Here is a 288,358-nt window from a genome sequence, read left to right on the forward strand (position 1 = left end):
ATCTGCGGAAGTTTTACACAATTTACTCCCTCCCCCCCCCCCCCCGACGTGTGCTAATCGTCTAAGAAAATACTTGCTGCCTTAAAAACTGATGCCAGAGAGCAGTTAAGCCCATAGGAGATCTGTTGTCCTAGGCGTTTCTCAGGTCCAACTGCACCTGCAGGCAGCAGCCAGCTAAGCGAGCAAGCGAAACTCAGCAGGAACAGGACCAAACCCAAAACTCAAAAGGAACCAGCTAAGTAAAACAAAGACCAACTTTCTGGAGCGAGAGCAAGCTCCCAGTCAAACCACCCCCGCCCCGCTGCTGACACGTGGGGCATTTCAAGACCCCCCCCCCGCCATACCATCCTCATCCCCGAAGTTGTTTGCATTCAACCCCTGGGCTGGGAGAACGCGGCGCGGCTCACTGAGGTGCATTTCCCAGCCCAGGCCCTGGCTCCACGCTGGGTCCTAAATTCCCCGGCTACTGCTGCAGCCTCAGGGCTACTGGCCATTACCCTGACTGACGAGCCCAGGCTGCCCTGCACGGGGGCGACCCCTATGGTGGCTGCTGCTCTGGTCACGTCGCGCCCATGCCTAGGTGGGGAGCGCAGGGCCAGGGCCAGGGCTAGGGCCAGGCCCGGGCCCGGGACGGAGACGGGCCAGGTGGGGGCGGCTCCCTCCCCGTCTCTCCGCACGCTGCGGCCCCAATGGGCTGGCGCGCCGGCGGCGGCTCACGTCGCCCTCCCAAGATGGCCGCCGCTCCGGATCGAGCTGCGGCGGCGGCGGCGAGGCTGAGGGCAGCAAACGGCCGCTGAGGAGGTCGGCAGGGAGCGGCGGAGTCTTTCCCGGGCTGCTGCGGGCACCATGCAGCGGGGCTAGGGCCGGGGGAGTCCGCAGCGGGGCAATAATGTTAGCAGAGGTAAGAGCCCACCGAGGCCGGGAGGAGCAGCCCCAATCTCCCGCTGTGTGGGTCTTCCCAGGGCCTTGGCCCCCTTCCCACCTCCGGGCTCGGCTGAGCCCATCCCACACAGCAGCCAGCGGCTCTCGTCCCTTGAGCTGCCCGACACGGGAGCTGGGCCCCTCAGCCCGTCCACATCGTTAATCACCTCGGTAACCAGGAGCGGCGATTCGTCCCTGCCTCCCTAACGGCTGCGAGGGGCTCTTGGAGGAGCCCCCGCTCTGGCCTGGGGTGTTACGTTGTTATGAAGTGCAGTGGCCCCTGCTTTGGGTTTAGTCATTCAAGAGGCCGAGGTCCCTCAGCCTAGCCTGTCCAGAGATCAAAGTGCCTCCCCCAGCCCCACACGATTGGGCTTCAACTTCAATATGACCCCATCTCTGTTAAGCACCCTATGTGAGATCACTGGTGCACAGGCTTTGCCTTACTTACTTTTGTATTTATTAATTGGACATTGAGGCTGATTGGGGTAAAGGGCTGAGAAGCAGGAATTCCTGGGTTCCAGTCTTGCTCTGCTGTTGCCTTGGTGCATGGCTGTAGACACTTCCTGAGACGTGTTTGCCTCCGTTTCCCTATGATAATTTGGGGAGTTTTGCCTTCCTTACAAGTGTGTTTTGATGCTTAAGGTAATGTTTAAAGTAATAGCACATAAAATATAATGTAAATCTAAAGTATCTGATGCCCAGTCTACACTAGAAAATTAGGTCAGCATAACTACGTCACTCAGGGATATGAAAAATCCATATCCCTAAGCAGCATAGTTAAACCACTCTAAATCCCCATGTAGACAGCGCTAGGTCAACGGAAGAATTCTTCTATCAGCTAACTACCACCTTGCAGGAAGGTGGATTACCTATATGTAGGTAGTGCCTATGCTGAAGGTACCGTGGAGCCATGCTGTTCTAGAGTTTTAAGTGCAGACAAGCCCCGAGTGTCATAAGTGTGCTTGGTGTTGTGTAAAACATAGAAAAGATATGATTGCTGCACCAAGAGGCTGGGAGTGCAGTGTGATGTCTGGCATAGTTTATCAAATGCTTTAAGTGACAGGGGTTTCATACATTTGTAAGTTTCCTTTCTTTAAAGGATTATTGATTATCTGAATGCTAGCAGTGTGCTTAGTGTACAAACATTTATAAGGCATGATTCCTCTCCATTGTCCCTGTTCATATTTTGGTCTGTCATTTAAGTCCACCTACCTGCAAGGTGGGCTAATTCCTCTAAACAATATATAGTTAAATTTTGTCACGTGTTCTTATGTGTAGGAAAATGGCATTAAAGGGAAGTGACACTGCCTTTTGACAGCTGAAGCATCTGATTTTTATTGGCCATGAAGGCAAACAGATATTTTAAGTTCTGATTTGCATATCTTTTTATCTCATTGAGATGTAAGTTCCTGAGTGGGGAAGGTGCAGTGCAGTATTTGTGGGAAGTGTTCATGTTAATGTAACAGGACAAGAACTTGCAGACTAAATAATACGTATAAAATAAAAATCCTAGTTTGAACGTGAGCTATGTGGTGGTATTTTGTTTGGAGTAAATGGACTACTTTGAGTAATGATCAATAAGTGATTTGTATATGTAATGCTTTATGTGCAGTATTTCAGCAGTAAAACCATATTACCGTAGATTTTTAAAATCTATGCTAAATTAAAGTAAATACAATCTTGGGTGAATGATTAGTACAAAGTTCATATTTAGCATGTTTTTCTATCCAAGGGGCTTTATATCTAAAAGGGTTTACTGAGGCAGTGAGCTGCTTTGAGGTTGAAACTTCTGCTTATTTTTATGATATCTCTTGGTGATATTTCAAGGTACATCATCAGAATTCATACTAATAGTTGCTTATAATATTTTCCAATTTGAGTTGTGAAGTGAAGAATGCTACACCAAACGAATAAAGATTACCAGTTTTTCAAACTTTGGGTTTAAATTTGATTTACTGATTAAAATCCTACCAGCAAAACAGAGTTATCCACAAATACTATATCCTAAAATTAATACTAAAGAGATTCATACAGCTCCAGGTTTCCCCACTGTCCGCTTTATGCTGCTCATAATCAGTTTCATAAAGAGGCCATTGCTGAAGACTTCTAACTGGAGAGGAAATCAGTAAGTGACAGAAATGTGTTGTGCCTTTTTATTTGCCAAAAGAAACTCCCTAAAATTTTCAGGCAGTATCAAAAACTGGGAACTTTAAGAGTAGCCCACCTTTCGTGAAGTTAGTGTGTAAAATTAAATAGTATAAATTATTTTGCTAAGTAAGCAAAACATAACCTTTGAACCAAACATATGACTTGATGTTGGGGTCAGAAGGAGATATTTGTAAGTGCCATGTAGATCAGTGGTTCTCAAAGCCGGTCTGCCCCTTGTTCAGGGAAAGCCCCTGGTGGGCCGGACCGATTTGTTTACCTGCCGCGTCCACAGGTTCGGCTGATCACGGCTCCCACTGGTTGCGGTTTGCTGCTCCAGGCCAATGGGGGCTGTAGGAAGGGCGGCCAGCACGTCCCTTGGTCTGTGCACAGCCCCCATTGGCCTGGAGCAGCGAACCGCAACCATTGGGAGCCGTGATCGGCCGAACCTGCGGACGCGGCAGGTAAACAAATCGGTTCGGCCCGCCAGGGGATTTCCCTGAACAAGCAGTGGACCAGCTTGGAGAGCCACTGATGTAGATGATTCTTCTTGATCTTGGATTGTTGTTTCTTGGGTTTTTTAAAGAAGCATCATTCCTCCTTCAACTTCAATAATCCATAGTTACTTACATTTAATCAAAATAATAAAAACACTTTGAAGGCTCAATTTGCATTCATATACTCGTGTTCTTAAATAGTTTTCTGTTATTCTTATTAAGTATTACCAGCTTGTCAGTGAGCACCCTCTTCTCCCTCATATTTCCCCCGAACAGACCCACTTTAAATTGTTAGTGTTGCTCTTTCATTTCCTTAACTTTTCCGGGATTATGTTGCTACATTCATGATGCTTTTTATAGATGATACTCTAAAAATATAATTTTTTATGTGGCCCAAGTATAGTATATCTCTTCTTAAGCAGACACTAGATTCCACTTTATAAAATGTGTTTCATGTGGATGCTATTTAGACAGTCATGTACCCATATGCCTTTTCTTTTGGGAAAACAAATATTCTATATAGTTTGGCCTAGTAATGACAAATATAGTCATGCTTCTGTAAGGTATTCGACTTGATACTACAGCTCATTTTGATTAAAAAAAACCCCTAGAAAGATATAAAATTAACATGGCACACATTAAATGGATTAAAAACTGGCTAACTGGTAGGCCTCAAAATTTAAATGTAAATGGGAAATCATCATAGAATGGGTGTTTTTAGTGGAGTCCCCCAGGGACTGGTTATTGGCCCTCTGCTATTTTACATTTTTATTCGTAACGTGGAAGAAAACAATCATTACTGATGAAGTTTGCAGATGACCCAAAAATTGGGGGAGTGGTAAGCAATGAAGAAGACAGATCACTGATACAGAGCAATTTTGATTACTTGGTAAACTGGGTGCAACCAAACCATATGTATTTTAATACTATTGCATCTAAGTATATACATCCAGGAACAAAGAATGTAGGCCATACTTACAGGATGGGGGAACTCTATCCTGAGAAACAGTTGTGGCAGACTGACAACTTCCTGCAGTATCCTGAATGAACTTTGTTGAATTATTAAAAATGCAATTGTCTGTGTTGTTGTGCAATTGTCTGTATTTCCATGGAAGGATAAAAAGAACAGCGGGGGAGATTAAGAGATGTAGTAATATCTTCAGAGAAGAGACCTTTACATCTGCCCCACACTTCCTGAAAGGTATGCATATACTAGTTCAAACTGGATTCTCCAGGCACCAACAGACACCAAAAACGTTTTTGGATAAATAGCTTGGATTTAAACTGGTTTATGGCCTTCTTCCTGATCAGACAGGACCCCTTATCCACACAAGACCACAGTGCTTAGGGTAGGATTGGAAGACTGGGACTACTGAGGTTCAGGAGATTGAGTGCTTGTTTTCAGATGAATCTGTGATGAAGTGGTAACTGGAAGGAATCCCATTAGATAGTGGAGTTGAAGGACTGCTCCTGCTAGGGTGACCATATATCCCGTTTTGCCTGGGACAGTCCCTTTTTTAAGCCTGGTCCTGGCCGTCCCCACTTTTTTGGCAGAAATGGGTATTTGTCCTGTTTGCTCTTGCTGACTTGATCAGTTAGCAAGAGCAAATGGGACAAATGACCACTTTAAAAAAACAAACAAACAAAACCAAAGGTGGAGTGCGGTGTGGAGGAATGTGTGGGAGGGGGATGAGCAGCCATGCCAGCCCTGTGCAGGGGGAGAGGCAGGGCTCAGGTAAGCAGCGACGCCAGCCCCAGCCCTATGGGTTGCGGTGGTGGGAAGCGGAGCTTGGGCCAGCCCCATGTGGGGTGGGAGGTGCCTTTGGACCAGCACTCTGTGATGTCCCATTTTCCCTTTGGGAAATATGGTCATCCTATCTCCTGTCAGAGTATGTTAGGGTTGGGGTTAATTCTGGTGAGCTTATTAGCATGCATTCTTTTAATGTTTTAATATGTTTTCTCGGTAAAGCTTTTTAACTTAATAAAATGGGCTTTCCTAGGAAGTGCTGTGTGGTTACCTTATCACTGTAGAGAGTACAACTGCTAACCATCTCTGAAGAGAAAGCAAGCAGGCATCCCTGGGAAACCTGTGCAGGGAAATACATGATGAAGGAGGAGGCTGGGCAGCCTGGAAACACCCTGGTGACAAGGGAGAGGGATGCGTGTCTCCACTCAAGAGAGGCAACAGCTGTGGAGCTGGAAGCCTGAGAGTGGGTGCCCTGGCTGGTCCACTGAGGGGAAATACAGGTGCAGTTGCTCTCAACTGTGCCAGCAGACTCTGAAAAAGATTTGTGGTCATGGTGGATAATAAGTTGAACATGAGCTCCCAGTGTGACACTGTGGCCAGAAGGACTAATGAGATCCTTGGATGCATAAACAGGGAAATATTGAGTGGGAGTAGAGAGGTTATATTTGCCATTGGTTCAACTGCTACTGGAATACCGTGACCAGTTCTGGTGTCCACAATTCAAGAAGGATATTGATAAATTGGAAAGGGTTCAGAGAGGAGTCAAGACAACAATTGAAGGATTAGAAAACATGCCTTATAGTAAGAGTCTTGGAGCTCAAACTGTTTATCTGATAAAAGAGAAAGTTAAGGGGTGACTTGATTACAGTGTAAAATATTTAATAATTGGCTCTTCAATCTAGCAAAGAAAGTTATAACACAATCCAATGGCTGGAAATTGAAGCTAGGCACATTCAGACTGAAAATAAGGCATAAATTTTTAACAGCGAGAGTAATTAACCATTGGAACAATTTACCATGGGTTTCTGGTGGATTCTTCATCACTGGCAATTTTAAATCAAGATTGGATGCTTTTCTAAAAGATATGCTGTAGGAATTATTTTGGGAAAGTTCTATGGACTGTTATACAGGAGGGCAAACAAGATTATCACAGTGGTCCTTTCTAGCCTTGGAATCTAAATGATGTAGATTTAAATGCGGTAGCTCATTTTTTCTTTCTCTTAAATCTGTGCTGCAGATATCTTAAAATGTATTTAATGTTTGCAAAGCACTGTATAATTTGTAAGTGCTGTAGTGAGAGCAACAGTGACTAGAGTGGCTCCAAATCCTACAAAGACTTGCATATGTTTAAATTTCTGTACTGCGAGTAGCCCCTTTGTCTTAATTGGGACTACTTATACTGAATAAAGCGAAGCATGTACATAAGTTTTGACAGTTAGAGGACTGCAGTGGTTTCCATTCCAGTCTCCTTTATAGTTTCTTACAACTTTCTGAAACTCTTCATTATTTTAGGATGAAATTTTCCAGGCTTGGGTTCTGCTAAAAAGGGATTCTTTTTTTAAAGTTTGTGCAAAAACAGATGAGCTGTTTATTGAGTTGTGAAAAGAGTGTGGGTATATGTGGAGTTGGACGTTACAAATTCTTGCTAAATAATTTTTGAACAGCTCTTCAGCTGAAACACCTGGGCATAGAAAATTGAAACATGGCTGGAAATAGTGCTTTTTGAGAAGTGTTTTTGAGTTTTCTGGTGAAGATTAGGTTTGATTTGACTGAATTATGACTCTAAGAAAATTACATGCTTCCTTGTGTGCTTCGCATTTTGCGCATGGTTTCTTACTAAGCTTGTGAAGTAAGCGGTTATGGCAGTCTATGGTGCATATGTATGTGTCTATGCTGCAGTGTAAGACCAGGGTTTGAACTCAGGCTCAAGCCTAACCCACTTCCCATCCAAACACAACACTAACCCAGGGCTAGGACCCAGAGCCCCAGAGGGGGCTTGTCTAATCCTGACTCAAGCAGGACCCATGGTTCAAGCCCTATTGCTTTTCACTGTAGACACAGCCACACTGGATTCATGCTCTGGGAGTGTGCCAAAAGCATCCCACAATCCTAAGGTCTGAATTTCTTTGTCCTCTGAAGAGTCAAGTTTGTAGACAGTCGAGTTTTCCCACACGGTGCCATGAACAAAGAGCTAGTTGCCACATTTGGGAGGGCCCTCGGAAATCTGGGATATGGGTGACTGGACTTGGGCCATGCAGTGTAGGTGCTAGAATCCCAGGTAGGGACCAAGGGTTTAACAATTCTTAACTTGGGGTTACAAATGAGTGTAGCTGCTATTTTACTAACTCTTGGATTGCATTGCATTGTAGATATATCCTTAGGGCCTATCTACACAGGAAGTTAAGCCAAATTAACTACACTATGGGACTATAGTGGCACTATGTATCTACACTATGGGACTATAGTGGCATTGTTAGGGTGCCCTAGCTATGCTGGCATATCCCTGTAGCGAAGATGCAGCCTACAGCGACGGAACTGGCTTGTCCATTGCTGTAAGAACACCACATCCCTGAGTGATGGTAGCTAGGTCAACGGAAGCATTCTTCTGTTGACCTAGTTGCATGCACACCAGGGGCTAGGTCAGCATAGCTATGGTGCTCAGAGGTGAGGATTTTTCATGCACCTAAGCACAATAGCTATGTCAACTTAAAGTTTAATATAGACCAGGCTTAAAGATGTGACTTCAAAGTGTGTTAGTTAAAGTACATTAAACTCCTGAGTGGATGATCTCATTTAGAAGTAAAGTGGCCTTAGTTCACTAAGGGTTTGTCCACAGCTGGCACTTTAGAGTGCTGCAACTTTCTTGCTCAGGGGTGTGAAAAAACACTCCCCTGAGTGCAGTAAGTTTCAGTGCTGTAAAGCGCTAGTGTAGACAGTGCACCATAGCTGGGAGCTATGCCCTCGTGGAGATGTTTTTTTTAAGAGTGCTGGCAGAGCTCTCTCCCAGCGCTGTGCTGTGACTACACAAGCCATGTTAAAGTGCTGCTGTGGCAGGGCTTTAATGTTGCCAGTGTAGACAAGCCCTAAGTGAATTAAGCTAAAGCAAAGCCCTTAGTTATTTAGGTAAAAGTGTACTGGAGGTGCAAAGGGATCTGCTAGAACTGCTGCTCTGAAGCACCTTGCGAGTTTCACAATAGAGCAATGCACCATTCCCAGTTATGCAGCTTGTAAGCAGAAGGGGACTTCTGTGGACCTCTTTAGTATGTGAGAGAGTTCCCATTGCAACAAGTCAAAACTTCCAGAATATTCTTTAAAGCCAACTTTGCTGTGTGTAAGGGAGCGAATCTCATTTTTATGGCGGGGAAGGGATAGCTCAATGGTTTGAGCATTGGCCTGCTAAACCCAGCATTGTGAGTTCAATCCTTGAGGGTGCCATTTAGGGATCTGAGGCAAAAATTGGGGAATGGTCCTGCTTTGAGCAGGGGGTTGGACTAGATGACCTCCTGAGGTCCCTTCCAACCCTGATATTCTATGATTCTATGGATATGTCTTTAAAAAATAAACAAAAAACCTCAGAAGTCCCTATATTAAACTATATTAAGTAAAATCTATATTAAGTAAATGTTAAGCTTACAAAATTCAGTGTTCAGATCAAGAAATGCCAAAGTTAAAGAAGCACAGTAGTTTTCTCAATTCTCCAAATATGGTAAAAAAGGACTGTCCTTGCGAAACCTCAGATTTATGGAGGAAAAGTTGTAAAAAGTCTTAGGGTCTTTTATAGTTGGCTCCTGTTTAATGGAGTATAGGATTTTGACCCTGGTATTTTGATGGCTTTACATTTTTATTGTGAAATAATTGATTTTGAACTGAAAATAATTACTGTGGGACTTTTCCCCATAAATGTGTGTTTTTGCAATATTTACCATGTTAGCCATATTTTGCTATGGCAAGCAACCAGCCTTATTGGCTATTAACTTGCTTTGAAATAGTCACCTTTATTAATATGTTGCAGTTTACCACCTCATTGCTATAATACTAGCTCGATTCAGAAATATTCAGGAACAAGTTTAACATACAGACTTGTTTAATTTCTTTTGTCTATTCCTTGATTTGCAGCTATGAAAAGTTGAAGACTAGGTTTTCCAAAGGTGGCTTTGAAGTTTGACATCATGGTTGGGTTATAAATTGCTGGTAGATGTAGGCCTGGCTTGACATGAGTAACTGGACATGGGTGAAGCCTTATTTTTTGGGAGACAACATGAGGGAGTTAAATGGATCAGCAGGCTGGAAACAGAATGTCTTTAGGAGCTAAGATAAGGGAAATATTGTACAAATATGTCACTGTTATTGAATTTTACCAGTCTGCACTTACCTAAAAAATTGTGCCCACTAAAAGTTAGTAAAATATAGTTAAAAACTGTTTTTTAAAAACTTTCTAAACCAAAATGTTTAAAAATGCATAAGACTGGTAGAGTTGGGGGATGGGTACATTAAAATAAACTTAATAGGATTGGCACAAAACTAAACTGTTGTTTAAAACCAGCATCTCATTGTAAAAACAAACTGACATAGAAATGCTGTGGGAACATAAGCATTTCAACAGAAGATAGCGACAAAAGTAGAGCATCCATTGAATGAGCAAAACCAAGGACTCATTAATAAAGCTTTAACTATATATATAATAAACATAACATTGTAATTGCTTTACAAAAGTATAACATTAACATAAGAACATAACATAACAGCCGTACTGGGTCAGACCAAGGTCCAACTAGCCCAGTATCCTGTCTTCTGACAGTGGCCAATGCCAGGTGCCCCTGAGGGAATGAACAGAACAGGTAATTATCAAGTGATCCATTCCCTGTCGCCCATTCCCAGCTTCTGACAAACTGAGGCTAAGGACACCATCCCTACCCATGCTGGCTAGTAGCCATTGATGGAGCTATCCTCCATGAACTTATCTAGTTCTTTTTTGAACCCTTTTATAGTGTTGGCCTTCACAACATCCTCTGGCAAGGAGTTTTACAGGTTGACTATGCATTGTGTGAAAAAATTCTTTTGTTTGCTTTAATTCTGCCGCCTATTAATTTCATATGGTGACCCCTAGTTCTTGTGTTAGGAGGAGTAGTAGTAAATAACACTTCCTTATTTACTTTCGCCACACCAGTCATGATTTTATAGACCTCTGTCATATCCCCCGTTAGTCGTCTCTTTTCCAAGTTGAAAAGTCCCAGTCTTATTAATTTCTCCTCATATGGTAACATTAAGTCAATATGTTCTAATAGGAATATTGTGTAGCATGTAGGAGATACGTGCTATACAAAGTAAAAGTGGCCAAGTTCTATGGAGCAAAAAACCTTGCCTTTTATCACCACAGAAAAGTTAAAACTTTGGTATAAGAACAGTAATACCAGTTGGTGCAAGGTAGGAAAATTAACAAGGGTCCAGTACCACGACGTTAAATGTGAAACCCATATGATGTGGAAGAAGTTTGTTTTCTCTCCTCAAATACTGTTCCAAGATAATGCAAGGTCTGGAAAGCCTCAGCCTTGTGCTGCCATTTGCACCTGGTGGACACTTACATGTGCAGGTGTAATGTCTTATAGACAAAGATGCTGGCAAGTGGATTCACGCTGGGGGAACAGTCTCCAAATTGTACAGTACAGTTGAGATACTGGATGTTTGTAAAATAAACATTGCATATGCTAGTGATAAGTATTCTGTAGTCTCTGAAGAGGGCCACTTCTGGTATGGACCAAGGGGATGTTATTTTAATTGGCCTATGGTTTCTTTCACACCTAAATTGCCTCTAGAAAATGAAAAGATTATATTTTTAGCCTTTTTACAACATATAAAAACAAAGTTAAATTATAGAAGGATGCTTTAAAGGCACTGCAAGCTTATAATGTGGAATTATACCCTGGCGGGCTATAACATAAGAGATAAGCTTGTACCCCCCAGTTTGTACTTTAAGCCTAGTATCAGTGGTGGTTCAAATAATTACAACAACTGTGATCTTGAGAATGTGTTGCAGGGCAATGAACTTAAAAAAGAAAGCACAGAAAAATAGATATACTGAAAATAAAACCCATTCTAATATAGAAAAGAAAAACAAAAGCAGTGGAATGTAGGCCTGGCTTGACATGAGTATTTGGAAGTGGGTGAGGCCTCCTTTCTTGGGAGTCTGAGTTAGGGAGGTAAATGAATCAGCAGGTTGGAAATAGAATGTCTGTATAAGCTAAGATCATTTACAATGGACAAGATAACAGTGGATAAGATAAGTTAGGAATGTAAAGATGAGGTAAAGAGTACATGGACAGAGCATTCTGTGCAGGGATTGGTCCCTACAAAGTAACCAAGCCAATCCCAAAACATGATGCAATGTGTAGTACGTGCAATGTAATGTGTAAATGTATGTAAAAGAAGAGGTTTGCTATGTAATATGTGTGATATGGATGTATGATATGTCCTATACCCATACCCTACACTTGCATCTGATCAACTCAGCATAGCTTTGCTGTATGCCAAATAAAGGACTCTAAATGATGAGACTGAAGTCGAACAGAGTGGAAGAAGTCTTGGGGGAACCCCAAGACCCCAATAAGAGAGATATTTTAGAATATGAAAATAAGTCAGTTGGGCTGTGATCCTGAAGTTATAGGCAGAATGAACCTCTTCAGTGTTGGGATGCTGTCCCACTCTGTGGAATTTCAGTGACTTCACTGGGACTTTGTGCATGTTCAGGATCCACTTGTGGAGCTCTGATTACAGAACCAAGGTGTTAGTTTGTAAGCTCTTCAGGGAAGGGGATTTCTTTCCATGAGTGTTTGTACCAGGCTTAGCACAGTGGAACTCTGTTCCTGATAGGGGCTCCTGGGCACTACCTTAGCAAGGATTTAATGATTTTATCTTCTGTAAGCTGCCACTGGATTCTACAGTCCCATTTGTTCTAACATTTCTTAGACAATTTTAAGAAAGGTAGGGTTTTACGTGTCCAACGTAATTTACATCTTTGCCACACAATATATTAAAAATATTTTACAACTGTATTAAAGGACAATGATTGAAATCTCCAAAAGAATAGCCTAGAATATATAGTGGGCCTTAAAATAATTTGGTTGTAGTGTAGCCACCTTGCTGCAGACTTTTGTACTTGGCCTTATTGGACAACACAGATGAACTAAGTGCATTCAAAATAGCTTATAAGCTATACAGTAAACATGGTGTTTTGATGTTTTCAGATTCTGAGGTGACTGGTGTAGTAGAGCAACCTGTATGTATAGCTTGAAGAAAAAGCAAATGTAAAAATTTGTGAGAAGTGGATTAAAATGGTGGGTCAGTCAGATGTGAGCAAATAGATAAATAGACCATAATTCCAGGTGGTCTGTAGCACTGAACTGGCTCCTAACAGAGACCTTATGCCTTTGATCCTAGTTTTTGCTCCTCTTTTCCCCTCCCCACACAAAGATGACATAGCATGCTGTACTAGCAGAGACCATGAGGAGAGCTGCTAGTATTCGCTTTAGCTTTAGACACAACATACTAGTAGTAACTATGTTGCTGATAGCACTTAAAGCATTGGCTAATTAAAGTACTTCTAGCATCTCTCACTGTTGCTTGGGTGGAGGTTGCAAGGTTGGTATGATAGAGAGATCAAAAAGTAGAAGAGGAAAGAGAGAGAAAATAGGAGTGATAGAGTCCCAAAAAGCACTGGTTCTGGTTGGAAACATTTTATTTGTAGGTCATAGGTTGGAAGCACTGCCTCTAGAAAAGTCAGGTCAGATGTGGTGATGTAGAAGGGGTCATAAAGTAGGGCTGAATCACCTGACCTCTGGTAGTGGTAAAGCAATTGGTGTCTGAATCTTTTCGATATTTTGATCCTTATCTTCAGTGTTGGGATGCTGTCCCACTTTGAAAACATTTTGAAAATTTATCTTGGCAGGGCTATGGATGCTCTCACATAGTTGTTAAATTTAATCATATAAACACACTTGACAGTTTTAAAATGACCACTATTTCAATGGCATAACTGTGATCTTATTACGGATAAAATTCAGTACTTGCAAATACATACCAAAACTAGGCATTGTGAGGTAGCATAGATTGGTAGGCATGTTGGGCTGAGTTGCCTTTTTCTGTAACTAAATCTTTGTGCTTAGGATAATTTTCAGAGCTTTTCTGTACCATGCATATGAGCATTGAAGGATATCTGTGAATCAGTTGTCTTGTTTTTCTTCATGTTTTGTGTAGCCGTTGACTAAAATTCCCAAGTATGTTGCTGCATGGCAACACCAAGGCCTGTACAGTTTGTGTTAATCAGCTGCATGTTTTTTATTGTGGTTGAAATGTCACCTCAATGCTACAGTTCAAATAACCTGACCAAATATAGGCCCCAAAGTTGTTACTGTTTTTTGCATTATCGACATGTATACAGGGACTTAGGCATTATGCTAATATGAAATAAAGACAGGCCCTTTCTCCCAAAGAGCTGCAAACAACTGTTCCATTCAAATTGAGCCTTAATGGGGTTTTGCACAGGTGTAGTGATCAATCCATGCAGAACATGTTATAGGATCAGGCCATAGTGATTAGGCTATTAGTTCCTCATATTGGAAACTACAGGATTGTCTGACTATACCATCACCATCAATTTTGTCATACTTCACAAAGGAAGTGTGTGACATGGCTTGAGAAGAGCGTTAGAACCATTTCTGATAGAATTGTTGGGGATCATCAGGAGTTGCTTCATCTTGTGTATATGTAAACATGAGTTTTTTCAGATGACTTAAGTACTTCAGGACTAATGCGTAACTGCTGTTGGTATAGTGCTTTTTACATTTGTTCAACAGCTAGCTAGGGTTGATTCAGAGTTAATAGTGAAAGTGATGGATAATACTGGATAATAACTCTGTTAAATGTTCTTTACATCAATATTGGCTATGACATTAGATTCTTAAAACACTTATTTTACTTCCATATGTTTATAGTTAACTAGATTTTTGCATCAGTGGGTAAGGAAGCTATACTCAAAATTTTTGCTTTCTAAGAGCATTTCTGAGCTTGTGACTATTTAATAACTGTTAGGAAATGCTGCGGACAGGTTTGGCTTTTGCATTTTTCTATGATTATGGGAGTAAGGCTTTAGTGGAGTATGTTTTAGGATAAGCTCTGATCATAATATATTTGTGTTCATAATCATGCCAGTATTCTTTTAAATTCCATCCATTTCAGACTGTGCAGTATATCCCTCTAGTTTTAAGGAATGAGCTGTATTAAAGGTTTTTGCTGGTACCTTAAAGCCATTCCACGTTAGCAAGGCCATTGTTTTTGCCAGGTTTCAGAGTAGCAGCCATGTTAGTCTGTAACCGCAAAAAGAATGGAAGTAGTTGTGGCACCTTAGACACTAACAAATTTTTTTGAGCATAACCTTCCGTGGGCTACAGCCCACTTCATCGGATGCATGCCGTGGAAAATACAGTAGGACGATTTTATATACACAGAGGACATGAAACAATGGGTGTTACCATGCACACTATAACGAGAGTGATCAGTTAAGGTGAGCTGTTACCAGTGGGAGAGAAAAAAAAACCTTTTGTAGTGATAATTAAGATGGTAATAGCTCACCTTAACTGATCACTCTCGTTATAGTGTGCATGGTAACACCCATTGTTTCATGTTCTCTGTGTATATAAAATCGTCCTACTGTATTTTCCACTGCATGCATCCGATGAAGTGGGCTGTAGCCCACAAAAGCTTATGCTCAGATAAATTTGTTAGTCTCTCAGGTGCCACAAGTATTCCTATTATTTTTGCTGTAAAGGAATGAGCTTCAACAGGAAGTTTGAAGTTGCTACACATCCTTTAGGATATTCTACATTTCCATTCTTCCTGTTGACTCTCACAGACATGGATCGACTGCAGAAAATGCTCAGAAGTTCATTATCAGACTTGTTTCAGATGACCCACTGGCTATGATATAGTGACTCAGACTTCTGGGTTGAATTTGTTACTAGAAATCTAAATACTGCTCCTTTAGTTCCCCAGAGCGTATGGATCATTAATGATGCAAGATGTCCAACCTCTCACTCTAGGAACAGAATGAATTGACTCTACCATGCTGACCCACAGAATCGGGGCTGCATTAGTTCCATACTGGTGGGTGCTTCCACTCTGCTGATGGTGTAGCTTTTCTGTTTGTGCATCTCTCGCCGCCCCACAGATGTTTTTCTTTTCTCTTGTGTTTTTTTCTTCTTCTTTCCTTTCCCTCACCCAGGAGTATGGCAGGACAAGTTGCAGAGTGAAATCTTCTACTCTGTTAGTCAGTTTTCTTTAGCACAGCAGGATGAGCAGAGTGGCAGAGTGAAGTATCTCTTTGAGTGTCCCAGCAGTTGCAGGAAATTTCCTGTTTGACTCTGCCACTCCTTCAGGTTACTATGCCTGTAGAGTTCTGAATGAAACTAACTAGAAACATTGCTGGGCAAACACTGTGGTTGAGATTTTCAAAAATACTCTGAACGGGCTGTCCACACACTTTCCCTTTAATTTTAAGGACACCTGGATCCCATATACCTTAGGTAGCTTTGAAAATCTCAGTTTGTGTCCCTAAACAGAAGCAGCATCATGGGCATAACGCTTGACTGCAGGTGGCATGGGAAAATGCAGTATTCATGATCTTTGACTGAATCTAAATCCTTGGAGAGGTATGAGGCCCAGATCCTGTGAACACTTACACAGCATGAATAGTTCGTTCCACTGAGTTAACTGGGACTGCTCACCTGTATGATGTTACTCCTAAGCTTTGGGGCCCTTAGTCTAGCCCTCTCATAAAAAAGAGGGGAGGTAGGAGTTCTGTTTGCCAGATAATATTGGTGCCTGGCAGTCTAGGAGCAGTGGTTAGTTCTATTCATAAAGATGACCTTGTTGTCATTCTTCGACAATATGCCCAGTGTAACATTTGTTACTATTTGCTCAATTTATTTCAACTAGGATTTTCTGCTTGAAGCACAAGAAGAGGTAAGAGTTTCTTGCTTCAATATTAAGTGAATGTGCTACATTGATGCCTCATATGATTAGGAAACATGATGTACATAAGTGGCACATGCATTGCCACCTTTGTAATTAAGTATTTAACTTCAGTAAAGTGAAGCTGATGACAGCTAGGAACGGAGATAAATTCTTAAAAGTAGGTGCATCCTATTGGTTAACATTAATGGGATTTCTTTGTGATCCATGAGGGAAAAGTAGGATTCTTGATATAAATTTAAAATAAAAAAAATTATTGAATTAGTAAATTTTTGATGTTTTTGAGAGGGGGTACAAGGAAATGTTTGGTGACAAACAAACATAATATGCATGTTGTAGAGGATCACTGGGATACTTTAAGGAGAGAAATGTGTTGCAATCCAACATACTCTCTTCCTCTCCACTGTGCACTGCCCCCACCCCTTTAAAGTGTATCCTAATGAAGACCCTGATTTATCAAGTTTCTTAAGCATGTGAGTAGTCCCATTAAAGTCAATGGCCCTATTGATTAAGAACCTTATTAATCAGAGCACAAGTCATTTTGGCAGAAGGAGAATGCTGCTGGAGGGCTGCTCTCTACATAAGTTCTTGCTGAGCTATTTCAAGAGGTCAGTCAGAAGGATTTGGGAAGAAGGAATAAAAAATGCTTCTTTCTAGGAGACAGTGATGTATACAATGACCATCTGTACCTTAACATGGGGTGGGTGAAGAAAGTAGACTACAATTGATGTGTTACTTAATATGTGCTGTCAAGGTTCCTCCCCCACTCTGAACTCTAGGGTACAGATGTGGGGACCTGCATGAAAAACCTCCTAAGCTTATCTTTACCAGCTTAGGTCAAAACTTCCCCAAGGTACAAAATATTACCCCCGTTATCCTTGGAATGGCCGCTACCACCACCAAACTAATACTGGTTACTGGGGAAGAGCTGTTTGGACGCGTCCTTCCCCCCAAAATACTTCCCAAAACCTTGCACCCCACTTCCTGGACAAGGTTTGGTAAAAAGCCTCACCAATTTGCCTAGGTGACTACAGACCCAGACCCTTGGATCTTAAGAACAATGAACAATCCTCCCAACACTTGCACCCCCCCCTTTCCTGGGAAATGTTGGATAAAAAGCCTCACCAATTTGCATAGGTGACCACAAACCCAAACCCTTGGATCTGAGAACAATGAAAAAGCATTCAGTGTTTTACAAGAAGACTTTTAATAAAAAATAGAAGTAAATAGAAATAAAGAAATCCCCCCAGTAAAATCAGGATGGTATATATCTTACAGGGTAATTAGATTCAAAAACATAGAGAACCCCTCTAGGCAAAACCTTAAGTTACAAAAAAGATACACAGACAGAAATAGTTATTCTATTCAGCACAATTCTTTTCTCAGCCATTTAAAGAAATCATAATCTAACACATACCTAGCTAGATTACTTACTAAAAGTTCTAAGACTCCATTCCTGTTCTGTCCCCGGCCAAGACGACTACAGACAGACACACAAAACCCCTTGTTTCTCTCCCTCCTCCCAGCTTTTGAAAGTATCTTGTCTCCTCATTGGTCATTTTGGTCAGGTGCCAGCGAGGTTACCTTTAGCTTCTTAACCCTTTACAGGTGAGAGGAGCTTTCCCCTGGCCAGGAGGGATTTCAAAGGGGTTTACCCTTCCCTTTATATTTATGACATGTGCTTTATTTTTCTTTGAAAAGTTGTGGGATATTGGGATGTTTCCTCGAAATGTTTTCTCTACAGATTTTTACTTAAAATGTAGATACAACCAAAGAAATTTTCACTAGAAATCGAACATTTAAAACCTTGAAAGTGACTGCCCCCTTTGAATCGGCACATCTCTGAAAATCAGTCGTTGATGTTTTGACACACGTGGTGAAGCCAGCCATTGTCTTGTGGGCACATCTTTTAGCTCTTGCAGTGGAGGGTGGTAGGGCTGTCTGATATCAAAAGCAGTTTGTCTTGGGTGCTCCCACAGAGTGGGAGTTGGCTAAATATATAATCTGAACTTCAGAACTGAAAAGTGTGAGGATAGTTTACAAAGTGTTTAAAAAGCCCTCTTACACTTAAAATAAAATAGCTTTTAAAAACTGTTTGCCTTTAAATTGATTTTTGCAGTATCTACTTTAAAATGGTATTACATATGCATAGCTAAGCAGCAACATCATTTAACGAGTCACACAAACATCTTTACTAATCCTGAATCTAAGAGGTATATTCCCTACCCCTCAGTTTTGAAGTCTTCCTGACTTGTCTTTATTTGTTGTTTTAAGATATAGTTTTTGTTAGTGTTATAGCTTCATTAACATACATTATTATGTATGTTAATGACTGCCCCATCCAACCCCTCCTCCCCCACTGCAGCCACAAACAACATGACTTGAACCCCTTAACACCTAGGCTACAGCTTGACCAAATAACACCATTGTAAAGGTGTTAAACTATGTCTATCTTAAGTGTTAAGGGTTGTTTCAAAGACATGCTGGCTAACATGATTTTAGAAAGCATCTCTTTTTATTGTTTAAACAATAGCATTGAACCACTTTACTGTGCAAAGTAAATGGTTGTAGGACTGTACCCTTGCTCATCTATGTAATGGAGCACAAAATTAATTGAACTGTTAAAACATATCTAACATCCTATCATAGAACTATTATAGCTTGAATGTATTTTCATAGGTGAATGAACTCAAAAGATATTTTTTTTAAATGTGAAGTCTGCAGTTACCACAACTAAGCACCAGTTAAGTCAGCTATGCAGGTGGATGTGATAATAAATGAATACCTCAATAATTCAGTTTTCATTTGATAATTATGTTGTAATTCTGGTAATTGCTTCTTTCAGTAACAAGCAAATTGGAAACTAAAGAAATAAAACTGGACTTTCACATAATGTAGTATAAAGTTAACCAGTAATTAAAACCAAGACACTTGCTAAAGGAATAGATGTAATTCCTGCACAAACTTTTTGCAGCTTGCCATCTTAAAAACTAAAGATATTGTAGTAGCAGCATTTGCGTGGGGGGGCTCAGTTCCACATATGCTCATATCCACAGAAGTGTTTCTTGGTCATAAGAAACTGTAGATCTGGCTTTAGATTTTGATGATTTGTCAATCTAATATTTAAAAGAGAAGCCTCTTGTAAACAGTTTAAGAGTTGTATGTTAAAAGAATCTTAATCACAAACCTACAAATTAATTGAGAGAGAATGAAATGTCTTAAATTTTAATGTTCTCAAATTTATGTAAAATTTGATTTGAATAAATAATCACTGAATTAAACATGACAGGTATTCTGGAGCATTGTATCTTCATGTATGATAAAAAAAAGATGCAATACGCTTCTCTTGTGCTGTATGAAATTTTCAGATTTCCATAATTTTACTAAGAATGGAAACTTTATGGTACTTCAGTGTCCCTGTCATTGACTTCCTTATTTGCTTAAAAAACTGAGCTAATTTGTCACAATTCACTGACTTTGTGGGACTGTCACTTTCTAAGTTTTTAGGAATTTTGTAAAGAAAATGTCATGTCAGCTTAATGATTCCCCTTTTCTTTAAAAAATGGGAAATTTTGTAATGTAAAGTCTTAAGAAGGTGAAATCATTAAATACTATTCTCGCTGGCTTACTTGACTGGTGTACAGGTGGTTGTGAGGGATGTTTCCGTAGCATAGATTGTAACTATCTATGTGAAACCTGTCAAAACCAAAAAATTCTAACTGAACATCAGGTACAAGAGAAGCACAGGTGTGTGTGTGTGGGGGGAAATCAGTGCCTGGTATTCTAAATAGCAAAGCTATAACTGGCTGCAAAGAGCTGGAGTACTTGCACACGTGGAGAAAAACACTGGGTTATATTGGATTAAAATTCTAAATGTGCAACTCTACGGCCTAGAAGCCCAATTTTACTTTAAATAATATTTTAAATTCTACAGAGGTAGGTTTAGGCTTTATGCTCCTCAAGATGGGGATGGGGATTGTTAAGCCCTGGTGGAGGGTTTTTTTTTTTTTTTTTTTTTTTTTTAGTTTAAAGAAAGATTGTCATCTCTTTATCATCCAAAGGAAAGTAAGCTATAGCAAAATAATCATGTTTACACATTGGAAATACCACTTATTCCTGGGACAATACAGCTCTCAATACATCGCATGTCCTTTGAGGCATGTAAAGTGTATATTGTTGGCATAGATTAAACTATTGACTTTGCCTACCATTATGTAGAAATAAGATAAAATTATTCGTACCTGGGAATTTATGTAACAACTTGCGTATAGTAGCTAAGACTATTTACCTTCTTAAAAGCATTTGGAGTCATCTGCACTAGCTACACTGTTGCTAGCAAGTAGCATACACTGTTGAGGCAATTTATAAATCATCATATCACTGTCACAGTGTATAGGATATTTTAGATGAAATCAGTACATCATTGTTGATTTGGTAAACAGCATGTTGAATATCAATAAAAGGACTAGATTTTCACTTTTGTGGTGCAGCTTATCAACTTTTACGAATTATCTGGCTTGGCCTGTTTGAATAGCAGTTAAGTCAAGTCTCCTCCTTCTTGGTCACATGCTTCATCACCATTTCAGTAGTTGTGCTGGAAACTGATAAAATCTGGCTCACGCTGTGAGAAAGCAAAGCATCAAGGTTGTTGCATTGGAGTTAGGCAGCTTGTGTGCTGTGCCAACGTAAGAAATATCTTTTCCGTATTCTTATGGAATTGTAAATTTTTCTTTCTAAAGGGGAAATAGTCTGTAAGCTTAGAAAAATTCAAGTTTAAGGGGACCTGCCAACCATCAGCTCCCCCCCCCCCCCCCCAGGAGTTGGCCATATGCTGTACCCAACTGATTCTCATATATTTAATAACTTCTCAGGGAGAGTGCAGACTGACAGGGCAGTATGCTGTAGAAATGGGTTCAAGGAGCAGGTGGCTATTGCTATGAAGCAGAAGGGTAAATGAAATGTGCAGTGCAGGTGTGTTATAGAGGAATGAGCTAGTTTGCTGTTGGCATTCCAGCCTCAGGGCACATTAACACAAACATAACCACCATTTGTTTTACAATACCACTTTTCATCTTCAAGAAGTACAGCTACTAAATTGTGAAGAAAAGTTTGTTACAGTTAAAAGAAAAGGAGTACTTGTGGCACCTTAGAGACTAACCAATTTATTAGAGCATTATTAGAGCAGTTAGTCTCTAAGGTGCCACAAGTACTCCTTTTCTTTTTGCGAATACAGACTAACACGGCTGTTACTCTGAAATTTGTTACAGTTGTAAGTCATCTTGTATGACTACCGGTGCTGTGATAGTTCTGACGGAGCTTAGCACTCAAGTTTTAAACCTGGTAGAATACAAATAGTCTACTAGAAATGATTTTTGTAAACGAAGGCTGACCTAATGAATTGGTGCTGAATTGTATGTTAGAAGCTGGAGGAAGTTTAAGTGGTTCAGACTATCCCAGACTGTCAGGACTGGCTAAGAAAATATAGGTGAAATAAACCATTAAGTAATTAATACAGAATTGCAATATTATTGCAACATGAAAACAGTAGAGTTTCAAAAGTATAGTTGCTTTTTAAGCAGAACAAAGCTTAATGTTGGCAGATGTGGTTTCTTTGTGTTTTTGTTGTAGGAAATGTAAAATATAGCCATAGTATTATATTTACTTGAAGAGAAATGTTTTGAGAATTCTGTTTCAGTGCAGATCCGGGAAATACATGTAATTTGTTTATCCAAAGGCCAAATACAGGATAGTTCAGGAATAGTACAAGTTTATTCCATTGGTGTGAACTCAGCCTTGTGGAAGGATCACTGTGTTATCCTACACTGAGTGGGTAGGTAAACTTTCCCTATGCTTGTGTGGTTCAAAGTACTTTGTCTGACTCTTTATACCCCCTTTAGTTTTACTTATTTCCTTCCTGTTTGCATTTTTCTGATTTAAATCACCAAGTGGAAAGTCTTGATTTAAATAATCAATTTTAATAAACTTTTTCCATTTGTACTTCAGTTAAAGAGAGTTGCATTCTCAGTGGTTGAAACATTGATTTACAGCTAAACAGAGCCTTTACACTAGATTTGTTATCTTTTTTTTTTTTCTCCCTACGAGGGTATGACTATAACTATATACATTTATTTAAGCAGTTATATAGTTTAATATTTTCACTTATATTAATTGTACATTTTATTTAGTATGTTAGAAAATGGTGAATGATATATTGCTTATTTATTAATTAAATTTTGCTCATGATTTGTGTCAAAGCTGCATTAGGATGCTAACCGGAATTGAATTAAATGCATACAACAGCATGCAAAATTTATTTTTATTAAACAAAACAACCTTAAATGTTTTGGATATATATATTTTTCTGATTCAAAATGTTTCTCATTTATAACTAAATGATTTATTAAACAGTGGGAAAAACTGTAGACAGTGAATTAAACTGATTTCAGGTCAGCCTGGGAAAACGTTCAAATATGCCTACGTGAAAGTGACTTGAGCTTAAGTTCCTACTTGCCAAAGTCTCTTGAAAATGAGACTGTCACCTAAGTTACTTAGGCTGTCTTTCAATCTTTGAAAACTAGTAGTAGATCCCCTTCCTCCATATTTTTATTCCCAGACTGGAAGGGAGAGACAAGTTTTCCTGTTTTTTCAACACCCAGTTCATTTCTCAATATTGAGTGAATTAGTTCAAATGAAAAAAATATTCCTTCTGTGTCTGCAGAAGAGGTTACTGCTTTCAAAGGCTGGTTTAGCACTTCACCAAACTCTGGTTCCAGGTGCTTAGCTAGTGACTTCCACCAGTTAGGTGGTCTGACTTTCTTTTAAAACATCAGCAAATATGTTCCGCTTGAATGGTTCGTTTCCAGCCCTGAGATTTATTATAGCTAGAATGGCTGAAGGGTGAGTATTAGATGCCCATGTGCAGCAGTTAAGCATCTACCTCGGTACTTTGCATTGAGAATATTGGCAGGAAAGTAAGGTGCAGTACAGTAGTTGATCAGTCTGCTTCTTTACCACCTGCAATTTAACTTTGTTGTTGGGTATTCCTTGGAATGTCTCTTGAAGTTCTTTCCAAATTTCATAAAAAATACAGCAGCAGCAAACTTTCTGCAGTTTGTCCAAGTATATGGAAATAGATTTTAGTATATTCACCATATCTTCTACATTTTTCTTTATCCGAGGTTGAGTACTTTGGCTTTCATAGTTTCATATATTTTATCATGATTTCTTCACAAATTGTCATCAGAATAGGCCAGTTTTTAATAAACAGCTCAAAACCGTCAACTACTGAATTCTATTGTACATCTTTGGGAGAATTAGTTTCTTCCTGCTCTCTTCAGTGAAGCTGAAGCAAAGTGGTTGTTAAAGTATTTTCCAATTTAAACAACATTTTCCCTTTATTCTTGGAGTTGTACTTAACCCTTTGGCTAAAAGATGCATTAAATGATCACTGCAACCCGATGTTGTTAGTTTCAGGTTCCCTTCATTATCTTCTTCTCGATTTCTTCTTATCCTTGCTACATGTGCAGCATTTTGTGTGACAAAGCTAAGTGCTTGAAATTTGAATTTTTGTTCAGTTTGTTATAACTTTTACTGCTAAACTCAGTTTAATAGGGAAAATAAGAAATCATAAAGAGTATCTAAATCTATTTTAAACCTGATCTTTAGCAACATACCAAACAGCATGGGAGGAAAAAACCTTTTTTTAAATGTTACAATTCATAAATGGCTAATACCGCTTTACTTTTAAACAGGAAGTCTTCACCTAGAATGTCTGATTATATTAAGCAATAAAAAATAATTTCAGAAGTCCAGCAACAATAGGAAAATTTATCAATTATATTTGTACTCTGACAAATAAACATAGCAATTATATTTTGAACACTGTCATTTTGAAATTCATAAGTAATCCACCCACAACATAAATCTATGATGATCTAAGTTATAATTTACTAGCATAAAAAGACACAGTGGCAGCCCGTAAGAGTGGTGCAAAAATAAGTTTACTATCCACATTGTTCAGACATGTCCACATCATCATCATCGTCAAAGTTATTGCCATCCAAAGGGCATTTTTCATAATATTGTTTCATCCTACAGTGTCCTGCTTTGACACCAGTGTTGTTCATTTCTGGTTTCACACTCTGCTTTTTCTCCCTTGTTATATAACTCCACCGCCCTAACCTCACCTCCAGAAAAACAAAAAAGCTAACAGCAATCCAAAACTTCTGCTTGTGTAATTCTCATGCCTTTTGCACTATAGTATTTTATTTGTTTTGAGACAGAGAGGGGAGGAAGTTGAGAAATTAATGGATTTCTGTTTTTGTATCTCTGCAGGGGGACAAAGCAAGGCCATTTCCTTGAAGTGCTCAGAACCATCCAGAAGCAAGGGCTTGTAGTAACAGGGCAGATCAGTGTTTTTCCATGAGTTGGAGTGTACATTTCCATGCTTGGTGAAGTCAAAAATATTAATCATTTGGGATGATCAGAGCTCAGGTAGGGAGAAGAGATAAAGTAGGAATCTGAGACCACCCAGTTAGGCTCAGCAGATGATCCTGTTGAGATACATGATGGTGTCTCCTGGAGTCAGAGCCTGGGCCCCAATGTCTGTTATGGCTAAGGCTACATTTTAGTCACGGGTATTTTTAGTAAAAGTCATGGACTGGTCACGGTAGTAAACAAAATTTATGGGCCTGTGACTTATTTTACTAAAAATACCGCTGACTAAAACAGTAGGGGACTTGGGGAGTGCCGGGAAGCTGGGGTGGGCTCCTTACCCACCTCCTGGGAAGCAGCGGCCCCAGCTCCCTAGCTCCATGTGCTACCTCTGCTCTGTCCCAAGCCCTAGTTCTGCAGCTCTCATTGGCTGGGAACTGTGGCCAATGGGAGCTGCAGGGACGCTGCCGGCAGAGGCAGCATGTGGAGCTAGGGGAGCTGAGGGAGAGAAACCCCCTGCCCTCCTCCCAGGTAAGCAGTGGCCCAAGCCCTCAGCCCCCTACCTCCCCCAAACTCCTGCTTCTGGGGGAACCCTGAGACTGCTCCAGCAGCAGCCAGTGCAACTGACTCAGTGGTTTCCCGAGTTTCTCAGGTGGCTCCTGGACCAGCTGCATGGAGCTGCTGCAGAAGTCATGGAGTTCACGGAGTCCGTGACTTCTGTGACCTCTTTGACAAACACAGAGCCTTAGTCATGACTAAGCCAGTAGCACAGCCCCTGGATCTCCCACAGGAAACCTGTCCTTAATACAGTACATGACCTGTTGTGCCATATTTATAAAGCTTGACTTCAAAAGTTGGGTGGCTTTTCCCCCTGATTCTTTCTTTATCTAGAAAAGTAGCCTCTCTAATTCAGTTTTTGTTAGAGGCTCATGAAGTCAGCATATTTATTTTTTATGTAAATGTTTTAAGAGATTATAATAAGTTTAAGCCTTAACATATTTTGTATTACATTCAGGTTTCATTTTAAATGAATATATCTTTGAAAAGAAAAACATAATTTAAATAACAATAAAAAATTCAATTTGAATTAAAAAAAAGATTTTTTTTAAAAAATTGTCAGTTTTTTTTATCCAACCTTTTTACATTTAGGTTAGTTTTTTAACATTTGGTGCTATAAAGCTGGAAAATACCATTTTTGAATGGGTTACAAGTTGGTCTCCTATGCCCAAATTCAGGGAAGCATTTGGGCAAGTGCTTAACTTTGAACATATGCTTATATCCCATTGTTTTCAGTGGGACTTAGCATATCTTCAAGCTCTTTTGTACATAAGGATGCTTTCCTGAATCAGGGACATAGTGCAGTTTGTGATCAGAAAAGAGATTTTTCAATTGGAACATGAATAAGTATTCTGCTAATATAAGGCATAACAAAATCCAAGATCTCTTTCCCAAACTGTTGGTTCTGCATCACCATATCATTTAACATCTTATTTATTAGAAAATAAAATTAATATGGCTCAACATACTTACTCCATATGCAAGGAATATTTGCTTTAAGTGAAAAGGTGCCATTTTTTCATTGTTTCTCTTACTGAGGACGATGCATGTGTCAAAAAGAACAAAGTTTGACTCTCAGATCCTAGCTTCAATTGACAATAAAAGTGTGTGGGGGGGGGGGGGAGTTGTTTTTTTCTTACAAGTTAGTAGATTTGATATGGACATTTAATATTTTTGATACTACCACCAATGTGTGTGTTCCTTTTGGAATAGAAAAGAGACATTCCTTTTCCTGAGGAGCTTGCAGCCTAAAGCTATTAGGATAGTAAACATAGAACCCAATTACACTACTTTTAGTCTCTTGTCAGATTATAATGGATTTAAAAGGATCTGCAAAAGTAGATGGGTCTAATTTATTTTATAATCTTGATACTTCTACTGAAAAAATCAGTGTTTAAAGGGACACAGTCAACTCAGTACCATTTTTCCTACTGTTGTAACACCTAAAATGATTGTAACTTGAAAGATCAAAGGGAATTAGTTAAGTCTCTTTACCTGATGTCACTTTGTGTATAGATTCTCCCCTGGCCGATTTTCCTTTGCAATATGGGAAAGGTAATGAGAGAATTGGGTTACTGTGCATGCCTTGCTGTAATTTTTCACAGCCTTATAGCTTCCTAGGATGAAATGGATCACAGAAGTGACTTTTAAAAAGACAAATTGTTAAATCTTGATAGTTGTGTTGTGTTATTACTACAGTTTAGCACAGTTACTCGCCTCTCTACGCTACTAAGAAGTTGGGAATAAGTAATTTGCAGAGCTGTGACTCTGCAAAGCTCCACCTGACATCAGTTTCACTTTGTTGTCAAGACCTTAAGTCATCGAGGTGTAAAGACTTCAGCAGTTTATTTCACGTGTTATGATTGTTGTGCCTCACTGACGTTTTTTTAAAGATATATGCTGTGTAAATCAGAGTTCTGGTTCCACCTACAATGTTCCAGATTCTAGTTGTCATGCTAGCTGAAGTAATTTAAATTCCCAAATAATTGTTTTAATCACTAAAATGACCTCTACCCTAATTATATAAAGGTGTATACATGAACAAATTTCTATTGCTCTCGGAATTGGAAACCAAAACTTAAAAGGCAGATGTGTTCGGAATTAAATATTTAAACTCAAATGTGTAGGTTAGTTGTCATACAATGTCTGATAACTACTGTATGTGCTATAACTTACCCATCCATTGACAGAGTTTTCTGTCACTCCAGCAGTGATGCTAAATATATTAGGCAAAATTTAGCACTGTATTTCTTATTTAAAAACTAATACACTGATTTGATAATTCTTTGTGCAAACTGAATAGTTTTGTCATTGCTCTATAGTAGCTACTCATAAACTACACTAAATAAAACCATTGCCTAAATGGAATTTAATTTAAATATTATAATAGAACTGATTATTCAAAATAAATGATTGTCATGTAAGTTTCAGAGTAACAGCCGTGTTAGTCTGTATTCGCAAAAAGAAAAGGAGTACTTGTGGCACCTTGGAGACTAACCAATTTATTTGAGCATAAGCTTTCGTGAGCTACAGCTCACTTCATCGGATGCATACCGTGGAAACTGCCACGGTATGCATCCGATGAAGTGAGCTGTAGCTCACGAAAGCTTATGCTCAAACAACTTGGTTAGTCTTTAAGGTGCCACAAGTACTCCTTTTCTTTTTGTCATGTAAGTGTTTCAAAGAAACCCTTGCTGCCACCATGCTGTAGTGAGTAGATACGTCCTTCCTGCACACTCTCTCAACTCCACTGCGTGGGAAGGAGAACTATGAGAATCAGTCTGTTTCTTGGTGGTGGTAGGATAAGTCTTAAGTTACCACAGCTGTAATGGGGGTAACCCATTCTTGAAGTCTTGAGGTTCAGGTAAATGATTCTGGAGCTGAATCTTTATACCAACTTCCATTAGATTTTTGTTTCCCTTTATAAAAAAAAACAACAACTTAGAAACGCTGTCAACAAAGTTCATGCTTCTGTCTGATATATTTTTTTACTCTTTATTATAAGTAATGCGTGGGTTATTAAAATGACAATATCAGGGATTTTCTTTTCCACTTTCACTGTGCATCTGACAGTTCTTTCCATGTAAGTGGTTTCACTTCCTCATTTCCTATTTTAGTATGAAGATGGCCATCTCAAACTGCTATATGGGGCACCCAGTTGCCTACTCTCCCTTTGGCAATGTGATTTTTGGTCCCTCATAAGCATTACTGTTACATCTTTGAGACTTGCTGTTTGGAAAAACAAGTTTATTAAATCACAATCTGAACTTCTTGGAGCTTACACACGCAGAGTCTTCCATTCTCTGGACCTAGGCAAAATGTCTCTCACAGTGCTTTGCATCTCAAATACACTCTAGAATGGTGCCACACCCTGTTCTTAAAAGGATAGCTCCAATTAACTAAAACACAGGTAAATACACTGAAAAATGCGTTTAGTTTCAGTCAAAAAAACCCTGAATAAATAATATTTTGGAAATGTTGAAATGTGTCACTTCGAAGCAACGTTTTTTCAGTTTTTCATTTCAATGAGGAAAAACCAAAAGTTCAGTGTCTGTTCAAAATGAGCCGGATTCTTTTTTGGATTTTTTTTTGGTTCAGCTACAAAACCAAAACTGTAATTATTCATTCAGCTATATTTGTGACACAGCAGTATACACTGTGTAAGGCCTGCAACAAACACCTCCACTCTATCAGCCATCTATCAGCAGCAACCAACCCTTGCTCCATTACCCATGACCTGCTGTGGACACAGTCTACGGGAAGTCCCTTCTCAAGGAGTCTGACAGACAAAAAAGTAACCTCATGGCTCCTTATTGGCTCCCCGCCCTATATAAACCCAAAGGGTGTTCCAGGAAGTATCTAGTCAACAGCATAGGTGTCCTGTAGTTGCCACGTCCATTCCTGCTTTATGCTCTTGAACTCTGGGCTCTGACCTAAGCTTGGTTTGGACCTTGCATTCTAACTTGGACTCTGATTTTTGGTATTGATCCCAGGTTGGAACTTGACTACAAACTTGTCCTCTACTCTTGGCCTCAGGTTTCACCCTGTTCTGACTCTTGGTCCCAGCCGCCCTTGTTAGGATCCTGACACTCTGGGTGTCAGGATTCTTGGTCTTTTTTTACCTGGGTCTAAGAGTAGACTGTGGTGTTAGGAGCTAGGCAGCATAGCTAATGTAACGGTTCTCCTGTGAAAGTTGTCTGTGGGGATTGAGATGTAAAAGCATGAGCATCACGAAATCATGTGAAGGCTGAAGCTTTTGCAGTCTTCCCAAGACCAGTTGCAGCAGGGTCCAAAATTACATTATTTGTGAGTTGGCAATACTGTTAACTATTTGGCTCGTTTTGAATACGGCTAACTCCCTATCCACTTACCTATTTCTTTCCACACTTTCCAAACAAGACTGTCTCTACCCTCAGAATCTGGAACTAGTGGAATTTGAGAGCTGGAACAAATAGCTGATGATGCCGAGTCTTTCTCTCCTGAAAGAAGCAGGGCTTTCCTACAAAGCTACAGGTCCAACTGAATTTATGTAATTTAAAAATCTGTAACTTGTAAAACAGTTTCAGAATCGCTGCTTTATATGCTCCTTGTGTTAATCTTTGTTCAGTTATTTAAAGGGAGGAAAGTTCCATTTCAACGTGCACTTCTCACTTAATACAGAATAGATTCTTACAGTAGCAAAATATTCAGTAACCTAGTCTGCCATTTTTGTGTTTTTCAGTTTCAGAATTACTTACTCCCACAGATATGGAAAAATAAAAACTCCTGTTATGGGATTTATGCCATTCTAAAAATGTAACAAAAAATTCTATTTTTACATGTACATCTTAAAAATCTTTTGGTATGCCTCTGAACTTGCTAGTTCAAAAATGTGGAAAACTAGTATGTTGCAGAAAAAACAAAATTGCTGGTTTTTACTAATAACTTGTAACATGAATCATTCTGCAAAACCAGAAATTCTTACACTCAGCTTCTAATACAAGGAATATAATTTTCACAATGTACCTTTTTAAAAAAGTTTGGTGCATTTCCCTTAATGACTCTAAACTTTTGAAATATCCTTCTTTGCAATCTAGCTTTTTGGAGGTTTCTGAGAAATGAAGTCTATCACTTTGCTGCAGTGGTATAGAACAAGGTCTTAATGTGAGTATTTTATTCTGCTTTTATGAGAACAAAACAGTAAAAAGGCACTTTATCCTAGGTGCCCATTGTCCTTCCAAATTTTTTAAAACTTAAAGATGAATCCAGGAGCAAACTCTGTGTAAAGCAATAACTAAACTTAACAGTGAAAAATTGAGACATTACATCTGCTAAATATTGTCTTGAGCAACACTGCAAAACTCCCTACCCAAAAGACTGTGTAAAAAGGTGTATTTTGCATTATGCTATGAAAATCAACAAATATGGGCTGTTTTGGAGCAGATTCTGAATTTATGGGTCCATCATGCTAGCATCTTCTTCCCTTTATATTAAGGGAGTCTGGCTTGTGTACCTCTGCTGGTTTCACTCTGGCATTCTGGCACAGGAAAAGATAGTCTCTTAAGAAGGTGTGCCCAAAGCCATTACGGGCTTCATACCATAGGTCATAACCATCAACTTAAATTTCACCTGGAAACCTGTAGACAGCCAATGCAAATTACAGTGCCCTTTTTAATAACAAGTTCATGGTGAGAGACTTTGCTTAACAAATGGTAGAGAATGCACCAGCCTAGTCTGTTTCCAAATGAATTTAAGATGTAGCTCCCAATAGAGTGCATTGCAGCAATCCAGTTTTGTGGTGACAAAGGAATGAATTATGGTAGCAAGAGAGAAGGCCACAACCACCTAGTAAAAAATTGGAATATCTTTTCACTTAAATGACACCCCAGGCAGGATGCAAACCATACAAGCCTTTCATGGGCAGGAGGAAATCCATAAACAAGCTCTGCTATTATTGTTAAAAAGGGAAGTGGGCACAACCCCCGCTTAATCAGTTTCACGAGACTTGCACCTGTATATCACTTGCTTTTCTTCTCCTAGGCTTTCTACCCAGCATAAAAAGCACAGCCCTCCCCACCCTCTAACCTCTCAGTGAGTATCTTAGTTTCATACTAGGAGAAAGTAGTAGCAGTCACCATTCTTGTCCTTAAAAAAGAAACAGGGAGTAATCTGACCAGGAGGCAGAGCTGAACGATCAAGGAGTGCCTCTAAACAGTCCTGTCCTATCAGCTCTGTCTGTGCCAGCCATTAACCTAGCCCTTCCCTTCTCATGTTTATAGCAACTTTACCCTTATTTAGTCTATCCACTACGTGGAGAGGAGGCAGGTATGTGGAGGTGAGGGAAGTAGGGGGAAAAACATAATTTCTTGTTTCCCCTCCCTTACAAATTGCTGATGCAGCCAGTGGCAGGATGTGTATGTCTTCTGTACTTTTAGAAAGGAATTATTTATCTATAATTATAATTTATCTATAACTGACCCATCTTCCTTCCCTGGAGAGCTGGATCATGCTATGTTCTTAAATTGGGACCCAGAAAAAGAACAAACTATAGAACAATACGGAATTCTGTGAAACTCTGAGCTATGTTTCAGAAATAATGTTTATGGAAACCCCCTTTCTGGGTAGCTGTGATTATTTTTTTTCATAATTTTTCATAATTTTTTCAATTTAGGTTTCAATCCCGCAACCGCATTTGCATGCTTAATTGCAAGTGAATAATCCCACTGAACTGCTTAAATTAAGTGTGTTTAAGTCTTTTCAGGACTGAGGCCTATATTATATGTTGGAGTCTAAGTAGCTTTCTATAGGATGTCTATGCATGTATATACAGGATGTGTATACATGTCTACAAAAAAGGTACAGTAAAAATTCTCAGTCATTGAGATTGAGGGAATGCCAACACTGCAAAAAAAACAACAACCCTACAGCAGTGAGTCTCAGAGCCTGGGTCAAATGACTATGGAGCTAATAAAGCCGTGTAGATGTTCTCATTTGGGCTGGAGTCCAGGATCTGAGACCTGGTGAGAAGGGAAGCCTAGGTTCCAGCCTGCATGGGAATGTCTACACTGCTATTTTTAGCCCTGTATCATGAGCCCGTGACAGTTTACCCGGGCTCTGAGATCTGCTGCTGCAGGGTTTTTTGCAGTGTAGATGTACCTCAAGAGTCCTAGAGAAATGCCTCCATCTAACAACCAAAGCATAACCTTCTTTCCTGAGGGAATCAGTTCACAGGTCCCTCTAGAATGAATAGTTTTCTCTTTAAAATAAATATAGTAGAACTAGAAATACTTGAAAAATCTGCAGAATTGTAAATTACATTGATTATTTACAGCAACATTAGCAGTAATGTCCATCTTCAGCATTTGGGTGGGAGTTGAAAAATATTGGCATTTGAATATTAGCTGCTTACGCTAAAGTAAATAATTCTGCAGCATTTTCTACTAAGCTGGTATTATGTGTTTTGTAGCAAATTCTCCTGGAGTGACTCCTTATGCTAGTCCAGTAGAGTTATGGACTTTCCTTGCATTAAGTCTTTTATAATTTCAATAGCTGATAGATAAATTTTAAAGAAACAGATGTAGCTGTGAGTCTTAATGCTGCAAACTTTGTTTAAAATTGTTCTTGGGAATTCCATTATCAAGAAGCCTAAATAGTACCTTTCTAAAGATTAGCTTTTTTGAGTAGCTAGAAAACAATAAGATTATGTACCATTTCGTAAAGCATAGAAGAATTTGGGTGAAAATCTCAGCTAAAATTAATACAGTGGTACCTAATAGTGAGAGAGCTATACAATTGGGTCAGTTAAATTTTAGTCTTAAGAAATCCGATTAAAATGCCTAATGAGATTTGACTCTTGGCAGCTGTATGCTACATTACAAAAAATGATATGGGGTAGAGAAGTTCACTGTTCTGGCTACCCAGAAAGTTTTGAGGGAGGTGTATTTGATAATTATAGAGAAAGTCTCATATCTTCTCAATGTGAAGTTTTCCCCCAGACTTCTAAGATTAGATCTTGCAATCCATGTTTAATAAAGCCTCAGTATAAGCATTCTGTATGACTTTAAAAATGATAGAGAAAATCTAGTGTGATTTTGTATTTATAAATTTTGGTCCCCATATACCCTGACTTCTGTTTGTCATGTCTTCCCTTGCCCTCTCTTGTTGTTGTAAACTATTTGGAGTAGGGCCCATGTCTGTTTTCTAGTTATGGCATCTAGCACACTTTTGAGAGCACAGTGAATGCATTTTCTTTTCTGTAAACTTGGGAGCTCCTAGAATTGGAGGAACCTTGTTTTGCCATATTGTGTAATGGAAACTTTTGTTTTTGTGTTCTTATTTTTAAGACTTTTATTTCTGACTTTGCTGCTAGGCCATAGTGTTCTGCTCAAAGAGAAAACAGTTATATCTTGAACTGAATTGGCTAGAAGAAGATTCCATGATTAGTTAGTATCAGTGCCCTATGTATTATGTGACCAGGAAATGTATTTCTTGTCACAGAACTGTTCTTCAAAATTTGAACTGTAATATTTTTTTGAAATATCTAACCCTAGTTATGATGATACTACTGAAAACACATACAGGAAGATATACCAGAATAATCTGTACAGGAATAAAATGACTAGAAGAGGCAACCAAATCCTCAAATCTCTAGGTAACTAAAGTTGCGAATATTGGCCAGTGTTTTTATCCCACAATCCCAAACTCTCTGTTCAGCTGCCAAAGGCCCCAATTCCAAAACATGGCAACTTCCATACAAAAATATGTGGTGTACTGAAATATGATGATAGTGTAAAATAGAATTTAACATAAGTGAAAGTAATACAGAAGAAATTGATTAACAAACCTATCTTTTTTTTAATTCAATGAAGCTGTTGTAAAATTTCCAGACTGCTGTGTATGTGATACAAAATTTTGGTCCACCTTTCTATGGTGCACACAGGAGCTTGCTTACAATAAGGGCCACTGGAAATGCCAACTTTTAGGGTGGCAGAGATCTTTGCTATTTCTGGTATTTTCTGCAGAATTTAAGCTTTTGTAAAAGATGCTAGTCTCCTGACACAAGACATGCTGCAAAGTGAGAATTGCCATATTCTTTTCAGTGGGGGTTAGTTTTTACGCCTTGTGATGACAAGTTAAATCAACATAGCCAAGCATTTCATTTTGGATAATTTGATGGCAGAAAGAAGAATTGAAGAATCTGTTTTTTCATTAGAAAACGTTGGGGAAAAAACAGTGGTTTTGAAATTGTAGATGAAATATAACTTTGTTCTGGTTATTAAAGTTAGAACATAAAGAATGGCCAAATTGGGTCATACCAAAGGTCCATCAAGCCCAGTATCCTGTCCTCTGACAGTGGCCAATGACAGTGGCAGGTGTCTCAAAGGGAATGAACAGACAGGTTATCAAGTGATCCATGCCCTGTCACCCAATCCCAGCTTCTGGCAAACAGAGGCTAGGGACACCATTCCTGCCCATCCTGGCTAATAGCCATTGATGGACCTATCTTCCAAGAATCTGTCTAGCTCCCTTTTGAACCCCGTTATAGTATTGGCCTTCACAACACCCTCTGGCAAGGAGTTCCAGAGGTTGACAGTGCATTGCATGAAAAAATACTTCCTTTTGTTTGTTTTAAACCTGCTACTTATTAATTTCATTTTGTGGCCCCTTGTCCTTGTATTATGAGAAGGAATAAATTACACTTCCTTATTTACTTTCTCTATACCACCCATGATTTTATAGACCTCTGTCATATCCCCCCTTAGTCGCCTCTTTTCCAAGCTGAAAAGTCCTGGTCTTATTAATCGCTCCTCATATGGAAGCTGTTCTATACCCCAATCATTTTTGTTGCCCTTTTCTGAACCTTTTCCAATTCCAATATATCTTTTTTGAGATGGGGCAACCACATCTTGACGCAGTATTCAAGGTATGGGCGTACCATGGATTTATATAGAGGCAATATGATATTTTCTGTCTTATTATCTATCCGATGATTCCCAACATTCTGTTCACTTTTTTGACTGCCACTGCACATTGAGTGGATGATTTCAGAGAACTATCCACAATGACTCCAAGATCTCTTTCTTTAGTGGTAGCAGCTAATTTAGACCCCATCATTGTGTGTGTGTGTGTATGTATATAAATAAAATTAGGATTATGTTTTCCAATGTGCATTGCATTTGCATCAACATTAAATTTCATCTGCCATTTTGTTGCCCAGTCACCCAATTGTGAGATCTTTTGTAGCTCTTCACAGTCTGTCTGGGACTTAATTATCTTGAATAGTTTTCTATCATCTGCAAATTTTGCCACCTCACTTGTTTACCCCGTTTTCCAGATCATTTATGAATATGTTAAATAGGACTGGGCCCGGTACAGATCCCTGCGGGACACCACTATTTACCTCTCTGAAAACTGACCATTTATTCCTAGCCTTTGTTTCCTATCTTTTAACTAGTTACCAATCCATGAGAGAACCTTCCCTCTTATCCCATGACTGCTTATTTTGCTTAAGAGTCTTTGGTGAAGGACCTTGTCAAAGGCTTTCTGAAAATCTAAATACGCTATATCCATTTGGATCTCCTTTGTCCGCATGCTTATTGACCCCCCCACCCCCAAGTTGATCTACCTGGAAGGAGACTGGGAGCTGGAATTGTGGATTTTTCATGATAGAAAGATGCATGTATGGTCTGAAGATCAAGGGGAGAACGAGAGATAAAATAGCTTGTCATTTTCTGTGACAAGAATAAATCTATCTAGTAAGGTCAAAGCAGTTCACAGCCAAAAAAAATCTGTAGAGGTTTCAGTTTTCAGCTACTAGATTTTGAATTGTATTAATGTTTTAATTAATATTTATCTATAAAAATCTCTGATGTTAGAAGGAAAAATGTGTCTTCCAACTCTTGAGCCACCCTGCCCTCCCTTCTGCAAATAACTGCATCTTACCATAGATACTGGGACACTTATTTAGGTGGCTAGTCTCTCTCTTAGGAAGAAACAAGTAATTTTAACCAATAGGAAAGCAGAACTTCACTCTTAACATTCCAATAGGATTTAGAATCACATATAATTCTTTATATCTTATAATAGATTGAGACACCTACTCACCCAGCAATCTATCCTGAGTGGTGGAAATTTTTTCTTTTTTCCTCCAGAAAGGCACAGAGGCCACTCTATTATATCTGTTCTTTTGGGTTATATGGCTTTTGACTCTCCTAAGGGTCTAAATACCTTTTCTAGAAAGTGAGCTTTCTGACTTGCATGCATAAAGTCGAAGCCAAAGTGTGTAAACTCTGAATATTCTAATCACTCTTTTCAGAGAATAAGAATTAAAGATAGACTTTTCATCGTTCTTTGAGGAGAGCCGGCTGACAACATAGTGCTGGATCTCCTTTTGTTTTACAACTGTCAAACCACATTAGAAGACAAGTACATTAAATACTTAATGACAGGTTTCAGAGTAACAGCCGTGTTAGTCTGTATTCTCAAAAAGAAAAGGAGTACTTGTGGCACCTTAGAGACTAACCAATTTATTTGAGCATAAGCTTGATGAAGTGAGCTGTAGCTCACGAAAGCTTATGCTCAGATAAATTGGTTAGTCTCTAAGGTGCCACAAGTACTCCTTTTCTTTTTGCGAATACTTAATGTTGTTCTTCCCTGTAGGCAATTGCTCGAATTCCCACAGGGATGTCATTTAATTACTAGTAGAAAAGGTGGTAAATTACACACACTGAGATGTATCCACACCCAGAAAAAGTTTGAGAACCCCTTAGTATTGCAGAACTCTTGGAAAGCCTCTAAATTCTTGCCTGTATTAATTTTATTTAATGCTTGGGGATCAGGTTAAAGCATGCTTTCCATATTTGGCTGTAGACTGGACTGATCTATGCTTTAACTATGTTCATAGGTCATGTTGCAGCATTGCAAAAGTCGTGACTAGTGTAGTAAAGTTTGTAGAGCCTTGTGTGGATACAAAATATCACATATCCACATTTGGTCAGCATAAATTGGCTGCAGATAGCTGCAGATTTGCAGGGCTCTACATAAGAGCTCCCCAAGTCACCATGCAGGGAGGCTACATCCCACAGGGTGCTCGGTTGCTCTAACACACACAGTTAGCACGCGGTCGTGCTCTCTTTTGGGAGTTGTCGTTTACCTTCTCCATTTGAGCAAGCTGGGGACTATAACACCCAGAATGCTCAGGTAGCTATTGCTGCTGATGTGTGATTCAGAAAGCAGAGCTGCAGCTTCAGGGCTGGGTGACAACCTCTCTGTTCTTGTGAGTGTGTGCCACAGAAGCCTGCGTGGATAATTGTATCCGCATCCAAGTTGCGAGCTGCAAAAATGGTCTGTGCATATAAAGCATGTATCTTCAGATTTTCAGGGTTCTACTGTTTGGTCCTATCTCCACTGTTATACTGAACTTTTAAAACTGTATCTGGGGGCTACTTTGTTGCTGGGGGACCCTGGGTACATATTACAAATTACAGTGTAAATACTAGTTGAGCATTGTGACAACGTAAATCTCATTCCACTATTCTGGCAATTTCTTCATGAGCAGAAAAAGGTGAAGAATTGTCCATTGAACTATGTAAAGTCTAGAATTAATTTACTTCTCAAATGCTCATTAGATTAATATACTAGGCTTCATCTTACAATGCTGTCAGCAAATGATTTGAGCAAGAATTAAAATTTTCTGTCTGTTTTCTATCATATGCTACTCTATCTCCTGAGTGTTCACATTGGAACACGAGCAGTGTAACATAGTAATATGTAGGGTATATCTACACAGCAGTTAGACACCTGTGGCTGGCCTGAGTCAGAGTCTTCAGACCCTCAGAGCTTGGATTGCAGGACAGCATTTGGACTTGGGGTGGATCCTGGGCTCTGGGACCCTCCTCCCGGCCACACTCCCCACTGACTGAGTCTCTGCTATAGTGACGGGTCTTGTGAGGTGGTGGTTGAAACATACGTCCCTCAGTGTTTTATTCACATTCTATTTATTGAGCAGTTTCTCATAAAACTGTTGCCACTTCTAAATGACCTCACTGTCTTCCACCAGTACTCTCCTCTTTTTATCTTTGACATACTTCACAGCTCCCAAGTCTTTTGTGCTTCTTTGCCTGATCTTGGCTAATCTATATATTGGTTTCCATAGTTCTATATATTCCCCACCCCCCAAAAGAGCTTTCGTGGTCGAGGTGGGTTTCACGCCCTAGAAAATGCCTCCTGCAGCTGGTGTAATATATATATCCTCTGACAGATAAACTGCTACCACTTTTCTTTTTGTGGCAGAGTCATTCTTAATTGAAAGTGGGGGGTGGGAAAGGCGAGTGTCTGGCACCTTATAACCAGGCTGCTCCAGACAGATGGGGCTCATAAGCTGTCGTAGGCAGTCCACCTGGGTGAAGGAACTTGATTTGAAATCGGAGAACATCAGGCCTAGCCAATGGATTTGTAAAAGTTGGGCCAATCACACATGCTCTATGGGTATGTCTACACAGCCTGTGGAAACAAGCCTCCCAGCCCAGGTCAGCAGACTTGGGCTAGCGGGGCTCATGCTAATGTTCTTAAAAATAGCTGTGTAGACAGTGCTTTGAAGTTGCTGCTCAGGTTGGACCTTGGTCTCTGAAGCTTAGGGAGAAAGGTAGATTTCAAAGGCCAAGCTCCAGCCAGAGCTGTAGCTTCAAAGCCCTGTATACACTGCTATTTGTAGAACACTAGTGTGAGCCTCGCTAGCCCAAGTCTATTGATCCAAGCTAAGAGGCTTTCTTCCATAGGCAGTGTAGACATAACCTGTGGGTCTTCGTATTCAGGGAGTATCAGTACAAAGTGAGGGCATTCCCCAGAAATCGTGCATAATTGCTTTGTCTGATGTCTGGGGAAATGGGAAGATGCTACTGCATTCCAGGTGCATTCGGCTAAAGAAGTGAGCCCACCAACTATATCTGGCTTCCCTGAACGTGGGAATGATGCCTGGGAAATGAAGAGAAGCAGATGAGATTTGAAAAGGAGAGTGCATGTTTTCTGCATACAAGACACAAAATGGAAGGATCAAAATCCATGAACATCAGGGTGGGCTACAAGAAGTATCATGGCTCTGCATCAAGGAGGAATAGAGTAGGAATAATTGTATCAGAAATATTACAGGATAAGGTTGTGGACATCCAGAGGAAGAGTGATTTGCTGGTGAAAGTCAAAATAGCACTGAGCAGAGAACAAATATTTAATGTTATATGCAGATATGGTGCTGCAGGTTTGTTGTGTATTGAGGGAGGATGAGGAATTCCAGATAGCGTTGAACCAAGTTATAAGTGAAGTACCGCAAACTAATTACTTGATTGTTTTAGCAGATCTCAGCAGGCATGTGGGAGAACGCAGTGAGGGCTATGACAGTTGTCATGAAGGACGAGCCTTTGGAACCAGAAATGAAGCTGGTGAGGATATGTTTGGGTTAACCAGCCCAAGGCCTGATTGTTGCCAATATATACCTCATAAAGAGGGAGGAGCACCTAATTACATACAAAAGTGGTACCATCAGGTCCCAGATTTATTACTTCCTGACAAGAGGAGGACGTCTAAAAATTTGAGACTGTAACGTGATCTGAGGAGAGCATATTGTGGAGTAACATAGATTGCTTGTAATGGACTTCTGTGTGGGTGGTATTGGTGGCCTTTGATATACAGACTAGATCTGTCCTTAAATTCTGTGACCCTGTCATTGAGAACTTGACACACACAATTAACTTAACCCTCCAAATAAGCCTTCAACAGAATGTTTGATGCAGCTCTTGGCCAATGCAGTGGTATTAGTGGAGGATGGACCATTTTGTGTTGGTCCCTAGTTTAATATAATTCCTTCTGCCTAAATGAAGGAGTCGCACTTATTGGCTATGGAAGGTAGTGCACAAGTGGAAAGATAGTTATTGTGTGACCTGAGCATATACTTTCTGTGACACAGACTCCTTGGCAAAGGACTTTTACCTCAGACCTGACAAACTTACTCAGCCAAACATATCTTGCGGAATATGTATCCATAAGGTATCTACAGAAAGCTTGTAACTTGTCAGGATTCATAATCATTGTAAGATGTATGGAGGGTAATATTTAAGGAATAATGTATTTATAGTGAAAGTATACTTTGAGGACATGGAGTAAAAGTTAGTCTCCAGGATAGTTTGTCTTGGTGATTGCCTATTCAAGGAGGAAGGAGTTTTCACCCTGTCCTGGTTAGTTGATGATATAATGCAAGGCTCAATTATCTAGCATTGTTCCGTCCCAAGACTTTCAATGGAACACCACTAGAGAAACTGCAAACAATCGAAATCACGTGGAGGTAAAAAAGGAACGCTGCAACAGACAGAGACTCACGCTGCCTATGAATAAAGACAAGATACTGTTTCAGCGTAACACAGGATGAGGATCCTCTGTATCCATTCACCGAGGAAACATCTTGTGTATTGAGGTTGTGTGACGGGTTCCCTTCGGGGTGCCACCTGGGAATGAGGTACCACTGAGCCCGCCTGATCCACCAGCCTGGGCTCCCTTTACACTGTATTGCTGAGGCAAGCCAGTCAAGCCCTCCCTCAGGCTTCAGACTGCACTTTACAAGCACACATACAGGTAGGGACGCACCCAGCTACAGTTCTACACACAGATGCTGAGATCAGCTCTGCATGGGAAGGCTCAGCTAAGGAACTGCCCAGTCACTCAAGTGCACCCCTCCCCTCCCCTGAGTATAAACCCAAAATTCTACCATCTTGGCTGCACAGAGAACTGTACAGCATAATGACAGGTTTCAGAGTAACAGCCGTGTTAGTCTGTATTCGCAAAAAGAAAAGGAGTACTTGTGGCACCTTAGAGACTAACCAATTTATTTGAGCATGAGCTTATGAGCTTATGAGCTCATGCTCAAATAAATTGGTTAGTCTCTAAGGTGCCACAAGTACTCCTTTTCTTTGTACAGCATAAGCTCATGAAATTTGCCCCCTCCTTCAATGTGGAGAGATATACAACAGCTTTCTGCCCCAAGTTATAATTTCCACACACACTGGTTTTAGACCAAACAAAAGAAGTTTATTAACCATAAAAGATAGATTTTTAAGTGATTATAAGTGAGGCTATGTTTTTTTCTGGGTATTTTTAGTAAAAGTCATGGACAGGTCACTGACAGTAAACAAAAATTCTCAGCTGTGACCTATCCATGACTTTTACTAAAAATACTGGTGAATAAAACTTGGGGGGGAGGGACTGCACTGGGGCCCCATGAGTGCTGGGGGGACTCTCTACCTGCTCTGTGCCTTCCCCCTCCTCCCAGCAGCAGCAGAGTTTGGGTGTGGGAGGGGGTAGTGCTATCTCTGAGAGGTTTCTGTTGTAGAAAGTTCCTGGCGTAATCCCTGTGTGTGTATTTTCTCAATGAGCTATTAACATTGTTTTGCCTTTTTACTGTTGCACCTGAAAGGCTCCTTGTGGGTGTTTTTCAACCTCACATTTTTCAGTAACACATACACAGCCAAACTTCAGAACTTCACATACAATGATAGCACATACAATCCAATGAGATATTAATATCTAGCAGATCAAGACTTTTAGAATGATACAAGGCATACTTTGTACAAAACTTATCCTAATTACATGACAGTGGTGAATATTGGGGTGCCAGGATGTCACAAATGGTTTTTCTCATGAGTTTGGATCCTGGTTCCTGTGAAGCCAGCCAGTTCTGCAACAGATTGCATTGTGTGTGTATTTGGGGGGGAGGGGATGGGAAAATTAACTATTAATAAATGTAGACCCAGGTTTGCATTTTATGATTTGGTTTTGTATTATGACCATTTGTTTCCACTGCACTCTCTTGTTTCCAATTAACTCGCAATTCTTTCTTAAATAAACCTACTCTTGTTTTATTATAAGTGCTGTGTGATTTTACAGAAGCAGTGATTTAAGGAAAACTATGGTGCACACTGCTCCTTTGGGGCCAGAGGATCTGGGATTTCTGAGTAGCTAGTGTTGGGCTGGAGATCACAGAAGATCACTTCAAAGGGCATTAGGGGCTGGAGTGCCCCTATTTTTAATCTGCAGGACGAAGACAAAGCTGGTATAGCCCGGAGGAGAGTGCATGAGTGGCTAAAACCCAGCCACAATGGCCAAGGCTTCCTCTTGCTGGAGGCAGGGGGTGACTCGCAGTCCTGGGTTACCTGAGAACCATCACGCTTCCCTTCTCCAGAAAGTCTGAGACACATCAAAAGAGGTGTACAGACTGTAACAGAGGAGGAAGAAGTAGAAAGTTACATGAAAATAAGAGGACCCAAGGAAGAGAAGTGCACAAATGCATAATCAGAGTAGGGATGACAGTGTGTAAAGGAGGGAAGGACATGTAATATTTAATTTTTGCATGGAAGGGAGGATTAGTCGCTGAAAGAATCATGCAGTCGGATTGTTGGCTAAATTGGATTGTCAGCCCAAAAGTATTCAGTGATAAAAACGTCCTTTCTGGTACTTTGGAATCTCTTCTCTTTATGTCAAATAAAACTAAAACTCTGAAAACTAAATGGAAATGGGCAGTCATTATGAAATCTTTTAAGACATTTCAAATACATTAAATTTAATCTACTAAAAATTCTCCAAAACGTACAAATATTGTATTAATTATTCCTGTTCTGTTTTTTATTTCAGACCAGTCTTTCCATATGGGGATGGGGAAGCCTTGGTGTTGTGCTCTTTCTAGTAACTTTTGGACCGTTTGCTATATTTTACTTTGCGTTTTATATCCTCTGCTTTGTGGGTGGGTAAGTATACTCTACTGTGGATTATAGTGTATTTTGTAAGTTTAATTTAATTTACCATTTAAAAAGAACACATGAGAACTAAAACTGAGAAAAAGGGTAGAAATACACCAATAGGAAGCTATCAAGCCATGAAGCATATCCTACATTTTCTCAGATGCTTCACGTGTTCACAGTGGAGTACATTAATCTATCATTTTTTCTTTGGCTAATGGAAAAAGTATCCTACTTCTCTTATTAAATAAATGAAGAAAATAAAATTATCCTCTGCTTACTGCTTTCTTATTTACTTCATTACAGTATTTTACATAGGTGATAAATTTTTACTTAAGATATTTATTTCCGTTCTTGAAAATTTATGTACAAACTATTATGAAATAAAAAGGGAAACTGGAAATAAAACAAACAGTACTTTATTTTCCACTGAATGGTGCTTATTACAATATCTCCACCCAAGTTTGAGTAGTAACCATTTCTTTCTGACTCATGACATGTCATATTGATTTCTTACATTTTAGCAATAAACTGAAAATAAATAGCCATGCAATGACTGACTTTACTATCTTCAGTTGATCATTACCTTCAATTACTGTACTGATTACTTGGCCAAGAACCATGAGATAACTGTACTTTGTCCATTTCCCTTATCAAAATCCTATTTCCCCGGTTTTTTATCTATATGCTAGTTAACTCAGCAACTCCTATTTGAATGCCAGTCTTCCTTGGCAACCACACTTTCAGCTGCATATCCAAAGAGATGGAACGAGAGTGTAATTTTGTCTGAGGAAAGAGCTGGTGATATTTTAATTGTGTTTAGCTCCAGTGTTATAGTGGGCATTACAGCATGTGATATAATTAAGGTTGCAATTTGTTTTTATTTCTATACTTGTATGTAAACCAAAATTATATATTTTGTTAATGTATATCCTAAACTATATAATACGTGTTGTGGTAGTAACCCTGTCTGTTGTAAACAGCCAGGAAATTCCCCCTTCCTTTTTCAATTTATGATGTTGCATTAGTGCTATATGTTTTTTGTGTGTGTGTTTCGATATGTATTGAGTTTTAGTCTGCTTAGCATATTATCAACTGCAGTAGTCTTTCTGCAGGATGTTTTGGCAGTAGGTTATATTGACAGGTGTAGTAGCTTCTGATAGGGTGCTTAGTGGCTAGAGTAATTAAAAGTAGGGCACAGTATTTCTCCTAACCGTTTTGGAGTCTAGATCCTTTGAGAGCACATGAGGGTCAGTTTTATGGAGTTGTACAACATGGTTAAAACTGAATTATTCCCAGAAAACACTTCCTAGAAGGAGTGGGTTTTTAGACATGTATGGCTAGAGTATTTTTTTTATTGGTACTTCCAGTGAAAGTGGTACTTCCAGTTGAGCGCTGATATAAAGAAACTAATATTTTTAAGTTTTGTTATGGGTTCACTGCTCAATGCGTAAGATGATCTGAAAAGTTTTGTCCAGCTATACTGAAAGAAGGACAGGAGACACTTTATATGGTTTTAATGAAGCCTCAACTCTACTATCAGATATCTGGGACAAACTGGCAGATAAAAGTGTACCCCATGTTCATTCAATATCTACCTGGGGAGCTTCTGCCAGCCCCCCCCCTCCTTTTCCATCCAGGTCCCCCAGCCAACCCATGGCTGGGACCTTACCATCCCCCAAGGTTAAGGTAGGCTGTAAGGAAGGAGGGTTGGCTTCTTGCTGTACCAATTGTCAAAGTCAGATTCAGGACTCGCATAATTTGTCAGACCACTCTGTTTATTAGGAAAGCGCTTTGCCAGTGCACCCAGATATGTGAGCCCCTCTCTGAGGCTCAAGCTAACTTATTTATACAGCTAAGCCAAAGCCAATTGAGACAAAAGGAAGCAGAAACTGACCAAATATACATACATATCTTATTTGCATACTAACATTTGCCAATCTCCTAGCTCAGTAGGAGCTCTAAGTTAATTAGTTTGAGGACCCATTGTCTCACACTCCTTAGAATCATAGAATATCAGGGTTGGAAGGGACCCCAGAAGGTCATCTAGTCCAACCCCCTGCTCAAAGCAGGACCAATTCCCAGTTAAATCATCCCAGCCAGGGCTTTGTCAAGCCTGACCTTAAAAACCTCTAAGGAAGGAGATTCTACCACCTCCCTAGGTAACGCATTCCAGTGTTTCACCACCCTCTTAGTGAAAAAGTTTTTCCTAATATCCAATCTAAACCTCCCCCACTGCAACTTGCGACCGTTACTCCTCGTTCTGTCATCTGCTACCATTGAGAACAGTCTAGAGCCATCCTCTTTGGAACCCCCTTTCAGGTAGTTGAAAGCAGCTATCAAATCCCCCCTCATTCTTCTCTTCTGCAGGCTAAACAATCCCAGCTCCCTCAGCCTCTCCTCATAACTCATGTGTTCCAGTCCCCTAATCATTTTTGTTGCCCTTCGCTGGACTCTCTCCAATTTATCCACATCCTTCTTGAAGTGTGGGGCCCAAAACTGGACACAGTACTCCAGATGAGGCCTCACCAATGTCGAATAGAGGGGAACGATCACGTCCCTCGATCTGCTCGCTATGCCCCTACTTATACATCCCAAAATGCCATTGGCCTTCTTGGCAACAAGGGCACACTGCTGACTCATATCCAGCTTCTCGTCCACTGTCACCCCTAGGTCCTTTTCCGCAGAACTGCTGCCTAGCCATTCGGTCCCTAGTCTGTAGCTGTGCATTGGGTTCTTCCGTCCCACGTGCAGGACCATGCACTTATCCTTATTGAACCTCATCAGATTTCTTTTGGCCCAATCCTCCAATTTGTCTAGGTCTTTCTGTATCCTATCCCTCCCCTCCAGCGTATCTACCACTCCTCCCAGTTTAGTATCATCCGCAAATTTGCTGAGAGTGCAATCCACACCATCCTCCAGATCATTTATGAAGATATTGAACAAAACTGGCCCCAGGACCGACCCTTGGGGTAATGTTAATGTTTCTCTTAATGTTTCTCTTCCTGACAACTATACTTCAACAAACCTTTCAAGTAGCATTTCTTTAATGAATTATAATTTCAATATAATTTATTCTATTTTCACACATTCATAGGAGCCCCGAGCCTCCCCCCATTCCGTTCCTTTATCCAACTCCTCCTTTTTAAGTCCTTTACCGAGGCATTTGTCCGCTCACTGTATACCTTTCTTATGGAGTACGTGCACTGAATATTTTTGCTCCATGCTTATATAGTAAGTTGTGACATATAGCCTAACTCCCTTCATGCCTCACATCAGCAAAGCCCTCCCTGAACCTGCTGTGGGGAAGGCGAAACCCCACTCTCCCCCAGACCAATCTGGTGGTGAAAGAAAAATTCCTTCCCAGCTCTTCCATAAAAAGGGGTGGCTAGAGTAATGCCCACAGGAGGTCCTTGTATATTGCCACCTAAGGCGGAAGGAGGAGGAGTGCTGCTTCTCCTGCTCTGTGGAAAAGGGCTTTTTCTGCCCGGGCTTCCTCTTTTCAACTCGCCTAGGCTTCCTCTTTTCAACTCTTCCAGTCCCAGGGGATGAGTGAGCGTGGCCATATTGACCCATTTCCCCCTGTTGCAGTAGCTTCTGACCCCTCCCATCCGCTGCCCCCGTAGAGCACTGTTCCCTTTCCTTCGGCCAGCTGGACATCATCCTCCCCCTTTAAAGGTGTGGTGAGTATCTTAAATCTATTGTCTTATCAGTATTAAGGATGTTGGTCCACTGAGTAAGAAGTACTGGCCCACAGGAAAGCACACCAAGTGCTGTATGGCTCCTTCACTTGAGTAGCTTATCAATATTTTGAGGCAGCATGTTTTTGCTTTTGACAACTTTGTCTTTGAAAGTTTGAAATCATGTATGTGTCGGCTTCCCCCTTACCACTGATATTTGGGGCAGTGAGTACAAAATGTGTAAACTAGTTCATTTAAAAAATCTATTTGCAGCATGTTAAAATGTTTATAGACAGTTCCTTCATTTATTACCACTTCCTTATTACAATGTAGTCTGAGAAATTCTCAGAAATGGAAACTGCACTAATCTCTAGTTTGTGTTCAGTTTCAGCTCCCAGGCTGAATTGCTTGGCTTGTCAAACCTATCAGACTGAGGAACCAAAGACAACTCCTCATGCAGTCAATTTACCATCTTTGATTATTCATTATTGTAGGTAGCTTGGCTGCTACATCTTGTACATTTCACCAAGTCTCATCAATATCCGCCTTAAAACTAATTTCATTTTATGGTAATATCCGATGAAGTGAGCTGTAGCTCACGAAAGCTTATGGTCAGATAAATTTGTTAGTCTCTAAGGTGCCACAAGTCCTCCTTTTCTTTTTGCGGATACAGACTAACATGGCAGCTACTCTGAATACTCTATACTGTTATAGCATATTTTTCCAGCTGTCCTCCTGGTACTTATTTATTGATGTTGGTAGATGTTAAATCTGAGACCTCAAGTGGAATGTTATTACTTTGAATTTTCTGTGCACGAGGTTTCCTGTCTTTCTTTCTACCTATCCCTACTTAGTGGTGTTAATCTTTTCAGGAGCATGATACTTGCTTAAATTAAACTGTATCAATGTGTGAGGAACAGAGCTATGTGTATGGAACAGTTGAAGCTAGGTTGTATCTGAATTGTTCCTGTCTGCGTTTTCTTCACTAATTGGTTTGTCACATTAATCTGATCCAAATTATGTAAGATTCCAAATACTCTTCCTCTGACACAAAGGTATGTAAGTACTTGTCATGATTCATTAAAGTAAACAAAGTTTTAAGCTGTTGTTTAAGGTAAATTACTCATCTATACTTAGTAATTAAATAATATGCTGTGTAGTATATCTACCTTTATACCAGAAAGAAACAAACCTTAATACTTTGGGAGGTCTCCCTACACCCAATTCATCTTTATCATCCTGAACAAAACACGTAGCACAGAACAATTTTGGGTATGGATCTTTGCTTGATTCCTGTATATTTATATCTCTGTTTTTTCCTATTTGGCATGCACAGTCTTACCAGTTTGTATAGTTTTTTCCTCACAAGTATTTCAAAGCCTATATACTTAAGCAGTACCATTATTTATTTTATGTATTCATGTCCCTTCAATGTTGATGTCAGAACAGTATCAATCTTTGTCTATTTCTTCATTGTATATGCTAGTTAAATAAAAATGCTTTGTTAAATCATATGGCAATAGTTTCCTTTTAAATGTGATATACTCTAGCTAACTGCACATTTTATTTTATTTTAGTATGCTGTAGTCAGGTTACAACCGTTGTTCTTCAGCACATTTGTGGAATGATATTGGAACTCTTATTTTTATACATATGCATAGCTATAAGTCTGAAGTCCTTTTCTGCTTGATATTTATTTTTTTTTATTTGCAGACTGATTTACAAACATTTAGCTTTTTTTTGTAGTACATCTCTTCATCAATTCAGGATCAGGTAAGCTATCACATTAGGAAATTTGGCATTTCCAGAAGCAAGAGGCAAAATATTGGTATCATTTATGCAAGTTACATAACATAAAACCATAGAACATCTCAGTTTCCATGAAATATTTTTTGCCTCTACTTCAAGTATTGATAACTCCTTTGACCTATGTGCTGGACCCTAATTCTACCACCTCCCCTTTCTTTGAACAACATGTGAACATCTTTACTCCTGGGGGAATTGTGTGCCGCTGCACAAACACAGAATTAATGTCCCTGCAGATTCTTCCCCCCTCCCCCCCTTTTGCCCACCGGGTCTGATGTGGTACCAGAAAGAGAGAGAGAGAGCGAGCAGCTGGCTCAGGGGCTGCAGCAGCCAGCTGAGGAGGGGAAGGGGGCAGAGGCTACCTTTCTCAGATTGAGGTGAGGAGGCACAGGATATGGGGAGGATGAACAGAGCGGGGCACATGGGGTTGCTAGGGAGTCACAGACTGGGCTTCAGAAGGGCTAGTGGGGGGATGACAGACTGGGGAGGGGGCATATGAGCTAGTGGGGTGACAACACTGAGCCAGAGGCTTAATAGAAGTGGGGGGAGGGTGCAGGGCTACATGGGGATATGTGCAGATGTGCCTGACTGAATGGGAAAGGCTGAGATCAGCCAGGGTCTGCATGGGGGAGGCTCCCCAGCTCCCGAACAATCCCTCCGTGCTCCTCCCAAATAAAACCTGTCCCACACTTCTGCCACCCACACCCAACAGCCCTCCTGGTTCACTCCCAGGCTCCTTCCCAGCTATTACTTTCCTCTCACTCAGTTCCTCCATTGCCCCTGACTCTTGCAATCCTTTGGACTGCTTCTGAAAGGTGCAGGAAATACATTTCTGTATTGTAGTTGATATAAATTAATACTCAGAGTTCTGTACTAGTATGCCTAGTAAGAAATTTGTTTATCAAAAAAACATTTCCTGAATCTTTTTTGTTGTCTGTATTGTTGGACATACTTGCTGACAGGTATGTTGAAATAAATTACCAAAATAATTGAAATTGGTGTGATTATGTTGTTGTTTTGACAAATAAAATATGCAGAATTTTGCAGAATTTTAAAATATTGTGCACACAATTTTAACTTTTTGATGCAGAATTTCCCCAGGAGTAACATCTTTCCTCAGTTTTTTCCTTTGGATCCTAAGTGATGCTAGGCAAAATGGCAGTTATTTGCTGGAATTGAATTTTAATTGTGTAGACATAGAGAATAGATGTGACGAAGCGGGACTGTTCTTAATGTTTCCTCTGAATAGTGTGGGGGTGCCTCAGTTTCCCCTGTGTAGTTCTTAAGTATCTAGGTGGTGGGATAAGGGTGTATGATCGTTGAAGAGCCCTAGAGGGCAGGTGTGTGCAGGGGTCTGGACACAGAGAATGGCCAACACCCTGTTTCCTGGCCACTGATGGCTTGGCCCTTCCCCCCTGCAAGGTGAGAGCTAAAGGGTTGGAGAACAAAGGGATCAGGTGACCTCCTGGCCTGGGAAAGGGACAAAGTCCAGAGGAGGAGGGGCTGGAGAGAATTTCAGTTTGGGGCTGGCTGGGGACAAGGAGTGAAGTGCAGATGTGGTGGTCTGGCTCACGGCCCCCAAAATGGACCCGGCAGAGGGGTCCTGTTCTCTGCACCTACAAGCTCTGTTTTAGACCGTGTTCCTGTCATCTAACCTTCTGTTTCACTGGCTGGCTGAGAGTCACGTCTGACTGCAAAGTTGGGCTGCAGGATCCTCTGGCTTCCCCAGGAGCCCGCCTGGGCGGACTCGCTGTGGGAAGTGCATGGAGGGGCAGAGGATGCTGAATGCTCCGAGGTCAGACCCAGGAAGGTGGAAGTTGTGTGAGCTGTGTGTCCTGAAGACAGTCTGCTCAAAGAAAGGAGACTTCCCCAGAGTCCTGACTGGCTTCGTAGGGAGCAGTTCCAGAGCATCGCCTGGGGACTCCGTGACAATAGGCTTTGAAGCTAACATCTTGGATTTCTTTTGTTCACGTGCTTGGATCATCTGACTCTTACTTTGTGGCTGCAGGGAATGTCTTCTGGCCCATTAGGCCTACCTATCAATATCTTATCAATGTGTCCCTTTTTGTTGCTGGGATCTTAAATTAAAACTGTTGTTTGCCTATGTTTTTAGATGCAGCCCAAATTGGGAATGATGCTGAAGCTGCTTTTGATCCTTAAATAGTCTTAATTTGTTGTTATCTCCTTTAGGGCTATAATTCCTTAAGGGAGAGAATAGTCCAGATAAATCTGGAGCAAGATGGATGAGAATTTCAGCTCCCATCACTATTCTGTTTTAAACATTTTTCCTGAAGAGCTAGTCTTGCAGTTTCCTTTATGACAGGGTTACAGCTCTCTAATACTTTTGAATGTAGACAAACCGCAGGGTCTCCCCATTTGTATTCATCAATGTGTTTTCTGTGGTGTCTGATAAGGAGTTGAGGCAAACATTACTTTTTACAGTGCGTCAGTTAGTGTCCTTTTTAACTTATGTAAAACGGTGGCTGCTTCATATTGATAAAAGGCTGAAATTATCACTCTGCATCTCTAGTAACACAATGTGGGCACTTTTGGACACCATTTGCTGTCCCCACTAGGTGGGCATGTGAACCTCTACCTTTGCTGTTAAGCTTCAAACTACTGTGGAATGGATAAGTTCCCTTCTCTGTTTATGGCATATTGCTATTGAAAAGAGAAGACAAAAACAGCAGTTAGCAATAGTTTGTGGTACAAATGCTCTTTCATACTCCTTATTTGCCAGTCTATTGCCCACATGCCTCTCTCATGCTTGAAGTTTTTAACTGGGAAGTGCATTCAACTTAGTCACATAGGAGTTGTCTTATTGGATCAGGCCAGTGATCTGCATAGTCTGTTGACAGTTGCCAATACCTGATGCACCAGAAAAAGATAAGAATGCATATCCGTGTGCACCTAATCAGTTTGTCCAACACTTTATGTAGGTGTGAGTAGACAGGATTTCTTTCCAATTCTTTATCTCATTTTCCTGAAGTTTAAGATTTTAGCTATATATATTCTATTAACTTCTAGACATGAGTGATAAGAGTATATGTTTGGATGAGTAACTGCAGTCTACTGCATCCTCCTTCCAGTACAGTATGTAGGGCCAAATTCTCTAAAGCAGTGCTTAACTTCTGAGAAAAAGAAACAAGACAAATTTACCTGAAGATCAGTATAAAAAAAAGAGGGGTTATGAGACTCTGTGTATATATCAGCTTTCATCTGTGAGGATCTCAAAATTCCATTACAAAAGTCTATAATTATTATCCTTAGGTGCCTGTAAATTCAGAAATATTCATGCAGTCTGTATTTGCTGCTCAAGTTTTTAAAGAAAGGAAGGCCACTGAACTGGTAGAATTCAATGGCCAAGCACAGGGAATCAGAGTTTCTTGAAGTGCTAAACCAGTTTTTGACAACAGTTGCCTCTTGTACAAGTGCATAGAGAACATGTTCTTCATTTCAGTTTATTCAGCTAGTTCAGTGACAAGTTCATTCAAAGTTGAGAAACTGTTTGGAATAGAAAAAAACAGGAAAACTTGTTTTCCTTTTCTAATGTATGAATAAAAACTTTGTGAGAGATATCATCTACTAGTTCTAATATCTTGAAGGACATGGTGACCAGAAACAGCCAGTTCAATTTACTAAATACTTCCCTTGTTTTAATAAATCAGTTAGCTTTAAATACAAAAACTGTTTTGCATTTAACTTTTTTCTCCCTTATGTATCCCAGCACATTGCTGGTAGTTTTAATAAATAAAACTAATGTTAAAATGCTGTTTTTGTGCATTTGAATTGAATTCCAATATCGATACAAATTACAAATAAAAGATTGATAAATGCGTCATTCACCATTTCTAACTTAATAAAAATTAAGAATTTGAATAAGTATAAATCAAGCTATATAATTGCTTAAATAAGTGTGTGTGTGTGTGTATATATATATATATATATATATATAAATATATAAATCAGCAAGTAGAAAACCTTGATTTAATAACTGAATTTAATCTTGTTTTTCATTGTACTTTTTAGTTATTTTCCTAAACAAAGATTGGATTCTCACTGGCTGGTATAATTTGGTATTACCTTTTGTTGCCAGTGAGAATCCAATCTTTGTTTAGGAAAATAACTAAAAAGTACAATGAAAAACAAGATTAAATTCAATTATTAAATGAAGGTTTTCTACTTGCTGATTTAAATCATGATTAAAATCACTTTGATTTAAATTAATCTACCCTGCTAAAACATGTTGTATTTCTGGGTTTCAAAATTACTATTAATGGTAACATTAAAAAGTTGTTCAGAGGATATTTTTAATTATAAAATCGTATTAACACTTTTCTCGGTTTGAAAATATCATGGTAGTCATATGATTTTAGTAACTTACTTTAATGTGTCATCTTGGATTTTCTAACAGATTTGAAACAGAGCTATAATGTATGTAGTTTGTCTGTTACTTCCATGCACAGAAAACTGTTAATTTTGATTCTCTTTTGATAGAGTATAATAGAGAAATTTTGAAATTGGTTATTTTTCAAGTTAAAACTAGTTTATCATGCATAAAACCTTATATGCATCATCTTTAAAACATAGTTGGTTCCCTTCCTTTATAAAATGTTGCTTTAAAATTCATATCTGCAAATTTGCCTTTTGGAGAGAGGATTGATAATGGATAACTGATGATCATGATTGGCAAAAGTTGTCTGTTTATATAGTCACCGTTTCAATTATGCTGTGAAATTTATTTTGGGGAAATTGTTTTAATATAGTCTAACAAATTTGGGAAGGTTCTAAGAAAGATATTTCAACTGTTAATTAGGCTAATTGTCATTGACAGTGCCTATAAAGTACAGTTTCTGAAACCATCTCTGCTTGCAGAGAGCAGGACACTGTAGAGCTCAGTTTTTTTTATTGGCCCTCAATGATTTCCATATCAAATATGCTTACTTTGGGAGTGAAAAGATATGTTCTAACTGCCAGTACTGCAAACTCCACCTGGGATGTATAAATCAAGCTATGTTCTGCCCCCCAGCCCTTCCATCATCTACAGTAATAAAGGTTCTGCATTGCCAAATATCCATAGTTATGCTGTGCAACTGTGTTGTCCTCCATGACTTTTCACAAGTGTAACTGATTGGAACTTAGTAAATCATCATATTGATGAGCTTCAAAAAGGGATAGCGTCAGTCTCCCTGCTTCTTAGTTATATTGTTTCTGGAGTGCTTGCAGGAGTAAAAAGCCTTACAGTTTTGGGATTAAAACCTGCAAATAGATCTGCTTGAGTGTACCCATGTGTTCAGACAGATCCATTTGCACTAATCAGCCTCTATTTTATTCATCAATGTAAGCATTCCATATATGACCAAACAGGGAACAGATCTGATCAATAATGGTATACTATTTTTTTATAGTTACATTTCAGTGTAGAGCAGCACTTCAGGTTATCCATATGGCCATTAAAAGCCTCCAACTAGTTTACCTGAAATTTGCAATTTGCCTTTAAAACTTTGTGTATGACTAACATGAGCAATAATAACTTTCACCTTCTCATTCTCCTCCAGTTTAATTCTTTTTCAAAGGCTGCTTTTTTGATTTCGCCCATTCCGAAGTAGAAAGAGAACATACAATACAGCTTTTTGGGTTTCATCCACTTCCTATCAAAAGCAGCAGTGTTTGTCTTTCTGCTATCGTCCACCAGGGTTAAGTAGTTGATTCGTTATAAAAAGCAATTGAATTTGTCATCATCACAACTGAAACCATTATTTTTTTTCCTGCTGTCTTCATTTTTACCAGGATGAAAATGTGCAATAATAAAATTAGTTGCACTTCTATTCATCTTATCATTGTAGAACAGAGGTAGGCAAACTTTTTGGCCCGAGGGCCACATTGGGGAATAGAAATTGTATGGCGGGTTATGAATGGTCACAAAATTGGGGTTTGGGTGCGGGCTGTGGGGTGGGGCTGGAGATGAGGAGTTTGGAGTGTAGGAGGATGCTCTGGGCTGGGATCGAGGGGTTTGGAGAGCGGGAAGGGGATCAGGGCTAGAGCAGGGGTTTGGGGCGTGGGGAGAGGCTCAGGGGATGCAGGCTCCAAGTGGCACTTACTTCAAGTGGCTCCCAGATGCAGTGGCATGTCCCTTCTCTGGCTCCTACACGGAGACGCAGCCAGGTGGCTCTTCATGCTGTCCCATCTGCAGGCACCGCCCCTGCAGCGCCCACTGGAGCGCGTAGGAGCCAAAGTGAGGCCATGCCACTGGTTCCGGGAACTGCATGTTGCGATCCCGACCCTGTGCCCCATCTGGAGCGCCGGTGCAGGGCCAGGCCGCATGGTGTGGCCCCGACTCAGCGCCCTGGCCGGAGCCAGGCCACGTACCCTCACCGGAGCAGGGGCCAGCTTAAAACAGCTCGAGGGCTGGATCCGGCCCGTGGGCTGTAGTTTGCCCACCCCTGTTGTAGAAGCTCAAGAAGAGCCAAAAGTTAATTTCTGATAAAACCTCATTTTCTGCCAACCCATAAAAAAGCTTTACAATGTTCCTTTCATTGATTAAATTGTATATTTAAATAAAAAAAATAGTAATAAAATCACTTGCTTACCAAGCTCTATCATCACCACCTCAGGCTTTTAACTTAGCTTTCTTTTCTTATCCAAGCTACCTGATAAGTCTACTAGTTTGACCTTACATCTTAACTTACTGCTCCCTTCCTGTTTCAGCTGTCATTATGCTAATTTAAGTAATGAGTTCAGTGTTACTATAACATAATATAGTTTCTTCCTGGTAAAAGTTATTCTACAAAGAGTTATTTTCATACATTTAAATGTTTGTGTCCATGTCTTACACTTTCATGTTGCGGTTTGAGTGCATTTCTAAAGAGATTAGTGCTTTGTAGAGTTTAAAGAAAATATATACATAATATATGTATTTATTTATAATGGCTCGACTGCCTCTAAACCTACTTCATTTTGCTAACATCTCTGTGAACATAAATACTGTGGGTAAATTTACCATCTTTAGTTCTGATCCTGCATCAGGATCCACTAGTATAGACACCGGCCCTGTGCAGAATCCCCATGTGGAATGAATCAAAACATATCCCAGTGCTGGATAGCGGCTAAAGATTTTACCAGTACAAAGTACACTGGTGGCATTAAACGGGATGTTACACAGAAGTAGAGTTTTCATGGTTCTTTTTAAAAAAATATTTCTTGAAAAATATAGAAATTCAGCTTTGTATACGGTGAACAACAGTCACCTTTGGCAAGCGTTACACAATGTGTGTAAACTTTTGCTAGAAAATATTGCTTACCAGATGCCTTTGAATTTTTAAGTTTTAGATTGAACATCTAAGTTGAACATTTAGAACATGGAAGCTGATTATTTTATTTTGTATCTTTTTTTAGGGGGTTTGTGGTTACTCTCTTATTTGGAAAAACAAATTCAGAAAAGTACCTTGAACAGTGTGAACACTCATTTCTTCCTCCTACGTCTGTTGGGGTTTTTAAGGTAAGCAACATAAGGAAAATTTACAAAGCATTGTAGCTTCAAGATCAGAATCCATAAATTTCAGACTTTGCCACTTGAGTCTTTCAGTATGTTGTACTATCAAAAAAATTGAAATGTATCAGTTTAAGTGCATATTTCTCAAGATAAACATTTATATTCTCGGAGTTTGAGCCAGGTTTTCTTCTGCTACAAAGAAATATAATAAATGGACAAACTCTGCACTGGGCCTTTCAAAAACACATTTTTACGAAGTGTGCGCTACTTTAAAGAAACAGCTTATTTTGATTATATTTTTCTGGCTATAGTGTGAGAAGCAGAATAACGTATATACTAAGTAGTTTCTTCCTATGTGCAGTCTGTATAGTTTTTTCTCTGATTAACTTTTATAATTTCCTATGTATTCATTTAATAAATGTTTGTGTCTTAGTCTGCAAAAATGCAGAGACTGGGGCTCCTCACTCACTCCAACAGGATCAGCATTGCTGTTTGATATTTTTTCCATTCCTAGGATCTTCCTCTCTGCATCTTCAGTTTGATTCCCTCGGATCAGAAGGGCACCTGTTAGCTTACTTTTCTTGCCTAACTTAGTTGAGAAAGATTATTGAAGATTGGGTCTGGAAAGCTTGATAGGATGAGAGTCTGTCTTGGCCAAGTCAGAGAAAGCATGGTAAATGATTTACAGCTAGGGAAACTGTGAAACCATCTCCTCAGCTGTCATGTTTTCTGAAGCTAGTGACCTTTCTTTGCTCTGTTTAACAACCTGGTCTTCTGGTTGTGTGAGCCTCCTTTCAAGACTCTTCACTGGGAAGATTTTTTTGCATCTCTTTACCTTGAAGGTAATGTAACAAATACAATGGACAATGGAAGAGGTATTTCATGCTCTCAAGTAGGTCTCCATATTTGATCTTCTATGGCAGTGGTTCCCAGACTTATTCCACCGCTTGTGCAGGGAAAGCCCCGGCCGGGCCGGGCCCGTTTGTTTACCTGCCACATCCGCAGGTTTGGCTGATTGTGGCTCCCACTGGCTGCGGTTCGCTGCTCCAGGCCAATGGGATGCGGAAGGTAAACAAACGGGCCCAGCCCAGGAGGGGCTTTCCCTGCAGAAGTGGCGGAACAAGTTTGGGAACCACTGTTCTATAGTGATAAGTGTTCCTTTACACTTGTCTTTGTTAAAAACTAAGATCCTGTCCTCCTAACAAAGTTTTCAGAGTTTTGTTCCTTAAGTGAGGAATGTTGAAGCCTGGGCCTGAAAATGTGTTCAAATATATCTGCAGCCTTCAGGGGACTGGATCCTCTTCCAGGTTTCAAGGAGAGGCATCTAGGCTTCTGTATACATCATGGCCAGATGAAGGTTTGTAAGGCCACAGAAGGAAGTTCATTGTCTCATGAGGTTTAGAGAGACCATTCCATTAGAGCCAGAGCTCTGGCTCTGGGCTGAAGATGGACAAGTATCAGTGGGGAAGCCTTGCAAAACTGATACCTGTTATTCCATGCTTTTACTAGTTACTATTTGAATGTGCAGGCACCTACAAGTGCTATTCTACAATGGATGAGTGCTTAGAACTGGGCATCAGTTTAACATTCCTTTGAAGGGAGTGGGGTATGGGACTAGAGGTTGCCATTTTCTTCTCCTCAGGCTCTTCTGTCTAATTCAGCCGTGAAGTTCATGGTTTTCTATTGCAAACTGACCCACAGAAAGCATTATATACTAACTTATCAGCCAACTTGCTTTTTGTGGCTTTGGCAAGAGAGTGAAGGCTTCCACCATACCAGGCCTTCCAAAGCCAGGCTTCAACAATAGATTCTCCTTTGTTAAGGAGGTAGAGCAGACAGATGCCTTTTGGGTCAGAAGGAATCAAACTAGAGAGAGTGATGAGGGAGCCTGAGTGAGTGGAAGAATCCTGGGTAGTGGTTAGTTGTCGTCCTGTTTATCAGCAGGAATGAGGAGGAGGAACCACCCCAGAGTCTTTGCTGTCTTGATGGAGCCACAGAAAACAAATTAGCTACTAAAAATTTGCCTTAAGTATCGCTGGGTCACTTCTATACTTTCAAAAGTCCTTCTACTGCTCTAATACTTAGTTACTCCAAATTTTCTTTCTTTGGAGGTGCTTACTGACTTTTGATGTTGTAAACACACATTGCACATTCAGGTTAATTTTGTCTATTCATTACATACAGGTTAGTCAAAACTCTGGGCTCTTGTGTGTCTGTGTGTTGAGGTATGTTTATGTTTTAAAATAGAGAAGCCCACACAACAAAGAAAGGGGAGTGTTGATGAAATTGCAGAATGTTACGGTTCCAATCTATACAACCCTATCCATCTTCTTTCCCCTCAGAATAATGTTTTCCATGCATTGCATAGGGTTTACAGCAGGAGTTGCTTTTCTTCTTTCCTTTCAGAATTTTTTAGGCAGATGGCCAGCAGGGATTACTGCTCATTTGTTTATATCTCTAAAAATAAAGAAACCAGAAAACTGCACATGTGTGGATTGTGATACCAGGTGTGCCCATCACTATTACCCTCATCCTCCCTTTTCCTATTATTTTTTTTCTTTCTGGTACATGCACTTGTTCTATTTTGTCTCTAAACCAAACTTTGTGGGACAGGAGCTCTCCCTTAGTAGGTGTTTGTATGGTATCCAGCACAATGGGAACTCAGTCTGAATGAAGCCTCTGCATGCTTCTGTAATGCAAATAATGAGAAGCAAAACAGACAGTATTGTAAATGGCACTCATATAGTGCAAATATTAAGTATTTCTTGCCTCATAATGTTTAAAGCCATTGGTCTCATTGGTTCAGATGTCTAAATGAATCTCAGCCTGTTGATTGTGTGCACTTCAAGACAGAGAAGATCCTTGGTGGCCCAAAGGCCTCCAGCCAAATTTAAACAACCTGTGTTTAGTTCTAACTCCTCAGTCTGAGACAGGGAAATGGATCAGCGTTCACTCCCTATCAGTGACCGGGCCACGGAGCTAATGAGCCAACCAGCGGACCAAATTCAGTAATGAATCCTTGTTATGTACCACCTGAGGCTTGTTGTGCATACACTAAGAAATCTGAGACTGTTGCTTTCTCCTTGTTCCTCTTTGACTTGTCCTCCCTTATTCCCAATGCTTCAGTGGAGGCACAAGCTTATTCCATGGCATCAAGATTGCACATTTTAAAAATAAAAAACTAGTTGTGGGCTTCTAGCAGGTCTGTGTTTTAAGGGTATAAACTTCTCTTATCTTCAGAAGCTGGGTCGTTGGCCAGTTGGTTACTTATCCTCTTGTGGCAAAGTTATTTAAACCTATGGGGGTATCATCTTAGCCTGAAGTATGAGCCTAGTACTCAGAACTCTGTGTATGCCTCCTTTTTTAGCCTCTGTTTAGTTTCCATGAGAATGTTAAACCATAAGGTTTTATTTTTAGTTGCTGCTGTTGCTGAAGGACAAATCAGCAAATTAGTGACACAGTCAATCAATAGAAATTTCATTTTTTTACTACGATAGGCTGAAAAAAGGAAAGTTCTAATGTTTGAGGGTGCAGAGTTGCTGTCTATTCTTTAGTGCATACAGTGTATGGTACTGCGTAAGCAATACCTCTGCTTCTCTTAATCTGCCTCTGTGAGCAGATTTTTGAGAAACTCTGCCTTCTCTGATCTCACCCTCAGTTTTTTGTTTAAATTGCTACTTTGATCAATTTATGTGTGGACTAACCTGACTTGTAGAGCACTTTTCCCCCCCTTATAAATGACATTCCTATGACTGGTTTCAGAGTAGCAGCCATGTTAGTCTGTGTCCGCAAAAAGAACAGGAGGACTTGTGGCACCTTAGAGACTAACAAATTTATTTGAGCATAAGCTTTTGTGAGCTACAGCTCAGTCCTCACAACCTTCCCTGATGCTTTTACTACTGGTTTGTATATTGGTTGCTTGTGCATGTGTGTCCTCTTTTAAACTGTTAACTGGTCTGTGTACTGAAATTTTGTTGTGCAAAGTTTATATGCATTTTTATAGTACCCTATTTAACAAAGAAATCTTTATTTTTGATTTACAGGCTTTATGGGGTTTATTATATAATAGTTCAACATTCTTTTAAGTCATTTTCCAAATAAGTTTAATTTTGTATGCTCAACACAACACAGAGGGTGAAGTGATTTGCTCAGGGTTGCAGTTTCTAATGGTCAGGTACAAGTCACAGGTCTTTACTGTCAGTCCTGTCTTAATCACAGGCTATCCTGTCTCCTTTGACTATTATGACATTTCAAAGGAACCAGTTTTTTCACCACATGGGCAGAGTTTTTCTAATATTAGTCCCTCAGCTCATTTCAGTACATAGTACAAGGGGTGGGAGAGGGGTGGGTGTGTGTATCTCTCGTGTGTGTGTGTGTGTGTGTGTGTGTAAATATACACATACATAAGATATACATATTTTCAAATGATTTTATGTACTATATAACGATTATAAGTGAAATACTGTAGTGTAGGATTTTTCATTAAGAAATATTCATATACCGTGAACAGTAGATGCAACAATTTTTATTCATAGTGAAGATCGGGTTAGTAAAATTGTCCTAATCTATTTTTAAGTGTACAGAAGAAATGAAATGTGAAGCCAGGCCTATTAAGATTGACAGAAGATTGACAGGTGCCAATATAATTGATGAACCTTTGCAACAAGTGAGTTTTAATATAAAATATTTGAATTTTTTTTCTTGTATTGGGTGTGGTATTTTTGTGGCCTTCATGACTAAAATATTTACATGATCCACAAAACGGGTAACTGTGTATGAATTGCAATAATTGAATACTACTTTAATATAAATTGCACAGTGCTAAACCCACTTGAAGACCATTCTAAATAACTCTTAACAATTCCTGTCTCATTTACAGGTTGGAGAGCTCACTTTTAAAATATCAAACATTTTCTGTGTGGAAGACCTGAATTAAATTTTATACTTACATGGTGGCAGAATGTGTTGTTAAATCCTTAATTTTTACTTGAACTGTCTTACTTATTTGGCAGATTTTATTCAAAATGATTAATGTGGACAAATGCAGCATTTTCAGTTTGTCTTTTGAGTAGTGGTTATAGTCAACACAATAATGACTTGCAGATAGAACATTATTCACAATATTTAACAAGAAACAAGTCTAAGAGGTGTTCAGTTGAGCCTCCTTTGACATTTTTGTTTACTTATAGAACAAATATGACACGGGCAGTGGCATTGTAAGTTTCCCTACATTGCCTTGCCTATATGCCTCTACCCTAAGACGAAAGACTAAAGGTTTAAAAGAGTTCATTCAATCACTATAAGTAATCTAATCTTGGTCTTTTTAGTGAAGAAAGCAAAGAGTTAATTATAAGTTTATAACTGTCATAAACGGCATTTAAAGTGATTTATTATAAAATGTTACCGAATTATGTACATTTCACTTTTTAGAGCTTAGCTAAAGCATTGTTTTCTGCCCCCAAAAATGCTGGACATATTTAAAAAATATACTTGCTATAATAAACCTGAGATGCACAGGCTATCCTTCAGGCATCAGATTGCAAATATCTTGAATTCTGAATACAAACTCTCTGCTACAAACCCATAGTTGTTCTATAGCAATATGTTAAATACTCAGAATAAGGTTAAGCCTCTAGCATACCTTTGGTACTACCTACATAATTAACAATGTCATTTTCAGGAGGTTTTTTTTTTTTTTATTTAAGGTGACTTATTTTAAAAATGTTTGTTCTCCCAAAGTAAATTTAATGATAGCTGACATAGCCTAGGTATAACATACATCTCTTCAAAAGTTTTGGATCCTGTGCTTAATATTGAGTAGTGGCAACACAGGAAAAAAGGTGCCTGATTAAAAGTTTAGTTTTTACTTCTTCAAAAAAGTTATAACTGGTTTTCAAACCCCAGTACTAGCTCTCAAACTCTGTACAGCAAATAATTCTTAGAGAGTACTTACTTTATCTATATCCATTCCTCCCTAAAACGCATCTTTTAATGGTACTCTACAACTCACCATTCTCTATCTAAATTAGTACAAATTAGGTATTATGTATAGTACCAAACTAGTATGTTTCAAGATGCAGTTAAAATTGTCATCCTGATCTCTATCATATCAACTATACAATTTATGAGCGTGTCTCTAATTTGGCCTTTTTTGCAGAAGGTTGAGAAGGTGAGGGGGCAACTTTGGAATCATTTGGAGTCCTCAAATTCCATGATTTCTTTCTATCTAGCTTTCAGCCAGGGTGTGGAGCATTTTCTCTAACTCCTTCTTTCCCCATCAATCCCTGCCCCCAGAATACTTTTGATTCTGGAGGGATGACCTATGGTGCTCCTTCCAAATTGCCTTTTTTAAAAAAAAAAAAAAAGTTCCTTCTCTGTGAATATCTCCAGGACTTACCTCTACTTCGGCTCATAGTCATCTCAAACAGAAAAAGTGAATTTGATGCTATTGTGTGTTTCAGTCCTGCTCAGAATCTTCATTTTTTTTTTTTTTTTTATTGCTTGGGAAGTCTTCTGAACCACAGAACAGGCACTAGAGTTGTTTGTCTTCAGATTCAGGAAGGCAGCACTTAATCTGTTTACACTCTGTTCTATTTGGAAGTTATCTTTGCAACTATGTAGGCTTAGAAACTTTTTCAATTTTAAAAAAAAGCTCAAATTCTTTGTAAAGTTACTTAGTTCACCTTCATTCCCCTATATCCTTTATAGGAGCTGATAAATGAAACTTAATCCCTATCTTTCTCAGCTGTTGACTGACCATGGAGAAGTTCACTTGCAACAAAGCACAGTCAGGAAAAATTCACAACTTGGATTCTTTGTATGCCAAATCACTAAGTACTCTCAGAATTCTATTCCCAATGCTTAGCTTTCCATAGACAGCAAGGATTGTGTGCAACAGATAAATTGTATATCCTTCTGCCTCCTCTCTCTGATCTCCTTGCAAAATTCAGACTAAGCAAATTGCAGTTGAAGCACTCTTCAGTAATTCAGAAAGCTGCTTAGAAGGGAAAACTTAAGTGAGAGCTATTACCACCCTCACATGTACCTAACAGTTCTCAAATGTTGAGCCCAGGCTCAAGGCTGTCTTCACTTCCCCTTTCCATTGTCTGAGAGATGTTTTTATATCTATATTAAACCCTACTAAAAGTGTGTCTGTGTGTGTGTGTGTGGGGGGGGGGGGGGAGGAAGAGGTTTTACAAGATTAGTTGTGACCCTGGAATACTCATTTTGACATGGTATTTATTGCCAGCTTGCTGTGTTTTTATATATGTAAAGTAGGTGTCAGAATGTGATTGTTGTGGCTATGAAAATAGTTCTTGAATGATGATGCATTTATTAAAAATTATACTTGAATATTTCATAATATTTGTATTTATAGTTAAGGCTAAGATTTTGTCACGGATATTTTTAGTAAAAGTCATGGACGGGTCTCAGGCAAGAATGAAAAAGTCACAGAAGCCCGTGACCTGTCCCTGATGTTTACTAAAAATATCCATGATAAAATGAGGAGCCTGGGCAGCTGCAGGTAGGCTGGGAGCTCCAGGGTCCCCCTCTGCTGGCGGCTCCCAACTCCGGGGGTTCCCCCTGCTGCCAGGGAGGCTGGGAGCTCCGGGGGTCCCTCCTGTCGAAGAGCTGCGGCGGTCCCCCCTGCCGTCTGTGGTGGCAGAGAGCTCTGGGGGCCCCCTGCTGCCTGCAGTTTCTGGGAGTGGCAGGAGGTCGCCTGCCAGCAGGGGACCCTGTAGCTCCCAGCTGGGGGTGGTTGAAGTCTCGGAGGTCTTTGGAACTCACGGAATCTATGATTTCTGTGACCTCCATGACTAAATCGCAGCCTTATTTATAGTTTATGGATGTAGTTTGACTCCTGGCAATCTATCTCCTTTGTAAAAGTGCAAGGAGTCAATAAACTACAGTATAGAACTAGACCATTAAAAAGAATGGTGGCGGCTGCTCAGCATAAGTAAAGTAGTGTGAGCTTTGCAAGAGAGACAAATGGATTGCCACCTTTGTTACTGTGTTTTTTCATGCAAAATCCATTACTTGCTATGAGTGCAGAGCTGATAGTATAAAAAGAGGAAACTTGCCAGTTTTTCACTCTTTAAATTTCTTGTTGAAATTGATATTCTCCCCATTGACACAATTTTTGCTATGATGATGCAGGGCAAAATCATACACTTTAGTACATGTTAAATCTTGTGCACTTGCCAAGTACTCCCACTAAGCATTATATGAAGATTTAAAGATTACAGTATGTCACGTTGTCTGTAGTGGCTCACAACCATAAGTGCTTACCTCTGGGCAGACACCACAAATTGGTGGTATGTTCTATAATTAGATTTTACCAAGCCAGTAACAAATGTGAACTCTTGGATCACTATATCAGTCTTACCATGGAGTCACAGGTTTCAGAGTAGCAGCTGTGTTAGTCTGTATTTGCAAAAAGAAAAGGAGTACTTGTGGCACCTTAGAGACTAACCAATTTATTTGAGCATAAGCTTTCATGAACTACAGCTCACTTCATCGGATGCATTCAGTATAAAATACAGTGGGGAGATTTATATACATAGAGAATATGAAACCGTACATGTTGTAACGAGAGTGATCACTTAAGGTGAGCTATTACCAGCGAGGAGGGGGGAACCTTTTGTAGTGGTAATCAAGGTTGGCCATTTCTAGCAGTTTACAAGAATGTCTGAGGAACAGTGTGGGGTGGGGAACACCCAGTCGGAGAACACTTCAATCTCCTTGGTCACTGGATTACAGACCTAAAAGTGGCAATTCTTCAACAAAAAACCTTCAAAAACAGACTCCAACAAGAGACTGCTGAATTGGAATTAGTTTGCAAACTGGATACAATTAACTTAAACTTTAATAGAGACTGGGAGTGGATGGGTCATTACACAAAGTAAAACTATTTCTCCATGTTTATTCCTCCCCACCCCCCCACCCCTCGCTGTTCCTCAGACGCTCTTGTCAACTGCTGGAAATGGCCCACTTTTATTATCACTACAAAAGGTTTCTCCCCACCCCCCCCACCCCCGCTGGTAATAGCTCACCTTAAGTGATCGCGCTCCTTACAGTATGTATGGTTACACCCATTGTTTCATGTTCTCTCTATATATAAATCTCCCCACTGTATTTTCCACTGAATGCATCCAATGAAGTGAGCTGTAGCTCACGAAAGCTTGTGCTCAAATAAATTTGTTAGTCTCTAAGGTGCCACAAGTACTCCTTTTCTTCAAGGAGTCACAGTGATGGACGGTGGAGTCACTTCTTAACCTGGAGAGTCTATCTTGCCACCAAGACAAACTCAACTTACTGATAAATGGTCACTTACACCAAAAAATCACACAATATTTCAGTTGCTTCCAATCTCAAGAGACCAGTCACTTACCCCAGATCAAATGGTACCATAGATATTATACCAAAGACAAAGCTTGTAGCCAATCCTGTAGTAAACAATCTGAAGTTTTATTAACTAGGGAAGAGAAAGAAGAGGGGTGTGCGTGTGTATATATATATATATGTGTGTGTGTGTGTATATACACACAAAGCAAGCAAATATGCACAAATGAGTTGCAATCTAAATTCTAAGAGTGACAGAGTTGTCGTGATCTGTCAATTCAAAGTGTCATTCAGGGCAAACCCAGGGGCAGCCCCTGGGGATCTCTGGCTGCAGTTTGGTGTCTCCGGCCATGTGAGTGTTCAAACCGCAGAAATGAAAAATCTTCACATCAGCGATTTTTATTTCTCTCCTCCAGCATTCAAAGCAATGGGATGAGTCCTTCTGTATGTACTTCTCCATGGTGGATGAAAGCTTTTTAATGGCTCAGTTAAATTTTGATTGTTGTCCTTGGTGGGCAGTTGGGGGATGGAATTCCCATGCTTGGGTTCACAAGTTCAGAGCAAACATTTAGAGAGTTATAAAGTAAAACTTACATATTTTCTTATTGCATGGAATGTGGACATTAGAAGTAAGATTAATGCATACAGCAATTTACAATCATTTAATAATCTAAACATTAAATACATTCTTATAAGACTAATACCTATTTTAAGCAAAACTAACATAGAGCTGAACTGGTCTGGTCTCCAGCTATGAGTTTTTCAGTTCTTAGCTAATGCCTGCAGTCTTGGCAAGAGCCTCATCTGCCAGCATCACACCATGCCTTTAACCATGTCTACAACACACAGGTCATAGAGAACAAGAGTTATGATTTGCAGATTAAATATTTCTCCACCTTTCTGCAACCATAGGGCATGGTACTTATATGTCTGAGCCACAGCTATAATAGTGATGATTAGAGGCTGTGGTTTGCACATCCTTCCTTTTTGCGGGCAGTAGATCTCTGTAGTTGGTAAATCCACTGTGGGAACATCTCAACACCCCATTGCTCAAACAATATGGAGAGAGTAGCATTTTAGTTGCAAGGAATTGTGGAGTCCTGCTGCATAGCTTCTCTGCTTATCATTCCCCCAAGCCAAGCAGTACAATGGTGTTTCACTGTGTTTGGGGCCTACCACAACTGCAGGAAGTCTGAGAATTTCATGTAGTGGTGAGTAAATTTGCATAGTCTAAGGTATGTTTCATGTCTGTATAAGCATAACAATATATTGGTAAAAGCAAAGATTTCAGGGATTGTTTTTTGATGCTCAGCCTTGTCTCTGTATGTTTTGAAAGATGCCTTGGAGTTTTCACCATTGTAACAATAGAGAAGGGTGAATGTTAGTCAACAGTAGAGAGACTGAGTTAAACATAAACAACGTTGAGGTTAAGTTATCTGTATAGCGGTGTCTCAATCACCGTGATGTAAAGGATATGAGAGAGCATTCTTTATCATATGAACTTTAAATGACACAGCTATTGCATCTTCACACGCTAAAAGATATTTTGTATCCTTTTTTTAAATTTTAGGTAATCCAGTTTTCACTGAGGGACTATGTCCAGTACTGGTATTATACACTAAGTGATGATGAATCCTTTCTTCTTGAAATCAGGCAGGCTCTTCAAAATGCACTCATTCAGTTTTCTACTAGGTAAGACAATTTGTGTTTCTATAAACATGCGTTTAAGCCAGTACAAAATATCATCGGTAGATTGCAGTATAACAGCTGAAGTTTTAAAAAAAATATACCGATGCATACCGTGGAAACTGCAGCAGACTTTATATATACACAGAGAATATGAAACAATACCTCCTCCCACCCCATTGTCCTGCTGGTAATAGCTTATCTAAAGTGATCATCAGGTTGGGCCATTTCCAGCACAAATCCAGGTTTTCTCATCCTCCACCCCCCACACAAATTCACTCTCCTGCTGGTGATAGCCCATCCAAAGTGACAACTCTTTACACAATGTGCATGATAATCAAGTTGGGCCATTTCCTGCACAAATCCAGGTTTTCTCACATCCCCCCACCCCCATACACACACAAACTCACTCTCCTGCTGGTAATAGCTCATCCAAACTGACCACTCTCCAAGTTTAAATCCAAGTTAAACCAGAACATCTGGGGGGGGGGGGTAGGAAAAAACGAGGAAATAGGCTACCTTGCATAATGACTTAGCCACTCCCAGTCTCTATTTAAGCCTAAATTAATAGTATCCAATTTGCAAATGAATTCCAATTCAGCAGTTTCTCGCTGGAGTCTGGATTTGAAGTTTTTTTGTTTTAAGATAGCGACCTTCATGTCTGTGATTGCGTGACCAGAGAGATTGAAGTGTTCTCCAACTGGTTTATGAATGTTATAATTCTTGACATCTGATTTGTGTCCATTTATTCTTTTACGTAGGGACTGTCCAGTTTGACCAATGTACATGGCAGAGGGGCATTGCTGGCACATGATGGCATATATCACATTGGTGGATGTGCAGGTGAACGAGCCTCTGATAGTGTGGCTGATGTTATTAGGCCCTGTGATGGTGTCCCCTGAATAGATATGTGGGCACAATTGGCAACGGGCTTTGTTGCAAGGATAAGTTCCTGGGTTAGTGGTTCTGTTGTGTGGTATGTGGTGTTGGTGAGTATTTGCTTCAGGTTGCGGGGCTGTCTGTAGGCAAGGACTGGCCTGTCTCCCAAGATTTGTGAGAGTGTTGGGTCATCCTTTAGGATAGGTTGTAGATCCTTAATAATGCGTTGGAGGGGTTTTAGTTGGGGGCTGAAGGTGACAGCTAGTGGTGTTCTGTTATTTTCTTAGTTAGGCCTGTCCTGTAGTAGGTAACTTCTGGGAACTCTTCTGGCTCTATCAATCTGTTTCTTTACTTCTGCAGGTGGGTATTGTAGTTGTAAGAAAGCTTGACAGAGATCTTGTAGGTGTTTGTCTCTGTCTGAGGGGTTGGAGCAAATGCGGTTGTATCGCAGAGCTTGGCTGTAGACGATGGATCGTGTGGTGTGGGAGGCATGCAGGTAGGAATAGCGGTCAGTAGGTTTCCGGTATAGGGTGGTGTTTATGTGACCATTGTTTATTAGCACTGTAGTGTCCAGGAAGTGGATCTCTTGTGTGGACTGGACCAGGCTGAGGTTGGTGGTGGGATGGAAATTGTTGAAATCATGGTGGAATTCCTCAAGGGCTTCTTTTCCATGGGTCCAGATGATGAAGATGTCATCAATATAGCGCAAGTAGAGTAGGGGCTTTAGGGGACGAGAGCTGAGGAAGCGTTGTTCTAAATCAGCCATAAAAATGTTGGCATACTGTGGGGCCATGTGGGTACCCATAGCAGTGCCGCTGATCTGAAGGTATACATTGTCCCCAAATGTGAAATAGTTATGGGTAAGGACAAAGTCACAAAGTTCAGCCACCAGGTTAGCTGTGACATTATCGGGGATAGTGTTCTTGACGGCTTGTAGTCCATCTTTGTGTGGAAAGTTGGTGTAGAGGGCTTCTACATCCATAGTGGCCAGGATGGTGTTATCAGGAAGATCACCGATGGATTGAAGTTTCCTCAGGAAGTCAGTGGTGTCTCGAAGGTAGCTGGGAGTGCTGGTAGCGTAGGGCCTGAGGAGGGAGTCTACATAGCCAGACAATCCTGCTGTCAGGGTGCCAATGCCTGAGATAATGGGGCGCCCAGGATTTCCAGGTTTATGGATCTTGGGTAGTAGATAGAATATCCCAGGTCGGGGTTCCAGGGGTGTGTCTGTGCGGATTTGATCTTGTGCTTTTTCAGGAAGTTTCTTGAGCAAATGCTGTAGTTGCTTTTGGTAACTCTCAGTGGGATCATAGGGTAATGGCTTGTAGAAACTCGTGTTGGAGAGCTGCCGAGCAGCCTCTTGTTCATATTCCGACCTATTCATGATGACAACAGCACCTCCTTTGTCAGCCTTTTTGATTATGATGTCAGAGTTGTTTCTGAGGCTGTGGAGGGCATTGCGTTCCGCATGGCTGAGGTTATGGGGCAAGTGATGCTGCTTTTCCACAATTTCAGCCCGTGCACGTCGGCGGAAGCACTCTATGTAGAAGTCCAGTCTGCTGTTTCGACTTTCAGTAGGAGTCCACCTAGAATCCCTCTTTCTGTAGTGTTGGTAGGGAGACCTCTGTGGATTAGTATGTTGTTCAGAGGTATTTTGGAAATATTCCTTGAGTCGGAGACATCGAAAATAGGATTCTAGGTCACCACAGAACTGTATCATGTTCGTGGGGGTGGAGGGGCAGAAGGAGAGGCCCCGAGATAGAACAGCTGCTTCTGCTGGGCTGAGAGTATAGTTGGATAGGTTAACAATATTGCTAGGTGGGTTGAGGGAACCATTGCTGTGGCCCCTTGTAGCATGTAGTAGTTTAGAAAGTTTAGTGTCCTTTTTCTTTTGTAGAGAAGCAAAGTGTGCGTTGTAAATGGCTTGTCTAGTTTTAGTAAAATCCAGCCACGAGGAAGTTTGTGTGGAAGGTTGTTTTTTTATGAGAGTATCCATTTTTGAGAGCTCATTCTTAATCTTTCCCTGTTTGCTGTAGAGGATGTTGATCAGGTGATTCCACAGTTTCTTTGAGAGCGTGTGGCACAAGCTGTCAGCATAGTCTGTGTGGTATGTAGATTGTAATGGATTTTTTACCTTCAGTCCTTTTGGTACGATGTCCATCTGTTTGCATTTGGAAAGGAAGATGATGTCTGTCTGTATCTGTACAAGTTTTTTCATGCAGTTGATAGATTTCCACTCCGTACGGCTAAATGCAGTGCCTTGCATAATGACAGGTTTCAGAGTAACAGCCGTGTTAGTCTGTATTTGCAAAAAGAAAAGGAGTACTTGTGGCACCTTAGAGACTAACCAATTTATTTGAGCATGAGCTTTCGTGAGCTACAGCTCACTTCATCGGATGCATGCCATGGAAACTGCAGCAGACTTTATATATACACAGAGAATATGAAACAATACCTCCTCCCACCCCACTGTCCTGCTGGTAATAGCTTATCTAAAGTGATCATCAGGTTGGGCCATTTCCAGCACAAATCCAGGTTTTCTCACCCTCCACCCCCCCACACACAAATTCACTCTCCTGCTGGTGATAGCCCTACCAGCAGGAGAGTGAGTTTGTGTGTGTATGGGGGGGGGGGGGATGTGAGAAAACCTGGATTTGTGCAGGAAATAGCCCAACTTGATTATCATGCACATTGTGTAAAGAGTTGTCACTTTGGATGGGCTATCACCAGCAGGAGAGTGAATTTGTGTGGGGGGGGGGTGGAGGGTGAGAAAACCTGGATTTGTGCTGGAAATGGCCCAACCTGATGATAACTTTAGATAAGCTATTACCAGCAGGACAGTGGGGTGGGAGGAGGTATTGTTTCATATTCTCTGTGTATATATAAAGTCTGCTGCAGTTTCCACGGTATGCATCCGATGAAGTGAGCTGTAGCTCACGAAAGCTCATGCTCAAATAAATTGGTTAGTCTCTAAGGTGCCACAACTACTCCTTTTTATAGAGAATCAAGTGGTAGTGACAGTGATTTGAGGAAAGATTAATATCTGTATTTAATTTGCCTACATTTCAAAAGTAAGGGTTTTATTGCCAGTTACTCCTGGGGGAATTCTGCGCAATTGCACAATGCAGAATTTTACATTGTGCATGCAGAATTTCCTTTCCCCCACAGAAATGGGCTGCAGTGCTGCTAGCCACCATTGGGGCCAGTGGACTCAGCAGAGCCCAGCTTGCATATAGAAGACACTGCTGTGGGGAGGGAGAGGGAGCTAGAGGGTTCCTGGCTGCTGTAGTTCACAGCATGCCCTGAGGGAAGGAGAGGGTGGTGCGTAGGAAACTGTGTAAGCTTGGGACTGAGCATCAGGCTATTTCTCCCTCTGGATCCCTGCGCTCTGAGGGGGAGGGGAACGGGTGTCTGGGCAAGGGCGGGGGTGCCCACAGCTGGGCTTTGCGGAGGAGGGGTGCAGGTATCTCGGCTGGGGAACCCCAGCAGTTGGACTCTAGGGAGGAGGTGGTTCGGGTGTATTGGGGGTTCAGGTGGGCTTTGCGGGGGTGGGGTTGTGTGTGTCTGCCCCCACGGCTGGGCTGTTGGGGGGAGAAGGGGGAAGAGAAACAGGAACTGGGTTGTCATAGGGGTTTCTTTAACTCTCTACTCCTGGGGGAAATTTTGAGTGTGTCTGTATTGTTACAGACATACTTGCTGACAGGTATTTTTAAATAAATTATCAAAATAATTGAAACTGGCATGATTATGTAATGTTGTTTTGTCAAAATTTGCAGAATTTTAAAATATTGTGCACAGAATTTTTAATTTTTTTGGCACATAATGCCCACAGGAGTAGCCAATGGAGGTGAAAAATAATGTAGGGTGAACAGTGGGATGGAACTAGAATAATGGGTGAAATAGATGCGGAAAATTAGTCTTAATATCAAGAAGACGTCTTACCATTGAAATCTGTTAGGCTATAAGATAGTGGAAACTTGCAAATGCTGTCACTTGGGACGCTTAAAACCAGACTAAACAACACGGGAGGCTGTGTACTGTGGGAAATAATCCTGCATTTGCAGGAGATGGATTGCAGTTTGCTTCCATCTTTTAACTACTATGATTCTGTGCAATTACTTAATTGGTTTATTTTTACAGGGAGGGAAAAAATTCACAGATTTTTGAGCGCTATTTGGCTATAGGCAAAAAATGTAACAGCTTATAGGAGTGCTAATTAATTAGTTATGACTAGATTGACCTGCTTTGACGTTAAAGTAGAACTTGCTGTCCTTGTAAGATTGAGAAGATTGCATTTATTCATTTCTTATCTTTAAGAACTTTATTTCATAGAATTGGTGCAAAGCCATCAATAGGCTGTAACTCAAAAAAAAAAAAAAAAAAAAAAAGGCTGCTCAAGTTTGTTACAGTGGTTATAGCTTGGTATATAGCTGTTCTGTAGGTAGGTGGATGATTTTTTGGCATAATTCTTTTTCTTCTTGGGAGATGCTTGTCAGAGGAATTAGGTAAGGCTGCCACCTAATGTTCTTTGTTTGATTATTAGGTACTTACTACAAGTGAACAATTTGGCTGCTGAGTCATAGCTTTGTTATACTCTTCAAGGTGTAATGCTTTCTATTCATATTTTCCCCCCAGTTCATGCTTCTAGACTAGACTTTGCTGTAGGCTCAACCATTTGTAAAGTTTCTTGCCTATCTTGGTGGGAAAGCTGTTCAGAAACCAAGGTGGTTTTACTTAAGAGTGTTGTAGTGGGGCCCTTTTAGGCAGAGTAGGTACCAAAGTAGTTTACTTTTGCTCTTTCAGTTAAGAAAGAACCCGTACTGGGAATGCCTAGCGAGGAGGAGCTGTGATTGCCTACCTCCTGCTTTACTAAAAGCAAAAGGGAGGAACTTCCTTCAGTCTACACAATTAGAAAGTGTTTTTTTCCCTAAGAGCACTAATGAAATGTTAATACATAAATATCATAAAATGGTGGCTGCTATTTTACCAAATGTATAATATGTCAGCAATATAACTGGCTCCCTCACAGTTCATGTGATTTTTTTTTTAAATGATTGCTTGTTTATAATATTGAACTTGCTTATAGCTAATGTGATTTCTAATATGATTACATATTGCAAGGTGTGAGAAGAAAATAATTTGGCAACATATTTTTCACAAGTAATGTCACAGATCTGTCTGAGAGGTCTATTAGTATTACACTGAGACACAGTACAAATGTTCAACCTTTGTTTTCTTATGCTTAGTACAATTTATGAAAAATGCAAATATGCTCATTTTTAACGGTCTGATGCAAATGTTGAAATTACTGTTGTACATTATACGTTATAGTTGATTTTGTAAATTCATTTATAGCATGTAAGAAATCCTACATTATTTAAGGTTTTTCTTGTCCTCCGTGTGTGGTGTTTTTGTTGATATAAAGCTTTCTAGTGTTGTACAATCAATCAATCTAAACATGGAAACATGTTTGAGTGTGTAGCCTTCTGTAGATCTTCCTGAGCTGATAAGTTACAGCAGGACCATACTGTTGATTGTTCATATAGTAATTGTATAGGCTTTCAGAAATGTAATACCAAATTATAATTCTCATGTCCTTAGATAACTACTGTTTACAATAGCATTAAAATAAATTAGTGTTCTGCTTTAAACATTTCTGTTGATGTATACTCTATTTTCTGTAAGATCAAAAGAAATGGACTGGCAGCCTTATTTCACCACACGACTTGTTGATGATTTTGCCACTCATCTTCGAGTATTCAGAAAAGCTCAACAAAGGATAACAGAAAAAGATGATCAAATGAAAGGTATTGCCATAATTTAAAATGCATTTGACTTTTTTGTTGTTGACCCTGCATAGCAAATTTCTCTATTCTATTTCTCTATTCACTTCATCCAAACGCTTTTTTTATTTGTATTCAATTACTGGTGACTTACAAAAGAGTCTTTCGTGTACACAAATATCTTCTAATGTCTTTTGTGTAGGTACAGCAGAAGACCTTGTAGATACATTCTTTAAGGTTGAAGTTGAAATGGAGAAGGAAGTCTGTCGTGATCTGGTCTGCACTTCTTCCAAAGATGAAGAAGGTTTTTCTAATGATTTTCTAAATGTTGTGTTGCTACATTAAGTTATGTTAGAAATGTTAGTTACAGCATCAGCCAATAACATGGAAGAGATTCAAAGCTAAGCTGGTAACTTTATTGCAACCAGTTATGACGTGATATTTCATATATTTCTTGATTGGTGCATATCAGTATTGTACTTTTAGTGGCAGTGACAATATATATAATGAGGGCTGAAAGAATTTGACGGAAATGTGACTGTATTCAATTTCATGGTATCCCTTTATAGGTGGTGGTGGGAGGAGGGAGAGGCTAGTTAATTCTACATCTAATATCAGACCATCATCTGATTGAGGAAACAAGGATCTGTTTTGTTTAAAAAAAAATAAAAAATGAATAATAGTTTCAAGAAATTTTATGCTATTAATAGTACAGTTACTGCCTGATCTCCCTGGGCAATTTATTCCAGTGCTTAACTATCCTGACAATTAGGAAGTTTTTCCTAATGTCCAACCTAAGCCTCCCTTGCTGCAATTTAAGCCCATTGCTTCTTGTGCTATCCTCAGAGGTTAACAAGAACAGTTTACCTCCCTCCTCCTTGTAACAACCCTTTATGTACTTGAAAACTGTTATCATGTCCTGCCCTCAGTCTTCTGTTCTCCTGCCTAAATGAAACCAGTTTTTAAAATTTTTCCTCCTAGGTTGTGTTTCTAGACTTTTAATCATTTTTGTTGCTCTTCTCTGGGCTTTCTCCAGATTCCCCACATCTTTCCAGAAATGTGGCACCCAGAACTGGGCACAATACTCCAGTTGAGGCTATATCAGCATTGAATAGATTCTTGTGTCTTGCTTACAACACTCCTGCTAATACATCCCAGAATGTTTGCTTTTTTTGCAACAGTGTTACACTGTTGACCTGTATTTAGCTTGTGATCCACTGTGACCCGCAGATCCCTTTCTGCAGTACTCCTTCATAGGCAGTGATTTTCCATTTCGTATGTGTGCAACTGATTGTTCCTTCCTAAGTGGAGTACTTTGCATTTGTCCTATTTACTTCAGACCATTTCTCCAGTTTGTCCAGATCATTTTGAATTTTAATCCTATCCTCTAAAGCAGTTTTGTATCATCCACAAGCGTAGTAAGTGTACTCTCTCTATGCTGTTATATAAATCATTGATGAAGATGTTGAACAGAACTGGACCCAGAACTGATCCTTGTGGAACCCCACTCTATATGCCCTTCCAGATTGGCTGTGAACCACTGATAACTACTCTCTGGGAATGGTTTTCCAACCAGTTATGAGTAGTTCCATCTAGGCCAGCCGTCCCCAAACTTTTGAGGGTTGCGTCTCCCCGGAGCTGGGGCCGGGAATGGGGCTGCAGCTGGGGTGGAGTGAGGGGGATGGGAGTAAGAGGGTTGCAGCTGGGAGCGGGTCTGAGGCCGGGGCTGCGGTCAGGTGCAGCTCCACTCCTGGCCTTGCCTCCAGCCTTGGTCCTGGGCTGGGAATGGAGCCATGGCCAGTGGCGGAGGTTGGGGGCTGGCGTGGGGCCAGGAGCGGAGCTGCGCTGCGTTTGGGTGTGAGGCCAGGCGTGAGGTCGGGAGGCAGGAATGCGGCTGCAAATGTAGAGAGGCTGGGTGGTGCTCCCTCCCCGCCGTGCACCTATGGGCATTGCTCCCCGCCCCCCAAAGGGGTGCGTGCCGCACACTTTGGGGACCTCTGATCTAGGTTGTATTTCCTTAGTTTGTTTATGAGATGGTCTTGAGAGACTGTATCAAAAGCCTTACTAAAGTCAAGCTATACCACATCTACTGCTCTCTCCCCTCTTCCCCCCTGGCGACAAGACTTGTTACCCTGTCAAAGAAAGCTATCAGGTTTGTTTGACATGGTTTTTTCTCTTGACAAATCCATGCTGGCTGTTACTTATCACCTTATTATATTCTAGTGTTTGCAAACTGATTGCTTAATTATTTGCCCCACTATCTTTCTGGATACAGAAGTTAAGATGACTGGTTTGTAATTCCTTGAGTTGTCCTTATTTCCCTTTTTGTAGATTGGCAGTGCTTTTTCCCATTTTCCAGTCCTCTGTAATCTCTCCCGTGTTCCAAGACTTTTTGAAGATAATCTCTAGGTTCAGATACCTCCTCAGTCATCTCCTTGAGTATTCTAGGGTGTATTTCATCGGGCCCTGGTGACTTGAAGACTCTAACTTGTCAAAGTAATTTTTAACTTGTACTTTTCCTGTTTTAGCCTCTGATCCTACCTCATTTTCACTTGCATTCACTTTGTTAGATGTCCAATTGCTACTAATCTGTTTGGTGAAAACTGAAACACAAAAGTCATTTAGCACTTTTGCCATTTCCTCCTCCTCTCCTCCCACATTGAGTAAGGGGCCTACCCTTTCCTTGGTCTTCCTATTGCTTCTAATGTATTTGAAGAATATTTTCTTGTTACCTTTTGTGTGTTTAGGTAGTTTAATCTTGTTTTATGCCTTAGCCTTTCTAATTTTGTCCCTACATACTTGTGTTGTTTGTTTATATTCATTCTTTGTAATTTGATCTAGTTTCTACTTTTTGTAGGACTCGCTTTTGAGTTTCAGATCATTGAATATCTTCTGGTTAAGCCCAGGTGGTCTCTTACCGTACTTCCTATCTTTCCGATAAAGTGGGATAGTTTGCCCTTAATAATGTCTCTTTGAAAAACTGCAAACTCTCTTGAAATGTTTTTCCCCTTAGACTTCCTTCCCATGGGATCTTAATGACCAACTCCCTGAGTTTGCTCAAGTCTGCCTTCTTGAAATCCATTATCTTTATTGTTCTGTTTTCCCTGATTCCATTGCTTAGAATCGTAAATGCTACCATTTCATGTTTGCTTTCACTCAAGCTGCCTTCCACTTTCAAATTCTCAACCAGTTCCTCCCTATTTGTCAAAATCAAATCTAGAACAGCCTCTCCCTTAGTAGCTTTCTCCACCTTCTGAAATAAAAAAAAAATGTCTCCAATACATTCCAGGAACTTGTTGGATGATCTGTGCCCTGCTGCATTATTTTCCCGACAGATGTCTGAGTAGTTGAAGTCCCCCATCAACACCAAGTCCTGTGCTTTAGATGATTTTGTTAGTTTTTTTTTTTTTAAAAACAAATCATCCACCTCTTCTTCCTGGTTAGGTGGTCTGTAGTAGACACCTACCATGAAATCACCCTTGTTTTTTACCCCTTTTATCCTTACCCAGAGACTGTCAATAAGTCTGTCTTCTATTTCCATCTCAAACTCAGTCGGAGTGTGTATATTTTTGATATATAAGGCAACACCTCCTCCCTTTTTTCCTGCCTGTCTTTCCTGAGCAAGCTGTACCCTTCTATACCAATATTCCAGTCATGTATATTAATCTGTGATGCCAACTTGTTATACCAATAAAATAAAAAACAGCAGGATCTTATTAAAGGGGAAAAGGCAAAATGCCAAATTTATTGTGAATACAGAAAGAATCATAGTAAGCAGTTAGTTATAGCTATAACATTCCATTCAATTTCATATTTATTCACGCATTCATTCATACACACACGCACACACAGGTTCTGCAAGGTTGTTATGCTAGTTACCAGCCTTAGAGTTGCTTGTGCCAAGCCACTGGTCAGGTGGCCTGGACACGAGGATGGAGCAGGGCCTTGTCAGATGCACATCTGACGCTTTTGGAGGTTGGTTTGCAGAATCAGACCTCAAAGTTCTGAGTTTCTAGAGTCCATTTTTATAGGAATTTCTTCCTATGCCAGTCTATGGGAATTGCTTCATCATGCTGTTGCTGAATCAATCAGCAGATGGCACATTCCTGACTGCTCCGTGCTGCCAGATGTTATCTTGTTCTTCGGTTCTCCCATTCTTGAGGCTGTTGGGTGGATTCCTGTCTGCCCGCTGGGGGTCCTCTGGTTGTTTCCACTTGACGCCTTCTTCAGCTGATAGACACTGGATTCTTAGGCTGGCACCTCCCTGATCATTCAGTTATTATCCACACCAAGCATCCATCCACAAACATCCTCTATCTCTATTTTAATCACAATTGTTAACAAAGCGAGATAAATACAACAAAAGGGTGGGGAGTCTCTGTGTGCTGTTTCTGTTGTTACAAAGTATTTCTTTGAGAACAGACTCTGTCTTAGGATGTACTAACACAATTAGCAGCTTGTAAGTTGCACACAGAGAGGGAGAGAAACAGTACCAAAAACCAAGAAACCTCTTAATTAGTAATACCCTGGAATTTAAACTGTGGGGAATCAAACTCATTTGTGATTTTAATACAGAACTTTTAATATGATCCAACAAACCGTGTTTATTAACTAGCATTTCAAATTCTTCCTGCTTATTTCCCATACTTCTTGCATTAATATATAGACATCTAAGATACTGATTTGATTTCCCTGCATGTTATCTCCTGTCTCTCCCTTATCCCTGCTATAATGGCTCATGATCTCCCCCAGATTCCAACCCTTCTCCCAGGTCTCCGTGTTTTTTGACTTACCTGTGGGTTTTTATCACCTGCCCCCATCGAACTTCGTTTAAAGCCCTCCTCACTAGGTTAGCCAGTCTGTATCCAAATAAGCTCTTCCCCTTCCTCGATAAGCAGATCCCATCTCTGCTTAGCAGCCCTTCTTCCCAGAACAGCATCTCATGGTCAAGGAAGCCTAAGCCCTTCTGTCAACTCCATCCTCGCAGCCAGGCATTCTCTTCCAGGTTCACGTCTCTGCTCTGTCTGATTCAGAGCAGGGGGTTGAATCAGGGTGTCCCCACATGAGTGGTCCTGACCACTGGATCATTAGCTATTCTGGGTCTTTCTCTCATATCCTGGACCTGACAAACTTCCCAACAAAAGTTTAATGGAAACTGATTCATTCCTGCGAAGAGTTTGTTTCAGCTAGCTTGCCTTTTCCAACAAAAAATGTTTTGTTTGAAAAAAAATCCTGAAGTGCTCTATGCGTAAGTATGAAAAAAATGCACTGAAGGGGAGTAGCTGCTTCTGTGAAAGTTAAGAGAATGCACACATCCATTCTAGTCAATATATATAAAATCAGTAAAGTCATTTACTGCCTAGATTAAGTCAGTCAGGAATTACTGCATTGTAAGATTTGAAGACAGATACATATCTTCATATAAAATAGAAAAACAAAACTTAAAAGTTTGAGCATCATTGAAAAGTATATTTAATGCTGTCAAATTCAGTCCATAAACTAAAGCTTTTTTTGTTACATGAGAATAATGGGAAGGAACATGTAGTGTTGTCACTACTCTATATTGGATTGATATTTTGTTATTGTTTTTCCCTAGGATTCCTAAGGGATCTGTGTGAGGTGTTACTGTATTTATTGCTACCTCCTGGAGACTTCCAGAACAAGATCATGCGATACTTTGTCAGGGTAAATTTTAGGATTTATATTTCACCCTAAGATTTCCAGTCGTATATAGTATAAAAGAGATTTAGATATAGGTCACTTATTTTATGTGTTGTATAAAATGCAATCATCAGCTATTATATTAATACCAGATGATACTTTTCAACATAATAGGTTAGATACATGTTTCATATGGAGGTGTTGACTTTTTATATGACATTGGTGAACAATTCTAGATGACATTTGTTAGAGATATGAGTGACTTTTGGATGTGCAATAGTCACTGTTAAAAAGTCAATATTTACCTACTGATATCACTCAGTGGTTTGTGTGATACTGTAACTCTGATATACTTAAAATGGAAAATAACTGAGACTGTAGATACTATAGAAGGTAAATGTTTTTCAATGGTCACCATTGTATTCTTGTCCGACTAATACTAAAGTTCTTAAAATCTTATGGGGATGAGTGTTTCATTTGTCGTATTTCTCTAAGGATCCTATTGCGTGGGTCTTAGCCCAAAAAAAGCTTATCCCCAAATAAATTTGTTAGTCTCTAAGGTGCCACAAGGACTCCTCATTGTTTTTGCTGGTACAGACTAACACGGCTACCACTCTGAAACCTGTGATATCTAGGTTGTCTTCCTTGAGGTCAGTTTCTGTACTGGGCACACAGCAGACTAAGAGAGCTAACATTCTTTATTTATCACAAGAATTTACCTTTGGGTGGGGAGAGTGAGTTCTGAGAAATAAATCTAATTTTCTAAATTTTTTGTTTCAGAATTTGTTTTTAAGTTTGTTCTTAATATGCTTGAAGTTTCACTTGTTACTCAAATAGAAGCTTTACGTTGAATTCATAGTAAAATTTGATAGTTTTTTGAGTAAACTATTTGTCATTTTTTAGATACAAAGGACAGATTTCAATTGTATTACATTTCATTTTTCAGGAAATCCTCGCCCGAGGAATTCTTCTTCCATTAATAAACCAGCTCAGTGATCCTGATTATATTAATCAGTATGTCATATGGATGGTAAGCTTTTTAGTGCTTCAGTAGTATTTCAAGAATATTCATCTGTAAGCACATTCCTATTCTCTTTTCCTATGCTCTCTAAGCATGGTTGGTTTAGCGGAAATACAATTTGTAATAGTACATCATTAGAGTAAAAGGGGTAGTGATGCTATCGTTGATGTTGCATAAGAATTCCCATTCTAATCCCCTGCTTTGGTGGTTTTATGACTTTCTCAAACTTTGTTTTTTCAGGATGATAGTTTCTAAGCTTGCTCTCTACCTGCTGGTGAACTTTTAAAAAAAGTTTGAGTAAAAGCTGAGTACAATCAAACTAAGGAGGAAAGTAATTTGTCTTCAAGAATTTATTTTTCATGATTTTTATAGTGAAGTGCAGGGGTCAGCAATGTGTCTGTACACGGACACAAGTGTCTGTGGTAAAAATGTTGAGGACTATGTTAATTTTTCAAAAAAATTGAATGACTGAATGACATAATTGCCCCACCCCATGTCTGTCACTAAGTACGGTAATTTTGTCAAGTGTCCATTGCACAACATGGTGGTGTCGACCCCTGGTAAAATGTTTTGAGAGGTCTAGTTCTGCAGTAGTCAGTATTTCTTGTGGAAATGTCTTAATTAAAAAATGCTTGTGAGAGTTGCATCAAAAATTTAGTTTTGGATTGGAATAGACACGACACATCTTAAATCACACTTTGCACATTCACAATACTTTCCTAATCGTGATGCACAGCTAAGGAAGTCTGCACTTGCACACAACACAGTGAAACATTTAGTTGTGAGCTGATATATAATTTAACATGCATCCTGCTGTGAGGTTAAAGCTGCACAGTTCCTAAGGCTCACAGTAGAGAGGTCACCTAAATTATGCACAAAAGGGCAGAGGTAAAGTGCATATGTAACCTTATACTTTTTGTTTCTTGACTTTTAAGTGTTTAACTGCAACTTTAATGTTCTCAATCATTTTTAATGGAATGAGAGTAGACACATTTTTTATGGAGCGACAGAATTTGGTTGGTGGAAAACTATATTTTTAAGAATTTTGGGAATTGTTTTAGCCTTACATGGAAGATAAAAACAGTAACATTAGATCATAATACTATGATAAAGATGAATTCAGTAACTTATCAGTGATTCTCATAGCATGTCTCCAAATGAAGTAGTTTTCTTAAGGGCTTTAAGAATGACAGATGAAACAAAAACTAACAGCAGTTCAAGTACATTAAAAGCAGTCAGCCTGCAAAACCATCAGTGGGGCCACTGGATGATTGAAATGCTAAAGGAGCACTCAAGGGAGACGGTCGTTGCAGAGAAGCTAAATTAATTCTTTGCATCAGTCTTCACTGCAGAAGATTTGATGGAGATTTCCACACTTGAGCAGTTCTTTTTTGGTGACACATATGAGGAACTGTCCCAGATTGATATATCGTTCAAGGTGGTTTTGGAACAAATTGATAAATTAAACAGTAATAAGTCACTAGAACCAGAAGTAACTCAAATATGAAATTGCGGAACTACTGATTGTGGTATTTAACCTGTTGCTTAAATCAGCCTCTGTACCTGGTGACTGGAGGATAGCTAATGTAACAATGATTTTTAAAGAACGCTAGACGGGCCATCTAGACAATTACAGGCTGGTAAACCTAACTTAAGTACTAAGAAATTGGTTGAAACTATAGTAAAGAACAGAATTATCTGGTACATAGATGAAAACAACATGTTGGAGAAGTCTCACAAAATTAGTCTCTTTTGTAAAGGGAAATCATGCCTCACTAATATATAAGAATTCTTTGAGGGTATCAACTAACATGGACAAGGGTGATCCAGTTGATATAGTGTACGTGGACTTTCATAAAGCCTTTGACAAGGTCCCTCATCAAAGTCTTTTAAGCAAAGATATTAAAAGATGATAAAAGATATTACCTCACTCACCATGTCTCTCTAATAATATGGGACAAACATGGCTACAACACCACTTCATACTTAAGCAAAGTAAGCAGTCATGGAATAAGAAGGAAGGTCCTCTTATGTATCAGTAACTGGTTAAAAGATAGAAAATAAATGATAGGAATAAATGGTCAGTTTTCACAATGGAGAGAGATAAATAGCATAGATATTAGATATATAGATCCTCAAGGATCTATACTGAGATCAGTGCTGTTCAACATATTTATAAAAGATGTAGAAAAGGGGTAAACGGTGAGGATACAAAAGTACACAAAATAGTTAAGTCCAAAGCTGACGTGATGAGTTACAAAGGGATCTCACAAAATTGGGTGACTGGGCAACAAAATGTCAAATGAAATTCAGTGTTGATAAATGCAAAGTAATGCATATTGGAAAACGTAGTCCCAGCTATACATGTAAAATGATGAGGTCTAAATTAGCTGTTACCACTCAAGAAAGAAATCTTGCAGTTATGGTGGATAGTTCTGTGAAAACATCTGCTCAGTGTGAAGTAGCAGTCAAAAAAGCTAACAGAATGTCTGGAATCTTTAGGAAAGGGAAAGATAAGACAGAAAATATCATCATGCCACTATATAAATCAAGGGTACTCTCTATTCCTACTCAAGATTCTCCTGTTTATGCATCGCAGGACTGTATTAGTTATTTTGGCCACAGCGTCACACTGGGAGAGTTCATGTTCAGCTTATTTATCTACCATGACACTAAATTTCTTCAATGGCACTGCTTCCCAAAACATAGTCTGTCACCCTGTAAGTATGGCCTGAATTCTTTGTTCCTAGATACATGCATTTACGTTTAGCTGTATTAAAATACACATTGTTTGCTTGGTAAACTGGATGCAAGCGATCAAGAGTGTTCTGCATTAGTGACCTGTTCTCTTCGTTATTTAGCACTCCCCCAATTTTTGTGTTATCTGCAAACTTTATCAGTGATGATTTTTGTTTTTTTCTGGCAATAGATAAAAAAGTTAAATAGTGTAGGGCCAGGAACTGATCCCTATGGGACCCAACTGAGAAAACATCTGCTCAGTGGTGATGATTTCCCTGTTTACAATTACATTTTGAGACTTATCAGTTAGTCAACTTTTAATTCATAAAATGTATACCATGTTAATTTTATATCATTCTAATTTTTTATCAAAATGTCATGTGGTACAAAGTCAAAGTATGTCAACACTATTACCTTTTTCAATTACATGTATAATCACATTAAAAAAATCAAGTTAGTTTGATGAGATCCATTTTCCATAAACCTATGTTGATTGACATTAATTATATTCTCCTCCTCTAATTCTTTGTTAATCGAATAACGTATCTGCCACTCCATTATCTTGCCCAGAGTTGATGTTAGGCAGAAAGGCCTATATTATAAATTGTCTGAAATCAGACTCTTTCCAAATAAGTATTTCCAGAAAATAAGTAAATGGCATGCTTTCTGAGAAATTTTGATTTGTTTAGATTCCAATCAGGTTAAAAAGATGAATTTCCAATTTCTGAGACCAAAGTTGTGCTCCCCACTTTCTGATAGAGTTAGAAAGCCCATCCATGGGATTTTATTAACTTCAAAATGTTTTTACTCTTGATTATGATGGAAGTTCATGATGGATGTTTGTTCCACTCAGTAAGGTGTCATCTATGAAGACAGACAGCTTTAAATGAAAATCTTCCTGAGCTTGTCTTCCACGCTACACACGTTACACACACACACACACACACAACAATACATTAAAGTTCCAAAGTCACACGCTGAAAAGTTAAGAAATGTCAATATTAAGGTTGCTTGCATATGAATTATGACAGTGTTTAGTTTCATGATCACATACTGTTGTTCTACAGCACCCCACATAGCTCAGTGCACAGAATGGATGGTATTCACACCTATGTAGCTATTCAATATCTTTTTATTTTTTTCAATTATTGAACTCCTTGTTCAATTCATGGTTCCATGCTTCGTTTACTGCATGCTATTCAAAACCTGTGCTTAAGACAGAATTATTAATTTCCTCATGGACTTTTCTGGGGTGCTCATCGCAATAGCATTCAAGTGCATCACAAACATTATTTCATTTCTTTTCACGATACCCTTGTGAGATGAGGTGGTATTACTATCTCCATTTTATAGATGGAGAGTAGCGGCACAAAGAGATTAAGGTCAAAAATAGAATAGCTTGGAATGGAAATTCTGGTTCCCATGGGAATTCTGACACTTTGAAAGATATCGCATTCTGATTCAGAACAAAAATCTGAAATTTCTGGCAAAATGAAAATTAAAAAATGCAATTAGGGACCATCAAGACGTTTTGTTTAGTGTCAAAATGCAACTTTTCAATACTGTCATTTTGTATAGACTTTCTATATTATATTTAGTATTTGAATATAAAATAAAATAATTTTAATATAATAATTTGAAACAAAAAATTAGACCAGCATTGTCAGTTGCAAATTTTTTGCCTTTTTGTTGACAAAAATTTTCAGTCTCGCAAGATGTTTCAATCTAAACTAACTGCATTTTTTCAAAATAATCAACTTCTATTGAAATTTTTTTGATCCACTCTAGTCAAAACTATCCGCTAATTTCGGAGGCCCAGTTTGAGACACCTACAGCCTGATTCTTCTGAAGATGTAGCACTTTATATGTTCAAATCACAGCTCCCATTGACTTCAATTTTGACTATGAGTACTTAGCACTTCTGTTAATCAGGTCCCAGGCTTTCAAGTCCGGCACCTTAAAAATGAAGACCATACAGTTCGTAACAACCTGTGAAAAGTTTGTTTAAATGGCTTGGCCAGCATCACAGAGGAGCCCTGTGGTAGAGGCAGGGATTGAATCAGTTTGTCAAAGGCAGTATTCAACTGCCGTAAGCATTAGACTGCCCATTCTCTGCTTTCATCCCTTCTTTAGGGTTGCTCAACTTATGGTGCGCAGACTGTACATCACCCACCAGAACATTTCATAAGGCCCGCGGCCTGCTTCAACATATACTAATGGCTGATTCATTAGCATTTTGTCATCATGTTTACATCATTCTAGTTTACACAAGTGTGTAAACAGACAATGTTTCTATGTACAGAAATCTGTCTACATACGGAACAAGGGGAACCTAAAATATAAATCAATACAAGTGACTTTAAATCTTATTAAAATATGTAGAATCTGTTTGGCCCACACAGTTTTGCTTAGGTTTGCTAAGGTTGTTTTTAGGTTTATTTGGCCCTCTTGTGTAATAGAGTTGGGCACCACTGCTTCATTCAATATACACCTTCCAAGGCACTTAGCCAGTACATGGGGTTGCCTATCCTTCATGTTCCCCATTGTGTGCTACAAGATGTGAGGGCAGCCTTGCCCCCTGCTTCTCTTGCTTTCCTTGAGCAGGTCCTGTGGGAAGGTACTTCTCTCTCACCCATGGATTTCTGGAGCTTATCGTTGCCTCCCTCATTCCCCGGTACACAAGCTGAGCAGTCTGGAGGCCATCCAGCTGGTCTGTCTGTGAACTGCATCTAGAGAACATCTGTATGCACTCATGCTCCATACCATTCAATTCCTTGCCCTCATGTCCCACCCTGACATTAAGTGGTGGAACCTGCTGCCACCTGTGGAGGGTGGGAAGCCCTCATTGATTCATAGATATTAAGGTCAGAAGGGACCGTTATGATCATCTAGTCCGACCTCCTGCACAATGCAGGCCACAGAATCTCACCCACCACTCCTGCAATAAATCTCCCCCCTATGTCTAAGCTATTGAAGTCCTCAAATCATGGTTTAAAGACTTGAAGGAGCAGAGAATCCTCCAGCAAGTGACCCATGCCGCATGCTACAGAGGAAGGCGAAAAACCTCCAGGGCCTCTTTCAGTCTGCCCTGGAGGAAAATTCCTTCCCGACCCCAAATATGGCCATCAGCTGAACCCTGAGCATATGGGCAAGATTCATTGATTGTTATCCCATCATACCATCTCCTCCATAAGCTTATCAAGTTTAATCTTAAAGCCAGATAGATCTTTTGCTCCCACTGCTTCCCTTGGAAGGCTATTTCAAAACTTCACTCTTCTAATGGTTAGAAACCTTCGTCTAATTTCAAGTCTAAACTTCCCGATGACCAGTTTATATCCATTTGTTTTTGTGTCCACATTGGTACTGAGCTTAAATAATTCCTCTCCCTCTCCAGTATTTATCCCTCTGATATATTTATAGAGAGCAATCATATCTCCCCCAACCTTCTTTTAGTTAGGCTAAAGAAGCCAAGCTCCTCGAGTCTCCTTTCATAAGACAGGTTTTCCATTCCTCGGATCATCCTAGTAGCCCTTCTCTGGACCTGTTCCAGTTTGAATTCATCCTTCTTAAACATGGGAGACCAGAACTGCACACAGTATTCCAGGTGAGGTCTCACCAGTGCCTTGTATAACGGTACTAAAACCTCTTTATCTCTACTGGAAATACCTCGCCCGATCCATCCCAAGACCGCATTAACTTTTTTCATGGCCATATCACATTGGCCGATCATAGTCATCCTGTGATCGACCAATGCTCCAAAGTCCTTCTTCTCCTCCGTTACTTCTAATTGATGCGATCCCAGCTTATAACTAAACTTCTTGTTGTTAATTCCTAAATGCATGACCTTACACTTCTCACTGTTAAATTTCATCCTATTGCTATTACTCCAGTATACAAGGTCATCCAGATCTTCCTGTATGATATCCTGGTCTCTCTCTAAATTGGCAATACCTCCCAGCTTTGTATCATCCGCAAACTTTATTAGCTCACTCCTGCTTTTTGTGCCGAGGTCAGTAATAAAAAGATTAAATAAGATTGGTCCCAAAACTGATCAATGAGGAACTCCACTGGTAACCTCCCTCCAGCCTGACAGTTCACCTTTCAGTAGGACCCGCTGTAGTCTCCTTGTTAACCAATTCCTTATCCACCTTTCAATTTTCATATTGATCCCCATCTTTTCCAATTTAACTAATAATTCCCCATGTAGCACGGTATCAAACGCCTTCCTGAAATCTAGGTAAATTAGATCCACTGCATTTTCTTTGTCTAAAAAAAGCTGTTACTTTCTCAAAGAACGAGATCAGGTTGGTTTGGCACGATCTACCTTTTGTAAAACCATGTTGTATTGTGTACCATTTACCATTGACCTCAATGTCCTTAACTACTTTCTCCTTCAAAATTTTTTCCAAAACCTTGCATACTACAGATGTCAAACTAACAGGCCTGTAGTGACCCGGATCACTTTTTTTTCCTTTTTTAAAAACAGGAACCATGTTAGCAATTCTCCAATCATACGGTACAACCCCTGAGTTTACAGATTCATTAAAAATTCTTGCTAATGGGCTTGCAATTTCATGTTCCAATTCCTTTAATAGTCTTGGATGAAGATTATCCCCCCCGATTTAGTCCCATTAAGCTGTTCGAGTTTCGCTTCTACCTCAGATATGGTAATATCTACCTCCATATCCTCATTCCCATTTGTCATGCTACCATTATCCCTAAAATCCTCTTTAGCCTTATTAAAGACTGAGGCAAAGTATTTGTTTAGATATTGGCCATGCCTGGATTATCCTTACCCTCCACTCCATCCTCAGTGTTTAGCGGTCCCACTTCTTCTTTCTTTGTTTTCTTCTTCTTTATATGGCTATAGAACTTTTTACTATTGGTTTTCATTCCCTTTGTAAGGTCCAACTCTACTTGACTTTTAGCCTGTCTCACTTTATCCCTACATGTTCTGACCTCAGTAAGTAGCTTTCCTTGTTGATCCCTCCCATCTTCCACTCCCTGTATGCTTCCTGCTTTTTCTTAATCACCTCTCTGAGACGCTTGCTCATCCAGCTTGGTCTACAACTCCTGCCTATGAATTTTTTCCCCTTTCTTGGGATGCAGGTTTCCGATAGTTTCTGCAGCTTTGACTTAAAGTAATCCTAGGCTTTCTCTGCCTTTAGATCCATAAGTTCTTCAGTCCAGTCCACTTCCCTAACTAATTTCCTTAATTTTTGAAAGTCAACCCTTTTGAAATCAAAAACCCTAGTTGCAGATTTATTTTTGTTTATCCTTCAGTTCAGTTTGAACTGAATTAGCTCATGATCACTTGAACCAAGGTTGTCCCCTACAACCATTTCTTCTATGAGGTCCTCACTACTCACCAAAACCAAATGTAAAATGGCATCCCCTCTGGTCAGTTCAGCAACTACTTGATGAAGGAATCCATCAGCTATCGCATCTAGGAAAATCTGAGCCCTATTATTATTACTAGCACTCGTCTTCCGGTCTATATCTGGGAAGTTAAAGTCTCCCATAATCACGCAGTTTCCATTAGTATTTACTTCATTAAAAACATTAAAGAGGGCTCTATCCATATCCAAATTAGATCCTGGCGGTCTATAGCACACCCCAAGTACTATCACAGGGGAGGCTCTAATAGTTTTCTTCCCCAATGGGATTTTTGCCCAGATGGACTCTGTCTATCCATTCCATTGCTTCTTATTTCTTTACATTCTACCTCACCACCACCTTTACCTTTATTTCTGTCTTTCCTAAACAGCACATACCCTTCAATACCTGTAGTCCAGTCATGACTACTATTCCACCATGTTTCTATTATCCCTATAATATCTGGTTTCACTTCCTGCACCAGTAGCTCTAGTTCCTCCATTTTGTTACCTAGGCTCCTCACATTGGTGTACAAACATCTTAATTTTTGCTGTTTGGCCTTGCTCACATCCTGTACCCAATTAGGCATGGTCATTCTACAGCCAGTATGACCTATTAGACTGGTATCCACACTACCCTTCCTCCTTATGTCCATTCTCCTACCCATGGCTGTATCCTCTCTTACTTTGTTTTCTTCCCTCTCAGTGCTAAAATCCGGCGTGGAGATTACCTCATGGGCAAGCCTGTACTCCACCCTGGTCCCACGGGCCACTGAGGATATTAGTTGGTGGCTCCTCTGTGCAGCTAATGGCATGGTTCATGTAGTCTCCTGAAACCTGCCCCTTCTGTGTTGTGCCCCAAGGTCTCCTTCTCATCTATGAAAAGTGCATCAGACTGCAGCCCCTCTTCTGACTCCTCCAAAACCTCTTGCTGAGGTTTTGGCTGCATTTTTTCCAGTATCACCTTATATTTGCATGTCCTATCCATGGCTCCACAAAGCCATGAGACCTCCTTATCATCCTCCTCCTGATGCTGCCCAAGATGACCACCTACCAAACTAGGAGGAGCAAACTTGTGGCACCTTGGACTCCACTGAGGAGCAGTGGGTGCTGTCCGGGGTTCTCAGCTCAGTGTCCTCATCTGGATCCCCCGTTTTGACCCTATGACCCTTGCTCCCTTCACTGTTTTTTTTTTTCATTTGTTGTCTCCCTTAAATCTGGGCTCAGTGATTCCTTCCCCTTGGTTGAGTGGATCGGCCTGTAGTTCGGGGGGTTGGGGGGTGTCTAGGCCTCCCCATCCCAGTACCCACAGTGGATGCACACCTTCCAACCTCTGCAGTAATTGTAGCAGGGGTCAAACAGACAACAGTCTCACTTTGCACCCCTGATTCATCCCCAGAGCAGCTCCGTTCTGGGCTCTGAATGATGCAAAGAAACTGTTTAAAAAAAAAAAAGTTGTCATGCAGTTGAAGACTGTATCATAATGCGCACACACAAGAGGGTCAAGTTAAGGTTGTACAGTGAACCTTCATTCTGGCATTTTCTAACTTATGAGTGCTTGACTTTGCAACTTAATAATCTTTTAATATCATTTTTGGGTGATGTCATAGGTAAGGGTATGATTTAATTATGGAGGTCATGGATTCCATGACTTTAATGAACCTCCATGACTTCTTCGGCTTCAGCCTCTACCACAATGTGCTCTTCCCCCCTTTATTTTTAATAAAAGTCACAGACAGGTTGCGGGCTTCGGTGAATTTTTGTTTTGTGCCTGCAGCCTGTCCCTGACATTTACTAAAAATAACAGTGACAAAATCTTAACTTAATAATAGGATTTTAAAAAAGCAAAGTCAAACAGAAATTCCATCATGTCATGTTGACACTCACAGAAGTAATCAACAGGATTGGAACCTTCTGATCTTTAAGATCCTCAGCCACTTGATGTCATGGTGTAACTGATAGTGGTAGTAGTAAGTTGTCGTCTTCTATGTGGAACAGCACTACATGGGGATGGGGTTTGGAGATGTTTGCTCACAGCAGAAGAATGGTGAAACTCAGGAATCTTAGTTTCCATTCCAGGCTCAGGATGGGAGTGTTGCCACAGACTCTCCTCTTTTCTCTTCATTTCTTGTCCCAGTGAGCGCCACTTTCATCACCTTGCCAGCCCCAGTCTCCACTCTTCAGATGTCTCATCTTTGTATCATCCCACTGAACTCCCCATCCCAGTCTTCTCGTCCCGCCAGTCTCAGTTCCCCACGTACTTGGCTCCTTGTCCCCAGACTCCTTGCCTAGCCAGACTCCTGTGTCATTGTCTGCCCCACCCTTTCTGACTCCTTGTCCCAGTCCATGCCCCTCATCCTCCTGCAGGTCTCACTCTTGTCCCCTCCACTTTCTAATCAGGCAGCTTCCTTCTGCATACTGTCTGGGGCCAGCAGAGGGATCATTGACCGCACAGGAGAGAGAGTCTCTCTTGACTCATTTCAAATGTCTGGACTTGGCACAGCAGCTCAGAGCTGCAATTGCAGGGAAAGCCCTGCTTAGTCTCAGGCTAGACCATGTGAGATACTAAGAACTTGCAGTTCAGGGGGAGGGTGAGCTAAGGCACCTTAAGCCACCGTGTTAAAAAAGTCTGGTGACGTTTTCTTTGAAAGTCTCTCCTGCCCCCTCCACTTGCTTTGGAGCAGGGGCTTGAAATTCGTAGGGACAGACATTGTTTTAGGGATGTGCTCTGGGTTGTGTCTGTGAAAGTATGCCTAAATTTGACCAAATTATAAGTCTTGAAAATGAAAGTTTGAGTACACTCAGTAGAGACAACTTGGATTTCAGCAGCTAAGGATTTATTTCTCCATAGACGGCATAATCCTGAGAAAACAGTTTGAATTTCATGGCTGCCATGAACTGTGATGTTTTTAAAGTGATGGCACTATACAGTATATGTTAAATTTACAATTTTCCCTTAATTGTCGATTCCAGTTCACCATGAAGAAGCATACACTATGCATAGATTTTTCTCTTCTGCATAATTTGGGTTGTAAATTTTCCGACTATTTCAGATTCGTGATTCCAATTGTAACTATGAGGCCTTCATGAATGTTATTAAATTAAGTGACAATGTAGGGGAGCTGGAAGCAGTAAGAGATAAGGCTGGAGAAGAACTGCAATATCTTCGATCCTTAGATACAGCAGGAGATGGTTAGTATTTTTATTTTAATGAAGAATTAAAATAAACAAAAGCTAACAAGATTTTTTTTTTTTGGTAATTACAGAAGAGTGTTAAAATGTGAACTCTTACCTTACTAGTGTTAATCGTGAGTGCTATTAAAAATGTTATGTGAAAGATTCAAACCTGAGTTTTCTCTGATGTGCAAGATCCAAGACTGATTGCCTCCATCTGTATTCCCCTTTCTGTGATGGCTGTTATCATGGTTTCTAACAGTAATTATGTGTCTTGATAGGTTTTGTTCTAACTTTCTATGATTTTGTTCTATCTTTTAATAAAAGTCAAATGTCCCCGTTGAAACCTGCCTGACTGGTTCTGACTTTCAGTAGTGGTTCATCTATTGATGATGGACTACTCACAACTTTTTAAATAATAACTGAAAGTTACATTGAGAACGGAAGGAAAAAGACTACTTAACTGCAATTCAGTTCTTTCAGTAGAAATTAAATGTATTCAAAACAAAACCAAACCACTTCACTGTAAATATTGACAGTCATATTCATTCTGGTAGGTGTCCTTACATAAGAACAAAACAAGAAAAATGATATGTATCTTTTAAAAGTGTGTTTAAATTGTTAATATACTTCATCGATTGTTTGATCACTAGTTTGTTTCTACTTAAGTCCTCTTTAGTCTGAGTTATTGTTTTTTTTCTCTAGATATCAATACGATAAAAAATCAGATAAACAGCTTATTATATGTTGTTAAAGTATGTGATTCAAGAATACAGAGGTTGCAGTCAGGAAAAGTAAGTAATACTTTTCTATTAATACTCTTTCTGATGTTTGTTTTAATCATAAATGATAATGTGAAATTGTCGAAGACGTGCTAGCGATTGTCATAAGATCTCTCTAGTTCATTAAGGGAAAAATATGACTATAGCCCTTGAGTTTATACTGTGTAGTATATATACTGACTATATTGAACTGTATACTGAGTAATTATGTAGCTAAAGTTGCACCTTCATACTTCCAATTTTATATGGAAAATTCACCTACCAGAGCTTTTGTTAGAAAATGTTATCCATTATATATATATTATAAATATATAGCTATTATGCTACATATTACTATTGCATATTTCAGATTTATTTTCAAACCTTTAAAAATCTGGAATATATTTTTAAATGATCTTGGTTTTAAACTCTTCCAATTAGAAAAGAACTGAAGTAAGCTGCATAGCTAACTAATGAAGTTAAGAATTAAGAGAACAGTTTCTCTGACACATGAGTTCAGCTTCTCTACATCATCAACTGAATTCCTGCCTCTGATTAGGAAGTTCATGCAACACGCAGCTCAGTCTGGAGGCCCTTAAACCAAGTCCCTGTTTTTCAGCTGTAGGAGTTTATAACGTTACTGCCTATTTATTGGTAGTAGTGTTCTCTTTTGAAGTACAGTTTGTTGTTCAGACTGTCACTTGTTTAAAAGTACCAATGGTATTTTGCACTGCTTGGAAGTTCTTGTGTGTCAGAAATTCGTCCGACTTGCTTCCTCTGGTTTAACAGCCTCTCCAGTTGCCATCTAGTCTCTAGCCTCTAATTATTGTTACGTTTGAGAAACTGCTGACATTCTTACTGTAGCATATCTGACTTTGTCCTGTTTCTTGGGACTACATCAGTTGAGCTTTAAGCTTGGATGGGGCATAAAGATGATGAGGGTTGTGCTTATTGACCAACACAGTACCTAATATGTAGAGCTCTGGTCCATGACTGGGGCCCCTAACACTACTGTAATACAATCAATAAAATAACTAATGGAAGTCAGATATCAATGGAGACAGATCTATATCATATTCTATATCATGTAGTGCTAATGAATTGGCTGCAGAATTTGAGGTGGTTTCAGGTAATTTTTAAGATGGCTCTAATAATTTCTTTAGAAAATATTTCAGAAGGTTGTGATGAACGTTTTCTTATCTACCCACTTCGTGGCCACTTGTGAACAGCTAGGTTTAAAATACTTGCACACAGGAATTCTGGGGCAGGGATAGAATCCAATTCCCTGGAGGGCATGAATCATCTATGCTGTAAACAAACACTGTTATAAGTCATTACACAAACAAAAAATTGTGGAGATAGCAGTGATCCAGTATACTAACATTTTAAAAACCAAACCAAACAAACCCCAAACAGGTTGCTGTAGTTAAAGTAAATCTGTTTACATTATATAAACACTTTTTGGTAGTAATTTAAAAATATAAAAATTAATAAAAAATAATATATTATCAATGCTGTATCCCATATTGTACAGGAAATAGATACTGTGAAACTGGCAGCAAACTTCGGAAAACTTTGCACAGTCCCTCTGGACAACATTCTGGTAGACAATGTTGCACTACAATTTTTTATGGGTAAGAAAATGCTAACTTTGGGGGGGTGGGGGAAGGAAGATTATTTTTCATGAAGTAAGAACATGCCTGTGAACGAATACAAATTTGTGTCGTGTGCCATAACTGTACATGATCCTTTTCGGAGGGAATTGAAACTTAGTCTTTGCCATGACGAGTGTAGGTTAAACTGATATTATTCTTAACTTCATACTTTATGTTGAAGTCAGCTTGAAAGAGTTTTCAGACATAGTGATTTAACTGCAAGACTGATTCAGTGAATGTTTACAGTGGTGTCACTTAAGTTTCTTTTGAGAGATTCTACCGGTCTGAGAGATTCCTTCCCTGTTAAGTAGGGAATATTGCTGGAGCTAGTAACATCTCTTAAATTGAACAAATTTTTTTAATTATGACCATGTTGCTTCAGAGATGACTAGTACCTGCTGATTGTGGTGGGGCACAATTTAAAGGTTCTCTCCACCCTCTCCCCGCAACACTTTGAGTCACATCCCCTCTTACCCTTAGTGGTCCCTCCCTGCAGTTCCCAGCTATCTTGCTGCTGCCTTTTCCCACGGCTGCAGCTTGCAGCTCACCAGCTCCAGAAGCTGCCACACACGAAGGGGGCTCAGCCAGCAAAATCTGGCAGAAATCTGGCGAGGACGGGACATGACCCCACATGCACCCCCATGTGTTGCCTCTGCATTGCCTCATACTCTAGGTAGTCCTATTGAGACTACTTATAGTAGTATCCACTATGCCAGAATTTGGAGGATTGCAGGACTTGTAGAAGGCTCAAAAAATGTCCTTTGTTTAAAAATACTTTTAAAAAGCATTAGAGTTTTAATATCTCTAAAATGTATTCATTTGCAAGAATAAGAATGTCTGTTTTTAGATTGTTGGATTCTGCACTAAATCACAACATTGATAAAGGAGTGAAGTTCATTTACAGGTTCCACATAGTGTCAGTTTATTCTGTTGTGCCCTGACATTGCGAGGATTAAATAAAAGTTAACCTTTAGACTTCTGTGAAGGGACTCAGTTTTACCCCAGGCTCAATTTCCTCTTGGCTCCTACCATGCTGCACACAGTCCTGTTTCATCTCGTATGGCTGTGGCTACAATTAAGATGTGTTCATTTTTTAATATAAAACACAGCCCTACTTCTATACTTTCCTCCAGACTTTGCTTGTTGATCAAATCTTATGAGTATCCTATTAGGCGTGCTGGGGGGTGTTTCTAACAGTGACTCTGTGAGTGTCAATGTTACAGTTTTATCCAAAACCATAATCAAATCCTGAAGCTTATTCCTAATTTAATGTTTCTGACCTAGTTGTTTTTTACATCAGGATGTGTGATTTCTTAAGATTTTTTTTATCCTCACAGGTATAATTACAATAATGATGATTGATTTTGTAGATTACATGCAGCAGACTGGAGGCCAAGCGCATCTCTTCTTCTGGATGACAGTGGAAGGGTACAGGGTTACAGCACAGCAACAGCTGGAGGTGTTACTAAGCCGGCAGAGAGATGGAAAACATCAGACTAATCAAACCAAAGGCCTATTAAGAGCAGCTGCAGTTGGAATTTATGAGCAGTACTTATCAGAGAAGGTAAGAATATTCTTTTTTAAATACTTTACTAATTTTTGAATTCGTAAGTATTTGTGGAATGTTGTTTTAAAATGTACACTGCAGTTTCAGAACTCTTAGCTGAATTTAGAACAATCAGAAGCTAACTTCCTGTGAAATAGATTTGGTGAAAAACTTGTTACAAGAAAACAGATGCATTGCAGTTGATACCTGAATGATTTCACTTGCATCAAGCTTAGGGTAAATAGTTCTTGCTAGCAGGTCTATAAAACGCAATGCATATAAAGTACTCAAAAGTTGGTTGACTTAAACGAAGAAAAACAAATTGAAAACCTAAAAGCTGGCATCCTCTGCTCATTCGAGCTCCACCTATAACCAACTGGGTGGTAAGCAGGCATTCTGAGGGTGTGCTTTGAGGGTGACCTAGCCTGTGACCTGGATCCTGCTCCCCTGTTGTTTTCCACCTGTCTGTCCCCCTTCCTCCCTGCCTGGGCCTCTATAACATCGGACCGGCGGGTCATCTGCACAGTAGCAGGGGGATATACTCTCCAGTTTATTTCTATCCCTCCCCGTCCCTCTTCAGAGACCCTTCTCACAAGCATCTGCTCGTTCAGGAGGTGCAAGGCCTTCTCCAGGTGGGAGCCATCGAAGAAGTCCCACTGCATTTAAGGGGCAAGGAGTTTTACTCCTGCTATTTTCGATGCCAAAGGGGGGTCATGAGCTTCTCCCTAATCTCGTGGTCCTCCATCTCCAAGCTTGGTTCCTAGATGGTTCATGGGAATAAAATCCACCTGCTCGACAGGAGTATAATTAGTATTACTAAACATTAGAAGGGAGTCAACTTGAATTACTTTCAGAAATGGAAAAGGTTCAACCACGGGTGTCACCACCACCACCACCACCTCTGCTCTCTGCCATCTTGGATTATCTGCTGGACTTAAAAACAACCAGGTTTATCAGTTAGATCTATTAAGGTTCATCTTGCCGCAATATCAGCATTTCAGTCCCTACTAGGGGGGTTTTTCTATTTTTGATCACTCTGTGTTCTTGAGACATAGTAAGGATCTGGGGAATCTTCTACTCACAGGTTAAGGATACTATCCACTTGATCTCAGCCTGGTACTTAGGTTCAAACTGAGGCTCTGTAAGGTATCTATGTAGACGTACTCCTTGCTTCACATATCTAAAAAGACACCCTTTCTAGAAGCTATCACATCAACCCACAGGGTTGGAGAAATTGAGTCTTGAAGTCAGACTGCACACTTGTATTTTTCAAGGACAAGGTCTCCCTATGACCTATCCAAAGTTCTTACTTAAGCTGTTTGATTTCCATCTTAACCAGTCTATTAATCTACTAGTATTTTTTTCCTAACCCACATAAATCTCAGCAGGAGACGTCCCTTCATACATTAGATGTAGGCTGGGCATTGGCCTTTTATTGGAATAGGACCAAAAAATCACCTAAATTTTGTCTGCGTCGCAGAAAGATCAAAAGCAACTTCCACAGCCTTACTCAAAAACATTTCCATGTCTGAGATATGCAGACCTACTACATGGACTTCAATGCATACGTTTTCTAAACACTATACTAGGGATCAGCAGTCTTTGGCACGCGGCCCGTCAGGGAAATCCACTGGTTGGCTGGGACAGTTTGTTTACCTGCAGCGTCTGTAGGTTCGGCCGATCGCAGTTCCCACTGGCCATGGTTCGCCGTTTCAGGCCAATGGGGGCTGCGGGAAGCGGCGTGGGCCGAGGGATGTGCTGGCCGCCACTTTCCGCAGCCCCATTGGCCTGAAACGGTGAACCATGGCCAGTGGGAGCTGTGATCGGCCGAACCTGCAAACATTGCAGGTAAACAAACCGTCCCAGCCCGCCAGCGGATTTCCCTGATGGGCCACGTGCCGAAGGCTGCCGATCCCTGCACTATACCTTGGTCCAGGCCATCAGTTCTGATGTAATACTTGGTTTTGTTGTACTATCTTTAGTTTTGGACTTGATTCCAAACCTCCCTTCCTCCCTCCCATTCTGTGAGGATACAGCTCGGGAGTCACCTGAAATGGAGCACCCATAGGTATTCTACTTGAAGAAGAAAAGGTTACTGTCCTTGCTCTGTAACTCTGGTTCTTCAAGATGATTGACCCTGTGGGTGCTCCACTGCCCACCCTATTTCCCCTCTGCTTTGGACTGTTCTTGTTGGATCTTCAGATAGAGAAGCAACTGAGGGTGGTTCACCCACGCAGTCTCTATATACCCTTGGAGTGCGGCATGAGGTTGTATATAGCGCATGCGTGGGTTGAATGGACATTGGTAGCAGAAAATCTCCAATCAAGGGCTTCAGGCACCTGGGCACCTAATATGGAGCACCCACTGAGGGAGGGAGAAGGACACATCTTGAAGAACCAGTTACTGCACAGTTAACTTTCTGTACCCAGAAAGATAATGGAGCAAATAATTAAGTAATCAATTTGCAAACATCTAGAAGACAATAAGGTTATAAGTAACAGTCAGCATGGATCTGTCAAGAACAAATCGTGTCAAACCAACCTGATAGCTTTCTTTGACAGGGTAACAAGCCTTGTGGATGGGGGGAATCGGTAGACATGGTATATCTTAACTTTAGTAAAGCTTTGATACTGTTTCACATGACCTTCTCATAAACAAACTAGGGAAATGTAAACTAGATGGAGCTACTATAAGATGCGTGCAAAACTGGTTGGAAAACCATTCCCAGAGGGTAAGTTACAGTGGTTCATAGTCATGCTGGAAGGGCATAATGAGTGTGGTCCCACAGGGATCAGTTCCGGGTCTGGTTCTATTCAATATCTTCATCAGTGATTTAGATAATGACAGAGAGAGTAGATTTATAAAGGTTGCGGACAATACCAAGCTGAGAGGGGTTGAAAGTCCTTTGGAGGATAGGGTTATCATTCAAAATGATCTGGAGAAATTATCTGAAGTAAATAGGATGAAATGCAGAGCGCTCCACTTAGGAAGGAACAATCAGTTGCACACATACAAAATGGGAAATGACTGCCTAGGAAGGAGTACTGCGGAAAGGGATCTGGGGATCGTAGTGGACCGCAAGCTAAATATGAGTGAACAGTGTAACACTGTTGCAAGAAAAGTGAACATCGTTCTCGGCTGTATTAGCAGGAGTGTTGTAAGCAAGACACGAGAAGTAATTCTTCCACTCTACTCCGTGCTGATTAGGCCTCAGCTGGAGCACTGCGTCCAGTTCTGGCCCCCACATTTCAGGAAAGATGTGGAGAAATTGGAGAAAGTCCAGAGAAGACAACAAAAATGATTAACAGTCTAGAAAACATGACCTATGAGGGGAAAATGGAAAAATTGGGTTTTTTTTACTCTGGAAAAGAGAAAACTGAGAAGGGGCACAATAACAGTTTTCAAGTACATGTAAGGTTGTTGCAAGGAAGAGGGAGACAATTGTTGTTCTTATCCTCTGAGGATAGGACAAGAAACAATGGGCTTAAATTGCAGTAAAGGAGGTTTAGGTTGGACATTAGGAAAAACTTCCTAACTGTCCAGGTGATTAAGGACTGGAATAAATTGCCTAGGGAGGTTGTGCAATCTCCATCATTGGAGATTTTTAAGAGCAGGTGTCAAGGCTGATTCCCCACTCTGGCACTTTGAGTGGAGAAGGAGGGGACCCTCAAGGATTTTAAAAATTAATACTTGCTGCTCCCGGCTTGTATTAAACTCCCAAGATTACAGCTTCTCTCTGACCTTGGCTTGGTAAACGCTGCCATCACCCAAATGCAAAACCCCTTTTGGAACTCAGGAAGACTCATTTGGGAATTCCTTCCTGTGAGGTACCCTCAAGCCCTTTCACCTCGCCTCCGGGGAAGAGCTGAGAAAGAAAACAAAGGGTGTTAGCTGTTGTCATCAGCTAATTAAACAACACAAACCTCTTAGGGCACCAAAAATCCAATCCTGTTCTTAAAAAGGGTAAATTTTATTAAAAGGAAAAAAATACATCTGGAACTTAGGCTTTTGCTTGATTGTTAAAAGAGCAATTCTAAAAATCAACCACCCAAAATAGCTTTCTTGTGGGTTCACCTTAAACCAGGGGTGGGCAAACTTTTTGGCCTGAGAGCCACATCTGGGTGGGGAAATTGTTTGCAGGGCTATGAATGTAGGGCTGGGGCAGGGGGTTGGAGTGCGGGGTGTGGGAGTGGGTGCAGTGTGCAGGAAGGGGCTCAGGGCAAGGGGTTGGGGCAGAGGAGGGGTGTGGGGTATACGAGGGGGCTCAGGGAAGGGGATTGGGGTGCAGGAGGGTATGCACAGTGAGGGAGGGAGCTCAGGGCAGTGGTGCAGGGAGGGGTGCAGAGTGTGGGATAGGGCTCAGGATGGGGTTGAGGTGCAAAGTGGAAGAGTGTTGGGGTGCATGTAGGGATCTGGGATGCACGCAGGGAGCTTAGGGCAGGGAGGCGGGGTGCTGCAGGGGGTTGGGGTGCAGGGAGGGGTGCGAGGTGCATCAGGGGGTTGGGGCAGGAGGGGTGCAGGGTGTGGCAGGGGGCTCAGACCAGGGAGCTGGGGAGCAGGAGAGGTGTGGGGTGTGGCAGGGGGTTGGGGTGCAGGAGGGGTGTTGCAGGGGGCTCAGGGCAGGGAGTTGGGTTTAGGGTGCTGGAGGGGTTCGGGCTCTGGCCTGGCCCCGCTAACCTGGAGCGGTTCTGGGGTGGCAGCGGTGCGCACTGGGGCTGCTCCGGGAAGCAGCCAGCACCACGTCCCTGCGGCTCCTGCGGGAGAGGGGGCAGAGAGCTCTGCGCTCTGCACTTGCCTATCGGTACCTCCCCCGAAGCTCCCATTGGACGCGGTTCCCCGTTCCTTTTCACTATGGTGAAAGGGCTTGAGGGTACCCCACAGGAAGGAATTCCCAAGTGAGTCTTCCTGGGTTCCAAAAGCGGTTTTGCATTTGGGTGATGGCAGCGTTTACCAAGCCAAGGTCTGAGAGAAACTGTAACCTTGGGAGTTGAATACAAGCCCGGAATTGCAAGTATTAATTTTTAAAATCCTTGCGGGCCCCCACCTTCTGCACTCGAAGTGCCAGAGTGGGGAATCAGCCTTGTCATGGTGGCAGAGTGGTGGGATCATTTTGAACCAGAAGCACAGACCTAAGGATTTTAAAAGGACACATTTTTCCTTTTGGGTGCTTGAAAGCCAGGGAGTTCAACAAGCAGTTCTATATCTCTGCTCTACGGAGAACCACAACACCCAGACAAAGGGAAGTTTTTTCCCCATTTTAAAAATTTCTAGCCTTCCCATTGGCTCTTTTGGTCAGGCGCCCACTCCTTTTCCTTTACCTGGAGGGACTTTAACCCTTTACAGGTAAAGCAAGCAGAGAACAGCCACCAATAGGGACTTTATAGCTAACTGGCTGGCTGTGTGTCCATAAAAGGGAGCTGCCCCCCTGCTCCCCCCCCATTTATCACAGCCGGTTAGACAAACATCAGTCAGGAATGGTCTAGATATTACTTAGTCCTACCATGAATGCTAGATGACCTCTCAGGGTCCCTTCCAGTCCTGTGATTCTATGAGTAAACTCTTCGTATGCGCTCATAAAATTCACCCCGCTGTCCCACAAGATGTCTTCAACAAATTTCTATCCAAATCTGTTCTGTAATATTTCTTTATCAGCATATTTTTTTGTTCAGTTATATAATGAGTCTTTCACTTCTAAGTTACTTGTTTTCAATACATGCCAGGTTGATGTTGACAAGAAATTGTTGCCTTTTGAAGCTAATTGGTGGGCAGATATGAACCGGTAGCTGTAGTCCAGGTTGGATACACACAGAAAATACCTCTGTCATTATTAGAACCCTTCCATGTAGGAATCAATGACTGAATTGACTTGGAGACAGTTAGTCTTTCCCCTGAGACGCATTTTCTCTATGGGATATATTTATATTCTTGTTGACCATCTTGTACAATAATTATTAAGAAGACTTCAGTTTCCTGTATCCTCCAAGTGGGATATTTCACAAATAGCAAATTCACTTCAAAAACATGAAAATTAATATGTACTTCAAATTTTTTTAAAAGTATGCCTTAGTGTTACTTTCAAACTGTTTTTGTAAAAAGTAAAGCATTCTCCACATTTAATACTGGATAATATTTCGGAAAGTTTCACAATACACAAATGAAGATATTGAGAGGAATTTGAACTGTCTGTTCTCCCCTTACAATCATAGACTCATACGAGTGGAAGAGACTTCAAGAGGTCATCTAGTCCAGTCCCCTGTACTCATGGCAGGACTAAGTATTATGTAGACAGTTAGGAAGACCGTATCAAAAGCTTTACTGAAGTCAAGATATACCACGTTTACTACTTCCCCCCCATCCACAAGACTTGTTATCCTGTCAAAGAAGGATATCAGGTTGGTTTGACACAATTTGTTCTTGACAAATTCATGTTTGACTGTTACTTATCACCTTATTATCTTCTAGGTTTTTGCAAATAGATTTCTTAATTATTTGCTCCATTATCTTTCCAGGTACAGAAGTTAAGTTGACTGGTCTGTAATTCCCCGGGTTGTCCTTATTTCCCTTTTTATAGATTGACACTATATTTGCCCCTTTTCCAGTCTTCTGGAATCTCTCCTGTCTTCTATGACTTTTCAAAGATAATTGCTAATGGTTCAGATATCTCCTCAGTCATCTCCTTGAGTATTCTAGAATGAATTTCATCAGGCCCTGACAACTTGAAGACATCTAACTTGTTTAAATAATTTTTAACTTGTTTCCCTATTTTAGCCACTGATCCTACCTCATTTTCAGTGGCATTCACTTTGTTAGCTGTCCAGTCACCACCAACCTTCATAGTGAAAACTGAAACAAAGAATTATTAAGCAGCTTTTCCATTTCCACATTTTCTGTTCTTGTTCCCCCCCCCCCCCCATTGAGTAATGGGCCTACCCTGTCCTTGGTCTTCCTCTTGCTTCTAATATGTTTGTAGAGTGTTTTCTTGTTACCCTTTATGTCTCTAGCTAGTTTAATCTCATTTTGTGCCTTGGCCTTTCTAATTTTGTCCCTACGTACTTGAGTTGTTTTTTTATATTCATCCTTTGTAATTTGACCCAGTTTCCACTTTTTGTAGTTTTCTGAGTTTTAGATCATTGAAGATCTCCTAGTTAAGCCAGGGTGGTCTCTTGCTATACTTTTTAGTTTTCCTACACAGTGGGATAATTTGCTCTTGTGCCCTTAATAATGTCTCTTTGGAAAAACTGCCAACTGTCTTCAATTATTTTTCCCCTTAAACTTGCTTTCCATGGGATCTGACCTACCAACTCCCTGACTTTGCTAACATCTGCCTTCCTAAAATCCATTATCTTTATTTTGCTGTTCTCCCTCCTACCATTGCTTAGAATCATGAACTCTGCCATTTCATGATTGCTTTCACCCAAGCTGACTTCCAGTTTCAAATTCTCAACCAGTTCCTTCCTATTTGTCAATATCAAATCTAGAACAGCCTCTCCCCTAGTAGCTTTCTCCACCTTCTGAAATAAATAATTTTCTCCAATACATTCCAAGAACTTGTTGGATAATCTGTGCCCTGCTGTGTGATTTTTTTTTTTCCCAACAGATGTCTGGGTCCTTGAAATCCCCCATCACCAACAAGTCCTGTGCTTTGGATGATTTTGCTAGTTTAAAAAAAAACCTCATTCACCTCTTCTTCCTGGTTAGGTGGTCTGTAGTAGACCCCTACCATGACATCACCCTTGCTTTTGCCCCTTTTATTCTTACCCAGAAGTTTCAACAAGTTTGCCTCCTCTTTCCATGTCAACCTCAGTCCGATTGTGTATATTTTTGATATCTAAGGCAACACCTCCTCCCTTTTTCCCCCTGCCTGTCCTTTCTGAGCAAGCTGTACGCTTGTATACCAATATTCCGGTCATGCATATTCTCCCACCAAGTCAGATGCCAACAGTCATAGTTGTATTTACTGGTATTTCGAGTTCTTCCTGCTTATTCCCCATACTTCTCGCATTAGTATACAGACCTTTCAGATACTGATTTGATTTCTCTTCCTCCTCCAGCCCCCTCGAGTTCTGTCTTGGCTCCCCCTTATGCCTGCTATAACAGCCCATGCTCCCCCCAAATTGCAACCCTTTTCTCAGGTCTCCATGTTTTTGACTTATCTGTGGGCTTTGGTCACCTGCGCCCTTCAAACCTAGTTTAAAGCCCTCCTCACTAAGTTAGCCAGTCTGTATCCAAATATGCTCTTCCCCTTCTTTGATAGGCAGACTCTATCTCTGCTTAGCAGTCCTTCCTGGAACAGCATCTCATGGTCGAGGAAGCCAAAGCCCTCCTGGCAACACCATCTACGCTGCCAGGCATTCACCTCCAGGATTCATCTGTCACTGCCAGGGCCCTACCCTTTACCTAAAGGATCGAAGAGAATTACCTCTGTGTTCCCAACTCCTTCACCCTTAGTCCCAGATCCCTTTAGTCACTTCTGATCTGCAGAGGGTCATACCTTGCAGTATCATTAATGCCCACATGGATGAGTAACATGGGGTTCTAGTCAGAGGGCCGGATGATCAATGACAATCCCTCTGTACGTCTCCGATACGGGCCCATGGCAGGCAGCATGTCTCCTGGGCTGCTATGTCAGGGCAACTGATGAGTGCCTCCATTCCCCTCAGAAGAGAGTCAACAACCACTGCTATCCTACGTTTCCTCCTGGGAATGGTGGCTGCGATCCTCCCAGCCTCGGGAGTACATGGCTTCTCCTCCGCCTTTGGGGGTGATTCCTCATTGCTTGTTGCTAGGGCATCATAGAGTTTTCCGTCACCATGGTGGATGGGTTCGGAGTAGGGGTGGAGTACTGCCTGCTGCCAGAGGTAACCAGCTGCCAGTGTCCTCCCTGAGACAGAGCCATATCCTCCTCCCCCGGTGGTGTGAAAGCAGTCCTTTGTAGCTGGATGGTTTGCTCAGCCTTGAATGTCTCCATATGAATACTCTCAAGGAATTGCTCATGGGTATGAATGCTCCTCAGCCTAGTCACCTCCTAATGTAGCTCTCCTGCTTCCTGAGAGATTCCACCAGCAGGCACCTTTCACACTGGATGGTTGCCCCCAGCCTGGCTTTCTGAGAGTGGGAAATGCAGGCCATAGTCTGTGCAAAGCCACACCAGGATCTGGGTAGAGGCATCCATGGTTAGGCTGTCTGTCAGGATACAGGTGCAGGTGGAGGAAACAGAAGCAGCGCTGGCATCGGCGATGCAGCCCTTCCTAACCATAGCAATTATATTATGGCTTCCTCCCACCAACCTCCCTCTCAACTCCTCTCTTAGCGGTCCCCTTGATTCATATAACTCATATAACATTAGCTAAATAGCAGCTGTATGCATGCATTAAAGAGTAAAATGCCACAGGGTATTTTTAGGTTTGATTTCAATCACTGATGCAGAGTCATTACTTTGTGTTTCTTATTTATAGCCCTATTTTGTATTAAGGTCGAGGTTTAATTTTTTCAAATGGAGTGGTGTTGGTTTTTTTAAGTTAAACACTACACACATTGATTTAGATCTCTGTGATAGGCATCTCCAAGAGTTAATATTGATGACTCCTTGGTAGCAAAACTGGCAGAAACATTGAACCATGAGGAACCAACACCTGAAATCTTCGATGACATTCAGAGAAAGGTATAACATGGTCACTCTTTATTTAATAGGAATTATTGAGACTTATTACAGCAAGGTGGATTGATTTAAATCAAAGTGATTTAAATTGCTGAATTTAATAATGATTTAAATCAGCAAGCAGGAAACCTTGATTTAAATAGTTGATGTTAATCATGTTTTGCATTTGTATTTTTTAGTTAAGATGAAAAACAAAAAGAAACCCACATTGATTCTCCTTTGTAGTAACCATTAAAACATATGGACTTGCAATTGAATACAGCCTTTACACTAAATTCAGTGGTACTTGTTACCAACCAGGAAGATATACTATATCTATACTCATTTATTTAAGTAGCTATGTAGCTTGACTTATATTTATTCAAATTCTTAATTTTTACTTTTTTATTGATAGAAAATGGTGAATGATCTGTTTTTATTAATTTTTTTTCCTGTGTTTTTTTTGTCCAAATAGCATTTTAATTTGTTGAATTAAATAAAACTACCTTAAATATGCTGGATACATAAAAGTTTATCAAAAACTGATATATTAAAAGAAGTATTATCCGTAGTTAGTGAATTGAGCTGATTGTGTCTGGTCACCGTGTCCTTCAGGGTTTTAGAACTAGTTAGCTTTAATCCTCTTGGACCTCGTTTTTTATTCATAGAATAGAAGAAGAAGAAGAAGAAAACAAGCATTTCTGCTTTTTCAAATCCCGATTGGTTTCTTAACTTTGAATGGATTAGTCATTGAACTGAAGTAGCTGAATAATCTGACATGAAGAAAATATTCTTTCTACCCCTGAAACTATTGCTACAAAAGCTGGGTTAGCCCTTCATTTAAGGCTGGTTCCAGGTGCTTAACTAGTGACTCCCACCTGTTCAGGGGTTTGACTTTCTTTACAACTGGGCAGCAAACATACTGCTTAATATTTATTTTTGTGTTTAATTTAAATGATTTTAATAATTATAATAAATTTAGGTCTTAATGTAGACTATCAAATTTAATTATGAATACCTTTATTTGATTAAATAAGCCTGTAATTTAATTTAAATACCAAAAAATATTAATTTTTATTCCCTTCCCCCTCCCCCGCCCTTCTACCGAATTTATTGGCAATAATCAAATTTTTCTTCAATTTTCATTAAAAAATGAGTCACTCCAAAGTATCTAAGATTCAAAGTAGTCATCCTATGCTGTTTTACAGTTCCAGTGCACAGACCTCATAACTGGTTCATTGTTTTAAAAGCAAGTGGAGAAAAAAGATGTACATATGATAAAAGAAAAGGAGTACTTGTGGCACCTTAGAGACTAACCAATTTATTTGAGCATGAGCTTTCGTGAGCTACAGCTCACTTCATTGGATGCCACAGTATGCATCCGATGAAGTGAGCTGTAGCTCATGAAAGCTCATGCTCAAATAAATTGGTTAGTCTCTAAGGTGCCACAAGTACTCCTTTTCTTTTTGTGAATACAGACTAACACCGCTGTTACTCTGAAACCTGTACATATGATAGTAATTTTTTGGCATTGTTATAATTAGGGTGATATTGATATCTGTGTGTTAAAGCTCCAGTTTAGGAAAGCATTCTTACTGAGGACCACATTTAAACATGTGCTTAAGTCCCACTACTTTAATAATATCATCAAGGTAAGGATGGGTTGGTTAGATTTTTGTGCCTGAGCTAGGAAATTTTTAGGCAATTTTTTTTTTTCAAGGATGTTGCTATTGCAATGAATAACTTCCAGAAATACTGATAAAATATTAGATGTGAAAAAGTTAATTGCACTGCAGTTAACAAGGGAAAATATATATAGAACAAAGGGGGTGACATTTTTTAACCTTTTTACTGGTAAACAAGATTTTGTCTGGTTGAGCAGATATTCTCTATACTTTCAAAGGGAAATATTATTAGAACCAGTAATATCAAACCTTGTTTTAAAAGTATATTATTAACTGTGCTTCATGTACCAAAACATTTGTATAATACAGTAACAAGATTTAAAGAAAACCCCCAAAAGGGAGTGTGTGTGAGATGTTGTGTGCACGTAAACAATGTCATGTAGATTTTAATAAAAATATGTATTTAGAAACTTGCGTTAATCTTGGTATTTTAATTCAATAAGGTGTATGAATTGATGCTGCGGGATGAAAGATTTTACCCTTCATTCAAACAAAATGCACTGTATGTGCGCATGTTAGCTGAACTGGATATGCTGAAGGATCCTAGTTTCAGAGGATCAGATGATGGGGAAGGAGGTGAGGTCATGAACTGTTACTTTTCCTTTTTAGCTTTGTATTTCCACGTAAATATTAAGCAGTCAAGCAACCAGAATTTTCAGTCTGACTTTTCAAATAATAAATGTATATTGGTTTGCTGTATTGCTTTCCCACATTCCGTTCTACATGGTCACCATGTCCTTCAAGATTTTAGAACTAGTTAGATCTCGTTCTCTTGGACCTGTTTTTTAATTGATGGAATGGAAGAGAAAAACAAGCATTCCTGCTATATGTGGAGTTCTGAAAGAGTTACACATTTTATTTAACTTTATTAACTGGTGTTAAAAAGTATTTAGATTAATTTTATGAAATTAAATTAAATGTATACAGTATGTCACAGATGACAAACTTATAGATAAATTGTAATCCAGTTACTGGTATGTATTTAATAGCTATCAGTGATCCTTGTGATGAACTGAAGCTTGAGATTTTTACATTTAGATTCCTGATTTAGCTGATTTTATATAAAGGTGAGTGAAAGCTTGCCCACGAGAGGCCCTGGATAAAATAAATATCTGGCTTTAGCTCAGATTTTCTCCAGATGCGTTGCATGAAGGAGAGTGATGAAGTTTGCCAAGTCACTTCCAAATGTAATCAACCTCTATTGTGATGTCATTATGTCCTGACATATTAAGCAATATGGCTCATTTTAAGAAAGTGTGTACACTGTTGTGCACATGATTATACACTCATTGTGTGTGTACCACTTATTTGTGAGTATAAAATGTGTCATGAAAATGCATGAGATGTGGAATGTTCTGAAGGCTCTCTCAAAATTTAAAAGTGATCACTACTGTAGCCACTTCTAAACAGGAAGTGCTAGATTCCATTGAGGAATAAAGCTCTTAATTCAATAACTAGTTAAAAACTTTGTTTTTATAGCTTCAGGCCATTGTTCCTCATCTCTGTATCATCTGGCCTGGGAATGTCTCCCAATTTTATTTTATTTTATTTTATTTTATTTTATTTTATTTTATTTTATTTTATTATCTCAGACTATGATCCTGTTTCCTGGGTTGTCTTTTTCTAGATTATACAGATTTAGCCCTGTGTTTCTCTTATGACTTATACAAAATGATACAGGGTTTGAAGATAGATAAACTTACATCACATTTTATCCTTACCAATATAATGGAGGCTTTTTTAAAAAACAATCTAGATGCTAAAATTTATATACATATACACAAAGTAGAGAAACAGCTAAAGATGAAAAATGTAATTGTTGTGTACTTTTCTGCCCTCTAGTGGTGTTCTATAGCAATGTCTATAGAAGAATAAATTGGAGACCTGTTTGATGTCATTTATACTTCTGCCAAAATAGTTTTTCACTACAATATATTGTCCAATGTTTGTCCAGTTTTAAATAGCTCAGTTGATGGGGCTTTCCCTCCTGTCTTTGAGAAGGTCATGTCAGTCAAACACAATCCAGGGTATTCTGTCAACTTTTCTTCTTCATCCCCAAACTATTTGACATACTCCTTTATATCTACCCATTGTTGTGATTTCGAGTTTGCATGTTTATTATATCTGTTTTAGTTATTTGACCCAGCTTCACAATCTAGTTCTTACAATTCATATTAGTGACTCTGTTCCAATAATAATTTTGTTTCCTCAGAATTCCGTTCAGTGTGGACATCTTTCTATTATTGAAATGCTCCACGAATGAACGTAGTGTTCAAGGTGTTGTCTCCGTATAAACAAGGAACTGTTATTTCCAAATTTGATATTGAATGCAGTTTTGCTAGCATTTTATTCTCTTTATTTAGAAATTGGACAATACCATGTTTATATTTTTTCTATGGTTCCAGAATAAAATTCTTTATTTTAAAATCTTTGTTTATTTGTAAACTATAACGATGAATAGATTTCAGAAATTTCCTTTACTGATGTTCTGATATTGTTTTGGCATTCATTGAATCACATTCCATGTTTGGTTTTTGCTGCTAAGACTGTCCAGATATTTCAATTCATGGCTTTCTCGTGGTACAAACAAGGTGATTTTTTTGTCCTTGTATGATGAGGCAAGAATAACAAAGTAAAGAAGAGTTAACATTTCCAGGTAGACAGTAGTATGGGACTTCCTTTGTGTGTATGCTAGCCCCAAACAAAATCCTTTGTTGGTGGGATGTACACTGAGAAACTTTAAGCAAACATAATTTTTACATGAAGTAAATAGCAGGTTAATGCAACTTTCAGACACATGCCATAACAGCCAAACATCACCCGGATCCAAGTGCATTTGGCTATTCACGTTCATGATAAAATCCCTTGCATTTCTAACATATAACCAAACACAAATGTGCGTGTCAAAGGGTGGCTATAGAGAGGGTGTGATGATGTGTGTGGGGGAAGGGGAATGGCAGGTAAGTGAGGAATGGGGGAATTCGGGCTTTATGTATGAAGTGGGGGAAGTGGTGCTTTGTGTTGGGTGACAGGTAAAGGATGGAAAGGGAAAGAGGAATTGCATTTTGAGGCCAGGTCTACGCTACAAACTTACATTGGTATAACTGTGTTGCTCAACGGTGTGAAAAATCTACACCCATGAGCAATCCAATTATACCGACCTAACCCCCAGTGTAGACAGCGCTATATCAATGGGAGAAGCTTCTGTCAGCATAGCTACTGCCTCTTGCAGAGGTGGATTAACTACGCTGATGGGAGAAGCTCTCCTATTGGCACAGTGGCATCTTCACTGAAGTGTTACAGCGATGCAGCTGTGCTCCTTACATGTAAGTGCAGACCTGTCCTGAGGAACTACTGGATATTTGAGCGAAGTTTCTCTCTGCATCACCATCCCAGACTCCCACTTCAAATCTTCCTTTTTCCCTTATAAGCCCCAGCTTCCCTCTCAGTCCCACCCCTGCCAGTACCTCTGTATGCTGTTGTATGGTGTACCTGGGGAGCGTATGGGAGGATGCGGGTTGGGAGGAATGGGTCAAGAAAATTGGGGACTTAAAGGATAGCCTTATCCCTAAGTGCTCAGCCCCCCAACCCTGTTTCCTTGCTAAGTGCTGCCCTTGTAAGAATGATGGCGTAATGCATAGGGAACTGGACTAGAACATGGGAGGCCAAGGTTTGGTTCCTGGCTCAACCACAGACTTCCTTTTGAGACCTTGGGCAAGTCACTGAGGGCTTAACTGCACAAACAATTAGTGTGTGATAAGCTGTGGTGTAAATCTCCCATAGCCTGCTGCCATTTGATCTACTGCCATTTCAAAACAGAACTTTTAGTGTGTGGTAGCAGGGTCCACATGGACAATTAGCATGCAGCAGGCTAACGCAGGGTACTTTTACACAACAACTTGTCATGTGCTAACTGTTTGTAGAGATCAAGCCTTTAGTCTTAGTCACCCTGTGGTACCCTGATCCTCAGTTTCCAATCTGCAAATTGAGAGGAATACCTTCTTATGTCACTGTGCTCTTGTGAGAATAATGTCCATTAATACTGGCAGGGCGGTCTGATACTACAGTAACAAGGACTGTATGAAAACCTAGATAGAGGCATCAGAGAAATAGTCAGTTTCAATTCCCTTGAAATTCTCAGTATTACGAGAGCTACTCCTGATGCTTTTGTCTAGTGCTTCTTGGAGCCGAGGCAACAGCAGTGAGCATTGCTTCTGTGCCCTCCTACCAGTAGGTACCACAAAAGCATCTCATATCTTATGCTCTTCAGTATCTCTGCTGAGCAGAACTGGTAGTAGCCACCAGAATATTGGCTATTCCTTGAAATCAGATTGTTATATCAAACAAGGGAATGATTCTGTCTGTGTTTAAATTTTAAAGGGGGCCTGGATTTGATGTATGTTAGGAAGGTATATGGAATATCTGGAGATTCTAATGACCGATTCTTCAACTGGAACTGACCAAAAAACATTTTTTATGCAAGGTAGTAAACATTTGACCAAAGAAAAGCAGCTCTGTTGTCCGAAGCAAAGTTAGTATGTTATATATGGAGACTAAATTCAATAGTTAATGTAAAATATATAGGGATTTTAGTCAAACTTAAGGTCACTTTCATATCTACACTTTTAATGCTTGAGCATCTATGATGCCTCCATAATTAGACAACTTAAAGTGATACCCTGAACCTAAAATCACAGATTGTTCTGTAGTGTATGAATACTCTGTTCTTTTCTAGCTGCAGGTGCACACGCATTTTCATTTAGATGTTGTGGTTGGAGCCTTTAGGAGCTTAGACACTTGGAATTGGGTGTGTGCCACAAGTTATTCATTTTTTTAAATGTTTTGTTGTGTTTCAGCTGAGATGATTTTATTTCTATTGCGTGACTCTTAGATGCAGCAACTGTTTAGAAAGTATTTTCTGAATTCTAAATTGATTTTTTTCCTGCAGAATCTTTTAATGGGTCTCCTACAAGCAGCATAAATTTGGTAAGTGCCTTGGGCTTTTTTCAACGTTATAGAAGCCTTCTAAAATAGTTTAAAATATGTAGACATGAGGTTTTTGATTTTACTGCAGTTGCTTTTCTGAAAACATAAGCATACCTTCCTTTTGAACTGATTAAGCAAACGTAAAACTGTTCATTTATCCACAGAATACAGATTTACTTTTCAGCCTTTTCCCTGTGTTTTAAAACATGAACAATTTATTATTCTGTCTCTCATGGAAATGGGACACATTCATCTACAATTATGTTAATTTATGTAGAAACGTACATTCATTCCTAAATGATTTCTTAAATAGGTATGGGCTTAGGTGAAAATGAAATAGCTCTTAAATTGATGGAGTACCTTGAAACCATGCAAATCTAAAAGGAATAATTTTTTGAAAAATAATGCACCTATGAAATTGCAAGGTTGCCAGAGATTATTAGCTTTCACGATATGGCTTGAACAAATTTAGTAGTTTGTAAATGAAATTCTAAATTCTGATTTACATTAGTTATACAAATAATTGTTTGAAATACATAAATATCAATCTAGCAGATTTCAGTAGTTCAGTATTCCTTTTAGAATAAGTTTTGAAATAGTTAATCAGAACCAAAGAACCAGTTCAATTATTTGACTCCTCTGTAATTTTTAATAAATACTTGTAGCTATGAAGTTTGTATGTGTTCCCACATATGTGAAGCTAATAGTCATATGATAAACTCGTTTATCATACACTTTTGAGCACTTGACCTGCCCTTTTGCCACTAATTTTTTCCAACAGGACTTATTCTAACATTCGAAATCCCTAAGCACATTCCACAGCTTCAATCCACAGCCATTAAAAAAAAAAAAAATCAGCCAGCCCAAGTATGCTTCCTCCTTTTCCTCTCAGTGTGTTCCCCCTAAATTACACCTGGCTGACGCCCAAGCAAAATTCAGCTGCACTCCTGTGACTGCTTTCTGTATGTAAGTGTGGTGACTTTGAAGCCCATCTCTCTGTTCTCAAAAAGATGGGAACCTTGTACACTGGGTCTCAGCCCTTACTTCAAGTCCGGAAAGGCGTGAAATCTGAATTTGAAGGCATTACATTTTCATGCCTAGCAAATGTTCTAGGTAGTTCTTTAGGGGATTCTCTGAGTCTCTACACTGTGATTAATTGTAACCTAGTTACCAGGCTCTAAAGGCAGAGGGATACAAACACTAGTCCCCACAATTAACTTGAAAGCTAGTCAATTTTAAAAAGTGAATTGAGAGTAGTTTATTGTTCTACACATATCTTGGAGTTCCCATGCCAATTTTTGTGGTTTTATAATCATATTTTCATTTTCTTCTTCTTCTTCTTCTTATTATTATCTGTTATATAAAACACACAAAAACAGGGGAAACTGACTAATCAACTGTAAAAAGGAAATGGGCTATACATAAAGTGCCATCAAATACATAAAATAAAAACTAGAGGAAAATAGTTCATCTGAAGTAATCTTACTGTAGCATGTACAGTGTAGATTACAAAATTTCACACAACTATGATTTCTATACCTTTTCTTTAAAAAAAAAAAAAAATCAAACATTTCTGCAATAGTTTTCCTGTATGATGGTGGTGGTGGTACTTTATTAATATTGGCAAATCCTGAATACTTGATGAGGGGTAAGGAATGGTGGATTTATTAGTCTTTATGCTTACCTGCATAACTTAATCATAGCTTCCCCAACCATAATTAGTGGCCACCCCAAACTAAAGCAGGTATAAAACCTTGATAGCTACACAATTATGTATTATCTGCATGTTATGTGCATTTGGTATTAAGCTTTTAAAATATCATTTACTCTTTGATTACCACATTTCATAACCTTATTGTAAAAATGATTTGCTCATAGAGTGTAAAGGACTTATTATGGTGGGATACACTATTATAAGAAAGGTCTGCATATGTGGAGGAACTGTTTACTTTGCTGGGTTTGTAACATTTAATGCTATTTCTGGTTTGCAATGCTTGTGCAGGTGCTTGAATACTAGTGGATTTTTTTTTTTTCTGGCTGAGCTCCATGCGTGGAATATATGCCTACTCAAATAATACAGCTCCCTTGTGTCACTTAGTTACATAAAACAGAACAATCTATGAATAGGAAAAACGTTACTTCTGAGGTCGCTGACTTGCAATATTTTGTAGCTCATGGCAATACATTAACTGTCCTGGTGTCAAATATTTTTTTGCATTTGGATTAATTTGTGCTTCGCTAATGTAATTTGTATAAATTTTTTTATGTAAAACTACTTCTAATTTTAAATGTCCTAATATCTCCAACAAAAAAAGCCAAACAACCCCACCCAACACCCCTACACCTTCTTACGTATTGTGGTAAGTAATCATAGAATAACCATAATGTGTTCAGTTTACTTTCATTAATCAATGCACTTCCCAGCATGGCCAATCTAGTTAAGTGATTGCTACCATTTCCATTATAAAACTACGTTTTTAGCAGTTTATAACTTGATCTTAAGAATGTATTTCAGACTTATTTGGAGGACAGTCTCAGCCTAAGAGCTAATTTTTGTAAATCAGTTGTTTTAGATTCTAGATGGTTAGAGCAAAGTATATTTTTGTACCTTATGTTTAAGATAATTTTAAAATACAATACTGATGTATCTTAACTTTTTGCAATTGATTTATATTGTAGATGAATCTTACCTGATATATTGAAATATATTCTAATGATTTGAGATGATGTACAGAACCATTGCAGTACATGCACAATAACTATTTTTCAAGTTGTTATACAGATATTATCTAAATGGGTCCATAATATAGAATTTACACTGGTGGTGGTGGCTTTTCACATCATATCTCTTCCAGAAGTGTATGCTCTTGTGCCTATAAAAATTGCACAAATATTAGCTTAATGGAACTAAATCAGGTTTCAAAGCTAGGCATATACAGTTGTGAACATAAACTAGATATCTGTGCAAACATAGCTGTTCAGAAGTTTAACTGATTATTGGTTTGTATAGATGAATAATATGCACATACGCATGTACACCTAATGTGCACATTTATTAGTTAGGGATTTGAAAATCTGAACATAATGTCCAAAGGAGGCAAGGATACCAATACATGTAAATACCTTTAACGTACGCTTTCTGTCTTCCCTATTTTTAAAAAATACATTAACATTAAAACTTAAAATGTCTAGAGCTCCATTCTCTCTTTTTGTGAACACAATTGTCCCCACACTTTTTGCACTTGCAGATAATTTGCAGCCCCAAATCTAGTTTGTTAGAAGTCTATACAAGAACAAATAAATTAACTGGGTAATTACTAATATCAAATAGCTGTAAAATATATTCTTAAAGAAAAATCCTGAAAACATGGTGTGATGGGGTTCCCTCTCCATTCATGGTGCCTCCTGCTGTTCACTCTGACAGTTAGCTCCGTCTTGTCCTGCGCTCTCCTCAGTAGTCTCTTCATCCATCGTCTTCTCTCTGTATGTGCCTCTCTCACGCTTGGTGCTGCCGCTTCAGGTCCATGGCTTAGTCCTCCAGCCAGATCACAATTTCCTCCCCCTTCTAGGGAAATCACAGTCTTTCCAGATCAACCATCTATCTGGTGTCTCCAGTGCCCTGAGCCACTACCCAGTGGCTGGTAAGGAAACCCAGGCCCACCCTCTACATTGGGTTCTAGTCCAGGGACCTGATAAGATGCAGCCTAGGCCTGAAGTACCTTTGACCTTGCTGCTGTTTCCCTGGGCTTTTTCCTGCTTAACTGGTTCTCCCTTTCTCTGGGTTCACCAGCTTCTCCACTCCCTCCTCTCAGGGAATCTGTGCAGCCTGCTTTCCTGCAGACTCATACACTCTTCCCCCTTTCCAGAGCATAACTGCCCTTCCCTAGGTGCCAATCTCTACCCTCTTGCTAGCTATCTGGCTTTCTACAGACCCTGCCTGTTCCTGCCCAAGTGAGCCCATTCCTCCTCAATTAGCTCCTGGCTTGCAGCCTAATTAGTAGCTTGGATCCATCTGGCTCCACCCAGCTCTTGCTGGGCCAGTTTGGGGTCCATACCCCAATACACATGAGCACTTTTGGGGCGCACCAGTTGTGAACTGGGAGACGAGGACAATATACTCCTATATATGACATAAGGACAAAAATCTCTTGCTGAGGAATTTTTTGAAACTGTCTACTCTTAGTTCAATTAAAATGATGCAGTTCTTTCATCCAGTTCATCAACTTTTGTGTAATATTTTTTACTTATTTTGATAGAAAAGAGAGTAATGCAATCATGTGAAGCAACAGTATATAACACTTATTAATTCTTGATACCAATATCTACTATGTCCATAATATTATTTTGCGTTTGCAAATGCTCTATAAAAAGAGCGTACATGTAGATCAGATATAAGGCTAAGATTTAATGGATATTTTTAGTGAAAGTCACAGGTCGTGGGCAATAAACAAAAATTCACAGCCGCATGACCTGTCCATGATTTGTACTGTATATCCATGACTAAAGCTTGGATGTTCTGGGGGTTCCGGGCACTCGCTGGTGCTGAGTTGGATGCTTCTGGGTGCCCACTGATGTTTGTGGGTGATGGCTCTGGAGCGCCTGCTGCTGCTGGGGCAGGGGCAGTACAGCTAGCCCTGGCAGCAATATGGCTGGCCCTAGAGTCAGGCGCATTGGCAAGCTGCAGAAGTTATGGAGGTCCCGAAAAGTCACGGAATCCGTGGCCTCCATGAGAGACTCGCAGCCTTAATCAGATGAAAACCTAAATCTGGGTTAATTTTTTTGGGGGGGACAGGAATAAGGCTAGTAGATGAAGGTTTGACAAACGTGGGGGTGGGGGGTCATCAATTTTTTTTTTAAAGATAGCAAAGATCTAATAGAAATTAGTAGAAGTGAAACTTCTAAAATAGGGGCTCAACATAAAAACAGAAATTATAGTTATCAGATACTGGAAATATTTATAATTTTAATTCTATTTATATTTATAAAACTGTTTCATTCAAAACTGAATTAAGAGCTTGAAAATTAAATGAATAGGTGAATAAGCAAAAATCTCTTTCCTATTAGAGGGATTATACCTATGATCTTTTTCTCCCTTCCAGTCCTTAGATGACCTTTCAAACGTCTCTGCTGAAGAGTCAGCACAGCTACATGCATATATTTCAGATACTGGTAAGTGATTTTATTGTAGTGATGGCTGACTTGTCTTTTTTCCCCTGCCGTTTTTGAACTTCCGCCATTTAATATACATTTTTTATTTTAATTAATTCTAGTGTTCTAATGTTAGTGAACTAATTATAGGCCCCCTTAAATCTTAATGTTTTCTCTTTCCTTTCTGTATCTTAAACATTTGTTTTCATGTTTGCTGCTGATGAAATCATTGTAATCCAGAGCCTCCTCAAATTCATATTGTAATTGTAGACAATGCACCTAATGTACTAAAATAGGAGACTTAGTTGTGCAGCATATCATACATTTCAAAGTCTCTCTACCACTAATAATTAGATGACCATCCATTAATTTTAATTCACTTGACTAATGCACAATACCTTACTATGCTCAATTTGAATTTATTTTAAAATTTAATTTATCCACTTCTAGCAGTTGTTGTCTCTTTTTCAGTCAAGCAAATCCTGTTCTCAAGTATTCTCTTCTGTACTATAACATCTTCAGCAATCTTGTGGTAAAGATTAAGTGAACCAGACTTTCACAGATATAGAAGGGGCTAAATCTTATGCTGCAGTAATTGTTAAGAATGGCTCTCATATCAGCTCTTCAAAAATTAATGAAAGTTTAATTGCTGTTACAATTAAAATTTAGGTGTTCAATAGGATTGCTCTTTGGTGGTATCAAATGCATCATATCTTCTCTTCATGTTTTGCTACAGTGGTAAGATTGTCATTGTTTCTTCATTTGATCTTATTACAGTACTAATATTTGATTTTTGGCATGGTATCAGGGTGCTATTGGGAAAACTTAGTATTTTATTCTTTCTTGGCCATGATTTCAGACAACAGTTTCCTCAGTGCATTTGACGGTTTCACTATATGGATACTAAAACTATTGCAGTGTGATATCTTTAAAACCAGAGATGACAAGTGTGTATTTTTGTATGCCCTTTAGATTGGGTTATTGGGTTGGGAGGTTTTTCTGTGTGCCTATGTAGACTTTAGTGAAATTCCCCTTTTATTATACCAGAACACCAGCTCCACTATAGTTAGAAAAATATCTTTTTCTTTTACATCTTGATTTCTATAAGTGCTCTGAAATCCTCACAGTAACTCATATTGCTTTGAGATTTTGTTTGCCTCATGGGGGGAATGGGGATTGGTCAATGATCCAGTTTGGAGGCCATTTGAATAGGGAGTTCCTGAGGGACAGTCTCCTGAAAGAACAACTTAAAGTGGTCATGTTTTGGTGGTGATTTTTTGTATCCCAAACACTTGAGTTACTCTAACATAGTGCATGCCACACTTAGCGGTTTTGGGAAAATCAAATTGCAGCATTATTACCCAAAGAGTTTGGTTCTTGGACATGTCAGATATATAAGTGCTTGGTGGCACACCACAAAGTTTATGCTGTGCATGCAGAGAGCGCAAAGCTAATTAGCTTGTTAATGTCTGAGTTACAGGAACTGAATGGCTCAAAGGGGAATGTTCCAACCATCAGACCTGAAAAGCATCCAAGCACTGAGAGTTCAAATCCAACCATTGGCAGAAATCTGAAATTATTAAAGGAGGCATCTGATTCTATCAAAGGTTTTGTTTTGAGGAAAAGTAGTCAGAGTACAGCAGAATATTCAGAAGGTGCTGAAACTGTTTTTGAAACAAAAATAAATTACATATGCAGATGTTTTCTGGGAGGGGAAAGTGATGGGGTGGAAGAGATTTGGGAATGGGGGGGAAAGGATTTAGAGTGCAGCAAGAAGAGGGGGATTATGGAGAGGGGTTGGGACACTGGGAAGTGAGAATCCCCAATATGGGGGACTTAACCTCTTGTGGGGGGTCAGCATTTCTCCTTGCCCCACCTCTGTGAGCTGGGGTCTAGATGGTCCTGTCCCTCAGTGGATCTCTGAGCCCCTCTCCTTGCCTCTATATAAGCCAATATTTTGGGAGGGAAAGGCTGAAGGTCATGTAGATTTAAATATCTGAATTCCAGAAAATGAGTAGTTAAGCTACACGTCCACGCTATGTGGGGTGGGGAGGGCTGGTTAGAGTGTACGGAGGAGGGGTGAACTGGGAGGGCCTGGCACATGGCTGGGGAGGCCTGGCAGAAACAATGGCAGGAGTGTCCCAGCTAGGGTGGGCAGTGGGAGTGAGGGGTCTATCTCAGTGTGCAACTCAGGCCACATAGCCGAGGTAGTTTGTGGCCCTCTAGTAAACTGCTCTCTATAATGAGTGTACACAGTAGCATAGGGCAGAAGACAGCAAGGAGGAACTTCTTAAATGGTAATAGCTTCTAGAGTGTCAACTACTGGCTTAATGAAACGGAAAGGTGAACTGGAATTGAGGATGGGCTGCATGGTGCGGGAGGAGATACAGAAGAAGACACACACATCAGTCTTCTCTCAGTTGCTTAAAGTTATTGTAACTGCCATGTAATAAAACTGTCAAGGTTTTGGGACGTGAACTGTGGATGAGTTTCACTGTTCCTGTTAACAATTACACATTGTAATGCTTAACCATTATCCCTTTTTCACTCAAACAAAATGTACAGGATGGGGGAGGAGCATTGAGGAATCACATAGCAACAGTGTGGACTGGGACTATTACTAGCTTTGTCCCTGGCCTGCTGGATGACCTAGGACAAGTCATTTCACCTCTCTGTGCCTTTGTTTCCCATCTGTAAAATGGGGATAATGATGTAAAATTCTTTGTGACATAGTCATGAAAATCACTATATTAAATTACTCCTGAGGGAATTCTGCGTCACTGCACGTGCGCAGAATTCATGTCCTCTGCAGATTCTTTTGCTTCGCCACAGAAACATGATTTTCTGATGGGGAAGCAAAGGAAGCCGCAAAAGCAGTCATGAACCGCTTCCCAACAGCACAGGTGTGTGGTTTTGGGTGTCCAGAGCAGCCAGAGGAGAAGTAAATCACTGGGGGGAGGGGATGGGATGGGGCACCCCGACCAGTGGCTCCTGCCCTGTGCCAGGCTCAGGTGCTAGTCCCAGCTGGGCTGGGGAGGATGGGACTTCCTCTTCTCCTGCAAGGAGTAGCCAGGGCTGAGTCAGACCCCCCACCCCCTACGAAACCTCTCCAGCTGCAGGAAGCTCTGTACCCTCCCCCCCCCCCCCGCTTCCGGTCCCCATCACTCCTCAGCCGTAGGGGGGGAGGGATCACTGTACAGAACTTGACCCCCAACTGACCCCACTCAGCCCCACCGTGCCAGCACCTGGACACCCTCCCACCCACTGCTGAGCCCTCCAAACCCAGACTACCTCTACTGAGCCCCAACCACCTTCACCTGGACTCCCCTGAGAGTCCCTTTGCTTCTGCACTCAGAACCCACCCCCCAACGAGGTTCATCCAGATCCCCCCCGCACTATCCACCAAGCTGCACCCAGATATCCCTGCACAGAACTCTCTCACACCACACCTGGATCTCCCCACACTATGCCCCTTCACACTTGGATCCTGCTGGGCTGAGCCTGCCTGACTAGTGTGCTTGGCATGGAGGGACAGGGCCCTGGGGTGTTTCTGGGGCAGTCCTGGTCCTGCGCTGTCAGGTGTAGCCTCACTGCCAAGTCCATGTCCGGGGGCAGGGGAGGGGCAGCCGGTTTGCATGGTGATCTCCCACCTTTGTGCAGTTAGTGGCCTGTGCTCCCCACTGCCATGCTGGAGCCTCCACATTTATTTATTCTCAAATAAAATTTGTAGAATTTTGCAGAACTTTAAAATATTGTGTGCCCAATTTTTATTTTTTGGGCACAGAATTCCCTGTGGAGTAGTGATAAAGCTAAGACTTTTTGATTATTATCTCGCCACAGTAGCAAATCTGCTGCAAACTAAGTGAGAACTACAACTGCTTAAATGACCACTGACTCCTACCAACAAACATTTCTCTTTCTGTTTAAAAAGCTAGTAAATTCAATGGCAGAAAACGTCGTTAATACAGAGTTAAGGTTGCTGGGTGATAGGTTGTGCTCTTTCAGAACATTCAGCAAAACTCAACCTTCTGAAACCTGAGTACTCATAACTGCAGCTGAGGTCAATAGAAGCTCTGTCCTGAACATATGAATTTCTATAAAATGTCAAATAAGGTTTCTCAAATAGGGTACCCAAAATTAGTTGATACTTCTGACAATATTGGCTTTAATGTCAGTGCCTCAGTTCTCTGTGTATAAAATAGGAATAATACCTCCTTATTCCACAGGGTTGTAATGAAAATAAATTCACATTTATTAAGGCATTATGATGAAAGAATTTCCAATGAGGAAATTAATATTTCTATATTCAGAGAGGAGTTTGGATAGCATGCAGTAAATAATGCTACACTCTGAGTGATGAGGATAAAAGAAAATATTGAATAGTTTTCCATTCAGTAAGCACGTCCTTTCTGTTCATTGAATGAGGCAGCAGTCCTGTGAAATAAATAGAATGTGATCATGTAATTAAAGACTATATCATAATACATATACATAAGGAGGCCAAATTAAAGTTGCAGGGGTAACCTTAATTCTGATATTTTGTTGCTTTTGAGTGCTTGACCTTTTGCAACCTGAACATTCTTTTTACATGTTTTTTTTAATCTCATTTTCTAGTTCTAAAATTGTAAAAAAGATTTTAAAAAATGTCATCATGTGGAAACATATTGACTCTCATATGGGCCTTCAGCAATGTTGGAATCTTCAGATCCACCACACTGTTCTCTAACACTGGGGGTAATGGAATAACTTGTAGCAGTAGAATGCTGTTTTATGTGTGTACCCTGTTACTAAAGTGGGCTGGAGATGCACGATTTTCCAGTGGGTTTCACAGCTGTTTTCTAGACAGCAAAAAAAAGTTGAGACTCGGGAATAGTACATTCAAGTCCAGATTCTGCAGGGATGCTCTAGTAGTAGTAGATCTTTTGCTCCTTTTTCTATCCCCTCTTCACCCAGCTTCTCCCTCTCTCCTTTTGCCCCTGTCCCAAGGGCAGTTCCTGCCCTGTTTCTGGCCACCTCCCACCCCTCATCCCATCTTCCCCGCCCTTCACTGAGAGCACAGGAAAGACAATGTCCCTTCTCTTAGTTCCTGTGCCCAGTGCCACAATGGCTTCTGGCAACTGGGAGGAGCAATTGCAGGATAAGTCCTGCATAGCCCCTATTATCCCTGGATGGGGCATACTCACGTATTCTGTGGGAATTATACATGTGCAGTCCGCGAGGTCTGTTGGGGCTATGGGGGGATGGGGCACATGAAATCATACAATTTAGCTTTCAAGCTCTAATGGGTTTCTATTGATCATGTATAAATTGTAAATTTTTTCCAAAGGTTTGTGACATAGCCAAATTTGGGTGAATCTTTGTGAGGATAACAAAAACTGCTTCCCTGACAAATGCTACCCCCTGACAAATTTAACGTCCCTGTTCCATGGCATGGCAATGTTAGAGCTTCTTGATGAATTGTTGTAAGATATTTTTTTAACATGGTCAAAATATTTTTTCACTACTTTGTTCTCAGACGCAGCTGAGCTGTTTTAGCTGAAACTTAAAAAAAAAAGTTCCAATCCAGATGATCTAAGTTTGGGAAAGTTATAAGTAACTGAAAACAGGGTCTTATAATGGAAAGTGTCAAGCAACTTTATCTATAGGCATCACTATCTGCACCCTGCCTATAATTGCGTTTCATCTTGAGCTACTTGACTCCTATTAGCTCAAGATATGGCAGCTTTCAATTCTGATGGCAAAAAGTTACAATACAATATTTTCATTTCAAAATGCTTTGAAAACTACTATGACTTAAAACCTTTTACACTGCCCTCTAGAAAGTCATTGGTTGTGACATTTAATTTTAAGACTGCTTCTCTCCCTGTGTTTTAACCTAGTGGTTGAAATCCGCTGGGGAACAAACTCATAGTTCCTAGTTATTGTTCTAAGGCACAGAGGCAGGATGTTCTCAGTTAAAGATCTTTAAATCTGGAACTTCCTTGCTTAACACATTCACTCCCCCCACCAGTCTTCAGAGCCAAAGTTTCTTGACCTACGTAAAGTTACCTATTTTTCCAAATTGGAAGTGGGGGTTCCAGCCTTATTACCTACTGAAAATGCATGCTTCAATGTTTCTTGATCAATTATCTCCAACATAGTCTCTTTAAACAAAACCCTTGCCATGCATGTTTTTTCTGTGGGTTGTATATAATTGGAAATAAGCGGGACTAGTGTGATAAAAAGACTATCATTTGGTATGATAAAGTATTTTTAAATGCACAACTGAGTAAAGTTGTCAGTTAAGATGTGTTCTCTATTTTTGGAGTCATTGATTAAATGAAGCTATGAGTTTTGTAGGATGAATGTGCCACGGTTTTTGATGTTTTCTAGGGTGATATGTGGAACTCAAAGTTCTGTTGGCCTCCTAACATAGCATTCTTTCTATTGTATGTTTAAGTATAAACTTGGCATTGTTTCTAGGCTTTCTTAACATTGTGGATTTTACCACTGATTGATAAGTCTTTACACTTTAAATCCATGTTAATGTTTTTACTTGGAAATTCTATGACTGTATCTCTGGCATAGTGGGCTCAAAATTATTGAACTCAATACAGGGGTAACAGGATGAAATTTAATGGTCTGTGATATACAGGATGTCAAACTAGATGATCTAATGTTTCCGCCTGGTGTTAGACACTATAAATCTATGGGTGGAAAGGGAAAAGGGGGAAGGAAAGGTACAAAATAGATTATTGGAATTATAACCACTTTGAGAGAACCTACACTTCAAAAATATATTGGTATCTGTATCCTCGGTGTAAACAATTATAATAATCTGTAATAAAAGAAGAAGAACAGAATAACTATACTATTAAATATTATTAAAAGTTTTAAAATGTTTTGCTTGGTAGTATTTTAGCTCTGTGTGTACCCCAAAAGAAGAAATCTGCAGAGGCAAAAGAAAAACTTATGGTATGTTTAGAGAGAAGAAACTACCTGAACATGAGTGCTGAGTAGTACTCTTTCTAGATTTACAGTAGAGTCCTTCACCCATTCCCTGGGATCCGCAAGGCTAAAATAATATTTGTCAATCAAAAAGATATTCAGTATTTAAAGATCTGACCACCTTATATACTCCTTGAGGCATATATATTTTTTATTTCATACATCAGTGAAACTTGTATAATTTTCTTCTAAGCTAAAGAATCATGCTTACACAATATGGGAGTCTCCGGAGGATGCTATCTACAGAGGGTTTATTCTTCTGCTTGCATCCATTTTTGTCTCCAGCTCTGTCATTTCAGATGTTTCCATTTCATGTCTCCTTTCGTCTTCCTCTTTGTTTGTGTTCCCTCTTCATTTTTGTTTTAAATTACTAGTCTATGCTGACTATAACCCATATGCTGTGGCAGGAGTATGCAACGACCATGGCAAGACATATGCACTGTATGCGATCACTGTACATCGGAGAAATCCAACTAGTGAAGAGATATGGAAAACGTATCGTCGCTACAGTGACTTCCATGACTTCCACATGAGGATAACTGAACAGGTAACGGATCCTATAGAGACTGCTTAATCTTATGAGTATATCTTTGAAAGGCATGGTTGTGTCTTAGCAGCTATCACATTGTTTAGAATTGGCTACTAAAAGTTTATATTAATATAACTTTGTCACTTGTGTGGCCTTAATTCAGGGGTGGCCAAACTTTTTGGCCCAAAGGACACATCTGGGAATAGAAATTGTATGGACAGGCCAGGAATGCCCATGAAATTGAGGTTGGGGTGTGGAAGGGGGGGAGGACTCTGCTTGGGGCTGCAGGCTCCAGGGTGGGGCCAGAAATGAGGAGTTCAGGGTGTGGGCAGGGGGTGGGTGTGTGAGGGCTTCGGCTGGAGGTGCGGGCTCTGGGGTGGGGCTGGGGATGAGGGGTTTGGGGTTCAGGAGGGTGCTCCAGGCTGGGATCGAGGGGTTTGGAGGGCAGGAAGGGGCTCAGGGTTGAGGTCCGGGAAGGGCTCAGGGGTGCAGGCTCTGGGTGGCGTTTACCTCAAGAGGCTCCCTGAAGCAGCGGCCATGTTCCCACTCTGCCCCATCCGCAGGCGCCACCCCTGCAGCTCCCATTGGCCGCAGTTCCCGGCCAATGGGAGCTGCAGGAGTGGTGCTTGAGGTGGGGAGAAGCATGCAGAGCGGAGCCCCCTGACTGCCCCTACACGTAGGAGCTGGAGCAGGGCCATGCCACTGCTTCTGGGAGCCACATGGAGCAGCCCCTGACCCTTCTCCCCAGCTGGAGTGCTGGAGTGGGGCAAGCCCCAGACCCCTTTGTGTATAGGAGCATCACTGTTGGGGGAGTTCAGGAAAAAACATGGGGTGAACACAGAAAGGTGCATAGCTCAGTGACTGGGTTCCCGCAGCCATTCTTTCACATAGCACCAGTTTCACTAACAGCTCTATAAACCAATTAGTTGCACATTAAGGGCAAGGTTCACCAGTGCACTTTGGCTGTTTGAGCTGTGCGCCAGAAGAGAGCAATCTGTCCATAAGTTAAAATAAAATAAAAAAATTAAATGGTTAGTACTTATGTTCAAATCATTAGAAATATTAATGAGTAGCGTTCTGTTTCTTTGTTTAATGTTCATACATGAAACTTACAATGATTTTTAAAAAGGAAATACTAAGACAAAAAGCTATTGTTAAAATGGAGTTAAAGTTAAGAGTATTAGTCACTTAAGGGCAAAAAACATTACAGGGTTACTGTAATTAACTGAAACCCAAGTGTTGCAAACCCAGGAAAATCAGAATTAAGGTTTCATTTAAGAGATTCATATCCACATGCTACGGTGTGGAAATTACAAATAAGGCAAATTCTACCCTGTAGTCTCCCAGTAGACTAAAACACAGCCAGCTAATGTGGCTAGTCTGCATCTTAATGAAACTTTTCAATAATATTACATTAACCCAACTGAACTGATATGATTGAAAATTTCCCCTTTTATGCCTGTGATGATAGTGCTTTAAAGGTCATTAGAATAAGCAATATCAAGTGTATCACCATGAGTGGTGTAAGACAATATTGTTCATACCTGGAGGGTAAAATCAGTCTAGTATGGGCAGAGATGTCTGCTTTGGTTTTGGTAAAGTGTATATGCTGTGTTAGGATTTACACAGGTCAGTTTAGGATGATTATATTATTTGGATTACTGTAGGGCATAGGAGCCCTAGACCCAATGTACCAGATGCTGTACGAACAAAGAACACAAATGAAGGAATTTGCATATTAAATCTACAGTCCACCTTGCTTTCAACTCTCCTCTTACCATATCATAAAATCGTAGAATTTTAGGGCTGGAAAGGACTTTAAGCAGTCCCCTAGTCTAGCCCCCTAAGCTAAGACAGGACCAAGAAACCTATACTGTCTCTGATAGGTGTCTGCCCAACCGGTTCTTAAAAACTTCCAGTCATGGGGATTCCACAGCCTCCCTTGGAAGCCTCTTCCAGAGCTTAACTACCCTTATCATTAGAAAGATTTTCCTAATATATAACCAGAATCTCTCTTGCTGCAGATTAATCCCATTAATTCTTGTCCTGCTTTCAGTAGACAGGGAAAGCAATTGATCACAGTCCTCAATATATGCTGGTTCTCCTTTTTAATGTATGTGACCAGGATTTATCATCGAATTTGGTCCGCTGGTTAAACCATTAGCTTCCCCGGCCTGGGCTGGGTACTGATTGGGAGCGCAACATGAACGCTGATCCATGCCCCCCAATATATTGGTAGCATATTGCAAAACTTATTCTATAGCATGAACACCATTTCCCTAGCTTGTCAGGCAAAACAAGTGTTCATCAAGTAGGACTACTGAAAACTGTTGAAAATTGTATTAGATAATGAATTTCAGTTATTTGAATTGATGTGCTCTTGTGTAATATATAACTGCATTTTCTCATGATTAATATGAAGAAAGATTTGCACTGAGCCTTATACTTGCATATTTTTAAAAATAAAATAGGTTTTTGTATATTAGTGATTGAAGCCTTTGTATTTGGTCAAGTAAAGAGATGCTTTTTATAGGTGTGTTTAGAATTAACCACCAAAAGAATAATGAAAAAAAATTTATCTTCAGAAAGATTTGGTTGACCTGTTTTAATTTTTCTATGGAAAGTTAAGTAATGTTCACAGTAGAAGTGTAGTCGGTGTGGAACAGTTCTTTAGTTCATTTGTTGTATTTGTCACAGAGCTTAAGAAATAAAAACTGAGCTTGGGAAATGGGCCATTTAGGTTTTTAAGTGAAATGCTAAGGATCTGTGAGGTCTAGGAAGGGGACAGCTGTTGGCAGTTCTATATACTATTAGACAATCTGCCTTTTATTGCTTTGCCTGTATTCTCATACTCTTAACCCCCATAAAATAAAAGAGAAAAATGCAGACTTGTAATTCACCAGCTGGTGCAAAGTAGAACCTGTTCACATGAATAAGTGTTAACAACACAATGCTTTTAAAGGAGTCAAATGCTTTTGAACCACATCTTAGTAGCGGTTGAGATTATTGACTATATAAATCCTTTAACTACTCTAAACTGTTGCTCTGTAATATATGTTTACTCTATTTTTTGGTAATAGAAGTGTAAATAGGTTTGAATACTCTGAGAGTTATCTGTGACCATGTTCTTATAGGGTCAAAATAACATTTTTAAATGGAAATGGCCAAGTTCTTGAAAAGTAAGCATATATCAACCGATAAGCTTGATGCTTATCGGTTTCAGTTAACGATTAAACTCGGCTGCCTCCACATGCTTGGGGTCCCAGCTGCTGGGACTCCACGTAAAACATGGGGATGCTGCAGCAGCCTCCCTCACCTCTAGTTCCCTGGTTAAATGTTTAACCGATATAATTTTAATAGGTTACAGAGTTACTTTTTTTACATGCTATTTACATCCCTAATATACACATACATATACTGTACACATACCATTTATATTTAATAATTTGTATATGCACATTAAATATTTTTTAGATTATAAAAACTATTATCAGAGTTGGACAACTCTGACTAGCAGGGGATATAGAATAATATATTTCAGTATATCAATTCTGCACTCCTTCCTCTCTGCAGGATTAATATCTATTTAAAAAAAAAAAAAAGACGTATCACACCCTGAAATCCATGAAGGTGAAACAGCTGTGTTAGGTCTCTTACATCAGTGGGTAAGGATGTGTAGTTGTTGTTGGCCCCATGCTGATAAAATGTATTCTAGAAAAGTGTAGTTTGTACATATAGACACACAGATTAAAAGCCCTGTGGAAGTCAGTGGTAGCCTTTCCATTCACTTCAGTGGGTTTTGCCTTAGGTTCTAGATCGATCACCATAGTTTGTGCTACAGTTTAAAGCAACAATATTGACACTTACAAATTCTTTATTGAGTTTCTTGAAGCTGCAGATAAATACCTATAAAATGTAATTATGGAAGTGTGTACAGAACAGGCTGTAAACCTCAGTTCAACGTTATTGTGTATTAAAGTTAGCTAACAAATCTTGCTCTTTCACAGAGTATTTCATTAACCTGCATATCTTCCAATTGTGTAAACTATAAATATTTGCATACTGTGGCCTTTCTTTTGAATCCACTTTTTAACCTTTTATAAATAATGCATTATCTGTTGGTGTTTGCAAGATCTAAAATCTTGAATCTACAGATTTAAAAAGCAACACTACCGTGTATTACCACACAGTGAGATTTGCTATTCTAGCCATTTGGAGAAAAAGAGATATTTTAGATGCCGTTGTGTGGTAAGTAACTTGTTAGTACCTATGATGTTGATGTATCTCCTGTGCTCTTCAATATGGGAGTATGCGACAGTGGTGTTTGAACGAGAGTTCTATTACATCTATCCTCTTACACTAGTGTAAGGTTCTTAAAGGACTTTGCATCAGTGGCATAAGCTAAAGCAGCCCCTCAGGTGTTCTCACTTGTGCAGGGGCTGCCAATGCTAGATCAAGGATCCATAGCTAGTGACTTACAGCCCACCTACACCCTGATTCACAAGCACAGCTTGTACATGCAGGAAACCTAGTCCTGTGGTTTTTGCCTTTTTATATTTAATTTTTAGCTAGCAGGAAGAACCATCACATTATTAATAGAGACTCTCTAAAAATAAATGACATCCAAAGCTGGGGTTTAATAGTGAGGAAGAAGTAAAGCTTTAATTATCCTGAGACAGTTAATCTCCTCTGTAGTGCAATGGTTTTAGCTGATTCAGGGAAGGGGTACTTTACACTTCCCTGTGGTAGCTTTGAATTAGGCCCAATATTTTATTATAAATAAGAGCCCAGAAATGAGTCATAAGTATTTGAGCCTTCATAAAGGAGGGTTGGGATGTTTGGTAACTCTTATTTTTCTTCAACTTTCACAAAGCTGGCTTGTGGCATTGGTTTCAGACTGAGCAACCCACCCTAGAAGCATGGGGCAGAAGATTTGTAGTGGGTGGCTGTGTAAGACAAGAAGTGGGAGCTCAAAGTTCTTCTGCTACTGAAACCAGCTTCTCTGGGTGCATTAATAAGAATATCATCTTCGACCAATAGGGATGTAGAAACTAAAGATTAGCACTACCTTTTGTAGGATTGCAGAAACTCAGCACTTGATCGTGACCTTGAACTTCGCTTTAGCTGTGTAATTAACTTTTTTTGTGATGATAGTTTGTGTCTGTTTGAAATGTAAAGAAGTTGTGAATTGGAAAGTTGCTGTACATGAGATACAAATTTATAAAGATGTCTTTGTTATAAAAAAGTGCTTAAAGCTCTGATATTAATTTAAAACAGTTTGTCGGACTATAAGATAGTATAGATATTTACTTTTTAGTGCTTTTTTTTAGGTTGAGCTTCTGTTAGCATTTTTTGTTTTCTGACCTTGGTGTTGCATCTTGAAAATACTATAGGGTTGCTTCCCGTTTCTAGAAGTTAGTATTTTAATGAATTCTGAGACATGCCATTGAAACCAACTAACCATGCTTGTTAGCCTATCTTCCACTTCCAGGGCTTCTGATTAGTATACTTTTAACAGGATATTTTGTGTCTGTCTCTCTAGTAGTCTTCCTATGTGACGTGCATTTTTAGAGTGAACTAGACTTAAAGCCAAAAGGGAAAATGGTTCTACACAGCTCTTCCTACACATTGTAATTAATTTAGAGCTGTGGAAACCTTGCAGGGTTTGGTGGTCTTCACAGACTCAACCCTGGAGTTCACATTGCAGGAACTGGAAATGAACCAACCCTCCCCTGTTTGATTGGACTTCACACATCCTGAGAACAGTCGTTCCCTCACTCCCACAGGTGGTTCTTAACTAAATTCCACTTACCCCTTCAGAAGACACAGGTTCCTACCAGTCTCTTAGATGTTTCTAGTAGAAAATCTGGGCTTGCTGAGCATGAAGAGCACTGTCTGAGTCTTCAGGTTCTATTTTTACAACCTTAAATATTCTAGGGTATTGCCATGGGAAGACACTATCTCCCTAAAATACAAGGTCTCTCTGGAGGGTCTAAAAAACCCCTCCTCCATATAAAGCAGTGGGACAGAAAAGCACTTTAGCCTCACCAATATGTGCTGCTACCCTAAGCCCAAGGGCATATAATGGCCTCTGAGGTTTAGTGCGATAACTAAGGTTAACTCTGATTCCCAGAATTCATATGCCAAGAATTTGAGACTTGATTGCCTAGCATATGAATGCTAGAGAAACTGTGGATTCCTTTGCAAGTGTGCTGTGATGTGCCTATCTTGCTCTGCGTTTAATGTGACAGTGGTCACTTTCAGGTCTGGGGGTGTTTCACTTTTCTAACTGGTGTTGCTCCCCCAGAGATACAGTATGCAGTCAGCCATGTGACATCCCAAAAGATCTTGGCATAGGTCCAGACAGTTAAAGAATGGAAGCAGCAGTAGTAGGAAGGAGGCCACTTCCCCAGAAGACTACAGTGGTAAGCAAGGCCTCTGAGGACTTGTGGAGAATGGCAGCAAGCTGGCTGACTTGGAGAGGAGGCAGGAGGACGTTTTGAAGGGGTTTGCAGATGCTCCCAATGTGCAATATTCTATGTGAATATTTTGTACAGTTCTAATTTAAAAATAAGTGGTTGCATCAAGTTGACACGTTATGCAGGAGTTCAGAATAGGTGATATAATGGATCCTTCTGGCCTTCCAATCTATTTTTTTTTAAAAAATCACAATAAAAAATATTTTTAACCTCCTTTTTTGTTTGTTTGTTTTCCTAGTTTGAAAACCTAGCAAGTATATTGAAGCTTCCTGGTAAAAAGACATTTAACAACATGGACAGAGAATTCTTAGAGAAGAGGAAAAAAGATTTAAATGCATATTTGCAGGTAAGTTCTTGACTAGTCTAGTTTCAAATTTTCCTTCATAGTTATGGCTGTCTGCCTGAACTAATAGTTCTCCATCAGGTATTCAGTAAATTCCACTAAATGTTAATTCAGTCACCATGAGATTGTCTTAATAAAATACCCTGATTTGGAACAACACAAGTATGTTGTAAATGTCACAGCTGAAGGTAAATGCTAAATTTAACTCTGATCATTTGTGTTTCAGTGACCAGAACTTAAATAATTGAAGTATAAGTGGGGGATGCAGATGCTCAGTTTTATAAGGTGTTAATAACCCAGTTTTTAGTTGGATTAACTGAAGTAGTTTATCCTAATGACTGAAAGTGGTTTATTGCTTAAGGAAGGGTATCCCTCCTCTTATACCATAAATAGAACAGTAAAACTTTATTCTAGCTGTTAAAGTTTCCCCTCCTGTTAGCTCAGCATCCTTCTTCATTTTCCCCACTCCCAGGTCAACTTTCAAACTTAGTCTACATCTACACTGCAGTTGGGGGTGTGATTTGTAGCTTGTGTAGATGTACCCATGCTACCTTTATTTTACCTATTTTGCTAAAAATAGCAGTGAGGACATGGTAATGCAAGCTGCACAAGCCTGCCTGACGCCTCTGGGTATATACTTGCTTGTGCTGCCTGCACGGAAGTCCACGCCACCCTATCCTCGCTGCTATTTTTAGTGAGCTAGCTAGCTTTAATATAGCATAGGTACGTCTACATAGGGCTGCAAATCATACTTCCAGCTGCAGCGAAGATATAGTCCTGGTAATTGTGCTCACTTGACTGAAACAATATTCCTGTCTTTTGGTCATTTTTTTAAAAAAGTGTTTAACCACTCTTTTCTTCCATTATTCTGATGCTGAATTCAGTTGTCTCATTTCTAAGTGACTCACTGAGGAGAATGGTCTCTAAACTTTTTGACTCAACAGGGAACGGTTGTCTGAGAAATTTTTTTGTTTCAGCGGGCACGTCTTTACTGGCACGATAAATCGGTGCTGCTGCTGTTGAAGCAGCAACGTCGATTTAGCGGATCTGGTGAAGAGACGCTAAGTTGATGGGAAAGCTCTCTCCCATCAATGTCTATAATGCACCACAATGAGAGGTGGAAGCTTTGTCATCAGGAGAGCGTCTCCCATCGACATAGTGTAGTGTGGACACCACTGTAAGTTGATCTAAGGTACGTCGACTTAAGTTACATTAGTTACGTAACTTAACTAGTGTGCCTTGGGTCAACTTATAGTGTTAATGTAGACCAGGCCTAAGTAAAATTCTAAGAGGGAGTGAGAGTAAACAAAATGCTATGAAATCTAACAGCTATTTAGATTGTCTAACAACCTGCATTTGTAATATGTATGGTACCTTATTTTATTTCAATATTTTTCCCAAGTGTTGATTACAGTGTAACTACTGATTTTAGACTCTAGTTTCAAGATAGCCAAAAAAGATGCATTTTACAAATAGAGTGGAACTGATAGATCCTTCTTAAAAAAAAAATTAATTATGCAATGCTTATTTCCCTCTCTGTAACAATACTCATCTTGGAGTAATGTTTAGAGAGAGAATGAAGAAAATACATTCAAAACTGACACTTCTTTGTACAAATATGTAAATTTAGTCGCTGCATACAGTATTAAAAATCTTTATCATATGAAAAGAAATGATATGACTTTTTTCTAAATATGGTATTGTATTTTGGAAGAAGCTGAAAGTTTACAATTAATCTTTTCTTTCTTAGTTGTTGTTAAATCCTGAAATGATTAAAGCTTCCCCAGCTTTAGCCCATTGTGTGTATGACTTTCTGGAGAATAAAGCTTACAGCAAAGGAAAAGGAGATTTTGCTCGAAAGGTAAGAATGGCATTTAATATTTAGCAGATTTTAGTGATGCGTTTGGTGCCATAACTTATTAAATGAATTGAACATATCAGTAACTGACTGCAGACAGTTATAAACCATAGTGTTTTATTTCATGTGCAAGCAATTTTTGAATTTGCATTGTATTTGTAATGTGTGTTGTCAGAAAGCGACAATAATATATCAGGAAATAAGACCAGTATAGAATTAAGAACTTAGCCATTTTTAAAATGTGTTTATTTGTAAGTCAAGGAAACCAAATTTCCAAGAAATGAGTGGGTGTTGAATATGCTACAGAAGGCATTTTAATTCTATTGTTGACAAGTTAACTTCCCATCAAAGATTCCTGTTCTCCTGTTCCTTTCCCAATCTCCTACCCACCTCCAACTGAACACATGGCTGCTGCTATCATGACTTCCGCTCTCCAGCCCAAAATATGTAATGTGTTTACCTTCTAAGGCTGCTGTTAATGCTGTTTCACATTCAGCCAGCAGAGAATACATGGAGATAAGCACCAAAGTCATGTGTCCACCGTTAAGCCTGCACAAAAAAAAATTCTCAGACAACTGTTCCCTGTTGAGTCAAAAAGTTTAGAGACCAGTCTCCTCAGTGAGTCACTTAGAAATGAGACAGCTGAATTCAGCATCAGAATAATGGGGGAAAAAACTCAGTTGTGTTTGTGAAATTGGAGTCTCTGCAAATAGATACTTGTGTTTACAATTGCCCATTTTGCATGGGCAGCTGCTTTTGCAAATTAGGTCCTCATCATTGCCAGATTTCCAGTGACCTGCATGTCCAACATCTTAAACTATTCAAAAAGTTACTTTTCAGTTATTTAAACTGCATTCTTTAAAAATTTACGTCCGTAGAGTTGACTGTAAAACATCATTCTGAATTTATCTAGCTTTATGTAATGTCCACAAAAGAATAAAGATTTAGTGTTCTGCTTTCCAAATGTATTGGTTTTTTCATAACCTTATCTTTTCCTTTTGTAGACTATTACACTAGGTAGTGTGCTTTTGCTACTTGCACTGTTCTTAAGAAATAGTGTGCATTGAAAATATCAGAACACTCATAATTAGTCTCCATGAAATATTTTACTAAAAATAATTTAAATGTGTGCGCCTAATGCTGAACATGTTAGACTTAACAAATCACCATGATGCTATTTAGACAAGATATGGGACAGTGAGTCAGGTTGGAGATGAGATGAGAACGAGGGAGGTAGCGCTTCTGGAAGAAGTGAGTTCGGAGGAGAGAAAGGACAATTAGTGGGCAAAAAATTGAAAACGCTTCAAAGCATAAGGGAGTGCTATGAATGAAGGCATGAAGCTGAGACTGAAGAAGGAGCAATAAATGAGGATTAGATAGGTGTAGGCAGTTAGAGTGGGAATGTGAGGAAATGGAAACTAATATAGATTAGACTGAAGCTAAAATGTTTCTCTGAACTCAGTGGGAAACAAACTTCAGCACTTTATCGCAATACATAGAAATGTTGCTTAAAGTATAGTTTTGATATGCACATGGGGAAACTTGTCCATATATTAAGATAATATGATACAAAGATATCAAACAACTGCATATAGATTTCCCAAACATTTCAAATATACATGATTGTAAAAAATAAATGCAGAATTCATTTTAACTAATAAGTCTTGGGGCAGAACCTTGAAGACCTTTTAGTAAAACATGTCTGATGTCTGATTTCAGCTGGTGAAATTCCTTATTCTGTGTTTAACACATTGTTCCAAAATTTTAAGCATTGATAGCCAATTAATTTTTGTCCACATTAGATAGTGTTTCCAGTATATCTGAGTGAAAATACTGAAGTAAAAATACTTAATCTAGTGCGTGTATCTATTGAATTTTTATATTCAAAGTAAGAGTTGTACTATAAATCGGTTTATTCTCTAGAACAGTGTGACTTTTTTTTTACTTGATGGTTGTACTAGTGTCCTCCGTAGGATATGCAATCGTGGTAAATGTTTTCCCCTTCAGATGGACACATTTGTAAATCCACTGCGTAACTCCATGAGAAATGTTTCAAATGCAGTCAAGTCCCTGCCTGACAGCCTGGCAGAGGGGATGACCAAAATGTCAGACAACATGGGCAAAATGTCAGAAAGATTGGGACAAGACATAAAGCAATCATTTTTCAAGGTAAGAATGTATTGGTGAGGTAATATATAGTAGAGTCTAACAGGAGATGACATTCAGGTTTGGGTCCCCTTATCTAAAAACAAATGTTAAACACCCTATTGAATATAAAAGGCTAAGAATAGCGAAATGACTATTATGCAAGGGTTCTATTTACTTTGGAAAGTTGAAGAGTAATTGGAGTTCCAAAAGAAAGCAATATACAAGGTAATTAATGATATAGAGAAGATAAAACAGACACCTAGTTACTTTTAAACTACAAAAAAAAAGAAGGCATTAGGTAAAATTAAAAGGCATCATATTTCAAATTGATGGAGATATTGTGCAAAAAATTACATATTGCCCCATGATTTATTTAGGCCAATAACTCCGCAAAATATGAAAAAGGAGTAGACCCAAAGCACAACTGGCATCCCATTTTTTACTGACACTCTCTTCGAAATAAGGTTTACGGTAAATAAAAGTGCTTTTATGACCCAAACCAATTTTTAGATGGCCCTGATTTACTCTTTCTTGCTTCCTTGATGTTTCTAGGAAGTTGATATTTCTAGGAAGACCCTTCCCCACTCCCCTCCCTGCTGAAATTGCTAATGAAGTCCCTCAGCAAGGAAGCAACACTTGCTGTTTGAAGAGAGGAGGCAGGAAGGTGCTAGTACTTCATACAGAAAATCTACAGGGCAATAGGCAATCCTGTGCATTTTTCTCCCCTGCATCTGGCAACTGAGCATCAGGAAAGAGGTGAAGAAATCCTAAGCTCTACAGACATTGAAAGCAGACAAGGGAGCATTGATAAGGAGCTAAGTCTAGTGCTGGGATTCCTGCTTCTGCTGCCAGGTTTTATGATGGCTTCCTGCCAGTGTCACCTAAGCTGCTGGCTCCGCTCTCTTCCCCACCAAGTCTGTGGTGTTGCTGGGAGGGAAGACGAAGCTATGGTGGTCTTCTGTACACCACCCACTCTTGACCAAATCTCCCATCGGGCATGCAATTTATTTTTCTTCCTTAGAGGGGCTGCCTTGACAACTGAAAGGGTAGGAATAGAGGAAAGTATTCTACTCATCTGATCCTGCACTAGAAGTGGGAAAACTCAACAGTGATTTAATTGCCTGCTTGCTGGCATTGGTCCTATCAGGGCTCTCTTTCTTCTCCTTGGCTAACTTATATCTTTGGATAATTTGAACTTCTTTCCTGATCTTACCCACCCCTAGTGTACCAGGTATCTAAGGTTGTAAGTAGGGAGTGGGAACTCTGCTTCCTTGTTTGACTGATTGCACGTGAGCATTCCACTCTTGGTGTGTGTGCATCCCAAACCACAGTTGATGGAAAACTTTCCCTCACTAGTACCTGTCAGTGCAGCTTGAGCTCCTTGTGCTGCCTCACACTGCTGTGTGTAGATATAAAGGGCACAGATGATTCACACCCCCACTTTCATTCTTATCACCTGTGACTAATGTTGGAATCTGTTGGTCTTGCTTTAGCAAGTGCTCTCAGCATGGTTTTTTTCATATATGTAGTTATATATTTGTGTAGTTATTAGGGTCAGTTAGTGTTTGAGTTAGTTTTAGTCTTAGTTTTTCCCACATTTGGAGTTCCATTAGCAGTACCAAAGAATGCCTTTGGAAGTATCTTGCCTGGCATGCTCGAAGTCCATGCCTGTGAGTGACCCACACTCTAGTTGTTTGAAATGCTTGGATGAGTCACATATTAGGGATCAATGAAAGGACTTCAAGCCTCAGACCAAGGAAGATGGAGAAGCCAGGCTGAAGTTTCTTTTGATGGAAGCCATTCTGAAACCACCTTCAGAACCTTCTTGGTCAGAGAGGGTACCAAGTACATCAGCATCTGAGAGATGTGTGCCTTTGATACAGACTGAATCACTGTGTCCAGGAAGAAACAGAAGTCTTTCAAAGACGCTGCTGGGAGAGGCAGCTCTTCAGCCCCAGAGTCTGCCAGGAAAGGGGACAAAGTGAGTAGAATGCAGTCATAATCGAAGCACTCCTCCACTTATTCATCAGCTAAGTCGACCCGTTGACTCCTGCACAGAGGCAGGCACTGTCAAGTCTAAGGCCCGAAGAGGTACCTTCATGGTTGTGGCACCATCTAAATCTCTTGCACACCAGTCAGAGACATTCCTGGTACTGTCCATGCCAGACACATTTCAAGCTGCAAGGGACTTGCTAAGCTTATTGGTGCCAGTGTCCCCAGCGGTGCAGGAGATCATTCCTCCAGTACTGGTAAACCACTTGGAACCAGTGGAGGGCCCAGTACTGAGTCAACCTCCTGGGTCCTGGAGCTCTGCCCTCCAGTACTGTTGAGGAAGAAGCCAGCATTGATGGCTTCTCTTTGCTCTTCCCAGGACTCTCAGTCCCTGGCACTGACTGGAATGGCTCCTCCATAGTCAGGAGAAGGCAATTCTTCTTTTAACTTGGGGTTGCCTCCTATGTTTCCCAGCTGCAATGTCTCTTGTCACTCCCTTCCTAGATCTTATCTCCTGGGATAATTGTGAGACCCTGTGTCTAGTGCTGGCCTGCATGCGTGGGCTGCATGACATTGGCTTCAGCGTCTATTCAGTGGCCCTTCTGCAATCCATGAAGGTTTTCCCATTTCCAGATCCTCACCTCATCAGTGGCATTCAGTTTCCCTGGGCTAGAAGTTGAGAGTCAGATTGTTAAGCTCCTCCTGATCCCAAGCAGGAAGATGATGTTCAGGAGCATTCGGTGGGACAACTAACAGAGGAGGCTCATCTACCTCAACCTGTGCTAGCTTCATCGGGTCCAAATGAAGCAGTTTCCTTGGGGGTGTCTTTGCCCCTTCTGATGATTACAGGAGACATCGGCCTTGGACATTCAGGTAGAAGAGGTTAGGGAATCTTCTCAAAACCTGCTATTCTGGCCTCTGCTGTTCCATCTTGGGTGGCACCGCAAATAAACGAACCCATCAAGACTCTCTGGCAAACTTCCTCCTTTCTTCCTCCTGCATCAAAGCAAGCAGATATCTAAAATAGATAAAGTTTTGCATGGTCATGCTGGCTTCCATTATTCTCTCCCTGGATCCTGGAGATTTGTATGTTGCCCTTGACTTAAAGGACCCCTATTTCCATGTGATGATTTGTCAAGGCCACAGGAAGTATCTCAGGTTCCTAATAAATTAATCTCGTTACCAGTTTGCAGTGTTGTCCTTTGGCCCCTGGGCAGCTTCCCGGGTTGTTACAAAATGTATGGCAATGGTAGCTACCTTTCTGACAAGATTAGGAGTACATGTCTGTCCCTACCTGGAAGACTAGTGTTTGAGGCACCATTCCACAGTTCAGATACTCTTTAGTGTATCTCTCATTCAGTCAACTTTCAAGTCACTGGGTCTGTTGATTAACTCAGAAAAGTCTATCTTCTCACCAATTCAGAGGATAGAATTTATAGGAGCAGTACTGGATTGTATCCAAGCCAGAGTTTCTTTCCAGAGTCAAGGCATCCGACAATTTGATCCATCATTTTAGATTTTAAGGTTTATCCTTACAACTGCACAGAATTGTATGAGGTTTCTGGAACATATGGTCTCTTGCAAGTATGTGGTCTGGTATGTCAGATTGTGTTTCAGGATTCTACAAGATTGGCTGGCCTCAGTATTTTTGCTGAGCCTTCGCCATTTGAACACTGCTCAGAGTGCCCTCTCACATTTTATTGCCTGGACTGGTGGACAAACCCTGTCAAATTTGCATAGGAGTTCCATTTGTCCTCAACCATCGCTAATGTTAGTAATGGATATGTCTTTCCTGAACTGGGGGGCTCATCTGGATTCCCTTCAGTCATAGGGGTTATGGTCCACAAAGGACATGATTCTTCATGTAGATGTCAGAGTTGAGAGCTAGCCATCTGCCGTGCCAGGTTTTTCTAACTCATATCAAGGGAAAAAAACCTGCTCGCTCTTACAGACCACACACAGTCAATGTTCTGTCTCAACAGATAAGGAGGGGCCCACTCGTCCCAGTTCTGCTATGACACAGTTATCTATGGGATTCCTGTATTACCAACACAATCGATCTCAAAGCCTCTTACCTTCCCGGGATGCAGATAGAGCTGTCAGATCACCTAAGCAGGTCATTTTTGAGTCACTAGGAGTGGTCTCTTCATCCAGATGTAGCCAGGTCCATTTTCCAGCTCTGGGGGATTCCCAAGCCACTCTGTTTGCAATGAGGTGCAATAGGAAATGTCCACAGTTTTGGTCCCCAAAAAGTCACAGTCTGGGTTCCCTAATGGATGCTTTCTTGTTCTCCAGTCTTTTTAATCTCTCCTCATATGGAAACTGTTATGTGCCCCTAATAATTTTTGTTTCCCTTCTCTGTACCTTTTCCAATTTTAATGCATCTTTTATGAGATGTGGCAACCAGAACTTCACACAGTATTCAAGGTGTGGGTGTACAATGGATTTATGTAATGGCATTATGATATTTTCGCTTATTATCTGTCCCTTTCCTAGCGGTTTCTAACATTCTGTTAGCTTTTTTTGACTGCCTGTGCACATTGAGCGGATGTTTTTAGAGAACTATCCACAATGACTCCAAGATCTTTCTTGAGTGGTAGCAGCTAATTTAGATCCTATCATTTGGTATGTATAGTTGAGATTGTTTTCCAATGTGCATTATTTTGCACTTATCAACATTGAATTTCATCTGTCATTTTGTTGCCCAGTCACCCACTTCTGTGAGATCTTCACAGTCAGCTTTGTACTTATCTTGTGTAATTTAGTATCATCTGCAAACTTTGCCACTTCACTATTTACCCCCTTTTCCAGATCATTTATGAATACGTTGAACAGCACAGGTCCCAGTACAGATCCTGGTATTTATCTGTCCATTGTAACAACTGACCGTTTATTTCTACCCTTTATTTCCTATTTTTTAATGAGTTACTGATCCATGAGGGGTCCTTCCCTCTTATCTGATGTATGCTTTGCCTGGTTGCCTGCTCCACCCAAACCTGAAGGCACTCCATTTAATGGCGTGGATGCTCTATGGTTAGAGCTGGGAAGGAGTCGTGTTCAAAAGAGCTTCTAGATGTGCTGTTGAATACCGAAAACTATCTACTAGGTTTACTTCCTTCTCTAAGTGAAAGCATTTCTCTATCTGGTCTCATTAGTCTGGAGTTTTGCTGATTACATTCTTCAATCCAGCATACTTGGACTGTCTTTTGTACCTGAAACTGCAAGAGTTGGCCATAAGCTGCTAAGTGGATCTTGATGAAATTATCTCGGCCTTCCATCCTCAGGTGGATAACAGTCTGTCTTTTCTAATTAAAATATCAATAAGATCTTTGAAAGGCCTGGAAAGATTGTACCCTCAGGAACAAGATCTGTTCTTCTATGGGACCTAACCTTGGTATAGTCAAAGCTTATGGGTCCTCTTTTTGAGCCTTTATCTATCGGTTTACTGCATCTTTCAATGAAGGTGGCATTTCTGGTGGCCATTGCTTCTGCTAGAAAGGTAAGTGAGCTGCAGACCCTGATGTCTGCTCTGCGTTATACTGTTTTCTTTAAAGACAAAGTTTACCTGTATCCTCATGCAAAATTTGTCTTGGAAATGGTATCTAACTTCCATATCAACAAGGTGATTTACCTATCTTCATTCATTCCCAAACTATCTTGAATAAAGATCAGGAAAGGCTGCTGCATACTCTGGATATCTGGAGAGCATTGGCTTGTCAGGTCCAAGCAGTTCCATCAGCCTTCTCAGCTCTTCTTGGCAGTCAAAGACAGTGTGACACAGCTCCCAGTTGCTTCTCAGAGAGAGAATCTTGGATACTCTCATGTATTTGCTTGTGCTTCAGTTTGGATAATGTTATCCCGCCAATCAGTGTGACAACACATTTGACAAGATCATAAGCAACTTCTGTGACCTTCCTGGGCAAAGTTCCTATCCTAGATATTTGGTCTTTGGTGCACATTTGCTTCCCATTATGTTATCACTCAACAACCTAGAAATAATGCTAGATTTTGGTGAGTTGTCCTTCCGTCTTTGTTCAGATAGGCTCCAATCCCATCCCTTTCATGGCTTCTGAGTCACTAAGAGTGGAATGCACATATGCAATCACTCAAGAAAAAACTGTTACTTACCGGTTGTGCTTCGAGATGTGTTGCATGTGGCCATTATATGACCTGCCTTCCTATCCCTTTGCTTGGGAGCTTTTCTGACAAGAAGGAATTGAGGGAAGTTGGGGCCAGCTCCACCCTTCATATCTACACGCAGTAGTGCACAGCAGTGGCATGCTCAAGCTGCCCCAGCAGGAACAGATGAGTGATCGTGTTTTCCATCCTAAATCCCATGTAATTTCAACCTCATGGAAAAGTATTCAAAAGAGATAAAAATCAACAGGCTCTCCTAGATGTTTTAATGGGGTTCTATAGGAATTACTCTACAAACCTGTAGAATTTAACCATGAAAAGATACTTACTGTATAGTGGCTTAAAAATAATATAGAGACTTTATCAGAGATTAGAGTGACCAGACGTCCTGATAAAATTGGGACTATCCCGATATTTTACTCTGTGTCCACGTCCCGACGGATGACTTGGACGCCATTTGTCCCGATATTGTAAGGTAGCCCGGCGATGGCGTCCAGTTGGCGCGGGGCTGGCAGGCTCCCTACCTGGTTCCGTGCAGCTCCCTGGAAGTGGTAACATCTCCCTCTGGGTCCTCTGGCTCTGCCCCCTGTTCCTGGCCATTGGAAGTTGCGGGGGCGGCACCTGTGGGTGAGGGAGTGCACAGAGCCACCTGGCCATGCCTCCGCCTGGCCATGCCTCCGCCTAGGACCCAGCGGGAGATGTGGCCAGTTCCAGGGAGCTGCCTGAGATAAGCATCAGCCCACATACACTCCTGCACCCAAACTCCCTCATGGAGTCAGCACCCTGAACCACCCCCGCCCAGCGCTCCCCCAGTTCTGAGACTTCCCCCTCGCAGCAGGGCCAGAGCTAGGGCCCTGCATCTCCCACTGACCCGTGGCTTGCTGCAGGGCTGCGCTTCCCCGATCCATGGCAGGGTCCGGGCCCAGGGGCTGCTGTTGAGGCTTTGTGACATGACCCCTAGCTTATGGCAGGGACTGCTACCCCGACCCATGGCTTGTGGCAGGTGCTGCGGCCTGGGGCTGATGTTGGGGCTGTGCACCCCGACCTGCAGCTTCCTTGGGCTGTGTGCTCCAGTGGGGGCTGTGAATCATGTGTCCTGATATTTTATTTTTGCCATCTGGTCACCCTGTCAGAGATACAATTCTATATTCAGTTTAATACAGCTGTTTAAAAATATATGGAAAGTTTATAACTTTCTACAGGGCTTTTGTTGGAACAGTTCTTTCCCCAGTTTTCCAAACAATCTTGCTTTCCAGCAAATTGCTCTTTATCTGCTCCTGTTCACACCTGATCTAATACCCCTAAAATATAGCACATTTTTAAAAGTATAAATATAAAGTGGAACAAGATGAATGCCAACCATAAATCCTATGAAACTATTTTGTTTTCCCTCTTGCATCCTTATCCTTTCTAGTCTCCTACTTTTTTTTTTTTTTGCAAATAATTAAGATTGTAAGCTCCTCAAAGCAGGTACTTTGTGGCTTTATGTCTGTAAAGCTCACCTCTAATATATCTATAGCTATAGCAAGAGCCGAGGTGAGGGCCCTTCTTCCTCAAAACAGGAATGACAAGACTGAGTCTGGGGTCATATGAAATACAAAACTGTTACTTGTAAAAAACATAGATTGGACCTCACCCTGAGCCTCTCTTTTTGGAAAGCTTCCCAGTTACATAAATAAGGATAACACAGTTATACTCACAAAGAGAGATCTAGGATCATGAATCCTCATGCTTCAGTCCTGAGATCAGGAAGAAATGGGGGAGGGATAGCTCAGGGGTTTGAGCATTGGCCTGCTAAACCTAGGGTTGTGAGTTCAATCCTTGAGGGGCCCATTTAGGGATCTGGGGCCAAAAATGGGGATTGGTCCTGCTTTGAGCAGCAGGTTGGACTAAGATGACCTCCTAAGGTCCCTTCCAACTCTGAGATTCTATGAAATGTCCACTGTTGGCTCTACAGTATGGATTGATTGGTTTTACACCTTTCTCTGAAGAATTAGCCGCTATCTGAGAGGGGATATAGAACTAACCATCAGTTTCTTCTGGTTTGAGAGTTTGTGATAATTTTTAATATAAATGTGCATGTGGGTTTTTTCTTGAGGATATTCGTACAGTTTTGATAACTATATTGGGAAATGTTTCAAGCTGTGCTGGAAAATAATTCCATATGCAACCATTGATATATCTTGATATGTCACTATCTTGGAATCAAAATGCGTGATAGTAAGTCAGTTATGAAGATTGTATCTGAAATTTTGAAATTGGTTCTGTCATAATTAGAGATTCTCTTTGATGGTTTCCTTGAGACCTTTAATTTTCCCCCCATAATCACGTCTTTTTTTTATTTTGAGTATAGGTGCCTCCTTTAATGCAGAAAACTGATTCAGATCCTGAACACTGCCGTGTTGCAGCACAGCTTGATGACAATGTGAGTCTGACTTTTATTTTAGATTTGTTTAGCTACTTAATTTTAAAGTACCAATGTGTGTGTTGTTTCATATTGTATTATTTACTTGCTCTATGCTATACTTTATTGGCATCAGAAATTACACCAGAGGGAAAACTGGAAACAGTACTTTCAGAACATTTTAAATTTTTTACTTTAAATAAAATTGACATATTTCATTCTAAAATGTTTAGAAGCCCTTTTAATACAAAATTGTTTGCATGGTAATGTGGTAAATGTTACCTACCTATTATTACTTCTGTAACTATCCTCAAAGATAGAATAGGGTTGCAATATGAATAGTATTCAGCTAAATCTGATCCTGAGATCTTTAAAACTAGCAAACATAGTCAGTATTGGTGATCAGAGAGAATTGTTTTAAAGAAAACTTTAAAAAAAAATTCCTAAACAATAAATGTTCAATCTGTGGACCCTGAAATATATAAAGGAAAAAATATTAGAAACGTGATAGTGAAGTTTAAAATGTTAAGCTCTTGATGTTCTCATAAGCTATGGTATTTTCCCAGTGTTCTGATTGATACACTGATCATATGTGTGAAACATAGTTGAATAAAATCTTTTATCCGTAACTAGGACTGAAGGCCCTTAAGATTACTAGTGATTATATGCGGATTTGTCATGGTTATAAATCTGCACCTGTTCCACACTTCACATTTTTATTTGTCACATCAAAGCATTCCAGTTTGTCTTCATGTGCATAACTGCTACCAGGACTCCGGTAAATGACGTTTTGCTCAAGTAACATAGGCTTCAGTTCTTTCGTTTTGCAGTGATTTCATCTAATACAATTGTTTATCTGTTTACTTTTGAAATTCTTGTATTCTGAAACACTGAGCTCAGCCAAAACAAATTAACATAGAAAGTATGTGTACACCATTTTAGCACTAAATGAGCAGAAGTTTGAATTACTGTATCTCCCTTTTTCTGCAGTTCAACTTTTCTGGAAAAATATAGCATCTACTTAGTCTTAAAATTTCATTTTGAAAGAGTAGTGTTTGGAAGTTTGAATTTTGCACCATATTTTAGGATATTTTACATTTAGAACTTTTCCTGAACTTCACACAATGCCAGGAAATTCATAGTTAAACCTTTAGATAATATAATAATACTGCATTTCTCTTCTGTTAGCATTGCGAATAATCAATAGTATAAGGAAGATTTAGTTGGCCTATATCTCACTAACAAAATTGTGAACTAAGGCTAACATTTTCAAAGAGACACTTAAAATTACGTTTCAAAATCTATATTTAGGTTCCTGAATATGTGGCCAGACTTTGAGCACCCAACTTCAGTAATTGGTGCTGCATCCTGAGCACTTTTGAAAATCTAGCCACTTACTTAAGTGTATAGATTTAGGCTGGGATTTTCAAGGGTTCCTTAGGGAGTTAGGTGCCCAACTCCCACTGAAATTCAGTGGGAATTGGGCACCAAGTCCTTTAGGCTCCGTTCAAGCATAAGGAACTATTTTTCAAATCTTCGCTTTAGTTCCAATTGCATGTGGAAATTCTGCTCTCAACTATAGTTGTGCAACTCCATTGTTGGCAAATTGTGCCTTCTGAAACACCTATCCCATTGAATATAATGGAGTTGCACAGGTGAAAACAGTTTGTCTCTGCAGTTAGAACCTTGTGAACTAATTTTCCCATAGTTGTATTGACTCTGCAATTGACTTTTGCAGGAGTAGAATATAGTAATGTTGTAATATCAGTTAAGGAAGTAATTCCATTTAAGAGGAAAGCTGTACTGTAAAATATTTAAATGTGACTGAATAGTATGCTTAGTTTGAAATTTTTGCCTGAAGCAAAGTGAATTCACCCTTTACGCCAGAGATTTACAGAGGAAAAGTTTTCAGTAAGTTTTCTTATGTTCCATGCCGGTACAGGTTTGTTAAAACAATACTAATTGGCATAAAAACCAAGAAACTCAGTTAATATTTGTGCATGGATTTCCTTTGTTTTTTAATAACCACTTTTGGCTGACTCACAATCTAGTATGAGTTGACTTCACATGTTGAAATGGCTGCTCTAGATAAGTTATTGTCTTACATGTAAATGTATTTGATAAAAATGAAGTTATTTACCTAATAGTGTCAGTAAATCTGTAAACTTATATTTTGGTATATATAACATACAGCACATGGATAATAGATCCTACTGCTCACCTATAAAGAGACATTTATTATCAGATTTTACAGATTGTTTTTGACATCAGATACTATAATGATGGATATCAATATAAAATGCTAAGATAAAAATTGAAAACAACATATTTTAAACATCAATATAAAGATTGACAGTTACTGCAATTTCACAATAGCCTCTTAAGTTAAATATCTAGTATTTTGGAGCTATAAATCTTTTTGCAATATCTCTGTAAATATAGCGTCACTGTAAAATAGCAGCCTATGCAACTTTTAACAATAAACACAATTTTTACTACAGAACCACAGTGAAGCATTTGAAAATAACAGACCTTTCTCTCTCCCCACCACTAAGTTAAAAACACAGGTCCTGTGGAATCATCTGACACTGACAGCTTATTTCTGCATCAAGATCAGATTGAACTCAAAGAATAAAAGTTTGGGTTCTGTAGCAATGGAAGTGTGGTCTGCAATTGGGCACCTTCCTTTCAGAGCCACTGTTGCTACTGCTACATTCAAAAGAAAGGGTATCCAGACGAAAGCCACTCCTTGAGTTTCCCATCAGCTCTGCTCTTGGAAGCACTGTTGCTATCTGAAGAAGAGAAGAATAAGAAACTCCTCTAAGTAATACTGCTGCCACCTTCTGTAACTGGTTCTGAACTCTACCATTCTGGCCTCAGTAATGCAGCAGATTCTTCTTTTAGGACATATTTTTAAAAGACCATACTTAAAAATCTAGTTTAATTTCAAAATAAAAACCATGAATGATTCCATCCTGGGGAAGAGAGATTTCAGACCATAGGAAACTCTTCTAATTATTGACTTCTTTCAGAAAGGCAGTGTGTATGATGTAGTGTGGAAGAACTAAGACTCTTAACTTTAACAATTGTGGTAGATGCTACCTTAATTGCCTGAGCGGGAATTGAGGTTTTCTGTTTATACTTTGCCTTTTACTGTACATATCTAGGTGGACGACAATATTCCTCTTAGAGTAATGCTGCTCCTTATGGATGAAGTCTTTGATTTAAAGGAGAGAAATCAGTGGTTAAGAAGAAATATAAAAAATCTACTTCAACAGCTTATTAGAGCAACATATGGAGACACGATCAATAGGTACCAGCTTTTTTATTCATGCTCAATTGCTGTATGAGAGTTTGTGAATCATGTCTAGAAAGTTATCCTTTTATTAGTTAGTTGTAATGTTCTACTGATTGTGCATCTGCAAATGTAAGCTCACTGCTTAAGTGCAATTTTTTCTTTCTGAGATTATACACAGATCATTAAAGATGGAATGAGATGGAAGCAGATTTTTTAAAAAAGTCATTTTTAGTGTCTGTTGCATAAGACATGGAATGCGTCTTATTTAAACTTCTCTAAAAATTTGTAATTTCCAAGAAAATAGTAAGCTCTTGCATATGTTTATAGAAGTATGAATTCATTATATTATCAACTAATGTTGACATTGTGTAAGCTTTTTGTCAACTTTACTTTTTATAGTGTGCAACTGTTTATAAGATTTATTACTTCTTGCACTGTTTAACAATTGAGGCAATCAAATGCTCATAAAACTGAAGCCCTACAATCTACCAGACTGGATGTATTGTACATAGTTATACAGTATGTGTTAGAACTGGTGTCAACAAGATGTTTTTTGTTGGAAAATGCCGATTTGTCAAAGCTCAAACTTTTCATGGGAAGGGGGTGGTTTTTGATGAACTTTGTGACTCAAAAATAATTTGGAAAAATAAATCGTAATGACAACATTTCATTTTGATGCTTTCAAAATGAAAAATTCCAGTTTTCCCATTTGAAATGGCTGTTCATTAAAAAAAATAATATGGGGAAAAATTAAATGGTTGAAGTACTGTATTTAGAAATTACAGAAACAAAATGTTTTGGCTCAGACTGAAAATGTGTTTGATTTTCCATTCATGAAAGTATGAGATTTTGACTTTTCATCTGATTTGGGATGGGACAATGTTTTGATATGTCCAGTTTTTGTGGGATGGCAAAACTGTTCCCCGCTCAGCTCTAATAAGTAATGATATGGGAACTTACTGTATTAGTTTTTCTACTTCAGCATTTTAAGCGGTTTATTTAAGACCACCAAGACTTTTGTTTTATAATTATATTAAAATGTACATGAACTGTTATACTTCTTTTAAAAAGCTTAATCACTTTAGAGACAAACTCAGTTCTGTTTAATCCGTATTCTGTCTCGCAAATAGTTTCAAAGATGGGGGGGGAATAGCACTATTCTAATCTCCTATTTCCCCATCCCGCTAATAGGACACTGTTACATAATCCATGACTCCACCCACCAAGAAGCAGAAGACAAAGCAAATTGTAAATTATTAATCTTGTATAAGGAATAATTTCACTTACCCTCTTCATCCTAGAAGCAGGAAGACTATAGCTATCTCCAAACATTTTTTGTGCGCTTGGAGGTAGCAGAACTTGATGAGTGATGTGTTTGTTCTCTGCAAATGGGCTGTGTAGCTGGGCATGGGCCCCTGAGTAAGCAACTGAGACAGGTGTGTGTTGGTGCCTTGGTAAGGGCTGTGTGCTTTGACCCTTGGACCTTTGATCAGCCCTGCTGTTTGAAGTCTGAGTGGTTAATCATACCCTGGTGGTAAGGGGTGAAGCTGAGGTAAATAGGGAGACTTAATATAAAAGGTCATTTGCTAGGCAAACTTGAGCCTCAAACAAAGGCGGATAACAGGAGAGTTTCAGAGGGAGTTTGGAGAGGGAGCATGTGAGTCTTTCCTTTCAGTTCCAGGTCTATGTATGATTCCACAATGGCCAGCAATGGAACCGTGGTGGTGACCTGCAACAGACATGCCATATTTTCTTGCCTGCCTGAAGCCAGGAGGTACTTCCTCTGTATGAAGTTGGTGGCTATAATGGAAGAAAACATTCTTGGATTGGAAGGTGAAATAGAAATGCTACTGAGAATCAGAAAAGCTGATGAGTTAGCTCCCAGGTACAAGGTTGGGCAGTTCATAACCACCAGAAGTAAGAGGTCAAGGTGGCATTCTATGCAACTGCAGATAGATGAGGATGGCAAGCAGTGAGAAGAGGATCAGGAGGAATTTCACACAGCTAGAATCAATTGGAACCTTCTAGCTGTGTGGAATTCCTCCTGCTTCTCTTCTTTCTGGTGGCCACAGCCTACCATCTCATCTGTCTCCAGCTGTATAACATGTCACCTTGACCTCTTCCCTCTGGTGGTTATAAACTGTCAAACCTCCTCTATGATTTTCCCCTCTCTCCAATTCCATAGTGGCCAGCTCAGTGTAGAAACTGTACAATATATCTCTCAAAATCCAGCCAATCCAAGGAAACGGGGAGAGATGAGGGGGGACACGGATGAAAATCTGAAAGAAAATCAAGCTTGCCCACCGAGATCTCCAACCATCTAAGGCAAAACAAATTATCCTTGTTGGGGATTCAGTACTCTGAAGAATTGGAAGCACATTCTGCAAGGTAGAGGTGGACTACAGGATGGTGTGCTGCATTCCTGGAGCCAAGATAGGAGATGTCGCTCTAAGATGGGATAGGCTTTTGAAGTTCACCAGCAAGGATCCATTACTGATGGTTCATATCAGCATTAATGACACTGCATTGCAGGATATCTTGCAGCTAAGATGACTCTAGTGAACTCAGAAGTGTGGTGAAGAAGAAAGGAGGAGATATGAGCACTCATTACAAAATCGAGGTGCTGAGAACAAAATTAACTAACGAATCAAAGAACATGAAGAAAAGAAAATTTTTAATTGCTTGTGCACCAGCGCTAGGAGTTGCTCATTTGTGAGCATAAATTCAGTGTAGCTGGTATTATTGAAACCTGGTAAGATGATTCATGTGACTGGAATGTTAAAAACAATCAATATAATCTAGTTAAAAAGGATTGAGTGGGCAAAAGGGAAGGAGGAGTGACAGTCTATTAAAACTACTGTTACTTGTTTCTGTGTCCTGCCTATACTATGTAAGGGGTGGGGGGGGAGGGGAAGCTTCCCCCAACATGCTATAAAAACTCCACGGCCTACCTGTGTCACAACAACCGTTTTTCTGCATATAAAAACCGGGGCCGGCATTAGGAGGTAGCAAGCTGGGCAGTTGCCTGGGCCCTATGCCACAGGGACCCCTGCAAAGCTATATTGATCAGGCTTCAGCTTCAGCCCCATATGCCAGGGCTTTGGCTTTCTGCCCTGGGCCCTAGTGAGTGTAATACTGGCCCTGCTTGGTAGCCCTCCTGAAACCTGCTCACGGCCCTCCATGGGGCTCCAGATCCCTGGCTGAGAACCACTGCTTAAAGGGGCCAATTTCGCAAAGCTGAAAACAGTTGAGCCAAATCAATTTGCGAGGAACAATTTAACCTGAAAAATGTGATTAATGATTGGGAATTATTTAAGAACACTTTAAAAGCCAAGTCCTACAATCAAAAAAAGAAGGCTGTATTAGTTAAAACCAACCAGGTTCAGAAGGGAAGGCAGCTTTAAACATTAAAAAGAATATATAACAAATGGAAGAAAGGGGAAGTTGATAGTAATGAAAATAAATCAGAAACTAGGAATTGTAGAAAACTGGTAAAGTAAGTAAAAGACCACAAGGAGATATCTATGGCTACCAGAGTTAAGGATGATAAGGAGTTTAAGTATATTAGGAAAAAAAAATACTAACAATGGTATAGGTCATTTATTAGACAGAAATGGGAGAATTATTACTAATGCAGAAGAGTCAGAATCGTTCAATACATATTTTTGTTCTGGAAACAAGCCAGATGAAGTCATACTGTATAACAACACACTTCCCATTCCACTGCTGTCTTAGGAGGATGTTAAACAGCAGCTACTAAATTAGACACTTTTTAATAAATAAGGAGGTGCAGGTAACTTGCATCCAAGAGTTTTTAAAGAGCTGGCTGAAGAGCTTTCTGGACGGTTAATGCTGATTTTCAGTAAGTCTTGGAACAGTGAGGAAGATCCAGAAGACAGGAAGAAAGCTAATGTTGTGGCATCATTTAAAAAACAGTAAATGGGATGATCTAGGTATTTATAGGCCTGTCAGTTTGACATCTATCCCAGACAAGATAATGAAGCACCTGATATGGGATTTGATAAACAAAGAATTAAAGGAGGGTAATATAATTAATGTAAATCAACATGGGTTTATGGAAAATAGAACTTGTCAAACTAACTTGATATAACTTTTTGGTGAGAGTACTAGTTTGGCTGATGTAATAGACTTCTGTAAAGCATTTGACTTGGTACTTAACGACGTTTTGATTAAAGTAGAACAATACAAAATTAATAAAACACAAATTAAGTTAGTTTAAAGCTGGCTAATTGAAAGGTCTCAAAGTGTAATTGTGAATGATCATTAAAAGGATGTGGTTCTTGGCCCTATGCTATTTAAAATTTTTGTCAATGATCTGGAAGAAAATGGAAAATCATCACTGGTAGTTTGCAGATGACACAAAAATTGGGGGAATTGGTAATAAGAGGATGGGTCACTGATACAGAGCAATCTGGATGTTTCATAAACTGGGCACAAGCAAACAATTCTAGGAACAAAGAATGTAGGCCATGCTTGCATAATGGGAACTCTATCCTGGGAAGGAGTGACTCTGAAAAAGATTTTGGAGTTATGGTGGATAATCTGCTGAACATGAGTCAGATGCTGTGGCCAAATGGACTAATGTTATCCTTGGCTACCTAAACAGAGGAATTTTGGGTAGTAGTAGAGAGGTTTTACCCTCTGTATTTGGCACTGCTGGAGTAGTGTGTCCCATTGTGGTGTCCACAATTCAAGAATAGACTCAAGGAGCTCAATCTATTTAATCTTATCAAGGAGAAGGCTAAGGGGTGACTTGATTGCAGTCTATACATACCTATATGGGAAACAGAAATTTGATAATGATCTCTTCAGTCTAGCAAACAAAGGTAAATATCAAGTGGCTGAAAATTGAAAATTCATTAATTGCTCTGCTTTCTGCATCAATGTGATGTAATGATCTAATGTTCTGTTTGTAGGATGGGAAAGAGAGTAAATTACCTAATGGCAATCTGGGTTGTATGCTTCTTCTCTTCTCCACCCTTCTTCATCCTTTTTCTTTCCTATTTCTGTTGGGGTAAACCTATTTAACTTTAGAAGTACTCAAAATGAGGAAGGAAAATGAGTGAATTTAAACCTTAAGTGAGACTGAGAATGAACAAGAGGCTTTCTGGTGTGATAACTTGATGTAATCTGTGGAATGGTGAAAAGGAGAGATGATGCACTTTTTTGTTTTTTCTTGAATATTGTTTGAAGTTTTAACTACTTTAAAGCACTCTTTACTTAAAGAACTCTTCTTCCTGATGCCCTTTGAAAAGTAAAATGAGAGCAATCACTAATTCGTCTCGCTTTGATTTTAGAAAAATAGTTGATCACGTTGACTCGATGACTTCTCCTGACCAAGTAGCAGATGCAGTGAAACGCTTCAGGTGTGTTTTATAGATACCTTTTTTATTTTAAAAGTATATTAAACTTATACCGGTATAGGCCAACTAATATTTAATGATTGTCCTCCTACCTCAGCAATGGAATCAGTTTAAGCTGTCAGAGACAGTAAGTCCACTTCACACCAGAAATTCTGCCTCTGTACAAGATTCAGATAGGTAGTTTATATCCTGATTTGTAAAGATTTTATGATATATAAATTATTCATTACTTGAACAGAGAATATTCTGTGGCTAGTCTCTTTAAATTTTTCTTTTTTGGAAAGGGGTATCATAAAATCATAGAATATCAGGGTTGGAAGGGACCTCAGGAGGTCATATAGTACAACCCCTGCCCAAAGCAGGACCAATCCCCAACTAAATCATCCCAGTCAAGCCTGACCTTAAAAACCTCTGAGGAAGGAGATTCCACTAACTCCCTAGATAATCCATTCCAGTGCTTCACCACTCTTCTAGGGAAAAAGGTTTTCCTAATATCCAACCTAAACCTCCCCCACTGCAATTTGAGACCATTACTCCTTGTTCTGTCATCTGCTACCACTGAGAACAGTCTAGATCCATCCTCTTTGGAACCCCCTTTCCGGTAGTTGAAAGCAGCTATCAAATCCCCCCTCATTCTTCTCTTCTGCAGACTAAATAATCCCAGTTCCTTCAGCCTCTCCTCATAAGTCATGTGCTCCAGCCCCTTAATCATTTTTGTTGACCTCCACTGGACTCTTTCCAATTTTTCCACATCCTTCTTGTAGTGTGGGGCCCAAAACTGGACATAGTACTCCAGATGAGGCCTCACCAATGCCGAATAGAGGGGAATGATCACGTCCTTCGATCTGCTGGCAATGCTCCTACTTATACAGCCCAACATGCCGTTAGCCTTCTTGGCAATAAGAGCACGCTGTTGACTCATATCCAGCTTCTCGTCCACTGTAACCCATAGGTCCCTTTTCTGTAGAACTTCTGCCTAGCCACTTGTCCCTAGACTGTAGCAGGGCATGGGATTCTTCCATTCTAAGTGCAGGACTCTGCACTTATCCTTGTTGAACCTCATCAGATTTCTTTTGGTCCAGTCAGGTTCCTCTGTATCCTATCCCTGCCCTCCAGCGTATCTACCACTTCTCCCAGTTTAGTGTCCTCTGCAAACTTGCTGAGGGTGCAATCCATGCCGTCCTCCAGATCATTAATGAAGATATTGAACAAAACCGGTCCCAGGACTGACCCTCAGGGCACTCCGCTTGATACCGACTGCCAACTAGAAATGAAGCCATTGATCACTACCCATTGAGCCTGACAATCTAGCCAGCTTTCTATCCACCTTATAGTCCATTCATCCAGCCCATTCTTCTTTAACTTGCTGTCAAGAATACTGTGTGTTTCCATATCAAAAGCTTTGCTAAAGTCAAGGAATAACACACCCACTGCTTTCCCCTCATCCACAGAGCCAGTTATCTCGTCATAGAAGGCAGTTAGGTTAGTCAGGCCCTTGGTGAATCCATTGCCCTTGGTGAATCCATGCTGACTGTTCCTGATCACTTTCCTGTCCTCTAAGTGCTTCAAAATTGATTCATTGAGGACCTGCTCCATGATTTTTCCAGGGACTGAGATGAGGCTGACTGGCCTGTAGTTCCCCCGATTCTCCTTTTTTAAGTTATTCACTACCTGTTCTAAACTGTTGCAAAATTGTTGTGTACTTTTAAACAGTAGTTAAATTTCACTCCATTGATGGGTGAAGTGGCTTGTTTGTGTTCATGCAAGTGTATAATATGTTATAGCAGGAGCAGCAACAATTACTGTAGTTAAAACCTTGCCACAGGTTATTACTAATATTTGTCTATACATTCATAACATTTGAACTTTCCTTTGGAGCTTTCAGCCCATTGAGTAATCATCGGTATTAAAAAAAAAATTATGAGCTAAAGGAATCTATTTGTACTACATCACTTTTAGAATGCTTTGTAGAAGCATTTGTAGAAGTCTTTGTAGAAGCCTCAAGAACATGCTAAAATAGTCATAAGATATGTAGGATGAGCTCTCCAGAAATGTGGTTCACAAAGATTGCCTGTTTAGCAAAGAAGATGAATATCTGACCGGTATTTTCATCTGAAGAGAGAAATACCTAAAGATGTAAAGGACAGTACTAACAGACCCCATAACAAAGGCTCTGTGACATTAGTCTTCTGGACACTCTTCCAGTCTGTATAGATATGGTCAAGACTGTATTTGAAGATGTTGCAGAAGTTTCATCTCTCACTGGAATTTCTGAGTGAATTTTATAGCTTCTCCAAAGGTAGAATAGATCCCCAGACTGCGATCCATGTTTTATGTGCGTGAATGCAGTTATGTACCAAATTGAAACTGCTTTGCCAGCAATGTAAGAGCTCAAAAAGTGGATTTTACATTGTTCTGACTCTGGTCATTAATAAATAGCATGGACCCAAGTGTGAGGTAACTTCAGTATTTGTCATTTTATCCAACAGAGCAGTTGCAAATAGACTAGATAAAGTCAGATTGGCTAGGCAGGCAGACAGTTACAGAGACTGGAACTTTCAGTCCATAAGTTTCCTTAGATAATGTACTTTTGAAACTAAGAAGTTAACTTTTTTTACAAGCTTAAAAGTAAATTTTTTTCTTAATAGACAAAATTTTAAGGCAGTTTTCATTGATAGGATAGCAGGATTGTCTACATTTTCCTCATTTCTCTCCTTGAATTGTCCAATTAAGAATACTGAGAGTCTATATGTCCTCTAATTGTAAATAGAAATAAAAAGAAGCCCAAGGTTTGGACCCGTTTTAAAAGTCAAAAATGCAAGCAGCGCTGTTGTCACACAGATTAAACATTCCAAAGCAAGTCATCGTCTTGTGTCTTACTACCAAAAAATTTGAGCCTAAGTTGTTACTAAAAGAGAGAGAGACTCATTGATATAAAGTGATTTGTAGACAAGTTACATATAGCTAATAAATTCAGCTGTATTTGGATGTTTCTGGCAGAGAAGGGGTGGGTGTATAAATTTTTCCAAGAGGCTCAAGCAACAGACTCCCATACTGGAGTACATAGAGAGTAGTATGCAACTGTTAGTAACATTGCTGAGTTATGTTCCTTTTAAAGAGAATTGACAAGCAAGAAATTCTTATTTTTTGTTCTACCGGTTCTGAACTACACCTCAAATGATTAACAAAAGCATTTTGAGTATTAAAGATTTTTGCAGGTTAATGTTATCTCTGAATGCTTTCAGTTTGTTCACATTATGCTATGAGGTAGCTCACAGGGTTTAAAAAATAGGTGTTTTTTTTAAAGAACTTGTTTTTGTATTTGTTACAGAGATGCCTTTTGGCCCAATGGCATTTTAGCAGAAACTGTTCCACGCAGAGACAAAGATATTAGAATGCGAACGAGAGTGGCAGGAAAAACTAAACTCCTGGAGATAATGCCAGGTGAGTGAGCTTTGAATATTTTTAGTATTTTTACTAATATTGTACATTACTGGATTTTATATTGTTACTGAAGTTGAAGTATGGGGGTCCCAATCTTTATTTAAAAGTGAAAGAAGCTAAAGTACTGAAATTAATATCCTATGGAGTAATTAAATATCTATTTGAACCCATATTTTTAACGGATTATCAGAAGATTGAATATTTTTGGTTCAGTCTGACAGCTTGAGGTTTCTCTTAGAACCAGTTCAGTATTAACTTAAACTAAAGATTTAATTTTTAGGTCTTGGACATGCATACTGCGTGTAGATACCAAGGGACAGTAAAATGTATAGCAGCATTGTTTTGCATGTGCGTGTGACTAGTAAGTAAAAGTGCACCATCATATTCAGAGATCTGTACTACTGTAATGGAACAACTTTTTTTCTCGCCTCCAAGCTGCATTCCTTTTAAACCCTTTCCCATAAGGTTCTGTCTGAATATTGCAATGGTTGATTTACAAGGAGTTCTACCTTTCCTATTAGTTAACCTATATATACTTAAAATATGTATAAAACTACTTCTGTAACTCTTGTCATTTGTGTAGATGAACTGAAGCACATCATAGGTGCTGAGACAACACGGAAAGGCATTCTTCGCGTCTTTGAAATGTTTCAGCATACTCAGCTAAATAAGAGGATGGTATATGTCTTTCTGGAGGGCTTCCTGGAAACCTTATTTCCACAATATAAATTCCATGAGCTCTTCAGCAAACTGCATTCACGGTCAGAGCAGATGCAGAGATACAAGCAGAGACTACAATCTACTCAAGCGCCTTCCTTACAGAAAAGGTGACACTCCAAACTATTGAGCTCGTGTTTGTTTGTCCAGGACTAGTGTCATGGGCATTTTCTCTGGGGCTTAAAACTCACTTGCTGTTGTTTCTGCACCAGTCTTTTAGTGTCACATATTAGATTATTAATACATCCATATGACCTGTGGATCTTCTCATCCTCACTTATATTGCAACCACTACCACAATGGGATTTGTGTCTCAAATGATTTGGTGCATCTTCATGCAACATTGAGAAGAATATTGGCCAGTTATGTACGGAGTGTCAGTTTCTTCCATTCCTGACTGAATTGGTGTTTGCAAGCAATGAAAAGTGTCAGACTGTATTTGCTGAGGGCTAAGGAAAGCACAACTACAGTAACCATGAGGGATTTGACTAGTTTACCACTGGGAGATTGTGCAATGTGTGAGAATCAGGTGGGGTTTGTTTTGCATTATGATTGTGGGTCTTGATCAACATTTGTGTAAAGGTTGAGCTTTGGAATAGAAGTCTTTGGAACAGCTGGTTTCTGGAAAAAAATGTTACAGTATGTCCCCAAGAGTACACTCACTAAGTAGAGGTTGAGGTAACGTGGCTTTTACACCTCCATTAACTTCATCTTCGTTTATTTTGAAAAAATAAACTAACATTATATCTTGGTTTGATTTGTTTTTCAGTGGTGCAAGGCAGAGGTGTAGTAGAAAATAGACCCTTTATTCTGATGAATTTGTAGCTTTAAGGGCCCTCTTCTGTTCTTATGGCACATGGCATACAGTTTGCATGCAATTTAAATGGAAAAGGGGCATACAAATTTTATTGAAATTGTGCAACTGGTATTATCATTGAAGCATATCTCAAGTAGATTGGCAGTGACAGGGGATGGGATACATGCTCCAAGCAAGATAGACACCAAACTAAAAGAGTAGAAATTTGCAGTGGAGAGCAAGTTACACACAACTTTTCCCAGTAAAACTAAAAATTGTTTTTAAAAGCCCACTGTGTTGTACTTCATTTAAAATAGCCCCAGGATAGCTATGTACCCCTCACATGAAAAGTTGCTAGAATTTCTTGGTGCCTGACTTACACAAGATTCCTCTAGACTTCATTAAACAGTCATGTGCAAACATTTGGAAATTCCTGAATGCATCACAATGTATATATGAAAATATAAAAAGGAAATACAACTACAATATTTTTTTAAATAACAATCTTTTTTATTTTTTGCATAATGTAAAATTTTAATAAATAAACCTATTCTACACAAAGGCCCCAAGTCTATCCATTTACTTCCATAAAAATTAATGTCTGATCAAGAATAAAGATTAATTACACTTGTTTGACCTTAGTATATGACAGTTTGCATCCTACTTTTTGGACTCCCCTTCTATCTTGAGCTCCACCATCTAGGGCAAAGGATGGGAACCATACACACTCCATTGTCTATTTTCCATTTTTAAAAATGTTTACAAATATTTTCTAAATACTAATACTAAATACGAAGTAGGATATTTAATGGATCACTGAACCAAGGTCCTCAGGTGAGATGAGAACAAAATATGGTTCCATTGTCTGAGGGATGGGGAAGGGGACTTTTATGGGAGCGTTCTGAGGGGAGGAACCAAACAAGCCCTCATGGGTTGGGTGTGGAATCAAAACAGATCAAGTTTCCATACTGATTTTCTTTTTTCTCTTTGATTCCAATCAGATTTTTTTCATCGTATTTCTCTTGTAGTGAGTATCACTGTCATTGTCATATGGTATACATGTGCTCAAGTGCACTTGTTTTTCTTTTTTGCAGATCTACATACTGTAAATTAAGTCCCTTCCCTTATGATTTCCAGGAAGGCAAAGACAGCACATGTGGAAGATTCCTTCCCCATTGCCCCATCTATGTATAGTTTACGAGGTTCTAAAGAAACATAATAATTCACTGCTGTTGGAATTAACCATTTTTCCTCACATTCTTATATAAGGTAATAGATATGGCCATCGTTGAAATTCCTATTGCTTACATGTCACTCTAAATCTTATTCCCATGTCAGTATGTATCACTTAAAATCTAAAGGACAAGATATCATGCAGGCTTTGTGTTTGGTAGTCCACACAATACATCAACTATTGGAAGGTGATGTATCTAAATACATACTAGAAAAGAGACCTAAAAATAATTATATAACCATACCAAATTCTATTTTTGAGTTAAATTTGTAAATCACTTAATAATTACATATATACTTTGAAATCAGAAAGATAATACGGTAGTCTGTGAAACTTGTGATGCCTCTTCTCGACCGGCACCCAGGCTAGACTTCTGGAAGAACAGTGGTCATGCTCATATTGTAGGAGATTTTACAATTACTTCTTCAGGAACACAAATTGTACATTGTGTACCAGGCTTAATAAAGTCATTACACTTAATGCATTTACTGCATATATATATATATATATATATATATATATATATGGCTTTGTCTTCTACTATTTTATTTCAGAATGTGGTTTCTTAACTGTGGGCAGGAACCATCAAAGATAAATAATTTTTATCAATGTTTGTGTGCTGTTTAAATGGTTTACATGTTGACCATTTAAAATAATCAACCCTGCCAATCTGTGTTATATATTACCCTGTAAATGCCCCAAAACTGAATGTTAAAATACAGCACTTAACTGGGAAGGTCTATATCCTAACATTTGCGTGCTGTTACTAGCCGCTGAAAATAATTGTGCCATGGACCAACAAATGCACTTATTTTAGCCTTAATTCATTTTAAGAGAAAATGAACAGTTGAACATTTCATTTGGTTCATTCTAAGCTTGTGTTGCTGGTGTTTGCTAGAACAAAACAGTTAACTTTAATGCTACCAGAATGTGAACCAAATTTTTTAAGAAGGTAAAAAAATAAAAAATTCCACAATCTAAATTTTAATTTTGTGCAATATTTTCATTTAACGCATGTGTATTTGAATAATTGTAAAATAAATGCATTTTTAATGTTCTGAGGTCTAGGTTAAGTTGTCTCCTTAACCCAACAACTTACATTCTGTTGTGGTGCATCAGTTTATTTAAGGACTTGTTTTAAAAGTCTTGTTTGACACTCCTTGTAATCTCTCTTGTTATCAGTGATCTTTGCTCAACTGAGCATGGCTCGTATAATACAAGGGAAAATCTAAAGAGCACATCTTATGAATATAGCTGTTATAAATGACTTGTGCATATCATTGTACAGTAAGTGTCAGCTGTGTGCCTAATTGTTCTATGATATTCCCGTCCCCTCCTTTTGACTAACAAAGAACGAACATGAATCAGAATGTTATGGTCATTTTTACTGAACGGCAAAGGACTCTAAATTTTTATTTGGAGTTTGCATTATGCCCTGTCCAACAGAAAAGCTGAAAAAATATTACACTAATAAAGAATTAACAATATTTTTTGCTGAGTCTGTAATTGGTTTGTTTCAAAATAACCTTCCCATCAGAAGATGAACATTATATCACATGTCAGTCTGAAAACTCACTACTTGGTACTACTGCTTTACCTAGTAACATTAGGAGCTTGAATAATTTGTAACTATCTGCCAAAGGAATATTTTTGTTACAATTGCCAAAGGTAGTGCTGAAGAAGTCTGCAAAGTCATTGCCATTGGTAAATACTGGGTACAGATTCACTTCTTAAAAAAAAGTTAATGGCACAGTTTCATATTCGCACCTACATTCTAAAAAAATTGAAGCAATAAAGCCATGTGAGATACAAATAACTGCAGGCCTTCCTCAAACTATTCTACATGTTTGGACCTATATTAGGAAAAAAAATCTTTATCCTTTGGCTTTTTCCCTTGGGTTTATTTTCACAGCAGCTGAGTCTGCAATGGAAGCACAATTGTTACCTTTGAGAGAGAGAGATACATACATATATATATATATATATATATATATATATATATATATATATATATATATATATATATATATATATTCCAGCTGTTCCACATTCATTATAAAGATGTTCTGAGATCTTGGAGCCACAAAGATATCATTTGATTGACCCTGTTGTAAACTATTTACTGTGGCTAATTTACACTTTTGTTACAGAATGTACACTTCAGGGATTTCATTAGCTGCTCACTGACAATTTATATGCATGTTTATTTCAGCTACCACTACTGATAGTAAGACTTCACAACAAAAACTTTAATCGTTTTAGATTACTCAAAATAAAAACACTTGCCCAAGAACTGTTTTCTTTAAAAAGGTATTCCTTCTGTTGAATCTACAAAATTATGCATCTGCTAGTTGCTACATTAAGATGATATATGTATGTATTTTATTTTGTTTTTACCCTCCAAGATACCATATTATGTCTAATTTATATGGTCTTTGATCTCTGGCAAAGGGGGAGGGGAGCTGGTATTTATATTATGCACAAACCATGACTTACTTTGACTCTTCTAATTTCAAACTTCTTGCTGTATCCCTTAGAGAAAAGAAAATGAACTTACGTAATGAAAACAGTGTGACTCTACTTTTACTAAATATTTCAAAATTAAGGTTTAGTTTCATGAAATATTCCATTTGTACTATTTTAGTTTTTCCTCCCCAATTCACCATATTTGGATACTTTAGTATTTAAGTATCTCCAATAACTAGTTTTCTTGCAAAGCTTTTTTTAAATTCCTATGGTCCATTGAGGTTAGGAATTGTTCACATACAACAGTTTCACGTACTAATTTCTGTTAATCATTTTGATACCTTACTTCAGGAAGGGCTAACTGGAGTTTTCACTTGACATAGTTTTAGGATCTGAATGGGGAACAATTTAATTCCAAAGGATAGATTTAATTATACAATTAGATCCCTGTGTTTATGCAGAATTGCCAATTCAAGGCACTGAAAAAATCATGGGTCTGGCCCAAAATAAATAAGGAAGCTGGCTATAAAAACATGAGTGTTTTTTTTTTAAAGTGTATGTGTTGACAAGAGGAGGTATTGGCCTTCTGATTTTTTTGAGCCTTTAGGGAGCACTGAGGTCATGTTTTCAAGCTTTTCATTTCAACCATGAGAGCTAGAGATTTACTTTGCTTAAAAGAAAGCAGAGATTCTCATAGAATTACCAGGCCTACAAGACAATACCCAAATATCATGAGATTCATAATATTGTGGGTTAGCAACGCTGTTATGTTCATTAAGGGTTTGATCCCACGCATGCCCTCAACTGTGAATGACGACATGTTTTGCTGTATCAAATGAGCAGAGCATAGGAGAAAACAATTTTTTCTTGGTTGGCACAACTTTCCTTGTGTAAGCCCTAAAGGATGCAGACATAGGAAAATAAACTTCAGGCAAACATTTTAGCTGGAAGGCTCCTTGGAAGAGTCGTGAACTGGAGTGGAAGTTTTCTGAGCATCAGGTGAAGGGGATGGAGGTGTTTAAAATCTTTATAAAAGAGAATATTCTAAGTGGCAGGAGCTTAAATAACAAAACAGCAAAATCACAGCAAAACACCTATTTATTTATTTATTTAGCAAAACATTGTCTACAAATCCACTTTCCCTCTCCCTCCCTCAGATTTCAGGTCTTATGCAGTCTTATATCCACTATACTCCTGCAAGGATAAACAAGGCCTTCGATTTCTAATGTAGAAACAATAGAAAAAACTTGGAAAAAAATTAGGGGCTTCAGTCTCTGTTGCCCTCCACCTTGTGTAGTTATTTACACAAGTGCAGAGTGGGTGTAGGCTGCTATCATTCCAACATGTTGGTGTTTTACACCCATTTTACTCTGGTACATATGGCAACAGAGAATTGGGTCCCAGACACACCCCAAAGTTTTACAAAAAACCTCACCATCTGGCAGTAGCTGTTAAGTGATCCTAAGAATTCCATTTTATCCAGTCCTCCGGAGGATCTGTTAGGTATCATGTCCCAAACGTTCTGCTCACCGTAAATTCAACCAGTGAAAGAGAATTTGGGGAATGGGAATGAGGGCAGCTGACTACTCAGGAAAAGTTAGTGTGAGTCCTCCAGAAACAAGTGCATCTCCAGAAACAAAATGTGTGAGATGGGTCTGTTTTACTATGGCTGACTTCCAAAAGTGCCTGAGCCGTTAAACTAGTCAGACAACAGAAACACGTTACATATTGGGAATAGATTAAAGGCAGCAGTTCTTTAGCCTGGGAGAAATTGCTAAAAGGGCAAAGGGAGAAATTCAGTGACAATGCCCACAACTCCTGAGGTGAGGGGCAAGCAAGGTATTTTAACGTCAAGTGCTTGAAGAACTAAGAGTCCAGCCAGATGGTTCAGCCATGTATCTGCTCAATTGCCCTTTTTGATTCTCATTAGGGAGTCACAGCACATTGTCCCAGAGTAAAATCAGTGAGTTGGGAACCATAATAAAACCAGGAATTTAAGCTGTGAGACCTTTTTTGGCTAGAGTGACTTAGATAACCTGTTCCTAGTAATATTCTGCACATCTATAGCAATCTTCAACTTGAAGATATCAGAACATTTTATGGCTTTTATGGAAGTCTCAATGTCCCTGTGATGTGGATAAGTTAATAGTTTGGGGGACAGAGTTGAACGTCTTCCCTGTGGAATGATGGAATCGTTTGTTCATTGATCCACAGACTGCTTGGTATGAAAGGTACATTATGCACTTATGTAAATAATGCTGATAGTTCAAGGAACAGATTCTTGGGGATAACATAAAACATAATAGGCTTAGTGCATAGATTAATTTAGAAAATATCATAAGATGCACAGGGCAGGGCAAAGATTGAAGAGCTAGATAGCTATTTAACCGAGCCTCTGACTGCCAGACCCTGGGACTGGTTAATGGGATTGATCACTCAATAATTGGCCTGTTCTGTTTGTTCCCTCTGGAGCACCTGGCATTGGCCACTGTTGGAAGGCAGGATACTGGGCTAGATGAACCATTGATCTGACCCAGTATGAACATTATTCTTATGTTTTCGTTTGAATCAATTTCTAGTTTCAAATGGCTGTCTACCTGACAGAAAGGTCGGAACTGGCCATCCACTATCTTATAATGAATGCTTAGATGTAAGAAACTAATCCAGGCATACGCTGAAGTCATTCTCATTGGCATCTGTTCTGCCAGTTGCTTGTCTAACCATCTGGCAAACGGAAGACTGATTGATGTAAAGAATTAACAAATTATTTGTCAAACAGAAAGCATGTAGAAATAGCTTCCAAGTCTCTTAATACTCAGACATAAAAGTTTGATTTAGTTACCTTATAAATAATTTTGTAATACAGATGAGGGAAGAATTTTAACTTAGTGTATTTAGCTGGCTAGACTGATTTGCTTGACATAGTTTGTCTCATCCACCTGTGTTGTCATATCCTAGATAGTCCTTGTGCTAGAGAGTTAGTGTTTTATTACACATCTCCACAGTGCTTTGTACAATGAGATTCTGATACTTGATCTCCTTTGGTGCTACAGCAATACAAATATTAAACGATATATGAATTTAGCCGCTACCTGCGGAATGAGGTTAAATATGAGGCTCCTTATTTTTTAAAATGTAGTCATTACTGTCAATATTAGGTGGATTGTTTTGTGAATGTTATTACAAGGGATTGATCACAGACAGATCTCTGTATCTGTTTGAGCTGGTTAGTTTTGAGTGGTCAGTGAAATCAGTCACATGATACTTCTCTCTTATTGAATGCAAATGGTCATGCGTGTCATTTTGAAACTTTTGTGAATGTTCATGGCAGTCAAACTTGATCATACAAATGTTTGTAGAAAGTGAATAAAGGACATGGAGATGGCTGAAGCGAATTCATTCAGCCAGTGAATATTAGCAGGCTGTTTTTTCAGTGCCCAACTCTATTCTATAATATGTCATCTGTCTCTTACAAAAAGGTAATGAATAGAAAGGGAAGAGTATTCGTGCCATCTCTAACACTGGGAAGTCCCACTCTTTTTTATGAAGGAAAAGCAGGCTCATGCTGATTAAAGGAGATGGTTTCCTAGCAAAAGCAGTAACAAGTATTGGATGTTTTGACCTAAACATAACGCAGCCACCTTACAAAGACTTAAGCACTTATGACGTATATTTGAATCACAACTGTCAAACAGTAAAATCAGCAGCATTCGCAGAAACAGAAATAACCAACCAGCAACTGAAACTCAGAGCTAAACAATAGCCCATCTGATACACAAGTACCAATCTGTATCACACCCTTCCCTCCCTGAAAGCAGGAGTAAATAGAAGAAGGGTTTTGCAGCATGTCCTGGTTGTTTGAACCAACTGAAATAGTGAAACCAGAGAAAGCCAGCCCTGGAGGTGTTTAACCCCCTCTTAGAAACCAAGAGGCCTCCAGTCCTAAGCACCTCTGCTGGAGGCAACTGCTGCAGGTATCACCCAGGGAGAGAGGCAATCACTCATTGGCAGAACCCAAGTGATTTAGGGTGTATAAGGCCAAACCAACAGGCAGCCAGCACTAGAGGACTGGCATCATGTATTCCTAACAGAAAACACCTGCAAACAAATGGGCTGCTACATTCTGCACTAGCTTCATCTTCTGAATGGATTAAAGAGGCAGCCCCACGCATAATTCACTACAATACTCTGTGCTGAGCAAACAAAAAATATATTGACACTAGTTATCTTGTATACAACTTGCAAACACCCATCTAGACACAGATTGGTGGAAAATCTCAAACTAGCTACTGCTACTAACCTGATCATCTCACAACAGCTGGGGATCTAGCCAGGCTCCCCAACTGGGAACCTGAGTAACAAAAGGTGGACACATGCAACCCATGTCAGTGGGACGTTTAAAATCCTCACCCCAACTTCCAGTTGTTTCCCTCCATCCTACCAGGATCTTTTATCCAGTCTGGATCGTAGCCAGCCATGTCCAATTGCAGTTATATATATGATAAAACATTAAGTGAATCAGATGGATTAGGTCAGATTAATAATAAGTTTAGCATACTGAAGGCCCCATAGCTCACATTTCCTCACTAGTCCTTCTAGCTGCCCTATATGTGCTGGCTAAGAGGGAAGACCAAATGGAACCTCAAATGAGAATGTCCTTAAGGAGAAAAATAATTGCACAAAACTGCTCTTTGGGGATGCTCAGCAGGAAGGAACAAAGTTGCCCCAAAGCCTATACATTCATTCCTGTTGAGATATGCAAGCAAGTCAGCAATATCTCATGACCAGTTGTCAATAGGAAAGGTAGGTTTAATACTGGCATGGACTGTTGGGCCAAGATTTTCAAAAATGGATGTCTAAAGTTAATTGCTAAAATTGGTATTTAGAAAAATCAAGCCACTTATTTTGGTGCCTACATATGGATTACTAACTGCAGCTGCTCATTTAAAAAACTTTGCCCTGATCTCCATCCAATGTTTAAAGTGTGCTGTCTCAGACCCAACAAATAAAAGCTCTAAAGAGCAGCCTGGGTTTGTGAGGGGTGCATATGTTTAGTACAGCCTTGCGGGGAACCCCTCTAGATTCTTTCCCCGCTTGCTTGCCTCCTGGGGATGAACAGTGAGTCAGGGCTGCTGCGAGAAACGTGCAGAGTGCTCTCCCCGTCCCCTCAGGAGCAGACCCCACTCTCATGAGAGGCAGGAAAGGGGGAGGAGAAAGACCTCAGCCTCCTCTGCCCTTCTCCTGCAACACCCAACCTGGAAAGAGGCAAAGGGGATCCTACTGCAGTCCACTCAGGCTAGGAGAGAGGGGTGAGGAAACCCAGGAGGAGCAGATGTGAGTCTAGAAGGCAGAATTAAAGGGGGAGCTGCAAGGAGCAGAATAGATATGGGAGCAGAATTTAGCGAGGGATATGATTTGGCAGTTGGGGCAGAATTAAATGCTGGACAAGGGGATGAGCAGCTGTGGGTAGTAATGAGGTCATCCCACATTTTTGTGGGGGATGATGATGTCCCCCCACTTCCATAATCTGCAGCTAGGTAGAGAACATTCACCATTGTGACCAGTGTAATTTCCATACCATTCTCATCTCAGCACTAAGACTGAAGACTTGATACTGGATGTTGTTTGGTTGCACTGTTTGGGTCAAGCAATAGTTTCCTGAGCCAAAGCCCCAACCCACTCTAAGGGAGTCATTATTGTCTCTACCAACAATGGACCTATGTCTTTCCCACTGGCCTTCGACATCCAATAAATGCATGGGTTGGGTGCCCTTGGTGAGGCGAAGTTTCTGGCACTGGATGTTCCCAGTGTCTCCAGGACCCTGGGATCAACTCAAGCAGAGCAAACTTAGCATTTTCCCCTTCCCACGGGTGCAGAGTTCATTTCAAATCCACCTACAACATTACATGAAATTTCCTCAAAACAGGAAAGAATTGAATCAATTGAGTAAAGAGTCAAGATTAACCTGGCTATCCACAACCTGAATCAAATCTGTTGTGAGGTTTTGTAGATGTGATGGAGGGAGACATGCAGAATAAGATGTTAATAGCGGTGGGTTTGTGAAATAATGGACCCAAACCTTTGACCCAAATTCAAACTGGATCTTTCTTGGGGTTGAACATGATCTTGGAGGGGCCTTTGCTTGCCCTTGTTCTAGCTGAAACACTGTAATGCAGGAAAAACCTATAAGAGACAGAGCTCAAGTTTAAATTCACAAGCTCCAATTAGTATGAAATGGGTCAGACAAATTACTGAACTTTTGGATCTTTACTGAACTTCTAAATCTTTTGAAGTTTGCCCATCACTAATATGAAACAGAATTAGGGTCTACAAGCACTGAGTTTCTGAGTGTTTGGGGCTAGCACCTGCTGAGAGAAATTTTAGGTCAATAGAGTTCCTTGTTTTTTCAGCAATTTTATTATGGTTCTGTTAGACATATTCTACATCAGAAAAATACTAGAGATGAAGTATTTCTTGATTGATTTTACCCTCCTTTCTGCCCCCCACCCCAACCCAACCCACACACATTTTGGGATGCATCATATTTAAACACACTTGCCATTCAAACATTCTGTCATCTGTTTTCAGGCCCAATGACTTTTCACTATTTCTCTTGTTGATCATCTTGAGGGGGATTGGTTAGAATTACAACTCAGTTAGCCAGTTTGGCTTTCTTAGATGAGCAAAGTTGTTGTCTTTTCATGAGAAATTAAGATAGTAAAGAGTAAGCAAGACGTTTAAGCTTTTGCCTCTGACAACATACGGTTTTTCTCTATAGTATATTTTCTATTGCTTTTTCCAATCAAATAATTCAAAAGACGGACTTCTACCATTCTCCTATTCCACAGTCAAAAAAATTCAACCCATGTCTATTATTCTCCTTCCTTGATGTTCAATAGAGCTGGTAGAAAAATGTCAATTATTTTTCAAGGGAAATTTAAAAAAATAATTGTCCATTTCCTGTGTTAAAATAAATTCAGCTTTAGAATGGAAAACCAGAATTCTGAACAATTTTAATGAAGAAATATGGTTTCACTTTTTAACTGAAAAAAACCCACCAGAAAATACACTCAAATGAATTTTTCCACAGAAGTTTTGTTTTTGACAGGAAGCCATTTTGTCTTAATTACTTTTTATACAAATTGACTAGTCCAGCATCTTCACCCCTCAGATAATTATCACACAGCACTTCTTAGCTGCTTGATCAAGCTCTACAAATTCAGGTTTTTTTCCCCTTCCTAACAAATTCCTCTTCACACAGAGGTCGTAATTTTCAAAGGAGCTGAGCACACTACTCCCCTAGGCCCCTTTGATAATTCCAGCCTAAACATTTATCTTGCTTTCCCTGAATTGCAGTTCCTCACCATTTCTCTGGTTATGAGATAATAGTAAAATCAAAATACTAAAAAATGTGGCATTAATAGATAGAAATAAGACTTGTTAAATATTTCCTATACCTTATTTTTGAAAGGAGTGATTTAATGGACTGACAAACAGTAGAATCAACCTGAGTTTTAAACCTGATTCTGATAGCAACTTCTCCTTTGGCTTTAGTCAAGTCACTTACCACTTATGTGTGTGCCTGTTTTCCCCATCTGTAAAATCAGGGCAATACCTCACAAGAACACAGTGAAAATGAATAGTATTAGTATGGTACTTTGAATTTTTTTTTTTTTAAAAAGCTATGAATTACTTTGGTGGAGTCTAGCACTGTACAGGATATCTAAGGGTATACCTGTGCTTCAAGTGATGGTGTGATTGTAGTGCAGGTAGGCATATTTGTGCTAGATTTAATCTATGCCTACCTATGCTAATATGCCTACCTGTGCTACAATCACACCTTTGTTTGCAATCTTGACAAATGTAATCTCACTGATGTTGTATATTCCCCCATAATATGGGACACATTTTTATGTGTGCAACCCAAAACTGGGGTGGTATTTGGCATCTTTTCACTGACCTTGCCACCAAAGTTTAACCTCCTGAGACTGCTGCCTCTAATGGCATCATTCAGAAATTTCTTGTTGGACTTATTTGCTATCAACCCTCTGACTGTGCCTCAGTCTGAGCCATTCCTCTCTGTATACAACTTCTTAGGTCAAATGACACAGCATGATGAATCCTCAATAGTGTGACTTCTGTTTTAATGATAACGTAAGCAAAACATTATTTTGGCATGTCTTAGTCACTCATTCTTCAGGCATGGATATGGGTGAAGCTATATTTAATGCATATATATATGTGTATATATAACAAACAATTTTGAAGAGATCCCTATATTTTACCATACATAAAATTATGGTATTTTATTGTCTGAAGGTGACAGAGATCAGGAATGACACAAAATGATGGATTTTCTGGAATACATTCACAAAAAGTCTGTTTGCCAGCAAAAGAACTGTCAGTATAAGCTGTCTCTCCATCGGGGGTGTTGCTGGTATAGCTAGGCTGGTGTAACTAATCAATGAGGCCATTGAAGCAATTGTGAAAGGGAATCTTTTCAGAAATGTATAGGAACCAAAGTGTAAACATTATAATTAAAACAGAAATAGGTCAAAACTGGAACTTCATATGAAACACCTTTTGAGTTACAGAGGAATGATTGGGCCTATTTACTTCAATTAGATTGTTCATATGAGCAAGAGCTGCAGGATTGGACCCATGGATTTTAAACCATTACTGTCACTTACTGTTTGTTCTGATTGGCCGTCTTTATTTTATTCCCCGACTTAAGGTTGGCTTTAAACTGGAAGGGAGCTGTCACATCATTACGAGTCAAGTCTAATACTACTTTAAAACATAGTGTTTAGAACTACGTAGTGTTTTGCAGCTCCAAATAGTTTGAGTGTTAACTAGTTCAATCCCCCTGGCACCCCTGCGAGAGAGGCAAGAAAATGTTATCCTCATTTTCCAGGAAGCAGAGAGCAAATGGGCCTGATCCAAAGCTCTCTGAAGTCAGTGGCTTATCCAAGACTGAAGACATGAACAAGATAGTTGGGAGTTCCTTCTTCACAGTGCTCTTGGCCATTCAAGTGGACCTCTAAATATTTACCAGCCTATTATTTGTTGATTTTAGTATTTTTTGTCCAACCCTCCCCCCCTCCAAAGCATACCACCGCATTGCTGTGTTTTGGTAAATGTAATAATAAGGCAAATAATTATTTGACTTTACCAGCAATTCCTCAGATAAAGCCAGTTTTATCCTTTCCAAAAGAATTCATTGTTACCAACCCAGCTCTACAGTAGTTGGGATTTTTCTCATTTTACTCCTATGGAAAATCTTCTAGCTGCAGGTGTTTTTCCTTTTTTCAGGAGGGGGAGGAGGCGGTTCATGGAGGTCACAGAAGCATGAAATCTGCCCTAATTCAGCTTAGCTGCTAATTACATAGAGAGAAAGGAAAGTGTGACTGAGTATTGAGTAAATGTCAGTTGGCACCTGTTTTCACCATCTCAATTTGTTTTTCTTCTCACAGCATTTTACACCTCTTAATTTAATTTGTGACTAACCTTTTCTCCTCCCAGCTGTCCCTGGCTATAGAGCACACATTCCAGCTGGTGTTATCAGGGGCTTAAATGGCCCATGTACTGAGCCAAGCAAATTACCAAAGTTGCATAGAACCCTGGGGTCCCAGCTCTGGCTGCCTTATCTCACAACTTGCTGGTAACTTGAGTCTCAGGATCTGAAATGGAATAAGCATATTTCAAATACCTCCAGAAAGTCTTTCCCATCCTAACTATGTTGTTTTGGGATTAAAAAAGACTTTAGGTAACCAAGTGGCCCATTCAGTGGCTTTGCAATAATTACAATGCTAATGTTGATTTAAGTTTGTTTTTTAAACATAAGGGTTCCTAATGGTATTTGCAGAATAGTTCATCTGAGGAACAGGCTGCTTTACAGCAGTACTGTTGAAATGTGTGGCGTGTAAGAGTTACACTTGACACATCAAAACAAAACCAAAAAAAAGCTGCAGGTCTGGAGAAATGGAACATTCCACTCTAGTTCCCCAGGAAAGTTTAAGGCAGTCCCAAAGTGAGATACAGAGCAGTAGCAAATTTAATTTCTTGGGCCTCAGGATGTGATAACTTAATCCCTCCCCTCTACCACAGCTATCTTCCACAGTAAGATGTGTGACTGTCTGGAGAAGTTAACAGACTGGAAGACTGAAAGATCATGAATGTGCAAGTTACAGAAGCCAACAATATCCCCTAAGCTTTGTCTATGGAGGTTCAGAGCATTTCAGGCCAATACCGGACAAACAAGCCTGACTCTGTTCTCTTTCTGAGCCAACATTTCTGATGTGCTCCGAGTCCTGTGACTTTTCAGAGATGAAGTTTATAAGCAGCAGTGGTTCATTAAATAGGTTGCTAATTTGTCTGCATTACAAAAATAAATAATCTGTTTCAAAACAAACAACTCTTTCTGTCACGGCAGCCAAATAACTTGCTCGAGATATTTCCATTGTGATGGGCCTGTCAATGCCTGTAAATGCCTGTAAAACAGCATTACATTATTGTCACTTTTATAGTGGGGTGGGACTTGTGAGATTTCTGTTATAGAAATTAATATGCAAGCCTCCTGTACAGTGTTTTCCTCTTGTGTTTGACATGACTTCCCCCACTCTCCACACACTACATTTATTACCCCTGAGCAGCAAATAATCTCTTTGCCTTTGTAAAATATACACTTGGCTGATACATTGCATACAGAACATGGTTTTTGAAATCGGGCCTTGGACTGATGAACTGGGGGAGAGATGGAGGGTTAAGAGGCTTCATGGGGGAACTCTAGGAGGCATTCAGTTTGGCAGCGGCTCTATTGAGGTCATTCCCTAGTCATGGGTGGTGCTTTCTGTAAGGCAGACCCCATCACTTCTGACCCTTTCGGCAGAGAAGTCAAGGATTGCATGGCCATGACAACTTGAGCTACGAGTCCCACCAGGTGAGGAAGCACATAGTGTGGGGAAGCTCTAATGCTGAACAACTTGTCCTCCATAAAAAACGAGAATCCTGTTTATGTTCGAGGGAAGGAACTAAATTTGAAATTTAATACAGAGTAGGGTCCATCTTTCAAACCCGTCTCTCTCCATTTTAGTTGAGGAGTGTTCAAATTTGATTCTAGTTTTCCACTAACCCTTCCCCTGCCAAGCGTAGGGGTGTGTTGGGAAGTCACCACCATTCTGTTAGTGTTTAATGGACATAGTACTGATATGTGCGAAGAACCTTTTACAAGCCTCTTTCAAATTAGAAAGGGAATGTGAATATCAAATTGTCTTTCCAGAGCATGATGAATAGAGGAGGCTTTCTTAGTGTGGAAATATGCACCAGGAAAAAGTCCTGTTTTTGTTTTTTGGAAAGTAATTTTTGTCTTGTCGTCCCACCAGTCAAGCCTTAAAGGGAAAAATAAAGTTACTGGGAGAGCCCATATGCAGAACTGCAGTGTTTGAGTCTCCAAGACATTGGCATATGTGGCCTCATAAAAACCTAAAGCCTACCACCACAATTGGATTTTTCAGGTAACAGATCTTCCAAGTATATTTTTTTGAGTAAACAAGCATAAATTCAGTATATTTATAACAGACATTTATCTAAACAAGTCTGGAATTAGGGATTCTAGTAACCAAGAGAAGTCTATATAATTCTTGAGTGAATTCAGGGTATCCAACCATGTATAATTAATAGAGACATAGGGTGTACTCACATCATCTAGTCTGTTCCTTATCTACTGCAGTGAAGGCAACTGAGGTCGATTTGGGGAGTGATAAATGATCATGCTCATTGTCTGTTCATTCTTCTGCTGCCTCTTGTCTCACATTTGACCCCAGCTGTTTGATTGTGTGCTTCAAGTGAAAAATCAAAATTACCTGCAAATTTTAAATCAGGAGGAACCCTCTCATTCCAGTGAATATTTACAAAATAGAACTAATGGGCAAGGGAGCATTTGAAAAAGTTTGGCTAACCTTTTGTTCACCTATATTTTCTTGTACCTGTGATTTCTGGTTTCAGCTAGAAGCAAAAGTACCAAAATATCACAAGAACCTGATTGCAGCCATCATGAGCCAGGAATCTCATGAGAACAGCATCTTTTGAAAGATTTCCAGTTAGATTTCTAGAGCCAAAAAATTTGCATAAGGTGCTGACCCAAATTTGGGAAGGGTCACCCCCCCCCCAACCTTTACTGCTCTTTAATCCTTTCAGTGACCCTATCCCTTCGAAAAAAGGCGGCTTGTGAGTTGGTCTAATTATATATTTCTCATACTGTGGTAGTCAACAGCTGATGACAGAAGTGTCTGGGAAAACTCCAGGGGGATGTGGTGCTTAATCTATGAAAGCAGCTGAATTTTTCCTACATTTGTCTCTTAGGAGGAGAAGCTGCTGTTTAAGAGAGAGTCACAGCAAGACAAAAGATGAGACACTAGAAGTGGGGGTAGGAGGGAGGGAAGCACTGGGAAAATGCATTTGTTTAGTCAGTACTCACACGAGGTCTGGGGTCAAAGGTCACTCTAGCTCTTGGCAACTTTTAAATTTTTCTCAAACCAAAGATGGCTGTAATAAAGCCACATAATTAAGGAGAAAAGGAGTACTTGTGGCACCTTAGAGACTAACCAATTTATATGAGCATGAGCTTTCGTGAGCTACAGCTCACTTCATCGAAAGCTCATGCTCAAATAAATTGGTTAGTCTCTAAGGTGCCACAAGTACTCCTTTTCTTTTTGCGAATACAGACTAACACGGCTGTTACTCTGAAACCTATAATTAAGGAGTAAGCTTTCAACCCGGGCTCAGCACTGGGACCGCCAGAAACTGATTACAAGACTTTTGTGGGGAAAAGGAAGTGCTAACCCCTTGAGCACACCCAAAAGGCATTCTTCCAGAGGGGTCGTGATTTCAGGGTCTGGCACAAAGCACCGCGCTGTCCTTTTAACGTGGGAGAGGAAACATTCACTTGGGAGGAGTCACAAGTTCAATAAAACAGATAGTAAACAAGAGGTGTTTCAGTATCTGCAGGTACAGCAAAATACACATCCATCCCAGGTGCCAATAATTCAGGTAGCTCTGGGTTAAGCCATCCAAATGCTAAACAAATAAAATGAGGTACGTTGATTAATGGATTTGCTTCCTTATTACAGAGTATATAATTGTTTCTTGATATATTGTTGACCCTGCAGCATGCGTGTTAATTTCCTTCTCTGTGTCAGGTGATGATTTCGGTTTTGTTCTAAATTATATTATTTACATTTTTGTTCAAAGTGCGTCTCCCCCTGGAATGTTCATTCTGTACAAACCCACCCATGTGACAGCAAACATATTGAGGGGAGTTAGGTTTTCTTGGCATGAGTGTCTAGTTACTCATCATGACCAATCCCCAAATGGGTTTTAAGTGGGTCACCCCAAAAGAGTGCTAATGAAACCTTGATGCCATCCCATTATACCTACTTTGTCACACACAATCTGATTTTAAATCCAATCCTGTGATGGGATCTATGCAAAAAGGCGCTCAATCAAGATTTTTTTCTCTACCATTTTCTTACTGAGACATTAAAGATGAATTGTAAAAGAGAACAATGTTTAAGGTCTTTTAAAATACATTTTAAGGTGGGTGGGGGGAGAAGGGATAGAGGCGGGTAGGTTTGGAAGCCCAGCTAGCTTTTTACATTTAGAAATTTTAGAAATTCAAGTTTTAGGTACCTGGAAGGCAATTGGAAAACTAGTGAAATTCTGGCACCATAAGAGACTAAAATTGAATAACTGAGAGCGGAAGGGATTTTTAGTTTTGAAATTCTTTTGTTTAACTTCTATTTAACTCTAGTGCTTAAAGAATGCTTTGGAGACAGAGTGCTTATGATAAAATTCAGCCGTCTTACTTCTTTCATATGACACTTTGAAATCCATGCTCTTTTGAGACCCCTTGAATTTTTTCATTACAACTGGGGAAGACCAGAAGTGACAATCCTGCTATTTCTAGGTTATACAGGCTGGAAAACAAAACCTTATAAAAATAAATGAGCCTTCAGCCTGTTTTATATTTGATAAAGAATCAAAAATGGGCACATACCCTTTTTAAAAGCCTTTTGGAGGTCACCTTTAAAAAATGGTCCCAGTGTAACTATTTTTCAAGGCTAAGGCATTGTAAAGATAAAGCCCATGCAGACTGGGCCCATGTCCAGCCAGTTGAAGGGTATTTTGAGTAGTGACTCAGATAGGCTTTTTCATGTTCTTTTAAAACAAAAATCAATCTTTTAAAATTGTTTTGATAGAGGCAGGAAAAATAAGGTCTGTTTCTGTGCATGTGTGGGAGGGAGAAAAAGGATCAACGTCTGAAAAGCTTTAAACAAACCTTCCTTTCATTGTTCTTGGGCACAAAGAGCTTGTTTTGAGTTCTGGATACTTACGGCTTCCCTTCGTATTTCTCATTGTTTGCTTGTAAAACAGTCTGGTTGACCAGGGACGTGGGTGCTGTGGTAATCTCTTCCGACTGCACCTGTCCGTGGGCCAACATTAGTGTGTTCAGCGTGTGTAAAGTAGCACTGTCGATATGGTCTGAGCAGAGATTTCATTTTTCCAAGGTCACACGCTCATACCTTGTCATTGCAATTTGTTGCACATTTTTGCGTGTCACTGAAGTTTTGTCTTCCCAACCAACTGCCTTAGGTTCCTAGTCTGGAATAAACTATTGGCCTCATTCTGAGAGCTGCCATGTACCCCGTGAGTGCTAGTGACTTCAATGGGAGTTGTGGTTGCTTCATAACTAGGCCCCATGGATGTGCTGAGATCTTTGAGCTATCAACCTTCTTCCAGTATGTCACTTAAATAATCATATTGGTCAAACTATTCATACTGGGCAGTGGTAGCACGGAATTCTGCTTTACATGTTAGCAAATATCTGCTCTTATTTGAGACCAAGGCCGTGATCCAAAAATGAGCTTTCACGGGCAGCCCCCTGCACCCATGCCGAAGTTGATGAGGCTCTGCTGGTGCATAGTCAGGGATATGCCCTTGCCCAGGGCTCCAGCTCCTGCAGCCATATGTTTACTTACCAAATAAATAAATAAATAAATAAATAAAGCTTGAGAATGTTATTTGAACATAATCCCTGCAGTGATGTCTGCTCAAGAGGTGGGAGTTGCCCATGTGTCTCAATGGCTTGTTAACACAAAGCCCCATAGCTCTGGGAGACACTAGCCATAGCAGCCCAACAGAGGTCTGTGTATGGTGGGTGGGGAAGAGTGCAGTGGACCTGGTTCCCCTCAGCTGCTGGGATATATACTGTGGTTCTGCAGTGGCTGCTCCTGAGAAGGAAAAGGAACCCTTATGCTGCTGCCCCTGCCTCCTTGAGAGAGAGAGAGGCTCCTTGCCACCTTTACTGCAAGTGGGGCCTGGCCACAATGCAGGAAAAATGGGCGGAGCCATGGGAGGGAGGGGGGAGCCCTGTGCTATGGTGTGCCTAGGGCACCCAATGCCCTTAATTCAGCCCTGTGCCCACGTGGAGCTCCCTGAAGGACGGAGGCCTAAAATTGTTAATTACTTGAAGCCTGCTGGGTAGCAGTAGCTTGTTGTTGTTGTTTTTGTCTGGTGTTGCCTTTGGCTTCTTCAAAACCCACTGAAAATAAGATGCTAATTTTAAATATCCCCCCTTTGTAAGAAAAGGAAAGAAGGTGTCACATTTCCTTTACTGGCTGGGCCTTGGCAAACGAAGTCCTAGGTCCAGTCTACACTACAAAGGCTTTGCCAATATAGTTGCCAAGGGCCCTAGTGCAGACACAGCATGTACTGGCTAAAGGAGTTCTTTTGCCAGTATAGTTAACTTCCTTCCCTGTCCCGTCCTTCCCCATACCCCCCTCCCCCCACCCACCGTAACAAGATCAGCTATAGTGGCAAAAGAGACAGTGAACTGTGTTTACACTGGGAGTTTTGCTGGCATAGTTATGTCGGTTGGGGTGTGTGCTTTTTTCAAACACCTGGCCAACGGGACTATGCCAGTGACGCTTTGTAGTGTAGCCCTGGCCGTACATATTGTAGCCCGAGCAAGATACAAATCCGTAATACACTCTGACCTTCATTGAAAAGGACACTGTCAACCTGAAATCTTTAAAATCTGATGCATTTAAAAAAAAAATCCAGTTTCTGACAGAACACCTTTTCCAGAGTAGGTCCTGATTGGTAGTTTTAATTGCCAATTTTTAAAAAAGGGATTTTCTGATCCCCCTAAATGGTGAAAGTTGACTACACCTAAAGTACAAAGTGGCCAGTTATCATCTTATGTTACTTTTAACTCTGACGGATACAACATTTTCAGATGCAAATGAAATGTTCACTTTAACTGTATCCTTTTAAGCCAGCATAGTGCACAAACAGATATTTCAGGTAAACAGTAGCTTCTGAGTATTTTAAAACAGCAACATGCTTGCTGGTTACCCAGAAACCAGGTTTTTTTGTTTACAACAGTGTTTACATGGAAACTAAAAACAGAGTAAAGTTATAAAAGAAACATTTGAAAAGGAATAACAGAGAAATAGGAAAATACAGTGTGTGTCCCTGCTATTGACCAAAAAGATCAGAGAAACTTTCAGGGCACAATCCTGTCAGCCTGCTAAGGTGCTGTTAATAAATAAGGATTATGAGATAGTAATGTTTTGTACTTCAGTGTGTCCTTCCATTTGAGTATCTCAAAGTGCTCTGCAATGTCATGACAGATGCCCTGGTCAGGTAAGTAAATATTAAGCCATTTTACAGATGAGGAAACTGAAGGAAAGAAAGATGAAGGCCCCATTGCTGTAAAGACTTAAGTGCTTGCTTAACTCAATGCATGCCACTGAATTCATTGGGACTCTCACTTTTGAAAACCAGGCAGTTCATCTCACTGTCTCACTTTCTCCATCTCTAAAATGTGGCTAACAATGTTGATATACTGACAGGGAAGGAGTGGTGTTTGTCCAGCACTTTGGACAAAATATAAAGTGCCACATATGTGTTAGTCCAGTGGTTCTCAACCAGGGGTATGCGGACCCCTGGCGGTACACAGAGATCTTCTAGGGGGTACATCAGCTCATCTAGATATTTGCCTAGTTTTACAACAGGCTACATAAAAAGCACTAGTGATGTCAGCACAAACTAAAGACAATGACTTGTTTATACTGCTCTATATACTATACCCTAAAATGTAAGTACAATATTTATATTCCAATTGATTTATTTTATAATTACATGGTAAAAATGAACGTAAGCAATTTTTCAGTAATTGTGTGTTGGGACACTTGTATTTTTAGGTCTGATTTTGTAAGCAAGAAGTTTTTAAGTGAGGAGGAACTTGGGGGTACGCAAGACAAATCAGACTCCTGAAAGGGATGTAGTAGTCTGGAAAAGTTAAGAACCACTGTGTTAGGCTGTTCTGTTTTTATCCTGCCTGGATGCCCTTTATGATGATCAAATTAGGGATGGATCCATTACAATCTGCATCACAGTCAGCTCTTTGTCAATTCTGTCACACACGAGGCCTGGGCTTCTTCAGCTATTCAGGTCTCCATTTCATGTGTGTGTCATAATCCTAGTGTGAGAACACTGATTAAAATGACCTGGAATTCATGGGCTTCCCTTTGATCATCCAATACATAAACTAATGGCAAGAGCAGCTACATATATGCATTCCAGCAGCCAACTGCACCTTACATTTGAGAGCACCTGGTAAGTGTGGAGAGAATCCCTTTTTAAATTAAGTTGTGTGGTGTTAAGAGTGGGTTCTGCTCTGCAAGAAGGAAAGTGAGAAGTAATGTTGAGGATTTCTTATAAAAATTCAAATGGACAGTAATAAGATATTAAAATTGGCCAAAATTTGAATCTCACAGTCCCTTAATTTTTTTTTAAGGTACAGACAAAATTGGGCTGGGATGGAGGGACTCTTCTTCCCAAGTGGTGTTTTGTTTGTTTGTTTTTAGTATAGATTTCATAATTATCCAGGGATGATGTGATTTCTTCTGGCAATATTTTTAATATGCTGTACTTAGTGCTGATAAAATCTGCTTCTGGCAGCTTATGTGTTCACCAGCACCATTGAGCTGTTTGTCAGATTGTAACTCTGAGGCGTGTGGTTTGTTGTTATAACCCAGATAGAACATGCAATTTAAAGGAAGGTGTTTTCCTGGCTGCTGTGACAGACATCTTTGAAATGCCTGGCATCATGGCAGTACCCCTAAAGTGTGTCCTTGCAGTATTTGTTGTCAAAGCTACTGGGTATGCAGAAAGACACATCATCAATTCATTTTTGTCTGTGTTAATAAAGAGAGAAGAGTTATGAAAGCAATAATAGCAATCTCCAGCAAAGGGCATTTCCTGATGAATTGATGACTGGCTGGATTTAATGACCCTCAGCTTTGCTTTGGGTCATTAACTCTCCCAGCTAGTTGTTAATCCCCAGGAAATGCCCTGTGCCTCAATGATCATTGCTTAAAGACAAGACACTCTCTTTTCTTACACATATTTTCCTATGCAATGTCCAAAATACACATCCAACTGAATCTTTTTCCAGTCCAGATGTCCCAGTGTTTTTCACTCTTAAGGAGAAAAATCTTCCTTTATCTCAGTGATTTATGTTGGCCTGACATTGTGATGATTAAAAGTGGTCACTAATAGACCTCTGAGGCAGACAGAGAATATTTACACCCCTCAGTCTCTTGGCCTTCAGTCCCAATTCATTAAACTAGCAGCTAACTGGTCTGTGCAATATAATTTAGTTTTTACTCTGGAATGTGTGATTTATCAACATCATTCTCAACTCAGTCCCATGTATCTGACTGCCTTGCTCTGATGTGGAAAACAACACCCACTCTCATAGAATCATAGAATATCAGGGTTGGAAGGGACCCCAGAAGGTCATCTAGTCCAACCCCCTGCTCGAAGCAGGACCAATTCCCAGTTAAATCATCCCAGCCAGGGCTTTGTCAAGCCTGACCTTAAAAACCTCTAAGGAAGGAGATTCTACCACCTCCCTAGGTAACGCATTCCAGTGTTTCACCACCCTCTTAGTGAAAAAGTTTTTCCTAATATCCAATCTAAACCTCCCCCACTGCAACTTGAGACCATTACTCCTCGTTCTGTCATCTGCTACCATTGAGAACAGTCTAGAGCCATCCTCTTTGGAACCCCCTTTCAGGTAGTTGAAAGCAGCTATCAAATCCCCCCTCATTCTTCTCTTCTTTAGGCTAAACAATCCCAGCTCCCTCAGCCTCTCCTCATAACTCATGTGTTCCAGTCCCCTAATCATTTTTGTTGCCCTTCGCTGGACTCTCTCCAATTTATCCACATCCTTCTTGAAGTGTGGGACCCAAAACTGGACACAGTACTCCAGATGAGGCCTCACCAATGTCGAATAGAGGGGAACGATCACGTCCCTCGATCTGCTCGCTATGCCCCTACTTATACATCCCAAAATGCCATTGGCCTTCTTGGCAACAAGGGCACACTGCTGACTCATATCCAGCTTCTCGTCCACTGTCACGCCCAGGTCCTTTTCCGCAGAACTGCTGCCTAGCCATTCGGTCCCTAGTCTGTAGCTGTGCATTGGGTTCTTCCGTCCTAAGTGCAGGACCCTGCACTTATCCTTATTGAACCTCATCAGATTTCTTTTGGCCCAATCCTCCAATTTGTCTAGGTCCTTCTGTATCCTATCCCTCCCCTCCAGCGTATCTACCACTCCTCCCAGTTTAGTATCATCCGCAAATTTGCTGAGAGTGCAATCCACACCATCCTCCAGATCATTTATGAAGATATTGAACAAAACCGGCCCCAGGACCGACCCCTGGGGCACTCCACTTGACACTGGCTGCCAACTAGACATGGAGCCATTGATCACTACCCGTTGAGCCTGACAATCTAGCCAGCTTTCTACCCACCTTATAGTGCATTCATCCAGCCCATACTTCCTTAACTTGCTGACAAGAATACTGTGGGAGACCGTGTCAAAAGCTTTGCTAAAGTCAAGAAACAATACATCCACTGCTTTCCCTTCATCCACAGAACCAGTAATCTCATCATAAAAGGCGATTAGATTAGTCAGGCATGACCTTCCCTTGGTGAATCCATGCTGGCTGTTCCTGATCACTTTCCTCTCATGCAAGTGCTTCAGGATTGATTCTTTGAGGACCTGCTCCATGATTTTTCCAGGGACTGAGGTGAGGCTGACTGGCCTGTAGTTCCCAGGATCCTCCTTCTTCCCTTTTTTAAAGATTGGCACTACATTAGCCTTTTTCCAGTCATCCGGGACTTCCCCGGTTCTTCACGAGTTTTCAAAGATAATGGCCAATGGCTCTGTAATCACAGCCGCCAATTCCTTCAGCACTCTCGGGTGCAACTCGTCCGGCCCTATGGACTTGTGCACGTCCAGCTTTTCTAAATAGTCCCTAACCACCTCTATCTCCACAGAGGGCTGGCCATCTCTTCCCCATTTTGTGATGCCCAGCGCAGCAGTCTGGGAGCTGACCTTGTTAGTGAAAACAGAGGCAAAAAAAGCATTGAGTACATTAGCTTTTTCCACATCCTCTGTCACTAGGTTGCCTCCCTCATTCAGTAAGGGGCCCACACATTCCTTGGCTTTCTTCTTGTTGCCAACATACCTGAAGAAACCCTTCTTGTTATTCTTGACATCTCTGGCTAGCTCTCCTCTCTCATAGAGGAGAGACTGATACTCTTGCAGACTTCCTAATGTCAGCCTGTGCTGGCAATGCCAACAATTCATCCAGTCCTATGATATTTATGGGGCAGGTGAGAAGAACTTTTCTACTTTGCCCTGTTTAGCCTGGCTTAGAATCATGATGACTGTTGCAGCGTTGCTGGTTAGAAATGACCAAGATTCTCATTTTCCATTTGTGTCATTTGATTTCTTTTAAAAATCTGAATGGTTAAAAAGCATCTCTTAGCCTCCATTTTCTGCAAATCCCCATTTGCACTACAACAGAGGAGTCTGCTGGGAGTCAGCAGCTGAGAATCTAGAGAAAACAGCTCATTTCAGCTGTCACCATTACAGATGGATACGTGCTTTAGCATTCAGAAATCTTGACAGTAAGTGCATTTAGGATTTCCCAGCTCTGTGCCCTAATTGCAAATGCATGAATACTCAGTTAGGGGAAATCTTTACACTAACCCTTGATTATTGCATAAGAGGATAAGAAGGAGCAAGATACCTTGTATAGTGAAAAGGCAGAATAGTTTCTCGCCTTAGAATTTAAATGCCCTATTTTAATCTCCTGCAATTTAAGCAGCTCTAATCAGGTTTATATGGGGTCTGATCCTACAGATTTCTACACAAAACTCCTATTGAATTCAAATAGGATTTTTTCATACAGAGGCCCATAGTTTGTAGCTGACACCTCATTTGCATTCAACGTGCCTCATAAATAGGCAAAGAGGTATGGGGTAAATCTGTGAGTTATCCCTAGGGAATATTCACTTCTGACCAATGTAACTATCCTAATGATATCCATGTCACTCAAATGTTCCTAGAAGTGCCTTCCTCTGATATTTTACTCTTAAAAGAGGTAGTTTGATAATGATACTTCTGGCTGGTTTGGTGCTCCTTTCACGTGACTCTATCTGCAGGCTTATGGAAGAATTCCAAAATTGTATATTTAATTATGGAGGGTGGTGACTGCAGAAGAGCTGTTCCTCCCCCCACCCCACCCCCGCTGATCATTAAAGAGTATCAAGGTCCGTCATAGTTGAGCAATATATGCCTATTTCTTTCCAGTTCTCCTGGGGTCCAGTCCTAAAGTCTTTTTCTTAGGCAAACCTCTCATATAACTTCAATAAGAATTTTGCGCTGAAGGTGCAAATTCACCACTGCTATTAGCAGACAGAGGAATTGGGATTTAGCCCTCAGAGAATGAATACTAATGTATACTCCACCATTTCCTGTACCCAAGTGGGAGAGTGACCTACGCCTACGCTCCTCCACAGATTGGGTTGCTATGCTATAGCTGCAAGCTATACACCAAGTCTTTCTCTAGTACAATAATACTGATTACATACCTGGACTATGAATGTGCACAACTGTGAAGCAAGAGTGCCACCTCCTGGAAAATGCAGTGATGTTGTAGATGATGTGGGTGAGGTAATATCTTTTACTGGACCAACTTCTGTTGGAGAAAGACACAAGTTTTTATAGGAATCTTGAGAAATCATCAAGTCCTGCCTCCTGTTCTGAGGTAAGATCAAAAATACCCATCCTCAACCCTCCTTGACAGGTGTTTGTTGAGCTTACACAGAGCTCTTCTTCAGGTCTGGGCTATCTTGGTAAACACTAATGTGCCACTGGTTGCTAGTTAATTACTGATTTATGTTGCTGACTGATCCTGAGTTTTCTCTACAAACCCAAAAAGTGCGAGGTGGAGCCTCAGGGGAGAGCCATGGGGTCCCGGTATCATGGTATGAGCAGGGCACCCAGTTGCTTTAGTCCAGCCTTGTGCCCATTTGGAGCTCCCTGCAGGACTGCTGCCTAAAATTGTTGGTAACTGTAGCCTGTTGGTAACTGTAATTTGCTATTGCTGTTTGTGGTTGGTGTTGCCTTTCTTGGATTCTTAGAAACCCACTGAAAATAAGATGCTAAATCTTAAATATCCCCCTTGGATATAAGAAAAGAAAAGTGTCTGTTACATCTCCTTAATAGGCCTTGGCAAATCCAACAGTGACACATACCTTGCAACCGATTTTTGCCTATAAATAACTACAAAATGGGTCATTTGTTAAAAAGAAAAAAAATCTATGTAATCTTTGCCATCTACTTGAAGATGAGTGTAGCAGAGGCTGTTTCTGAAGCTGTTACAACTCAAAGGTGAGTGCTAAAGGACAATAAAAAAGATGTTACGGAGAAGCAGATACAATCTTGGAATCTTTCTTCAGCCCTGACTCAGGCAAAATTTCCAGTGATTTTAGTGAGAGTTAGGCTTTGTCATTTCAGTCCAAGATTGCCAGTGATGATGATGAGGACTCTACAACTAGACAAACTGAAGCACCTTGCCAGGGATTCATCTGGGTGAGGTGCTCAATTTACAAGGAGCACACATCTCTTTGGGATTTGCGATGATGACGATGATAGATGGTTGGTTGGTTGATGATGGTTTCAGTCCTGGATCAGTTCAATGGACCAATAGGTCTGTATTCTGACTCTGACATGGCTCAGTAGAAGAGGATTCAGAAGCAGATTTAAGCTTTCATAAGGAGCAATGAGACGGTAACTTAACTATTGCTGATGTTTCTTGCCAATCATCTGTATTTGATGCTTGTTCTGAGTTTGCCGGAGTCAAAATGGAGTAAAGGCCTTAGTTAGGTCCACGGCACATAAAGCATGTCTTCTAACCTGATGAACTTGTGAGGGGGCTGTTTCAAAGTCAGCTGCATGTCCTCTAAAAAGCACTGAGCAGAGGCTTTGTTAGTAGAGAACCCAACTGTGGACCCTTTACCATATTTTTAAAATTCATCTTAGCAAACAGACAGGACACCCCGAAGCTAAGTGCTATACAAAAGTTATTTATGACAAGTGTACAGACGGGAGCTCTGATAAAATGACTCAGGTCTGGCTTTTGCCACACTGATCGCCCCATGAATAACTTGCCAGAAGCCCAATGGCTACACCATCTTCCATGTTCATGAGCATACTTTTAAAGTAAAACCAATGTACGAAACAACCACACAAAATCACATTTGTATCTGCTGATACAGCATGAACAACCAATGGCTTGTAACTTTGTAGCTGATTATCTTTCCCCCTCACTTTGTTTGAACAGGGAAAGGGTGAGTGCAAGAGTGGGAAGCAGGGTAGAACTCCACAGGCCCCTGTGCTGCTGTTGGGTTGCCCTAAGCATTTTAAATTTTTTTCCCTATTGCCAAACTTTTTGCCAGCACTGTTTTTATAGCTACCATTGTCTGCAGTTCCATTTTCATTTGGAATGCTGCTTTTGCTACTTCACACTATGCATACAGATAGAGCTTCTTAGGTGACATTATTCCCAGTGCCTAAAAACTGGTGGATAATTTTAATTTGTGATGTATTTACCTTTTTGTCTCTCTCTTGCAAGGATGTAACATCCATGCTATTGTACACGAGAACACTTCTTTAGAGAAATCTGTCTGTAGGAATAAGCCACACCATTCCCCATGTGACAATACAGAATGAAGACTTGCCAAGATGTTGCTATGCAGTAATACAAAATTATAGCAAGAAAGGACATGCTTGTGAAAGAAACCTGTTGAACAAACACGTTCCTTAGGGTCTTCATCAAAGTGGAGGCAGAAATAATACCAGGAGGCCTTATAAATCTACTGCCTATTAAAGAAACAAAAACAATAAAGCTTTACAGAGTTAGACATTTCCAATGCTCAGTGATAGCCTTGAGCCAGCAATCAGTGTAGCTGCACCTATGAAGGCCTTATCTAGAGTAAGATTTGGAAGGTTTATGTGTAATATGTGTTAAAGGTCCAATGCCTTGTCTACACTGAGCTGTTGGCATGTGCTGGCTAATGTGTGTTAGCTATCAGCTTCTAAATCTAACACACAGTAGGCAACATGTGCTAGCAGCTTAATGTAGGAAGGCACTATGCCTTTAAAACATGTTAAACATTGGTCATTGGAAAGGTTATGATTTACTCAATATGATTATCCTATTTGTATGCACGTATCATTTTTGTATCTGAAGTTAGGAATATTGGTTATGTCTCTGCAGTTCAAATGTGTTTACACTTGGGGAATGCCCACTAGACAAAAAGGCTCTCAGTCCAGTTGGCTGGCTGGGAAGGGCCCATTCAAGTTAATGAACCATTAACAACAGGCCTTAGGAAAAGCTTCTCTCTCACTCCGAGGGAGCCTTCCCGAGGATGCTGCTGACAGCCTCTGAATAATGGCTGCTGTGACACTACAGGGATATGTGACCAGGTCACCTGGTGCTGGACTCCATCTTGGGATATCAGTATTTTTCCATTGATTGGCGTGGGAACCAAGCTTTGAAACAAAGGGTTCCTACCATTTGCAAAAGCTATATAAGGCCGGGGAGTGACATCATTGTGGTTCTTCACTGACTCCCCACCCAAAGAGACTCCTGAAAACCCCTGAGGAACACTGAACTGGGGGAAGTGCTGGACCCAGGCTAAAGGGATTTTTATCTTATGAATGGAACACCTAGGGATTCCAAGCTGTAAGCAAGTGCAGCTTGCCTCTTAAAAATCTGCAGCCTGCTTGTATCATCACTTAGGGTGAGAATTTGCTATTCATATCCAATCTCTTTAGTATATTAAGCTTAGTTTGCATTTTTGTTTATTTGCTAGGTAATCTGCTTTGATCTGTTTGCTATCCCTTATAATCACTTAAAATCTATCTTTTGTAGATAATAAATTTGTTTTTACTTTGTCTAAAACCAGTGTGTGAGATTCATAACTCGGGGCAGAAAGCTGTTGTATATTCCACTCCACATTGAGGGAGGGGGTGAATTTCACGAGCTTATGCTGTACTGTTCCCTGTGCAGCACAAGATGGTATAATTTTGGGTTTATGCTCCGGGGGTGGGGGGGTGCCTGTGTAGCTGGGAAGTACTTTAGCTGGAGCCTTCCCATGCAGAGCTGATCACAGCGTCTGCATGTAACTGTATGTGTGCTGGAGAAAGTGACAAAAACAACCCTGGAAATGATTTAAAACCCATTTTTGTACATTTCTCCCTCTTAGGCCCTTTCCTCACCCCAGAGAACTGGCCACTGTACTTAGCAGCTTTGGGGTGACGGTGTCTCTCCCCATGCCCTGAGTCTTTCAATAAACTCAACTGTATAAATCAAACCCCACAGTTTAAAAAAGACGTAGAATGTGTTTTTATCACAGACTGAAGTCATAAAGATTTGGATTCTGACATGCCCGTTACAAAGGACCAGACACTGACACCCTGAGACTCTTGCTGAGTAGCACCTTACTCCTTGAGTGGGCCTATTGATGTAAATGTGTAAGTATAAGGATGTCACAAGCTGTCCCTGGATAAGTGTGGTATGTGCAGAATTGCTGGTGCAGCAGCACAATAAATGACTTGTGAATATTTTCACCAATTAATGTGGCAAATTTGCTCTGCCTTCATTTGTGGGATAATTTTTGTTTTACAGATGACTGCTGGTTTATTCAAGGAAATGTCTGTAACCAGTGGGCAAACATTTAATGGACTTTAGTGTACAGATGGTTTATGCTACAAGTACATTGTGAGCTATTTAATAATATTTTTTCAAATTTCTATTGTGGTAGCACTTTGGAGCTTTCATCTGCAGATCTCAAAGGAGGTAAGTATTATTATCTGCATTTTACTGATAGTAAAACTGTGACACAGAGGTAAACTGAACTGTCTAAGGTCACCCAGCAGGCCAATGGCAGATCCAGGAATAAAACCCACGTTTCCCAAATCCCAGTCCATCGACCTATCCATTAGACCACACAGCTTCCCTTAGTTATTAGTAATTTTCCTATTTGAAAAGTTTTGTCATCTCCAAAGGGAGCAGAAACAATCCCACGTGACCCTATGTGACAAATCCCAAACAGCTAGTGCATGAAAGACACGGTCGAACCAAGCTGCCTGTGAACAGTGCATGGAACAACTGCAAACCACTTCTAGGGGCAAAAAAAGTAGTTTAGTTTCCATGTCTATTGAATCCTTGGCCTCGCTACATATACTGCCAACGAGGCGTTTCTGGTAGTTTGCAGACATTTTTCTATTGGGAACTGGATTGAGTCCACCCAACCAACTTTGCAAATGTCATTACTGGCATCTTGTATCTGTATCAAACACATCACAAAAAGGTAGATTTTCCTTCCTTGTCCTTGGAGAGCTTTAAATTAGTGAATCAATGCCTATTAAATTAGATCTTTTCTCCTTTTCCAGGATTTGTTAGGTTAGACTGAAGAACGAACTTCTGTGACATGCAGACTCACTCAGTATTACTGCTTCTTTGGATTTAGAAGCTTTGGAGAAAGCTGCCAGCTAATTAACACAGACCAGCAGCTTAGCATTCTTGCCGAGTTACGACTCCACTGAGAATATTGAAAGAGTTAGTTCTAAATGCCGTGATGTTCTGTGTCTTTTACTAAACTTCAGATATGTGAGCAAGGAATGAACTGGAAAAAGCACATACCAATAAATATTTTAAAGGAACTTATGAAGTGCTTAAAGGCACCTGTTCCTTGAAATATTAATTTGTTAAAAAAATCAATAACGGGGAAAGCCCTAGGAAATATACTATAGGATAGAGTCCTTCATTTTCAGGGCGAGTAACTGGATGGTTTATTGAGGGTATTCCATCTCTAATATTCTAAGATTGTGACACCTTCTGAGGGTCAGATTTTTAAAAGAGCTCAGAACCAGATTTACTCAGTTCCCATTTGATCACCTAAATAAGGACCAGAGTTTCAGAAGTGTTCAGCAGCCATTGTGCTAAACCGTTATGAAAGGCTGGCCACAATAATCAGTCTGGGACCACGTGTAATTCCATAGGCAAATTAATGATAGAAAGGTAAGGGAAAATCTACAGAATCAAAATCTATAGAATCACGATTTCAATGATGTCACCATCTGCAGCGTGGCAGGGGGATTTGCTTCTGCCCTTTCCCCTCCCCATCTACACCTTCCCTGGTTCCCAACTTCAGGTCCTCTGGTTGTGGAAAGTTATGATAAATACAGTGTCATTGGAAATTGGTCAAGCTGGGTATCACTCAAAAGCCCTTTCTCCCATGAACACAGTGGTACCAAACCAAGAACAATCACATAGCTATATATTTGAGAAAGTGCTTAAAAATAAACTTTTTAAAAGTCATGCTTTAACACAGGCATGTCAAACAGGCAGCCCTTGCCCAGTTAAACTGTGGCCCCTGACTGATAGTACTCTGTTAGTAGTTAATGCTCAGAACATGATACCTGATTAATTTATTTAATGTTATAGATTACCGTAAATGGAAGGAGTGCTTCAGGATGAGTAGCCATCATCTTCAAATAAGAAGTGGTTCAGCGGTATTGATTCTCAGCTTTGTTCCTTATGCCAAAAGAGTTGTAATGAGGCACTGGCTAAGACCTCAGCATCGAGCCAGGACTTAGTAGAATCCATCCCCAAATGGTATGTACATAGTTACATAACATAATTACAATCACAAAATAATTTACTATAAAATTTTTTTTTATTTTGGTCTTGACCGTTTTTAGACATCAATTTGGAGATGAAGAGTAGCTGAATCTTTGGAGAATACCACTGCCAAGGACCTGGTTAAATGCAATGCTTGATGGCACCTTACGTGATATAAGAAGTGTACCCGTAAACTGAATTTGGTAAGGTTGGAGAGGAAGTAAATTGAGAATTAAGGAAAAGTTGAAGATGTTAGGACAAGTGCCAGCTGTGAGGAGAGACTCGCCTTCTACAAGGTTCCATGGCATGTGTTTCAAGAAGAACACCTGCTTCTTCTGTGGTAAGCCAGAAGCCTGAAGGCATCCATTAAGTGCAATTTCAATGTCTGAGACAGGTGAGAAATAGTATGAAGCAGTCACACTTAGTGTGATAAATGAAGGGGGAAGGAGTAGCTTCCTTTTATGGACACCCAGCTAGCCAGTGAGCTATAAAGTCCATCTTGGTGGCTGTTCTCTGCTTGCTTTACCTGTAAAGGGTTAAAAAAGTCCCCCACATAAAGGAAAGGGAGTGGGCACCTGACCAAAAAAGCCAATGAGAAGGCTAGAACTTTTTAAAATGGGGAAAAACTTTCCCTTTGTGTCTGTTATGGTTCTCTGGGACAGAGGGGAACAGGGAGCAGTTATGCTGTAAGAAGCTTTAAGCCAGATATAAAAATCATCAGATCATATCTAGAACTACTTTTAACAACCCAAATGTGTAAGTAGATCAGGAATGTTTAGAAAGGTTTATTTCTGATTTTCTTATGGCTAGTGGACTCCTCTGTGCTAACCCCAGATGCTTTTGTTTGCTTGTAACCTTTAAGCTGAACCCCCAAGGAAGTTATTTTGGGTGCTTAATTTTTGGAATTGCTCTTTTAAAATCTAGCAAAAGCCTAAATTCCAGATGTATTTTACTACTTCCAACTGTGCAACTAAGCTGGAGTTCTTAACTTGCCTAGAAGAGGCACTAATGGCTGATGCAGAGGGTAATTACAGAGAAATATGTGCTCTGAATGGGATTGAAGAGAAACAAAAGCGTAGCAGAGAGACTCTTAAAGCACTTATTGAAGGTGAACTGTGGGATATGGACATCGTTTTTAGCAAATCTATCCACAGAAATGAATCACAGCACATTAGGGTTGCCAACTTTTTACTCGCACAAAACCAAAAACCCTTGCCCTTCCTCTGCCCCGCCCCTTCTCCGAGGTTCCCCCCCTTCTTATTCCATTCTCCTTCCCGCCCCCCCCCGCCCCATCACTCACTCTTGCTACCCTCACTCGTTCATTTTCACTGGGCTGGCTCAGAGGGGTGGGGTGGGGGAGGGGTGAGGGCTCCGTCTGGGGGTACGGGCTCTAGGGTAGGTCCAGAAATAAGGATTTCAGCGTGCAGGAGGAGGCTCTGGGCTGAGGCAGTGGGTTGGGATGCAGGAGGGGTGAGGGCTTTGGCTGGGGCCAGGGATGAGGGGCTTAGGGTATAGGAGGGGGCTCCAGACTGAGGGGGTGGAGCCAAGGGGTTTGGAGTATGGGAGGGGGGGTTGGGGTGTGAGTGGGGTATGGGCTCTTGGCTGGGGGTGGGTTCTGGGGTGGGGCCAGAAATGAGCGGTTCAGGGTGTGGGAGGGGGCTCTGGGCTGGGGCAGGGGGTTAGGGTGGGGTGGTGAGGGTTCTGGCTGGGATGGAACTGGGGATGAGAGGTTGGGGGTGTAGGAGGGTGCTCTGGGCTGGGACCAACGGGTTTGGAGGGGGGGAGGTGGGGATCAGGGCTGGGGCAGGAGGTTGGGGCATGGGAGGGGGTCAGAGGTGCAGGCTCTGGCTGGTATTTACCTCAAGCAGCTCCCAGAAGCAGCAGCATGTCCCTCCCCTGGCTCCTATGCAGAGGCATGGCCAGGCAGCTCTGCGTGCTGCCCTGTCCACAGGTGCTGCCCCTGCAGCTCCCATTGGCTGAGGTTCCTGGCCAACAGGAGCTGTGGAGTTGGCGCTTGGGGTGGGGGCAGTGTGCGGAGCTCCCTGGCTGCCCCTATGCATAGGAGCCAGAGTGGGGGGGCATGTCGCTGCTTCCAGGATCTACATAAGACTGTGGGGAAGTAAAAGTTCTCTGCCATACCACGATAAATGTTTGAATGCAATGGAACATGGCATATGTACCAGGTGAAAAGCAAACTAATGCACATCTTGCATGATCTTCCTAAGCCAGCACCTATTAACAATGTGACTTGCATCTTATGCCATCAGAGGCCTTTCAGTATAGATGGTATGGCTGAGGCACAAATGCTCAACAAAGCAGAAATTGTTAACTGTTGAGATTTGGCAGAACACTTTGTTAGGAGGCTACAGAGAAAATACTGGCCTTATGGCAAAGCCAGTCTTGTCTTTGACATGTATGCAGAGGAATCAACTAAAAAGATGAGATAAAATTACTAGAAAGATGAGACTTCATGGTATTGCACTTGTCTAATACAAAAATCATTGATTCCACATACATCTCCAATATCGCGGTGAAGAAGCTACTGTCTCATACTAAGACGAAGGCTGAGTTAACTCACAGGAAAAAATGTTCCAGCAGGCAAAGAATTGCTAAAACAATTTACAGAGTAGCAGCCGTGTTAGTCTGTACCCGCAAAAAGGAAAGGAGGACTTGTGGTATCTTAGAGACTAACCAATTTATTAGAGCATAAGCTGTTGTGAGCTACAGCACTTACAGAGCTACTACGGTGGATGTTTTCTAATTAGCATGCATCTGATGAAGTGAACTGTAGCTCACAAAAGCTCATGCTCTAATCAATTTGTTAGTCTCTAAGGTGCCACGAGTCCTCCTTTTCTTTTTAAAACAATTTAGTCATTGTAATGAAGCTGCTACCTTGGACTGTTCAGTGGAATGACTTTGTAGTTCCCACAAGGAGGCTGACACTAAAATTATTTCACGAACCATCAATGCCGCAGAGAGGTGCTAATAACTCTGGATTTTTGCACCAGACACAGATGTTCTAGTTCTCTCTGTGAGACCTAAGACTTGTGCAAGACTGTTTGTGCCTGCTGCTGGGGAACAGAATTACTGTATATCCCAGAAGAGTTCCCATCACTCTGATGATTAAAAGCCACTGCATTGCCAGGTTTCCATGCCCTTTCAGGGTGTGACATGGCTGGAAAGAACAAATTATCTTACTGGAAGGCATTTGATTCAGCCTCTAAAGACTCTCTTCATGCTCTGAAGATGCTTGGAATGGCTGAGACAGTCCCTGATGAGGTTATAAATGCACTGGAGGTGTTCATATGCCAAGTTGAAGATGGACATGACAACACTTATAGGGCTACTATGGTGGATGTTTTCTAATTAGCAGATAAACAAAAAAAATGCCACCGACAAGGGATGCATTTATACTTAACAAATTACCAAGCAATGGAATGACTCGGGGATGATCGAGCACATTCAAAACTACCCTCCCCTATTGCGCATGGATGGGTCTTGGATGGATTAATCTCACTAGTCGTGTGAAATACCAGGCGCTCCTGAGTCAATCCTTCAGCTAATCAAATTCTCACATGCAAAGACCAGATGCTCCCCACCCTGTAAATGTTTGGCCCGCAGCCAGCCTTGTCGTGGGATGTGCAAGTGCAGCACAGACAAGACTCAGTGTGACAATGCACCCAGCGGTGGTGCCTTAGATAGGACTGAAAACGTTTATTCATCTCTATTTGTCAAGGCTAACTTCCCTAGGATTACCAAACCTCAGTGTCTTTTTGATGTAAGTTATGTGGCCATTTTTAAAAACAATTGATTTTTAAAAAATGTTCTTGAATATATATCTACGTAATTATTCTATGATGGTTGTGCTTGGTACCATTGTGTTCATAGGAGAAAAGGTTTTCAAATGATTCCCAACCAGACCCATTCCCAATGACACTCTGTTATCAAAATTTCCACTAACTAGGGGACCTGGATCCAGGGGGAAGAGTCCCTCCGCCATGCTGCAGAGGGTGACACCACTGAAATCGTGATTCTGTAGATTTTTATGAATCAAATCACCCATGGGGTGAGATTTTACTACATTATACTCCCAGACCTAATGGGTGTTGAGTGCACATGAAACTCTGTCTTTTGAAAAGAGGTGTGTGTGTGTAAATTGACAGTTCTTTGCATGACACACCAATTAGCTATGAATAGTGATAAATACTTACAAACACATCTGCTCCCTCCCCAACAACATCCCCCAGATTCAAGCTGCTCAAGCCAAAGCTGCATCGACATTCTGTCTTCCATTCATCGTGTCCCTGAATGTGCCCCACTTCTTACCTTGATTTCTTTTTTCTTTTTATTTAGTTGGTTCTAAAACCTTTTACTATTGGTTTTAATTTCCCTTGCAAGGTCCAACTCTGCTTGGCTTTTGGCAGTTCTCACTTTATCTCTACACTTTTTGACCTTCCTGATCCATGCCATCTTCCATTCCTTGTAGGCTTTCTGCTATCAGAAGAGGCATTACATGTTGTTGTTGTTCATTCTGAATAATTGAGCATTCAACAGTGGGATAAAATGCCATGGTTATGCAGGCATTTTTTTTTCAGGATTGTCTTAACATATACGTGTGCTGCTTAAAGCCAAGGTTTCCCCAGTTGGCTATGTCAGAACTTATGACATGTGTGAATTTTATCACCAAGCTTTGTTTTATATGAGATAAAGTGATTTATATCCTGCTTGATTATAAATATGACATTTGTTGTTTGAACTTATTTGGTCTTTTTTAAGTGCTGCTCTTTTGCTGAAGTGTTTGGACGACTTCAGTGTAACTTAGTTTGGCAGGCAGTTAGTTGTTTGACAGAAACTCAAGTACATTTTTTCATTAATGAAAGGAGAAGAAAATGACAAAATATTGAGAGAATTAAAATGCAATGGATCAAATCTCACTTCACATTTCAAACAGCCACGGCAACTTACATGTGAAAACTTTATTAAAAAAGTGTGTTTAAAAATTGGCTAGGATGTGATTTATAGTCTAACACTGCCACCTAGTGACTGCTGAGATTAATTAACACGTTTGTACTAAACTGTATTTTGACATTTCTTAGGATAATTTCTTCCCCCTATTACCAGCAGGACAGTGGGGTGGGAGGAGGTATTGTTTCATATTCTCTGTGTGTATATAAAGTCTGCTGCAGTTTCCACGGTATGCATCCGATGAAGTGAGCTGTAGCTCACGAAAGCTCATGCTCAAATAAATTGGTTAGTCTCTAAGGTGCCACAAGTACTCCTTTTCTTTTTGCGAATACAGACTAACACGGCTGTTACTCTGAAACCATTCTTCCCCCTTATAATTCAAGATCACATCTTTGTGACCTTTTCAAAAGTTGTTTTTTCCTGGGCAGTAAGCTAAAATAGTGCTAATGACTGACTCAATACCCCTAGAAAAGGGTGGTTCTTTGCCTATTTGGATATGTACATCAAGGAGATAAATATCAGAGCATTAGGCATATGGCTCTCAGTGAAGTCAATGGGAATTACATCCTTGAAGAGTTATGAAATCTAGTTATGAAATCTGTTTTCTGCTACTGTATGTGCATTTGTTGTTCTTCAAGAACACTCCCCAATACCAGAACTCAAGGAGGGGACAGGCATACTTTAAAAAGAACAGTTCTTACTGCCTGACACCAGGATTCATTACAACCAGTATTTATCAAGTTTTTTTTAGAAATTGTATGCCTAATATATGTACACTCCCTGGGTTACGTTGTATTTATCACCTCCTCACTGACCACTCATCTCCAAAATGACACTAACCTACAGATCAGAAATGGGAATAGTCATTGCTATAAGAGTGATAGATTTACAGCCTGATATCTTAAGGTCTATCATTGCTAATTGTGAGATGCTCCTCTGTGCCCATTAGAAAGGAATTTACAGTCTCCGCTTTGTCCCAATTATATTACATTGCAGTTAGGTGCATAGTGGGGTTTTGTATTCTGAAGCATCAGGTATTGATCACTGCCAGAGGACACACACAGGATGCTTAATTTTTCCCTCTCTCTTTCAATAACAACTTCTGATTCACTGGACTGTCAAAGAAAATAGCTCTTTGGTGATGGGTTGCTTTAGAATACCTGTGCAAATGAGCTGGTCTCTTAACTGTGTAAGATGATATTGGAGAGGGGAGGGGAATCACGTCACTGTGTTTCTCTTTAAACATTTATCTCTTCACAGTTGGTCTGATTTTATAAAGTATGTGAACCATCTGAAACAGGAAACCATGTATGTAACGTCAAAAAAGTTATTGAAAACGGAAACTTACCATCAGTAACTTGATCTGTTGCATAGTTGGCCCCCTTCTCTGACATATTTGTCTTTCAACCCAAAATGGATGCCCGATGGAGCAAGTAAATATTCTATGATTTTGTTCACTAGACGGGGTGAGATGTAATTTTTTTTCTTTTTGACTATTTTTGGTGATAGTAATGCTTATTTTCTGCCATCCTGCTTTTCTCTTTCTTTCTCTCCCCCGCCCCCCCACCCCATGTAACCTGCATAGAGGAAAGGTAAGTCTAAGTTTGTATTGGTTGCAATTTACTTACCAATTCTGTGCTACAGAATTCTGACTTAAGGTATTTGCACAGACCATGAATTTGTATCCTTGCAAGGGACTACAGCTGGATTTTCTATAGGAACTTTCTAAATGCTAAAGGATAGAAATTAAAATAGGATTCACTGTCCCCTTCTCCCTCATCCTATTAGGAATCCTGTACCAGTCTTTATCATAAGAAAGTTACACACACACACTCTATATTAGCAGTTTCACACTTTTTTACTGAATAACACTGCAGAAGATAAACTGTTACAGTACATCAGTTATAACACACCCTACCTAGACTAACACTCTAACTAGAGATTTTGTTGTTTTCCTTTATATATAGTGACAAAGTTCCCCCTCTACCTTGGTGGGTCCTGTGCTTATTGGCGGATTTGCTCGCCTCAGAGATTCATGGCAGCCTTCAGTTTGGCCACTTTCATGGCTCAAATCTGCTATTTTACTCAGATAACCTCATCACTGTCCAGCATGGGGAAAGGAAGAAGAACAATCCCCGCAGTCTCTGCTGACCCACCATGTGGGTTGGGGAACAGCCCAGAGACATTTCCCTCTGGTTGAACCCCACAGTCCAGGTCAACTCCTCCTGTGTCTGATCAGGAGTTGGGAGGTTTGGGGGGAACCCAGGCCCACCCTCTACTTCAGGTTCCAGCCCAGGGCCCTTTGGACTGTAGCTGTCTAGAGTGCCTCCTGGAACAGCTATGCGACATCTACAACTCCCTGGGCTACTTCCCCATGGCCTCCTCCCAACACCTTCTTTATCCTTACCACAGGACCTTTCTCCTGGTGTCTGATAATGCTTGTACTCCTCAGTTCTCCAGCAGTATGCCTACTCACTCTCAGCTCCCAGTGCCTCTTGCTCCCAGCTCCATGCATTCGCGCCACAAACTAAAGTGAGGCCCTTTTTAAACTCAGTTGCCCTGATTAGCCAGCCTGTCCTAATTGATTCTAGCAGTTTCTTCTTAATTGGCTCCAGGTGTCCTAATTAGCCTGCCTGCCTTAAGTGGTTCCAGGAAGTTCCTGCTTGTTCTGGAACTGCCCCTGTTACCTTACCCAGGGAAAAGGGATCTAGTTAATCTGAAACGAATATATCTCCTGTTGCCATCTGGCCTGACACTGTCACAATATATATTTAAATCTCACAAAATAAATACAGGGTTTGGGACTTTTGACAATTGAAGGTCTTTTGTTTTCACGTCGGATCATCCTGGGTATTACACTGACAACTAAATAAAACATTTAATGGTCCCACAAAACCACTTGTTTCAGCATCCACAATGTTAAGCACATACATAACTTCAAATGAAAAAACCCTGACAATTTATGTAACTGTTAGGCTCACATGGTTTCTTTGGTTCAATAATCTGACAAAACTCTCAAAGACATCCAGCCACCAGACTATGATTTCACCTTTATTGTGGTTTCTTACTCTTAATCCCACTGATTTCTGTAAAATTACTGGAAACTGCATTGAGACTGAGAACTGTACCCACAGATTCAGTCTGGATTACCCCGGTAGCTCTATCATCTTCATGTGGGGCAAGGTTGGATCAACATGGTTATCAGTTTCGTTTCTCTGATAGAACTTGCCACTGATTGGTCAGGAGCTTACAGCTTCTAACTAAGGGTGTAATGTATGTACAGGAACGTCTGCCCTTAATGAAAACTTCTGCAGTGCCTTCAAAACAGTTTCTGAACATGATTAGCAGCTTCCTGTACTCCCTCTAGTGTGCTGAAATAGCAACTACTTGTTTGCAGTCACTCAAACCTTTATACTGCTGTCTTGTCTGGGAATGTTTCCATATCTACTCAGAGCAAGTAGATACAGCTGCTGTAATTACAGCAATAAGGCTTTTGACTGAACAATTGAAAAAGGAAAGGTTGGAGTAAGGGACTCTCTCACCCCACAAATAACCACTGGCCTTTGCAGGTAGTACTGTGGAAAGAAATGCTTTCTTATGGCACCGTATATGTTATCTGGGCCCTAATCTGAGACTACTGTGACTTGATAGTCTATTATGCATCTCAGCAAGGATCGCTCTGTCTGGTTTTATTGGAATTTGACAAATTGTAATCGCTATGTTTGGCAAGTCCAATAGTCTAGAGAAGTACTGCACTCCCTGAATGCCTTCAGAAAGCACTTACAAACCACTATGAACCTCTTTCAGATGAGGGCATGGTAAACTATTCTAAAAGGAAATGCAATTAAGGAACTGTCAGTCTGAGCATTTAGATGTGAATCCCCGGGAAAGCCACCCAACAACAACAACAGCATAGTCTGTCACTGATCTCTGAGGTCACAGAATTGCACAATATAGAGCAAAATACTTTGGTGACTAATGGAACTCTTTAAATAACATCCTTTCCCTGCCTGGGAGAGATGCCCCTTACAGCTTCAACAGAGAGCTAGCTTTACATTTTATAATAGCCCTGATAAGTAACTACCAACTTTTTTGTGAGAATAAAAAGTGAACCACTCAAAAGAGATGCTTATCTTTTACCTCTATTTAGTGTGTGTGTGGGCACGAGTGTGCAACACAAACACATTATGAATAGAGGGAATACATAACATAAACATTGTGTGTGTGTGTTTATATATATATAGACACGTACATGATTATATACTAAATAAAAATGGAAGCGCTGGTGGGCACCTTTTTAATGAAAATATTCCGTTTAATGCAATAAATCATATTGCTGCCAGTTAAATTTTAGCTGTTAAACTCACGTTCAGAGTTAATGTGGTGACATTACCAGTACCCTTTGTTCATACTGTACATGTGTTACAAAAGCAGGGTCTTTCATAATGGGATCATGTAACAGTGAGTAATGTGACATGCTGTACTTCTTTATTTTGTAAGCGTGAGCCTTGTATGGTTTCTTTTCCGTCCACTATGTGTGTAGGTATTTAGGATGGCAGAAGAGAAGGATTAGAAGTTTTTCACATTTCTTCAATGGTGAAAAGGGATAATGGCTAAATTAATGTGATTTGATTTTTTTCTTCATTTTTTCTAAAGAAAAATTCACTAAACTCAGGTTTTTCCGTTTACCTCTGTGACACGGTCGGGCCAGATGGGTACAGGAGAGTGATAGAAGGCAGATATATTAGCCCCAGGTTAAGTAGATCCCTTTTCCCTGGGTAAGGTAACAGGGAAGGTTCCAGAACAATCAGGAACTTTCTGGAAACAATTAAGGCAGTCAGGCTGATTAGAAGACCTGCAGCCAATCAAGAAGCTGCTAGAATCAGTTAAGGCAGACTAATCAGGGCACCTGGGTTTAAAAAGGAGCTCACTTCAGTTTGTGGTGCGCGTGTGAGGAGCTGGGAGCAAGACGCACGAGGAGCTGAGAGTGAGAAGGCGTACTGCTGGAGAACTGAGGAGTACAAGTATCATCAGACACCAGGAGGAAGGTCCTATGGTGAGGAAAAAGAAGGTGTTGGGAGGAGGCCATGGGGAAATAGCCCAGGGAGTTGTAGCTGTCGCACAGCTGTTCCAGGAGGCACTCTAGACAGCTGCATTCCTCAGGGTCCTGGGCTGGAACCTGAAGTAGAGGGTGGGCCCGGGTTCCCCCCAAACCTCCTAACTCCTGGTCAGATACAGAAGGAGTTGACCTAGACTATGGGTTCACAAAAACGGCCAAACCGAGGGCTGCCGTGAAGCTCCAAGGCGAGCAAATCCGCCAATAAGCGCAAAACCCACCAAGGTAGAGGAGGAACTTTGTCACACCTCATAACATTCCCAAAGGGAAATGGGGAATTTCATGTCGCTTTGGTGTTGTAAAAAATGGTGAGGGTCCCCGTTCTAGGGTGAGATTCTGTCCTGCACCTTTACGAAGTGCGTGACCTTCCTGACCTTGTCCTTATCAAGCTGTGATATGTTTTGACTGATTTTCAGTCAATGATTTTCATGCTAGAGGCTCAGAAATTCTCTCAAGCCTCAAGAGTGAGGCTCTCAAGCGTTGCTCAGGATCAACAAATAAAGGGACCATATAAATGCCTAGATAGACTGCAGACAGACCAGGTGGGCGAGGTAATATCTTTTATTGGACCAACTTATTTTATTTTGTTTTTCTTTTATTGAACAGCATTTGGGTCAGCACAAGCCCACTTAACTGCAGAGGGTTAATCCCTTTCCCAGGTGCTAGATGGCATTGTACTTTAAGCCAGGAACTGTTAGAGGGTTGTCTAGTCATGCACAGTTTTATCAACCCATCTTCTTTACACTTATTCTAACAATCAGTTTTTCCTATACATAGAAAGAGATGTATGATTTGTATTCAGATGTACAATAGATACCCACTTAAGGGGGAGGGGAGATGTTAATTATATATTACACATGCTGAGACCAAGCAAATCTCAAGTGCTTTTATGAACATAGCCTCCTAAAGGTGAATTACTGCCTCATGTCTGACGCTCCGCTATCTGGTGATATATTATGGGGTGGATATGTGGTTTTGAAACATTTTTCCTGTGTTGCAGCATGATTCTTGAAATATTTGGGGTGGGGGTAACTGGGTGTAAAAGATGATTCAGCTGTTGGAGGAAGTGACTTCAAGGTGGAATCAATCATCCAATCACATTTTGCAATGACCTCCTGTAGGCAACAATGATAAAGCAAATACAAAAATGCATCTCCCCTCCTTCCTAAACTTGCTTCATTTTGATGAAGCAATTTTACACCAGAAGCATGATGGGAAGAGTGTGCATTCAACTGACAGGGCCTTGGCACAACAGACAGACTTCAAAGTGCACTAATATTCTCTAGAGATCAGCCAATGTGATTGATATAGAGTCTGTGGGATTTTTGTTTTTTGTGAAGTTACACAGACTTCTAAAAAGAAAAACAAGTTTTATATTTAATATCTAATTTGTTCCACATGGTGGAACATGTATCAATATTTTCCTGTTAACGGCCAGATTATGAGCCCCTTGCTCTTGCTGTTCAGTAACTTAGGCCTGGATCCACATGGGGCCTTCAGTGGGGTGGTGCTCAGCAATGCAATGCCTCAGTTTTGGGTGCTTAGAAAATCAAAGGAACAATGGCTGGATAAGATGGTGGTGGGGCTGCCCACTTTATAGCTTTTAGCCCAGTGATTGGAGACCTCTCCTGAGAGGTAAGATTTGACCAGGGGTTCCTGTCTCCACCTCAGCCACAAAGGGGTATTGAACCAGGGTCTCCAACATCCCAGGGGAGCACTCTAACCACTGACCTAAAAGTTACAGGCTGGGCACTGCCTCCTCCTCTTCTGGACAGATTTTGAATGGGACAGGTGGCTGTGATGGGTTGGACCTCCCCCATCCTCACTCTGTCCTAGCTGTACTAGGCCTTCTCTGGCGCACACACAGGTAAGGCCACACCCAGCTGCAGACACAGACTGAATTCATCTGTGTGTGGGAGGAAGCAGCTCGGGGATACACCCAGCACTCACGTGTACATCCCTTTTGGGGAGTAAACCCAAAATAATATTGTCTTGTGCTGTATAGAAAGATTTCCACATTGAAGGAGAGGGCAATTTTTATGAGCTTGCACTGTGCAGAGAGATATGCACAGCTTCTTGGCCCCGTCTCCCAGATATGAATTGCACAAACTGTGTTATGTTATAAACAAGAAATAAGTTTATTAACTATAAAAGGTAAATTTTAAGTTATTATAAGGGAGAGCAAACAGAACAAAGCAGATTACTGAGCAAATAAAACAAAACACTCAAACTAGGCTTAATACACTCAAGAAACAGGTTACAAAATGTAATTTCTTATCCTCAATGTTGTTTTTAGCCAAGTTGCAGAGTTTCTCTAGCTTAGAGTTCCAATTATTTCTCATTACAGACTAGACTCCTGTCTTAGTTTGTACTCAGCCCTTGCCTTTCCCTCAGCTCAGGTCCTTTGTCTCTTCAGGTACTTTCAGCTGTCTTTCTTCTTGGGCAGGAAGATAATGGAGAAGAGCCTTGTTTGCCTTACTCCTCAGTCTTAAGTAGAATTTACATAAGGTGGGAATCCTTTCTTTCCAGTTGAAAAGTACCAGAAGTGTCCAAGGTGGTACTTTTTACCAGGTGACATTATCACCTGACCTTGCAGTGTCAAAGCAACCATGAAACCAGGTTTATTTGCCATGTCCACAGAAGATGGGGGATCCACATCTTCGAAGACTCATTGTCTTTTTCCCAATGGCCCATTAAGGCTGATTGCTTACTGTCTGGTGGCCATCTCCAAGTATAACCACAGTTGTAATTGTTACAGAGTCAATATTCCTAACTCCAGATATAGAAATGATAAATGCATACAAATTGGATAATCACATTCAGTAAATCATAGAATATCAGGGTTGGAAGGGACCTCAGGAGGTCATCTAGTCCAACCCCCTGCTCAAAGCAGGACCGATCCCAGATTAAATCATCCCAGCCAGGGCTTTGTCAAACCTGACCTTAAAAACTTCTAAGGAAGGAGATTCCGCCACCTCCCTAGGTAACGCATTCCAGTGTTTCACCAGCCTCCTAGTGAAAAAGTTTTTCCTAATATCCAACCTAAATCTCCCCCACTGCAACTTGAGACCATTACTCCTTGTTCTGTCATCTGCTACTACTGAGAACGTTCTAGAGCCATCCTCTTTGGAACCCCCTTTCAGGCAGTTGAAAGCAGCTATCAAATCCCCCCTCATTCTTCTCTTCTACAGACTATACAATCCCAGTTCCCTCAGCCTCTCCTCATAACTCATGTGTTCCAGTCCCCTAATCATTTTTGTTGCCCTCTGCTGGACTCTTTCCAATTTTTCCACATCCTTCTTGTAGTGTGGGGCCCAAAACTGGACACAGTACTCCAGATGAGGCCTCACCAGTGTCGAATAGAGGGGAACGATCACGTCCCTCACGTACTTATACATCCCAAAATGCCATTGGCCTTCTTGACAACAAGGGCACACTGTTGGCTCATATCCAGCTTCTTGTCCACTGTAACCCCTAGGTCCTTTTCTGCAGAACTTCTGCTGAGCCATTCGGTCCCTAGTCCCTATCATAACCTTTCCAATGATATCTTACATGAGCCATCTTGCATAAAATATATCTTAGCCATATTCATATCATAAGCATATTTCTATAAATAATATGGAGTGTCCTGGCACAGTGACCTCTGAGCATGCCTACCAGCTTGGGCACCACAGGTGAGATAGGTGCTTGTCCACCTATCTTCTTCCAGTTCATGGGTTGCAACAGGGAGTGGGGGATAGGCAGGGGATAGGCCTTGAGTTGAGGATAGCTGTGTGCATGCCCAGAGGTGCTTAGGGACCTTTTAGAGAGAGAATTAGTGTTATGTGACAACTGAGTGGGGGTTTTGTGGATCACAGTTGTGTCTAAAACTGGGACATAGGTGCCTAATTCTGAGATTAGGTTCTTAAGTACCTTTGTGGATCTGAGACTAACTTCTCAAGTAGTTTCACTGAAGTCAATGGGAACATCTATGGAATAAGGTGCCTACTCAATATGAGTAAAGTTGTCAGAATCTGACAAATGAATGAAATAAAATGAAATTTGTGAATGAAATTTGTGTCCAATAGCTGTGTGTAAAAATAAATAAGTTACTGGTCAGCTTTTTCCCTGATTGGTCTTTCCCATTAGTATTTCTCTATTAGCCAATTTAGGGAATATGAAACTGTTCATCTTCCACTCTGGAGTAGTTACTATTACATTTTACTATGGCAGAAGGGGTTCCCACTGTGTCAGAGCTATCCAGTCTATATTTCCAGTGCCAAGGTTTCTATAAGGGAAACTGCTTTGGAATGCAGTTTAACTTATGGCTGCACTACAATCCAAGGTGTGATTGCATCTTGGATTGACATAACCGTTCTGGCTTCACCTATGTCAGCATTGCTAGAAATAGTAGCGTAGATGTAGTACAGGCTTTAGCACAAGCTGTACAAGCCTGTTGGGGACCCTACGCTAGATACTCACATTTGCTAGCCTGGGCTGAAGCCCTTGCCACTGCTTCTACACTGTTATTTTTAACAGTACTTGCGTGGGTATGTCTACCGAAGCGGGGCAGAGGATATGATAAAGGTCTATAAAGTCCATGACTAATGTGGAGACAGTGAATAAGGAAATGGTATCTACCCCTTCACATGGCACAGGGACCAGGGGTCACCCGATGAAATTAATAGGCAGCAGTTTTAAAACAAACAAAAGGAAGTACTTCTTTATACAACTCAGTCTACTTGTGGAACTTGTTGCCAGAGAATGTTGTGAAGGCCAAAACTGGGTTCAACAAAGAACTAGATAAGTTCCTGGAGGATAGGTTCATCAATGGCTATTAGTCAAGATGGTCAGGGATTTGACTCTACCCTCTGGGTGTCTCTAGCCTCTGAATGCCAGATGCTGGGACTGGTGACAGGGGATGGATCACCTGATGATAGCCCCAATCTGTTCATTCCCTTTGAAGCGTCTGGCATTGGCCACTGTCAGAAGACAGGATACTGGGCTAGATGGACCATTGATCTGACTCAGTATGGCAGTTCCTATATTCTTTATGTTCTTATGTACCTGAGATGTACCATGCTTTACTTGGATTAAAGTATAGCCATTCCCTGGTAGGTGATATATCTTCCCATGGAAAGGAGTACTTGTGGCACCTTAGAGACTAACAAATTTATTTCTCTAAGGTGCCACAGGTGCTCCTTTTCTTTTTGCTGATACAGACTAACATGGCTGCTACTCTGAAACCTGTCTTCCCATGGGTGGCTGATACATGCAAAGATCTATGAATGAATACAGTTCTACTGCTGTCTGCACTTATTCATGACATGAGTCCCCTGCTTCTTGTCTTTATTTCTGTTTACCAAAAAAAAGTGGGTGAGACACTTTTGGGCGTTCAAAGAAGAGCTCCTTTTGGATATTTCCAAGGTAGTTAATCTCCAAACCCTTTTTTCATCTATCAAACAACTCTGGCTGGGCTGCGCTGGGCTGTTACTGCTGGGCATTTTCATTTGGTGCAGACAGATCATGCTCATAAATGCCTTTGTCATTTGTGCCACCTCTTTGCTATCTTTTTCAGGACCCCCCCCCCCTTAAAAAAACCCTAAAGTTGAAAGGTGAATTCATATATTTCCTTCCTTACTGTATTAGTTCTCCAAAATGCATTTGCAGCACAGCTATAAATTGTTAAATGGGAAATGGGTAAAGTTTCCCTCACTCCTCTTCTTCTGCATGCAGCTGTTGAGCGACAGTGGCACCCAGCCATAGCTTGAGAGACGAACTCCGAGAGTAGTGATGGTGCATGAGGTTTTGTGGTGGCATGTCCGGACTGCTACCCCACTGAGGGCTGCTGACCTTCTGCAGCACACTCATGCTCTCTCCCCCTCCCCCAGCAATTCCTGTCAGTGCTCAGGACACGCCTTTTTCATATTTACTTACTGAATGAACGGAATGAAGGATGCCGTAACTTTCCCGCGCCTGGCTTGCTGTTCCTTTTCAGAAACTTCCTGTAGAGGTCAAATACATGATGCAGATTTAGAAGAACCAAACAATGAAATGCGGTAGCACAGGGGTTTTCCCCCTGTTGTCTGTGATCCACAGTACACTTGCTGCTGGTCTGCAGAGGATTGGTTGGTCTCACTGTACTGGCTCCCCTCTGTGCTTCCAACTTTCAAATGACATTAACAGTGAAGGTAAAATATATAAATAAAAGACTTTCCTAATATTCCATGCAAGCAGAGCTGTAACTATGATAAAAAGCATATGTGGTCACGAAAGGCTGGGGAGATGTTCCATGTGATTGGGAATGGTTTGTAGGCCTTGGCTGTGCTAGGAATTAGCCCCCATTCTGCTATTATTGGCTAGAAAATGGAGTTTGCTTCCAGTACGGCTACACCACGTATAGACCAGGTGATTTGCATGGGTTGAGATTTGCCATTTCAAGCAGGAATAAGGCCAGCAGGTGAAAATCATTGCTTTTCTTGTCTACAGCTGGAGTTTTACATAGTCACCTCTTTGGGACAGGGGAATGGGCATTTTGTTCCATATTTGTACAGAGTCTAAGCAAAGTCTGTCTGGCAGCATGGAACCAAATGCTATTTAGCAGTAAATATTATAGGAGATTTGTTTGAGCATTAGTATAACACACTGATTTCAAAATGGTGTTAATGAGCTGACATAAGACCTACTGGATTTGTGTTCCTAAGCCCAGTGCATCAAATGCAGCAGTGTGAAATTCCTATTATTCCACAGTCAGGCTGCAGTTAAGCTTGGAAGGGTTGAATCAGGCTGTATGCTTTTACCAGCTCTACTTAAAAAAATACGCCAGAGAAGAGGAGTGTTGCAAGAAGTATTGATGGATATGTGGCTGCAGTGCTAATGCTTTGCTGCTGGGTTAATACAACAGTTATATGAAGACATTATCAAGTTGTAACTTATGTGTCCGGGTAGTCTAGCTTCCAGCAGTCTCACTTCCAGGACTACTATTTATTAAAATAAAATAAAATAAAAAAAATCAGATGATAAGTGCCAGATAAACAGCACTGGAAACGGCAATGCTCTCTCTCCCTCTCCCTCTCCCCCCCCCCCGCCTTTTCCCTCTGCGTAATTGGAGCAGTTCAGACCATTGCTGTGGAAGGTTCCCTCTGTTCCTAGACATTCATTGTGCCTTAGCTTTGATCTGCAGGGGTGAAGTCATTTCCTTTGCCCTTTTTAGGCCACTATTCTGCAGTGTACTGAGCATTTCCTGAGAGGGGCTCAGCACCGTCAATGTCTGTTGGTCACCTGTCAAAGATTCTTGCACAATTGAACTTACTGGCCTCTCTGCTGAGACTCCCAACAAGGGCATCAACTGCTGGATTTTGTGCTCTGGACCCCAATTTAGTAGAACCCGTTTAAGATCACCAACTCATTTCACACCTCTTAAAAAAGCACTCGGACAATAAAGGCTCTGTACCGAGTGTTTCCAGTACAGTGACTCTTCCAAACCAATCACTGAGATGATCTAACTGAGGCTAATGAGGCATTACTTGCAAAAATATGTTCTTTAATCCATAGCATCTAGTGGGAGTAGAATGGTCATTCTACACCCTGAGTATTCATAAGGATTTGGGTCCCCTGCAATTGATCTGTATTTTTAGACAAGTTGTGAAATTAGCACTAAAAATGTGATAATGTTATTGGCTAAAACTTATCAATAGACCAAAATCTTGGACCCTAGTTCAGCAAAGCATTGACGCGTGTGCTTAAGTCCATCTCTATTCAGCAAAGCACTTAAGCACATGCTAATAGTTAAACATGTGTTTAGGTCCCATTGGCTTTGACAGGACTTTGCATGTTCCTGAAGTTAGGTATGTGCTTAAGTGCTTTGCTCAGTAAGACCAAACTGTTGATCTGGCACCTTAATATACAACTTGGGCAATTCCATTGCCTTGTCTGGGATTGCAAAGGATGTGGCCCACTATATGGCCTGACCCAGACTTCAAAGAACAGGAATGTTATTCTAGGGGTTTCATGGGAAATATCATCCATTCCAAACTAAACATGATCTTCAGCATTAATGATGAGATATTAATACTTTTGAAAGAATAAGGATTGCATCAGCCATAACAGACACAGGAGTGAGAGGAATTTTTCACATGAAACATAGGATCTTAGTAATGACGAAATTAATCTCTTGGGAATGAAATTAAAAGCCCCACGAGACTCATAGACAGGGAGAGTGTATAGTGAAGGATCCAAGCCCATCAGGAATCCATTAGAATTAAATCCATTCCCATTTCCTGTCTAGGATAGCAGATGGCATTTTAAATCATAGTCTTGATTTAAAATGCCTTAAAAGTTCCCAGGCTACAAAGAGTTAAATAGAAAGATGTTTTCATTAAGTGAATTCCCCTTCTGGACTTTATGGTTCCTGTATCAAAGAGCGATACCACAATGAACCAAATATTTTGGAAGCTATTTCTCCTCTGGGAGAGAGACATTTACAGAAATTCCAGACATGAAAATGTCAAATGTTACTCATCCTCTATGGCTTTTTTATTTTTTCCCTAGGAATGTTTGCTTCTATGTGTTAGCTCAGGGAATCATTGCTCGCTGTTTGATATCCAATGCTGGGGCACACAAAAGGGTGACTAATCCCATTTACGGGAATTTTACTGTTTTCATCAAGGCCACAGTTTCCATTTCAAGCTTTATAGTAAAAGCAAAACACCAACTGGGAAATCAACTTCTGTTGTAGTAGTAAATGAATCTGGCTTCAGTGTTACAGCAAAAGAAAGCTTTTTGATAGCTACTTCGGAAATCAAAGGAAACTTTAAAAAAAAAAAAGATGGAGAATTTATAGTTACTATACAGTACAAAAGGCTCCTTGTCCATTTCCAGTCAGTGCAGGCTAGCCCTTGCATGTGCATTCAAACACATACACACATCCCTCCCTGCCTCCCTTTTTAATTTCATGGTTTACAGGGACAACAGATTAAATCTAGTTTGAAATCAATAGCTAGTAGTTTAACCCCATGACTTCTCCTTCTGCCAATGGGAACCACAGGGCTAAAACCCTGTCGAGCACTTGGAATAACTTTTCCCCCTTAATGTTCAGCAAAATCTCATTTATTTCACGGAATGAAAAACTAACCTTTAAAAAAAAGTTTGTTGTTTAAGTTTGTCCATACAGGAGCCTTTTCTCTTTCAATTTTAATTGGTATTCCGTACACTCTTGAGTTTGCTTGTATTCTGCAAGGGTGCATGTGGCTTACAGAAATTTGTGGTGAAGCATGTCTATAGAAAAAATATGAGCTTATGACAAATGACCGTTTGAACGTCAGATTTTAAAAAAGGAAAATCTAGTATATTTTGATTCTTGATATGTTTTCCTCTCTGCTGGTTGGTTGTTTGCTTCTACCCCTGGACTCAGTCCTTTCCACTACATCTTCTTTCTGTCCTTCCTCCTCTCCCTATTCTCATCTCCTCCCTCGCCTTCTTTTCTTTTCCTGTCCCCTTACTTCTATTCACTCATGCCCTCTCCCTTCCCACATTTCACCATCCGCCCTTATATAGCTACCCCGTGTTACACAATCTCATGGTCTCCTTATTAGTGGGTATGGGCAAGTAGGAAGAGTCCCTGGAATAATGACACAGACATGAGCCCAGTAAAAACAGATCCCCATCTAACAGTTTTGCCAGTTCTCTCATGGTTTTATCAGGAATCTTGTGATATTGGGTGTTTTTCTCAAAGCCCCAGCTCCTCCAATTAGCTGATTGATTACATAAGAACCTCAGCTTTCAGTTGGAAAAAAAGAAAAAAGGTAAGTTCCCAGCCTCTCTGGCGGAAAAGAACAGCTTGAAGATGTTAACCCAAGGGTTCAAACTCCAGAAAGCAAATAAAAGGAGCAACAAATGTATTTTTAAAATCTCATTTTTTTAGGCCTAACTCATGATTTTTGAATGACTGAGGTTGGCAATACGTTTGTCACTGGAGGAAGGTGCCAAGGCAACTCCCCTACTTGAGCAGGTGTTGCTGAACCAAACAATTTCACTTTCTTTCCCAGGCAGGAAGAACACGCATGCCCACAAACTCTTTCAGAATTATTTCCTGGGATGAGGGGTACTTCCCACTAGGGAGAACCTGTACCTTTTTAGGGCTGTTTGTGAATGTACCATGGACCAGCAATCCACCTCATCGACACAGTAACACTGTTACTTTATCTACTAAAAAGAACAATTTTAAAAATGTGGAACTCACATGTTGCTTGTCACTCTCCCTAATCACTCCGCTTCCATGTTGCATCCTTTTCCCCCCACCTATTATTCTATCTTGCCTGCTTGAGAGCACCTCCTCACCCAGTTGCAGGATCTAACTCTGAATTACAAACTCTTCAGGGAAGGGACTATATTTTATAATGTGTGTATAGATCCTAGAACAGTGCCCTGCTTCTGACTGGAACCTCTGGGCACTATAGAATCACACATAACAGAAGTATCATTACCAGGCTGGACCACTGAAAAGAGACTAAGGGGGAAACTCTTGAAACCCCCAATCCCCAGCATTTTAAAAGGCCATGTATTTGTTTTCTGAAGTCCACAGGAACTTATTCTTGGAGGTTTTTATTTGTGTTTGGTTGAACGTAGCACTCATGAAAGGTGCTGTAAGTAGGCCTTGAAGCCATTCAATAATTGTGCTCTCTGCTCAGCTTGCCAGATCGGTTGACAATTAGTCTCAACTATGTTGGTGGATTTGGTCATGTTCTCTGGGAATAGTACTGAGATCAACTTCCTAGCATTTTATTTTGATGTTAGTAATGATTCTTTCTGGTGTAATGCCACTTCCTTTCTTGCTTCATTCTGCATGAAAAACAGGTCATCCTCAGCTGGTATAAATCAGCACAGATGCATTGACTTTACACCAGCTGAGCAACTAGCCCAGAATTCTAGGATAGAGAAATCACATTCTCTTACTGTACAAGTGCCTGGAAACTCATAGAACTGGATTCATCAATGAGATCATATGTAGGAATTTTAACAAACAATGGAATTCCTATTTGTAAGTTACATACTTTAGACTAGAATTCTGATAATAAATACCCCATTGTTCTGTTTATAAGTAGTACAGTTCTCTATGAACTGCTAGTTATCACCTATACATGCCAGATTTTGTAATTAACATCCCCCAAAGTACTGTTCAGTTCAGGGTTGCTAGTTAATGAAGTTGCCATCCATGATGGGTTCATGGTTGAGATCCCAAATCTTTCTTGTATAACCATTTCTGTCCTTTTTTTTTTTTTTAAACCTTCTTCTGTAATAAGAATCTAGCTTAGCCAGTCAGGACAATTCTATACTTGCAAAAATTTGTTGTGACCAGAATAGAGAGCTAGAAATGCTTGGAACAGCCTAATTATGGTACAAGTTCATGGAGTGACTAATTATGTTGTGTGCTGTATGCTGTGCCAGGGGGGTTTCTACCAATTGAACTGTAGCTCAGAGAGAGAAGTTGAATTTTCCTATCTCCTGCCAGTCTCCGCGCTCTCCCTGTTTGTGTGTTTTCATATTTTGTCTTAAAATCTGATCATTTCTTCTGAACAGCAAAACTTGAGATCTGCAACCTACAAATTCCTGTTGCTTTTCCCCAACAAAGTCATTTAATACCCTCTGACTAGAGCTTCTCCTTTTAAAATATTATTTTGAGGGGAAAATCTGAAATTTTTTTTTTAAGATTCCAATTAAAAAAAATTTCAGGTCAGTTTTTATCCTCACTGGGTCTCCTTGTAGTTTAAGGTACTTCTCAATGTGAGTCAAGGGTATTGTGATACATCACTCTCTACTTGTAAAAAAGTGAATATGGCCAGACCAATCATACAGGGAGATTTTTTTTTTTAATACACAGAACTTCCAGTTTGAAACAGGCATTTTAGAATCAGCGTGTAGGCATGCATTGGTTTTCTGTTTCTACTTTGAGTGGACTTTGTTGTTTTTCCATTCCCAACTTCTCCCAGCAGGTGTCATTGTAAGGCAGAGCTGTTCAGAAAGTTTTTGAGGGAGACTTTAATAGATTACAAAATAAATGCATGAAAAGGGACTTTGCCTTCATGACTCTTATTTGCTTGCAGTGGTGATAAGCTAACTCCAAATAAATCAACACCAAAAATATAAACAGTTACAAATAATAAAAAACATTGGAAGGGGAATATAAAATGGGAACATCAAAGTTTTCCAATAACTTGAATTTACAGACTATTTGGGCCCTATAAGATCCCATCAGAATCCATCCTCTCATTTTCCATTGTAATGGGTGTGAGAATGAAATCACCAAAATGACAGAGCATTTTGAAAGCATAATCTTTTAATGCATGGACTCTGTGCACATAAGCATGTATTTGAAAAGCAAGTGTGTGTCAATGAAACACAGGCGCAAATTCAGAGCCAAACTCTGCAAACTGGAAGGTAGTCATTTTTATTTTACATGTGTGTGAAGTAGGGATTAAAGAAAACAATAAGATTTGATTGGTTTGCAGGCTTATGCCCCACATGTCAATGAAGTATGCTCGTAGACAGTTAAAATGCCATTTGGCAGGAAGTATTACTTATCCTTTCTTCTCTAATGTTTTAATTCAGTGAATGAATCACATGTAAGTGCTGGATCGTTCCTTTTATATTTGACACTAGCACAGTCAGGTGGAGTAACAACAACTCATCAACCAACAGAACAGACTTTTTTCAATGTGCCATCCACTGGAGTCCTTCACCAGCTGCCTGTGTTGGGGCAAAGGATTTGGATCATTTGAACTAGTACGATGACAAAAATCAGACTTACTGATCACAGTACTCCTCAGAGAAGATCACTAAGAAAACAAAAAAGAAATGAGTACCAAGACAAATATTGTAAATGGAGGGTGGAATCCTCCTGAGATCAAGGAAAATTAAGAATGATGGTTCAAAAATGAATAGGTGGAACAAGTGGGGAGATAGAAATAAAGCTAAAGCAGAACCTGCCCTTAAATTGCACAGTTGATGAATAAAAATTATTTTGAGGCCTATTTTCTTCTGGTTGCATAGGTATAATTCATACTCCTATCAATGGTAATTCTGAGCTCACATCTGGAAGAGCATATACTTGCTCAGAGAACCTGCTGCTTCACTACCAGTCAAATAATTTGACACTGAATGGGGGAAGTGTTAGTCTGCAATTCTGGTGATGTTCACACACACGTGCAAAATATTCATAATGTAGTAAAAACAGCTAAAATGTCTGGGGGGTTTTGCATTTGCGAGTGGGGAAAATTTCATTGTTCTGCAGATTTTTTTTTTTTTTTAAGTATGAATGAGTTTGAGTCTTGGTGAAATTGTGCCTTTTATAAACTAGAACAGGCTTTTGATTTAAAAACCTGAGAGAACCCATGCTTTTGCACATTTTCAGGGTGAAAATGACATTTTGCCAAAATTCCAGATAAAAAGAAAATTTGAAAAAAATAGAAAATGGCAGGGAAGTTATTGATACAAAAGTTATTTTTATGAGTTTATGAAAACTGGCACTAAGAATGTATGGCATTATTCATTCCTGTTTTAAGGCACAGCCATTCACAATCTCTACGGCTGGAGTTTGAAAACATTTTACATTATTTGCACAAGTCTGGATATGAGAAGTCCACGTTATTTGCCATGCACTGGGCACCAAACAGTAGCTAATGGGATCCAGTGGATATTGAGGACCCAGTTCATTCTTGATTCACCCTCGACAGACAAAGTTTGTGGGCCCCCAATAGCAGAAAGTCTGTCTGAAGTAGCAGCCTGGAGCCATAATCTACCTGCAGCCCCAGCTTCACCAGAAGTCTCTAGAGCAGCCAAGCAGCACAACCCAGAATATGGATGGAGTCCATCACAAGATGACATGGCCAATGAAACAGGGGCACATCCTGATTTGGCACCTCTCCAAGGCAGCATCCTCTGGCAGAGCTTTGATGGAGTTTAAAGCTGCCCTCCTCTTCTGGAACCTTTCAGGGCAAGACCTATTGGATTGCCCTGTGCATTTGGGAGTGAATTAAGCCCTCAGTCTGAATCCTCCATTCTTCTGGCCACTCGGCAGAGGTCGGCAAAAGGGAGGGACCCAGGGATGGCTGGAAGGTGGGAGCTAGGCCAAAAGGAAAGAAAAAAGGAGGCTCTGCTCTAGGAATGGGGTAGAGGGAGGAAACGGCTGACAGGAATAAGCAGGGAATTGTACTTGGCACACGGTTGGATGGAGGGAAGAAAGGACACAGGCGGGGAAGGGTGGAGGGCACAGAGGTCATTTCAGCTATGCATTCTTAGCAGTAAAAGTCTGAATCAGATTTACCAATGTGTTGACAAATCCACTCCGAATCAAATTAGTACCTTGTTCTGAGTCCACAGGCATGTCCTGAACATGTGGGCAGGCGCTTTGTGGCAGCGTTTTCATATGGGTCGTTTCCCTGTTCCCTGCTAAACTACTGAGCAAATTAAAAAGCCTCCCATTGTCTTTATAGTTTCTAAGTTTCTGTTTCTGAAAGCTTTTTAATGAAAATAAATTGCCATTTTAAAAAAAAAAGTATTTCCTTTTCCCTTTAATTTTAGTTTTCGACAGGGCAGTACTTAATAGAATCCATGTAGTTACTGTGTGAGATCCTAATAAAGTGCTTTTATCATTATACCATGAATAGAGAAGTAAACCTTAAGACTATTCATTTTAAATCAGTTATGTGTTTTATAATAGATTCCATAGTATAGATTTCAAAACTTCTAGTAGTTTAATCACAGACAGTGACTGTATCTTGCCTTCCTTCCTATGTAATTCAGCTGCTCCTCATTTTCTTCTGCAGCTTTATGTGTTTTTTGAACATCTGGCTTGAAGGAGTCAATTTATGTCTGTTTGCCTTATTAGAGAGTTTGGTAGTTGAGTTTTCCAGCTGAATGCCAGAATCCTGCCTTTTGTTTTTCTCAGTGACGTGCACAAAAACTTTGAGGTGGTGTAGGAACAGAGGGATCCCTGGCTAATAAATACTTCATTTCAATGGAAGAGTGTTTGAATTGGGCTGTTGGTCTTGCTGGGTTTAATTCTAACCATAAGGAGCAATAATCACAGCATGCTTTGGGTGGGAGAGGACATCAATCACTGTCTCTTCAGCAGCGAGGGTGGGGGGGAGGGGGGAGCAGAGTAGAAAAACCATGCTGGATTTTAGTTCTCTGAAATTGCCACTAGGAATTCATTTAGGAGCTAGGTTAACTCTTGGGTAATCAGAATCCAATACTTGCATCCCAAACTGTCTTTCAGTGGTTGTGGTTATTTTATTAGTAGGTTAGAAAGTGTATTTAATACTTTTATCCTGAATAGGCTTGGGTATTCTATATAATAACTGGTGATTACTCGTATTATTATAGCATCTAGAGCCCTTTCTGTGATTGGAGCCCACTGTACTTGGCATTGTGTACAGGGGATCATTATGGAATTTTCACTTTAATGGGACAGGAGGCTTTCCCATATTAGAGTTCCTCATCATTGGTGGTGAGAATTACCGCTAGTGTTCTGCTAAATTTCTCTTAAACATTTGAATATATGGTTAAGTGATTTGTATTTAAAACTGAGTATCATCACCAGCTAATATGTCCGCCATAAGTCATCTTGTCATAGCTGAAACAGGGCCAAAGATATTTAATCTACTCCATCCATTTCCCTGTACAGCTGTAATGAGGTCAGTGTGAGGGGAGCTATAGGCTTCCTCTCACTGATCACTGTACTGCTCTGGGCAAAATAATTTGACAGAGGAACAGCTGCATATTTCTATCAGTGCTAACCAAATGCTAGGTAAACCAACCCAGTGCTGGTGGTTTATATGATTTCCTTCTGCCTTTCTCTGTCAATGTGAGCTCCAGAATTAGAGATGACAAAATTTTCCAATTAAAATTTGTTTTTTGGTCAAGAAATAGGGTTTAATCAAAAAGACTTTTTTCAATGGGAATGTGTCATTTTTGCCAACGCTTCTGATTTTCCAAAAAAAAAAAAAAAAAAAATTAGATGGGAAACTGAAATTGTTGGAAATTAATTTTTTTAAAATAGAATGATTTTTTTTTCCAAATTTTCATTTTGAAATTGAGTTTTCCCCACTTTACTGTTTTCCAACTTTGCTAATTGGCAAAGAAGTGCTGAAAATGTTACTTTCAGAGAAAAAGTCACACTTTCTTCATATGTTAATTTAGTACTAAAAGTGAACGTTTTGGGTTTTTTTAACCGAAAAAAAATATTCCTACTTCCCCCACATTCCCTTGCGGTATCCCAAATGGAAAAAGTTTGGAAACAGTAAGGTACTATGGCGGGAAAACAAAATAAAAATAAACAAAAGACAGTTTCCACATATTTGAAGTGTCCCTTGGGAAACCGAGAATCCCTAGTTGGGGGAATTGCTAAAAGGAGATTTTCTGACCAGCTGTTCTCAACATATTTCCACTGTACTGTGGGGCTATACTTCATGTTCAGGATGAAATAAACATAGATTCGTAGATTTTTAAGGCCAGAGGGACCATTATGAGCATCTAGTCTGACCTTCTGCATAACTAAGGCCATGGATTTCACCCAGTGCATCAAACCCAACAACTTGTGGGAGCTAGGGCATATCTTCTAGAAAGACATCCAATCTTGAGTTAAAGAAGCCACATGATGGTACAAATTACTAGACCCCTTGATAATTAAAATGTCTCTGAGTACATGAGTGTTTTCTGTTATGATCAATGATACTGAAACGTCAGTGTGAGCAAGCAGCTTGACATAGGCAGGCATGGGAATTTTGCCGCTGACTTCAATGGGACCATGAATTCACCTAAATTGCCTATTCCACTTTTTGTTTCCTTTTCATTCTCTTTGTCAAAGTTTCTCAGCACGCCTATCAGTTCATTGACACAGTTCCTTTTTATCTGGCAACGTGATACACTGTGTATCAAGGGAAATAGTCATCTTCAACAGCATTGCTGTCCTCATTGACATGAGATAGATGTGATGCAGTGCCTTGCTGTCTCTACCCATTGCCGGCGGAGCAAAGAGGTAATATATATGTGATATTTGATTAGAGAGGTGGCATTTTCAAATGAAAATCTTCACTTTCTCAACTATATTGGCTACATTTGCTCTGACTTGTGGATATTTTTTACCACTTAGAAGTAGCTGACATTTTTTAAACATGATTTATATTTTTCCTCTCTTTTTGAAACTGCTGTCATATTTAGACATGAATTACTGTCTCTTCTTCTAAACTTCTCTTGGTGTTTAATTTCTTGGAGTGCCATCTGGCTCACTTAACAATGTGGAGTAGATGATCTACTTTCGCTTGACCACTATTTATTAATGCATACAGTCCAATTTAAAATGTAAATTAGAGATGATTTTGAAAAAAATGAAGACTGACACAAGCCTTCCACGATCCCAAATTCAATTTTTCAGTTCATTTAATTGTTTTCAATTTTTGTCACACCTCTTCACTTCCTAGTGGCTAAATCAGCCCAGAAAATGCATTTGTCCCTTTTTAAAAAACCAGGAGTGCAATCCTCTTTCTATTAAAATCAGTGCCATTGACTTCAATGGAGCCAGGGTTTCATTCTGTGCTTTCATTCCATGTAAAATTAAATATCAATTTTGAACATGTTTCTGATTAAAATGTTGGGTGGGGGGGAATAGAGAAAAAGGCACTAATTTTGTTTTTTACAAAAAATAAATTTTTGACAATCAACAGTTTTTCCAGAAAAAATGTATTTTTGACAAAAATGCTTTTTGATGATATTTTTTAGATTATTTCTATTTAATGTGACTGATTTTTCTTTCACCTCCCATTTCCTTCTTCCTTTCTTTTCCCTCTCCATTTCACTTTTCTGTTCTTTTCCATCTCAGTTTTGTCGTCTTACTATTTCCCTTTGTGCTTCCTTTCTTTTGTTCTCTTCTTATTTCACTCCTCTTCCTCACTTTCAGCCCATGTCTCTCTTTCTTCATTCCATTGGTTTCCCCATCTTTCTCTCCCTCTGCCTTCCCAATTTGTCTCCTCTTCCTTCTGTCACTCAGACAGTATCTCTTTCTCTCTCCCTATTCCATATAGCTGCTGTCCTATAGGACAGACTGGTCCCCAGAGTCCAGCTCTTCAAGACATCCTGTTCCTCTATCTTCCTCACAAGCCTAGGTTTCTGATCCACTCAGCAGCTCAGAACCAGATTTTTGAAGGCAGTTAGGCATTGCACTGCTCAGCAGTGCAAGTCCTAAGGGATTTAGCCATCTAAATCCCATGCACTTTCAATGACACTTAGGTGCCTAAGTGACAAAATAATTTTTGGAAATGGGATTTAGCCATCTAAATCACATAGGCATTGAACCACTGAGCAGGGCAATGCTTAAATACCTCAACAATTTGGGCCTATATCTAGCAAGTAAGCTAGACTGCCTCTTCCTTAGTGGTTCTTTCAGGTAAGTACTGACAAGGTTAAACAAAACCATTAATATACTTATAAATTTGCAACTTGAAAATATAATACTCCTCCATCCATATACTGCAAAAATGTCATCAACTATATATTATTGCAGATTGGGGTGCACTAAATAATGAGATGGCATCAAGATAGTGTGAGATAGTCCTCTGCCTTGGTAGGTCCTGTGCTTACTGGCAGATTTTCTCACCTCAGAGGTTCACGGCAGCCCTCAGTTTGGTCACTTTCGTAGCTCAAATCTGCCGTTCACTCAGTCTCATCACTGGCCAGCCTGGGGAAAGGAAGAACAACAATCCCCACAGTCTCTGCTGATCCACCTAGTTGATCGGGGAACAGGCCAGAGACCTTTCCCTCAGGTGGAACCCACTGTCCAGTTCAACTCCTCCAGTATCAAGTAGGGAATTGGGGGGACAGAGGGATGGGGGGAACCCGGGCCTGCCCTCTACTGCGGGTTCCAGCCCAGGGCCCTGTGGATTGCAGCTGTCTACAGTGGCTTCTGTAACAGCTGCGTGACAGCTACAACTCCCTGGGCTACTTCTCCATGGCCTCCTCCCAACATCTTCTTTATTCTCACCACAGGACCTTCCTCCTGATGTCTGATAATACTTATACTTCTCAGTCTTCTAGTAGTATGACTTCTCATTCTCAGCTTCTTGCTTCCAGCTCCTCGCATGCACCACAAACTGAAATGAGTTCCTTTTTAAATGATTAGCCAGCCTTAATTTATTCTAGTGGCTTCTTGATTGGCTGCAGGTGTTCTAATCAGCCTGTCTGTTTCCAGAAAGTTCCTGATTGTTCTGGAAGCTTTCCTGTTACCTTACCCAGGGAAAAGGGACCTACTTAACCTGGGGCTAATGTATCTGCCTTCTATCATTCTCATGTACCCATCTGGACCGACCCTGTCACATATTCGGCCCCCCCGGCTCAACACCACGGGGTTGGGCAACTTGGGACGTCAGGCAGTGTACCCATGACAAGCCATCTGCATTGCCATGGTGGATTCCAGCCCAGGTGAATTGGAAAGGTTGTAGGGACAGGTATCAAGTAGGGAATTGGGGGGACATCTGGTCACCCTTCGTTCTTCTCTTTATTTCGCTGCATCCACTGGAGGGGTGCATGGTTGGTCAGAAGGGTAAACGGTTTTCCCAGAAGGTAATAACATAGTGTTTCCATGGCCCATTTCACAGCTAGGCACTCTTTTTCAACCATGGCATACTTCTGCTCTCTCAGGAGGAGTTTCCTGCTGAGGTAGAGGATTGGGTGTTCTTTATCTCCGACCATCTGTGATAGGACAGCTCCCAATCCTACTTCAGATGCATCTGTTTGTAAAATTTTGGATAACCTTGTTTAGCTGGGGCTTAACCATGCCCTTCCTACAATGTAGCCAATGTATTTAGCCTCGGCTAGCCCTATAGCACACTTGGCTGGGTTGGCTGTGAGGCCAGCCCGTCTTAGAGTGTCCAGAACCACTTCCACCTTTTCCAAGTGGGTTTCCCAGTCGGGGGTGTGAATAATCACATCACCCAGGTATGCCGCTGCATAACTGGTATGGGGCTGTAGGAGCTTGTCCATAAGACGCTGGAAGGTGGCAGGTGCCTCATGCAGTCCAAAAGGAAGAACAGTATATTGCAACAGACCCTCTAGTGTAGAGAGTGCCATCTTTTCTTTCACATCTTTGGCAAGGGGAATCTGCCAGTATCCCTTCGTTAAATCAAGGGTGGTCAAAAATCGGGCATTGTCTAGGCCGTCAACTAACTCATCAATATGGGGTATGCATTGAATTTGGATATCTCATTCAGCTGGCGAAAGTCATTACAAAACCTAGTGGTGCCATCGGGTTTGAGCACCAACACAATCGGGCTTGACCACTGACTCTGGGACTCTTTGATGCTCCCAGCTCCAACATCCTTTTTACCTCTGCCTTGATCTCCTCTCTTTTTGCTGCTGGGACGCGATAGGGCCTTAAAGTTACCTTTGCCCCAGGGTCTGTGATAATATGATGATATGCTTCGGTGGTCCAGCCTGGTTTGGTTGAAAACACGTCCTGGTATCGGCTGATCATCTCAGTTACCTCCTCCTTCAGGTTTGGTGTCAGATCAGTGGATATCCTGATCGGCTCCTGCATATTATTTCCCTGGATCAGGGTCTCTTGGGCCACTACACACGCCTCTCATTGGTGCCAAGGCTTTAAGAGGTTAATGTGATAAATTTGTTCTTGTTTCCGGCATCCTGGCTGCCACACCTTGTAGGTTACTTCCCCCATGGGTTCAACCACCTCATAGGGCCCCTGCCATTGGGCCAAAAGCTTGCTTTCTGCCGTGGGTACCAACACCATCACCCGATCCCCTGGTTGGAATTATTGGACTTTTGCCTGGTGATCGTAATGGGTTTGCTGGGCCTCCGGCACCTTTTCCAAATGTTCCCGTACAATAGGGGTGACCCGGCTATCCGTTCTCGCATCTGCAACACATGGTCAATTATATTTCTCCCCTCATTGGGTTCCTCTTCCCAGATTACTTCTGCGATATCTAGTATGCCACGGGGGTGGCGTCCGTATAATAACTTAAAGGGGGAAAACCCAATTGAGGCACCTCCCGGATTGCGAACATAAGGTAGGGTGTCCCAATCCTTTCTGTCCCAACTTACCACTTTCCTTATCATTGCCTTGAAGGATAAACCTTTCTACCAGCCCATCGGTCTGTGGATGATAGACTGAAGTTCTCAGGGTATGGATATGGAGCAGTGTACAGATGTCCTTCATTAGCTTCAACATAAATGGGGTACCTTGGTCTGTTAATATCTCCTTTGTTAGTCCCACTCGGGCAAGGATCCCCACCAACTCTTTAGCTATTGTTTTAGAGGCTGTGTTCCGCAGGGGGACGGCTTCTGGGTAGCGAGTAGCATAATCCAGAATGACAAGTATATATTGGTGGCCCCGGGCTGTCTTCTCCAGGGGTTCCACTAGGTCCATGGCTATTCGCTCGAAGGGGACCTCTATGATGGGAAGGGATACTAAAGGTGCCCTCAAGTGGGGACGGGGACTGTGCAGCTGGCACTCTGGGCAGGACGCACAGTACCTCCGCACTTCTTCATGTACTCCAGGCCAGAAGAACCGTTGCAGGACCCATGCCAGAGTCTTCTCTATCTCCAAATACCCCCCAAAAAAGATGACTATGGGCAAGACTTAATACGGCATTCTGGTGTTTTTGAGATACTAGGATCTGCTGTACTTTCTGCCCCTGTACTGGTGCAACCTGGTATAAGAGATTCTTCCTCCTTATAAAGTAGGGTCCTGGTCTCTGGGTTTTCCCTTCCACGGGGACCCCATCTATTTCAGTCACCTCCTTCCTAATGTTGTTGTACCTTGGGTCTTCAGCCTGGTCCCGTCCAAAATTTCCTCTCCCGGGGCTAATCTGCCCGAGATCTAGGGGGCCAGTCTCTGTTGCCTCTACTGGTTCAGAAGCGTTAGGGTGTGGGTCAGACTCGGGTGCTTCTCCCTCTTGGGTGGCCTCCTTTTCAGCTGCTTGGGTCCGCCTACCTACGAGAGCGACCCTCTGGCTTTGGGTCAGTATTCGGGTTCCCAAGGTCTTAGCTGCCCTCCTTTTCCTTTTCGACTTTCTACCCTGAGTGGAGAACAGTGGGGATATTTCAGAGAAGATTGGGGGTTGACAGTCTACTGTGGATGCTTCATTGACTTCAGGGTTTCCCTATTTCTCCAATTCCCCTACTGGAAGTAAGTCTCCAAACCCTGGTAAGTCCCTCCCTATGAATACCGGGTATGAGAGTTTAGGGACTACACCTGGTGCTACTTCAGCAGTGTTCCCGTGAATCTTGATTTTTACTGGGATGGTGGGGTAATAACCATCTGTCCCATGGATGCATGTTATCCCCACATGCTTAGCCCACAGCAGCTGACTATGCTTCACAAGCGTGATAGCACTCCCCGAATCAACCAGTGCTGTGGTCTCTACCCCATTTAGCTTCACTGGTCTGATGTACATCTGTAGAGTTAGTGAGACCCCCACAAGGTGGATTAGGGAGCATGGGTCTGCCCAGTTCCCCAGGTTACACTGCATAGGCTCCTCAGCATTGTGCAGCTATGTGTCCCCACTGTGCAGCTATGTGTCCCCACTCCCCGCAGGTGTAACATCTGTGTGGAGTCCTAGGCGTTCCCTGGTCTCTTGGTTTGGGCAGTCTCACATCATGATCCCCTTCCCCCTCAGTGCTCTAACTCTTTGTGGCTTCTGGTGGGCCTTCAGCCCCTCTCTTTTTCCACCTGGGCTCTCCTGGTGGCCCAGTCACTCGAGGTCTAGGGCTTGGTGCTGCTAGTTTAACCCAGGGTGCTTCTTCCTTAACTGGTTGGGTCAACTCCCTCGCCATCCTTCACCTCTCTACCAGTGCGACAACCTCGTCATAGGTGGAGGGTTCATTCTGGCTTACCCAGGCGCGAAGGTCTGATGGTAGTCCTCTCATGTACTGCTCGATGACCAGAACCTCTAGTATCTCCTCTGGGCTCCGGGACTCAGTTCGCAATCACGTTCGTGTGAGATGGATGAGGTCATATAATTGGGACCGCAGGGTTTTGTTTTCCTGGTACCTCCACTTGAGATACCACTGGGCCCGCACTGTGGTTATTACCCCAGATCTGGTTTTCAGCTAGGGGTAGTCTGCTGCAGCTTCTTCAGGCAGATCATAGTAGGCCTTCTGGGCCTCCCCACACAGGAATGGGGCGAGGATGCCAGACCAGTGATTTCGAGACCAGGCCTCCTGTAGGGCTGTCCTCTCAAAGGCCAGGAGATATGCTTCTATGTCATCCTCCCCCATCATTTTCTGCAGCCTATTGCTAGCCCGTATGATCTGCATCCCATCATGGCTGTGGTTCATCTCCGTAAGGGCCTTCACTTGATTTACCAGTTCCCGCAACATAGCATGGTCTTGAGCAGCCTTGTCCATCAGCAGGCGATTAGTCTCTTGCCTCTTGTTGGGCGGCTTCCTGGACACAGGTAGCCTCCTGCTGGGCAGCCATGGCTTGTATCAGTGCCCGCACTACCTCCTCCATTGTGGTGGGGAAAAAAACCAACCCTTTCCTTTTTTCGTTTTTAAAATAACAACACCCTCCTTCTTCCGCCGCGCTGTGCACATCAAATCCCACTTCTAACGCCAGTTGTGACAAAGTTTCTCCTCTGCCTTGGTGGGTCCTGCACTTATTGGCTGATTTTCTCGCCTCAGAGGTTCACAATAGCTAAAATATAAACATGAATTCAGATCAACTTGACATGTCAAAAGGGAGCCTAAAACATATTCTTAGATGTTGCCTGAGAACATTTTTGGTATTCCAATACCTCTGAAGTTTACTTGTTTTGGTATATTTTCCACAACCTCTCCTGCCTAATTTATTGGAATGGTTTAACAATGTAATCTTGACAATTTTTCAATTCATTGTCATTTAGTTTTAAAAACACCAGTCCTTTTACAAGAATAAGGAAATTAGCTTTGGCATCTGAATTACTTCCACCTATTCCACACTGGTATTCTCAAGTGATTAGTTCAACTAATTCTCTTATAATTCACGTGAGTTCCTACATATCCTTTAATCCTGTTAAGAAGAGAATAGCGATTAATTTGTTAAAGAGTTCACTGGAAAAATGATCTAAAGCTCATGCTGAATCACTAAACAAAGTCTCTAATTGAATTATATAACACTTGGGAGGAATTGCTGTGCGAGGTCTAATGGGTCAGCAACTAACATAAATTTCAAGTCTATGTAATTTTGGTCATGAACACAAAGAAGCTGTTTTTTTTAAAAAAAAATTGTTACCACTGAATAAGGTTCAGTAGTTGGATGGGCTCTGTAAACAAACTGATTCCCCATAGTATTTCTGTTGAGAAAAATGAAATTACATCAGGGACTAATTTGGTCTGATGATGTAGCCTGCCTTTATGGGCTGTGATTTTCAAACGATCTTAGCATGGCCTAATTTTGCTCTTATTAGAGTAAATGGTAAAACTCCTATTGACTTCAATTGGAGCAGAGTTAGGCCAACACTGAGTGCTTTTGTAAAATCACACCCTGTACATAAATACGCTTCTGCATATACATACATACATATATACATACATATATACACACACACATGCATGTTCGCATACATAAAACACCTTAGAACTTCTGCTTTTTTCATTTAAAATCCTCTCCATGGCATGTCACAGAATTCATTAAGAATTACAATACTCAGCCATGTTTCAGGGGGAATTGAAAATGTTCGGTACCATAGATGTGACTTCATTAGAGAAGATCTGAGTATTACAGTTCCCCTACGCATATACACACTCAGTTACAAATTACAAGTCAAATCTTGCTCAACTTACTCCTGTGAGTAGACCTAGTATGTAGATGGAAAATCATATTTAGATTCTCCCCAAGAAGCTCTGTCTTCTTATTTAAACCTTACTTTACAGGTTTGACATCTTGACCAATCAATTCAATTTGCTCCTTCAATTGGATAAAAAAAGGAGTCTGTTTTCTTAAGTGCACAGTTTACTCCAATTGTGTGTACAACTGTCCCTAGAAGAAGCAGATTTGTGACCCTTCCAATAATTTTTTTAGCTTCTTTAAATTGCCTATAAACCAATTCTGGGAGCCTGGATAATAAGCAAGAGGAATTGGAATTGCTCATTTGTAAGCATGAAGTTGACCTGAGAGGTATTACTGAAGTCTGGTAGGAAGAGTTGCATGAATGTAATACTAAAATCAGTGGTTGTAACTTATTTAGAAAGGTTCAAGTGAGCAAAAGAAGTAGGGGAAAGCACCCTATGTTAAAAAGGCATCTATTTCTGATTCATTGACCACTCAGAAGCAAGTGATTTTGAATGCTTAGGATCAACGTTCTAACATACAAAGCACAAGACTACTAAATCACACTGGAGAACAGGATGACCCTTTCCTTAAGCACTCATCTATAATGCATAGAAAAAACGCTACCTTATCATGAGGTGCATTCTTTAATCTAAGTGATACATGCTGGAGGTCTCAGACTGCCAGTACTAAAACATTCTCAGAATTTCTAAAAATTATAGATGACAATTTCCTAACTCAAAAAAGGTTGCATCCAACATGAGGGAATTCTATATGAGACCTCACCTTGAAAGATAAAGAGGAGTTGATCACAGAACTAAAAATTAGTGGTAGCTTTGTTATAAGGAATTATGACTTGATTACATTTGCTATGTGAAAACAGAATAAAGTCCAAACTAGTAGTGTGTATGTGCGTACATATGTTGATGTATTAAAAGGGCCAATTTCACGAAGCTGAAAATGATTATGAGCCAAATCAGTTGGGAGAGACTGTAAACAGAAAAATGTAAATTATAACTTGGAACTGTTTAAGACCATTTTACTAGATCTCTCCTCCCATCCCCTCTTCCTGCCCCCCTAAAAACCACAACAGAGAAAGAATGCCACACTGGTTAAATGACATAGAGGGGAAGTGAAAGCAGCTGTAAACTTTTTTAAAAGTCTAGATCATCAGTAGAAGAAAGGGAGAGTTGATAGTAATTAATATAAATTAGAAGCTAGTAATTGTAGAAAATTGATAAGGGACACAAAAGGACATTAGGAAAACTCCATGGCCAGCAGAGCTAAGGACAATGAGAAGTAGTTTGTTTATTGGGAAGAAAGGAATCCTAACAATGGCATTGTTCCATTACTAAATGGAAATGATAGAGTTGTCAATAATAATGCAGAAAAGGCAGGAATGTCAATAAATACTTCTGTCCTGTATTTGGAAAAATGCCACATGATGTATACATTTCATATATGATGAATCTGTCAATCTGACAGTAACTCGGGAGACTGTTAAACAGGAGCTATTCAAGCTAGACATTGTTAAATCAGTAGGTTATAATGACTCCAAGAATTTTAAAAAGATGTTGACACTTGGACTGCTCTCGAAGGGTCTATAATTTTGGGTGAAATAATAATGGAAGTTAATGAAGATGTAACAGAAAGTAAAAGAACCAAAATGTATGTATTAAAAATAGGTTTGGCTATAGGTATTAAGCATTAAAAGTTTAGAGTGATGCCTAGAAGTTAGCAATATGTATCTTGTGATAGTTTAGTATTGTGATTATGACCTGCTGCTCACAAACCGGGAAGAATTAGTAGGGGAAGCAAAAGTGGATGGGAATCTGGGAGGCAGTGACCATGAGTTGGTTGAGTTCAGGATCCTGACACAGGGAAGAAAGGTAAGCAGCAGGATACGGACCCTGGACTTCAGGAAAGCAGACTTCGACTCCCTCAGGGAACGGATGGGTAAGATCTCCTGGGGGACTAACATGAAGGGGAAAGGAGTCCAGGAGAGCTGGCTGTATTTCAAGGAATCCCTGTTGAGGTTACAGGGACAAACCATCCCGATGTGTCGAAAGAATAGTAAATATGGCAGGCGACCAGCTTGGCTTAACGGTGAAATCCTAGCGGATCTTAAGCATAAAAAAGAAGCTTACAAGAAGTGGAAGGTTGGACATATGACCAGGGAGGAGTATAAAAATATTGCTCAGGCATGTAGGAATGAAATTAGGAGGGCCAAATCGCACCTGGAGCTGCAGCTAGCGAGAGATGTTAAGAGTAACAAGAAGGGTTTCTTCAGGTATGTTGGCAACAAGAAGAAAGCCAAGGAAAGTGTGGGCCCCTTAATGAATGAGGGAGGCAACCTAGTGACAGAGGATGTGGAAAAAGCTAATGTACTCAATGCTTTTTTTGCCTCTGTCTTCACGAACAAGGTCAGCTCCCAGACTGCTGCGCTGGGCATCACAACATGGGGAATAGATGGCCAGCCCTCTGTGGAGAAAGAGGTGGTTAGGGACTATTTAGAAAAGCTGGACGTGCACAAGTCCATGGGGCCGGACGAGTTGAATCCGAGAGTGCTAAAGGAACTGGCGGCTGTGATTGCAGAGCCATTGGCCATTATCTTTGAAAACTCGTGGTGAACAGGGGAAGTCGCGGATGACTGGAAAAAGGCTAATGTAGTGCCAATCTTTAAAAAAGGGAAGAAGGAGAATCCTGGGAACTACAGGCCAGTCAGCCTCACCTCAGTCCCCGGAAAAATCATGGAGCAGGTCCTCAAAGAATCAATCCTGAAGCACTTACATGAGAGGAAAGTGATCAGGAACAGTCAGCATGGATTCACCAAGGGAAGGTCATGCCTGACTAATCTAATCGCCTTCTATGATGAGATTACTGGTTCTGTGGATGAAGGGAAAGCAGTGGACGTATTGTATCTTGACTTTAGCAAAGCTTTTGACACTGTCTCCCACAGTATTCTTGTCAGCAAGTTAAAGAAGTATGGGCTGGATGAATGCACTATAAGGTGGGTAGAAAGTTGGCTAGATTGTTGGGCTCAACGGATAGTGATCAATGGCTCCATGTCTAGTTGGCAGCCGGTGTTAAGTGGAGTGCCCCAGAGGTCGGTCCTGGGGCTGGTTTTGTTCAATATCTTCATAAATGATCTGGAGGATGGTGTGGATTGCACTCTCAGCAAATTTGCGGATGATACTAAACTGGGAGGAGTGGTAGATATGCTGGAGGGCAGGGATAGGATACAGAGGGACCTAGACAAATTGGAGGATTGGGCCAAAAGAAATCTGATGAGGTTCAATAAGGATAAGTGCAGGGTCCTGCACTTAGGACGGAAGAACCCAATGCACAGCTACAGACTAGGGACCGAATGGCTAGGCAGCAGTTCTGCGGAAAAGGACCTAGGGGTGACAGTGGACGAGAAGCTGGATATGAGTCGACGGTGTGCCCTTGTTGCCAAGAAGGCCAATGGCATTTTGGGATGTATAAGTAGGGGCATAGCGAGCAGATCGAGGGACGTGATCGTCCCCCTCTATTCGACATTGGTGAGGCCTCATCTGGAGTACTGTGTCCAGTTTTGGGCCCCACACTACAAGAAGGATGTGGATAAATTGGAAAGAGTCCAGCGAAGGGCAACAAAAATGATTAGGGGTCTGGAACACATGACTTATGAGGAGAGGCTGAGGGAACTGGGATTGTTTAGTCTGCAGAAGAGAAGAATGAGGGGGGATTTGATAGCTGCTTTCAACTACCTGAGAGGTGGTTCCAGAGAGGATGGTTCTAGACTATTCTCAGAGGTGGAAGAGGACAGGACAAGGAGTAATGGTCTCAAGTTGCAGTGGGGGAGGTTTAGGTTGGATATTAAGAAAAACTTTTTCACTAGGAGGGTGGTGAAACACTGGAATGCGTTGCCTAGGGAGGTGGTGGAATCTCCTTCCTTAGAAGTTTTTAAGGTCAGGCTTGACAAAGTCCTGGCTGGCATGATTTAATTGGGGATGGGTCCTGCTTTTGAGCAGGGGGTTGGACTAGATGACCTCCTGAGGTCCCTTCCAACCCTGATATTCTATGATTCTATGATTGCATCTTCTGAGAAATAGGTAAACCACAAATTGATAGATGGTAGCATCTTAGGGGCTTTTTGCATTAAAAGCAAACTGCTTTGTCATACCAAAAATATTGGGAAAAGACTGACATAAATGACTGGACTGTCAAAAATGTAGTTATGACCAGCTGGAATAACATATATGGACAACCGAAACCCTAAAACTGGTCTCCTGAAATACCAAATATGAATAGGGGACTGAGACTTGGGACCATATCTGATCAAATGCATATGGGTGGAATGCACATCCCTAATTGGGACGTCAGGGATGACTAAAGCCTGAGACCCAGGAGTCTGAGTACGAATGAGCCCTCTTGTGGTGAGCTCCACTTACCTTTCCTTCTATCTTTGTTGTTACTAGTCTCCATAAAGTTGTAACTATGCACAGGTTTGTAAATAGGTCAACATTGGGGAATTGCTTTATCTTGTGCCAGCCTAAGGCTGTAAGTATGCAGGAGATCATTTCACTGTACTTATACTTACCTTGCTTTCCTATATTATTTTATTATTTCAATTATATTTGTCTGTATTACCTAAACCATCACAAAGTCTCTGTGTGTGCTCCACCAATCTCAGCTCAATACAGTTTCTGACATAGCTGCCTGAGTAAAGAATCTGTTGTTATCTAAGGCTACAAAGAGATGGCTCAAGAGCATGAGTTTATAGAAAATAGATTTTTGGGGGGTGAGATTAAAAGTTTGTTTGAGAAAGGTAATAATGTTAGTGTAATATATGTAAACTTCTATAAGGCATTTGACTTGGTTCTGCATGATATTTTGATTAAGATAACTAGAATAATACAAAATCAATATGTCACATATTATTGGCTTATCCAGAAGAAGGTTAAGGGTTGATTTGATCACAGTCTATAAGTAGCTACACAGAGAACACAAATTTGATAAGAGAGCTCTTTGGTCTAGTAGACAAACCTATAACGAGCTCAAAACTGAAGCTAGACAATTCAGGCTACCAGCATGAGAGAGACATTTTTAATAGTGAGGGTAATTAACCATTGGAATAATTTACCAAGAGTTGTGGTGGATTTTCCATCTCTGGAAGTTTTAAATTATGATTAGATGTTTCTCTAAAAGATATACTCTTAGTTCTAATAGTAATTATTTTGGGGAAGTTCCCTGGACTGTTATACTGGAGATCAGACTAGATGTTCACAATGGTACCTTTTGGTCATGTAATCTATGGAAGTGGAGGTAAAAATCAGGAAACTCACAAGGTATGGGAAAATATCTATCCAGGTCTGAAAACATTGCTGCCCATGTTATAACTTTCAGAGCATATGGAGAGTTTTACTCTAATTTAACCCATCACTGCAAAAATGGCACACATGGTTACACTTTCTGTTCCTTATACAAACTTTATAGCAATCACTGTAGAGGCCATCTGGGATTTAAATGCTGCAACTAAAAAAAAATAAAATCTGATAAAATCTGGCAGAGTAGTGGTTGGAGGCAGAGATAAACTTGGAAAACAGAACACTTTGTTTCCTGACCATTTACATCTAAGCTCCTCCCTTCTGCATAGACACAAATGAAAGAGATATATGTACAAATGCATATGCATTTATACTGCATATAAAGGAATACTTTGAAGAAAAAAAAATTACTCTAGAAGATATAGCCAACCCTTAGTTACTAATAACACATTAGATAACTAACACTGAAGGAATTCTAAAAAAGATAATTTACATTTCATCATTTATGTTGCTTAATTTTTTAACATTATTTAACAGCTTATGTAGTGAAAATATCTGACTAAGGGCTTGATCCTGTCCTGCTGCATAGTTGTATTAATTTAGATGGGATATATGGGCTAAAGTTGTTAACATAACTTAGGGTACATCTATACTACCTACTGGATTGGTGGGTAGTGATTGATCTATCAGGGATTGATTTATCACGTCTAATGTAGACGTGATAAAATCGATCCCTGATCACTCTGCCATAGACTCCTGTACTCCACTGCGCTGAGAGGCAGAAGCGGAGTCAACAGGGGAGTGGTGGCAGTTGACCCTGCGCCGTGAGGACGTGAGGTAAGTCCACCTAAGATACATCGAGTTCAGCTACACTATTCTCGTACCTGAAGTTGCATATCTTAGGTCGATCCCCCCTCCCCCCCCCAGCGTAGACCAGGGCTTAGTTGCTATCTAATATTAAACAAGGTCCAGGGCTTGGTATAGAGAGACTTCCGCCTGCTTAGAACCATGGCAAACACATTATTAAAAATTCTCTTAAATGTTTATTAAAGATGAAGAAAAGAAGGAAAAACAGTGGAAATGTTTGAAAAGTAAAGAATTAAATAAGGTTTTTATTTTAACCACTTTTTTCATTCCCTTTCCTTTGAGCTGTGAGAAAATTTTAGAAGGAAAACTCCCCTTATTTGACAGTCTTTTAGATGGTATCAAAGGTGGTAACTATCCTTTTGGGGAAAAGATAAGAAGTTAGTAGATCAGATGGCCTGGTGATATTGCTGCTGTTGTTAAAGTCTAATGTTAGAAGGAAAAGCCCCCTTGTTTGACAGTCTCTCAGGTGGTGGTAACAGGTCATTCCAGGTGGTGCTTGGGACACATCTGGGGCTGGTAGGAATGGCAGTGTCATCTGGGTCTCTCTCTCTGGCCCATTCTGGTCAGGATACTGCTCAGGATCAGGATGATGAAGGCCCAGCTCTTAGGAAATAGTGAGAGTTGCAGCCTTGGTGGTGAAGATTGCTTCAGTAGCTTCTGTCCTCCCCATTGGTGGCAGTGGTGGTGTTTTTTCATATTTTCCCCACGAAATGAAAGGGAGTGATGGATGGGATAGTTCATTCCCTCATTATTTTGTCTACTAACTAGGCCTAATATCCAATATACCAGTTTTGGCTTATTAATTTCTGGCTTTACATTTCTTGTTTTTAACCAGCACAATTTCAGCACAGTACTTAAAGTATATTAATGTAGCCTTTTCGTTTAGATTAATTCAGTTATTCTGTCTTCCTTTTGTACTCTTTCTCATAAACATTTGTTATTATAAGTTGTTATAACATTGCAAAAACTTTTACATAGTTTTTTACGGTTGAGCGCACAATCCAGGTAAATTAGTAAGCCCAATTGTCACAACAGCATTCAATAGTAGTTTTGCTACTGGCTTCTGTAAGAGCAGGTCAGGCCTTAATTTCACTTTTGCTTTGCAGTGACTTTCAATTTCTTGTTCTCGTGCATTGTCCAATAAAGTTGGGCCTAATTCTCATTTACGTTAAGGCCCCTCGTACACTGCCACTGAGATATAAAAGGGGCCTTAGTGTAAATGAGAATCAGGCCAGTTTTGTTTGGATACATAATACTGCAGGGAAGTGTAAAATTCCCCCCAAAATTGTTTACATGAAGAAGAAAAGAAACTTTAAACACTCTTGTAATCATATTCAATCACATAACTCTCATCTCCTTTCTATTTTTACATAACCTCAGTTTTCGGGGGCCTGGAGAAGAACCTCTTAACACCGTGTTCATATGCATTTAAGGGTGAAAAGTAGTCTTAGCATTTAAACAGAGTTCTTGATGAGAGGAAGTAAAAATGGCTAATCTTCACTGTACCCTGTAGCTGTGAAAAGAATTGGTAAATGTGAAAGCTTGAAAAACTGTTCTGTTTTTCCTTCTGGGACACCCAGTCCAAAGCCCGTCTAATTCAATGGAAGCTTTGACGTGATCTAACCTCCTATTTTCCTTTAGTTCCTTTGGTTAGTCACAGTAATAGCAGACATTTATTACAGTTTTCATTAAGTGACTAGGATGGAATAGAAATAATTTCAGACGCAGCAAGTTCACATTCTTTTTGTTCAGAAGGAAGGAGAACAGAAAGAGACTGAAGCAAAGTCTTTTTCAGATGATTTTGGAAATGATTATGGCATTTTGAAACTCCATTAAAATAAATTATAGATTATAAAAATGGATCTTAATTTACCTATACTTTTTTTCTCCTCCTTGCTGGCAGGTTGCTGGAGTGTTTCAGACTCTTTGCCCGTGGGGTAAGAACTCAGGTAATCACATCCAAATGTCAATAATTTGTACTTGGATTACAGATGGGTAAATCTAGGGAGGATTTAGCACCTTTTGGCCAACTACACAGCTTGGTTTAATTTGGCTTTTTAAGGAGAAAGGAAAGGGAAATCTTTCACAGTGTCTAGTTAAGATCCAGGGGAGCTTTCCATTCCTTCACATTTCTCCTCTAACTTCCTTGTACTTCTGTTTCATGGTTCATCTTTGTGAGAGAAATGTACTGCAGCTTGAACAAAACTTTGTTTCTTTAAATAGTAAGTGACATGTTTTAAGTACTCATAAGAGGTGCTGGATTGCAAGCCTTCAGGACTGAAGTCCTTTTTCCAGCCACAGAGCAGGAACCACATGGACTGTGACAACATACACACAAACCAGCTAATGTGTTTCAAACCTAACCTGGAGACCTCTCGAGATACAAGGGTAAATGACTCTGTACAATCTGGCACAAACTTTGGTGCCTCAGCTGAGATTGCTGAGAATCAGTGCCGACTGTGATGGCGGCTTTTGTGATGTGAACTTCCTGAGCAGCAGCTGAACTACTAAGTGGTCAACTCATTTCACGTGACTTTCAGACTACCAGTCAAAGACTGATTTAGACTGGTGACACAGAGGTGAAAGATTCTGCATCCAATCCTCTTACTAGTGTGGCCTTGTCTGCATCTGAAACGTAAGTGGGACTGGCTACAATGCTCAGGGCTGTGAAAAAATTCATTAGCTGTGCAATGTAGTTAGGTCAACCTAACCTGCACTGTGGACACTGCTAGGTCTACAGAAGAATTCTCCTGTCAACCTAGCTACAGGCTCTCCTGGAGGTGGATTTACTACAGCAATGGAAAAACCCCTTCCATCGCTGTAATAAGTCTTTACGCTACAACTCTACAGCAGCAGAGCTGCAGCACCACTGTAGCACTGGTAGTGTGGACCCAGCAGTTTAGTCCGTTGTTCTGATAAGACTTTATAAATTTCTACATTCTAACTTTAGGTCCATTCCCGCCATGGGACATGCTGGCACCTTTTCCCTTGTATATTTTAAACTCAACTTCTAGACATAACACAAGGCTGATTGTTTAGTTTACAAGAGATACAGTTGTGTGAGCCCACATATGACGGAATCAATGAGCCTTAAATGCCATAACACTTATGTACAGAGCCCAGAAGAGGAAGAATGCAACATCCTTACTTAGTGATAAGTTGCTGATGTACATAATCCATATTTTACATATTACTCATTTGTTAAATATAGGGTTTGGGTTTTTTTCATTAAGTGAGAAAAATCCCAATCATTGCTTTGACTATTGACCCATCACTCTCATCAATCAAGACTGCAAGTTGTTGGCTAGAGGCCTGATACATTGCCCTTGGAGTCAAGGGAAACTTTCTATTGACTTTGATGGATACTGTACCAGGTTCTTAGAATGGTGCTCTGGAAACCTACTTTCCATGCTTAGTTCACCCAGATCAGTCAGGTGTGAGCCCCTCTAGAGCCCTTTTAAAAAATTGTGTCACATTAGCTATCCTGCTGTCATCTGGTACAGAAGCTGATTTAAATGATAAGTTACATACCACTGTTAGTCGTTCTGCAATTTCACATTTGAGTTCCTTCAGAACTCTTGAGTGAATACCATCTGGTCCTGGTGACTTTTTACTGTTCAATTTATCTATTTGTTCCAAAACCACCTCTCATGACACCTCAGTCTGGGACATTTCCTCAGATATGTCATCTAAAAAGAATGGCTCAGGTGTGGAAATTTTCCTCACATCCTTTGCCAATGGCCTGTGGCCCCAGTTTGTTTAGCAGGCTTCCTGCTTCTGATGTACTTAAAAAACATTGCTGTTACTTTTGGAGTCTTTCGATAGTTGCTCTTCAAATTCTTTTTTTGGCCTGTCTAGCTATGCTCTATGTTTAATCAGAAAGACCCATTTCTCCTTTGCAAGTGAGTGTCTGGAGTTTCCATAAAGCTCATTTTAATATCTTTTCTTCATGCACAAGAAATCTTTAAATACTTTATCAAATTTGCTGAAGATGTTTTCCAATATCTAACGAGGAATCATTCAGGAAAACTAATTGATTTTAAGGTTCATAATTTAAACAGAAATATTACCCCAGAGGAAAGGCTGCATTGCTTTCCTTACATCTAGTTCATGTTGGATTGACTTGAGCAATTGACTGAAACATTTACTCAATATTGGAGTTACATCAGTGTCAGACTGTTGTAATAAGAGACCAGAGAACTTGACAGAGGAGCCTTTGATTTGCATAAGTGTGAGAGGAGAGATGGGACCCAAGTGCCCAGTTCTAGTTGTTCCATTAAGAAGTTTACAGTTTCAGTACAGGGATGTCAGGTTAAATATATCCACCAGACTGCTATGAGTCCAGTCAACTAGCAAATTTCCAAAGCTACTGGTGTGTGTACTTTGTTTCTGGAGTTTGTTTTCCTTGTGGCTTTGGATTGTCATTTCATCCGATTTGACATAAGCTATTTAGTTTTGATGAAAGCTTTGATCACTGATGGAAGAAAAAGGCTTTCAGTTATCAGATTTAGAGAATGACTTGGCAATAAAGAGAGGATGTGTATGTGTGTGAGCGCACAAATGCTGGAGGGTGATAGCTCTAATTCCCTACAGTGGTTTTTTCAATCCAAGTTCAGTGTGGTTTGGAAAAAAAAATTAAAATGATAATGCTCAGGATATCATCTCTGGCAGATATGAAGTCCTCAGGACCACAGAATTAGTGTCTTAGTTTATAAATCTGTATTAGGGACAATTAAATATTTCCATTTTGGAAGATTTTAGAAGGTCTAATGCTGTGAAAGAAATACAATGGTAGTAAAATGTCAAACCTTCCTGTAATTTATAAGTACATATGACTGTGGTAACATGAAGAGAGATTACTCCTTTAATTCAGTAAGGATCCTCTTAATAATGTGGTTTGAGGTGACAATAAGTCAGGCTCTCATTAAAAAGACATTGAAAAATAATTTTGATAATTAAAAAAAAAATCTTTCTTGTTAATTTCCTGTTTAAAATACAGTAGTACCTCAGAGTTACGAACTGACCAGTCAACCACACACCTCATTTGGAACCAGAAGTATCCAATCAGGCAGAAGCAATCCACTGTAGCAATCTCTCAGTGCACAAAAAGTCCCAACAGCCACAGACAGGACCTTGTTACCTGGGCTGAAATTGTGAAGCAGAATGGGCTAGTGGATAGAGCACTGGACTGGGAGTCAGAGACCTGGATTCTACTCCTGGCTCTGCTGGTGGCCTACAGTGAAATCCTGAAGAAATCCTCTCCTCCTTGAAATCAATGGGACCAGGATTTCACCCCCATTATATTGCCATGGTAAAGGCTTGTCTCCACAGGGAAGTTAGTTTGGATTATAAAATAGGGTGTGAATTTAAAGAGGAATAGCTATTCCTGAATAACTCCATGTGTGGATGCTTCCCCTCCCCTTTCCCCCAGAATAAGAGTGCCTTATTCTGAGTTAGTTTAATCCACTGAGAGATTAATTCCAGGGAGTTAATCAGGAATAAATATTCTAGAATAACACCCTGTGTAGACCAGCCCTAAATCACTTCACTTTCCTGTGTCTCTTTCTTCTTCCACCCTTCAGGTGTCTTGTCTATTTAGCTTGTGAACTCTTTGGGGAAGGGACTGTCTCTGGCATTGTGTATTACCAGTACCTGGACAACGGGTTCCCAGTGATATTTGGGACCTGTGGGAGCTACTTTTAAAAAATCATAATACTGTTCAATTTGTTCCTAAAGTCCAATACCGTTGTGAAAGCTGTAAGCAAGAAAAATGTGCTTCTGTCAGTATTGAGATGCAAACAAATACACTTAGCAGCCCAGTGTTTGACACTAAATGTTTGACATTTTCCTGCTTGCAAGTAATTAGTCCCCTCAGTTTTCCCTATATTAAGCATAGGGAACATGCGAATTCTGATGTGATATTAATTAGCTGGGTATAGTGACTACAGTACATCCAGCAAAAGCACAAGTAATTTTTAAGCTGGATCATGTGTGGAGATGAGACATTAATGGCCTAAGAATGGACCCTGAACTCTCAGGATCTCATTTTGATTTTACTTACATTAGTTTTACACCACTGGCTTGAACGTTGGTACTACTGATTTACCACAGTGTAACTGATAGCAGAAGCAGGCCCTTAAAAACCCCCTTTAGGGCTTACCTACATCTTCTATATACTATAATTTAGCAGACCTTTCCTATTGTTATTCTGGAAAAGGACACTGTTAAGCCTTAATGGCCCAGCTTTCAACTAACTCCTTTAGGTTGATTTGCAACATCCATGTAACAATTTCCTGAAAGATAAAATGGCTATATAAAAATGAATTTTAAAAAATTAATGCTGGTACCCAACAGCTAGGGACAAATCTAATAATGACAAATGAGTGTACAAGTTTTCCACATGAACGTAAGTCATATACAAAAAATTAAAATAATTTTAGGGCTTTGCCATAAAGGTTGGGAAATTTAGATATCAGGCTGAATCTCTATCCATAATCAGGCCCATACATTTCAGATTACACTGACAGATCCAAGTGTTTCAAATCAGTCTCCTAGACATAACTGTGTGGATGGAATGTTAGCCTTAATTCTACATTTCCTTTGCCTGCACATATACAAGCCAAAATCTTAACCTTATTTTGTAACATTTTTGATGGTGCAACTATGTACTGTACTGTATACAGCCAAGCATAGCAAGGTCTGGACTTAAAAATATCTGCCACTCTTCCACTTTATTTCTTGTATTACATGTGTCAACAGGTTCTGGCATAGCATAATTTTGCCAAGTTGCATTTTCATGTAATTCATCCAGGGATCACACCTATCCCCATCATCTTCCAAAGAAACAGATGGGAAGTGCCTTATGTTTGGATTCCATTACCAGTTGGTAACAGGTAGAAAACACTGTGACATGGAGTTTGCTCTTTTCTCTCACAGCACTCTGCTCTCTTGGACATGTTTTCTTTGGAGCTCACTGCTAAATCACAGTCAGCCAGCCAACCAACAGCTGATACGGTTAAATCACATTGCACAGCCAATTGCTGGGGAGTTGGAAAGATCTGGTTTTTGCATAAGCAGCCCATGTAATGTGCTTGTACTATCCTCATGCATTTTAAACACTGAGCAATAAACAGAAAGGAAAGTGGGCATTAGTTTTCTCATACTCTTAACTTGACAATCACTTAAGAGCCAGAACTAAAATTTTTCCATCAAGACCAGAGCCACATGTAAGTGAAGAAGCAATGGCCTCACACAACACACTGCAGGTTATTTTAACGTGTCTGAGAAGCTTAACTTTGGAAAGTAGCTGCAGTGCATATGCAAGAAAGAAACTCTCCCCTCCTCCCCACAGTGGAATTAGGACTTTGTCACAATGATTTCATGGCAATAATTTAGCAGAACCACAGTTACTTAGGACTTCGCAGCTCTGTCATTCCATGCCAGGCCATCACCACTCAATATTTCACACTGACAGTGGGGAATTGAATTCAGATCTTCTCTCTCCAAAAGTAGAGGTTCTTACCACTTCTGTTGAAGAAAAATCTCCTTTAGCTGTACCAGAATTAGGGTTATGACTTTCAGTTGAGCTGTTCTGATTCATTCTGGCAGAGGGGAGGGGTAAGATGCACATACTCACAAGTACATATGATCTCACTCCGGCAGAGGAGCTCCCAGCACTACCTATCCCATGTAAAAGATTAATAAACATATGAACAGATATAGATATTTATATACTTATATCATGGTATTAATGTCTGAGTTAGTGACTTTATGCTGGTTTTCAGGATGTTGACTCAGGGCATATCCATTTTCTGAAGAGCTGAACAGCAGCAGAATGATAAGAGGAAAAACTGCCTCTGTGTCCTGATTTCTCAGCATAAGCCCTACTCAAATATTTATGGGTAATTGTAAACTTTAAGTAATGTCTAATTTCTACTCTCAGATCTTTCCTGCAAAACCTGACTTCTCCTTCCCCTCTGACTACAGCTATTTCCCTCCTTGCTTCGTACTGAATCTGGAAACAAAGGCCATGAATTCTTTTCGTGACAACATAGCAATCAGCTGCCACACCTATGCACTGACTGATTAAAGTGTTTTCAGGGCTGAAGTTGCATTCCATCCAGCTGCCATTGATGAATACAATATTTTACTAGGTGAGTCTAAGGATTTTATGGGAGAAGGAATAAGTGAATTGTCAAAGGAAATCCTGGTGTTCGTTTCCACTATTTCCTTCCATTGTTCAATCTTCCATATGCTGAAGTAATCCCCACTGCGCTGGGGATCCCACATCTACATTTGTGCATAGTTGACAGTTTAATCATGCTGCCGCCTTATTGGAGCAGGTGAAATGTACAGTGGTATTTTAGACATTTTTCAAAACAAACAGAAAACTCTACTATTTGCCCCTGCCGTAGCTCCCTCCCTTATGAATAGAATTTAATCGAAAATACTGAACCATGCATTATTTTTGACCAATCCTTTAGAATTTGATAGGAAATGATGACCAAAAAACTCTGTAAGAATATCCTCTTTCTCCATTAATCATAGAATTAGAACCTTATTAATTTTCTATAGAATGCGGTTGATTCCATTCCTATTAATTTTTATAGGAGTTTCCATAAGGCCATCTACCAGCACTGGAACATTCATGGAAGTATTGTCGCTGATGGCAATACTTCTCAGAATAGGATACAATTTGTTTTCACATAGTACCTTTCATATTCAAGATTTTAAATTTCATCACAAATGGATACTGATAGTGCAGTCATTATATAGGGAAACAGATCACCTTATTCGCTCTTCACACACAGACTTCAGAGTATGTTTTATTGAATGAATGTTGATCAGGACAATCAAGAGGGATTTGCAGCTCTCTTTGGAGGTTGCCATGGAATGATTCTGGTTACTTTCCAGTTAAACAAGTAGAAAGGACACATTTAATGTGCTAGCCAAAGGTCCAAGGGTGAAATGTTGGTGTGGTTGGCTATTGCTACTGGTTAATAACGTACAGAGGCAGTCATAGAATCATAGAAGATTAGGGTTGGAAGAGAGCTCAGGAGGTCATCTAGTTCAACCCCCTGTTCAAACCAGGATCAACACCAACTACATCATCCTAGCCAGGGCTTTGTCAAGCTGGGCCTTGAAAACCTCTAAGGATAGAGATTCCACCACCTCCCTAGGTAACCCATTCCAGTGCTTCACCACCCTCCTAGTGAAACAGTATTTCCTAATATCCAACCTAGATCTCCCCCACTGCAACTTGAGACCATTGCTTCTTGTTCTGTCATCTGCCATTACTGAGAACAGTTGAACTCCATCCTCTTTGGAACCCCTCTTCAGGTAGTTGAAGGCTGCTATCAAATCCCCCCTTACTCTTCTCTTTTGCAGACTAAACAAGCCCCATTCCCTCAGCCTCTCCTCATAAGTCATGTGCCCCAGCCCCCTGATAATTTTTGTTGCCCTCTGCTGGACTCTCTCTCCAAATTTGTCCCCATCCTTCTGTAGTTGGGAGGCCCAAAACTGGACACAATACTCCAGATATGGCCTCACCAGTGCCGAATAGAGGGGAATAATCACTTTCCTTAATCTGCTGGCAATGCTCCTACTAATGCAGCCCAATATGCCGTTAGCCTTCTTGGCAACAAAGGCACACTGCTGACTCATATCCAGCTTCTCATCAACTCTAATCCCCAGGTCCTTTTCTGAAGAACTGCTGCTTAGCCAGTCAGTCCCCAGCCTGTAGCAGTACATGAGATTCTTCTGTTCTAAGTTCAGGACTCTGCACTTGTCCTTGTTGAACTTCATCAGATTTCTTTTGGCCCAATCCTCCAGTTTGTCTAGGTCACTCTGGACCCTATCCCTACCCTCCAGTGTATCTACCTCTCCCCCCAGTTTAGTGTCATCCGCGAACTTGCTGAAGGTGCAATCCATCCCATCATCCGGATCATTAATAAAGATGTTGAAGAAAACCGACCCCAGGACCAACCCCTTGGCGCACTGCTTGATACCGGCTGCCAACTAGACATTGAGCCATTGATCACTACCCGTTGAGCCCGACAATCTAGCCAGCTTTCTATCCACCTTATAGTCCATTCTTCCAATCCATACTTCTTTAACTTGCTGGCAAGAATACTGTGGGAGACCATATCAAAAGCTTTGCTAAAGTCCAGATATATCACTTCCACTGCTTTCCCCATATCCACAGAGCCAGTTATCTCATCATAGAAGGCAATCAGGTTGGTCAGGCATGACTTGCCCTTGAATCCATATTGACTGTTCCTGATCACCTTCCTCTCCTCTAAGTGCTTCAAAATGGTTTCCTTGAGGACCTGGTCCATGATTTTTCCAGGGACTGAGGTGAGGCTGACCGGTCTGTAGTTCCCTGGGTTTTCCTTCTTTCATCTTTTAAAGATGGGCACTATATTTGCCTTTTTCCAATTGTCCAGGACCTCCCCTGATCACCACGAGTTTTCAAAGATAATGTCCAATGGCTCTGCAATCACATCAGCCAATTCCCTCAGCACCCTCGGATGCATTAGATCTGGAGCCATGGACTTGTGCATGTTCAGCTTTTCTAAATAGTCCTTAACCTGTTTCACCACTGAGGGCTGCTCACCTCCTCCCCATACTGTGTTGCCCAGGACAGCAGTGTGGGAGCTGACCTTGTCTGTGAAGACTGAGGTAAAAAAAGCATTGAGCACTTCAGCTTTTTCCACATCATCTGTCACTAGGTTGCCTCCCCCATTCATTAAGGGTCCCATACTTTCCCTGATCTTTTCCTTGTTGCTAACATACCTGTAGAAACCCTTCTTGTTATCCTTCACATCCCTTGCTAGCTGCAACTCCAGTTGTGTTTTGGTCTTCCTGATTACATCCCTTCATGCTCAAGCAATATTTTTATACTCCTCCCTAGTCATCTGTCCAAGTTTCCACTTCTCGTAAGCTTCCCTTTTGTGTTTAAGCTCATCGAAGATTTCACTGTTAAGCCAAGCTGGTCACCTGCCATATTTGCTATTCTTTCTGCACATCGAGATTGTTTGTGCCAGCACCCTCAATAAGTCCTCTTTAAAATATAGCCAGCCTTTTCCCCCATTTTAGCCTCCCAGGGGATCCTGTCCATCAGTTCCCTAAGGAAGTCAAAGTCTGCTCTTCTGAAGTCCAGGGTCTGTATTTTGCTGCTCTCCTTTCTTCCTTTTGTGAGGATCTTGAACTCAGCCATCTCATGGTCACTGCTGCCCAGTTTGCCACCCACTTCTATTTCCCCTACCAATTCTTCCCTGTCAGTAGTCGTGAAAAGAAAAGGAGTACTTGTGGCACCTTTTCTTTTTGCGAATACAGACTAACACGGCTGTTACTCTGAAACCTATCAGTAGTGGGGCAGTAAGCAAATACCAGGCCTACCACTAAGAAAACACCATAGGCCAGTTTGCCACTCAGGAGAGGCAAAAGAGCCAGAAATTGGCTCCAACTGGCCAATGCCCAATGGAGAATTCCCCTGTTGAAAGGGAACTCCCTGCTGCTGTAAGAATGCTGGCTGTGGGCTCCACATCTGTTCCATACTCTGTGCAGGGGTGGGAATGAGAAAGGGGTGTGGTGAAGGTTCACTCCACACCACTTGTCCACCACTGCTGTAGGGTCCATTAAGTATGTCCATAGCAGAACTCAGAGCTGCCTGGAAGCAGTTGTAACTATGATAAGTGCTGGGACTGGTCCTGAGACTCAGGGAGCTGGAAGCAGTTCCCTGGCGTCCTTGCCTTCTCCTGGCCAAAAAGAGTCTGGACCAGAGTTTTGGACCAGATTTTGCTTGGCCCACATGTAGGAGGGTGCAAGGAGTTTTCCCTTCCTTTTGTGTCCTCCTCATAGGGCCTGCCTTACTTCTTGACCCCAAGCTCTCCTTGATAAACTCAGGGACTATTAGTGCTAGAGGGCTGAAGGCCACCCAAAAAGATGGAGATGGGCCAGGTGGAGATATGGAGAGGAGAACATGATACCCCCTCCTAAGATCACAGAAAGCAAATCTCTTGTTGTGACCTAATAGCGCAAATCTGGCATTTTATGTGGATGGAGTTGCTATGCTTTGCATTTCAAGGCTGTTGGAGGACAGCAAAACTTATCCACAGGAATACTTGGTATTGTTCTGTAGTTATGCGCAGGGTCTCTTCTGAGATCTCATGATTGTCTCTGGTAGGGCTGGTTTCTGTGAATGGCAATTAGATACAGTCACCATGCACTCTTGTCTGAGCTCAACAGGGAAACTTAGAATGGTCAGCTTGTAAAGGATAAATTAGGACACAGCTCTAGGAATCCAGAGAAAATTGCCTAGTCCCAAGATGATCAGCTTTCACAATAATGGGTAATAGGCGTTTTACAAAGAAGGCTAGTATCATTATCCGTGTTTTACGGATGGGGAAACTGAGGCATGGGTGGGGGAAGTGACTTGGTCAGCGTCACCCAGCAGACCAGTGCCAGAGTCAGGAATAGACCCCACACTAGGTCATACTGTCTCACAATTAAATATCAACGTTTGTCTGGAACAAGAACATGGAAGGCAAACAAAGGGCATCTTCTAAAATCAGGAGCAATTACAAACCCTGAAATCACTGACCATGTTGATTCCTTCCCTAGTGTTACCTTCACTATTATTAATGCAGGGTGAATTTCAAGCAGGCTTAGATGTTAGTTCACTGTGCATATGCAGCACCAACATGCTCCAACATGGATCTGAATTATCCTAGCCTTTGGAAGCTTGTTTGTATAAGCTTTCTCATGAGATTGCCAATACTTCTGCTCCAGGTTAGGTGGGGAATTACAAGAAAGGCTTTGCTTATGGCATCATATCAGCACTGTGATTCCCTCTGGAACCAAGCAGTGAACAAGAATGTGAAAGTTAAAGAGAAAAAAGAACTTTTTCAAATTCAAAAGGTTAGGATCCATTTTGGTTTGAAGATTTGGCTGACGGCTCCGGTTAGTTATTTTATTTTAGCCAGTGATCCATCACTAGTTGTTATAGCATCATTTCCTCCCTGTGGAAATGTCTGTAAACTTCTCTTTGTGGTGTGGAAGTTTATTTTAGTTCAGATGTGCATTGAAATGTTTGTTTACCTGAAACTTGTCCTGGTATGTAACTGTATAAAATGTACTGTCTCTCCTGCTCTTAAAACTATGCTGGAACGTGATCCTGTGATAATTTTGTGTAGTAGAAGCTGCTTAATTGGGACATCCAAAGCAAAAGGCTATCTTATTTTAACATTTTGTAAGTGTTACTCAGCATGTAACCACACATTTTTCTACTCCAATTCTTGCAATGGAAGCCTGTTGTAACCTTGAACCAGCGTAATAGCACTTCTAATTGTAATTGACTACTAGGATAATTAGGCAAAAAAATCCTAACAACAGTTTGAACAATTATGATCATCCTGTTAGAGTGACAGAACACACATGGAATTTTAGAGTTCTTTGATGTCTACTCAGTTAAAGCAGTTTTCTCAATTCATTATCCATGACCCATTGTATTAACCTCAGTTGTAATTGTATTAGTAGTGAAAACTAAGAAATTCTGACTTCTTATTTCTAAGAAATGCTGATTTTTGTTGTTATAAAGCAACACAAATGAATTTTTTTGAACATCAAAATCTTAGTTTGGGTTTGGACAGAGTTTTGGGTGAAGGTTCAGGTCGATTCTTAGTGTATCCAAAGGGGGTCACCTGTTCTTTCTTTGAAGCTACATGGATAATTTGAATGGCTCACTATAGAAGTGTAAAGTATCCTTCAGCAAGATCTCCTGGATTTCTTCCAGGGTTTGTCTATGATGGGAAAATGCATTGTGTTAGAAAACAGGGTTAGTGTGTTAAACATGAGTATCTGGCCCAGCTTAAGGGCAAAGTAGGGTTTAACATTGTGCTCATTATAAAGTTTAATATTGTGCTACTTATACATTTTTAACATTATGCATTTTCCCAGCATGGAGAAGACATCAGTCATGTTAGCACTTAACAATATTTCACCCTGATGCTGCTTCAAAAAGAAGAACTATTCGAAGAGAGTTATTGATAGTATGATAATAGAGTAATTGATATAGTGAGTGGTATATCTAATTAAGCTGTCCACTGTATTTATCTCTTTTCACTTGTTCTGATCCATTCACAATTGCGTCTTGATACTGTGATACCATGGGTTCATGGGTACTGCAATAATCTGTGCTCTGAGCCTTCACTTGATACAAATACTGCACGACACCATGCCTAAACTCTCATCTGTTTTCTCTGGTTGTTCTATACTGCATTATTTCTTTCTCAGAGTCATGTCATACATATACTGTTGCTGAAGTGTATATCTCAAACCACAGGTCCTCTAATATTTTTCCTTCCAGGCTTGCTGACAGCAGCTTAGATCCCTTGTTAATTTCCACCTGAATATGGTCATGGAAATTCAAATAATTACATGCCGTGCACATTCTTCTTTTGGAAACAAAAAGGGTTAGGAAAGGTCATTGGAATCTGAGCTGCATAGGCAGTCACGTAATGAAAAAGGGCATCGCAGTCTATATAGAAGGATAAATGGTATAATTGGTTCGCTTGCACGGTGAGAAAACATTCAGAAATAAAATGGTATCTAAGAAATGGGCTATATCTTTATTCCCTCCCTTTTCCCCCCTCCCACTCTCTCCTGTTTTCAGAGAAGTTCACCAGAAAACAGACCATAATGGGTCTCTCTGACTATTACACTGAGGAATCTGTAGACACTATAGAGTGTAAAGACTGCTTTGGATTTACTTCAAAATGTGTCATTTGCTATACTGCTACTGGATTTAGACCAAAGGATTGAGAGAGAAATGTGTAAAGTTAGGCAATGAAGTAAATGATCTTCAGGAGTCCTCAACCCCTGCTATTCCTATTGAGTTCATTTGCTACTTGCCTACAGACAGCCCCGCAACCTGAAGCAAATACTCACCAACAACCACATACCACACAACAGAACCACTAACCCAGGAACTTATCCTTGCAACAAAGCCCGTTGCCAACTGTGCCCACATATCTATTCAGGGGACACCATCACAGGGCCTAATAACATCAGCCACACTATCAGAGGCTCGTTCACCTGCACATCCACCAATGTGATATATGCCATCATGTGCCAGCAATGCCCCTCTGCCATGTACATTGGTCAAACTGGACAGTCTCTACGTAAAAGAATAAATGGACACAAATCAGATGTCAAGAATTGTAACATTCATAAACCAGTCGGAGAACACTTCAATCTCTCTGGTCACGCGATCACAGACATGAAGGTCGCTATCTTAAAACAAAAAAACTTCAAATCCAGACTCCAGCGAGAAACTGCTGAATTGGAATTCATTTGCAAATTGGATACTATTAATTTAGGCTTAAATAGAGACTTGGAGTGGCTAAGTCATTATGCAAGGTAGCCTGTTTCCTCTTGTTTTTTCCTACCCCCCCCCAGATGTTCTGGTTTAACTTGGATTTTAACTTGAAGAGTGGTCAGTTTGGATGAGCTATTACCAGCAGGAGAGTGAGTTTGTGTGTGTATGGGGGTGGGGGGATGTGAGAACCTGGATTTATGCAGGAAATAGCCCAGCTTGATTGTCATGCACATTGTGTAAAGAGTTGTCACTTTGGATGGGCTATCACCAGCAGGAGAGTGAATTTGTGTGGGGGGGTGGAGGGTGAGAAAACCTGGATTTGTGCTGGAAATCACTTTAGATAAGCTATTACCAGCAGGACAGTGGGGTGGGAATAGGTATTGTTTCATATTCTCTGTGTATATATAAAGCCTGCTGCAGTTTCCACGATATGCATCTGAGGAAGTGAGCTGTAGCTCACGAAAGCTTATGCTCTAATAAATTGGTTAGTCTCTAAGGTGCCACAAGTCCTCCTTTTCTTTTTGCGAATACAGACTAACACGGCTGCTACTCTGAAACCTTTGCTACTTGTGTGATTGTATGCCAGGATCTGGAACCCTCCCACCCACCCACATATCAGCTGGGTCCCACCAGCTCCGCTTCACCATGTGCCCTCCTCAGTCATGTCCCTGACCCATTCACTAAATTCCTTGCTCCAACCTGACCCACTCCCTACTATTGTACCCAGGCAGCACTCCCCCTCCCCCCTCCCAGCAGAAAACACAGCTCTCAGAAAGTCTTCACGCCCTGATATACAAATGTTTCTATTGCTGTTACTCCCTCCCCTGACCTTGTAATTCAACTCACATGAAGTGCTTGTAGCAAAGCAACCCATAAACTTTAAGGCCAGAGGGGATCATCATAATCATCTAGTCTGACCTTCTGCACATCACAGGCCACAGAACCTCATCCACCCACCCACACCCGTAACCTCTGTCTGAGTTACTGAAGTCCTCAAATCATAATTTAAAGACTTCAAGTTAGAGAGAATCCACCATTTATTCTAGATCAAATGAGCAAGTGACCAGTGTCCCACTCTGCAGAGCAAGGCAACTCTCCCCGCCATCCCCCTAGGGTCTCTGCCAATCTGACCTGGGAAAAAATTCCTTCCTGAGCTCAAATACGGTGATCAGTTAGATCCTGAGCCTTGGTGAGACCCACGATTCAGACACTTGCGAAAGAATGGTCGTGTTTCAGAATAGTTGGAGGATGAGTTTACGGCAGGACTGGTAAGAGAAATCACAGACAAGGTTTCTGTTCCAAAATACTGGCAGTTTTTTGTTTAAGAGAAACGGCAATTTTTTTCCAGGCCTTATCTCTCTATAACCCCTAGATCAAATGACCCCAAATTTGGGTTACTAACCTTACCCTGCCCTCTCTTGAGGCACACCATATTTCAAGGAATCCGACTAAGCATGTCTATTTTCGAGGACTTTAGAAGGTTGACCTTTAAACAGAAGTTGTGATACAACCTTTACTATAATGGTGCTGCCATGCATGCCACCGTAATACTGAAAAATCTGCTTTGATGGAAAGCTACCTTAAGGCACATTAAAAGCTATCTCCCTTCATCTAAAGATTCCAACAATGTAGTGAGGTCACATTTCTGTTAAAAACATAATTAGATTTATGTTGGGCACTTTTTATTAATTCAGATGTCTACTTTGGCTCAAAATATTTCTTGACACAGAAAAAAATGTGCTTATAGGCTGAAGTAACAGGTTTTAATGTGAAATGATGAATTGCTTAGAAGCAGCCAAGAGGTTGTTAGTGGACTGTAGTAGTAAATCTTGCCATTTTCTATTGCATATAATATTGAGTGACACATGCCATACAATACAATATTTTATGGGTATGTTGGTACCTGGCTTCTTCGTGAGCCAGAATGGTGTTAACCCTTCCAAGTTCAGTTTGGAAAGGGTTGAGAATTTTTGCATAAGATCTGTTTCCTGAAGTGATTGTATGCTTTGTAGTTAAAAAGAATGGATCCAACTTCCCCAGTGCCTGTGTGAACTCATAAACTGTGGCAGGGTTCTCTGGTTTACCAGAAGTAGGACTAAGCCTTATCTGAGATGCACAAAGCAGAGCTGTGATCTCAGGGAAACAAATGTCCCTTGCTCATTAAAAAACGTGCTCATTAGGATATGAGCAAAAATATAAAACAATGAGAGAATTCATATTAACAGGAAATTGCAGCAGGCCATAATGGTATAAAGCTTAACTTTGGTACCCAGAAAGTTAATGGAGTAAATAAACAATCAATTTGTAAGCTCCTAGAAGATAAAAAGGTGATAAGTAACAGTCAACATGGATTTGTCAAGAACAAATCAAGTCAAACCAGCCTAACAGCCTTCTTCGACAGGGTAACAAGCCTTGTAGATGTGGGGAAGCAACAGATGTGATATATCTTGACTTTAGTAAGGCTTTTGATGCTATCTCATATGACCTTTTCTTAAGCAAACTTGGGAAATATAGCTAGATGCAGTGGGCTAGAACGGCTTTTTGGAGTGGGGGTGCTGAGCTGCACCCCTCTTACCCCCGTCCGTGCCCTTCACTGCCCCCTACAGCTGGGGCTGGGATCAGAGCCGTGGCTTCAGGAGGAGGGGGGACGCAGACAGGGGTAAGGCGGTGGATGCTGGGGCCACAGCTAGGGGTGGGTGCAGACTGCGGGACTGGGGCAGGTGGGCAGACGTGACCCCGAGCCAGAGGCCAGGACCCTGCATGCGGGCTGGCTAGGACCGGCAGCAGAGCCCCCGGACATGGGCAGCGGAGCATTGGCCTCAGCTCCACTCCACCCTCAGTCCTGGCCTCAGCCCAGCTCTGTCCTCATTCCCACTCCACAACCAGGCCAACTCTGCCTCTAGCCCCAGCTGCTCCCCAATCCCAAGTTCTACCCCAGATGTTTCACTTTTGTCAATTTTTTTAGTGGAGACCTGGGGAAAGGGCTATCTGCACTAGTTAGGCAGAAGGGCTGGTAGAAGATCCCAGGAGTAAAAAAAGGCCAGGCAGGAAGCCTGGCTTTGAGAGGACTGTGAAACCCAGTTAGAAGATTTGTGGTGAGTAGAGTAGAACGGTTCTGTTTTTTTTTTAAATAGACCAGACTCCAAGAACAGGATGTTATTGAAACAGGTGAGCTTACACGCATTTTTGGGGAGCTGAGGAAGCAGTCATGACCAGATGACCCTGTAATAGTGTCACTTAGAGATTAAAGGTCAAATTGCATTCTCAATTAAACCGGTGAAGGGGAGAGTTATTCTGGGTTGTTACTGCAGCAATTTAGAGCAGAATCAGGCAAACAACCTGAGGTGTCTGAATTAGGCTGTTTTGGCAAAAATTTCCCACTGTTGCTAGCATCTGGGTCCAGGTGGCTGCCAGAATTTTAAGGAGGTCTATGTAATGTGGTTTGTAGGGCTTTGTTCTACACTACTGCTCCCATAGCTGCTATTACTAGTGAAGCTGAAGTGGTGGTTTCTGATGAAAGTGTTTTGCCAGAAAACCCTACTATAGAGATGGTTGATGTGCTAAAATGTCTGCCACACACGGATAATTTAAAATGATACCAATCACCCAGTGAGTTATTTTTTTTGCATCCAAAAAGAAAATGTGGGTAATGATGATATGTGAATATGTGGGGAACATAATCAGAAATATAATGTTCCCATTAAAATAATCACTGCTGTTCCAAAGGTGGATAAAAAGCCTTCATTTCCTTGTTCATTTTAAATGAACAAATACTAAATTTAGAAAAAATGATTAAGATATTATCTTAATGTTAACAAGCTTGATTTTTGCCAATAAATGTAATTACTTTGGTAGTGATTTCTTGCACATAGTCTGTTTAAAAATTCAGACTTTTTTGGCATAGGATTTTTTCGTGTTTAATTAGACTGTTTGCTTCCTGCTAAAAAAGAGAGTCTGATTTTACAAGCCTTACTCACAGTGAGTGGTATTTACACAAGATCCATAAGACCAACTTGAGTGTTTACTCATGCAATTAAATGACTTGCATGCTCCTCTCCCACTGCTGAGCCTCCGCCTAACTGAAGGCCAGAAATCTACTAGTACTTTGACCTATTCTACCTCATCTACATGGAGTATTTCCTCCAACACGCAACATTTTGGCCTGTGAGCCACCAATCAAGCACTGTTTTGTCCACAGCTCTGGCTCTATTGTCCACCATCTCCTATAGGCTAAGACACCACTATTTTGTACCTTGCCTCTAATATACAGGCTAGACTAGAGACTTGTCTTTCCTTCCAATGTAGAGATCTGATATGGATTATTTATGCTTGTCTAAATCATATGTCTTTTGTATTCAGAAGAATTAGGCAGAAGCTAATTTTACAGCTTGTATATTGCAGGTGTCTTCCTATGAATGGTTTCCTCTGGGTAATCTGATCTCAGAAGGATTGAAAGTAACACAGTTTTGATGGCATTCTATGAGATAAACATGTTTTAAGACTGGGATCAGAGCAATTAACTAACATCTGTTAATGTCTTTCATACAGGTCATCTTTCTTTAATCTCTTTAATACAAGGTATAGCACAGAGGTATTTTCTCACACACTGTGGGCTGCATGTTCTTTTGTTATTTACAGGGTGAAAAATCATCAGATGGAGAACAAACAGGAAAAGGCATGGTAAGTGTGAAGCTTAACCCCCTTTGGTAAGTATGAGGGGAAAAGCCAGTGGAATAACAGTGTAGTTGTGCAAATAAGAATTCCCCCCACTAGTCTTTCCAGGGATTTTTTAGAATACAATGGCAGTTCAGTACAGTTGTACTGTGCATATATCTGAGTACTGCATACTGGCTGTCAAGATTCTTTTCAGACAAAGCCTTATTGTTTTGTTAAAATATTTCAAAAGCCCTTACTGTGAGAATAACAAATCTCTCTCTCCTCCAGAGTCCAATACTGTTCAGGGTACGACTGGGAATGCATATCCTTGTCAATGTTAACTACAGAATAATTTCCCTGTAGCCTGTGCTAAAAATCCATTTGAATTGAATGTCTCCTTCTCAAACTTCAAATGACCTGTGTTGTCTTGTGTCAAAATAAAAGCGGACACTGACTCTCTGTTCTGGCCAAGCCATACTCAGTCTGTGAATGGTGGGGAAATGGAGACAAAAGTAACTTTAAGCCACTTTTCCACTTTCACTGAACAGGGTGGAGTAGCCTTAGGGAGGCTCTAATTCACACTCAGTTGTAATGACTCTAGAAGCGGTTGTGGCAGCCCTAAGCATAGGTGCTGGAACTAGGTATGCTGGGGGTGCTACCATAACCCCAGGCTTGAAGGGGTTTCAGGATTTTACAGGCTTTACAGTTTGGTTCAATGGCTCTCAGCAGCCCCACTATACAAATTGTTCCAGCATCCCAGGCCCTGAGTAACTGTAGCAGAGTGACACATACTGTCTTCCAACCATGATCCTGTTTGTCTTCTGTGCTTGGGACTGAGAAGGGTAGCATAAAGCCATTACACCAGGTCTCTGTCATGGGATTCCACCCATTTTATGCTGCCAGAGTGGGAAAAAGGGGCTGCAGCATAACAGAGTTGGGACCAGTAATCTCCAAATTACAATCCTTTTTGTACAGATTTGTCATGTCACCAGTCTACAGTTTAAACCAGTGAGATTATTTACCTGCAGCTTTTCAAAGTTATATTTCTGTATATTAGTTATTACTTATGAGCTGGACAACCACATACAGTATGAATGCACCAGGTAGAGGACTTTAGGCAAATCTGAACTATCGCCATTAATTTTGTGCAAGCAATAATGTGAGAGCATCCATTTGCATATGCAAAACACATATTTGTATGTGCAGATTTGGTAATTAGATGTATAATTTCCTGACTGTCAGGGTTAAAAGCCTGTGTGCATGGGCAAGTGTGGTTTACTCATATGTACATTTAGTTTGCACAGATTTAGAGGCCAGACTGAGAGTGGCAAAAAATGTTGCTTTATATTGATGATTGCTACACAATAACTAGCTGTTGCCCCAATCCAAAGGCATTTGACTCTAATGAGCTTTGGATCTGGCTTTGTGTAACTAACCCAGGGATCTGGACACAGTAAGTAGTTCTCATGTTATTGAGGCATATCAGCAACTTCTTGAAGATAGTCCAGAATATTTTCCAGAAAATAGACGGGCAAGGAGCTCATTCATCTTAGTTTCAGACAGTTTCACTATATTTAAGACAGATTATGTTTTCTTTAAGAAAACAATTTCTATTCATGCTTCAACTATTTTTCAGTGTTTTCTGATCACTTCCAATTCTGTGAATATCTAGAGCCATATCATTCTTTGTTGTACAACAAATAGTTTATTGTGGAACGGAAAAACCATTCTGCTAAAGATAACATAATTTTTACTCTTTATTTTCAAGTAGAAAAAATAAATTAATCAAACTAGATAAAACCTCTTAATAACCCATATTGCATTTTTAGCATAAAGTTTAAACAAAAAGACATAGCACATAATGACAAAGGTCGGAAAACAAAGTGTATCTAGGATAAATATTCAAAACAAAATGAATGGTTTTGCCCTTTCTCCTAAAAAGAACATAAACATAAATCAGGGTTGTTTTTCTGAAAAACCACAAATCTAGTGCAACCACTTTCCAAAACAACCCTTGTGGTGAAGAGCCCAAAATAAACAAAGATTGCCCACAAAAAGAGTTTCTGGACCATCTATGCGTTTTCCATATCTCTTCAAAATGACAGCTCAGGATAACTTTCAAGTGCATGGGTACGTACAACATATCCCAACAGGACTGGGGTGTGTATCCTATCCAAATGTGAATATAATAACCTGAGCTCTCTCGGTTCATTTGACAGGACTACATGGCAAATGTTCATCGAAATATGAACAAGAGGCTGCTCGGCAGCTCTCCAACACGAGTTTCTACAAGCCATTACCCTCTGATCCCACTGAGAGTTACCAAAAGCAACTACAGCATTTGCTCAAGAAACTTCCTGAAAAAGCACAAGATCAAATCCGCACAGACACACCCCTGGAACCCCGACCTGGGATATTCTATCTACTACCCAAGATCCATAAACCTGGAAATCCTGGGCGCCCCATCATCTCAGGCATTGGCACCCTGACAGCAGGATTGTCTGGCTATGTAGACTCCCTCCTCAGGCCCTACGCTACTAGCACTCCCAGCTACCTTCGAGACACCACTGACTTCCTGAGGAAACTTCAATCCATCGGTGATCTTCCTGATAACACCATCCTGGCCACTATGGATGTAGAAGCCCTCTACACCAACATTCCACACAAAGATGGACTACAAGCCGTCAAGAACACTATCCCCGATAATGTCACGGCTAACCTGGTAGCTGAACTTTGTGACTTTGTCCTTACCCATAACTACTTCACATTTGGGGACAATGTATACCTTCAGATCAGCGGCACTGCTATGGGTACCCGCATGGCCCCACAGTATGCCAACATTTTTATGGCTGATTTAGAACAATGCTTCCTCAGCTCTCGTCCCCTAAAGCCCCTACTCTACTTGCGCTATATTGATGACATCTTCATCATCTGGACCCATGGAAAAGAAGCCCTTGAGGAATTCCACCATGATTTCAACAATTTCCATCCCACCACCAACCTCAGCCTGGTCCAGTCCACACAAGAGATCCACTTCCTGGACACTACAGTGCTAATAAACAATGGTCACATAAACACCACCCTATACCGGAAACCTACTGACCGCTATTCCTACCTGCATGCCTCCAGCTTTCACCCTGACCACACCACACGATCCATCGTCTACAGCCAAGCTCTGCGATACAACCGCATTTGCTCCAACCCCTCAGACAGAGACAAACACCTACAAGATCTCTGTCAAGCTTTCTTACAACTACAATACCCACCTGCAGAAGTAAAGAAACAGATTGATAGAGCCAGAAGAGTTCCCAGAAGTTACCTACTACAGGACAGGCCTAACAAAGAGAATAACAGAACGCCGCTAGCCGTCACCTTCAGCCCCCAACTAAAACCCCTCCAACGCATTATTAAGGATCTACAACCTATCCTAAAGGATGACCCAACACTCTCACAAATCTTGGGAGACAGGCGAGTCCTTGCCTACAGACAGCCCCGCAACCTGAAGCAAATACTCACCAACAACCACATACCACACAACAGAACCACTAACCCAGGAACTTATCCTTGCAACAAAGCCCGTTGCCAATTGTGCCCACATATCTATTCAGGGGACACCATCACAGGGCCTAATAACATCAGCCACACTATCAGAGGCTCGTTCACCTGCACATCCACCAATGTGATATATGCCATCATGTGCCAGCAATGCCCCTCTGCCATGTACATTGGTCAAACTGGACAGTCTCTACGTAAAAGAATAAATGGACACAAATCAGATGTCAAGAATTATAACATTCATAAACCAGTCGGAGAACACTTCAATCTCTCTGGTCACGCAATCACAGACATGAAGGTCGCTATCTTAAAACAAAAAAACTTCAAATCCAGACTCCAGCGAGAAACTGCTGAATTGGAATTCATTTGCAAATTGGATACTATTAATTTAGGCTTAAATAGAGACTGGGAGTGGCTAAGTCATTATGCAAGGTAGCCTGTTTCCTCTTGGTTTTCCCTACCCCCCCCCCCCCAGATGTTCTGGTTTAACTTGGATTTAAACTTGAAGAGTGGTCAGTTTGGATGAGCTATTACCAGCAGGAGAGTGAGTTTGTGTGTGTATGGGGGTGGGGGGATGTGAGAAAACCTGGATTTGTGCAGGAAATAGCCCAACTTGATTGTCATGCACATTGTGTAAAGAGTTGTCACTTTGGATGGGCTATCACCAGCAGGAGAGTGAATTTGTGTGGGGGGGTGGAGGGTGAGAAAACCTGGATTTATGCTGGAAATGGCCCACCTGATGATCACTTTAGATAAGCTATTACCAGCAGGACAGTGGGGTGGGAGGAGGTATTGTTTCATATTCTCTGTGTATATATAAAGCCTGCTGCAGTTTCCACGATATGCATCTGAGGAAGTGAGCTGTAGCTCACGAAAGCTTATGCTCTAATAAATTGGTTAGTCTCTAAGGTGCCACAAGTACTCCTTTTCTTTAATCTAAAGTTTGACACATCTCAATGTGGCTTAGTTACTGCCAATGTAAAACTCTCTGTCCTACCATTTCAGTGAACATGTGAGAGGCTGCTTGCTACAGAGAGAAACACATTGTTCTTAGGTTTCAGAGTAACAGCCGTGTTAGTCTGTATTCGCAAAAAGAAAAGGAGTACTTGTGGCACCTTAGAGACTAACCAATTTATTTGAGCATGAGCTTTCGGGAGCTACAGCTCACTTCATCGGATGCATTGTTCTTAATCTACCTAATTGTTAATTGCCACGGGGCAAAAGTGGATATCAATTCAAAGCTAACATTCTTGGTTTTGTAAGTTGTACCCATGTGAACATTAGGTATCTTTCCTTTGTATACCAAGTGTTAGTGCCTATTCATTTAAACTATGTGTCTTTCTCAAAATGCTTTCAGTTACATGTCTTAGCCACAGAGCTCACCCAATTTCCTCTCCTCAAGCCCATGAAGGCAGGAGAGGGGGATGTAGTAATCTTAATAGGGGCCAAGAGTTTTTCTTTTCCCTTCTGGCCCTTCTGGCTGGGCATTGTAGTATCTTGAAGTTGTTTAATAAAACACTGCAGCTTTGTTTTTTGTGTTCTAGTCACACAAACCCCACCACAAGTGAATCCCATTAGTACAGCCTCACAGGAATCTCAGGCTTCTGTACAGTATATCCAGATGGACTTGGGGCCTCTAACATTCAGTTCTTGTATTTTGCTCTCTAAAGGGAAACAAAATTTAAACCATCATTTAAAATTCCCCATAGCCCTAATAGGATAACTGGTGTTGTTTTCAAAAGCAAATAATCTTTAACAAGCAAATGAAACTTCCTCTAGATTAGATCTGTGTAAATGTGGTAAAAAAAAAATGTTCCCATGGCATTTTTACAAAGACTCACCACGTTTGGAGGTAATTTTGCAACTGTGAAAAATGTAGCAGTAGTCGTAGTTATAAATTGTATCAATTTATTTTGATTTCAGTCTAAAAGAAGCTCCTCTCCAAAGGGTGCCACTGAAACCCTTGACTTGCATTTTGAAATATAGTAACATAGGAATTCCACTCACAACACCAGACAAAAACTCAGCTCTCTTCCCTCCCTCCCTCCCACATATTGTTGCATCCAAATTAAGGGATCCATGTCGTTTAAAACCCCACTGCTCTTCCCCACCAGACAGCAATCTCCCCCTCTCCTCCAATGCCCACTCAAACAGATGGGCTTTGCAGCCTACTTGGAAGGTCAATAAACTGAGATTTGTTGGGGAGAGCCTTCCAAAGGAGAGTGGCCCTTTGGGGAAAAGCTCTGCCAGCAGCCCCTTGCCTTATACCCCTATAATAAATAATCATTGTTTTGGTGTACTGGATTTTTCATAGGGAAGGGGAAGAGAGCCTGGTGTGAGGTACAGATGATCTGTGTTCTTTGACTACTGGACACTGTAGAAACGTATTCATAATTTGTCTGTATCCTTCTGCCCACTCAATCCATGCCATCATAGAGCTCAGTCCTGCAAACGTGGACTTCCACTAATGCAATGAGAGTGAGTTTGTTCCCAGCCTAATTTATCAAAATTGGTTAAAGGAGAGGCAGTGTAGTCTAACAGACAGGGCACTGGATTGGTCATCAAGTGACTTCAGTGCCATTCCTGGCTCTCTCGCTGACCAGCCGTATGACTTTGGGCAAGTAACTTACCTCTCTGTTTCCTCTCCCACCCCTTGTCTATTTAGATTGTAAATTTGTTGGGGCAGGGATTGTCTGTGTTGCTGAACTCTGTGCCTGTACCATGCCTAGCACACTAAGGCCTAAATATCATTTGAGACTTCAGTAATCAGTTGTGGATTATCCAGTGGGCCTAAGGGGCCCATGCCCGGGGCTCCCGGAAAATGGGCACCTCAGCAGCCCAGAGTCCTGGCAGAAGCCGTGGGGTGGCCCAGCGCCCCAATGTTGGTTCCCGGCAGCAGCGCCCGGTGGGGGAAACTCCAGCACCCGGACTACGGTCCCTAGCAACAGAGTCAGGGCTAGAGGAGCTCTCACTCCCCACTGCGGGGACGTGGCTGGGGGGACAGAGTTTCTCCGGTCCTGGGGCTGCACTGGGAGGGAGAGGGGACAGAAATAAGGGAACAAGGGGTGGGGGGCAAGGGGCAGGGCTGCGTGGGAAGGGGTGGAATGGGGGCAGGGTTGTGGGTGGAAGGGCCATAGGTTCTGGCACAGGGGGGCCCCCAAACTTGATCTGGCCCAGAAGACCTTAATCTATCTCTGGGCTTAATACAAGTAGATAATAAATGAGAGGGAAATCTCCTGACCACCAGTGCTCGTAGGAAAAAGTGTGAAAAATTCCTACATTTGAAATCACAGAATTACTGTACTCATGTACTCTAGTTATTTGCTGGGCAACACATACAGCCAAATAGGTATCAAATAGGTTTGTAATGGGCCTGATCCTGAGAACTCCCACTGATATCAATGGGAGCTGTGGATGCTCAGCACCTTGTACGATCAAGCCTATTTAGAGAAGCCAGATTTGGGTCTGGTCCTGTGAGATGCTCAGTGGTTTCTGCCAGGTGTGGAGCACTCAGGGCTCCTACTGAAGATGATGAGGTCCCAGGGCCTCAGAATAATGTAATATCTGGCATTTAATGTGTAATTCTGCTTCTCCTTAAGTCAGTAGCAAACTCCCAGTGATTTCAATAGTGCAAGATCAGGCTGATAGATTTGCCAGATTTTTATGAGAAGGAATCTGTCTGCCACTACATTTTGTAACAGATTGGTGACCATATATAAAGGACTGGTAATTATAATATTTAATCTGTCTTAAGTAAGAACTGAGCAGCATCTCAGAATCACTTTCTTTGAGCTGAAGTCTGTGCAGTGTAGTCTCACCTACAGAACTATAGGAAGGGGATTAAAGAACACTGTAAATATTTACCACAAGTTTATCAGTGCTTAAACTTTGCAGCACTGTTGTTCCTTTGCTGAGCAGTAGCAGATTTTGTGGCCTAACTCATCAATTTCTCATCGGAAATCAGTGATGCAGAGTATGGATATTGTCTTAATTGTAATTTGTTTTATTTACATGGTATGCACCAGTCCTTGGACAGACGTGCTCAAACAGCATGGAGGGATTCCTTTCTTTTAGCAATCTCAGCTCAAATACCAATGCCTGGTTCCTAGGGTGCAATTCTGCCTCAAGAATCAGATAGTACTTAGACAGACTAACTCAGAGGAGAAACACTCCTTCTGCTTGTGTCCCCAAAGCTCTGGCATCACAAGACTAGCAACAATGAAGTACCTGAAAGACTGAATGAGGCTCATAAGCTAAGAAACAAAATTTGTAGAACTATGTTTAATTTGGGATTGGTCCTGCTTTTGAGCAGGGGGTTGGACTAGATGACCTCCTGAGGTCCCTTTCAACCCTGATATTCTGTGATTCTATGATTCTATGTTTAACGGCACCATTTGGTGACTATTGCCACACTGGTACTGTATTGCTCCAGTCACAGCAGCTCCCAAAATAATATAATATGGTATTGTGAAAGATAAATAGTTGCTGTCATATTGATGTATAACAAGTTACTTAGGTCAAAGATATACTATGGGGGAAATCCCCTGCTGTAGCTTCCTTGAGTGAACTGGAGTTACTAAGTGGTGTTTCATGAGATGTCACCAGGTCACAGAATCAGGTCTGCTGTGTGGTGGCTGATGTTATGACCGGGGAGCAAATGCCAGAAAGAAATCAGACTGTACCTCGACCTTCTGTGCAAAAGCAGAGGAGGGTAAAGAGCTTCCTCCAACCTTTGCCGACCATTCCATACAGACCAGCATTTCAGTCTGGTCTCTCTCCTAAGCACAGGAACTGATCCCTGCTAGCATCCTCGGAGGCACTAACTACCCCAATAGGATGAGGATGGCTGAGGAGACTGCAGGGCCGTGTCTGCCCTAACCAATGGAGCAGGGTGACTGTGGAGGGGAAAACATGCTGCACCCACCTGATACATGGTGCAGTAGACATGCTCATAGTGCTCCTCTAGGGATCTTAGGGTATGTCTACACTACGGAATAAGGTTGAATTTATAGAAGTCGGTTTTTTAGAAATCGGTTTTATATATTCGAGTGTGTGTGTCCCCACAGAAAATGCTCTAAGTGCATTAACTCGGCAGAGCGCTTCCACAGTACCGAGGCTAGAGTCGACTTCCGGAGCGTTGCACTGTGGGTAGCTATCTCACAGTTCCCGCAGTCTCCGCTGCCCAGTGGAATTCTGGGTTGAGATCCCAATGCCTGATGGGGCTAAAACATTGTTGCGGGTGGTTCTGGGTCCATATCGTCAGGCCCATGTTCCCTCCCTCCCTCTGTGAAAGCAAGGGCAGACAATCGTTTCGCGCCTTTTTTCCTGAGTTACCTGTGCAGACGCCATACCATGGCAAGCATGGAGCCCGCTCAGGTAACCGTCACTGTATGTCTCCTGGGTGCTGGCAGACGCGGTTTGGCATTGCTACACAGTAGCAGCAACCCATTGCCTTCTGGCAGCTGATGGTGCAAAAGGACTGGTAGCCGTCATCGTCGTGTCCGAGGTGTTCCTGGCCACGTCATCTGGGAGCGCCTGGGCAGACATGGGCGCAGGGACTAAATTTGGAGTGACTTGACCAGGTCATTCTCTTTAGTCCTGCACTCAGTCCTATTGAACCGTCTTATGGTGAACAGGCAGACGATACGGATTGCTAGCAATCCTATTGCACCATCTTCTGCCGAGCAGCCATGAGATGTGGATGGCATGCAGTCCTTCTGCACCGTCTGCTGCCAGCCAAAGATGTAAAAGATAGATGGAGTGGATCAAAACAAGAAATAGACCATATTTGTTTTGTACTCATTTGCCTCCTACCCCGTCTAGGGGACTCATTCCTCTAGGTCACACTGCAGTCACTCACAGGGAAGGTGCAGTGAGGTAAATCTAGCCATGTATCAATCAGAGGCCAGACTAACCTCCTTGTTCCAATAAGAACAATAACTTAGGTGCACCATTTCTTATTGGAACCCTCCGTGAAGTCCTGCCTGGAATACTCCTTGATGTGAAGCCACCCCCTTTGTTGATTTTAGCTCCCTGAAGCCAACCCTGTAAGCCATGTCGTCAGTCGCCCCTCCCTCCGTCAGAGCAATGGCAGACAATCGTTCCGCGCCTTTTTTCTGTGCGGACACCATACCAAGGCAGCATGGAGGCCGCTCAGCTCACTTTGGCAATTAGGAGCACATTAAACACCACACGCATTATCCAGCAGTATATGCAGCACCAGAACCTGGCAAAGCGATACCGGGCGAGGAGGCGACGTCAGCGCGGTCACATGAGTGATTAGGACATGGACACAGATTTCTCTGAAAGCATGGGCCCTGCCAATGCATGCATCATGGTGCTAATGGGGCAGGTTCATGCTGTGGAATGCAGATTCTGGGCTCAGGAAACAAGCACAGACTGGTGGGAACGCATAGTGTTGCAGGTCTGGGACGATTCCCAGCAGCTGCGAAACTTTCGGATGCGTAAGGGCACTTTCATGGAACTTTGTGACTTGCTTTCCCCTGCCCTGAAGCACATGAATACCAAGATGAGAGCAGCCCTCACAGTTGAGAAGCGAGTGGTGATAGCCCTATGGAAGCTTGCAACGCCAGACAGCTACCGGTCAGTTGGGAATCAATTTGGAGTGGGCAAATCTACTGTGGGGGCTGCTGTGATGCAAGTAGCCCACGCAATCAAAGATCTGCTGATATCAAGGGTAGTGACCCTGGGAAATGTGCAGGTCATAGTGCACAGCTTTGCTGCAATGGGATTCCCTAACTGCGGTGGGGCCATAGACGGAACCCATAGTCCTATCTTGGCACCGGAGCACCAAGCCGCCGAGTACATAAACCGCAAGGGGTACTTTTCAATAGTGCTGCAAGCTCTGGTGGATCACAAGGGACGTTTCACCAACATCAATGTGGGATGGCTGGGAAAGGTACATGACGCTTGCATCTTCACGAACTCTGGTCTGTTTCAAAAGCTGCAGGAAGGGACTTTATTCCCGGACCAGAAAATAACAGTTGGGGATGTTGAAATGCCTATATGTATCCTTGGGGACCCAGCCTACCCCTGAATGCCATGGCTCATGAAGTCGTACATAGGTAGCCTGGACAGTAGTCAGGAGCTGTTCAACTACAGGCTGAGCAAGTGCAGAATGGTGGTAGAATGTGCTTTTGGACGTTTAAAGGCACGCTGGCGCAGTTTACTGACTCGCTTAGACCTCAGCGAAACCAATATTCCCACTGTTATTACTGCTTGCTGTGTGCTCCACAATATCTGTGAGAGTAAGGGGGAGATGTTGATGGTGGGGTGGGAGGTTGAGGCAAATTGCCTGGCTGCTGGTTACGCGCAGCCCGACACCAGGGCGGTTAGAAGAGCACAGGAGGGTGCGGTACGCATCAGAGAAGCTTTAAAAACCAGTTTCATGACTGGCCAGGCTACGGTGTGAAAGTTCTGTTTGTTTCTCCTTGATGAAACCCCCCCTACTCTACTTCCCTGTAGAAGTTCACAGGTTCACTCTACTTCCCTGTAAGCTAACCACCCTCCCCTCCTCCCTTCGATCACCTCTTGCAGAGGCAATAAAGTCATTGTTGCTTCACATTCATGCATTCTTTATTCATTCATCACACAAATAGGGGGATGACTACCAAGGTAGCCCAGGAGGGGTGGTGGAGGAGGGAAGGAAAATGCCACACAGCACTTTAAAAGTTTACAACTTTAAAATTTATTGAATGACAGTCTTCTTTTTTTGGGGCAATCCTCTGTGGCGGAGTGGCTGGTTGGCTGGTGGCCCCCCCACCGTGTTCTTGGGCTTCTGGGTGTGGAGGCTATGGAACTTGGGGAGGAGAGCAGTTGGTTACACAGGGGCTGTAGTGGCAGTCTGTGCTCCAGCTGCCTTTGCTGCAGCTCAACCATACACTGGAGCATACTGGTTTGGTCCTCCAGCAGCCTCAGCATTGAATCCTGCCTCTCATCACGCTGCCGCCACATTTGAGCTTCAGCCCTCTCTTCAGCCCGCCACTTACTCTCTTCAGCCCGCCACCTCTCCTCCCAGTCATTCTGTGCTTTCCTGCACTCTGACATTATTTGCCTCCATGCATTCGTCTGTGCTCTGTCAGTGCGGGAGGACAGCATGAGCTCGGAGAACATTTCATCTCGATTGCGTTTTTTTTTCTTTCTAATCTTCACTAGCTTCTGGGAAGGAGAAGATCCTGTGATCATTGAAACACATGCAGCTGGTGGAGAAAAAAAAGGGACAGCGGTATTTAAAAAGACACATTTTATAAAACAGTGGCTACACTCTTTCAGGTGTACTCTTTCTAACACACTTGCTGTTAACATTACATACATAGCACATGTGCTTTTGTTACAAGGTCGCATTTTGCCTCCCCCCACCACGTGGCTACCCCCTCAACCCTTCCCCCCCCTCCCTGTGGCTAACAGCGGGGAACATTTCTGTTTAGCCACAGGCAAACAGCCCAGCAGGAACGGGCTCCTCTGAGTGTACCCTGAAGAAAAGCACTCTATTTCAACCAGGTGACCATGAATTTTATCTCACTCTCCTGAGGATAACACAGAGAGATAAAGAACGGATGTTGTTTGAACGCCAGCAAACATACACTGCAATGCTTTGTTGTACAATGATTCCCGAGTACGTGTTACTGGCCTGGAGTGGTAAAGTGTCCTACCATGAAGGACGCAATAAGGCTGCCCTCCCCAGAAACCTTTTGCAAAGGCTTTGGGAGTACATCCAGGAGAGCCGCGAATGCCAGGGCAAAGTAATCCTTTCACATGCTTGCTTTTAAACTATGTATGGTATTTTAAAAGGTACACTCACCGGAGGTCCCTTCTCCGCCTGCTAGGTCCAGGAAGCAGCCTTGGGTGGGTTCAGGGGGTACTGGCTCCAGGTCCAGGGTGAGAAACAGTTCCTGGCTGTTGGGAAAATCGGTTTCTCCGCTTGCTTGCTGTGAGCTATCTACAACCTCCTCCTCCTCCTCATCATCTTCTTCGTCCCCAAAACCTGCTTCCGTGTTGCCTCCATCTCCATTGAAGGAGTCAAACAACATGGCTGGGGTAGTGGTGGCTGAACCCCCTAAAATGGCATGCAGCTCATCATAGAAGCGGCATGTTTGGGGCTCTGACCCGGAGCGGCCGTTCGCCTCTCTGGTTTTCTGGTAGGCTTGCCTCAGCTCCTTAAGTTTCACGCGGCACTGCTTCGGGTCCCTGTTATGGCCTCTGTCCTTCATGCCCTGGGAGATTTTGACAAAGGTTTTGGCATTTCAAAAACTGGAACGGAGTTCTAAGAGCACGGATTCCTCTCCCCAAACAGCGATCAGATCCCGTACCTCCTGTTTGGTCCATGCTGGAGCTCTTTTGCGATTCTGGGACTCTATCATGGTCACCTCTGCTGATGAACTCTGCATGGTCACCTGCAGCTTGCCACGCTGGCCAAACAGGAAATGAGATTCAAAAGTTTGCGGTTCTTTTCCTGTCTACCTGGCCAGTGCATCTGAGTTGAGAGTGCTGTCCAGAGCGGTCACAATGGAGCACTCTGGGATAGCTCTCGGAGGCCAATACCGTCGAATTGTGTCCACAGTACCCCAAATTTGAGCCGGCAAGGCCGATTTAAGCGCTAATCCACTTGTCAGGGGTGGAGTAAGGAAATCGATTTTAAGAGCCCTTTAAGTCGAAATAAAGGGCTTCATCGTGTGGACGGGTGCAGGTTTACATCGATTTAATGCTGCTAAATTCGACCTAAAGTCCTAGTATAGACCAGGGCTTAGTGAGTTGTTATGCTTCCCTTTGGCACAATTCTTCTCAGAACTTCTCCTTGGGTGGTGTGCTTTCCCACTCACCCAAACACAGGTCAGTAGCCATCTGCACAATCTGGGGTAAAATGTACATGTGTTTAGCTTGCAGACTGATGCTTGTTTCAAAAATAATGCAGTTAACGTCCTACCCATTCCTCACATTTGTTTCAACAATTTATCTGAAAGTATCTGAAATGCTTCATCCATGATCCCTTTTGTCTGAACACATTTGGGCCCAAACCCACAGACCTTTACTCATGTGAATATTCCTTGTCCATGCAAGTATTCCCACTGAACACAAGGTGTTTCTGCAGGCGTAAAGCTTCGATAGTTAAAACTTTGCAGGATGGATGATTTTTTATTAATGCCTCCTGACCAGAATGATGATAAAAAGTTTATCTTTTGTTTGCTGGCTAAATCCCACCTCCTCTGTCAAATGTACTGTTTTTCATCCTTTACACAATTGATCCCAGTAGCCACTGCTAGTACTCATGTCCTCAAGTCTTTTTTGGCTCGTGATATTAAAGATCAACAGCACTGGGTCAACACTTAAAGGAAGAGTCATTATTTATTATCCTGTTTAGTCAAAGGTTCCAAATTGCAATGCAATGACAGCTGTGAGGATATCCAAATGCTATTTTCTCTCCTTTTGTTTAGTTGAGGACATTTATTTAGGTTGTCTTGAAACTACAGGTTTAGTGTTGCAACACTTTGCTACAAAACTGGTTGTTTAATAAAAAGAAAATTATTTAAGATTTTCCCTGGAGATTCTTTTCTTAGCATCTGACTTGAGAAAGTCTGGTTATAAAATGCTTATATGAAAGGAGAAGTTAGCCTGTTTGAAAAGAGAACTGGAGAGCAGGTTACATGTTATAACGATCACTTCTGCCTGAAAAGTGCCGGTCCACTTTCACTAGTTTTAGCCTTCAGCGGCTGAAGCAGCAACCATAAGTTCATGATTCACTTGCTTTTTAGGGAGTTGCACAATGTAGATAATCAAAGAAATGAGCGTATGTCTTGTATTAGCTGGTAAAAAGAGAAGGACTTGCATCTACCCCTCCCCCTACCTCCCTCATGTTGCAGTGCTAATGCTGACTGTGGACAGAGCAAATATTTCCTTGTAAAATGAGACAATACAGGAAGTGTTCAAAAGAATAAATTCATTGGCTTACTGTAATGTCCATCACTGGAAATGTTTAAATCATAATTGGATGTTTTTCTGAAATTTTCAAACAGGAATTAATTCAGCAAACTCCTATGGCCTGCGTTATACAGGAGGTCAGACAAGATGATCACGTTGGTCCTTTCTGTCCTTATAATGCATAGCTATGTAGAATAGTGTGAGAGAGGGGGAGAAATCCTGTTAAAGCTGGCATCATAGTTTTTACTGTAGGTCTCCAGTAGCAAATCAATGACATTATTGTATTCTGTTTTGTGTACTGGTGTGGAAAATTGAAAGGAAGAAAAGAAGAAATGTTAATTATTTCATGGACAAGAACATGCACATTTTTTGAAAGAGGAGGATGGGCTGCATAGTATCTTACCCATGCATGACAAAAATGTTCTAGAATACAACACTGCAATTTAAAGTATCCTAGGTTAACCCTACTTACACGGGATGGCTTTTTTGTCCTCCTTTAGTGGTTGCACCACAGATGTTTGAGTTGCTGGCTTTGAGCTAACAGCTGAATCTTTTAGCTCAATCAGCAGAGGTTCATGCTTTCATATCTGGAAATCCCAGGTCCAAATCCTCCTGCCAATGGCCCATCCAGGGGTGTTGCATTAAACTAGCCTGTTTACATCCTAGCAGGGGTTTGGTGACAGCCTACAGACAGGTTTATCCAGCACAGGTTAGCAGTAACCAAAAATCTTTATTGTGACTGTTTTGGTGGCTTATATAACATGAGTTAATGATCTCTATTTAATTCTTGATCAGCAGGTGTCAGCACATATTGACCATCAGCACTTTTGCTGGTAGTCTCAGGAGAAAGGCTAAGGACCGAATGGCTGGGGAGTCACAGAGAATCTGTAATAGTGTTCCTGATTAAAAAATGCGATACAGGCTAGGGAACATGCACTTCCTGTGCTTATTATACCTCTTCTGTGAAAGGAGGGGATTTGGTGCTGTCAATATAGCTTCTTTCACGTTGATTTAGATTAGAAGAGTGTGTGGCACCCTCTAAAAATAAAAAACCCAGGTGAGCAGTCTACAGTGTCACCGCTCAAACTTTTCATGTGGATTATTGGAACGTGAAATTAATTTTCCAGGCACCTGTATTTATTTTACAGCAAATCAGCATCATTAGGAAGCTGCTTCTAGACGGTACAGGAAAGAACAACGGAACAATCTATTGACAATATCTGAGGAACTGACAGCAGCATCTGGGGACTGCATGTTTGGAAAGCCGCTTTGCACATGGCCAGTAAAGTTTCCAAGGTGTGAGGTTTTATTTCAGGAACAGAGACTATCTGATTAAAATCAAGTGTAACCCTTGAGGAGGAGTGGTGTTTTTGTGGCCTTGGCTGCCAGAGTGGGCTCCTTTACAGCATAGCTGCTACTGCTGGGTCCTGTAGCTATACATCTCGAAGCAGCTTTTTTCGGTGAGCCTGATGACTTCCTACAATTAATTCACCCTTTAAAAAAAAATTCCCCTCAGTCTTTTTTTTCCCTTTTCTTCTGCCCCCTCCCCCCCCCTTTTGAAAAACCTGAGCAACAATACCATCTTCAAAAGAGTGGCTTCATTTGCACCACAGTTGAATTACAGGCAGAACTCTGATTACTTGGCATCTGAAAGAACATGATTGTGGCAAATTAGGTTGCTAACATAATTTAGGACTAGGTCAGCAATTCATTTTTAAGATATAAATTGTTCCTGTATAATGACCCCAGTTGTGTTAGCAATTTTACAACCCAGAACCTTCAGTGCTAAAAGCATGACCCTTTACTGCTAGCGCTAAAGGAGTAATTCCTTTACCTGGTACCTGTAGTCGACTCTTACAATCCCCCACACCCCACCAACCCAATGTGGACTATTCACTTGAAAGGTATAAAGATCCAAGTTTCCTACTGTGGGTTACATCTGTGTAAAGAGAGGCTGGGCCTTAATCCTTTGGAATGTTTCCCATTATATAATGCTCTCTTTCACACTTGTGCTGATTTTAAAAAACATAGTGGAAGCAAGATGTATGTTACTGATCTAACACTCAGAAGGTGGTTGGCTGAATAAATGAAGCTGTCAAAGATAGTTTATGAAAGCTAATTAAAGATTATTCAGTGCAGAGTGAAGTAGGATGAATAAAAAACACTACTGCAATAGGGTTTGCTTCTGCTACTATTAAAATTCAGTGTCAAAACTCACGCTGTTTTTCAATGGGACTAGGATGAACTTTCTTGGGCCTGATTTGGCTCACATTGAAGATCATGGAAGTGGAGGTGGTTGAAATGTTTTAATCAAAAATAGCTTTTTTGGTTAAAAATATTTTGTTTTGCTGGCGGGAAAAACCTCTACTCTCTTGAACTAAAAAAAGGGGGGGATTTTTTTTCCCACTGAAACAAAATTGTTTATTGAAAAATAATTTTAAAAAATCATGAAACATTTCAAATGAAATAAAGAATACATTTCTTTCAACATTTTTCACAAAATATACTTACCGTTTTTTCACCAGTCAGCTCTACATGGGAATTTTGCCATTGACTTAATAGGAAAAAAATAAGTCCCCTTCTCTGGTCTTGCACAGAAAGGCAAGATTCTCTCCTCCTCCACAGTTCTGCTCAACCCAGGGTGCAGAATGTCAGGGAACTGATCCTAACTCCCTATTTCTGAGGGTCAGTCCCAGCTACAACAGCAGTAGGCCTTGTCTATATTAACAGGGTTTTGCTGACATAGGTAAATTAATGTAGTTAAACTGGTAAAACCTTCCTAATGTGGATGCAGTTATAGTATAAAAGTGCTTACTTATGCCAGTATATTTTATGCTGGTTCAGGGAACTGGCATCAGATATGGTGGTATAATTACAGTTGTACTGGCATAACTACATCTACACTAGAGCTTTTACCGGCTTAGCTATGTCAGTTATCCTTAAGTAACTGCACCACTGACATATGGCCCTTAATGAACCCCATGCCAATGGAGGATTTGTGGAGTGGAACTCCATCACATTTCCTTCTCACTCCTACCGTTTCCCCACCCTACTCCCAACAAGCCTACTATGCCGAGAGTGGGATGGGAATGAAGAGCCACAGAGTGGGATATAGCTCAGCATTGCCCAGCAGAGTGTTCCCTACACCAGTGAATTTTCTGCTGGTCATTTGCAGCCATATTATGTCCCCATGTTGCCACATGAATAATGTAAAGGGATTATAAATTCACCAGAGAATATGACCCAAAATGTTTTACTATTGGATAGATTCCATGAGGTGAACTTTCTGTTCTACCACTAATTAATACACACAATTTTGTGTTCTTCAAACTTTTCTGCTCTCTTTTCTCCTCCACCTCCCCAGCCCTGTGCTTCTCTTCAGGAAATCTGGTCTTGTTTATTTTTACATTATTATCTAACAGGCATTAATTATAGCTCCGCATCACTTGGTATATCTTTAGGGAGCGCCTGCAAGTTGTAGAAGCCAGCAGCAAGATGAAAAACACAAGTTCTCTTCAAAGAAAGCAGCCATTTCACTTTATGACCTCTACATATCTGATGGGGGGGCTATATTATTTAATTAGTTATTTATTTAATTTGTTTTTACAGCTTGGCATTAGAAGGACCCGTTCAAAGAACAAACATTTAAATGTCCCCACAGTCATTCTGGAGTTAGTTTAAAGGACAGTTAGAACACTAACATTCAGTAGAAAAGCTGAAAGTATTTAACAGTAAAGGCTTCTTTGCCAAAATGAATTTTCAATCAAATAAATATCTACTTATCTTACCTGTAGTTGCTGATGAAAAACTGGTATTGTAAGACTAAATGAGAAGATCACTGAATAAGTGTTTGGACTTGGAGAGTCAACATGACAGCACTTAAAAAAGAGATTGGAAACAGGAAAAGAAAACAATCAATACATCCAAGTAATCTTCCTGAAATTTGTGGAAAGTGGTGAACAAAAAGAAAACCCTGTCTATATTCAGTATTTTATTCAGATGTGTACAGCTTCAGCTCCTGTACTGGAGAATCTAGGCTCACCTGAGTGTGATGCTCAATCACAGATACTAAGATGTCCCTCAGTATCAGAGATCCATATCTAGCCTGATTTCTAAGGGCTTGTCTATACAGCGACAATCAGGGGAAAATTCGTCCAAATTAATTGTTAAAGTGGATTAGTTAAACTGCATTAAATCTCTGCATGGATGCACTCATTCAGAATTAAAGTGGCCTTACCTTGGTTTAGATAAACTGAAGTAAGGCCACTTTACTTCTGAATAAGAGCATCCACACAGGGGTTTAATACAGTTTAATGAGCCGCTGATGGTATGGTTGGTGTGGGGATGAGAGCTGAGGATGCGTTGTTCTAAGTCAGCCATAAAAATGTTGGCATACTGTGGGGCCATATGGGTACCCATATCCCGAACCTGAAGCAAATACTAACCAGCAACTACACACCACAGAAACACTAACCCAGGAACCAATCCCTGTAACAAACCCCACTGACTTCTCTGTCCCCATATCTACTCTAGCGACATCATCAAAGGACCAAACCACACCAACTGCACCATCAGAGTCTCATTCACCTGCACATCTACTAATGTGATATGTGCCAGCATTACCCCTCTGCCATGTACAGTTTCTATGTGAAAGGCTAAATGGTCATAAATCAGACATCAGGAATAGTAACATACAAAAGCCAGTTGGAGAACACTTCAATCTTCCTGGGCACTCAATAACAGATTTAAAAATAGCCATTCTTCAACAAAACAACTTCAAAAACAGACTTCAAAGAGAAACTGCTGAGCTACAATTCATTTGCAAACTTAACACCATCAATTTGGTCTTGAATAGGGACTGGGAGTGGTTGGCTCAAAGCAATTTCCCCTCTCTTGATATTGACACCACCTCATCAATTATCGGGAGTGGACCACATCCACCATGACTAAATTGGCCTTCAACATTGGTTCTCCACTTGTAAGGTAACTCCCTTCTCTTCATGTGCCAATATATATTTATGCCTGTATCTGTAATTTGCACTCCATGCATCTGAAGAAGTCAGTTTTTTATCCACAAAAGCTTTTGCTCAAATAAATCTGTTAGTCTTTAAGGTGCCACCGGACTCCTTGTTGCTTTTGTGTCTATTCAGAATCATGTCTGCTCTACAGTGATAATCAGTTACACCTGACAACATTTGAATTGTACAGTTGTCACTGAAGGCATAATCTGAAGCCAGTGGGTTTGCACAGATATACATGAGGGCATACACTGGCCTGCAGAATCTTTATTACTAGTGATGATACATGAGAAATAACCTTTTTATTCTCATATCTTATCTGATTGGCTTTGCAGAGCTCCTAGCTAAACCCCCAAACTCCCCACTGCTTCCACCCTTTTTATATTGCTTGTAACGTGAGCATAGTTGATCTGGAGTCACTGAATGACAATAAACATGGAACCCACTGTGATGCCAATTTTACAATCACTTCTCAGGGTAGAACTGCACTTTAAGGAATAATGATTTATGGAGAGGGTATTGCCTCTCAATTCATGACCAGTAGAAGGAGTTGAGGGCCCCATGTGAACCTCATTGCTCTTAATCCAGATTTTCATTAATGGCTAGGAAATACCCAGTCCAGAGGTAATTATTGCTATTATAAAAAATATAATTAGTGAAGAAAAAATTATAAATGTTTACTATTACAGTGCTGGAAAACTAGAGGTTAAATCACACAGTTTCTATGCTTTGGTTTATTGAAAACTATTCAAATTATAAACTTGTCACTTTACATTTCAGAGTTTCCTGGTTCAGCTTGTAGGTCAGGGGGCTCTATAGGGAAGTGGAAGATCTGGGCCTACCAGCAGACAGACACATCACCTAGCATAAGGTGTGGGTGAGTTGTGTCTTTCTGTTTGAGGAAGCAGCCTGCTTGTCTCTCTCTATTTTGGGATTCTTGTGTGTTATCGACCTGAACCCTAACAAATAAAAGCAATGTTATGTTGCAACCTTCTGGCAAAAGTATTTGTTTTTATCTAATGATGTGTTGTGATGGACACAACACATACCGATCTTTTCCTTGAAGCTAAAGACTGATACAATAACCAATGGAAAAGTAGAACAGCCTGATGGCTCCAGTTCAGAAAAGAATTCAAGCATATGCGTAACTTTCAGCGTGTACTTCAGTCCCATTGACACCAACACAGGCCGATGAGCTTTGGTGAGTAGGGAAGGACTGCTAAATCAGAGCCTATAAATGTGCCATTAAACTGATAATCTAGACCAAGACTAATAAACATAGAAGATTCATGTTAAAATATCATTGTTCTCTCAGTAAGCCAGAAGCACAAGAGTTCATCCTTAGTTTCTTCTTAGTGGTACTTATAAATCTTGGAAAAATTTACAAGACTCACTTTCCAACATTAACAGACATAGTTCCCCTTTGTCTCAGGTTATGAGTGTCTCATATAAACTTTTAAGCCTTGTGGGTGGGATGCTGGTAACTGCTGCTTCATGGAAAAACATTTTACAATATATGGTACTATTGTTGCTTTGTGTTATGTATTAAACCATTTTATCCACTCAGCCATAGAAATACAGATTTTTCAAGTCTATGTTCTACTGCTTCAGACCTTTCCCCCTGCTCCTTTGAGCTCTCTTGAATCATTCAGAAGTTGGAAAAGCAGCTTAATGAACAAAATACCATTTTGAACTTGCTTTCATTTCACAGGATTAGAACTGAACATTTTTTACTTTGTTCTCAAAATATTTTTTCTAAAAAATTTGAACCCTCAAAATTTTAATTTCCCCTTCTTTTTGCTCACTCTTGCTTTTCTTTTTTTTTTTAAAGGAAATGTTTTTCTGCCTAAAAATTGCAACCATCGTTATTCAGAATTTTTCTTCAGTGTTTCTCTCTATGCTGCCCCGGCCCTCCACTATTTGGGGGATTCCATTTCCCTCCACCCACAGCTGTTTGGAACATTCCATATCCTTCTTTCCATAGCTAATCATCATCTAAAGAGTCTCCTCTTCAACTGTTCTGGACCTCTCTGATCAACTCTGGCTACTCTGCACTTTTTTCATTCCTCCTTCCCAGACACTGTGGGCTTTTGTAATGTGAAAACTGCACCCACTACAGGCCCATTCAGATGTTCTTTTCAAGTGTTTAGGGCTTTTCTGATCTTCATCTCTCAAAAACTATAATGTAAGGTGAAATCTCAGTTTCTTCAGGCTTCCTCTGCCCTCCTGCAGTAAAATCCTCTTCCAGGGAGGAAGAGGCTGGCTGCCTCTGACTGCCCTTGAACTCTTTAATCTTCTTCCATAACTGTAACATTTCCCTATTCCTGGATCTATTCCTGGATGTATACAATCTCCCCTTAACTGCTATGGGCCATTCCAATTTTAAGCACCTCAGTCTACCTCCTTCCCCTCTAGCCACTCCTGGCAGCCAAACCAAGTTTACTGAGCCTCACTAGGTATATTTAATTGTTAAACAGCTATACAGTCCAGCAATAAATGGGATATCCATGCCAGAAGATCTACAAACAGGATTTACTTGGCTCTTGCAGCAATGAGGTAAGAGGATTAAATGAGTTTGTGGTCACACATAATCAGACCACCATCAGAGACATAAAAGAATGCTTGGCCCATTGTACTAAGGAAAATATTTAGATAGCTCACATTAAGAGAAACATCTCTGGACATTTATAAAAACTGCAGTTTCTGAGTTTTGTTCCTGGAGGTTAACATCTCACTGCCTGTGAGATGATAAATTAAATGTCATTGCAAACCAGCGGGAGAAATCTGTGGGTTGTGTTCTATAGGAGGTTAGACTAGATGATCCTAATATTCTCTTTTGGCCTTAAAATGTATGAATCTATGAATTTCCATACAGCTTTAAAAACTGATTTACCAATAAGCAGAACTTTACTACTTAAGGGCTTCTTATTGAAGTCAGTGTGAGAGGTGAGTTCTCAGCACCTCTCCCAACCAGGCAAAATGATCAATATAATTTCATTTTTGATTTTGAAAGCTTCCTTAAATCAAGATGGAAAGTGCTTTGCATTATTTGACACTGATCTGATAATGGCACTGTCATATGTCATTTTTCAGCAAGAAGCTATAGTCATAATATCAGTGAAGGGCTCTAACTACAACTTTAAGAACTTGAGTCAAAGTCAATGAATTCAGTGGAAAGACTCCCCTTACCTTCACCTATTTAACTTTGACTTTAACTGCTTTCTTCACGCAAGAATCTTTGTTGCGGAATGTTATTAACATAATTTAGATAAACCCATGACATCCTGTCTGGAAGCAATGGCTCTTTCTCAATTTTCAAGTGGAGAAAAGTATATCAAGGTTTCAGTTTCCATCTTGTAAACAAAGCAGTCTCAAAACTTTTTTTTTTAGCAAAAGTCATTATCACCTTCAGCTCTACTGCCTGCTGATCAAACATTATGAAAGATGCATCACATGCTGAGCTGAAGGCAACTGTGTTTATTGGATGTCCAGGTCAATTATAGCACAGTGATCAGCTGAATCTATAACGAAAGGCAGCTATTGTTAGACCAACTTAACCAAAGTAAATATCTATTTTTAATATGTAAAATTACTGATTTATCACCCCCTAAAACCATGTATAAATAACTGCCTTTGCAAAATAGTTCATTTTAGCATTTGACAGCAATCCACAATGGGGAGAAAGAGTCCTGGAAAAAGTTGCAGAGGATTTCATTCTGCTATAATGTTGAGGGATTGATTGCTTTCTATGGAGTATTCCAATATAGTCCATTTGTGTGTATTGTTACAATGCTTTTTTCATTCTTTGGAGTATACTGCAGGAAAGGGAATTTCTCAGCAATACGTGCTGTTCCAACTTCACAATCTCTTCCCGCTCCCTGACCCCCGGCCCCCAGCATTCTTTGTTTGCTCTGGTGGGCCTGGATGCCATCAGGAAGAACTCCATAGTCTGGTTTCATGGTCCACATGTAATTTGGTGTAATTTGGGAATGACTCTTTAAACTCAAAATAAATATTGAAATTCCAAAATATTAATTTAATTTGGCAGCATGGTTCTCTTCACCCCTGGCAATACCCATTTGACAGGCATTTAAAAATTGCAGTAATTTTAAAAGTACAGTTATTTGAAAAAACTGCTGGAATTGCAGTTCCTTCAAAAATCAAGGCTAGGCTGTTAAATTGGTCTTAAATTTGAGAATATCCTAGTCCAGGTTTGATTTTGAATGACTAGTAGAAGGGGTCAAAAGGTAGGTCACAAATAATTTCACATAAATGTGAGTTCCCTATATGTGATCCCCTGTTGTTTGTAGTCAACTGCTGGTCTGTTCATAAAAAGTCAGCAAAACCTGAAAGTTGTGAGTTTTATCACAAATGACTACCCAGCTAAACCACATGCTATAGTTCATTGCTTGTTAGTCACTTGTCATTGTTTGTTAATTAGTCATTCTCCTGTTTAAAACAGTTGGCCAGTCAGGAAACAGAACCAACACCATGTGATGTAGGTGACCACTGTGAATAGGGACACAAGAACACAAAAGTCAATCGCAGCCTTATCATTAACTTCCAAGGGAGGAGAATCAAGGTCACTAAACTGTTTGCAAACAACCCGCAGGTTGAAGTTTGATACAGTTGCAAAATACTTAAATAGAGCAACCACGTTCATAGAAATCCAGATCAGTTTTTGAACAATTCACAATCTAAAGAAACCACAAAGTTTGCTGAGTAAGTTGTTCATAATAAATAACGTGCCCAACTCTGCTCAGGAACATAAAATGGAAAATCCTAGCCTGTGGCTACATAACTGTAATCAGATGCCTCATTTTGGCAATAATGCCTATAATCTGTCTTTCCATATCACAGATTTCTTGAAGAAAAAATGGGGCTACACAAGCCAGGCAATCTGAAGTTACTTAGAGGCCAAAAATATGAGATTAGAGTAGACTTCACACATATGGGGAAAAGAGCTCATTGTTAGCAGCAGTCATATTTAGTTTAAGGAAGGGCAAAGGCCACTGCAGTTGGCTTGTGTCTTGTCCTGCCTTGGGGAAAACTCATCTAGCTCTTTGCATTGTAAATTTTGATCTTATCAGTTTGAAAAGTACAACTCTAGAAAAAGTGCTTATGCCTGCTGAAATATTTCCAAATAAATTAATTTGTCCTAGGTGATGGACACAGAGTCAAACCCACCAAATCTAGGCACTCCTTTCACCTTAGGTGCAGGTCACAAAACGGGTGCTTGCTCACATCTCTGGGAAACAGAAAACAAAAAGTTTCCCTTTAGAAGATTAGAAACTAAACTGCCTTGCTCTGTTCAGAGTAAATTTAAACTGTACTAGGAGCAAGGAGGAAAAAAAATACGTACCAGTTAGTTCTAGTCTTGGAATGCTTTCATTGTATGCTCAGGGAGGAAGCCAAACCAAATATTTACATTAATCCTTTTGGGAGCAGCAGAAGAAAGTAAAAGATTGATCCTGCAAACTCTTACTAACATAAGTAGTCTTGGTGCATGTGACCAGCTCCACTGACTTAATAGAACTGCTTGTGTAAGAGGTTGCAAGATCTTGCCCTTAATAGTCAATGAAAGCAGATCATTAAAGGTTAGAATGAATGATGCAGGAGCTCAAACTATGAGGTGTTGAGTATCTCTGGTAACTTGCTGAGCAATGGTGAACTTTGGTGAATCCCCCACGATTTCAAGTGTAAGCGCTTTGGAACAGAGACTCTCTCTTACACTATATCTAAACTACACACCACCTGAGACTGGGAGTAGGACTCTCTCGTCCTGACTGAGCCCTCAGAAGCCTTTATTATGCCCAGGTGTTCCTTAACTAATTAATGGCTCCCTAGCCACTGAGGTAATTAACTACTCTCAGTGGATCTGAATTTGCTCATTTTCCTTAGCGGAGTCTGGTCGCTGAGCCCCCACAAATGGTCAGCCCCCATAACAAGAGTCACACCCAACTGATCCTTTTCTAACTCCTTCCTCACTTAAATGAATTGTCCATAAATGTTAAAATATCAAATGATAGGGACCAGCCCCCGCCCCAGATATAGGAATCTGTGTGACATCTTACATAACATGTCATATTTCTACTGATTTCTCCTCCCAGATATTGGGTTTTTTCCTAGGGTGTCCGTTGCCATCGTATCTAAGCACTAAGATGCATATTGTGCCAGACCAGCCACTGCACATCTTTATTTTGTACTTTCTTTTCTCCATCCATCTTGCCCCAGTCTTGTACTCCAGGTAGTGTCTTGTCCTTGAAACCCTAACACGGGCACATAGCTTTACTGAATGTGCGCTTAGTGGGACTACTCCCATGAGCAGAGTTCCTCATATGCATGTGTTACAGACCTGGCTGAGTCCCCCTACCTGATGATCACCAGTCTGTTGTAAATGGACCCAACCTTTGGATCCCACGTGCTTCCAAGCCAGCTTGGTCTGGGCAGATTCTAGTCACTGTTTCTAGCTCTGGGCAGCTAAGGGTACGTCTACACAGCAATTGAACATCCGCAGCTGGCCCGACTCAGCTGACTCGGGCTTGCAGTACACGGGCTGCCAGCCTGTAAAATTGCTGCATAGACATTTGGGCTTGGGCTGGAGCCTAAAGGCTGGGACCTCATAATGGGGCTGGTCCAGCCTAAGGCCAAATGTCTACACAGCAATTTTTAGCCCTGCCGCCTGAGCCCAAGTCAGCTGATCTGGGTCAGTTGCAGCTGTGCTATGGATCTTTTATTCCTGCATAGAGGTACCCATAATACACTCCTGGGTGCAAACTCCTTGTCTAGCACCTTTCCTAGGGATGTGGGACTCTGCAATCCAACTGCCCTTTGCTCTGAAACCCGTGCCGAGACCCCACAACCTCCCCACTTGCCTATGTGCACTGGTTTATAGTTTAACTCTTTGCTGACCACATGGCAGATAAAAAGGAGGAACACAGGATTTGCACAGGAGTTTCTTAACCACAATAAATGTTACCCTGAAAACATACCAGAATCACAGATCTTTGGGCAAAACAACAAAAGTCTTATGCTGTCTCCCCAAGTCTATGCTCATCCTTGAGAATCCTAGGCCAGTTGGTGTGTCAGGTAGCTAGGTCCCTCCTTCAGTTCTTCTGTATCAGGCCATGGTTACCTAGCAAGAGCGAGGGAGAGTTCTGGTCAAGTGACTAGCTGGGTAGTCCCAGGCTTCTTGGAGTCCAGACTGGGAAAACTAGTTCTCTTCAGCCTGGCTCTTCTCTTTAGAAAAACTGTTCTAGGAGTGGGCCCCCTTGACTGAAAGATAAGCACAGTGATGGCTCTTCTGTCAGTCCTTCAGGTTGTTACTAGGCATTACGATAAACTGGTCTTGGTCTGTCCTTTACATCTCTAAGCAGTTACAGCTACATTCTCAATGTGTAGGTCAAATTCTTCAAAACAGTGGTTACAATGTCAATTGAAGATCACAGTTTGGTACAGACATGTACATACACATACCAGTCCATCACAGCATGTATCCAGGATTGGGTCGTTCATTTGTAAGCTTCTTGGGGTAGCGAGCATGTCTCAGTTACTCTGTGTAAAGCCCATGTTAGTAGATTTGCAATGCCTATAGTCCCCCCTGGTAGATTCTGGCCCCCAAGAAGGCTTTGCATTTGTGTCCCAGCATATTATTTTGCCTCTGTTTTGGGCTTCATTTAATATTTGCTATCTGAAATGATGACAAGCAGCAAGAACAAACTCAACAAAAACAATAGTCTCACTTACTGGGTTGTTCAAGGGATCTTATAGTGTTATGTCACTTTTCACAAGATGGGGGTAAAAATACAGGTGCTAATGTCATCTTGATCTTTCAAAAAACAGGGAGAAGTGAAGGAAATAAATTACCCCCCTGCAACTGTTTATTTTTAAAGTACTTTACAGTTTGTGTAAGGTTTGCTTTCTTATGTGTATGCTCCATGGCTAGCTGGTTCCTATCACTTCATGCAGGGGATGCACAATTCAGTCTTTTGTGTTGTGAAAGTAGAATGAATTATATTGAAATTATAATTCATTAAAGAAATGCTACTTGAAGGGTTTGTTGAAATTTAGTTGTCAGGAAGAGAAACATTAAGGAGTGTGAGACAATGGGTCCTCAAACTAATTAACTTAGAGCTCCTACTGAGCAAGGAGATTGGTAAACATTAGTATGCAAATAAGATATGTATGTGTATTTGTCAGTTTCTGCTTCCTTTTGTCTCTTATGTTAAATTGGCTTTGGCTTACCTGTATAAATAAGTTATCTTGAGCCTCAGAAAGGGGCTCACATCTGGGTGCATTGGCAAAGCGCTTTGCTAATAAACAGAGTGGTCTGACAAATTAAGTGAGTCCTGAATCTGACTTTGACCATTTGGAGGTTCCACCAAGATGGCAACCGTCTTCACTGGGGCCGTGTGACTCCTGACCATCCTTAGGACTGCCGTGGCAAGCCGGCACCTGGGTATTTGGCCCAAGTGGTCCTCCGCCAGAACGGAAGGGTGCATGACCACAGTGAAGTCTACGCCATCGAACCTGTTGGTTCCCACTCTGTTCTGGTCTGACATCAGGAATCTGGTCAGGTAATTATTTCTGTGTTTTGTCCGGACTGAGGACTTTCTTGTCTCTGTGTCTATCCATCTTCCCTGTGATGTGTTTGAGTCTGGGCGCCGTCTCTGTCTGGGGATCGGCTGACCAAAGGGTTCCTGTCCCCATGGTCTGAGTGAGTGAAATCTGCACAATCGCAGCCGCACCGTGCCTTGGGTGTAACCCTTTGTGTGAAAGCAAGGGCAATTGAGGCAGTAGCCTGTGGGCTCCTTTTGTGTGTTGCACCGGGCATCGCTCTGATGAACCCGACCTTCCTTCTGGTGTGATTGGTGTGTAAAGCCCTCCTGTATGGGTAACTAGACGTCTAAGTCGGGACAGTTCCCTAAAGGAACGCCGGCTCAGTTTATGTATTTTAGGAAGGGTCCAGACTCCTGTAAATTTCTGAAAAAATGGTCTAGGCTAAGGGGGTCAGGTAGAGTGGCTACTACCACCATTACACTTCTGTCCCCAGAAGCCTTTACAGCTATTCTGAGGGAAAATGGGCCCTTTTCCCACAGAAATGGTCTATACAGGACTGCTGCAGGCAGCAGGCAGAGAGAGAATTTGATCAAAATTATTTGACTATTGGGTTATGTCATCAAAATCACTAAAGGATGTAAGGGGTTTCTATTGGAACTTAACTTGGCTGCTCCTGGTTGTGTCTAGTTATATAAGATGGAAGTGTAATCGGGGTACAGTTGTGTAAAAGAGTAATCACAGTGCAAGGAATGTTAGGCAAAAGAGAATTTTGTGTGTGTGTATAGTGCTAAAATCTGAAGCTGTGTCTCAGCTATTACCTGAGAATAAACTTAAAGGTTGGTACAGCAGAGAAACTATTGCAAACATGGTCTGTTGCACAAGAGGGGAAACTGAGGTACACCACCTCATGAATTTCATAAATGACCAGTGAGTGGGGTAATTCACCAGCCTAACTATAGAACAAAATAGGTACAGCCTGGAGGTAATTCTTCTGTTTTTCCTGCAATTAGCAAGGAAATTTGTAAAAGAAAGTGGTATTATTATTAAGCAATAATCTGTCCCCACCAGGGGGTGGAAATTGTTTTTTGTTTTTAGACTCTACAAGCAAGCTGGCGCCAGCAGAAGAATAACTCAGAATACCATGGATCTATGTTTTGTGGTGTTTGTCTTGTTGCTAGCATTGTTGTGTTTTAATGAACAGAAAACCTCATGACATGGGTGGGGGATGGCTTCAAAAGGCTGACCTGGGGAGAGGGGGGGAGATGTGTATGGGAATGCAAAAGTCTAACTCAGGAGAATCCCAAAATTCAGTGGCCGCTGTTAGGATCTTGGGACAAAGACTGAGAAGACGTCTTAAAAGACAAACTCGGCCAACCTAAAACTAAATTGGCAAAAGCAGAGGTTGATTGTTTCATGCAGTGGTGGGAAGAGGCAAATCATAGGTGGACAGAATCAAAACTTGCCTCTCTCAAAGATTCTGGCTTCTATCCCACCAGATGCAACTCATTTTACTGTTGTTGATTTCTGCTCTGCTTTCTTTTCTGTCCCAGTTCACCCTGACTCCCAGTTCCTGTTTACCTTTTCTTACAAGGGGCAACAGAACACATGGACCACACTGCCCCAAGGGTATACTGAAAGCCCATCATATTTTTCCCAAGCATTAGCCCGAGACCTTGCTGACCTTGTTTTCCCGTCCAGGTCCACATTAGTCCAATATGTAGATGATCTACTCCTCTGTTCTCCTTCATTGTCTGCCTCTGAAACTGACTCTTTAGTGCTCCTTACTGCCCTAGCAAATAAGGGTCACAAAGCTTCTTGCTCTAAACTACAACTCTGTCAAGCTTCTGTCACATACCTTGGCTTTCCCCTCTCCCAGGGTTCCCGTGCACTTTTTCCCACCCGCGTCCAAGCTATCCTTAGCTTTCCCCGACCCTGCTCCCCACGCCAGGTCCGGAAGTTTTTAGGCATGGCTGGATTTTGCAGACAGTGGATTCCCCAGTATGCCTCCCTTGCAAAACCTTTCCAGGAACTCACTTGATTCTCTGTGCCTGACCCCATGCCGTGGCCCCCTGAGGCCAATTCTGCCTTTGTTTCCCTCAAACAGGGTTTGGCTTCTGCCCCTGCCTTAGGGCTGCCTGACTATTCTAAGCCTTTTACCCTTTTCTGCCACAAACAACCTGGGTGTGCACTTGGAGTTCTCACTCAGATGCACGGAGAAAAGAACCGCCCAGTGGCTTATTTCTCTGCCACTTTAGACCCTGTTGCCCAAGGCTTACCCCCCTGCCTACGTGCTATGGCTGCTGCAGCGCGCCTAGTCGAAATGTCTGATTCCCTTGTTCTCCGCTGTCCTCTTACCTTCCTGGTCCCTCACTGACCTCACCCTGCTCCAAGACTCTGCCCTAGAAACCGAGAAAGAATCTTTGGTTGCCCAAGGTTGCTCTCTACATCCCGATTCTCTTTGGCGCTCGCCTACTGGCGCCTTTGTAGCCCCCTTTTCATTCTACTCGTCTCTGGCCGCCCTGCTACACGGTGTTTCACATGTCGGAAAGGAGGGGATGGTCTCTGCTGTAACTAAGACAGGATGGTGGGCCCCCCATTTTAGCTCTTTTGCAGCCCGCCACTGTGCAGCCTGTACCATTTGCCAAAGCCATAATATTGGTAAACCTGTAAAAGCGGCCCAGGGGTTCCGGGGCCTGCCTCAAGCACCGGTCTTGCACAAATGCCTAAGTGTCAACAATATGAATTTATATTGGTTATGGTATGTTTATTCTCTGGTTGGATTGAAGCCTTTCCTTGTCGCAAGGCTGACTCACTGTCTGTTGCCAAATGTTTGTTAAATCATATTATGCCTGCCAAGGGAATTCCTGTTGCTCTGTCCAGTGATCGGGGTACACATTTTACTGGACAACTTGTTCAACAGCTGGACCGTATATTGCAACATATATCAAACACCTGTTGCACTGTCCCTACCACCCACAGAGTGCAGGTGCAGTTGAAAGACGAAATGGTGTACTTAAAAATAAGCTTGCTAAAATTTGTGACTGTACAGGATTAAGCTGGCCAGTAGCCTTACCATTAGCCCTTATGGACATGAGATCCACTCCATCCCAAAGGCATAAATTAAGTCCCTTTGAAATTGTTATGGGACGCCCTATGCGAGCTATGACTACCATTACTCCCGTTCCAGATTTGAACCTGACTCACAGTGCGCTCCTTCAGTATTACAAGGGACTAATGCAAGCTGTAAGTCACTTCCATTCACAGGTTCGAGTTGCCTGGCCCATGGAACCCACCTCCGACGCTTGCCACAGCCTCGAGCCAGGTGATTGGGTCTACGTACGGCGCCATCATCGAAAGCACGCCTTGGAGCCCCAGTGGAAGGGTCCTCATCAGGTACTGCTTACTACACAGATGGCTGTTAAACTATCTGGCATCGCAGCGTGGATACATGCTTCACAGTGTAAGAAGGCACCATCCCCAGAGAACCAATCATCACCTCAGGACAACGCAGAGTCAATTTTGACTCCAGAAGAAGACGTAGAGGAAAAGTCTGCAATACCTTACAGTCTACGCTCTCGTAAGGGTTGCCAGAAGCAGACGCTGTTCCTTGGCTGCTGGTATCTTACGGTCTGGGGAGACCACGATGACAATTCTTTTATCCAGCAGCAGGTGTGGATAGCTCAGACCCTTAATATTTCTAATTGCTGGGTCTGCAGCCACATCCCAGCCCACTCTAAAACTGGTGTTCCTGTCCTGGCTATCCCACTCAAGTCCCCAGACCTCACTGGAGGGCCTCGTCCGTTTAACAAAATATGGAACAGCAATGACACTTGGGAAGCGGTGGGAATAAATGCATCTAAATGGATAAGTGTGTTGGACGGAAAAGGTCATTGGTGTTGGGTGTGTAATGGGACAGGGCTGGATCTGGGGAAAAGCCGTTGCCTTCAGCATATTGTGGCTAATGGTGTATGGGATTATTCAAACAAAACTAAGAAGTGGCGGGCTGGGTATGGCGATATGAATTTTTTTCTCAACCTGGGATCAAACAGAGAAATCAATCTCATGTTCCCCCTACAGTAACCTTAGTGAAAACAATACAATCTTTCAATGTCATGCAAATAACACCACTCCTCGTAAGGAGAATTACCCTGTACCCTTTGGGGGATACTACTCCTTTGCAAACACCTATATGACAAATGGGTACAACCTACCCTTCCCGGCCTTAATAGGCCATCACTGGGTGTGTGGGACCAGAGCTTATACCGCACTGCCAGCTAATTGGTCAGGAATCTGTGATCCCGCCCGACTCTTCCCACAATTCCAAGTGCTAGGAACCTTCCCTCGAGAATGCCTCTGCAATTTCAGGCGAAAAAGAAGGGACTTAACAGATGCCCAATGGTATGTAAATAACATAAGCCTCTTAACCTGGGAAGAGGCCATTGGCGGTTCCTTCATACCATTAGGGGGAGTAATACACCATGCAAAAAGGCTCCTAAGGTTACAAGCAGTAGTTGAAATAATGGCAAATGAAACCGGAGAAAGTTTAAGAGCCCTGGCCAAAGAAATAGGGGCAATCTGACAGATGGCCCTCCAAAACCGTCAGGCATTGGATATAGTGCTGGCGGCAAAAGGAGGGACTTGTGCTCTCATTGGAAAAGACTGCTGTGTGTATATAACAGACAACACCAATGAGGTAATAGCATGTGCTAGCCACTTAGAACAAATCGCATATCTTCTCCACGAAGAGCCAAGTTCTTTATGGAAGTGGCTAAGTAACCTTTTCAATTTCTCTGGCATAGGAAACTGGTTGTTTCAGGGAGCCCTAACTCTTCTGTTTGGAATCCTAATAATTTTTGTATGTTTTCAGTTACTTTTATGTTTTATCCAAAATTGTGTCAGGCATGCTACACAGATAGCTGCCCCAAACCAGAGTGCTAATTTGGTGATTTTAAATATCACTGATGAACAAAGAGATAAAGAACGATTGATATGTGGAACCCAGTCATTGTTGGTCATTGCGTAGCTTGACCAAAAGGAGGGATTGTGAAAGTAAAATGAATTATATTGAAATTATAATTCATTAAAGAAATGCTACTTGAAGGGTTTGTTGAAATCTAATTAACTTAGAGCTCCTACTGAGTTAGGAGATTGGTAAACATTAGTATGCAAATAAGATATGTATGTGTATTTGTCAGTTTCTGTTTCCTTTTGTCTCTTATGTTAAATTAGCTTTGGCTTACCTGTATAAATAAGTTATCTTGAGCCTCAGAGAGGGGCTCACATCTGGGTGCATTGGCAAAGCGTTTTGCTAATAAACAGAGTGGTCTGACAAATTATGTGAGTCCTGAATCTGACTTTGACAGTGTCAACGACAAGCTGTGTGGACAGTCATGACAATTTTTCTACACTACGGGGTGCCTCTGTTCTTTGTCTGCCTTAATTGATGTTAGGTAATTTGCCCAAGTCCTCTCATGTAATAGAGTAAACATGATCCCATTGCATAGCCTTTGATTGATATTACATATAGCAATTGACCACTTTTGCATTCCTATAGTATATAGCTGTCTCACATGCAAGAGATGTAGAATAGATGTACGCAAAAGTAAGACCAGCATCCCTCTGGTCTGTGCCATTTAGTTCTCAGATTTTGAGGCTGGCCTTCCTTTTCCAGGGGAGAGCAAATTAAAACAGCTTTATGGAAAAAGAAAAGAGGAATATTTTTCCTTCTTTGTTGGATTATTTTCCCGTGGGGCTCAGCAGAAGGAACAGTGTACTGCATACTGCACACGCAGTAGATGGTTCTGCTATTGCTAAACCACAGCAAGTTGTTGATAGGCTGCCATGTGTTTAAAACAATCTTTGAAAAAGCATATTAAAAAAACCCAAATATATTCCAGCAGATGGCTGAGGGAAAGATTCTTTTTATGGTCCAGTTCAAACACCATTGAAACCAGTGGGAATCTTTCCACTGAAGTCAATGGGCGTTGGATCAGACCTTTAAAGAGTTATTCTTGAGTACTGCACTGGGGCTACCCAAACCATGGCAGAGCGGGATTTGTGGCAAATCCAAATATAACTAGGGCATCTGGTTTTTGGTGAGTATAACAGAACCCAATAAATACCCACTGGATTCTGTTTGAAGACATTCATATATAAGAACTGTAAAAAAGCTAAGGTTGCTTTGTTTTTCTGCCTCAGAGGTTTGCTAGCCCTTTTGCTGACCGTCCTACTCAAATTATGTCTGTGGCATCTTTGCTCCAGCTTCTCTTTAGGCAGTCTCTTCAATGCCAGCCACTTCATAGCCCCTGTACTCCTACTTTCTCTGTTGTGTTAACTTCTTTGCTGCTTTTTGAACTCCTTCAGGCATAGTGGTGCCAGCCCCACAGACCTCTGTTCCTTCTTCCTGTGATCTCTGAGGTGCCAAACCCTCCTCTGAGTCCTCTTCCTCAATTATCTCTGTCGTCAGCCCTCCCTGCTCTCCTCAGTTTCTTCCTGTGATCCCTGTAGTGCCAGTCTGTTCACATCTCTGGTTCCAAAGGTGCCAGCTTCTTCGCTATTCCTATATTCTCTCTTACTCCCGTAGTCATGTTTCTGATCCTTTACCTTAAAAAAAATTCCTTTACCTTCCTGCTGATATTTGCAGACAACAAAAGTGCTAGATATAATTAACTAAATATAATCCAACCAGACATGGAGCTTAAAAGTTGTTTGGTTCAATATTATATTATTTTCTTCCTCTATTATTAAAATGAAAGGCTCATACATAAATGATACCAGAGCTATCCCTAGGGTACGGTGAATTGGAGCAACTGCCCTGGGCCCCGCGCTTTGGGGGGCCCCCACAGGAGACGGGCAGGGAGGTGGGCAGGCGGAGTGAGGTGGTGAATGGGGAGGGGAGCGGCAGGCGGGCGGGACAGAGCAAGGTTCCTCCCTACCAGAACCTCTCACTCCCCCAGTGCCTCCTGCCCGCAGGTGGGCCCCGCTGATCAGCGCCTCCCTCTCAGTGCCTACCGCGGAACAGATGTTTCATCCATGGTGTCAGGAGGCGCTGGGGAGGACGGGAGAGGAGCGAGGACGCAGCACGCTTGGGGGAGGGGGCGGAATTGGGTGCGGAAGAGGCGGGGCAGGGGTAGGAAAAAGCAGGGTGGGGGTGGGGCCTTGGAGGAAGGGGTGGAGCTCAGGTGGGGCCTGGGCGGAGCCAGGGGAGCACCCCGGCAGATTAGAAACTTGGCACCTATGTCCCAGCCTAAGGATGGCCCTGGATGATACAATAATTTAGTATTCAAGGTTTAATAAAAGGAACATTCAAGGAACATCCCTACGTAAGGACATTTTTGCATCCTGCACACACCATGCATGTGTGATTCTGACACTTGTGCTGGCATGGGTATGTTTGTTCTCTATATTATCATATCAGTGTAATCAGTTATCAGGGGCGGTATGGATCAGCGTTCATGTCACACTCCCCATCGGTACCCTGCCCGGGCTGGGGAAGATAATGATCCAACCAGCAGACCAAATTCAGTGATGCATCCTGGTCATGTGCCACCTGACGCATACTGCGCATATGCTCAGAAGAAGTGTGGTGGAACTGATGCTTAATTATGAACATATAAACATACCATATTCTAATATATCAGAGAATAACACTGTTTGATAAAAACATACTCTAAGGCCTGGTGTACACTAAGAATTTACATCACCATAGCTACGTCTCTTGGGGGTGTGAAAAATCCATACCCCTGAGAGACGTAGCTGTACCAACCTAACCTCTGGTGTAGACAGTGCTAGATTCTTCCAAGACTTCTTCCATCGACCTAACTACCGCCTCTTCTGAGGGAGTGGGAGCGGGTGGATTACCTATGCCGACAGGAGAATCCCTCCTGTCGGCATAGGTAATGTCTATACTGAAGTGCTACCGCTGTACCACTGTCGCGTATTAAGGGTCTATCAGTGAAAGTGGAGCCCAAGGTAGCAGGTGAGAAGACTGAACACCTCCATCCACCTTCTTGCTACATGATAGGGCCATATTTCAAAGGGCCTAAGTCTGAGATGGTTCTCGACAGGGGGATCTTAGGAGACCAGGTCACTCAGAAAAATATATTAAAGTAAAACACAGTTCACCTGGAATCTGTGTGTCATGTAGAGCACTTAATTTAACAGTGTAAGTGTTGTCTGAATTCCACATAAAAATTGCACTTTGGGACATCTGTTACTGTACACCATCTTATGCTAAGTGCGCATTTCAGCCGTGCCAGTCCTAGCCACAGCAAAACATCAAGCACTGAACTGAACAGCCTGTCAGACACAGCAGAAGGCTGAAAAGCACTTTCAAAGATGCGTTTGCTAACTAAGAAACAGCAAAGTAGTTTTGACACAGTCACCAATGATCTCCATTTTGTGCATGTAAACTTCACTCACTCATTCTGAAAACTGGACTCTCTATTTCTTTTAATTGGCTCCCTAACAACTGCAATGGATGATCTTTGCATATTGTGTGCAGAAGAAAAGGAACAAAACTGGAAAGGCAGATTTGATGTAGAGCCACCAGCAGCATGCCACATTTTTACCACTGACTTCAATGGGGCCAGGATTTCACTCCTGGCATTGCACTCATGGTGACGTTTGGGTGCTTTTAGAATGCCCAGAAAATTGGAAGGCTTTTAATAGTGGGCACATTTGAAATATGTCACTATATGTTTTTGTAGGTCTATTCTATAGATTGTTCTGCCATGTGAAAGCTGATCACAGGAATAGGTTATTTAGTATCTTTCCCCATAGACAAATAAAACTGATTTATTCTTAACTATTCTAACTTGTTTTAGAGAATAATTTTTAATCTTTGATGTACACTTCCAGCATGCTAGCAAAAAGAAAATTCTTGTGGTACAAAAATAAAATGCAGTGAGGTTTTTTTTTTTTTTTCATATGGATGCAATAAAGAATATTTCTGGTGGCCCAGCCATTACACACATGAATAGTTTTTGACAGGGAAAATAATCACAGATTAGGCTGGGTTTTGGCAATAATCCAGTAACTGAAACCTTTTTACAAGGAAGTTGCTTTAATGCATATTTTTCCACGGAAATTGCCATTTAAATTATGTTAATTTTTTTGTTTGAATATACTGATTGCTTTCTCATTTCTGCATTATTTATTGGATTGATTATGCTGGCATTTTCTCATGATATTTTTTGGTGGGAATGGGAAGAATGCATTTGTCATAATGAAATAACAAAAGTCATAGAATTGTGGAACAATAATGAAAATTCAAAACTTTTAATGAAATCAGATGTACTTTAAAAAGTCATTTAATCTGTTTTTTTAAATTTACTTTATTTTTTTTCCCATTCCAATGTTATTTGAAATAAGTGTTAAATATTATGTAAGAGTATGCGGAAGCTACTGTAGCTCTGCATGTCTAGTCTAAGGGATTTATATAGCCTCTATTGCCATAGCATATGAATGCCTTGCTATTGTTAATGTATTAGCCTGTTAATGCCCTTGTCTGGTAAGGAAGTATCATCCGCAATCCACAGATGGGAAACTGAGGCACAGAGTGAGTAAATGACTTGCCCAAAGTCAAACAGGAAGTTTGTGTTGAAGTAGGGCACTGAACCCAGGGCTAGCCTTATGCTCGTGCCCTAACGGCAGGTCCTTACTTCCTCTCCTGATCCAAATCGCATTGATTGGATTTTGGATCAGGCCCCACACAGAGGCTTGCTTCTGCAACTTTTACCTATGTG

General features: G+C 40.8%; 1 protein-coding gene across 2 annotated transcripts; it reads left to right on the top strand.

Moving 5' to 3' along the window:
• The first annotated feature begins 815 nt into the window (after positions 1–815).
• SNX13 (sorting nexin 13) lies at positions 816–159,390 on the top strand. Of its 2 annotated transcripts, XM_084620186.1 has the most exons (27): positions 816–901; positions 42,973–43,085; positions 55,958–56,060; positions 60,631–60,720; positions 66,967–67,088; positions 73,644–73,765; positions 73,944–74,045; positions 79,338–79,426; positions 80,349–80,432; positions 91,591–91,729; positions 92,417–92,505; positions 94,007–94,106; positions 95,498–95,691; positions 105,230–105,334; positions 107,439–107,571; positions 111,944–111,981; positions 117,081–117,150; positions 124,524–124,663; positions 131,363–131,470; positions 133,218–133,328; positions 135,333–135,494; positions 143,956–144,027; positions 147,174–147,319; positions 152,623–152,691; positions 156,020–156,132; positions 156,716–156,959; positions 158,740–159,390. In XM_084620186.1, exons 1-27 carry the CDS (start codon positions 890–892, stop codon positions 158,837–158,839), a joined length of 2,970 nt encoding a protein of 989 aa, XP_084476312.1. In that variant the 5' UTR covers positions 816–889; the 3' UTR covers positions 158,840–159,390. The 2 variants fall into 2 exon arrangements, with proteins under 2 accessions (XP_084476312.1, XP_084476313.1); XM_084620187.1 differs by lacking the exon at positions 158,740–159,390 and having other exon boundaries at positions 156,716–157,600.
• Positions 159,391–288,358: the final 128,968 nt, after the last annotated feature.

This window comes from Lepidochelys olivacea (assembly GCF_965140295.1).
Source record: "Lepidochelys olivacea isolate rLepOli2 genome assembly, chromosome: 2".
NCBI classification, from domain to species: domain Eukaryota; kingdom Metazoa; phylum Chordata; order Testudines; family Cheloniidae; genus Lepidochelys; species Lepidochelys olivacea.

Coding starts and splice junctions, on each gene's coding strand:
- SNX13 (XM_084620186.1), top strand. Junction 74,046..79,337: donor TTCTTCCAAAGATGAAGAAG/GTTTTTCTAATG, acceptor GTTTTTCCCTAG/GATTCCTAAGGGATCTGTGT. Junction 131,471..133,217: donor ATTTAAATGCATATTTGCAG/GTAAGTTCTTGA, acceptor TTTCTTTCTTAG/TTGTTGTTAAATCCTGAAAT.